The 206,480-nt window shown below is 38.0% G+C and overlaps 3 protein-coding genes and 1 pseudogene across 15 annotated transcripts; 2 read left to right on the top strand and 2 right to left on the bottom strand.

The window, feature by feature from the left end:
- The first annotated feature begins 2,524 nt into the window (after nucleotides 1–2,524).
- LOC746915 (large ribosomal subunit protein eL15-like) lies at nucleotides 2,525–7,212 on the top strand (annotated as a pseudogene).
- Nucleotides 7,213–41,490: 34,278 nt separating this feature from the next.
- Nucleotides 41,491–143,596, bottom strand: ENPP3 (ectonucleotide pyrophosphatase/phosphodiesterase 3). 4 transcript variants are annotated; one of them, XM_054686323.2, is made up of 26 exons: nucleotides 143,436–143,596; nucleotides 134,305–134,532; nucleotides 130,223–130,298; nucleotides 121,607–121,729; nucleotides 119,087–119,212; nucleotides 118,863–118,923; nucleotides 113,343–113,440; nucleotides 100,403–100,482; nucleotides 97,450–97,569; nucleotides 96,511–96,620; nucleotides 94,896–94,961; nucleotides 93,759–93,831; nucleotides 88,613–88,721; nucleotides 86,276–86,407; nucleotides 85,865–85,896; nucleotides 78,128–78,255; nucleotides 70,034–70,100; nucleotides 68,403–68,490; nucleotides 66,376–66,554; nucleotides 64,688–64,739; nucleotides 62,584–62,738; nucleotides 55,074–55,209; nucleotides 51,048–51,125; nucleotides 50,317–50,449; nucleotides 48,157–48,313; nucleotides 41,491–41,770 (listed from the first exon to the last, which is right to left on the bottom strand). In XM_054686323.2, exons 2-26 carry the CDS (start codon nucleotides 134,380–134,382, stop codon nucleotides 41,600–41,602), a joined length of 2,628 nt encoding a protein of 875 aa, XP_054542298.1. In that variant the 5' UTR covers nucleotides 134,383–134,532; nucleotides 143,436–143,596; the 3' UTR covers nucleotides 41,491–41,599. The 4 variants fall into 4 exon arrangements, with proteins under 4 accessions (XP_054542298.1, XP_054542299.1, XP_009450289.1 ...); XM_054686324.2 differs by lacking the exons at nucleotides 134,305–134,532; nucleotides 143,436–143,596 and adding an exon at nucleotides 133,189–133,266; XM_009452014.4 differs by lacking the exons at nucleotides 130,223–130,298; nucleotides 134,305–134,532; nucleotides 143,436–143,596 and having other exon boundaries at nucleotides 119,087–119,249; nucleotides 121,607–121,687.
- A 148-nt stretch (nucleotides 143,597–143,744) lies between these two features.
- MED23 (mediator complex subunit 23) lies at nucleotides 143,745–198,824 on the top strand. Of its 10 annotated transcripts, none has more exons than XM_063813494.1 (31): nucleotides 143,804–144,035; nucleotides 144,373–144,404; nucleotides 144,562–144,649; nucleotides 147,049–147,173; nucleotides 148,576–148,687; nucleotides 150,065–150,163; nucleotides 151,315–151,416; nucleotides 152,150–152,219; nucleotides 153,527–153,639; nucleotides 156,039–156,134; nucleotides 156,693–156,710; nucleotides 161,782–161,982; nucleotides 163,933–164,076; nucleotides 165,386–165,531; nucleotides 166,525–166,770; nucleotides 167,688–167,830; nucleotides 168,804–168,978; nucleotides 169,627–169,790; nucleotides 171,854–171,978; nucleotides 173,254–173,459; nucleotides 173,548–173,728; nucleotides 175,317–175,487; nucleotides 175,842–176,058; nucleotides 177,669–177,905; nucleotides 179,141–179,306; nucleotides 179,852–179,924; nucleotides 180,785–180,999; nucleotides 181,880–182,000; nucleotides 182,728–182,859; nucleotides 184,482–184,619; nucleotides 198,010–198,824. In XM_063813494.1, the coding sequence occupies exons 1-31, from the start codon at nucleotides 143,997–143,999 to the stop codon at nucleotides 198,010–198,012; spliced, it is 4,098 nt and encodes a 1,365-aa protein (XP_063669564.1). In that variant the 5' UTR covers nucleotides 143,804–143,996; the 3' UTR covers nucleotides 198,013–198,824. The 10 variants fall into 10 exon arrangements, with proteins under 10 accessions (XP_063669566.1, XP_063669565.1, XP_009450287.1 ...); XM_063813493.1 differs by lacking the exon at nucleotides 198,010–198,824 and adding an exon at nucleotides 185,389–185,575 and having other exon boundaries at nucleotides 143,810–144,035; XM_063813496.1 differs by lacking the exon at nucleotides 156,693–156,710 and having other exon boundaries at nucleotides 143,745–144,035.
- On the bottom strand, nucleotides 187,969–199,096 carry ARG1 (arginase 1). The gene is made up of 8 exons (XM_003311489.7): nucleotides 198,966–199,096; nucleotides 195,574–195,646; nucleotides 193,011–193,185; nucleotides 190,916–191,075; nucleotides 189,591–189,685; nucleotides 189,139–189,243; nucleotides 188,808–188,944; nucleotides 187,969–188,556 (listed from the first exon to the last, which is right to left on the bottom strand). The coding sequence occupies exons 1-8, from the start codon at nucleotides 199,020–199,022 to the stop codon at nucleotides 188,390–188,392; spliced, it is 969 nt and encodes a 322-aa protein (XP_003311537.1). The 5' UTR covers nucleotides 199,023–199,096; the 3' UTR covers nucleotides 187,969–188,389.
- Between the last annotated feature and the right edge of the window lie 7,384 nt (nucleotides 199,097–206,480).

The raw sequence follows: 206,480 nt of genomic DNA, 5'->3' as shown, positions 1-206,480 counted from the left end.
GTAACTCTCAAGAACGTTACAGAGAATATCTTTGCACATACCGTATTTCCCAGTGTGACTACATCTGTAGGATTCACACTTACAAGTGAAAATGCTGGGTCACTTTTTTAAGTCTCTAAAGATCCTTGCAAATAGTCCTATATGTAGGGTGAATGGATTTACTCTCCCACAAGCAATGCATGACAGATCCTGTCCCACCCCCACAACTTCTCAATATATAGTGATAACAATAATAGCAGCCACGTGTTGGTATCTACTACATTCTAGGCGCTATTCTAAATGACTTATATACATTAAGTCACTTAATCCTCACAGAACTCTAAGAGATAAGTACTATTATTTCATTACCACTTTATAGATGAGGAAACTGAGGCAAATAGAGATGAACACATTTGCCCAAGGTGACACAACTAGTCACACAGGCAGGCTTTTAATTTAGGGTTCGTGCTTTTAAATCCATGGTTATACTACTCAAGTTTTATTTTTGCAATCTGATGGATGAAAAGAGGGTACCTCATTGAAGGGTCTATTTGTATTTCTCAGATAATAAGATTGACATTCTTTATGTAATGATTTGCTTTGCCCCCTCCTGGGAATTGGCCATTCCTTTTTGTTTGTTCATTTTTCTACCAGGCTCCTGGGCTTTTACTTATTGACTCATCATACAGTCAAGGCCTTTTGATTTTACTCATGACTTTTGCTCCTAAGTGTTTTTTTTTTTCTATGCAATATTTTGTTTTTATGTAGTCACATTTATTGATCTTTTCTGGTTTCAGGTTTTTATGTCATACTTAAAATTCTTTCTTCTAAGTTGTTTGTCATTTTTAATTCTAGATATGGGTTTTATTTTACAAAGAGCTACCCATTTTTTCTAAAACCATCTGTTGAATATCTTTTTCCCACCTGTTCCAGTCATCACAGCTGCATAACAAACCACCCCAAAATTAGTGGCATAACTGAAAAACCATTAGATATTCGCATGCCACATAATGGTGTTTTGGTGGATGATGGACCACATATCCAACAGTTGTCCTAGAAGATTATAATGCCCTGTTTTCACTGTACATTTTCTGAGTTTAGATACTCAAATATTTGCCATTATGTTACAGTTGCCTACAGTATTCTGTACACTAACACGCTGTATAGGTTTGTACACACCTAGGTGTGTAATAGGTTGTGCCATCTAGATTTGTGTAAGTACACTCTATGATGTTCGCACAACAATGAAATCACCTGAAGACCCATTTCTCTGAATATCCCCATCATTAAGCAGCACATGATTGTATTACGCTCACAAGTTCTGTGGGTCAGGAATTTAGAAGTGTCACAGCAGGTAAGGCTGTCTCTACTCCACGATATTTGGAGTCCTCAGCTGGGAATACTTGAGGGCTTTGGTGATGGGGAATGGAATTATCTGAAGACTTTCTCACTCATTGGTTGATACAGGCTATTATCTAAGACCTGAGCTGGGGCTATCAGCCACAATGCTTATTTGTGGTCTCTCTATGTGTCTGCTTGGGATTCCTCAAAACATGGTGCCTGGGTTCACTTCCTCCCAAGAGTCAAGTGATAGGTACCACATTTAGACCTAGCCTCTAAAGTCACATAGTGTCACCTCCACATTTGTCACAAAGCCCATGCAAAGTCAAGAAAATGAAACACAAAGTTAACTTGTAGGAGTGAGAAGTGTCAAAATCAGATCATACAAAGAAAATTGCAAGCATCTTTGGAAAATATTATATATTTCTTTTATCATGTACTGAATTGTATTTGTGCTGAAGACTATTTTGAGGTTCTCTACTGACATATTTACATAACTGAACCACATTGTTTAATTATTACAGCTTTGTAACATATTTAATGTATGCTACATCTACTCTTCCTTCATTATAATTCTTTTCCCGAAGTGTTTCTAGCAAGTTTTACCTTTTCGTTGTTCCTTACAAACTTAGAATAAACTGACATAATTAAAATATCATCTTAGTATTTTGATTTGGATCACCTTAAATCCATAAATTAACAAAAATAATTTTTATCTTTTTGATTTATCACCTTTGGAATATGGTAAGAAACAAACTCATTATTCTGAGAATTGATACATAAATGGAATAAATAAAGCATTTATCTTATTCTTCCTATTTGAATAGTACCTCAGGATAACCAAATAACTGATGAGAGATTATTATTCTTTGTATCAAAATTCAGCTAATAAATAACAAAAGAGTGATAGAATTGGAATACCATCTGTTTACAACCCCTAATGTAATAACAGATCTGGGCAATGATCATCCGTGACTGTTGAAACCGTTAGGTGAAAGCCTGATATGTGACATTAAAATGGATGTAGACCAAGCTGTTAAGAGCTTTGTTGACTATTCCTTTTTCATACTCCTGAAATCCTTGGGTTATATCATCCTTTCCTTCTTTCCTGATTATTCTCTTGTGTTCTTCTGATCACCGCCGATTATTAACAGATATCACTTATATCTTGCCCACAGAATTTCTTCATACTCTAACTCCTACCATGATCATGGGCAATGCTAATGTTCATGGTCATGATGTTCCTTTACCTGCTAAATCTGAGAATCTTTCCGCTCACCCTTCTCAGCAGGTCATGGCTCCACTCTGGATCTAATATCCACCTGGAACTGCCTACCCTCTGAAAATATAAACTTCAATACTCTAGTTTCTGACCAGAGCCACTTATTCTTTCAGCCAACCCGCATTTCCACTACTCCTGTTCTTTAACATGATCTTGAATTCTTTTCTTTTATCCCAGTCTATCACATCCAACATCCATCATGTCTCTTTTTTTTTAAGAGACAGGGATCTCCCTATGTTGCCCAGGCTGGCCTCAAACTCCTGGCTCAACTGATCCTCCTGCCTCAGCCTCCCATGTAGCTGGGACAGGTATTCACTGCCATGCCGGGCTCCATCATGTCTTAACCTCATGACCTATGCAGTAGTTATGGTTTAAATTGTGTCCCCCAAAAAGATGTGTTGAAATCCTAACCCCAAGTACATTTGAATAGGACCTTATTTGGAAATTGAATCTTTACAGATGGGATTAGTTAAGTTAATGAAGTCATGCTGTGTTAGGGTGGGCTCTAATCCAGTGACTGCTGTCCTTATAAAAGAAGGGAAATTTGGACACAGACACAAGTCGGACATGCACAGAGGGAAAATGATATGAAGACACAGAGGAAGAACTCCAAGTGCAGATGGAGGTTGGGACTATGCAGCTGCAAGCCAAGCCACACCCAAGATTGCTGGGAGCCACCAGAAGCTAGGAATTAGCAGGAAAGAATTCTCCCCTAGAGCCTCCAGAGAGAGCATGGCCCTTCTGACAGCTTCATTTTGAACTTCCAGCACCCAAAACAGTGACAGAATAAACATCTATCATTTTAAGATATCCAGTTTTTGGTACTTTGCTATCACAGCCCTAGAAAACTAATATAGCAGCCCAGACCCTCTATCTAGGCTTCTGAGCATGAAAACTCACATACTCCGAGAATGGATGTCATCAGAATCCCATGGCCTTCAACTTAGCTGGATCTTTAATACCATTCAACTGTATTTGAAGATATTTCTGGTCTCTTCCGTTTCTCTTTTTTGACTATAGCTGTGCTGATCTTTCTCAACTCTCTTCAAGGCACATTGATATGGTTTGGCTGTGTCCCAACCCAAATCTCATCTTGAATTATAGTTCCCATAACCCCCATGTGTTGTGGGAGGGACTCAGTGGGAGTTGATCGAATCATGGGGGCAGATACTCCCATACGGCTGCTGTCATGATAGTGAGTTCTCACAAGATCTGATGGTTTTATAAGGGGCTTTTCCCCCTTTGCTCAGCACTTCTCCTTCCTGCTGCCATGTGAAGAAAGACGTGTTTGCTTCCCCTTCCACCATGATTGTAAGTTTCCTGAGGCCTCCCCAGCCATGCTGAACTGTGAGTCAATTAAACCTCTTTCCTGTATAAATTATCCCAGCCTCAGGTATGTCTTTATTGGCAGTGCAAGAATGGACTAACACACACATGAAGCTACTACTACCCACTTCCACATAAAAATCCCTGCTGCAATTGGGGCTGCTGTCTGCCAAGGTCTGTCTGGTTTATGTAGGGGCCATGCGTTTCATTTGCCAGTAAATTAAAGAACATAAAAGGTGCTACCACCCAGGCATCCTTTGGATCTTTAAAGGTGGCACTAACTTCTGCAATTCCCTTGGTGTGTGAAATTGTTTTAGGTGTACTATATTGCTGGTGGAGGCAGTTTCAGAGACTTCCACTTGGCCTTCCCACTGTATGATAGCTTTTACTGCACAGGTCAAAAACTCCAAATGAGTATTCTGACAACTACCAAGTATGTCCACTCCAATCATGCATTCAGAGACTCGGGAACTGGACACTTTATCAATCCATGGGCTCCAGGTGAGTTGGACATGAGCCAGGATTCCACCATTGCTTGGCCTCCCATATACCCCTACTCTGCTATAGTGGCCATGATGGGGCTTCAAGTCTTTGGCTGTCAATATCAAGGAAGACTTTAGGTTCAACAGTTCTCAAAATGTCAAGGTATAACCATTTCTTCAGAATATAGTTGCCTGTGTAAATGGCTGTAGATCCCTTTGAGAAGGAACGAGGAAGAATCATTAATATATCCACTTGCTGTGGTGTTATAGTGATCCATCCTTATGGGGACCAAGCCACTCCATTAGCCAATGAATTTTGGGTCTGAAAATTGGCTTAGGTCTGGAATCTAAACTGGAGACAGTGACATTTTAATTTCTGTATTCAACCTCCTGATTATCCATTCTTGATTTCTTTTGTAGTTTAGATGGAATGATACCCTTATTGTCTGCCCACTTATCTTGCCCTGGGAATACCATGCACTGTTAACCATGTTCATAGCTCTTGGTGGCTCAGGCTCTTAAGACTGCCACTTCTTCAGTGTGGTTCATTATCATAATTGCACCCACCTGGCTTCTGAAGCTTCAGTGCCACCACCTGGCTTCCATTATTACCACAGCTTTCTGGGATCCCAGTTCTGTAAAGCTTCTCCTATCCTCAGCCCTGAACTCCAGCGAAGAACATCACTGAACTCCACAACTCTGGCTGGCATCCTCTCACTAGTATATTCCTTATGGGTCTGGCAAACTGCTTCCTTGGCATTCCCACAGAATATAGCCAGTTGCTGAACTTTTTGGCCTTACATTGTATATCCTGCCACTGCAGCCTGCCTGCTACCATGAGCCTCTTGATCCCCTTGCTCAACTTTGTAGCGTGGAGTTGTGGAATTTCAAATAAAGTGAGCGTGAGCCATCATTTTCCCAAAGTTTTCAAAGCCAGCCTAGCAATGCATTAGCATCATCTTCAGTGGATCCTGCCGGTGTTAAATCCTGTGTTAAGGAAGAGGGCTGCCATATTGATAAATTCTTTATTGTATTGAATATTGTCTATGATATTCAATTCCCCTTAATTCAGCACACCCAGAATCCAGTTCCGTAATTTCTCCCCAGAGACTCTGGCATATGGGAACTGTATCCTGTGTCTCATTCGGTCTAAGTCCTTTTTCTCCCCTCGCAGGCCCGATGCTCACACAACTCAGCTGTGTTGTCACTTGACCCTACTTATTGGTCTGGCTGACAGGGGACGGGGAGCTACATCCAGAGGTGGGCATGTTTTTTGTTTTTTTTTTTTAAGGTCTCAGCTCATCTTCAAGGTGTTGGGTACTAGTCTTGAAAAAGGAAGAGTGGGCCCAGTTCTGCAGGTTTGGAGTCCTGTTTTCTAGCAGAGAATAGGTAGCTTTTGAAGGGTATTCAAAAGCTGAGATGTCATTGTCTGAGATATGGGGCCCGGACCCCTGGCAGAACAAGACATTGTGTGATACTTCATATGATAAGTCGTTCCTTAATTCTTTGGTCATTTCTGGGAACAGCATGAAGCTATATTTTTGACCTTTTGAAGCAACAGCAGGGAAAGTTGTTGCTCGTATTACCTTACGCTTTCAGTGTTTCACATCCCTTTTCATTGTTCTCATGATATCACTTGCTATCACATGCCAAATACATCCTAAGTACTTCTGTGTCCATCTGTTTCTGTGGAACCCCAGAGCAGTCATAAAACATATTTAAAAATAGTTGTTTATTAGGCTCCAGAGTGTTTGGAAATCTGTTTCCTAAATATATCTATTCACACAAGTTCCTCCTTTGGTTACAGATATTTTGTTAGATTTGTGTTTGAGGAGTGGGTGAAAAGAAGGGGAATGGTAGCAGGAAAGAAGGAAAGAGTATGGTTAGGTTGTGCCCAGGATCCATGAATCCTAAATGGACTGCATCCAAAATGAATTATTTCGGGGGCTTCTGCAGCTGTTTGTAAATACAGGTAGTTAAGGAAGTAGCATGATATGGTGAAAAAAGGATTTGGAATCAGAATGCCTTTACTGAAGTCCTAGTTTCTCTATGGAAAGTGGGATGACTGTAGTCAAGTCATTTGACTTCTTTCTGTTGTGGTTTCCACATTTGAAAAAATGAGAATAATAATACTACCTGCCCTGCCAATTTCAAAAAGAGCTATTTGAAATATTAATTAAGATTCTGGACATGCCTTTCCATCTGGTGGCAACCGTCAGGTAAGCCAAGGTGGGTGCATACAAGTACATCCAGGAGCTATGGAGAAAGAAACTGTCTGATGTCATGCACTTTCTTCTGAGGGTCCGCTGCTGTTAGTACCACCAGCTGTCTGCTTTCCACAGGGCTCCCCACCCCACCTGCCCTGATAAAGCACGCCGACTGGGCTACAAGGCCAAGCAAGATTGTAGGATTCGTGTTCGCCGTGGTGGCTGAAAACGTCCAGTTCCGAAGGGGTAACTTACGGCAAGCCTGTCCATCATGGTGTTAACCAGCTAAACTTTGCTCGAAGCCTTCAGTCCTTTGTAGAGGAGCGAGCTGGACGCCACTTTGGGGCTCTAAGAATCCTCAATTCTTACTGGGCTGGTGAAGGTTCCACATACAAATTTTTTGAGGTTATCCTCATCGATCCATTGCATAAAGCTATCAGAAGAAATCCTGACACCCGACGGATCACCAAAAACCAGTCCACAAGCACAGGGAGATGCGCGGGCTGACATCTGCAGGCTGAAAGAGCCGGGGCCTTGGAAGGGCCATAAGCTCCACCACACTACTGGTGGTTCTCGCTGGGCAGCTACTCCCTAGCTCCGCCGTTACCGCGAATACAAGTAAAGTTTGTACAATTCATACCTAATAAACAATTTAGGACAGGAAAAAGAAAAGATTCTGGACATGAACACTTTGTAAATTTTAAGGGACCATTTAGGTTGGTGATGATCTTCCTGTTGCAATTAGCATTGAATAGTTATAAACTAAAGGCAAACTATTCCTAAAGGGTGAATTTGCCACTTGAAGTGATGGTTTCTTTCCTATAAAATTTCTTGCATTTTATTTTTTAATATTTCAAACTAAATAAATATTGTCAAATGAAACCTGGAAATATTTTATGTTTTAAATTAATAATCATTTCTAGTTTCATACCATGAATATTGAAAAAAAGTTTTTATATCCTCAAAAAAAAAAAAATCTACAGGGTATAACCACAGAGAAGGCAAACTGGTTTTTCCTATGCTCCTAAGCACATTCTACCCAGAGGGATAGCTGTATAAGTTTGTAGACATATCTGAGGATCCAAAGTAAACTTCTAAATATACAGAACTCCATGCAAGAAAATGATACTTTATTTTAAAGTAAAATTTGAGTTTAAAAATAAAAGTGTTTTTTGACAAGTTCCGTGCTGAGATAAACAGGCCTGCCCTCTCTCCACCTCTCCCCACTATAATTATCTTCGTTCCCCCAAAAATCACATAAGGTTTCTTTCTTGCTTAACATTACTTCTTTCTGCCTCATCCCGGCCTATTCTCACTTCCTTTGGGTCTGTTGCTCCCAGGTGACATGTAGTTTTCAGGTAATAAGCAATATTTAACTATCCTTTCTTAAGGAAGATTCTGGATATTCCTTGATTCCCTTTCCTCACTTTCAATATCTCCTGTATCTCCTGTTTCTTTCTTTCCAAAAATGTATTATTATTATTATATAATATACATAAAGTAATTAGACCCAATAATACAGTTATTATTATTAGGAATAACTATTTTGCTGATTTAAAATTACTCTTTAACTAATAGTAGAAAGAAATCCTTGAAAGATATTATCCTATTAAAGAAACAGCACGTTGAAATAATTATCTTGGATATATAACAAGCTTGCAATGAAAAACAATTAAGCTCATAAAAATATAATCCCTTGGCTTGCCTAGCATCCTACCTGTCCTGCCAAAGAAAAGAAAATGTGCTTACCAAATCAAATTATTCCAGTTGGTTGTTCTTCTTAACCAAATCACTGGCATAACTGCCAAATCCATTCCCTTGGGCGGCCTGCCACACACTCCTAATAGAACCAAATGGAACCAAAACACTAGACATGTTAACAAAGGTGAAACCAAGACAGAACAGGGAACTGGACAAGTCCATTGTTCCCCTAACCCCAGGGGGAGGAGGGCCCCTGCTGAGATCACCCACATTTGAGACCTATGATCCTCTGTGGGGGATGTTAGACTTTCAAAGAGGCATGTGTTTTCTTTTTGTTTGTTTGTTTGCTTGCTTTTATGAAACAGAGTTTCGCTCTTATGATCCAGGCTGGAGTGTAATGGCTCAATCTCGGCTTACTGCAAACTCCACCTCCTGGGTTCAAGCCATTTTCCCACCTCAGTCTCCCAAGTAGCTGGGATTACAGGCACCCGCCATCATGCCTGACTATTTTTTGTATTTCTAGTAGAGACGGGGTTTCACCATATTGACCAGGCTGGTCTCGAACTCCCAACCTCAGGGGATCCGCCCGCCTCGGCCTCCCAAACTGCTGGGATTACAGGTGTGAGCCACTGCGTCCGGCCACATGTGTGTTTTGGAAACAAAACATATTCAATATTGTGATAAAAGTGTATAGTTGGAAAGCCAAATAAAAGTGCTTATTTTGAAATTTCAAATCATTTATTTTATTCTATTTTTTCCCAAGGAGGGCATGGATTTTGGAATATTGAGAAATGCTATCCAGAATTTTTTTTTCTTTCTGCTTCTTATGAGAACTTGCCTGATGTTCTTGGCAGAGCTAAGGTCTGTATTGACGGTGTCAAAACCCATCAGAAAGTTAAAATCATGTATGCTACCAGCTTCACAGGGTGCAAGGGGGAGAAACCCGGCCTCCATAGGATCCATGGCCCAAGGCACAGAAGCTGATGGCATTTGCCTCTACCCTTCTCGTCCTCAGTCTGTCTGTTTATGGAAACTGTAATTTCAATGCCCATGGTGGCACATGAAGCTCAAGTCATGTGCCTAGAGGGAGCAGAGGGAGCTCTGGATAAGTCTGGATACAAGGAGAGTTGCCATCCCAGGACAGAGTGATTTTCCACACCAATTTCCTGAGAAAGAAGAAGGAAAGAGAGGGATGAAGGGGAAGGGAAACTTGGCCACATTTATCACTGTGGGCTCATTTAAGCCTTTTGCTAAGTAAACATAGAAAAATACAGTGAAACCAGACTTCATTACTATATCCAGAAAGTATTTTACATGATTAACTGCTTTTTAGTCTCCAAATCCTGGAAGGCAGCTCTGCAGAATGCACTAATAGTTCTCAGAAAACCCATAAGAAAGTTAAAAGTACATATGTTAGTGGTGTCAGGAAATATTAATGCATACGTGTTGTAATGGTTTTTATTGTTTTTTAAAAATTATTTATTTATTTATTTTTTGAGACAGAGCCTTGCTCTGTTGCCCAGGCTGGAATGCAGTGGCACAATCTTGGCTCACCACAACCTCCACCTCCCGGGTTCAAGCGATTAACCTACTTCAGCTTCCCTCATAGCTGGGACTACAGGCATGCACCACCACACCTGGCTAATTTTTTTATTTTTAGTAGAGACGGGGTTTTACCATGTTGGCCAGGCTGGTCTGGAATTCCTGACCTCACGTGTTCCACCAGCCTTGGCCTTTCAAAGTGCTGGGATTACAGGTATGAGCCACTGCACCTGGACAAAAATTCTTTATTTTAAATATTTGTGGGTACATCATGTTGTAATGTTGGTCATTCCATACAGAGGAATAAAGATGGAAGTCTTTACCATCTTTATCAGAGTAATCATTTGGTAATTGACAAAAAGGATAAAGAATTGGCCAGTTTCTATACCTGAGATTTACTGAATATTTGAAGTTATTATTGGAATCAGTGGTGATTTCTGAGAAGTGAAGGCTAAAGATTTTATGGTCCCTGCATTCTCTACTCAAAAACAGAGCACTTGCTTTACGCAGACTTGTCTTTCAAAGACCCTGAGGATCCCCAGCTTGAGAAATTACAGATTTGAGGGCGGAAGTCTCCCTAGCCGAGGCCACATTCATCTCATCTATGCACACAATAGCCTAGACTCTGATTTCAGAAACAAAGTTACTAGGTTCCACAGTCCCGCCATTAACCAGCAGATGCTGAAATTACATAATTACTATATTAGGAATGCCTTTGCTTGGCCTAACACTTTACTATAAAATGCAAATATACTTAAGAGGGATGATAGAATATATTTCATCTAGTATTTGTATTTTAATGGAAAGAAGTTTATGACAACTCAGGAGCCAGTTCTGATAAGCACAAGGAGACAGGATGAGGGCACTGAGCATCTGAAATGACTGTGACGTAAGAGGGCACACACAGAGGGCCCTGTGGACTATGGAATCATTTTGCTCATTTATTCCCCAGCCTTACTTTATTGCACTCTAGCCCTGACAGCATTCTTCTCTTGGGATAGCATTAAGTTATCTGGATAAAAGAAAGAGACAGAAACTTGTAAAACAAAACAAAACAAAGCAAAAGGTAAACCAAGACTCCTCATGTGATGAGGCAAGTGGAACAAGCTGGAACATCCCTTGGCCAATAGAGAATAAAGAAAACCCACAATAGGAAGGGTGTGGTGGCTCATGCCTGTAATCCCAACACGTTGGGAGGCCAAGACGGGAGGATCGCTTAAGGCCAGGAATTCAAGTCATTTCAGATGCTCGGTGCCCTCATCCTCTCTCCTTGTGCTTATCAGAACTAGCTCCTGAGTTGTCATAAACTTCTCTCCGTTAAAATACAAATACTAGATGAAATATATTCTATTGTCCCTCTTAAGATTATTTGCATTTTATAGTAAAGTGTTAGGCCAAGCAAAGGCATTCCTAATATAGTAATTATGTAATTATGTAAAACATGGCGAGACTTCATCTCTATTTTTAAAAAGAGAGAGAGGAATAGAAAACCAAATACCACATGTTCTCACTTATAAGTGGGAACTAAATGATGAAAACACATGGACACATAGAGGGAACAACAAACATGGCGATCTTTCAGAGGGTGGAGGGTGGGAGGAGGGAGAGACTCAGGACAAATAACTAATGGGTTCTAGGATTCATACCTGGGTGATGAAATAATCTGTACACCAAACCCCATGATACAGTTTACCTATGTAACAAACCCATACTTGTACCCCTGAACTTAAAATGAAAGTTAAAAGAAATAAAAAATTAAAGTAAAAAATAGAGAGAAGGGGACCAAGGAGAAAACCCACAATAAGTGGCTAGGCACCCCTGAAGAAAGGTGGTACAGAAAGCACCTAAGAACACACACAACCTTTGTATGAAATGATGTTACCTATTCCCAAGGAATTCAGGCAGCCCTGATTTCTGCCACGTCCCAGCCTTCTCTCTGCCCCTACCCTCCTAAGCCTGTCTTGTCCACACCCTTCCACCACACAGTGTGCTCTGCCCCAGTGACCCTTGAGTTCCTGGGCCATCCTCCTGGGGCACTGCTTTCAGGAAACTGTGCTCTTATTTAGTATCAGCAGGGGGGTTACCCAGAAGACCTAACCAGGACTAACAGGTCAGAAATAGGCTGAATCTCACCAGGTCCTTCAAATTCTCACGGTTCTTCAATCTTCCCACCCCATGTCTACCAGCACCATCAAGGCTCGTATGCCCATTTCTTATGGGTGTCCGTCCATGACTTAGACAGATAGAAATTGGGAGCCTACTACATGGCCAGCCCTGGGAATGTAGGTGGGACCAAACAAGACACAAACCCTTGTCTTCTTGGTATTATAGTTTAGTGGGAGATACAGGCAGTAAGTAAGATAAATAAAAAGTAGTAAGCAGTAAGCTGTATGGAGAAACATTAAGCAGGGAGGGGTAGAAGACATGTTAGGGGGAGGTGATTGCAATTTTTAATTACGATGGTTAGGGGAAGTCTCACGGAGAAGGCGACATTCCAGTAAAGACCTGAAGGAGGTGAGGAAGGATATCTGGGGGAGAGTATTACAGGAAAAGGGACCAGCAAGTGCATAGCTGAGGCCAGAACATGCCTGGCCTGTCTGAAAAATGCCCAGAAGGTATATATGGTTGGAGCACAGTTAGTGGGGAGGAGATGAGAGCAGATGAGGTGGAAGAGGTAAAGTGGCTAGGCCAGAGAGGCCATTGTGAGTGAGATGGGTGACAATTCTCACCATCATCTCCCTACTATTGCAAAACCCACAGATGCTGAAACACCTCTGTAGGATGCTCCTCTGGGGAGATGGGAGGATGATATATCCTTTCCTCCAGAAAGAAGTCAAAGGATTTACTATAGACACCTAGATGTTCTACCCTGTTTGGAGCCTCTGTCAGTTTCAGGCATGATCCTTATATGTTTCTTGATCCCCTAAATGGCAGTTACATGATACGTTTGTGTCAGGAAATTGGGTTCGCTCTCAGCTACTACAGAGTTACATGTTTATGGGGTTTCATTTGCTCTTGACTTTTCAGCCAATTAATTCAAGAGCAGAGGAAGTATATGGAAAAAATTTACAATGAGAGATATAGGCACTTTTGGCTGGGCGCGGTGACTCACACCTGTAATCCCAGCACTTTGGGAGGCCAAGGCGGGCGGATCACTTGACGTCAGGAGTTCGAGACCAGCCTGGCCAACATGGTGAAACCCCATCTCTATGAAATATACAAAAATTAGCCGGGCATGATGATGCGTACCTGTAATCCCAGCTACTCGGGAGGCTGAGGCAGGATAATCGCTTGAACTAAGGAGGCAGAGGTTGCAGTGAGGCGAGATCATGCCACTGCACTCCAGCCTGGGTGACAGAGTGAGACTCTGTCAAAAAAAAAAAAAAAATGAGAGAGAGAGAGAGAGATAGGCATTTTTGCCTATCAGAGATATACCACTGAGAATATCAAGATAAGATAATGACCTGTGGAAGATAGGAGAGGTGGTTATGAATTCAAAGGGAATACAATTCACCTGCATCTGTCACAGGGCATCCCTGTGACTAGATCAGCTATATTTGTCTCCATACAGAAAAAATGTGTGCTTCTCGATGCAATAGTTATACTTAGATAGTTAAGACTTGCTACCTTTCAAACTATTTTAATCTATTTTATATTTCATAGTATCCAAATGTCATTATACTATTTTAATGAAGAGAAGATTTTTAAGAGTAGGTCAAAATCACACAGATTGAATTCAAGAGCAGAAAACATTTAGCAGAGACTGAAAATCAATGATTCTAACCCCACTCTACCCTTTTCATAATAATAATGATGTTTCATACAATTTCTTTGTATTGAAAGCTACTACTTAGAACACTTATTCTGTGCTGGATACTGTAGTAGGTATGTATTAACTCTTCACATGTATTAACGCATTACAAAATTTCTAAAATATTCTATTTTTATACCATTTTATAGATAAAAAAAATTGATGCTTAGAATGTTAAAGAAATTTGCCCAGAGCTCCCAAGCACTGCCCAGTGTTGCTATGTGTAGCTGCCAAAGGCACACGCTCTCACCTACTTTGCAGAGGGAGGCATGGAAAACACCACCAAAATATACTCAAATATTAAGAAGCAATAAGCAGATGGATATCATTAGATCTGCCTGTCCTTTTTAATCTGGCTTATTCCCTGATGGATTTCTCTGATGAATGAGGGATGTGCTCTCCTTAGAGAGCCAGATGTAGGTTAGGCAAGCTGTAGGGAATCTTGGCTTGTTCAGATTTTCCAGGCCTGTCCATTGACCTGACAATCTTGTAAAAATAGATACAGACACATGATTTCACTTTTTCCATATCCGAGTCCAGTTTCAACCAAGGAGTTCAAATTTTTGTGCTTAGGAGAACATAATGGACATAAGCCAAATGAACGGTGATACTCCCAGCTTGCACTGTTGGTCCTACTTGAATTTATGCAGCACTGCTCCTCTGAGATTTTGTTTTCTCTCCCTTATCTCAGAATGAGATATGCAGAAAAATCTCCATAGTAATGAAGTAAGTAGAATATACACTAAAGGTCTTGGTCACTTCTTTCCTCAACCATAGCAGAGAGAACAGAAATGACCCCAGGGCTCCAGAAAAGCTCCCCACTGGGGACACTAATCAGTCCAAAGCCACATCGTTTACTTTCCTTGTGTTCTGGTCACTCAGGAGTATGAGAAACCAGCTTTGTAAAATTGTGACTGAGACAGTGAAAGAGATCTAACCTAACTGAGTCTATCTTGGTTTTAACCTTTCAGCTGTCTTTGTTCCTCCTTCCTGGGCATAGACTGAGCTAACTTTGGGAGGAACTTAGTTTACAGTTTAAAACAAAGACAATAGCAGCCCTTTCCCAAAACAAAGCTCTTTCTTGCCTGGGGACTAGACTGCCTTTGTAGGACAGTCTACAAGATTAGAAATCATGGTTTAGGAGTCATGCAGCTGGAGCCTACAAAATTCTGAACCTCCCTAAACTCCTCCTAAAATCAGTGCTTGAGATACTTTGCAGACCCTGCACTTGATGGATCAGCTGGCACCGCCAGGTTGACAAACTCGCTCATCTGATCTTATGGCACCAACCCAAGAACTGACTTAGCCCAAGAGGACAGCTTCAACTTTCCATGATTTCATCTGCTACCTAACCAACCAGCACTCCTGGCTCACCGGCTTCCCCCAACCCACTATCTTGTCCTTAACAACTCTGATCCCCAAATGCTTGGGGAGGCTGACTTGAGTAATAATAAAACTCCAGTCTCCCGCAGAGCCAGCTCTGTGTGAATTACTCTTTCTCAATTGCAATTCCCCTGTCTTGATAAATTGGCTCTGTCTAGGCAGTGAGCAAGGTGAACCCACTGGGCAATTATACACACACAGGTGCCAAGTATCTCAAAATCCAAACTCCTTATGGTTTTGGTCACAAGATCCTTCACCTCCTTTCCCCCCACCATTTCCATGCACTCTTGTTTCATTGCTACCTACTTAAATCCACAGCATTTACAAAAAAGTGGCTCTCTCTTTACAAGTGTGTGGCATTCAAGGAAAGTTCTCCATTACTTATTTGTGATTTTTATAAATCAAATAAATGCTTTTCCATTGGTGTACATTGCTATTCCAGAAATGCCTGCCATGTGAAGGGGCCAATTTATACATTTGTATAAGTAGATATGTGTAATATACATTTATTATCTTTACAAGATATATTAAAAGTCACACGCTTCAATCTTTTTGAAACCTCATATTTATGAAGAACATAATTTCTGACAAAATCATTTTCTAATACTGAATTCAAGTTAGTGAAAACCTCTAGTGAAACAACGTGGTGATGAAATTTGAAGACCCCCAAAACATTTTTTATTTCTAAATATTTTCAGAGCAGCAATCCTCTTATAATAAAGCACTCATTTTTAAAACAAATATCTATTCATTTAACAAATATTTATTGAGTGGTTGGTATGTGGCTTGGGCACCTACTGCCTGCCAGGCAGGATGCTAGGTGATAGAAGTACAAAGACAAAATGAGCAACAACAAAGGCAACCCCTGCCCTCATGGAGTTTGGAGTCTAATGAATCCTGTCATGTGGTAGATCAGAATCAAATAACCACACTGACAAATACAATTATAAGCTAATAAAGACTAGGAAAAATGTCCAATGCTCACCAATAATTCAAACCATTTAAATGTAAATAATTTGCATCAATAAGCTATACTAGGATGCATATAAATTGATAGTAAGTGTCCAACTGGTTATTCAACAATTCCATTTAGATGTCTAATCAGCATCTAAACTTCAGTCAGTATGTCAAGCCAAGCTCCTTTTCTCCTATCCTTTTTATTTTTATTTTTACTTTATTTTTTTAGAGACAGAGTCTCACTCTGTCACCCAGGCTGGAGTGCAGTGGTATGATCACAGCTCACTGCAGCCTCAAACTCCTGGGCTCAAGGAATCTTCCCACCTCAGCGTCCTGAGTAGCTGGGACTATAGGCACAAGTCCCAGCTACTCAGCCAAACTAATTTTGTGCTTTTTGTAGAGATGGGGTCTTTCTATGTTGCCCAGGCTGATCTCAAACTCCTGGGCTCAAGAAATCTTCCCTTCTCGGCCTCCCAAAATGTTAGGATTACAGGTGCAAGGCACCACAACCGGCCTTGTCCTGTCCTTTTCTGTTTTAGTTGTCAATTCTATCCTTTCGGTTGATTAGGACAAACTTCAGTATCATCTTCACTTCTCCTCCTCCTTCAATCCTTATATCCAACCCTTCAGCAAATCTGTGGCTCTGTCTTCAAAATACATGCAGAATCTGATCACCTCTCACTCCCACCACTGATACCATTGAGGTCTGGATTGTCACAACATTAAATGGTATTACATCTTGCCTAGATTTTTGCAATAACCTTCTAAATGGCTTGCTTTCTTCCACATTTTCCCTCTTAACAGTCTATTCTCAATGTAGCTGATGCAGTGAGCCTGCTAAAAGCTAAGTCAGAGCATGTCACTCCTCTGTTCAAGATGTTCCCACCTCCCTCCCTTCTGCCTCCCATTAAATTCGGAGTACAGTGGCCTGCGTGTCCCAAACAAGGCCTTATTTCCATTCTGACTTTACCTCCTGCTCCTCTGTCTCTCACTCCCTCTACACTACCATCCTGGCCTCCTTGCCGGTCCTGGGACTTGCCAAGTACATTCCTGCTTCAGAGCCTTTGCTCCCACTGTTCTACTTGCCTGGCAGAGCCAGAGATATGCTTGGCTCACTCCCTCCTCTCCTAAATGACCCCTTTTCAATGACATTCACCCTACATTTAATAGGATGACCTCTTTCCACCCTCACTGCCCAGTTTCCTGATTCCTCTTAATTTGCTCTCCTTTTCCTTTTTCCCCGGCGCTTGGCACTTGTTATCATGTATGTAAATTTATATAAAATTATATTGTTTATATGTCTCTCTCTCCCACTAGAATCTAAGCTTCATAAGGGTGGGAAACTTTGTCTTCATTCACCGATGTATCTTAGGCACTTAGAACAGTTCTTGGCATATATCATGTGCTCAAGAAATATTTTTCAAATAGATGAATGAAAGTTGGCAGGCAGGGTAGTGGAGTGGAGAGTGCAGGCTTTGAGTAGGCAAACCTGAGTTCGAGTGCTTGCTTGGTACTCTCGAGTTGGGTGAGCTTAGGTGAGTTACTACACACTCTGAAGCCTCAGTTTCCCCAATGTAAAAATGTGAACAGTAGTGTTGTGAGAATTACACGTGAAGCACCTTGTGTGGCTCAGGCACTACAGGTGTAGTTATTATCTGTATCACAATATTTTATGTGAAATAGTTTTTAAAATGCTACATTTTCAAACAATATTCTAGAAATCATAAATACAGTTTTAATATTTAAAAATTATTGCTCACTTTGCCACCCCAGGTACTACTCAAAATGTTAAAGATCATTCACAGAATCGGTTCTTCTGGAGTCTTCTGTAGGAGTTTCAGCAGTTCAGTTAGTTACTAGAATAGAAAGCACCCGGAGTTGAAACCCACAATTCTCTAATAGCAGGGGCTCTTACATCATGAACACCTAAGGACAACAAAATGGTCTCATTAATAGTAGTCAAAATTAGAAGAATAAGAAAGACAGGCCCATTTCTTGGGGCAAATAGTATAATATTGGCAGATGAATGAGTGAAAACAAAAAACATTCCATTTTGCTTTTTAGTTTTCTTTCAAGAAGAATGGACTTTAGACGAAGAGTGGCAGAACAAACATCAGTGAGAGGATATAGAAGCGTTTGATGTGTGAGATTGTAGAGAGAAAGGGATGCTTCTCTGAACTGCATGACTCCCACAAATTAAAGTGGTGGACACCCAAGGAAACTTCTCTTGCATCTCGAAGCCACCTCTAATTGCTTTTAGAAGTGAATTGAGGCTGAGAGTGGTGGCTGACACCTGTAATCCCAGTAATTTGGGAGGCCGAGGCGGGGGGATCACTTGTAGCCAGGAGTTCAAGACCAGCCTGGACAACATGGCAAAACCCCTATGTCTACTAAAAATACAAAAATTAGCCAGGCATGGTGGCGTGCGCCTGTAACCCAAGCTACTCAGGAGGCTGAAGCATGAGAATTGCTTGAACCCAGGAGGCGGAGGTTGCAGTGAGCAGAGATCGTGCCATTGCACTCCAGCCTGGGCGACAGAGCAAGACCCTGTCTCAAAAAAAAAGGAAGTGAATTGAGACATATTTGCTGAGAGGCAGATGATAGTGGGGCAGCTATCATTAAAAGTTTCTAAAATAAATTGCACATGCTGTAGGTTGGCTTTAAAACATATGTTAAAACCACTGAGAGGGCGTAACAGGAACCCATGTAATTCATGAAGTCCTAGTTTATTCATTCATTCAAAAATCACTTACTGACTGACTACCGTGTACCCAGCACTTAGAGGATGCCTTTTCAATGAAAACAAAACAAAACAAAAACTCCACCCTCATGAAAAATAACTGTATTCATTTTTAGTAGCCAATAAATAAAGGCAATGCCATAGCCAGAGTACAGCTGAATCTCCAATAGCATTTGACAAAGGCTTTTGAAAGACACTAATAAAGTGGGTGTCTTCACAACTGATTGAATGGCAGGTCCCTGACCAATGCATGGCAAAACTTGTAGAAGACTCTTCTGGCTTATATATAGATCACTATACACAGAGTGAGCCAAGGAGGTGACTTTGGTCTGATGTTGTATCAGTCCATCCTCTCACAGCTGTAAAGAAATACCTGAGATTGGGTAACTGATCAAGAAAAGAGGTTTAATTGGCTCATGGTTCTGCAGGCTGTAGAGAAAGCATGATGCTGGCATCTGTCTGGCTTCTGGGGAGGCCTCCAGAAAATTACAGTCATGGCAGAGGGCAAAGATGGGAGCAGGCACTTCACATTGCTGGAGCAGGAAGAAGACAGAGAGAGGGGAGAAGTGCTACACAGTTTTTTTTTTTTATTATTGTTGTTGTTGTTGTTATTTTTGTTTTGAGATGGAGTTTCGCTCTTGCTGCCCAGGCTGGAGTGCAATGGCACGATCTCAGCTCACTGCAACCTCAGCCTCCTGTGTTCAAGTGATTCTCCCACCTCAGCCTCCTGAGTAGCTAGGATTACAGGCATGCACCACTGCGCCTGGCTAATTTTGTATTTTTAGTTGAGACAGGGTTTCTCCATGTTGGTCAAGCTAGTCTTGAAATCCCAACCTCAGGTGATTCCTGCCTCTGCCTCCCAAAGTGCTGGGATTACAGGCGTGAGCCACCACGCCCAGTGGTGCTACACAGTTTTAAACAAAGTGTGATAAGCGATAAGTGGGTTATCTCATGATAAGTCACTCACTCACTATCAAGAGAACAGCACCAGGAGGATGGTGCTAAACCATTCATGAAGGACCACCCCCATGATCCAATCACCTTCAACAGGCCCCACCTCCAACAATGGGGATTACAATGCCACAGGAGATTTGGGCAGGGACACAGATCCAAGCCATATCAGATAGGTAAGAGAAGTCCTATTCAGAGAGGATATAGAGGCCATTCCATTTGGTGGAGGTCTCCTCAAGTGGAGTATTGAATTCAGTTCCTGGAACCACAATTGAGATGAAAAGGAGTATAGTTAAATTGAAGACAATGACAAAGATGCTGGAATGGGGTACAGAGACCATCCTGGGAAGAGCGACTGAAAAGAAAACCCCAGGTGCTTGCCCTGAGAGAAAAGAAGATTTGGGGAGTACATAATGGCTGCCTCGGTCTTAGAAAGGGTGCTGTGGGGTGGAGTGGAATGGAAGGAAACGGCTGGACATTTATTGATCATCTCCGAGTCAGGAACTCTTTGAATGTATTATCTCATTTAATCCTTATATTTAGATTTTATTTGTTTGTTTGTTTTGTTTTGTTGAGATGGGGTTTCACTCTTTCGCCCAGGCTGGAGTGCAGTGGCGCGATCTCCACTCACTGCAACCTCTGCCTCCTGGGTTCAAGTGGTTCTCCTGCCTCGGCTTCCCAAGTAGCTGGGACTACAGGCATGTGCCACTATGCCTGGCTGATTTTTGTATTTTTAGTAGAGACAGGGTTTTGCCATGTTGGCCAGGCTGGTCTCGAACTTCTGACCTCAGGTGATCCACCCGTCTCGGCCTCCCAAAGTGTTGGGATTACAGGCGTGAGCCACCATGTCTGGCCATATTTAGCTTTTAAATGCATGGTCTGATGCACACAAACACAAAACATCTCTCCCCAAAGCATGCCAGAAACACTGGCTCTGAATTATCACTCTTGTATTAATTAATTCTTCTTGTTTGTAAAAGTTCTGAGGAGTTAAGGTCAGTCATGATTCAGAAGAGAAAAAACAAATAAGTACTCTATTCTTAAGAGCAAAAGTTTAACTAAGAGGCAGAGGTAGAGAGAAACCGCTCCCCGACATCACAGAGGACTTTGTCATCTGAAAGGACACATAGAGTGCAGCCTAAAATGTCACTTGTAGCTACCCAATCTCATATAAAAGTATACTGATCACATAGTACAAACCTGTGCAAAGGACATAGGAGCTGATTTCATAAATGGGACCTTAGGACTTTAAAATGTCTGGTTCATTTTGGAAATAAGAAAAATTGGTATGCCTATGTGGGAAAGTCAGCTCAATTACTCCAGTTCAGTAAACATTTCTGAATCGGGCTTCTATTCCTTTAAAAGCCATGCTTACCTACAAATTAGTTTTGGTTTATACAGGCCCTCCTTAATAGCAATATTCATGAAGAAAGGAATCCTTTCAGAGAGACCTCAGAAAATATATAAAAAGGTTCTTTGAAAGCTATCACATTTTGAAACTGACTTTTAATGAGTTGCTGCCAGCTGCAGTGAGCAGTTTAAGTAGATTCGATGACGTTTCTTTAATTTTAGTATTTTTAATAGTTCACTTTTTCTAACTATTCTTAAATAAATATTCTGAGCTTTCTGGTGTTCCCTTTAAAAGGAAACCGCCAGCATAAGAGGCAGAATTCTTTTTGCCTGGTAGCTTTTTAAGCAGATTCTGCACATCTGAAGTTTTACGACTAAAGAGAGCCATAGATAAAAATGTAAGAAAACAGACCAAGAAAAAAGATGCCAAAAACATCACTTTATTAAACAGCTATTTTAAATATCATGTTTTGATTCTTTGAGGGTGAATAGAGTGATAAATAATAGAACAAGAGTAAAAACAAACAAAAAATACCATTACGGAATAGAAAGGCACTGTGTTTTACTGAAAAAGTCACTGTCCAGATTACCCTGCTTTGGAGGCGGCTGGAAATGGAGAATCACATTCCCAAAGTGATGGATTCCTGTCATGGATGATCCAACTGGTCCTTCCTCCAGCTCTCAAACCGGAGTCAGGTCAGTCCTTAACTTCCTCAAGGCTGCTGTTCGCTAATGCTGCCTTTTATTAAATATTTATTATATGCCAGGCCTGGTTAAGCACTCTAAGTTCAAGATTGGACTTAATCCTCACCATAGTCTCGTAAAGTGGATATTATTTTTATTCCCATTTTACAAAGGCAAAGACTAAAGCTTAGAAATTCTGCCTAAGCCTGGTAAGTGGTGACTCAGTCCCAGAGCCCTAGTTCTTTGCTGTTACACCAAAATGTTCCTCTTCACCAAGGTCCTTCCACCGATGCCAGGTCCATGGATGCCTGAACTCAGTTAGTGATATTCTAACGAAAAGGAAAATGCCAGATAGGAAATAAATCAGTGGGCTCTACAATGTCTGGCCACTAAACCAGAGGAAACCCCTGCCAGGGGTAATAATAAGCCACAGGTGTAAGATCAGGTCTTCCAGCTCATTCCCTAACAGCCAGGGCCGCAGGCTCAGCCTGGAAGAAGAGCGTCAGGCTGGCTGAGGAAGCACTGAGAGAGAGGAATCTTGTAGTTTTCTGTTATTTCCATTTGTATTTTTTCCGATTTCTGGGCTTTGAAAATCTGCCAGAAAAGCCTGAGAACAGGCTTAGGAGCCCTTTTGGCAGCACCCTTAGGAGTTTTTAGCCAAATGCTCCAAACTGCTATCCTGATCACTGAGACTTGTCTGTTGGGAGAAGCTCAAAGATATTCTTTCAGCCAAGATAATTAGTTTAGCAAAAGAGAGCCATTGTGGTTTAGAGAGCTCACCATTGATTACTAGGTCGCGATAAGGGTTGTTCTCTCCTTTTCTCCCTCATGAGACCTTAGATAGTAGAGTACTTTCGACCTTGTGCAATAGATATCCTCTTTTCCATTGAGGATAATGTGGGCAGGAAGGGGAGGGAGGCAGGAAGAGGTAAATACCCATTGTACCACTTTTCAGCACTCAAGTTTACACCATCAGCCTTCACATAAGCCACAGGCATTTGCCCTTCTGTAGAGTCAGCAGGAAAGCGTGATGTTCCTAAGGCGAGCTATGGCCCTCTTGGAATGCACAGACACTTTTTTGTCCAAATAACTTGATGACAAAAACTAGCCAAACCGATGAAGTTCCTTTTTAAGATATTTTCCTCCTTTCTTACCCTTAGGCATTCCATTCATAGTCATTGCAGGAAATTTAGAAAATACAGGTAAGCAAAAAGAACACAGTTAAATTAAAACCACTCAAAATACCACTATGCAGAAGTCATTATCATTAATATTTTTGTACAGATTCTTCAAAACTTGTTCTATTCAAATATAAACAAACAAAAGTTACCTCTTTTTTAAAAAAATAAAATTGGATCAAATTCTACCTATGGCTTTGTGACTTGCTTTTTACTTAACAACATATAAAAAACAATTTTTCATATAAAAATAGAAATTTATCTTATTTTACTGCTCTATCAATTGCAATATATGGTGTCATCATGTATTAATCAGCCCACTATGTCCAACCTTTAGATCATTCCTCGCTTTTCACTATTACTTTAAGCAACATCACAACAAGTATCATTCATGCATTTTTGAGCATTTGCCAATTATTACTTGAAAGATAAATTGCCAAAGCTCAAGCCAGCTCATTATTAAAGCTTTGAAACACTGCCCTTGTGAAAGATTGTATTCAGTAACAGTTTTACCAGAGATGTCGAAAGCACCACAAAGCCCTTTTAGAGGAGCAGAGCAAACCAATGAGCCCAAAAATAATCTCAGGAAAAGGAGGAGGCAGTTTCATTGCTTTTCCAGGAGACCCTGCACTGGGACTTTTACAGTTCATAGATGATGACGTAAACAATGGTTACTCTGTTGCCCCCACCCCAAACTTGTAAAATGAGGCAGTAACAGAGGGATTATTATCACCGAAAATTGGAGAGTCCAGGGGTTTTCTGAGAACTCATTGCTAGTGCTAAGGCAGCAGAGTAAAAGCCAGCCTTGGGTATAAAAGCTTACCTACAGTTGTTGGTAAACGCTGACGCTTCGGAGATGCAGAATTTATTAATCTAACACTTAAACTGCTCTTATGTGCAAGCCACTCTCCTAAGTGCTTTAATTTTGGATTATTTAATTCTCATAATAATGCTATAATAAAGCAGATATCATTTTCATCTTCATTTTCACAAGAAAAGGTTAAGTTCCTTGTTAGAGTTAGCTCTAGAGTCCATGTGTCTAACCGCAAAGCAGCATTGCCCATCAGAGGATGTCCCTAATCTGACTAAGAGCATCCTCAACTACCCCTACATACATGGGGTAATAAATATTCAACTTTCCAACCAAGCAGGAAGCACCACTGACCGGTATTGCCATAGTAAACACAATGAAAACCAAACTTTGCACACAAGAAGTCACTTAATACCTGAAATACCTAGAATAAGTTTAGATAACAACATGTTCCCTATACCTGGTTTAGCTCTGGTTTCATTTGCCACTTATTAATTTTAACTATTTATTTTCCTGAGAAGATCCAATTTTTTTCTCAATAAATCATAATTGGACTATTTAAGATTTTATACTTTTCAAAGCCCTTGACATCTCATTTAATTCCCCAAACAACCAGTTTGGAAGGTACTGAGGCTCAGAAAAGCTGAGTGACTTGTTTGTGGTCACTTGGTTAGATAAATAACAGAGGCCAGATATGAACACATGTCTTCTAACTGCTACTTCCCACTCCATCATAATCCACTTATCTCTGTAAGTTTGCAACAGGCATTGAAACCAAGCAGAATGTGAGAGAGTGTGCTCATATGTCAAAAGACATAGGTAGGTAGGTAGACACACCACAAACACACACACACACACACACACACACACACACACACACATACACACCATAACATTGCATGTATTTGGAATTCAACTATCTGGTGAGCTCACCTTCCAGAATTCAAGACCATCTGATCTATTTTTTCTCACTTCATTAATATCCTAAACACTTGTAGTATTTTACCACGACTCATTTTTACGTGACTGTCTCCCTCTCTGAGACTGTAAGCTCCCCCAAGGGCTACACCAAGACCTCATTGAGCCATGTCTGGTTCAATGTCTGGTATGTAGAGAGGATTCAGTAAATATTCATTGATTGAGTAAATAATGGGATGAATGAATACTTGCATCTAAGAAGGCAGCATAAAATGATTTGACATAGCCAGTGTTCACAGCATGAAGCTCATAGGAGCTCGCTGTAGATTTGTTCTTATACTCTACAACCACAAGTCTATTAATAGTTAGTTTTTATTGTATTAAGTAACGTGTTAGATGATTTCCAAATCAACCTGTGTTGGTTTGCTAGGGTTATTATAACAAAATATCACAGACTATGTGGCCTAAGCAATAGAATTTTATTTTCTCACAGTTCTGGAGGCTAGAAGTCCAAAATCAAGGTGTAGCAGGGCTGGTTTCTTCAGGAAGGATCTGTCCCAGGCTTCTCTCTTGGGTTGTAGATGACAGTCTTCTCCCTGAGTCTTCAGGTCATCTTCCCTCTGTAATTGTGTCTGAATTCTCTCTTCTTATAAGGACACCAGTCATATAGGATTACAGCTATCCTAATGACCTCCTGTTAACTACCTCTGTAAAGACCCTACATTCAAATACAATCACATTCTGGGGTATTGGGGTTAGGACTTCAACATATGAATTTTGAGTGGAACACAAGTCAGCCCATAACACCATCTCTGTGAGGCAAGTGAGAAAAGTGACAGGCAGGGCTGGTATAGGCAGTCACACAACAGCAAAGAGAGAAGTGACATCCAACAACCTGAAACCAGGGGAGATAACGGGGCCGGGGCAGGGGGGGGGCAGGGGTGACAGTGAGAACACAATAAAGACCAAGAACAAAATATTTAAAAAAAAAAACACCAGGCTGAACGTGGTGGCTCATTCTTGTAATCCCAGCACTTTGGGAGGCTGAGGCGGGCGCATCAATTGAGGCCAGGAGTTCAAGACCAGCCTGGCCCACATGGTGAAACGCCGTCTCTACTAATAAATACAGAAAAAATAAGCCAGGCATGGTGGCATGGGCCTGTAGTCCCAGCTACTCAGGAGGGTGAGGCACGAGGATCGCTTGAACCCAGGAGAGAGAGGTTGCAGTGAGCCGAGATTGCACCATTGTACTTCAGCCTGGGCGACAGAGTCAGACTCTGTCTCAAAAAGAAAAAAAAGAAAGAAAAAGAAAGAAAGGAAGAAAGAAAGAATGAAAGAGAGAGAGAGGGAGGGAGGGAGGGAGGAAGGAAGGAAGGAAGGAAGGAAGGAAAGGAAGGAAGGAAGGAAGGATCTACTTAAAAAGACTGAATTCCTAATGGCTCCAATGGTCCCTCATAACACATCTCAAAGTGAATTACCACAAATCATACATTTGAAAATGAAAAACTAAAATATCAGATAGTCCAAAAAATAGGTGCAAATAGCAGAAATAGACATATTCTATTCTTTACTTTTTTCTGTTAGTTTTTCTTTGCCACCCACCTTCTAGGACAACTGCTTAAACATCCTGGAAGAATGAATCACCACGTGTAAGGAAATCCAGGAGTACTGGTTTCTTGGAAGTCTTGCAGGTGAGTCATATATCATAGATTTGCCTTTAACAATTTCGTTTGGAAAAAAGTTTTCACATTTCCCAAATCTACAGTATGTCTGTTAAGCAGACTTAAATTTAAACACGATGAAATAGTACATAGCTTGTTAAAGCTGGAAAGTGTTTTACTGTGTGCTTTTTATAGCAAAAGATATTTTCACTTCATCATGTTGCCTTTTCGTATTCTTTTTTGAAACCACCACTATCATCAATCATTGTAGTAATTAGTATTAATAATGCTAACTGCTCTAACAAATCTACCGAAGACAGGTAAGCTTCAAACACAGCCACATAGAGTATTTTGGTTGCGACAGGTTGGTTCTTCCCTTGGCAACCTTAACGCTTTCATGTTTGGAAACTGACCAAGTATGAGGATACATTCTGTTACATGCAGATAACTCTTTTTATGTTGGATACTTCCAAATTATTTCCTGAGTATATTAGGAGATTTGAATTTGGTCTAGATTTCTTGATGTCCCTGAAACCTCTTCATGGGATTCTTCAAAGTAGGCCAGGGTCTGTCTGGATAGCTACAGTTGTTCCAAAGGGTTCAATTCTACTCCCCCTTTGAATAGCCAAGAGTTTCTACATCTGTAAAATAGCATTTACCTCATAGTATAAAGGAAAGGTTAAATGAAATAATGTATGCAGAGCACAGTGTTTGGAAATAGGAGCAGATAATAATCAATACACAGACTATGACCCTATACAAGCAGTGCTAGAAGGATACACATCCTGATACTAGCGGTGCTAGAAGGATACACATCCTGATATTAGCAGTGATTTGTTCTGCTTGATGGTACCATGAATGCTTATTTCTTTTGCCTATCAATATTTCTCTGTTTACAGTAAATATTTATAGTTTTGTAATAAGTAGGATTAAGAGGTTATTTTTAGTCCTTAGGATAATATTTTAAATTCAGTACAAGTGTTTAATTTATCTCTCTTTACCCCTGAGATTTTCCTGTTAACTGGATAAATTTTTGTTAGTGACATAAAAATATAATAATAAAGTACATGGGGAAGAAAATACTCGCCTAGGAAAGTAATTTTTTGTTTGTTTGTTTGTTTGTTTGTTTTGCTTCAGCATTCTAAACTTAGAGGGAAAGTATTAACAACAGATAACCTGGTACCCCTAGCAGCATTTTCAATTAAGAGGAAATGGATGACTGCCTGGAAGTCCAATTGACCCACATGAGCCTGAAATCCCCTGGGAGTTTCTCTTCTCACCCTGTGCCCATTCTGAGGCCAAACTCAGCATTTTGCCACATCCCCCAAATAGATCCAACACCACAGTGACTTGGTTAATAATATCAATTTTACTGAAGAGGAATTCTAGGGGAATTGAGGAAGAGAAATCACATCATCCACCACCCTGCAAAATTAAAAGAAGTGAAGCTTCAAGATTTGCCTCCAAACTCCTTTCTCTCAAAAATCCTGTATATTGTGCTGACATTCAAATCCAGCCTTTGACTTGATTCCTCAGTTACTGAAAAAGAAACCCAGGCATGTAGCCAACAATGCCCGCCACAGACAACATCCATCACCCCCACAGCAAAAACAAACCAGAAAACACAACAATCACTATCTAGTGTTAGTCAAGTCTGATCCCTGAATGTTTTACCCTCCGTCTAAAGCAATTTATCACAATATTTACAATATTTACCCAGCACAACAGTGTGTGTGTGTGTGTGTGTGTGTGTGTGTGTGAGAGAGAGAGAGAGAGAGTAAGGGTGGGAGGTGTGGTGGCGGTGAAATTCTGCAGCAAAGAGAATATAATTTTTATCAGATGGGTAAATATACAAAAGGGTTATATATCCATAAACACATAGGGATAGATATACAATATGAAAGTGACAGGGACTCTCTCAGTTCTGCTCTCAGCCTGTCCTTTCCCTGAGTTTTGGTTTCTGATGACAATGATCTGGACAGCCCTGAAGTCTTAAGTGATGGGACTGGGATTTTTTACTTAAGTTCCCTCTGTGTGACAGCCTTCACCTGTATGGCCTCTTAAAATTGAGGATTTTTATTAAAAGACTAGATTTTAGATGCTCTAGCTATCAAGAAAAAAAAGGGCAACTATGTGAGATGATGGATATGTTAATTTGCTTGACTCTAGTAACCATTTCACTATGTATATGCATATCAAAATATCATGTTGTACACCTTAAATATATACAATCAAATAAATAAAATAATTGTAAATGCCCATGACAGTAGTTTCTGCAAACACATGGACCTCCAATGCAAGTATTTTTTAAAAAACTTTTTGAAAACTCTAAAAAAGCCTTTCCTCTATATACGTTTGTATAACACATTTGACTAATTAAGTTGAATTTTAATTGAAAATACAGAGACAATTTCTACTTCTTCTTCAACAGCAGTGTGTCCTAATAGCATATAAAACTGTCTTGAACATGCGAATAAGACTTATCTGATAGCTGTCATGAATCCAAATTCAAGCTTTCTTCCAACTATTTACTCCATCACTCAGCAACCATTTAGTAATTGTCCAGTTACTGTTTCCAAGTATGTGGGCCTTGGCTTGTAAAGTCAAATTGGCGAAAGAGGAAAACCTGCCCTACGAAGTTTCCGTCAAATAAGTCTAAACTCCAGACAAGTCTTGAGTCACTCTGACTCTACTTGGTTATTGAATTATATGGAAACTTTTCTCTACTCATTGGCACTGCTAAAACCTCCAGACAACTGGTTTCCAGTCTTACGGTGTGGTGTGCTGTTTTTCTTTAATTGCCTTTTGAAACACAGGATAGTTTTATTTTCCACTTTCACCTTGCTGTTTTGGGGTTTCAAAATTTATATTTGCATATTATCTAGGTTATTCTTATTTTTAAATAAAGACAAGGAAATTTCAGATTTTAATATTTGATCTCTTTTTTAGCCATTGTTTCTTAAAATATCAGCCATCCTGTCTGAGGCAGGCACATTCCATGGTTGTCCCAGACATACCTAATGAATACAGCTCCCCTGCAGAAAATATGTGAGGGAGAAGAGAGTATTTGCCCTGGAGAGTTCCAGTCTGCCATTTTGCTGACCATTCCATTATCAGCATCTTATCCTCGAAGCTTTACCCACAGCACTTGTGCAAATATTATCTCTCCATATCCCAGAAAAACAAAACTAAGAATTGAACGCATTAATCTCTTGGGAATATATACAATTCAAAAGAGGCATAAAGAATTGGAAGAATTTATCACCTCTCCTATGGGAATAGTTCAGGTCCCAGAAAGAAAAGTTTTCAGAAAGAGCCTTAAATCCAGTTGGTTTCACCCTATCGGCCATCCCATACTCTGCACAGAGGGGGACGATACACTACACTAAAAACAATATTCTAAATTCTCTGAACCTCACTTGCTGCATCTGTGCCTACTTTCAGAGTTGCTTAAAAAAAGTTGGTTGTGTAAACTTTAAAAAGTAATATCTTATGAGTGCATGTAAAAACTTGTGGAATCTGAAAAAGGTCTGTAGACTTGTTAACAGTATTGTACCAGTGACATGTCCTGGTTTTGATATTTTACCACAGCCATGTAACATGTTACTAGTGGGGGAAGCTAGCTAAAGGGTACACTGGGCTCTTTGTGCTATTTTTTTCAATTTTCTGTGAGTCTATAATAATTTCAAAAATAATAAATGTGATATATACGCTTTAATTTTAAGAGCAATAGTGTCATCAGAAGTTCTGAGGTTAAGGTACAAAACATATGCAATTGACAGTATTCAAGAGTTTTGGACTTACAAAAATGACAATTTCATATGGTATCCTAATACTATAAAATGTGTAAAATGCAGTTATACTTGGGGTTATTGCCAATAGACTTGTTTTTGCTAACTAGAAAACAAACAAAAAACCCCCACAAAATCTGAACACTTTTTTTAGTTGATTGTAATTTTAGAAAATAAATTCCCCTCTATCTAGTTTCTTACCTTTTTTTTTTTTTTTGAGACATAGTCTTCCTCTGTTCCTCTATTGCCCCAAGTTGGAGTGCAGTGGCAACATCTTGGCTCACTGAAACCTCTGCCTCCCGGGTTCAAACGATTCTAGTGCCTCAGCCTCCTGAGTAGCTGGGATTACAGGAGTGCGCCACCATGCCCAACGAATTTGTGTGTGTGTGTGAGTGTGCATATTTTTAATAGAGATTGGTTTTGCCATGTTGCCCAGGCTGGTCTCAACTCCTGGCCTCAAGCGCTGCTGCTGCTTCCGTCTCCCAAAGTGCTGGGATTACAGGCATGAGCCACTGAACACAGCCTACTTTCTTATTCTTGAGATGGATCTTAGGAAATGGTTATAAGAGGTCTGAGAGGAAAAGAAATGTGTTCTAACAGCAGTGCCGGCTTCTACTGCTCCTTGAACACAGTGCATGTCCCTGTGTTGACTGCTTCCCCATATATCAGCCTGGCTAACACTTTGCCTCCTCTAAATCTTTGCTCAGATTTCAGCATCTCAAAGAGGTCTCCCCGGACTGCTCTGCTTAACATTTCTTGCAACCTACACTTCACAACATCACTACATTCAATTTTTCTTTCTTTCTTTCTTTGGAGACAAGGTCTCGCTGTGGTACCCAGGCTGGAGTGCAGTGGCACAATCACGGCACACAGCAGCCTAGACCTCTTGGGCTCAAGTGATCTTCCCACCTCAGCCTCTGGAGCAGCTGGGACTACACAGCTTCTTTTTACTCTTATTTACTTCTCCTTTTCTCTTCAGTGGCATTTATCACTTTTTGTTTGTTTGTTTTTGCTTTTGTTTTTTGAGACGGAGTCTCCCTCTGTCACCCAGGCTGGAGTGCAATGGCACGATCGCGGCTCACTACAACCTCCACCTCCTGGGTTCAAGTGATTCTCCTGTCTCAGCCTCCAGAGTAGCTGGGATTACAGGCGCACGCCACCACTCCTGGCTAATTTTTTTGTATTTTAGTAGAGATAGGGTTTCACCGTCTTGTCCAGGCCGGTCTCGAACTCTTGGGCTCTGGCAATCCACCCGTCTCGGCCTCCCAAAGTGCTAGGATTACAGGTGTGAGCCACCGCGCCTGGCTGCATTTATCACTTTCTAACACACATAATTTAATTTTCTTATTTGCTATACCTGTTGTTTACTGTGTCTTCCCTGCTAGAATATAAGGCCGTAAAGGGCAAGGATCTTTGTCGAGTTTGTTCCTTGATTATCCAAAGCCCCCAGAACAGTGTCTGTAACATAAAAGGAGCTCAAGAAACATTCACTGAATAAATAGATTTAACGAGATCTTGAATAGGCAACACATGTCTAGTCTTTCAAGACTACAGAATGCCTGTATGACTACAGAAGACAGTTGGTTCCAGATTCAGAGATAGCAAGAGAGGAAGACAGTGAGTCGTTTGATGAACTCCCTTATATCAAAGTAATCAATTGAAGATTTAATTCTAAATTTCTGCTCTCAATTTGTGGAAAACTTTGCTTAAATGCTGTAAAAGGCTGATGTCAGAATCTGAGGTAAGAGTTGATGATGAAATCTCTGCAAGCTAAGCCCATTTTCTGAGATGAGATTTAGACAGATTTGGAGGATGTATCTACTGCCATGGCCTATTGATCTGAGCCACTGTGGCCAATCTGTTGCAGTTGTCTATATCCAAAAGTAACAATACTGACCATGCCATGCTTCCTTTTTTTTTAAATTGTTAATGTGGCCACAGGATAAAAATATCATGGGACCTAACCAATAAATGGGGATTGTAATAGAGGCCGACCAAATTTAAAGATCAGGGCAACCACAAACCATGATGAAGGATGCTATTAATGTGACTAACTCATCTGGCAGGAAATATGGAAGTCAAACCTCCAAATCACAGGGCAAAGATCAACCTGACACAATCCACCAATTTGAATCACTTGTGTGTAAACCCAAGTGGAGCGGAATTGCCTGGTTAATTCAAAAAGTGTGCTTTATATATGCCTGAGAGAGGATAATGCTACCACATGGCAGCCTCTGATGGACACAGTTTATATCTAGTAAGTTATCAAATCCTTGCAACAACTCTCTAAGGTAGGTATTAAATGATCCCCCTTTTGCAGAAGAGAAAACCAAATTGTAGAGTTTAAGGAACCTGTTCCAGATCACACAGCTAGGAAGACAGGATTTAAACCTTGGTGTCTATAACTTAGGAACCCATGCTCTTATCAATACTCTACTGCCTTCTAACACTCAAATGAGAACAGATGATTCCTTAGGAGACGATTATAAACAAACTTTGTGGTTATCACTCTAAGGAGACAAGACAGGAGGAAGTTGTTGTGTTAATCATTACACATATTTTCTTAATTTCAGGAATACGAAAACTGTTGTAAAGTCTCAGAGACTGACATTATAAACGTATGAACAATGTTAACAGAATGTTATTTATTTAGTCCTTAAGAAATGGACTTGCTGGCCTCTCCAGCTTTCTCCTAGACCTACGAATCTCTACACCTTAATAAACACGGTATGTTAGGATAACAGAACCAGCCTAGCTCTAAGTCCAGTGTTGCCCTTTACTATGAGTTGTTATCCAGCTAAGTTTATCCTGTGGGTTTGGGATAAGTCTGAATTGCATGGATTCTCTGTCATTGGGAGGCTGAGGTTTGTTCCTGTCTGGAAGTTTGCTCAAGCGTGAGTCCACTGATTGAAGGAGAGATTGTGGTCTGCTAGGGATGCTGTGTAAAGAGGAAGTCCTTTCTTCAAACAGCCTTGTTTGTGTTTTTGAAAACTGTTAGAGTTTATGTCCTGTTTCCATTCCCATGACCAGCCCTCCCAAAGTAAACAAATGACAAGTGGTGGTGGGAGAGTAGTGGTGATACAGGGGTGGGGACGGGGCGGAGGAAGGAAAGAGATTTCCCTAGGGGAAGAGGATTTTCAAAGAACCCAAATATAATTTGGACATAAACTCAAGTGCCAAAACCAGATGGAGTTTACATCAAGATCAGCCCAATTTGTAAGCATAAGCACAGACTCCTAAAATCTTCATTTACTGGTTCTAAAATGACCAAACACTGATGGACTCTCTTAGACTAAATTCCAGCTAAATTAGTGGCTAGAGGCGAATCCTTAGCCCATGAATAGGTGCACACCTTTATCCAATTTATCCCCCTCTAGCTACCTGACCCTACCTACCAGCAGGGGAAGCAGCTTTCCACTTGCCCAGAAAATTCATTTGTTTGTGACATTTTCTAGAAGAACAGACCCAGAGCCTTCTTAATCCTGACTATGGCTCTAAATACCCTGAAAGATCAAAAAATGCATAAAAATAAAATTTCAGAATTTAAACTACATCTGGAATATAAGCCAATGTTGAGAATTTCCCTTCTTTCCAAGTCTGCTCCCAAGATCTTAGCTGACCTCACTTGCGTTAGAAAGTCCCCTTTCTACCAAGAAGAATTCATTGTAATCCTTGATTCAGTAACATTGGAATTCACAAAAATATCCCTCTTATATGCCTGTCTCCCAAAATACATACAACTGAAAATTGCAGTAATATGTGGTTCCCTCTATTCAAAAGCAAGCAGTTCTGTTGTATTAAATGCTCATCTATATGAAAAGCACTTGTCAAAAATTTGGCTTATTACATATTTCATTGTCATCAGAATAAAAAGGAAAGGGAATTACATTGCTTGGGATAGTTCTATCACCTGAAAGTCAAAAAACAACTTGAGTCAGGTGATGATTGGTGCTGGAAGCTGACGTTATGGATTCTTAACGACACCTGCATGATTCTACATTAATTCTCAGCTACACATGTCTTGGGTAATTTGTAAAAACTTAAGGCATTTATTGAAATGTCAAGCAGTAATTTCCTTTTGCTCTGATAAGTTACACTTTCCACTAGAATAAATTTTCTAAATATCCAAGACACAAGTATTTTCTGAAAAATTTGAAATTCCCCTGAGGAAAAAACACTGAACCAAAGTAACATGAATTGACATTTCCCCAAATCCTATATTAAAACACTACATTTCAAAGAAGAGATATACCCAAGAGTCATGTATTAATAGGATATAGTCGTTGTAATCATTGCTTGTGGCATTATGTGTGATTTAAATATTCGCATATATAAATATAGATATATATATACACATTTCGGATAGTCTTACAATGAATATGTATTACTTTTATAATTAAGAAAAATAAATTATTTTCAGTGAATTAAAATTTTAAGTACACCAATTTAAGAATTACCATTGTGCCAATATAGGACTTTTATTTTTTCTAAAATGAAACCACAATATATATTTACCCACTTCTAGGAACTTGCCCAAAAGATACACTTTCAATAATGCAAAACTGCATATATATAATATTATTCATTGCTGGATATTTGTAGTTACAAAATGTTGGAAACAACCTAAAAGCTTTTACATAAGAGACTGATGTAATGAAATGATACATCTACACAATGGAGTACTATGCAGCAATAAACTAGGATGAGGAAGACCTATGTGTATGGAGTGACTTCTGGGATATACTGTCAAGTTTTTTAAAAAGTGTGAAAGAAACCCAGGCGTGGTGTAATCCCAACACTTTGGGAGGCCAAGGCAGGAGAATTGTTTGAGCTCAGGGGAGTTTGAGATCAGCCTGGGCAACATGGTGAGGCTTTGTCTCGACACAAAATTAAAAAAAAAAAATTAGCCAAGTGTGATGGCACATGCCTGTGGTTCCAGTTACTCGGGGGGCTGAGACAGGAGGATTGCTTGAGCCTAGGAGGTCGAGGCTGCAGTGAGTCCTATTTGAGCCACTGAACTCCAGGCTGGACAACAGAGCAAGACCCTGTCTCAAAAATAAAAATAAAAATAAAAAAGAGGATCTAGAACTAGAAATACCATTTGACCCAGCCATCCCATTACTGGGTATATACCCAAAGGACTATAAATCATGCTGCTATAAAGACACATGCACACGTATGTTTATTGCAGCATTATTCACAATAGCAAAGACTTGGAACCAACCCAAATGTCCAACAATGATAGATTGAATTAAGAAAATGTGGCACATATACACCATGGAATACTATGCAGCCATAAAAAATGATGAGTTCATGTCCTTTGTAGGGACATGGATGAAATTGGAAATCATCATTCTCAGTAAACTATCGCAAGAACAAAAAACCAAACACCGCATATTCTCACTCATAGGTGGGAACTGAACAATGAGATCACATGGACACAGGAAGGGGAACATCACACTCTGGGGACTGTTGTGGGGTGGGGGGAGGGGGGAGGGATTGCATTGGGAGATATACCTAATGCTAGATGACGAGTTAGTGGGTGCAGCGCACCAGCATGGCACATGTATACATATGTAACTAACCTGCACAATGTGCACATGTACCCTAAAACTTAAAGTATAATAATAAAAGAAAAAAAACTTAAAAAAAAGATATTTAAAAAAATTAAAAAGTTCAAAAGGAATATATAATATGCCTCTTTTGCATAAAAAATGGAAAATAAGAAAAATATATCTGCCTATTTTTGCAAAAACAAATACAGAAATGATTAACCAGAAACAAATGATGTTGGTCGTAAACACAGGGTGGATGGAAAAAGAAAGAGTGGAGGGAGGACACTTCTTCTGAGTGTCCCTTTTCATCTAATTTTGGCTTTTAAAATCATGTTAATATTTTATACACTAAAACAAATAAACGTGACTCAACAAGGTTGGGGAAACTCCTTAACAGAATATAAATAGAAACAAATGAGCAGTACTATATTTCAAATGAATAATGTAACTACACTGAAGGGGGAAAAACAAGTCCAAATAATTCTGGAACAATATTCTGACCAAGTTCTTAGCCTAGAAACACTTCTTGCATTCTACTTGGTAGATTTCCTTCTTTAAGTGGTGTTAGTCTGCAATTCTTACTCTCCATGTATTGGAGCATATGAATAAATATATTGACGATTTTGGGAACCAAATTTCTCACTATTGGAGAAGGAAGATACAATTATAAAGTAGAAAGTTGTTAGAAAAACTATGCAGTATTGGATTATAATTGAATTCATGGTTTTTATTCATGTGGTGTTAACTTTAAAAAAATCACAAATCTGTGAGTTTGGAAAAGGAGACTTTATTTTTTGTAAATGGTTACAGCCTGCAAAATGGTCACCCCACAGGATGGGAAATATTCCTCTAGCTAAGACCAGACAAGCACTTCAAAGCAGGAAAGATTGGAGTAGTAGTTTTATGCTGAAGAGGCTGGCTAAAAATACATATTTAACAGGTTATGGGAGAAGCTGTAAATATTCATGAAGGTGGTCCTGACACATGTGTATTGAGCAAATCTGCATGTAACATATGACCCATGTTCACTTGTGGGTGGAGACTTAACATTTAAAAGTATTACAGTTATGTCTACGGCCATACCACCTTGAATGCACCCGTTCTTGTCAAATGTATTACAGTTGGGCCCTATACATCGAAAGATCTTTTCAGGTTACAAAGTCACACAAGTGAGCAACCTCTGTAAACCAGTCAGAACCAATCCGTGGTCGGTGGTCTCCCTATCAGAAGAAAGTTACTGAAATCAGGCCCTTGTCCAATCAAAGCTGTAGTTATAGCTGGTGGAACAGTGGTTTTGTTAGTCAGCATCAGTGAGATGAGTTGTAATTGTTTTAATATTGCTTATCTCAAAGCCAGTGCTTGAGAGAAAAAACAAAACAAACCAGAAAAACCCTTGTGGCAGTTAGAACAGTTCATTCTAGGCTGAGCGAGGTGGCTCACGACAGTAATCCCAGCACTTTGGGAGGCCAAGGCGGGTGGATCACAAGGTCAGGAGCTCGAGACCAGCCTGGCCCACCATGGTGGAACCCTGTCTCTACTAAAAATACAAAAATTAGCCAGGTGTAATGTCATGTGCCTGTAATCCCAGCTATTCAGGAGGCTGAGGCAGGAGAATTGCTTGAACCCGGGAGGCAGAGGTTGCCGTGAGCTGAGATCGCGCCACTGCCCTCCAGCCTAGGCGACAGAGAGAGACTCCATCTCTAAATAAATAAATAAATAAATATAGCAGTTTATTCTTTAAGTGTAGGGTGCATGACTTCATCTTTGCCTGGCATGGCCTTTGGTCTTGTATATAATTTGGTATCTTATTGCCACAGAGTCTCTTCTGTCAGTCTTACCATATCTATTTCAACATTAATGCTGGTCAATTGTGTCCAAACCATGAAAGAGAGTGGGTAGAATGAGGCATGTCTGACCTCCCCTATCTCCTGGCGGTGGACAGAAACTCAGTTTTAAGGTTTTTCTGGGGTCCTCTTGGCCACAGAGGGTCTGTTCTATCAGTGGAAGACTTAGGATTTTACTTTAAGTTTACAGTATTCATGAACACAAAGATAGATATAGGCAAAGAGACATAGATATAGATTCCACTTTTGTTGACTGAAGATGCCTAGATGTTATGATACCCCAGAAGCAATTAGGGCACCAGTGCCCACTAAATGGAACCAGGGCGTTTTGGAGAAAGAACTGATTCCAGAGTTAGTGCAGGGAAAGTACAAAATAATCCCGAATTTTTTTTTTCTGTACTAGAAAATAAGAAAGTCCTCAAAAATAATGGGGTATATCCAAATGACCCAGGACCCCACTTAAAGAAGCTCCCGTTGGCCAACTCTGGGACAATTTGAGTACTGACATAAGTAATGATCTTAATGTATTCTAATCTGTTGGAATAAAAAAAAATGGGTCTGTACAAACAATAATAAATAAATAACAAAATAAGTAAGAGAACACTTTTGCTTATAGTAGAATGCTAATAAATGTAAAATAATGGAGTTTTTAAGAATCACTCCCTTCACAACTATCATCATAAAAATTGAATCAGGGAAAGATTATTAACGGATACTGAAGCTGTTGGGTAAAAATTTAATGAGAAACAGGATATGTGTAGGGTCTCAATATCCTTCTACAAATAACTTATAAATTACTAAGGGAAAAATACTGTCTCTACAGAAGAGAAACTTATGAACACTAACATCACCAACTGATCAAATCTGGCATGGATTAATGATGGCACAAATGAACATCATGTGCTTCCAAATATGAAGCACTGAGGACAAATGTCACTAATGTAATGTCCCTGCCAAAAATGCACTGTGTTAATCCAGTCATCTGGAAATGCCAGACAAACCCATTTGAGGGACGGTCTACAAAATAAATGACCTGGACTCCTCAAAAGTATCAACATTATTTGTTAAATGCTGAGGAATTGTTGCACCTTATAAGAGATCAAAGAGAAAAAAGTAATACGATGAATGATTCTCTTTCAGATCCTAGACCAAAAAAGAAAATATCATCAAAGAATTGTTGAAAATATGAAAAAAATTGATAGGTTCATAAATTAGATTATTTATAGCATTGTACCAACATTAAACTTACTGTGAGTTAATGTCCTTGATCTTTGCACACTAAAGTACTCAGGGTTAATGGGCATAATGACTACAATGTACTCTCAGAAGTACAGTGGGAAAAATAAAACTATGTATAAATGTACATACTGAGAATGTTAATTGATGTAGCTGGGTAAGGGTTATAAAGAGTTCTTTATACTATTCTTTTTTTAATAGAAACAGGGTCTCACTATGTTGCCCAGGCTGGTTTTGAACTCCTGATCTCAAGTAATTTGCCCACTTCAGCCTCCCAAATGTGCTAGGATTACAGGTGTGAGCCACAGTGCCCGGCCTATACTATTCTTGCAAACTTTGTGTACATATAAAATCCTTTCTAAATAATATTTTAAAGTGTAACTAACTTTATCGTTTACATTTTCAGATTTTTAAAAATAAAACAAGTTCATTGTAAATATAGGCTGCATACTGAAAGTTATTAAGTAGATACACCAAATCCTCTATAATTTCATGATCCATTAAATCACTGGTATTCATTCATTCAAACTGGCTTTACATATACATATTTCTTTTTTAATGGAATAATGAATACGCAAAAGGAAGGTATAATATTGCACAATCTCTGTGTAAAAAATGAAATTTTATTAGCCGGGTGTGGTTGTGGGGACCTGTAATCCCAGCTACTTGGGAGGCTGAGGCAGGAGAATCGCTTGAATACGGAAGGTGGAGGTTGCAGTGAGCTGAGATCGCGCCACTGCACTCCGGCCTGGCGACAGAATGAAACTCCATCTCAAAAAATATATATAGTTTTAATTTTTCTATTTTTATTTTTATGTCAACAATTTAGCCACTTTCAGACCAACTCAGAAGTAATGAGGAAATCCAGGGTTATTAAACTCAGTTCAGGGTTGTAAACACCCACCATTTGTCTTCCTATTGTGAGTTCTAAATTCCAGGTGATCTTATTTAGTTTCCAGGCCATGGTGGGGCAGGAGAACACTGATTGGAAAAATTGTCTCTATATGAAGAGTATTAACATTGTTGCTATGTATCCGGAAATAATTTCCTATTTGTGTCTTAACTTGCAGCCTCTCTGTATTGCACATTTTGCACTGCATAAATTTTTTACCTAAATTCTACATGTGAAGAAACTATGTTAAAAAAAATCCAGTGGGAATAAACTAACATCTTAATTGGTTGTAATTAATAACCATAATTCAATTGAAATTCTAATAGAAATAGAAAGCAATTAAATTTGTTTTCCTTGAAGTTCAGGTCACAAGATTTTTCTTTAGCTACAAAGCCTGTGTCCCTGGATGAACTGATCTTTATATCAGAGAAATATCTGGAAAATTGCCAGTCTAGCAACTCCAAAATCTGACCAATAGCATTGACCCTGAAATAATTGCTGGGATCTCTTTGGTTCATAACTCTATTTTGAAAATGAAAGAAATACATATAGGAGTTAAAAAAAAAACTTCAGGCAATACAAAGAGCAAAAAATAAAAATGTTATCTTTTTTACTATGAATTTCTGCTTCCCCCAGCCCAGATTTTATTATATGAAACAGGGGCTGACAAACTACAGCCCAGGGACCCAATCTAGCCCTCCACTTGTTTTTGTAAATAAAGTTTTATTGGAACATAGGTGATATGGTTTGGATCTGTGTCCCCACCTGAATCTCATCTTGAATTGTAATCCCCACATGCCGAGGGAGGGAAGTGTTTGGATCATGCGGGCAGTTTTCCCCATGCTGTTCTCGTAATAGTGAGTTCTCATGAGATCTGATTGTTTTATAAGTGTCTGGCATTTTATCTGCTCACACTCACTCTGTCCCGTCTCTGCTTAGACTCACTCCGTCCTGTCGCCTTGTGAAGAAAGTGCTTGCTTCCCCTTCTCCTTCTGCCATGATTGTAAGTTTCCTGAGGCTTCCCCAGCCATGCGAAACTGTGAATCAATTAAACCTCTTTTCTTTATAAACTACCCAGTCTCAGGTATTTCTTTATAGCCATGTGAAAGTAGACTAATAGAACAACCACTCTTACTCCTTTTTTGTATTATCTATGGCTGCTTTCTTGATGCCACAGCAGAGTAAGTAGTTTTAAGAGAGACTGTATGGCCTAAAAAATTTACCATCTAGTCCCTTATGGAAAAGTTTACCAACTCCTGAAAAATGACAGTAGACTACACACATTGTTCTACCACTTGCTTTCTCACTTAATAATAGTGATACATTCAAGATATATATAGATCTACTTCTGTCTTTATAGAGATGGAACAGTATTTGTTTAAACAAATTCCATAATTTGTTTAACCAGTCTTTTAGGTTGTTTTCTGGTTTTTGCTATCATAAAAGATGTCATTTTCATGCATTTGTGCCAAGCATATCTGTTGCGACAGTTTTTACAGGTGAAATTAACAGTGTAAAAGTTCTGTGCATTTTTAATTTTAATCAGCATTGCCAGTCAAATACAAAAAGTTTTGTGACAAAACTGATTTAGAGTTGATTCAGTTCCCAAGTGAGACATACTTCTTTTGTTCTCCCTTTTGTTTAGATAATTCTGGGCAGAAAAATATATTCAAAGATTCTGAGTAAGATAAAACAAGTAATAAGGAAGGTATAATCTGTCATGAGATGAGAGTTTAAGAAACCAACAAAAAAGGGAAGGTGTAATATAGCATCATCTCTGTGTGAAAAATATAACTTTAAAATAATACATATTCATAGAAATGAAAAAAGAGAAAAGGGAATAATAAAAATTATGGCTTTTAGGGGACTTAAGGAAAAATAGAAAACTTTATTTTACAATTCTCCAGAAAAAAATCATTTATATTTTGCCAAAATTACTTTATACAGTAAATTATACATTAAGTAGACATTATTAAGTTAAATAGTGGTTTCAAATGTTGGTAAATATGTCTTTAGTTGCAAAATTTCAGAGACGGGCTGCACTTTATCCTGATAGAAGTCAAGCCCAGTGAGAAGTTCTACATCACGGACCCGGGCAATGTGAGCTGTAAATCTTTCTTCAACCCAAAGAGCTTCTGGTTTACCTTCCTGAAAAAGAAAAGCACAACACTTTTTTTTTTCACAAGGCAGTATTTTTCATGAACAGAAATATTTTTATTGCTTAGAAGTTGTCTTTTTGCCGATGATTTTTACCTCCTTAAATCTTAATTTGATACAGCTAAATTTAGTTTTTAAAAATAAAAAGAAAACACAAGTACAAAGTATACTATAACTAACATAGAACACCGTCGTCAAAATTTATCTATTTTTATGTTTACTTCAGATGTAATTTTTTAAATGAAATTAAATATTGCAGATGAAGTTAAGTCCCCAGGGCTCCTCTGTTCAGAACTAAACATCTTTATATCAGGGTGAATCCAGTCTGTTTTTTCAAACTTTTACTGTACATCACTATACAATATGTAGTACTGATAAGTTTTTAAACTTATGTTAATATTATAAGTGGTATTCTACAATTTTTTTCATTCGGTATTAACGTTTGTAATCTATAGTGATATATCTAGGTCTTGTTAAGTGACTTGTTCTTAGCTGTGGTTTGTGCTATTTCCTCATTTAAATGCAAAACAATTAAATTTTGCATTACATATTGATAAAATTTTTGTTACTATAAATAATGCTATAATAAATAACTTGGTATATGCCTCCTGTGTTCAAGAGCATGAGTTTCTAGGATATATTAATAAAATTGTTGGGCCATAGAGTACATTCAAATTTTTTTTTTTTTGACATTGTCACTCTGTCACCCAGGCTGGAGTGCAATGGTGTGATCTCGGCTCACTGCACTCCAGCCTCAGCCTCCCAAGTAGCTGGGATTACAGGCACCCGCCGCCACACCCAGCTAATTTTTTAATATTTTTAGTAGAGATGGGGTTTCACCATGTTGGCCAGGGTGGTCTTAAACTCCTGATCTCAGGTGATCCACCCACCTTGGCCTCCCAAAGTGCTGGGATTATAGGCATGAGCCACCGCACCCGGCCAAGTACATTCAATTTTAACTTTATCAGATATTAAACCTAGCACTCCTCAAAGTCTTCATACCAATTTACAGTTCTATAGGCAGTGAAAGATAATTCCCATTTCCCCACATCTTTGCCAAACCATGGGTGTAAAATAGTGTTTTATGTCTGTTTATATTTTATTATGCTGACTATTGTTTATTTATGCATCTTTTCAGTTATTTCTTGACCTTTTTATTTTGGATTTTTTTTACAATATGAAAGTTAGTTCAATAATTTAGAAACATGGGTTTCTATGACATTCTTTATTCTTTATTATAAAGAATAATTTTCTGGTATTCATATGATATTGCTAAAGTTGAGTTAACTTTTCACATAATGAGAAAGTTTCAAAGTTTATTTAATCAGATTACTGTGTTTTCATGATTCTCATTTGACTTCGATGCAGTGGTTTACTTGTTTAAGTATGCAGGCTTAATACAGATAGCCACTATCTGAGCCAGAGGAAGAGTAAGAGGAAATACTTTTTGTTCCTAACCATTAAAGCACTTGTGTCAGACTCACAATGCAAGCTAATATTAAAAAAAAAAAAAAATGCGCCATGTTAGTTTGAGTTATTTCTTTCAATGGGAATCTAATTAGAAGTTTTTCTCTTCTGCCTTTACTATTGCACATTTCAGCAGCACCTAATATCTTTGATCACTTTTTTTTCCATAACATTTTCTCCCATTTGGTTTATACGACTCTACTCTCTCCTGACTTACTTGGCATCCATCCAACTAAATGTTTACCCAGCACCTGACAGTCTTCCCTTTTTTAAATTTGCAGGGAAATGACCACAAAGCATAACACAAAACTATACTTATGCAGAGACGATACTTCAGCTATTTAACCTGAGTAAGTCGCTGGCACCAACTAATCTGAACAGAAGCCAGCTGTAGACAACTGCTCTCGCTGCACTAGTCCATGCCAACAGAATAGGCTATACAGTTTTATGAGCTATATTTAAATATACTTTGATATTTATATGTGTGTGTGTGTGTGTGTGTGTATAAATGACCTGTTACAGAATTAAGAGTATTGTATGTCCCCAAAATACAACTCATTTTTTGAGACAATATTGATTTCAGCATTTTTCTGCCCTATCCACGTTCTTATTCTCTCTCCTTAGCCACTTACAGTCCAGTGATTGCTGTTATCATGCTAATGCAACTACTTTGTCAATGATGACCTCACTGAATGGGTTGTCCTCAGGCTTTTCAATTAGTTAGCTACCCCAGGCTTCTGAAGTTCCTCCTTTGTTATCCATAACTCTACTGTTTACTTGTTTGATAATACCTTCTGTTTCCTCAGATGACTATACTTCCTGGAAGCATATTTTCCTCAATTTGATTTGGGATCTTTTCTTTCCACTTTCTCCCCTTTGGCAATTGTATTTCACACCAATGATTTAATCCCAAATCTAGATCTGCAGTTCTGATTTCTCCTCCAAGTTCCATACCTACATTTTCCATATCTGCTGAGTAACTTACAATGAAAGTCACTTGGACTCATGGCTACATTCTCATTTATCTGACAGAATTTTACAGTACAAAGATGACAGGAGGAGGGAAAAGGAAAAAGGAGGGAAGAAAAGAGGAAAGGAACAAGGAAAGGACAAAATAAATAAGGAAATATGATCTAATTCCTTACACTAAGTGTGGGATAAAATTGTGAATCTATCATTCCTATAGCTTGATCTCAGTTCCCTGGAACCTCTTAATAGTAGGAGTACTTCTGTACATTGTGTAATTCAAATATTTAAAGTACAGAGTTTCCATACAATGCAATGTTTAAAGCAAGCCATCTATTTTATCAGGTGCATCAAAGCACAATTACCTATCCAAATGCTATTGGAAATATTGGCTGGTTTAGACTTACTAAGAAACAGTTTGTGAATGTACTACACTTTCTGGATGATTTGCATATAGGAGATTCAATTTCACTCTCTATTGACTTTATTTTATTTTATTTTATTTTGAGACAGAGTCTTGTTCTGTTGCCCAGGCTGGAGTGCAGTGGCCTGATCTCCACTCACTGCAACTTCTACTTCCCAGTTTCAAGAAATTCTCCTGCCTCAGCCTCCTGAGTAGCTGGGATGACAGACATGCACCATCACACCTGGCTAATTTTTGTATTTTTAGTACAGATGGGGTCTCTAGTAAAAGGCTGGTCTCGACCTCCTGACCTCAGGCGATGTGCCTGCCTCGGCCTCCCAAAGTGCTGTGATTACAGGTGAGCCACTGTGCCTGGCCTCTGTCGACTTTAGAATGTAACTTCATCCTAAGATATGATTCCTTTATAATAGCCACCATTTTTTATATTGGGAAGTCTTAGGGTTTTATATAGATTATTTTGTTTAATCTTTACAAACTTCATAAAAGGAGGTGAATATTTTATACTTATTAGATATAATAGATGAGGAAACTAACATATTTGCCCAAAGAAACGAAGTCATTCACTGAACCCAGGAGGTCCAACTCCAAAATCCATGCATTTAAGTTCTGTTTTATACTATTTCTCATATATCTTCCTAAATATTCAACTAGTCTGTCAAACTGAAGACCACCAAGAGCAAATCCATCCTTCTCAAAACAAAAGATAATCTATCATATACATTTCCTGGTCAGTCATGCCCTGGATTTTTAGTCATCTTTGCCTCTCTCTCATCTTGCCTTTCCCTTCCCCATATCTAATTGACAGCTACTCTTATTAACTTTGCAATCTCTTTTATAATCATAGCTTGGCTTAAGTTTGCTTTATACTCATTGCATTTTGTCTTATAATTATATATACAGATGTCACATTCTTATTACTATACTGCAAATTCCTCAAAATCTTGGATATGTCCAATTTATTACTGATGATGTCCTATTCAATAGAGATGATGCTCTGTTAACTCTGGAGAGATCACTTCTACTTTGAATAATCAAGGAAAGCTTCATATTATTTGCACTTTACCTTGACGCCCAGGTGGAATTTTTAGCAGATGGAAAAGAATGGAATTCTAGAGGAGAGAAGAACATAGGGAACAGTGATGAGGTAAGCAAACTCAAGATGTGTTCAAGTAATTTCAAGGACTCCAATTGGCCTGGAACATAAGCCTGTAAGGTCAACTGAGGGTAAATTGTGAAGAGACTTAAGTACAGGCTGGAAGTTGTTTTTGTTCATTTCTTTGTATTTTTGTTGTTGTTGTTGTTGTTCAGGATAATCAGAAGTTTTGGGGTGAGAGGCTATGACAAAATATAAACTAAATTTTAAGATGAGTAAGTTGGTAGTAGTGCACACTGACAAATGAGAAGAGGAGAGGAGACCACAAATCTACTTAAGATTCATTTTCAAGAGTCCTAATAGAAGGTCAAAAGGGCCCAGACCAGGGATAGCAAATATTTTTTTCTTTGTGTACTCATTGTAATCACTCCATCATATCTACCTAGAACCTCTGTAATAACGAACTGTTTAGTCCAGATTTCATGGTAAAGAGTACCACATCGTATCAGTCATTGATGTCTGTCATTGGAAAAGGAAGTAAAGAATAATGGCTTACCCTTGTCTCAACCAAACAAAATGCTGACAGGAAAAGTAGGAAGGGATTCAATTCAACAACATCTCCTGATAGTTTCCTGTTCAGAAACTCTTCTTCCTCATTTTAAGAATAGTGAGTGGCTCACTATTCAGCCTCTAAACTTGGCCACCTTCTTTAGACAATTTAAACACTCAAGTAAAATCGTATCTACATGACCCAACTGAAATGTCACCCTCCCTGTCAAGAAGTAATTCTCCTTTGAAATACTACTACAGCAGTTTATCTGTCCCTCTCTTACATCACTTATCTCTTTCTTCTAATATTTTACTGGATTTCTAATTGTGAGCACCTCCTATAGTGCACAGCATGGTGAAGGCACTCATGCATTGAACACCTGAAAGAATATAGATGAATCCCAATCTGGCCTAGATCCCAAGCTTCAATTCTCAGGCTCTAATTGCCTATGGGACTTTCCACATCAATGCCCATTTCCACAAACTTAAAATGCCTATCCTTAGCTTATCCTATCTACCTGCCAAAAAGTTCTCATTCCTAACTTTCCTCTTTCTGCCTTTTTCCTAATTACTAACATTCAAATCTGATTCATCTTTGAGTTTCCTTTTGGGGTGGGGGCTCTTGTATCCAATCAGTTACTAAATCCTCTTCATTCTTCATACCCACCCTCCATGGAAGACTCTTTGTAGTCTTCTCAATATACTCAAATTCTATCCATCTTTCAGGGCACAGCCCTACTTACACCTTATTTTATGAAATCTTTATTGATCATTCCAGCCAAATGTGATTTTAATTTCAAATATTAAATCCTTTTAACATTAATTGTCAATTGATCCCAACTTTGCAACCTCTTTTACTTTTTAGTTTTTAGAATAATTCTTGTATTATTGACTGACTAAATTGTGTGCCTATATCTCATATATAAACTGAAGTTGTATATGAACTCTTTAAAAGCAGGGACAATGTGATCCTCCTTTGTGCATTCTAAAGAGTTTCTATCATGATACTATGTGCTTAATAGGTACTCAATATATTTGTTGAATGACTTCAGTAAAACCTAAGTTCCAGGATACATATTTTTTCTATAAGGAATTTATATGCAAGTCGAATTAACTACTTACATATAATCTGCCTTGATCCAAAAAGGATTTTGAGGTAGCCTAATAATGATGTTTAAAAAAAGAATGTTACTTGCACTGTGTGTGTGTGTTTGTGTGTGTGTGTATAATCAATTTCACACCTCATGGTTCAAGTTGATGGAATTTTTACATGTATATACTCTTTCAGAAACATTAATTTAGTGCTAACATTGGGAAGAACTTTAAGATTTGTGGCCAGAATAAAAATAAGTTCTGGTGGTTCTATTACACAGTAGAGTGGCTGCAGTTAATAACAATGTATTGTATATTTCAAGATAGCTAGAAGAGAGGACTTTGAGTGCTATTACCACAAAGAAATAAATGTTTAAAGTGGTAGATATGTTAATTATCCTGATTTGATCATTATACAAAGTATGCATGCATTCAAACATCACACTATCCTCATAAATACATACAATTGTCATGTTATAAATAAAAAAAGAAACAAGAGATTAACAAGATTTCGCCTCTTTCATTATTAGTGAATGTGAATAAAACGTATATAAATAAAATACATGAGGTATATATATGTTCAACTATGCAGATATATGTTTAAATTGATATTAATTACATAGAGATCAATAATCTAAGGAAAAGCCTAAAAATGAAGTCATTTGTGTTACAACTTTTCCCATGAAACACCTAAAAAAAATGTTTTAGTCAGAGCCACTTTTATGAGAACCCAAATGAGCTCTGACTCATTTTCTCGGGTCCTGGACCCTCCCAAAGCATACTCACAGGACAGCTCTCCACGTTGGTAGGTCGGTGAGGGATGATAAAGGGTAGGACATCCAGCCACCCAGGGCAGTTTTCCGGTGTGTGGCTCTTGTTTTTACAACTGGTCAGCACCACAAAGTAGTGTGTTGGGATGGGAACATCAGTGTTGGCTAAATGTCTTACAAACATAATTGAAAACATGTTTTGATGTTATTATACTTTTGCTTCTAAAGGTGATAAGTGTGTTTACATAGTTTTTTTCATATATATGTAAAATAATAATTCTTATAATTCTAAGTTTGACAGCATTTTACTATATGCTAGGTACTTTTAAAATAACTTACATACAAAGTTTTAAGTGCAAAATCTGACTCCACCAAAGGAATACAAGCTGGTATAAATATGTAAATATATATATGAAAAAAACTATGTAAAGACACACACACACATATATATATATTTACTTCTAATGGTACTTTGGATTTTTTTTTTTTTAATAGAGATGGGTTCTCACTTTGTTGCCCAAGCTGGTCTTAAACTCCTGGGCTCAAATGATTCTCCCACCTTGGCCTCTCAACGTGTTTGCATGAGAGGCATGAGCCACTGCACCAGGCCAATAAATGTCTTTATATAGTTTTAAAGAAATGCGAAAGTAAAAATATAGTAAAAGAAAGTAATAAATAAAAAGCACAAAGTCTTACGTATTTTTTGCTCCCATCAGCCAGAATAGAGATTACAGTAGAAGTCCAAGCTCGGTCATTCTAACATGAAAAAATGTTAGAATACAAAAAAAAAAAAAAGCAGAGCATGATATTCTTCCTCCTGCATTTCCTCGTTTTGTTGGCTTCATACTTCACAGCAGTGTTTACTAATACAGCAGAAGCTGAGAATGAAGGAGCCCAGATTCCACCTCCAGCCATGCACTTCCACAAAATGTTTGGACTTTCACTCATCCTCTAATTCTATCATTTACCGAGTTTCCTCAGCTTTCCAAGGAAGTGATTCTGTGCTATCAACTTCACAGTGTAGACATGGGGATAAATCCATACAACTGATGTGACAGTACTTCAGTTTCAGATAATGAACATGAAAGTGCTTTCAAAAGTTTTAAGTGCAAAGTCTGACTCCACCAAAGGAATACAAGCTGGTATAAATAGAAATGTATTACTGTGATTTAGAACATGGACTCAGAGCCAGGCTGTCTGGGTTCATATTCTGGCTTTACCACTTATTAGTTGCAAAATTTAGATAAGTTGTTTAACCTCAGTTTCCTTAACTCTAGCTGGGGGCTAATGGAACCTAACTAGGGTATCTTTGCAGTTTAACTGAGGTATATGTGAGTTCTTTATAAAGTACCTAGCATATAGAAAATGCTGTCAAAGTTTGAATTATTAGAATTAATAAATTGTGAAAGGTAGAGTCAATACTGAAATATTGATTCAGTATTCATTCAACGCTGAAATAAGGACATGGTGAACAAAATAGAAAAAGGCCACACACTTCATAGTCATAAATGTTACTTTATCAGAAGGTATAGGTAGAAATCATTGCTTTACATAATCTAGGCTTAGACAGTACAATTGTTTAGTTTGGTCCTTCATATGTTTTGATAATAAAGAGAAATGGTAGATGAAACTTCTCTAAAACTCTATTACTGTGCTCTGCATTCAAAACTAATTCTTAGCAACCTGTTATGACCAGGCTTAGTACTAAAATGTACAGTTTAGTTAGGACTAGTTCTCTGCATGAAATTTACCTACATTGTCTCCTGGGAAGTGCTTTTATGAACTGTTCACTATTCTTGTAAAATTTACCTTAGCCTTTACTTGACTTTTTTTTCATTTATTGTTGGATTGGTTTTATACTCATTGATAGTACATCAAGTTTTGTCTACCTCCTTAGCCTTTACAAAATTTCATGTTATCTTTGCCCATTAATTCAGCAATTTTCCAAATAAAATTTTGCTAAACTTTTCCAGGAAGTGTTTTCTTTGTCCATTAGTTTAAATTTTTTGCAATATAAGCTTTCCTAAATATTTAGATAGACTAGATTGAAAATAGTCAACAATAACATTTGTCTGTGAATGTATTATGTAATATTTAAAATACTGAGCTTTACTTAAAATATTGGAATTTCCCCTCATGAGACCCTATTGATAAATCAAAAAGTCAAATCACTTACTCGGTAATTTCATCTGGAGCATCAAAATGGCCATCATAATTATAATCAAATATTGGTCCACTAACCACATTTACTCCATTTCTTTCTGTGGCATGTTTTATAAGAAGAACACTGTGGAAGTAGTCCCACATTTCTAAAAATAAAATCATAAAGTGTTTAAAATGTCCACTTCAGTGAAATATGACACTATTTTCTATTATAGACAAGTACATTTAAATAGCATGAAATTCTGCCCTAATAATTGCCAGTGATGATTGGGTAATTTTCCAGAATAGGCTTCACAAGCAAAAATAAACAGCCACATTGATGATCGCTTTTTGTTTTTGTAGTTATTGCCTTGAAATTACAGTAAAATATGCCTTCAAATTTCTCCCTAGGGCTGAGTTGCTTATGGGACAGTGAGTGTTAAAAATGATCAGAACACACATGTTGCCTTATTAATTATTACTCTGGGGATAAACATTTACATTTCATTTACTTTTAGTGAGTGGCAGTAATCAAATTAACGCTTAAAAACAAATTATCAGAATTCTAGCAACAAGTCACTCAAAGTCAAAGTAAGTTGAAAAGAAATTATGTGAGGGATCCTTCCTGTACCTATATTTAAACCATTAGAACAAAATGACCCTTGATATCAGGAACAAATTGCAATTAAAAAAATATGTGTTTAGTTTGGAAGTTCAAGGAGTCACTTAACTATTTTAAAATTAATACTCTAAATTCATACTTACTTCTGAATTCTTCATACATAGGTACCAAATTGCTCGTAATTAAAGCATCATATTGGCTATCTGATGTTCTATTGCTGGCTGCAAAACAAATGGATCTTATTAGATCTAGCTATAAGAGAAAATATGACATACTGCACAACAGGCATACTATTACATATTAATATAAATTTATTAACAGTCAAAGCACAGAAGTAGTACTTTCTAACAGAGGTCGTTAATAATGCAGGCAGTTTTATGCCTGTAGTGGGTTGAAGTGTGATCCAAAAAAGATACATCCAAGTCCTAACCATTCCTTTCATCCCTGTGAATATAAACTTATTTGGAAATAGGTCTTTGCAGATGTAGCTAGGAGTCTCTAGATGAGATTATCCTGGATTTAGGGTGGACTGTAAATCCAGTGACTAGTGTCTTAATAAGGAGAAGGAGATTTGGGAAGAGGAGAAACACAGGGGAGAAGGTCTTGTGAAGAGGGAGGCAGAGGTTTGAGTGATACCAGTATACGCCAAGCAATGCCTGGAGCCACCAGAAGCTGGGAGAGACAAGGAAGGATTTTCCCCTAGAGCCTTCAAAAAGAACATGGCTGTCAACACCTTGACTTTAGCCTTCCGACCTCCAGAACTGTGAGATAATACATTTTTGTTTTAAGTCAACCTTTTTTGGTAATTTGTTCCAGCAGCCCTAGGAAACAAACAGAATGCCAGATATAAATGGGTAGTTATTGGATGTGCACAAAATAATAATGTTATTATAGATAGCTGTCTTCCAAAATAAAATTTTCTGAAGAAAATGAGTTTTTACTTGATAGAGACTGATATGGTTTGGCTGTGTCCCCGCCAATCTCATCTTGAATTGTAGCTCCTATAATTCCCACGTGTTGTGGGAGGGACCCTGTGGGAGGTAATTGAATCATGGGGGCAGGTCTTTCCCATGCCGTTCACGTGATAGTGAATAAGTCTCACGAGATCTGATGGTTTTATAAAGAGGAGTTCCCCTGCACACGCTGTCTCTTGCCTGCAGCCATGTAAGATATCTCTTTGCTCTTCCTTTGTCTTCCCTAATGATTGTGAGGCATCGCCAGCCATGTGGAACTGTGAGTCCATTAAACCCCTTTTCTTTATAAATTATCCAGTCTCAGGTATGCCTTTATTAGCAGTATGAGAACTGACTAATAGAGACTGCTGAAGGGAACACTACAAATCATGGGCTCTGAGGATTTATGGCTGTGCTGTCTAGCACAGTGAGTGTTCAGCGAGGGTGCTCTGGAAGCAGACAGCCCAAGTGGGAACCCCAGCTCCGCTGCTCACAGCTGCACTCCTCGGACAAAGTGCTGCATCCCTCTGTGCTTCATTTGTCTCATGGCATCTATCTCATAGAATTATTGTGAGGATTAAAAGCTGCAAACCTGTAAATGTTTATTCAAATCCTTTTTCATTTGATTTCATTTTGGTAAGAACACTTAACATGAAATCTACTCTGTTAACAATTTTTTAAGTATACAGTATAGTACTGTTGACTCTAGGTACAATACTGTACAGAAGATCCCCAGAGCTTATTTGTCTTGCTTAACTGAAACTTTACGCCCATTAATTAGGAACTCCCCATTTCTCCCTCCCCCAGCCCCCGGCAACCACCATTTCACTCTCTGATTCTATGAATTTGACTATTTTAGATTCTGTAATATATAAGAACATGAATGAAACTTGAGGACATTGAGTGAAATAAGGCAGTCACAGAAACACATATAGTGCACAATTCCACTTATATGAATTTTCTATTATAATACTTTTTATACTTAAACTGTACTTGGATATCTTAACTAATTATTTTTTTTAATTACTATTAAGGCAGAGTCTGGCCATTTTACCCAGGTTGATCTTGAACTCCTGGACTCAAGCGATCCTCCTGCCTCAGCCTCCCGAGTAGGTGGGATTACAGGCATGCACCATCCTGCCTGGGTAACTAATTATTCAATGAGAGGCCAATAAGTAGGCACCAAAAGACAAGAAGAAACAAGTAGCTCTTTTTTCTTAAGATTTCATATGGTGTTTGTAGTTCTCAGACTCCACAAAAAGCCTCTTCTACCTTTTTAACTAAGCCCCAAAAGTTGGAAAGTCAATCAACATAACATTACCTCTGTTTTAGAGGAAAATAAGAACGTGCTAGTAATAGAACTTCTATTTTTAACAAATAATTGGAATTTATACTGGAGAGTTAAAAGAGAGTTTAATTTTATCCTTAATTTTTTTTTTTAACTGACAAGATCTCACTATGTTGCCCAGGCTGGTCTCAAACTCCTGAGCCTGTGATCTTCCTGCCTCGACCTTCCAAAGTGCTGGGATTACGACCATGAGCCACAGTGTCTGGCCGTATCCTTAATTTTTTGAGACAAGTTGTTTAATTATTAATTTTATTCCTTGTCAGGCAAACATTGATGTATTAACTAATATCTTACGGCCTAACAGATACAATTTTATACACAAATTTCAAATATTTTATTAATAAAATGTTGCAACTTTTTTTTTTTTTTTTTTGAGACAGAGTCTCACTCTGTCACCCAGGCTGGAGTCAGTGGCTCAATCTCGGCCCACTGCACCTCCACCTACCGGGTTCAAGCCATTTTCATTCCTCAGCCTCCTGAATAGCTGGTATTACAGGTGCGCACCAGCAAACCCAGCTAATTTTTCTATTTTTAGTAGAGACGGGACAGGGTTTCACCATGTTGGCCAGGCTGGTCTCGAACTCCTGATCTCAGGTGATCCACCCACTTTGGCCTCCCAAAGTGCTGGGATTACAGACGTGAGCCACCGCACCCAGCCTGTTGCAAATTTTTAATGTTTATCACAGGGCTTACATAAATTTGGTACCCCCTGATTGTATCTAGATACATAAAATTTATCAGTTAATTTATCCTAACTCAGGAGTTTTAAATTGATAACGCTACTTGCTTTCATTAAACCTTTTTGCCCATTATACATTTCAGAATCTTTAAATTACAAATCTCTAAGAAGGTGAAATTGTTGAAAATCTCATAGGCAAGTTAATAAAAATGACGTTTCCTGTTGCACAGGGAAGTGGCTTGAGTTTTAGGAAAATCACCCTAGCTTTGGCAGGTTCCCAAGAGAGATCCTTTCTGAAAACAACAACAACAAGAACAACAACAACAAAAACTTAAATTTCATTTGGTTACTTCACCTGCAGTTTAAAACTGTTAGCCCTACAGCATGAGCGACAGGCCAAAATTCCAGCCTGATTTCTTTTTTTATTTTATTTTATTTTACTAGGTGACCTTCTCTGTATCATTCCTATTTTAGTATATGTTCTGCCAAAGCGAGCACCCAGCCTGATTTCTTTTTTTTTTTTTTTTTTTGAGACGGAGTCTCGCTCTGTCGCCCAGGCTGGAGTGCAGTGGCGCGATCTCGGCTCACTGCAAGCTCCGCCTCCCGGGTTCACGCCATTCTCCTGCCTCAGCCTCCCGAGTAGCTGGAACTACAGGCGCCCGCCACCACGCCCGGCTAATTTTTTGTATTTTTAGTAGAGGCGGGGTTTCACTGTGTTAGCCAGGATGGTCTCGATCTCCTGACCTCATGATCCGCCCGCCTCGGCCTCCCAAAGTGCTGGGATTACAGGCGTGAGCCACCGCGCCCGGCCCCAGCCTGATTTCTTTTCACGGGCACAGCTGTATTCTCCAGGCGGACCTTAGCTTGGGCAGGAGCCAGAAGAAATGGGTTTTTAGATGTTTGTGTCCTTCTGCAAAGAATCTCCAGTTTTAAAATTAAACTTAAACCTGCCGAACTCTCTAAACATCTGGGCCAGATGAGAGCTGCTGTGTGGGTCCCACTGCAAAATGTCTTAGTCTTTATTACAGCCGCTCTGCTGCCCTGGCCAGCCACAACCACTGGAAGCCTCTCAGGCAGCTAGCTTACCCAAGCAGGTAGTTTTGGTGGGGAGTATATGTTTAAGGCACATGCCCACATCCAGCTGATGAGAGCTTTCTAAGCTACCGCTCTAAAAAAGAGTTCTACTAACCAGGAGGATAGAGGAAGCCGTGGGTGATATTCTTGTCTGCTAAATAGAAGGAACATTTTTGGCTCTCAGAAGGAGGAACCCTGACATCAGCCCGCAGACAGTCTGGGACAGTGGGAGGAAGAGGCGATGTGTCTCCCTGTTGAAAGAGAGAGAGAAAAAAATTACGCCCACAATTGCGGCTCACCCATTGCCTTATATGGTTTGTCACTTCCCTAGAATGTTTTTCATTTAAGCTTTTCCTATTTTCTTAGTGAATCAGGTCTACGCAAGCAATGAGAATGGATGTCTTCAGCAGTGTTTTCTTCTGTGGTTCCCTTCTGGTTAAGGACATCGGGAGGGCAAATCAAATACACCTTGGAAAAAAATATTTGCACAGTGAAACCTGAATTGAGAGCAGAGGAATAATGGGAACTCTTCCTAAAAACTAAAATCCTTTTCAAGATCTAACTTTTATGTGGTGATGTATATTGTACTTTTAAATAAAAATTGAAAGTAAAATGTATTTACTTTTAAAATACTGAAATAAACTAAGTATTGATATATTATTCTTCAGCTGTTCAAGAACTTTTTATCAACCTAAGATTAATTCAAAGAAGGTGTAGTTGTCTAAACAAATTAGTTTTGAATATAAATAAATTTACAGCCATGCTTCATTCATCATGAAATATAAGAATTTTTAAAATAATTTCTTAGGCCAGGCCAGGCTCAGTGGCTCATGCCTGTAATCCCAGCACTTTGAGAGGCCGAGGCAGGCAGATCACGAGGTCAGCAGTTCAAGACCAGCCTAGCCAACATGGTGAAACCCCGTCTCTACTAAAAATACATCAATTAGCCAGGTATAGTGGCGGGCACCTGTAATCCCAGCTACTCTGGAGGCTGAGGCAGGAGAATCGCTTGAACCGGGAGGCGGAGGTGAGCTGAGACTGGGCCATTGCACTCCAGCTTGGGCGACAGAGTGAGACTCTGTCCGAAAATAATAATAATAATAATAATAATAATAATAATAATAATGTCTTAGGCCAGGCTTGGTGGCTCATGCCAGTAGTCCCAGCACTTTAGAAGGTTGAGGCAGGTGGATCACTGGAGGTCAAGAGTTCGAGGTTCAACATAGTGAAACCCCATCTCTACTAAAAATACAAAAATCAGCCAGGTGTGGTGGTGGGTGCCTGTAATCCCAGCTACTCGGGAGGCTGAGGCATGAGAATTGCTTGAACCTGGGAGGTGGAGGTTGCAGTCAGCTGAGATCGTGCCACTGCACTCCAGCCTGGGCAACAGAGAGAGACTCCGTCTTAAAAAATAATAATAATTTCTTTGTAGCCCTATTTAAAGACTAGTACAATAATTTATTTATCAAGAGGACATCCTGTAAATGTGCTGCCTAACTTGAGTATTTAAGGTAATACTATATTATGTGGTCATCATATTTTGATTAGCATATAATCATGGGTAAGTGAACATTTTGCTATTTGTTTATTTTTCTCAGACATTTTGATTTGTATGCTCTCTACTGCCCATAATGGATATCTTTCTTAATAAAATTTGAAATAATTTATAAAAAAATGAAGATTAAGTTAAATTAGGATGACCTTCCTTTATTCACTGCATTGTGCTGAAAGCAAAATTAGCTATGTTGTCTGAAACCTCTGAGTTCAATTCACAAAGGAAGAGGCAACATACACTGTATGCTGTCTTTGTAGCCAGGAGAGCACCATGCTGAGATATAGAACAAATGGGAGCTGAAGATGAGAAAAGTCCAGAAAAAGCAAAGCAGAGACTGTACTCCCTAACATACTACAAAGCTCCAGCTAGAAAACTTCTCAAATTGATTGAACACATACATTTATCTTGCTCCCTTCTAAAATTCCATTAAGAGGACAGTAATAATGAAAACACACAAGAGATGACAGGGAACATTCAGAAGCTGGAAATCAGATAAATAATAACCTGATTTAGTAGACCAGTAAATACTGACTACCAAGAGCTTATGTTTGGGAAAAGCACCAAGGAAGTCCTACTGTAGAACCCCAGAAGGGTAGAACTTGGAGTCCTAAAGACAGGAGTTTGCATAAGGCTGGAAATAGAGGATAGATTGAAAAAGTCTGCAAAAAGGGCTAGACAGTATGTTTACTCTCTGGAGAGTTTAAACCAGAAGGATGATCAGACTAAAAGACAAAAGGCACAGCCAAGAGCAGGTGCACCATACTGAAAGCAATGAGATTAAATAAAACTCTATTGCTGAATGATAAGATTCCACAATCTCATTGCCCATTTAGCCTGAAAATTGTATATGCTGAGTCAGATTAGAAGTATCCTCTCTTTGGAAAACAACCAGCCTGAAAGGAAACTAGATACTGTCAGTTTGGAGTCCTCAACAAAATGGCTGGTTCTCTTCCTGATCAACCTATAGTGAAGCTTATAGACTGGAAAGACCCAGCCATATAGTTTAGTGCCTAACTCTTAAAATAGAAGCTGATAGCCAAGGACCACTAGACCCTGGGGAATAAGGGAGAAGAAAAAGAGACAATGCAGAAGCCAGAAGAAAACTCTTTTCTCAGAGAGCTGAGAGTATATATGGCATCCATAAAGAAGGAACAGAGGCAATGTTTAAAAAGAGAAAAGGTAACAGAAAGAGCTCTTGGGATTTCAAAATATGACAGCCAAAAGAAAACACTCAATAAGATCTAGAGGATGAAGTTGCAGACGTGACTCAAAAGGTGGAATTAAAGACAAAGAGATGGGAAAAATAGGAAAAATTCAAACACATTAGAGAATCAGCCCAGGACGTCTAATTTTTTTTTTTTTTTTTTTTTTTTTTGAGATGGAGTCTCACTCTCTGGCCCAGGCTGGAGTGCAATGGCACAATCTTGGCTCACTGCTACCTCTGCCTCCTGGGTTCAACTGATTCTCCTGCCTCAGCTTCCCAAGTAGCTGGGATTACAGGCATGCGCCACCACGCCCAGCTAATTTTTGTATTTTTAGTAGAAACAGGGTTTTGCCATGTTGGCCAGGCTGGTCTCAAACGCCTGACCTCAGGTGATCCATTCGCTCAGCATCCCAAAGTGCTGGGATTACAGGCGTGAGCCACTGTGCTTGACCTGTCTTACTAATTTTGAAGAAAAATTATTTCTAAAACTCTGAAACCAGCTAAAACACCAATTAAGTGTATAGGCAGAGTAAAAACATGTTGAGACACAAAAACTCTCAAGAATGTATCTTCCCCTTTTTCTTTCTCAGGAAGCTCCTGAGTGATATAGTCCACCAAAACAAGAAGTAAACCAAGAAATACGAAGACGTTTGTGCTAAATGTGTTAGATGAGTTCTCACCATTTATTTCACTCTCCTTCAGGTGGCAGAGTCTGGAAAGCTAAAAGCATTTGTTTATATTCTTTCAAAAACATATCATAGTATACAGTTCTGAGTGACCAGGTTTCTCCACTTGGTATAAGGGCTACGTAAGTATGTTGTAAAATTAGAGAATAAGGAATGGTGACTGCTGACCAAGTTGGCCCCATAGACCGCTGGTATATTGTGAGTTTGATATTTCCTAACACACATCTTTATCGTTGTACTCAAACATTTCACATTAGTAAGTTTTACTTGAAGAAATATACAGTATATAAATGTAGCCCTAAATGCATTTTCCATAATGTAAGGAAATTGAGATGCTTATATTTAACAGTTAAAATTATAAAAATGTTAACGAAGAAAGTTTATTGTAATTTTTAATGAGGCTGTGGCTGTAAAAGTTGTGCTTAAACAACTTAGTTGGTGAAAATATTTACCATGTTCTCAAAGTAGCTTAGACTTTGTGCTGGGGGAAATGAACTGGGATAGCTTCAGCCAGAAAGTACTAAAAAAAAAGTCACATTTTCTGCTAACCGAAAATCTTGAGATTTATTTCTTACATACCAAACTTGAACCCTCAAATAAAAGTGCATCAGTACTAGGAATGAGGATGTGGCCTCCTTTATCCAGGCGAGATTATGCAATAGGCAGCCCATTAGAAGGATGGAGGGGAGGTACAGGAAGGTCCTTTCTATAATAAAAAAGGCTTTAGTGAACCACCACCACCCCCACCCCCAACACATAAACAGCTTCAATCCTGCCATCCTATCAGAGTTCCCTGGAATTTTTGAAGCAACAGAATAGAAAGTCAGGAAAGCAATAAATATAATTCAGACACTCAGATAAAATATGAACCTTTTAGCTCTCAAAATCTTTCTGGAGAAGTAAATGATGAGTATAGACAGGAACGTGAGCTGCTTGTACTTTTAGTCTGGCATTGAAACAAAGTAGAACCTGAACAGAGGATAAAATTATTTCTATTGAAGTTACAGATGCTTCTTACCTGTAGGCTGAATGTACAAGCTAAAACCTACTTGTTTGAAGATTAGATAGTTACAATTTTGCCTTACGGTAAGGATAATAACTATGTATGTTTTTAATTATTTGGTTGTATGATTTATTTTCTACAGGGAAAAATAATTCTTTCATAGTTCAAAAATGTTTGCAACACACAATAATGCCCCTGTTTCAAAGACTCACAAAATAATCTTTAGAAACAAGAAAAAAGGCTTTTTAACATGGAATGATATGTGTGTAGATTGACAGATAGATAGACATATAGCTATAGATAGGTAAATAGAGAGAGCGAGAGATACATAGAGAGAGAGGCATTTTTCAAAGTACACTAGATTTCTACTCTGAAAAGTTATTTGATTTCATATTAAATTCTGAAATACCTATTTTAAACAATAATCACAATTCTTGCTCTTATTTTCAATTTATCACCTAGCAACAGGAACACTAGTGCATATCTTCCTTCTGAACAGGCCCAGAAGCAAAATCTATGTATGGTCTGACTAACCTTAATGGTTTTGAATCAGCTGTTCTACGACCATGATTTCAAATCACAACTACTTCCCCAGAACTCTTCTGAGATAACAACAAAAATTACAAAACCCACCAAAACCACAGAAAAACAAAAGCTCCATAAATCTTAAAGGCTAAGACCAATTGGGTCCATGTTCCGAAAAGTGCTTATTTAAGCCTGATTTTTTGAAACACAGAGCTGATTTACAACATTTTTATGTGAATCCCAAAACATCCTTGTATGTAATTTTCTTGAACCACAACACACTAACAGAGTAATTTCTGAATTAGAAAGCAGAAAATTGCTAGAATTCCATCCTGTCACATGGAGGGAGAAATACACAAGTACTTCTGTGGGATCAGTGAGAGGACAGGAACTTTTGGTAACAAGCAAGCTAGTTTTAAAACAATAACAAAGAAGAATTGTATTAAACTCCTAGTCTGAGCCCACTTAGAATCTCTCTGCCTTTGGTTTCCGCCAAAGCTCATAAAAATTCAAGAATGCAAGACAGCAGGGGAAAAGTACTAAAAACATAAACATTCCCTTTAATGCCACACAACCCCTCATACCTGGAATTTTCAAAATAGAAAATTAAATAATAGGACTGACCCTGAGTATGCCACTCCTCTCGAAAACAATAACAAAATAGAAGTTATTTTATGGAATGTTGTGTGTTGAAGAAAATCACGAACTGAACATTGTGCATATTAAGAAAGTAATGTTGCACCAACCGTCCATATGAACTCAGGTAACTGTTGGTAAAATATTTGCCCACATTGGCAAACAAACATTAGTACTGTTACCAGTGACCACAATTGAACCATTGACAGCAACAGAGCTGGCTTTCAGAATATACAAAGTTTTAATTAGTAGTAGGAAAATATGCTTATTTTTCTCCAAAAATTTTGAATTGGAACAGGAAGAGTAGGTAAACCTATGCAATCAATTATTTCCTTTCCATAAAAGAGGTGGTACTCTTAGCAAAAACATTAATAGCTATAAGTTTGTCATCAGTCTCTGGATCTAAAATACTAAGATTTTCTCTACAAAAACAGCTCCCTGATTATTTACCCGTGTGGTGGGTGGTATAGCTTTGTCTTTAAAAGTCTAAAAATAATGATTGTGGTTAATTCATTCAATGCATTTCATTCAATAAGCACTTACTGGGCAATTCTATTGTGCTGAGGATGCATTAAATAAAATCATCCCTGCCCCAGAGGAGTGTTTGGACTGACTTTTGGCATACTTTAAAGTTTTGTTGCTGTTTTTTGTTTTTTTTTTTTTGAGATGGAGTTTCACTGTTGTTGCCCAGGCTGGAGTGTAATGGTGCGATCTTGGCTCACTGCAACCTCCACCTCCTGGGTTCAAGTGATTCTCCTGCCTCAGCCTCCCAAGTAGCGGGGATTGCAGGCATATGCCACCCCGCCTGCCTAATTTTGTGTTTTTAGTAGAGATGAGGTTTCACCATGTTGGTCAAGCTAGTCTCAAACTCTTGACCTCAGGTAATCCACCTGCCTCGGCCTCCCAAAGTGCTGGGATTACAGGCATAAGCCACTGCGCCTGGCCCTAAGTTTTGTTTTAATTTACATTTTCCTTATTGCATATTCCTGAATTGTGATTCAATTGCTTGGCTCCTATCCTTTGTTCATGTAGTAACTAAGATGCTTGTCATTCTGTTGTTGATTGGTGGAAATTTATTAGCTATTCTGAATCTAGTTACTGTTCTGGATACTCATAACTTGTTTCTTATGTGCAATGCAGATATATTGTTCCATCTACAACTTTGTTATTTTGTCATACATTAATGTTTATGTAGTCTAATCAATTTCCTCTGCATTTTTAATGTTGTTCTTCTTGTCTCCTGAGAAAGCCTTCTCTATCACAAGATCATAAAGATATGCACAAAGGGAATATGGACTTGCTGTTCCTATTTAGGTCTACAAATCCACCAGAAATTTAATTTTGTGTGTGGTGTGAGGTAGGGATCTACTGTTTTCTTCCTGAAGGGTAGTTGACTGTTCTGGTACTACTTAGTGCAAGAGAATTTGCCAGACAGTGAAGAGGGAAGGGGCTTTAAACAAGTGGACCTCAACCTCAGCCTGGAGATCTGTGACATAATGCATTTGTCCATGTAAGTCTAGTCTGACTTACTGGAGTGCCAGATCCTTCAGAGAAGAACTATGCCTATTCACCTTGTATATTTGGTGCCTACTATAACACACAACAAATAGTAAAGTACTTGTTAAATAATCAAATAAATACAAAGCCCTTTATAATCTAGTTATCATCACCTTCTACATGCAACCATGATGTACATGGGGAATCTTAAATGAATATTATTCCTCCGTACTTCCTGTTGCTTCTGTTTAAAATGTCTTTTCTACCTGCCCTACCAATTGGCCAACTGGCCTGTAAACATTTTCCATTTTCTCCAGGTAAAACACAATGTGTTCCTCTTTTGCACCCATGTAGCACCTATAACAACCTTTATCTAATACTTGCACATTGTCTTGCAAGCTATAGACCAGTGAGTTCCCTCCCTTTGAATCTCTACTGCAAAACAAAATTCAACTCTTAGAATATGAAAGGATTATAAATATTTCTTGCCTGCATGGATCAATGGACTCAGGAACTTACCAACTGGGGGACTGTGTATGAACTCCACATGGGCATCCTCATAGCTTTTCCAAATCCACTGACATATTCCCTGTGGTAAAGGAGACAGTGGTCCACATTCTTCTGCAGTACCCTAGGCCTCCCAAATGGCAAATTTACTTTCACTGTTGCTGTTACTAAAATTAAAATAACATAAAATAAAAAGATTCATGAAATTAGCAAATGCTTCTTTGCATGTAATAACTACCCGTATAATAACTACCACTCTCTTATGGCTTATTATATGACAAGTACTCTAACAAATATTTTACATATTTAACCTCTTTCAATTCTTACAACAATCCTATGTATAATTATTAAAAATAATAATAATAATATTGGTGTTATTACTCCATTTTACAGATTATAAAACTAAGGTTTACATAAGTAAGTTGGCCAAGCAAAAGCCTAAGCCAGGATCTGAAGCCTGCCCTCTGTGATTCCTTACATTTTACAGCTCAGAGGATGTACATGAAGAGGTAAAACCTTCAAAGTCAAAAGTACATACTTTGTAACAAAGATGACCTAGTCTAGTAATTGTCATAGGGAAGATGTTGGAATTTTATAAACTTATGTCTTATAATCAGAATGTTTATGTGTCTCTAAAACGTATACATTGAAATCCTAATCCCAAAGGTGATGGTATTAGGAGGTGGGACCTTTAGGAGGTGATTAAGGCATGAGATAAGACCCCCATGAGCAGGATTAGAGCTTTCATCAAAGAGACCCTAGGGACACCTTCACTCCTTCCACTATATGAGCTCAGAGTGAGAAGAAGGCCCTTTATGAGGAATCAGGCCATCATCAGAAACCAAATCTGCTGGCAACTTGATCTTGGGTTTCCCAGCCTCCAGAACTATAAGAAGTAAATTTCTGTTGTTTATAAGCTACCCAGTCTATGGCATCTTGTTATATTAGGTTGGAGCAAAAGTAATTGTGTTTGCCATTACTTTTGAGACCAAGTCTTGCTGTGTCACCCAAGCTGGAGTGGAGTGGCATGATCTCAGCTCACTGCAACCTCCATCTCCTGGGTTCAAGTGATTCTCCTACCTCAGCCTCCTCCTGAGTAACTGGGATTACAAGGGTGCACCATCATGCCCAACTAATTTTTTTTTTGTTTTGTATTTTTAGTAGAGACGGGGTTTCACCATGTTGGCCAGGCTGGTCTCGAACTCCTCACCTCAAGTGATCTGTCTGCCTCAGCCTCCCAAAGTGCTGGGATTACAGGCGTGAGCCACCATGCCCTGCTGTTTTTTGCCATTACTTTTAATAGAAAAAAACACAATTAATTTTGCACCAACCTAATAGCAATTGGAATGGACTAAAATAACATTCTAATGTATTTATTTACTTTTACTTGTATGCTTCTTAAAAATCCATCAATTAGTGATGGATAAAAAACCTGCAGGCTATTCATGCCATGGAATAACACTTGGCAGATTATAAGATTATCAAAACAACTAGTACATTTACTAAGCTCTTAACTGTAAACCAGGCATATATATTAACTCATGTAATCTTCATAGCAACTGTATAAAGTAGGTATCCCCTTATAAGCGATGAAACTGAAACAGAGTGAGTTTAATACAAGAATACTTAAAAGATAACAGGTAATAACAATATTGCTACAGGCCAGGCACAATTGTAAATTCTTTCCATGTATTAACTTTTTAAATTTTTACAACTACATGAGGTGAGTACGGTTATTACAGATGAGAAGACTGAGGCATGGGGAGGCTAAGTGATTTGCCCCAGCTCACACAGCCAGGAAGCACCAGAGGTAGGACTCAAACCCAGGCAGCTCAGTCTGCTTACATCTAAGGAAAGGAAACAGAGGACTGCAGATGAGTCACAACCTCTTCAAGGAATTCATTTTGTTCCTGGAACCACTGGAACTACCCCATGCTTGTACTGTTGTCATTATATCTGTTGTGAGTTTTTTTTTTTTTTTACCTTTTGTATATTGGCAATAAAATCTTTATGTTCAGGAACCTCTGTCAGCTTATTTTGGAGAGTCCTAAAAGGGCCACATTGTGTTTTGTTAGGTCTAAATATCAAAGACTTAACATGTTTTCTATTGACTTACTTTCTTCTTGGGTGAGATTTAGCATCTGATTCACTTGTTCCAGCTGAGTACTCTGCAAGATAATGAGGGATGGGAAAGGGGAGGAAATAAGTCAAAGCAACAATACGTGTTTTAAAGGGTAATCAAGATTGTTTCTGCAGTAATCGATTAAATGTTATACTGCCAAAGAAGCTAGCCTAACTTAAGATTCTGATTCTGCCACTATTCAGAAATATAGAGACACTACTGCTCCCTATTGTGTGTGTGTGTGTGTGTGTGTGTGTGAGAGAGAGAGAGAGAGAGAGAGAGAGAATTTGCAAAAAGATAATTGATAATGGGGCAAAGCATTCTGATTACTGCTGGAATCAATGACTAAGTTGGGTGACAACATCCCAGTGCTCCTTAAGCTTTAATATGCATACAATCACTTGAGGGTTTTGTTAAAATATGGATTCTGGTTCAGTAAACCTAGGGTAGGGCTTGAGATTCTGCATCTCTAACCAATTTGCAAGTGATGCAGATGGTGGTCCTGAGACCACACTCTGAATAGCAAGAGGCATTCTTTACATAGAACTTGGGGTTTGCAGCCAGATAGAACAAGCTTCTCTGGCCTTGAACAATTTATCTAACTTCTCTGAGCATGTTTTATCTCTAAAATGAGAAATAATATACCTAGTAAGTAATGTTATTATTATTTTTTAATGGCAGTTTGATTGAGGTTATCAGGAGCAGTCGGTAGGAAACCCACACCCTTATTCTGATCTTTGCTGTGGATTTGATCTTCATTGAGAAGTTTGCTAAGCTTTTGTCCTGTAAAGCCCCTTTGGTTGGTTATTTATTTCTGTGCTATAATGCTATTTTGAAGAATAGAGATTGTGATGTCTTCACCTACTTCTGACTATAAGGAAAAATTCTTACCTGAGGCAGCAGGTGTTTTTATTTAGTTCTACAAACACATTTGGAACTTGGCATCAAATGACCCTTGACATTAATTTTAGCTTTAAGGACTCCTGATAACGGGGCTCCAATTTCACTCTGAAATCCCAACCCCATCCAGGTGCTCTGATTCTCACAAGTAGGCTTGGTCCTTATATTTTGAGCTGCTGTTATGACTCCTTGCCCTTGGGGCCTCTCCTAGCACTAAAACCTCACCTTATTGAAAGTCTCCTGGGATCTGAAGTCCTGCTCTTGAACTCATCCAAGGGCCTAATCTACTAAAAAGACCTTCCTAGTGTCAACTGTCAGCCAGATTCCTCCCTGCTACCCAAAGGAACACCCCGCAGCACCTACCCTAGTGGGTAGGTCAAACAGCAGGCTGCAATCCCTACACCCTCCTAGTTCTTTCTGCTCTAAATAACCAGGCATGAACATCTGATTCATAAACCGCAGGAAGAATGGTTTATAAGGAAAGTTGGAGAGAGCTCGAAGATTACTGTATTGAATGGTGAAGGACAGTTAGTTTATAATGACATTAACAATTACCAAATAGTGCTTTCCAGTTTACAAAGCATATTTCCCTACTTTATCTTATAATGTATGCATTCTCACTTCTCGTTTCCAGGTAAGGTTCAGAGAAACCACATATATTTACTAAGTAAATATCCAAGGCGGAACACAAACCTGGTTGTTGCTACCCCAGTTGTCAGCTACCCAGGTTAAGAATAGCTTGCCCCTTTACGTTCTTATGGATGCATGAAGTTGTTACTTACATTTTGTAGGTGAGGGCATAAACAGTCAAGAGACTCTGTGGGCAATGGATTAGCAAAGCCACAAACAGAAAACTTTGACACCTCCTCTGCATGGGATGGCTCATAAAAAGGCACCTTCAGAAGATGGTTTAAACTACCATGGGTTCCATTGTTTGGTGCTGGTTGAATGCGTAGAAGATCTGTTTTTTGAAAAAATAAGTTCAAATTAGCTTTACACTGGAAAGCAACAACTCCTCTGTGGGAGATGGGAAGAAACAAACACCTACTCTTTCACTCCCTTTAATAAATTCTGCTGTAACGAAGCTATGTACTCTATATGCCATTCAGTTTACTGACTTTCTTCTCCATGGTTTCAATCACTAGTCTTGCTAAAGAATAGAACTAGCCAGGTGCGGCAGTGCACCTGTAGTCCCAGCTACTCAAGAAGCTGAGGCAAGAGGCTTGCTTGAGCCTGGGAGTTTGAAGCCAGCTTAGGTGACATACTGAAACCCCATCTCTTGAAATAAATGAGGAATAGGAACAGTTGCTGCAGATGAGCCAGAGGAACTTTCATGAATGGTTTCTGTTTCTCCAAAGAAAAGCTTCCTTAAATCACCACTTTGTTTCGTAAGCATATCACGATTTTCTAGCATAAAAAGCTATATTCTTAATAAAAGCAAGTTTAAATAAATAATTTATCATCTTCCTTGTAGTACATTTATTCTCTAAAGATAGACACTTTTAAAAAATGGAACTAGTGAATTTTGCTTAATATTAGGAGAGCTTTTCTTCATTTTTTTCTATGAAAATACATAATACAAAATGTATTTGTATGTTTCATAGAAACATAAAATTTGCATGTTTGTATGTTTCTATGAAACATACAAGTATTTCACCAACATAGCCTTTTAAGTAATTCCTGCTGACTGCCTGCTACCTAACAGATCTCTCCTGGAACTGCAGTCCTATCTAGTTCCTTTTAACCAGTTCTGCAAAGGGCCAACAGTCCAGACCATAAACCTAGCCATGTGGAACAAGAATGTAAGTTGTTAAGCCTACAACACACCATTTTAAAAACTGAATACCTTTTGGTCTCTAAGTCACATTCAATTACCACAAACCAGTGACAACATTAAGAGAGACAGTTTTAAGCATGTTTATGTCCAAATTTCTAAAGCTAACAGCGAAATTGCAGCTTACTCATTGCCTTGCTAGGTAAATAAATGATTTGTTAATACAATGGCCTGCAACAAGCACGTAGGTAGGAAGGTAGGTTAGGCTTCCTAAAATCCTAATGCTTTAAGGTTTTTTAACATTGAGTATAATAACAAGTGTCTATCCAGCTAGGACTTTTTCCCCATGTTTTTATGCCAGAGAGCTTCTCTCTGTAATTACAAGAAAATGTTTGTGTTTTTAGGTATGTTTGTCTTGCTTTGAAAAGTTGGAAGTATTATTTACCTAAGTTTTATTAAATTAAATTATCATCTAGTAACCAACTAATAGAAAAGGTTGGTCTTCTGAGATCTAAAGTTTATCATTACTGGCTGGGCATGGTAGCTCATGCCCATAATCTTAGCACTTTGGGACGCCAAGGTGGGCAGATCACTTGAGGTCAGGAGTTCGAGACCAGCCTGGCCAACATAGTGAAACACCATCTCTACAAAAAATACAAAAAAAAAGTAGCCGGGCCTGGTGGTTCACACCTGTAATCCCAGATACTTGGGAAGCTGAGACAGGAGAATAACTTGAACCTGGGAGGCGGAGGTTGCAGTGGGCCGGGATCACACCACTGCACTCCAGCCTGGGTGACAGAGCAAGACTCCATCTCAAAAATGAAAATAAAGTTTATCATTACTAGTAAAACAAAAAGAATTCACTCTTATAGCTGAATAATTCTGAATAATGAATAATTCTTCCTTATCTTTTTTACTTTCTGCCTTCTCACTACAGAGCATCCAGCCTCTGGGATTCAGTTTGCTACCAATTTCAAATCACATATATTTAAAACTATCCATATTTTGTTGGCGAACTTATTTAAATATACTTACCACACATTAGGTTATAGACTTCAATATTTTCAAATGGTTCAACTTCAGTCTTCTCTTTAAAACTGGGTCCATATGCCAGAAAGATAGCCTAGGTCATAATAGTCAGATTATTATTATTAGATGTCATCCAAATTCAAAAACAAATATAGGAAGAGACAAAATTTTCCTTCTGTAACTACTCTCCTATTTGTATTAGGCCTCTGTAAGGAATTTTTTTTTAGTTTCGAAAATGATTTTCATATTTTTCCACCTGTAATGTTGTACCAATCCCAACCAAATATAATCAATGCTGTATTTACTTCTGTCTCTACCTACCTCGATAGCACCTCATGTGCCAATAAAGTAGGAGAATACAAACAATGGCACACAGCCAATATCAGCATAATTCTGCAATATGGGCACAATATTTAGTAGAAATTTAATCATATAACATCATATTATCTTTTCATATTGTTTCATATCATAAATCAAATATGTTAATCGAATATGTTAACATTACACAAAATGTTAATTTTTTTTTAGATGCAGTCTAACTTCCTGTTCCACTTACACGTCTTTCTTTTACTTTTGGGATAAAAAGACCTAAATATTTTGGTTTACATTGAATTAATTAATGTTAACTTGATTATATTATTTATAACAGATCAAATTATTTTAGACTTAAACAATTAGAAGAAAAATATCAAACATAGATAAGCAATTATGTTTTGGTAACAGGTGTGGGTGTATATATACATATATATATTAAGATAATCATCAAAGAATTGGAGGCATAGATTTTTCTTGCAATAATTTATTTAACTATTACATAGTACCCCAATTAATAGTAAAGCTCTTTCTCCAGATATCGTTTTCAAATATTTACAAAAAGATATAACTCACCATGACAATGTTATAATAAAAGGAAACATATTCATAAAAGGCCTAATACATTTTTTTTTCTATTTGGAAAGGAGTGTGTGTGTGTGTGTGTGTGTGTGTGTGTGTTACAAATGGAAGTAGATGAGATAACCAGGTTGCAAAGCTTTACCTATGGGGGATTATCAGCTGCATTCTACTCATAGACTCAGGCACACTCCCAGTTTTGGCCCTTTTCAATGGCTGTTTCTTCTGCCTGGGACACTTGGCTCCTGAATATTTGTAAGGCGAATTCTTTTACCTTTTTCAAATCTCTGCTCAATGTCAACTCAATGACTCTTACTCTTTCCACCCTATTTAAAGTTTCTTACTGCCCCCAGGGTACCCCAAAATACTCCCAATTTCTCCCTTACTCTCCTTTACTTTTTCTTTATTTCCCACAGCATTTACCATCTGATATAACAAATAATGTATTATTTTATTATTCCTACTGTCTGTATCCCCCCTTAGAATAAAAGCTTCGTGAGGGCAGGATCTTAATCTGTTTTGTTCACAGATGTATTCAAGAACCTTGAACATTGCCTATAATAAAATAGGTGTGCAATAAATATCTGTTTTAAAAAAGCAGTAACTAGGCTTAACATCTGAGTAATGAAATAATCTGTATGACAAACCCCCATGATAGATGTTTACCTATGTAACAAACCTGCACATTCTGTACATGTACCCCTGAACTTAAAATAAAAGTTAAAAAAAAAAAAGCAGTAAGTTACCTCCATGCTCCTAAACTCATTGTTATAACCATGGTTGCCTCCTCCACAATTTGTATTTGATTTACTCCTATAAAGAAAAAATATTATTACACACTGATCAATATATTGATATGAGACCATAGTGTAAGCTTTAACTAATTTTATATAGTTTCTGTAAATTTTATAAGTAAATTTTTTTATCAACAACAGAATAATATATTTTTCTATCAACAACAGAATAAATTTTTATATCAACAATGAATAAATATATTTATTTTCATGCTCAAATTCATAACCATAATGGAACAAACAGAAGGGTACGAGAGAAGAAAGGAAAATTCCAGGATCTATAAATAGAATTCAAAAGTCTCTGACTGATAGATACTGACTAAGGCTAGTAATAAAGGTACAGATTTAAAAAAAAATGAATTTGTCTTCAAGCTCATGGGTGTACCTTTACACATCAATGACTATATGCTGAAGAATAGTTTGGTTAATATGTTATTTTAGCATTTCAATGCTTTAGGAATAAATCTTTGCAACTGGGGAAAAATATCAATTTCTGTTTTCCAGTGAAGATGTCTAGGAAAATAATATGAAAGCATGAATAAAGAATAGGCAGGGCAAGTTAATTATAATCCAGTCATGCATTGCTTAAGGGCAGGAATATGTTCTGAGAAATGCATTCTTATGCAAGTTCATCATTGTGGAAACATCACAGAGTACACTTACACAAGCCTGGATGGTACAGCCTTCTACACACCTGGGCTATGTGGTCTAACCTATTGCACCTAGCTACGAACCTGTACAGCATGCTACTGTACTGAATACCACAGGCAGTTGTAACACAACGGTAAGGATTTGTGTATCTAAGCACATGTAAACATAGAAAAGTTATAGTAGAACTATAGTAGTATAATCTTATGGGACCACCATCACATAAGCAGTTCATTGTTGACCAAAATGTTGTTATACAACACATAACTGTACTTGGTAAAAAGAAGCTAGTATATTCTGTAAATTCAGAGATTATTATTATAATTATGTTTACCTTTGTGATTTTCTTCCATAGGCTGTAGCTTTATTATTTGAATAAATTTTCAAATTTAATTAATTAGTTTTTGCCTACATTTTAATACTGTTTTGAATTGAGCAGTATTAACAATTTTATAAGTAGCTGTTTTTCATACTTGGAAAATAGCGATAAATGAACCTAGATCTTTTAAAGCAACAATGTTATACTGGGTCAAATTTGATCTCTGAAGGGAACAAAGGACTCCTATTTCCAAAGGCTGGCCCTAAAAGATTTCTCTCTTTTGCTTCCCCACCCCCACCTCTCACCCCAAGGGCAAATACACACACACACACACACACACACACACACACACACACACACACACCCCCCCACAGGGTTTCTGTTTGTTTTTACAAACTCGACTCGACTAACAACAGGACAGTAATTTAGTGTCTTTAAAAAATCAACATTAAAAAAATTCATAACTGACTCTAATTCAGTTTAAATAGAAAATAAAAATAAATCACAAATTAAAAAATGAATCACAAATCTGACCAGGCCACACTCACTCAACTCTACCCAGTAGAGGGAAGAAAAGAGAGGCCAGGTAAGTACCTGGAATGGGGAAAGCGAGACAAGTCCTGATTCATAACGAAATTAAGTTTGATATCCTAAGGATGTCACTTCATTTCCTTATCTTAGTTAATGCCAATAAAATTGCTGGCATGTGACAACTATAGGTTTTATTTATTTATTTATTTATTTTTGAGACTGAGTCTCGCTCTGTCACCCAGGCTGGAGTGAAGTGGCGTGATCTTGGCTCACTGCAACCTCTGCCTCCTGGGTTCAAGCGATTCTCCTGCCTCAGCCTCCCGAGTAGCTGGGACTACAGGCATGTGCCACCACATCCAGCTAATATTTTTGTGTTTTTAGTGGAGAGAGGTTTTTGCCATGTTGGCCAGGCTAGTCTGGAACTCCTAACCTCAAGTGTTCCACCCACCTCAGCCTCCCAAAGTGCTGGGATTACAGGTGTGAGCCACCATGCCCAGCCCGAACAATAGGTTTTAAAAAGTGTTTTTATTCTCAACTGGGAATGATGGCTCACACCTGTAACCCAGCACTTTAGGAATCCAAGGTGGGTGGATCGCTTGAGCCTAGGAGCTGGAGACCAGCCTGGACAACATAGCAAGACTCCATCTCTCTTTTGTTTTTGAGACAGAGTTTCACTCTTGTTGCCCAGGCTGGAGTGCAGTGGCATGATCTCGGCTCACTGCAACCTCCGCCTCCTGGGTTCAGAAAGCAATTCTCCTGCTTCAGCCTCCCGAGTAGCTGGGACTACAGGCATGTGCCACCACGCCAAGCTAATTCTGTATTTTTAGTAGAGACGGAGTTGCTCCATGTTGGTCAGGCTGGTCTGGAACTCCCAACCTCAGGCTATCCGCCCCCTTCAGCTTCCCAAAGTGCTGGGATTACAGGCATGAGCCATCACACCCGGCCTCTATTTTTTTAATTATAAATAAATAAATGTTTTTATTCTTACTGCATAGATATTTGGTTTCCCAATATTACTGGAATTATTTAGTAGGAGGTAATTAAGTTTTAAATTCTGTGTGGAAAGCTAGAATGTTCATTAATGAAAGAAAGAAAAAGGTTTTTTGAACTAAGTTTTTTGGTAAATTTTCTAATGCTCGTACTATGGTTATTTTTCTATTTTCAGAAAAATCTGGTTTTTTAAAATATTTCCATCTCCTAATCCAGCTCAATTTAAAAACTATAGTAAATATTGCAAAATTTCATTCAGAAGCAAAAGATTAAAATATTGTTTGAAAAGCTCTCTTTTCTATTTATTTCCAAGTAAAAACTTTGGAAATTTGCTCCCTACCTCCTCATGTTCATGTCTAATCATTAATTTAGCTTTGGAAGTTACATATGGAACAATGATAGCTGGCACTTGGAAAATGAGTTGATTCTATCTGTCATAAGTTAGCTCAACTTCCAAGTCTCATATGAAATATTTTGGAACAAATTCTCCATTATCTTCCCCATGTCTAATTAACACAGTTGAAATCAAGGCTGGGGTTCTCTACCACAGCTGGGTAATGACACAGGTGGGAGATGAATAAGACTTCTCTCCTGATGCCAGATCAGTTGCCAAGTCCTGTCTTCCTGTGCGGTATCTCTCCTGTTTGTTCTTTCCTTTCCTCTTTAATTGCCACCATTCTTTTTTTTTTTGAGATGGAGTCTCACTGCGTCACCCAGCCTGGTGTGCAATGGTGTGATCTTGGCTCACTGCAACATCCGCCTCCCAGGTTCAAGCGATTCTCCTACTTCAGCCTCCTAAGAAGCTGGGATTACAGGTGCCTGCCACCACACCTGGCTTATTTCTGTATTTTTAGTAGGGACGGGGTTTCACCATGTTGGCCAGGCTGGTCTCAAACCCCTGACATGAGGTGACCCACCCACCTTGGCCTCCCAAAGTGCTGGGATTACAGGCGTGAGCCACCATGCCCGGCCAGCTGCCACCATTCTAAGCTAGATCCTCTGACCTGAACAATTTCCCAAATTGATCACCCTGCCTTCAGAACTTCTGAATCTTCCCTTCAAGACACACACACACGCACACACACACACCCACACACATACCCCTAATCTTATTTAACACTGCTGGAAATAAAAATCTATGTTCTAATGAGAACAAATATCAGACAGAATATGATAAAAGCAAGACTATCCTAGAAACTGTGGCGTCTAAGTTAACCATAATACCTTCCCGGTGATGCACTATATACAGTTTCACCATCCCCATGGCTTCATGGGCTCCCTTGGGGCTGAATGGGTCACTACATACCTTTCTAACAGGCTTCCCTGTTTCACACTAGACTAGGGGTCCCCAACCCCTGGGCCATGGACCCACACCTGTCTGTGGCCTGTTAGGAACCAGGCCACACAGCAGGAGGTGAGTGGTGGGTCAGTGAGTATTACCACCTGAGCTCCACCTCCTGTCAGATCAGCAGTGGCATTAGATTCTCATAGGAGGGTGAATCCTATTGTGAACTGCCCATGCAAGGAATATAAGTTGTATGCTCCTTACGAAAATCTAATGCCTGATGACCTATCACTGTCTCCCATCGCCCCCAGATAGGACCATCTAGTTGCAGGAAAACAAGCTCAGGGCTCCCACTGATTCTACAGTATAACGAGTTGTATAATTATTTCATTATCCATTACAGTGTAATAATAACTGAAATAAAGTGCACAATAAACGTCATGCGCTTGAATCATTCTGAAACCACCCCCCCTTCCTGCCCCCACCCTGGAAAAACTGTCTTCTATGAAACCGGTCCCTGGTGCCAAAAGGGTTGGGGACCACTGTGCTAGACCATCCTCGTCCATGTAGCATCTTGAAGGACCTCTCCAAAAGCAAATATCCCTATATTCACCTCAAGCCACCTGTATCTACCAACAGCCTACTTTCTTCAAGATCAAAGTCACACTCCTTAGTCATTTCAGACAAGGTCCTTTGTACACATGATGGCTTCATACACTCAGTGCTCCAGCAATGCAGAACTACTTGCAACTGCAGGAATCTCGTTCTTCCATCTGGAAACCTGCCTCCTTCTCTTTACCCTTTCTTGCCCTAGAGCTACTGCTGGCTTTAAAAAGGTGCTCAGGCCGGCACGGTGGTTCACGCCTGTAATCCCGGCACTGGGAGACCAAGGAGGGCGGATCACGAGGTCAGGAGATCGAGACCATCCTGGCTAACATGGTGAAACCTCGTCTCTACTAAAAATACAAAAAATTAGCCGGGTGTGGTGGTGGGTGCCTGTAGTCCCAGCTACTCGGGAGGCTGAGGCAGGAGAATGGCATGAACCTGGGAGGCGGAGCTTGCAATGAGCCAAGATCGTGCCACTGCACTCCAGCCTGGGCGACAGAGCGAGACTCCATCTCAAAAAAAAAAAAGGTGCTCTGGGTAGATCATTGAGAGAAAAAAAGGTGCCTTTTGAAAGACGCGGCCTGGCAGTGTTCAAGACTTGGCAAGCAGATGGCACTTTTGGCAAAAACAACAACAACAACAACCACAAAAAACGAATCCCCTTCCTCCTGCCAATGCAGCCCCTGTTAAGGCTTGGTGAGCTGAGCAAAGATTCCATTTCCACTCCCACTCACCTTGTTGGCAGGATGCCACTGTACAACCGACAGACTGCACAGGGCAGACCTGCTGTATGGCAACACGTATCCTATCCCATCATAAGTCTTCCAAACCCCGATCAGCAACCACCCCTACCAGGAAGCATTCTCTGATGCTCCTTGACATTCACACCTGGGTCTGTAATTTTTGCTTCCTTGAGCCTTGTACTTGGTTCTAGTGCAATAGTTATCCCATCTGATTATAGCTGTTATCTTCCTACCTGGGCAAAGATCCTTTGGTCGGGTACTTTGTTGGTTATCTCTAGTTCTTAAAAAGGTGCCTGAAATTTATTTGTCAGTTGCTGATCCAAAATTAGAAGCTAATATTCATGTTCTTTTAAAAAAGCACTTTATTAATACTTCTACTATATCAAAACATCAGGTTTCCCCAAATTAGTAAAATCTAACACATTTTAGGTAAAATAAAGATGATGATGAAAATAGATTATACAAACTGTTGAAATTTGCTATAACTGTGCAAAGGGGACCTAACCTAATTATCAAATGATGCACATTATTACTAAAGATGATGTACTTTCACTAGAAAATAAGTAGCTGGAGGCTTGTGTTTTAAGAGTTGGAGAGAGTGAACCCAGGATTTAATCAGATTAGATTCTCTTTTTTTTGAGACAGAGTCTTGCTCTGTTGCCCAGGCTGGAGTGCAGTGGTGTGATCTTGGCTCACTGCAACCTCCGCCTCCCAGGTTCAAGCAATTATCTTGCCTCAGCCTCCCAAGTAGCTGGGATTACAGGCACACGCCACCATGCCTGGCCAATTTTTGTATTTTTTTAGTAGAGATGGGGTTTCACCATGTTGGCCAGGCTGATCTCAAACTCCTAACCTTGTTATCTGCCCGCCTCAGCCTCCCAAAGAGCTGGGATTACAGGCGTGAGCCACCGTGCCTGGCCCAGATTAGATTCTTCACTTGCTCTCTTGTTAAGGCTGTATTCAAAATTTCCTTTGATGTAAGTTAGTTTACTTTGTATGTTAATGGCAAGAAAATAATAAAACTAGGCTAATCTTGTGTTACAGATGAGAAAAATTAGACTCTAAGATATTAATTTTTCCAAGTTCCCACAACCTAGCTAGGTGGGGAGCCTGGCCGTGGACTCTTGGGTTGCAGTTCTTTTAACATTTCAGTGCAGGTTTTTAAAAGAATAAACAGCTCACCATTTGAGATTGAGTATTAATACATGATACCCAGAGGTATTTGGGTGGGCGAGCTCTCACTTTACAGCTCTTTCTCCTTCTGTACCAGTGACCTAACTTGTTTGGTGTTATACTCTTAACAGTAAATATCTGGAGAATGTACCCCAACTTGGACATATATTTATTTATATATTACATACCTAAATTACTAACAGTTGTATGTATTTAATATTAGTAGAGCTTAATTTTGTTCACATATTTAAGGAAAATACTTTCTAGAGAATGTCCTGAGCCACAGTACAGCCACCCGTCTACACAAAGGGCTAATAAACTTCGATCCCAAAGAGAGGGGTCAGCGCCATCTAGTGAACCAGTGTGAAACTGCACTCTCAGGCCCAACAGGGGTTTCCAGGTTATTTTATAGAATAGGCTTAGCCAAATCCCCAGTTCCTGATCCTGAATGTTGGAGCCTAATTCCCTTGTCCCTTGTCCCTTGTGTTCTTTCATCTCCATTTCCTTTCTTTTCCTTTCTTTCCTTTTTTTTTTTTATGGAATCAAATACTAATTTGATCTGTCGCCTAGGCTGGAGTGCAGTGGTGCGATCTTGGCTCACTGCAACCTCCGCCTCCCGGGTTCAAGCAATTCTCCTACCTCAGCCTCTCAAGTAGCTTGGATTACAGGTGCTACCATGCCTGGCTAATTTTTGTATTTTTATTAATTTTTTGTATTTTTCTTCATGTTGGCCAGGCTGGTCTCGAACTCCTGGCCTCAAGTGACCTGCCCGCATTGGCCTCCCAAAGTGTCATCTCCTTTTTCTTTGTCAAACATATCTCTTAGCCACTGTATTGCCATTGTCATTCTATCCCCCTGGCATTACATTCATACATATTAAATAGGCTAGAAAAATGCCATAAAGTCCAGATACTTTTTATATCTACTTATGCATAAGGAAAAAAGTGCTGGTATGAAATACAAAAATAGGAATTATCAGCTATCACAAAGTGTATATTTATTTGTTTATTGGCTTATTTTCAGTTTTCTCCACTACAGTACATGAGAGCAGGAGACAGATCTGTATCTCAAATGCCTAGAACAGGGCCTGGTGCATACATGGCAAGCATACAATAAAATGTTGAATCAATGGATTAATTGGTTATTTAAGATGGAGTGAGTCATAATGTCTAATAACAATCACTTGAAATGCAGAACTGCTAAATAGCATGCACAAAGTCAAAGTGGTTTCTGTTTTCTCTAAGCACATTTAAATTTTGCCAATGTTTCAATAATCAACATAAATTACCATTATAAATAGTAATAAGAAATAAATGTTACAACTAATTCATTAGCTTGGTCTTACAGCCCTGTATGTGCTCTTTTATAAAAACCACAAAGATGACAAAGGTCTTAAAGAGTTGTGTAATCAATCACTCATTATCAGGCTGAAAGACAACTGATATCATCTGTCTGCTGCCTTAATGGACAGCATAGTGGGGGTAGGAAGGTGCTGGCACTTACAGTCCCTGGGCACACTCTTAGCCTTACTCCTCATTCTCATCTATATTGTTAAGATAAGGATGCTAAAATCAGCAATCTAATAACGATCACTTCAAACGCAGAACTGCTAAATAGCATACAAAAAGGCAAGAAAATGTCAATGCTCAGGAAAATTCACAGTGATGATAATAGCAGGGTAAGGTTAAGTAGACTTATAATGACAGATGGTTATTAAAGGCATTATGAGATAAGTAAACAGATACACGAACCTAACAGCCAGCCACTGTTGATCCACAAAGAGATGAACTTTGTCAATTCTGACGTTCTTGGCATAGTGCAGTCGCTTTGGCAAATCAGGAGTCAAATAGGGCTTGAAATGCTGATCAGGTTTTCGGCACTGAAAAGCAAGTAAATATTTCTTTATGATACATAAGATATGCAAATTAATTTTAAAAGTTCATCTTCTACATCAATTTATGAAGCACCTTTTAAAAGTAAGGGGATTTCAGCTTGGCTAATACAATAGGAATATTAAACCTATTATCAATGTAGTCAGATCCCCTAGTTATTACTTTTGCCGTTGCAATGATAATCAGGTTGCAATTAAAAATCTGATTTAACCCAGGAGGCGGAGGTTGCAGTGAGCCAAGATCACCCCATTGCACTCCAGCCTGGGCCATAGAGTGAGACTGTCTCAAAAAAATAAAAAATCTGATTTAAATTATGAGTTAATGTTTTCAGTTTTTATTCCTGGGGGTGTGTGTGTGTGTGTATATATAACCATATATATAATATATAATATATAACCATATATAATATATAATATATAAACATATATAATATATAACTATATATCATATATAACCATATATATTATATATAACTGTATATCATATATAGTTGTATAATATATAACTATATATCATATATAGTGTATAATATATAACTATATATCATATATAGTGTATAATATATAACTATATATCATATATTGTGTATAATATATAACTATATATCATATATAGTGTATAATATATAACTATATATCATATACATCACATATCATATATATCATATCATATATACATATCATATCATATACCATATATCATATATAACTACATATTATATCATATATAACCATATATCATATATAACCATATATCATATATCATATATCATATAGCCATATAATATATACCATATATGGTTATATATTATATGTAATATATATAACCATATATTATATATATATTAAACCACTATGAATTACCCTCTTTTTTAACAGAAAATGGACAGACATCTAGATTTAGAGTGATAATGACAACTTTTGAGTCTAAATTACATATAAATATATATACCATATTAGTAGATATGAGTAAAAAAATTAAAAAGTAGTTTAATTGCACAAAAAAGTACTTTCCAACAGACTCAATTTATCTTTTAAATAACCTACATTTGCTTAGTTTTCCAATCAAGTCAATGGCTTTTGAAACCTATTATAGTCTCCCTATTTGTAAAAAAATCATGGTTTCCTTACAAATTGGAGTAAAATTTTGTTTCTTTAACAATTATGACTGTATGGCATATTTTAAAATTGTAGAAATGCAAATCACATTGGTATCTATTTATGTAAAAGAAAAATGAGGTAATGAGAAATAGAACTACAAAGGAACTTTCCCTCATGACCATTTTGAGAAACAAGAAGAAAAACCATAAACAAAGGAAACGAAATTTTTCCTATTTCCTCATTTTCTCATTTATTTTAAACCACAATATATCATATATATTAACAAGTGTGTGTCACTATTATCTCAGGGTCAATTTAGATAAGAAAAATAAGAGAAACTATGAAGCACATAATTTACACAAACAAAATTTAAACAAAATATAGACAATGGGAGAGCAGGGAGAGTTTATAGAATGAAAGAGGAAAAACAAAAGTATATATTGCAAACATATTTTTGCCAGTTTTTTCTTGCCTATTTTGGTATATTTTCTAGGCTTCTTATGCTTCTACTGTTTTATTTATCATTACTTCTTTCTTAAGCCAATATTTTTGTAACTTCCAGGCAGGCACAACCTGGCAGCTGCTGAGTATGCAGCTTCCCCCAAGATGCAAGGGACTAACTATAATTTGTCCCTGTGTGTAATTGTCACACTTTCCTGGCCTTTGTGTAGCCAGAGTAAATCCAGAGAAAACCGGAGGCACACTGCCTACCTGTGAAGAAGTACTGGTGATTCTTTGCATTTGAGAATTTGGAATGAAGTCTACAGAGTTGAGATACAATTTTTGACTTTTTTTTTTCTCTTTCTTTTTTTTTTTTTGAGACTGAGTCTTGCTCTATCACTCAGGCTGGAGTGCAGCGGTATGATCTCAGCTCACTGCAACCTCTGCTTCCTGGGTTCAAGCAATTCTCCTGCCTCAGTCTCCAGAGTAGCTGGGATTACAGGCATCCACCACCATGCCCGGCTAATTTTTGTATTTTTAGTAGAGAAGATATTTCACCATGTTGGTCAGGCTAGTCTCGAACTCCTGACCTCAAGTGATCCACCCGCCTCGGCCTCCCAAAGTGCTGGGATTACAGGAATGAGCCACCGTGCCCGGCCGTTTTTGACATTTTATCTCAGAATAAATAGTAGTGATGTCTCTCATGTAGTCAGAGTGCTGCAGAACTTAAAAAGTTGCCACTTCATGCTTGGTTAATTCTGTCCAGAATAAGCTCAATATAGGCCCAGGGAACAGCACTGCTGGGAATACTACCACATGAAATATTTTCTTGGGAAGGATGGACTATGTGAAATGGTAGCCCATTTCTTTGGGCCTTTGTAACTCTAGGTCCAGTCCATATCTGTGATGCCATGCAATGGATTTCCAAAGACTGTGATACTCAATCCCCTTGCACGACTGGGATTATTAGAGATTTGCCCTTCTTCACCAACAGAGCTTCAGCTATAGGGATCATGAGGTGACGAAACAAAAAGAAAACCATATATGGATTTAGAGAGTCCACATGTTGAAAATGCTGAACTATGCATCCACTCCGCATGAACACATTGCATGTATACACTTCAGCAGAAGGGGTGGGCAAGAATGTCCACAGTTTTTACTCAAGATCGGCATACTAGAAGGTGTTGAGAGAAAAACAGAGTGATCATTACTGTAAAGAATTTCTGCTCTAATGGGCATTCTACTTGAAACTTGCAGTGGGTCCCAGATTATATTAACCACTCTTTGCTCAGCATTTATCGTCAGTCCTTTGCACTCCAACCTCAGAGATTTTACTCCACAGGCATACCTTGGAGATATTTTGAACTCAGTTCCAGACCACCACAATAAAGCAAGTCATATGAATTGGTTTCCCAGTGCACATAAATATGTTTACACTATACTGTAATCTTTTAAGTGTGCAACAGCACTATGTCTAAAAACTACATACCTGAATTTTAAATTACTTAATTGCTTAAAATGACAATGATCCTCTGAGAGTTCAGTGAGTTGTCATCTTTTTTGATCGTAGAGGGCCTTGCTTCAATGTTGATGGCTGCTGACTGATCAAAATGGTGGTTGCTGAAGGCTGGGGTGGCTGTGGTAATTTCTTAAAATGAGACAGAAATGAAGTTGGCTGCATCAGTGGACCCTGCCTTTCACAAAGTATTTCTCTGTAGCATCCGAAACTGTTTTATAACATTTTACCCACAGTAGAACTTCTTTCAAAATTAGAGTCAATCCTCTCAAGTCCTCTCAAAGCTGCTGCTTTAGCCACTAAGTTTATGGAATAATTTAAATCCTTTGTTGTCTTTTCAACAATGTTTATGGCATCTTCACAGGGTTAGATTCCATCTCAAGAAACCGCTTTCTTTACTCATCCGTAAGAAGCAGCTCTTCATCTGTTCCAGTTTTCTCATGAGATTGCAGCAACTCAGTCACAGCTTCGGGCTCCATTTCTGATTCTAGTTCTCTTTCTATTTTTACCACGACTGTAGTTACTTCCTCTGCTGAAGTCATGAACCCTTCAAAGTTATCCAGGAGGGTTGGAATCAACTTCTTCCAAACTCCTATTAATGATGATATTTTGACCTCCCACAAATCACAAATGTTTTTAATGGTATCTAGAATGGTGAATCATTTCCAGGTTTTCACTTTATAATACTTTGCTTAGATCAATCAGAGGAATCCTTATTTAAGACAATAGTCTTATAAAATGTATTTCTTAAAGAGTAAGACTTGAAAGTTAAAATTGCTCCTTGATCCATGGCCTGCAGAATAGATGTGTTAGCAGACATGAAAATATCCATCTCCTTGTACATCTTCATCAGAACTCTTGGGTGACCAGGTACATTCTCAATAAACAGCAATCTTTAGAAAGGAACCTTTTTTTCTGAGCAGAAAGTCTCAACAGTGAGTTTAAAATATTCAGGAAACGGATGCTATAAACAGATGAGCTGTCATCAGGCTTTGTTGTTCCATTTACAGAGCACAGGTAGAGTCGATTGAGCATAATTCGTAAGGGCCCTAGGATTTTCAGAATGAACATTGGCTCAATTTCAAGTCACCAGCTGCATTAGCCCCTAAAAAAAGAGTCAGCCTGTCCTTTGAAGTTTTGAAGTCAAGCATTGACTTCTCTTCTCTAGCTATGAAAGTCCTAGATGGCATCTTCTTCCAATGGAAGGCTGTTTCCTCTACATTGAAAATATGTTGCTTAGTGTGGCCATTTTCATCAATGATCTTAGCTAGATCTTCCGGATAACTTGCTGCAGCTTCTATGTCATCACAAATACTTGCTGCTTCACCTTGCACTTTTCTGTTATGGAGAAGGCTTCTTCTTTTTTTCTCTCTCTCTCTTAAATAGAGTCTCACTCTGTTGCCCAGGTTGGAGTGCAGTGGCGTGATCTCAGCTCACTGCAACCTCCGCCTTCCGGGTTCAAGCAATTTTCCTGCCTCAGCCTCCCAAGTAGCTGGGATAACAAGTGCCCAAAACCACGCCTGGCTTTTTTTTTTTTTTTTTTTTTTTTTTTTTTTTTTTTGATTTTTAGTAGAGACGGGGTTTCACCATGTTGGCCAGGCTGGTTTCGATCTCCTGACCTCAAATGATCCACCTGCCTCGGCCTCCCAAAGTGCTAGGATTATAGGCGTGAGCCACCGCACCTGGCCAGAAGACTTCTTTCTTTATATCTCACTAACAAACCCCTGCTAGCTTTAAACTTTTCTTCTGCAACTTCCTCACCCATTTCAGCCTTCATAAAGTTGAAGAAAGAGTTAGTGTCTTGCTCTGAATTAGGTTTTGGCTTAAAAGACTGTTGTGGCTAGTTGATTTTCTATCCAGCCACTAAAACTTTCTCCATGTCAGCAATGAGGCTGTTTCACTTTCTTATTATGTATGTATTCACTAGAATAGCACTTCTCATTTCCTTCAATAACTTTTCTTTTGTTATGACAATTTGGCTAATTGTTTGATGCAACAGGCCTAGCTTTTGGCCCATCTTAACTTTCAACATGCCTTCCTCATTAAGCTTAATCATTTCTAGCTTTTGATTTAAAATGAGAAATGTGTCACTATTCCTTTTACTTTAACATTTAGAAGCCATTGTAGCATTACTAATTGGCCTAATTTCAATATTGTTATGCCTCAGGGAATAGAAGAGTCCAGAGGTGAGGAGGGGGACGGGAAACAGCCAGTTTGTGGAGCAATCAGCACACACGTAATATTTATCTGTTAAGTTTGCCATCTTCTATGAGTAGGATTCATGGTGCCCCAAAACAATTACAATAGTAACATCAAAGGTAACTGATCACATATCACCAGAGCACATATAATAATAATGAAAAATTTGAAGTACTGTGAGAATTAACAAAAGGTGACACAGAGACATGAAGCGGGCAATGCTGTTGAAAAAATGGCACTGGATAGACATGCTCAGTGCAGAGCTGCCACAAAACTTTCAATTGGTAAAAAAATGCAACATCTAGAAAGCACAATGCAGTGAAGCAAGGTAAGCCTGTAACTGCATACCCCTGTACTCAAATAGTTACAGTCGCATTGCAAACAATAGTGAAGTCATGAATTTCATGTAGTAGATAAATATTTGTGAATATATTTTAAATATATAACTATAAAAACTATTCCATTGTGGTTTTGGTTTACATTTTTCTGAGAATTAGTGAAGCTGAGTATTTTTTAACATGTTTGCTGGCTACTTGTATGTCTTCTTTTGAGAAGTGTCTTCATTTGTTTTGCTCACTTTTTAATGGGGTTATTTGTTTTTTGCTTGTTGATTTGTTTAAATTCCCTATAGATTCTGGATATTAGGCCTTCGTTGTAGTTTGTGAATATCTCCTCCCATTCTGTAGGCTGTTTGCTCTGTTGATAGTTTCTTTGGCTATGCAGAAGCTCTTAGTTTAATTAGGTCTCACCTATTTTTTGTTTTGTTGTAATTGCTTTTGGGGACTTAGCCAAAAATTATTTGCCAAGACCCATGTCAAGAAGAGTATTTCCTAGGTTGCCTTCCAGGATTTTTATAGTTTGAGGTCTTATATTTAAATCTTTAATCCATTTTGAGTTAATTTTGATATATGGCAAAAGGTAGGGGTCCAGTTTCAATGTTCATGTGGCTGGCTAGTTATTCCAGCACCGTTTATTATGTTATTTCCCAATTGCTTGTTTTTGTCAGCAAATCAAAACCACAATGAGATACCATCTCACACTAGTCAGAATGGCCACCGCTAAAAAGTCAAAAAACAATAGATGCTATGGTGAGGCTGCAGAAAAAGGAACACTTATATACTGTTGATGGAAGTATAAATTAGTCCAGCCACTGTGGAAAGCAGTCTAGAGATTTCTCAAAGAACTTAAAACAGAGATACCATTCTACCCAGCAATCCCATTACTGGGGATATACCCCTCCACCAAAATAAACCATTCTACCAAAAAGACACATAAACTCATATGTGTATTGCTGCATTATTCACAATAGCAAAGACATGGAATCAACCCAGGTGCTCAACAATGGTATATTGGATAAAGAAAATGTGGTACATATACATCATAGAATACTATGCAGCCATAAAAAAGAATGAAATCATGTCCTTTGCAGCACCATGAATGGAGCTGGAGGCCATAATCCTAAGCAAATTAATGCAGGAACAGAAAACCAAATACTGCATGTTGTAAGTGGGAGCTAAACATTGAACACACGTGAACATAAGTATGGGAACAATAGACACTGTGGACTACTAGAGGGAAGAGGAGGTGTATGGGTTAAAAAACTACTTATTGGGTACAATGCTCACTACCAGGATGATAGGTTCCATATTCCAAACCTCAGACTCACACAATATTCCCATGTAACAAATCTGCACATGTACCCTCTGTATCTAACATGAAAGTTGAATTTTTTAAAAAAAGTTAATAAAGGCAAACATTGTAAAGGTAAAATAAATATAAATAAATAAATAACAAAACTATTACAGAAGACCATTCCAGGTCTCTCCAGGAGTAGTGAATTGTACTTTCAAAAATATTGCTTTAAGATATCTGGAAGTTTCTCTACTCATTTACTTACAATTTGGGATATGGGAACCAATCAAAAGCAGTTGCAATTATACTTAGTGAGTAAAGAGATTATCTTTTTGACTACTAAAAAAAAGATCTGTAAGAGGTATAATTCACTATCCTCTTATATTAGTCACACAAAAAATGAGAAAGACAGTGCTACCTGAAGCTCACTAATGCAACCCTTTTGAATGGGACATCAGCCCTTTCAATATAAGCCAGGATTTAGTGCTACTATTACTGCAAGCTAATTTCTGTGGATGTGTCAGCTCCAAAATGAAAACAACTAAGATAAAAGCAACTAATATGCATATAAAATAATATTGATGGAAGGTTTAAAAATAAATTCCAAGTAGCTTAGACTTAGAAATATACAATATGAATTTCTCAAAAACCCAGATTAAGGTCATTGCATTAACTTAAATATATGTATTAAGAGTATTGTATACTTACACTGAGGTTTCTAACAATTTCCTCAGAATTAACTGTTTCAAAAGAAAAAGAAATAAATGACATTACAATTGATAACGAACAAATGCAAAGAATGTGAACCACTCAGTTGAATTTGATACATTCACTTATTAATAACTGTGATCTGGTAAAATTATATTAAAAATTATTTCAAGCAAAGAATTATTTTAGCATTTAGAACTGAGTAGGATATATTTCAACCTAACAATATTAGATATTACCATAGACTTTATAGACTGTACTTAAGCATGGGAATTTCCCACTTGTTTCTCTGTGGTCTTCTCAAGAAGTCAGTAGAGGGTCTGATAATCCCAACTTCCTCTCAGAATTAGTGGACTATGGTTATTCATTTTCAGTTTTACCCTTTTTTCATATAGGTGTCTTCATACTTACAACTAAAAAAGTCATGAGGTATATTATGAGCTCGGATGCGGGGGGCAGGCCCTTCGTACATGTAGAAGAAGTTTATTCTGGGAAAATAATCAGTCATGTATTCCATCTTGTTACAGTAAGTCTGGTCCATTCCTGAATAAAAAAATAATCATAATAACCCACTGAACGTATATAAATGGCAACGGTTGATTTCTGTCTTGTCAAATAGAAGACATTTTATGTTACAGATCTCAAACTAAGCTTCACTGAGAATTTACGCAATTCACCCTATTACTCTACTCTGGCAGAAAATTGTGGCAGTGGAGAAGGGTCACGTTTGAGGGAAGAACAGATGGGTATCATAAACAGATCATTTGTTCAATGTATAATAGATTAATGGAAATAACCTTTACCTTTAAAAGTATATTATTTAGGCTGTGCTCCGTGGCTCACACCTGTAATCCTAACACTTTGGGAGGCTGAGGTGGGCGGCTCACTTGAGGCCAGGAGTTCAAGACCAGCCTAGCCAACATGATAAACCCCATCCCTACCAAAAAATACAAACGTTAGCCAGGCATGGTGGCGTGCCCCTATAGTCCCATCTACTCGAGAGGCTAAGGCACGAGAATCATTTGAACCTCGAAGGTGGCGGTTGCAGTGAGCCGAGATTGTGCCACTGCACTCCTGCCTAAGTGACAGAACAAAATTCTGTCTCAAAAAAAAGTATAAAGTAATTTAAATTTATATGAGGAGTACGTGCTATAAAAAGATTTGGTAGTTAACCTTTTTTATTTGAAGATTTTTCAGACTGCACATGATTTTTTTTTTTTTTTTTTGAGACAGAGTCTTGCTCTGTTGCCCAGGCTATAGTGCAGTGGTGTGATCTCACTTCACTGCAGCCTCCATTTCCCGGGTTCAAGTGATTCTCCTGTCTCAGCCTCCCAAGTAGCTGGGACTACAGGCATGTGCCACCACACCTGGCTAATTTTGTATTTTTAGTAGAGATGGGGTTTCACCATATTGGCCAGGCTGGTCTCGAACTCCTGACCTCAGGTGATCCACCCACCTCAGCCTCCCAAAGTGCGGGGATTACAGGCTTGAGCCATGGTGCCTGGCTTGCATATAAATTATTATTTTAATTAATTTCTTTTAACAAAATGTACATCAAAAGTTTCCGTTTAATTTTAAAACAATAAGGCAAAGTGTTAGGGAACTACCTTAGAAATTTTAAAAATACATTACTATGTTTCCCGTTATCTGGATGCTCTAAAATACGACCAAAAGTTCTGCAGACACACTATTTTTCTTCCTCATGCCCCATGGCTGGTCCCTTCACAGATATTGGGGCTTGACTTTAAATGTCCTCCTCAAGAAGACAGTTTGACCACCCTAGCTAGGAAGGATCTACTCCATATCTAGGAAAGTACCTATCATTGAGTAGGCACTTAAAAAAATATCTGTAGAGGGCAGGCCCGGTGGCGCACGCCTGTAATCCCAGCACTTTGGGAGGCTGAGGTGGGCGGATCACAAAGTCAGGAGATTGAGACTAACCTGGCTAACACGGTGAAACCCCATTGCTACTAAAAATACAAAAAAATTAGCCAGGCATGGTGGTGGGTGCCTGTAACCCCAGCTACTCAGGAGGTTGAGGCAGGAGAATGGCATGAACTCGGGAGGCAGAGCTTGCAGTGAGCCAAGATCGGGCCACTGCACTCCAGCCTGGGTGACAGAGCAAGACTCTATCTCAAAAAAAAAAAAAAAAAAAAAAAAAACCTGTAGAACGAGTGCATATGTACTTCAAAACTTTGAATGCATTTTGCGTGAGGTGGGAGAGGGTGTCTCCACTGTTTCACTTCCTTTAACATTCAGGTTAACCAAAATCAAGAGTTAACCTCAAGTAGAGAAATGTGAGGTGACAGTAACTTTAAAGATGAAAAGCTATGAATAAACACACATCTATTTACATAACTAAAAAAAAAAAACACACGGTGTGGCAAAACTTGCCAATTACAGTAAACTGCAGCCAATCTACATGAACGAATCATGGCTGGAAAGAAGGCCCCAAAGCACTTTTTAGATTGAATAAAAACCCAACCACATCCCTGTTAAATATCATTAACTCTACTTTTACAAAACATAGTGTCTGTGGGTAGGTTTTCAGGGGTATCAGAATAATTAAACTAGAAAATTTAATGTAGTCCTCTTTTCATCACATTCTACCACAATTCATTCCTTGCTTCTTCAAGAGACTTTAGGTCTGGAAGTAGAGATTTTAAAATATCACTATTATTTGTGTATGATTTCTGAAGTGATAAATTGTAGTCAATGATAAAATAAGAATGTTTTTTAAAAGCATACCATGGTCAGCCAGAAGGATGATATTGACACAGTTGTGCAAATTCCGCTGCTTCAGGCCTTCCATCAACATCCCAAAAGCATGATCTACTACCTGTAAGGCTTTAATTACCTAAAAAATAATTTGGAGTTAAGATTGTCGTAATGAATTGTCTTAATTAGCCAAACCGTTATCTAATCAAGTAAAAATTAAACACATCTCCATCTCTGAAATTGCTGGTTTTGAAACAGAACATCAGAGCCCAGCACTAGCACCCATGCTACCATATTCATCAAATACCAATTCCCTAAATTTCTATAAACAAAAATCTAAATCATACTTCCTACAAAGGAAGATAGACTGCTGGCCAATAAATACGTGAAACCATGTTGAATGTCAACTAACACTATTCAACTGTAAAAATTTTCATAGTGATGCTCTCAGTTAGAAAGAAGAGTGGACAGATACTTCTAAGACAGCCTAAGGGTCACATACATTTCAGAGGGTCATGTGACAATAGGTTTCCAGGGAGTTAAAAAGAGCATCTGCAACTCAACAATTCTACTTCTGGGCATTTGTCCTAAGTCAACACTTGGAGTACAAATGGAGACTTGCATACAAACAGTCATCACATTATTGATTTATAATTTAAATGCAAGGAAAAATAAGTTATTTATTTATTTATTTTTAGGGACAGGGTCTTACTCTGTTGCCCAGGCTAGAGTACAGTGACACAATCACAGCTCACTGCAGCTTTGATCTTATGGACTAAAGCAATCCTCCTGTCTCAGCCTCCTGAGTAGCTAGCACCACAGGTGGACACCATCATGCCTGGCTAATTCTTTAATTTTTTGTAGAGATTCGATCTCATTAAGTTTCCCAGGCTGTTCTCAAACTCCTGGGCTCAAGTGATCCTCCTGCCTCAGCCTCTCAAAGTGTTGGAATTACAGGTGTGAGCTGACACGCTTGGCCACAAGGAAAAGTAAATGATGACACATTCTTAAGAAGACTTACTCTATATCCATGAAAAGATACTTTTAAAGAACAGTGGGGCAGGGTGTGGTGGCTCATGCCTGTAATCCTAACACTTTGGGAGGCTGAGGCAGGTGGATCACTTGAAGTCAGGAGTTTGAGACAAGCCTGGCCAAAATGGCGAAACCCCGTCTCTACTAAAAATGCAAAAATTAGTTGGGCGTGCTGGCAGGCACCTATAATCCCAGCTACTAGGGAAGCTGAGGCAGGAGAATCACTTGAACCCTGGGGGGGCAGTGAGCCAAGATTGCACCACTTCACTCCAGTCTGGGTGAAAGAGTGAAACTCCCTCTCCCCATCCCCCACAAAAACAATGGCATAGGAAAATAGTCACAAAACAATGTTAAGCAATAAAAATGAAAACCAAACTGTATACATATTGCATAATCCTGATTTTGTTTTGAAATATATTTAGCATTTCTTAGTAAACATGCATACACAGAAAACTATAAGGAAATATATCAAAGTACTATTGACAGTGGTTGTCTCTAAATAGTAGAATTGGAGTTCATTTTTATTTTATTGTTTATACTCACTCCTTTGTGTTTTTTAATTTTCTACACTTTACGAATATAATCATGGAACTGATATAAAGTTTAAGTAAATTTCACTGATGTAAATTTTCTGTGTTTTTTTTTTTCCAGTGAATAAGAAAGCATAATAGCAATGGATTGGGGAAAGAAATGTTTTATCTCTCAGAGTACTATTATAACAACGATTGCCTCTTCTTTTTCTTTTTTTGAGAAGGAATTTTACAAGCCTGATAGAGTTAAGGTCTTTAGTGCATTATCTCTTGAAATCCCCACAGCAAATATTCATGGAAAGTGCTACTGGAACAGTCAGTTGTAAAGGTCAGGAAACTTGAGGTTTAAAGAAGTTAAGTGACATGTTCACAGTCCTTCAGTTAATAAGGGACAGAGCAGGACTTGAACACAAGCCACTCTCTATCTACAGCTCAATCCATCATCAACTCCAAGATGCTTTCCTGACCTTCAGTCTTAGTGTGACCTGCACTTTGGTTTGCCAGCGAGAGTTACTGTTTCCACCTGTTGTCATGACATAACGTTCCTTTTACATAGTCATCTGATTCACTCCCCCAACCACACCAAGAACTCCCTCCTCTTCTGTCCTCTGCCAGCACCCTGGCATATAGCTGCCATTGGACTCTTTACAGTTTTGAAATAATCTGTGTACCCGTCTGCCTCTCAAGGAGAGCATGAGTTCTCACAGGAAAGGGATCATGCAACCCAAATCATTACATATTTCTTGAACCCAGATTCTGTCATGAAGTACACACTCCATAGAATGTGAAATGCCAGTTCCCAACTCTCACCCAACCAAAGGAAAGAAACAAGAAATTCCTATAATGGGCAACAATTGAGTAGCTTTGATAAGTTTGAGTGATAAGTTTTCCACTTAGTGAATGGGCCAAAATAAACTAAAATCGCCTTTTTACTGTCAATTTATAAGTCATATTAACTCTGAATAAAGGTATGCGATTAAAACTAACAATAATAATTAAGAAAGTCACAAAACCTTCTACTTCCATTCATTTGCCTCTTCTTCTCAAGTTTTAAGTGACAGTTGGTCCTAACCCTTCTATTTTCTCTCTTTGCTTTCTCCTTAGGCCATCTCCACTTCTGTGCACCATCTATATGCTGCCGATATCCCAGATCTTCACCTCCTTTGAGCTTTAAATCCACATTTATTTGTCTTCTGGACATCTTCATTTGGACATCACAGGTACCTCAATTGCAAAACAAGCATCTCCCCAAACTTACCCTGCTTTAGCAGTCTTATTAATATAAATGGGACCACCTGCTGGCACATGATAGAGACTAGGAAATCAATCTTGATCCCCCAACCCCCTCACCCAACTCACATTAAGTCATGCCAAGTCTATCTCCTAAAAGAATCTCAGTTATATCTTCTTCCATCCACAATGGTTGCCTCTACCTTAGTCCAAATCACTGTTATCTCTTTTCTGGAATGTTGGGAAAGCTAACCTGTCTCTCCCCACTTTCCCCTGCTTCCTCCAACCCATTCCTCTTACACAATAAAAGTGATCTCTAAATACACACAGATCTGGTCCTGTCACCTCCTTTATTACGATGCTTCAATGCTTCTTATTGTACTTTTTCTAGACTGCAAGGACCTGCAAGGCCCTGCAGGATTGGTGCCTAACTCCTTCTCTGGGCTTCCTCTTAGCCCTCTTCCCTGTTACACAATGCTGCAGACATTGGTGCGAGATAATTCTCATAGCTTGTCCAACAGCTCTGGCACAGCAGAACACAAATAAGGGTGAGCTGCTACTATTATTCTTACCATGATCACGCTGTCAACTTGCTGAGCCATCTAGCCATTTGTTTGTCAGACCATTTGTTCATTTTATGTGTTCCTCCTATGTGCACAGCTCTTTCCTCAATAAGACCACTTGCAAATTCTGTTTCCTTTTTGTCACTCAGAGGAGAGTCTCCTAACCAGCCCAAATTTGCACCCTACTCTAGACTAGATTGAGACTGCCTAGATAGATCTCTTGGGGGACTCCGATCTTTTCCTTTGCAGCACTTTTCAAAATTATACTTAAAATGTACTTGGGTTTTGAACTAGACCACTGAATGGAAAAAAAAAAAAAAAAAAAGGACATGGTACCTAATCTCAAGTCAGCTCCTAAGGTGCAACGAATGCAAATAGAGTGTCCCTTCTCAAAGGACAAATCATATCAAACACGGCTAACAGTTAAAATAGAAAAGAATGGCTGGGTGCAGTGGTTCATGCCTGTAATCCCAACACTTTGGGAGGCTGAGGCAGGTGGATCACCTGAGGTCAGGAGTTCAAGACCATCCTGGCCAAAATGGCGAAACCCTGTCTCTACTAAAAATACAAAAATTAGCCTAGCGTGGTGGCGCATGCCTGTAGTCCCAGCTACTCAAGGGGCTGAGACAGGAGAACTGCTTGAACCCGGGACATGGAGGTTGCAGAGAGCCGAGATTGCGCCACTGCACTCCAGCCTGGGTGACAGAGCAAGACTCCATCTCAAAAAAGGAAAGAAAGAAAGAAAAGAAAGAAAGAAAGAAAGAAAGGAAGGAAGGAAGGAAGGAAGGAAGGAAGGAAGGAAAGAGAGAGAGAGGGAGAAAGAAAGAAAGAAAGAAAGAAAGAAAGAAAGAAAGAAAGAAAGAAAGAAAGGGAAAAGAAGGCATGGTGAATATATTTTAGATAGTTCATGCTTAGAGTAACCTGAAAAGGCATACAATTCTGTGATACAGTCTAGCGCTGTGCAGGAATACAACAGAGGCCCAAGGCTTAAAAGTGGTGAGGCTTGAGTAAGTCCCTATACTAGGAATCATTTTGGCCTAAGAGGAAGGAATTTTAAAAAAGCTTTTCTGAGAAATTGCAAAGGCATGCTGCCAGAGCGAATATGCTTGCATTCCAATTGAGGACAATTGTCAACGAGTTTCCATGGGGTGGGGAAATGCCACATTCATGGCAGCCTTTGCAACTTTCCACTGTGTCCAAGACAATAGAGGCTTTAGCGGAGTTTAGAAGACAGAATGGCTTGTTTTGTTAAAAGCAATATTTAAGGACTATGTTTGTGTAGTAAAATCATAACAGAATGGCCTAGATAATGAATAAACTTATATTAGAGAGTCCACTTCAATGATAATGGGAGCCTAGAAGGGAAACAACTCTGCCTGAGGCAATAACATGTTAAATCCAATTATAAGGAATTTATAAATGAACTGTGGGGGAGTAGACAGCCGGATATACCACAGCGGACTTGCAGGTGACTTAGCCTGAAATGCACCACATTAGTATGAATTGGCTTGTATAGTATCTAGCCTTGATGTTTTCATTACATGCAACAACAGTGCCACATCTAATATTCAATGAGGGCTTTTCAAATGATTCAATATATAGTTAATAAGGCAGTTGTCCTTTCTAGAATTTCAACTATTTTATGGTTAAGTAGGCAGTTGAACCATGGCATCCCTTTTATACCTTTAACTATTTTGATCTTCTTGTGTATGTATCAAATAAATTTGTGCTCAGTAGAAGTTAAAGAAGACTATCTTGTTTTGTGGGTTAGGGTTAGATGATTTTACATTTTTTTTTTCTTTTAAAAAAACAACAACTTACTCTGGCACTGACTGGTCCACCTGCATGTCCAGAGGAATCAGGTTCTTCAAAATACATGGTATAAAACCTGGGTCTAGGGGTAAAATTGAAACAGAAATATATTATCAATTTGCTATAAACATACAGGCTGGATTGGGGGATTTTGTAGATATTGGGCTTGCTAGCCCTTGCCTTTTCTTTCTCTCTAACCTCCTCCTCCTTGTTCAGACCCAGTAGTTCTACTTGGCTCCAGCAAGGATAGGTTTCCTAACAGGAAATAAATAAGACCTTCCCAGATACAAGCAGTGGTATGCCCCTATTGCAAAACTCTGTTTTGTTCTTGCAGTTAAGACCACTCTTGGTGTGTCCCAATCCTTTCTGTTTCCTGGTTTCTGACTTTTTGCTGATTCTTGGTTCTGTTATACCAAGTTCTTTCTTCTGGTGTCTGGTTTCTGATGCACTGTTTACCTGGAGCTCCTGATTAGCCTTCCCTCACTCCAATCTGTGGGTATAGGCTTGATGGAGCACCTTGTGCTCTTGGAGTCTGTCCTTATAACTGAGTGTCAGGCCTGCTCCCAGCTCTGCTCCATTCCATATCTGGCTCTGGTTCTGTGATATTTGCCTCTGATCTCTGGTGCTGGCTCTATCTCTGTTGTTCAATAATGTCAACCACATTTTCGAAAACAAAAAGTTACCAGCTCCCAGGAATAATTTCTTTTTTTATTTTTGAGACAGATATCACTGTGTCACCCAGGCTGGAGGGCAGTGGCATGATCATACTCACTGCATCCTCAAACTTCTGGGCTCAAGTGATCATTCCGCCTCAGCCTCCCAAGTAGTTAGGACTACAACTGCGTACCACCATGCCCAGCTAATTTCTTTACATTTTTTTAGAGACAGTATCTCACTGTGTTGTCCAGGTTGGTCCGGGACTCCTGGGCTCAACTGATCCTCCTGCCTCAACCTCCCAAAGTGCTGGGATTACACGAGTGAGACCCCCTGCCCAGCCAGGAATAATTCATGAAAAGTGTCCATTAAAAGGCAATGCCACGTCGTTTCAAAAATAGCCAAAAATTGTAATTTAAAGTAAAAAAAAAAATTCATTTTTTACCCATATATATGCCACTATGCCAGCACTTTTCTGACACTAGACATTACCTTTCAGCTTTGGGCAGGTCCAGCCATTTTAACAGTGTAGAAATCCTCTCTTCAAATGGGACACTTCTGAAAAAATAGGGTAGAAATAATTCTTTAAAATGAATCAAATCAAGAATAACTCCATTACATTCCTATTCAGAAAGGTTAATATCTTCAGCTACCCATTTTGGGTTCCTATATAATCACAATACTGGAAGGTATTCAGTATTATTCAAAGGGATTTCTGTTTATAGATACACTTGCGGCACTATAAAAGAAATGTAGATTGTTTTATTTCACCCCACCCTTCTCTCTTTCAGTTTCTCCTAACTAAAATAAAAGACAATTGATTATGATCCATTCATTCAATTTTTTAAAATTTATGCATATGCATATGTTGAACATCTATTGCCGGATACTATTTGTTCATTCAAAACAGAATTTATCAGTGAGCAAACCAAAGATTACATTCTAGTGCAGGAAGACAAGTACCAAACAATAGACCTAATATAAAAATAAATTATATAGTGTATTAAAAGGTGATAAATGCTGTGGACAAAAAAAAAAAAAAAAAAAAAAAAAAAAACTAAAGCAGAGTAACTGAGATGAAGGTGGTTTGAAATTTTAAATCTTAAGTATAACTGGGGTAAGACAATATTGAGAAGGTAATTTTTCAACAGAGCCGGAAGGCAGGGAAAGAGTAGGCATTCGGATCCATGGAGCAAATCATCTCAGGGAGGGTGAACAGCCAGTGCAATGTCCTGCAGCAGAAGCAAGTCTAGTATGTTGAAGTCCACCAACGAGTTCAGAGTGAGCACCCGAGGGAGTAGCAGAAGGGGAGGTCTGAGAGGTAAGGGGACACCAGAGGTCATGCCACACAGGGCCTTGTAAGCTTTTACTCTGAGTGATACAGGGAGCCATTGAAGTTTTTGGTGCAAAATAATGCCATAATTGGACTTGCATTTTATTTTATTTTATTCATTTGAGACGGAGTCACGCTCTGTCGCCCAGGCTGGACTACACTGCAGGAGCCCCTGATCTCAGCTCACTGCAACCTCCACCTCCTGGGTTCAAGCTATTCTCCCACCTCAGCCTCCAGAGTAGCCAGGATTAGAGGTAATGCGCCACCATGCCCAGCTAATTTTTGTATTTTTTCTTCTGGTAGAGACAGGGTTTCACCATGTTGGCCAGGCTGGTCTTGAACTCCTGACCTCAGGTGATCAGCCCACCTCAGCCTCCCAAACTGCTGGGATTACAGGCATGAGCCACCGCACCTGGCTGGACTTGCATTTTAAAGGAATCCCTCTGGTGGGTGGGATGAGACTAGATTATAAAGGATAAGAAGCAGAGATGAGTAAAGAGGCAACTGCAGTTAATACAGGCAAGAGATGACAGCTGGAACCAGAGTGGTAATGCTAGAGGTAATAAAAACTTCTCAGGCTACATAGATTTTTAATTAGAGCCAAAAGCATTTACTGAGAGACTGCTTGAGTGACATAAAGGAAAGGAATCAATGGTGATTCCCAAGATTTTTGGCTTAAACAACTGGATTAATAGAACTGCCGCCAAGATTAAGACAGAAAACATCCTGATCATTTCTGCCTAGCTGGGAGAATATCTGAAAGTGCTTCACTACCCGTTGTAAGGCATGTATATGGAAGGAAAGGAGCCATTTATAGCCACTTCTGATCCGGGCCAAAAGTAGGTAGCGGCTTTTAAACCTTGATACATTGCTGTCAGCCACATCTGTAAGAAGAGAAAATTTAGGATAAGCGAAAGTCAATAATTACTTTGGGTAGAAATGGTGTACCTTGCTAGAAACTAAACAAGATTAATAGTTGCAACATGTATTAAAATTGAAATTTTAATCTTTGTAGCAATTAAAAGATATAATTATCTAAGAATCTGCCTCAAAAATCAAAAACGTAGCAAGCTACTAAGAAGCAAGATCATTTTTTTCAAACTGGTAAAATTGGACGGTTCCTCTCTCCCTTTAAAAGAATTACAACCTGTAATCCCAGCACTTTGGGAGGCCGAGGCAGGTGGATCACGAGGTCAGGAGATAGAGATCATCCCGGCCAACATGGTGAAACCCCATCTCTACTAAAAATACAAAAAAATTAGCTGGGCATGGTGGTGCGTGCCTGTAGTCCCAGCTACTAGGGAGGCTGAGACAGAAGTGCTTGAACCTGAGAAGCAGAGGTTACAGTAAGCTGAGATCACACCACTGCACTCCAGCCTGGCGACAGAGCAAGACTCCATCTCAAAAAAAAAGAAAAAAAAAAAGACTTACAAAACAAAATGAGGAAAAACATTAACAAATAATCTTTCTGAGTAACTTCCAGATGGATACATTTATAACCCAACACCCAAGTTTAAACATACCTATTTGAGTTAACAACCATAAATGTTTTAAAAATTCAAGTTACAAATAGTGGTAAAACACCTTCGCACCCTCAGCCCTTAGAAACTAGATGGGTGACATAGAACTTGCTCCACTGAGTGAGAAGAGTGACCTCCTGCCACACTGAGAAATGGAGGTTACTTCAGTTGCCACGTGTAGAATGCTACATACTGGTTGCCCATGCCACCAGGCTGGATTATTTTGTTCCTTTGAAGAAAGTGAAAAATTCTTGTTGAGATTTACATCATACATATTATTGTCAATGATGCCATGTGACTCCGGATACAAGCCCTAAAATGATAATTTCAAAAAAGATGTAAGATAAAATATTAGTAAAATAGAAATTTAAATTAAAATAGCACACGATATATTACTCATACTTAGGAAAGGTACTATGTACCTTTCAATGTAAAACACCTGGACCTGAACTTACATATCAGGAGATATTGTCATCCCTTGGCTTTCATAGGGCATTAGTTCCATGACCTCCCTCAGGTACCAAAATCAGAAGATGTTTAAGTCCCTGCTAGTAAATGGCTTGGGATTTGCATATAACCTATGCATACCCTCCTATATATTTTAATCATCTCTAGATTACTTATAATAGCTAATGCAATATACATGCTATGTCAATCATTGTTGTATTGTTTAGGGAATAGTGACAAAAAAAAGTCTGTACATGTCCAGTACAGACGCAATTTTTTTCCAAATATTTTCTTTCTTTCTTTCTTTCTGTCTGTCTGTCTGTCTGTCTTTTCTTTCTCTCTTTCTTCCACTTTTATTTTAGGTTTGGGGGAACATGTGAAGGTTTGTTACCTAGGTAAACATGTGTCATAGGGGTTTGTTGTACATATTATTTCATCACCCAGGTATTAAGCCAGTACTCAATAGTTATATTTTCTGCTCCTCTCCCTCCTCCCACCCTCCTGCCTCAAGCAGACCCCAGTGTCTGTTGTTTCCTCTTTGCGTTAATAAGTTCTTATCATTCAGCTCCCACTTATAAGTGAGAATGTGTGGTATTTAGTTTGCTAAGGATGATAGTCTCCAGCTCCATTTATGTTCCCACAAAAAACATGAGCTTGCTTTTTTATGGCTGCATAATATTCCATGGTGTATATGTACCACTTTCTCTATCTAGTCTGTCATTGATGGGCATTTAGGTTGATTCCACCCAAATATTTTCAATCCACAGTTAGTTGAATCCACGGATTCAGAACCCACACATATGGAGGGCCAAGTGTGTATATATATATATTTTTTCTAGTTCTATTATGGTTTACAGCAGCAAATAAGTGACATTAGGCTGATAGCTTGTGCTGATGGTGTTAATATAACTTTTGTGTGCTTAATAACTGTTTAATTAACTGTTTGTTAAAGTTTCCCATATTAGAATAATGGTTAGCCACTGGTTATATTATCAATAATAGCAAGGAATTTACTAGATAGAAGCTTTCTGTATATCAAATATCCTGGCTACATTGAATTAAAGGGTGCTACCAGCATTTTAAAGGCAGCCTGCCAAGTCTCTATCCATCTTCCCTGCCATCCACCCCCCTATCCATCCAATCATTTATTTAATCCAATCCCACATATTTATTTAATCATTCCACACATTTTCATTAAATGCCTATAGATTTTAGGGTCATTATTTTAGAACATTTTTATGTATATGAATATATATGCATATATATGTATAAAATATATAAATAGTAAATTAATTGCATTTGTGCATAATCCTTATTTTATGTATACATATATGTATATATGGTATATATTTATGTATATATAGTCAATTATTATTATTCATAGTAGTTATATTCTATAAAGTTGTCACGAACACTAAATTAATGATTACTGAACCATTGCTCCTAGGAAAAATATAGAGTTAGGTTCCTGAGAGCCTCTGATTATGACATTTTTGTCTTCTGATCAACGCATAACCTTCTTTTATGAGTGTTTTTGTTTAAAGTCACATTATTTATGTATATTGTTGGTTCACTATCACTCATGCCTCAGCAAAGTTTACCTAACACACATATTTCCTCTGTAAGGCAATTCATAGCCTTCTTGCTCTTAGGAACACCAGAAACCACATCAGCACTATGCAAGGGGACAATTTTAACCAGTGAAATCACCCCCAAAAAAGCACGAGAGTATAAAAAGTATGGCATTCAATAGACAGTAAGATTGTGAAAAGGGTACTTGTTTATAGTATGACAGCTAAAACAAGAAAGCAGAATGTCTCCTGGTTAGACCTTAGCTAGGAATATAAGCACTGGGCAACTCAACTTTTTGTGCTTCTTTGTGATGGCTGCAAATGACCACAAATGCACTATACTTATTGATTTGGGGGTTACAAATAAATTTTAGTGAGTAAGCAAACCCACAAATACAGAATCTGCAAGTAATGAGAATACATACATACATTTGTGTGGGGGTTAAAATTTAAATGTCATAGTTACTGTTCCATAGTAATAAAAGATTAAAACTCAAAGTAATGAAGACACAAATATCCTTTGAGGCAGCCGATGCCTTAAAATGTGTTATAAATCTATCTATCTTAAATAATTTAATTTTTATTTGAGCTCATTTTAATCATTCTACCTACATCTTTTTATACACTTTTCACACATTCTACCTACATCTTTTTTATATCACTTGCTTTTATTGCTTTATCTAAAGAGATGTAGACAGTGTGAATTCATTTATGAAAAAGAAGTTCTATCAAGTTAATTGTAATGAAAAGACTAGGAAAGAACAAAATTTCCCACATCAAAGTAGTTGTCCCTATATATAGCCTACTGTTCCCAGCAGACCCTCAGATAAGCAAAGGGCAATCGAAAGATCAGAGGAAAATGGTATTTCTCACATCAAAGGGTCTGTTTTTGGCTCGACACAGGTGAATTAACTTAATGCTGGACACTTATTCATAGTTCATTCCTCACAGCCCTGGATTGGCCTCATATTGAGCCATTCCTTCCCAGCCTGAATTCAGCCATGAACTATCCCCACATGTGCTCGAGAAGGGTAAGTCACAGAACTCGGTCAGTTCCTGCCCAAAGATGTCTGTTTATGTGGTCAGTTCTGGTCTTTGGCCTGTCTTACCACTGGGTCAAGCACTTACCGTGACAATGGTGTAATGATTTGGGAAGGTTTTGGTAGGATACATAGCTCTCATGTATTTTGAATGAATTCCACATGTTTCTGCAACAGAATATGGTGAGAAATTAGGAAGTTGTTTCTTCTTCAGTTTTTTGGATAACTAAAAATCTGAACATGAAAGTCTCTCAGAAAAATAAAAAACAAACTAAAAAGTGGATTAAAGATGGAAAGAGGTTGAAATTCTGGTCTCTAAGCTTCCTCCATTCCAGGGAATGTCAGTCTTTTAGGAGAGGAGTGAGCTAAATCAAGGTGTATAGATTTTTTTCTGGAAGAGCCAGTGATACACATGTTAGGCTTTGCAAGGCTATATGGTCTTTGTTGAAACACCTCCACTCTGCCATTGAGGCCCCAAAGCATCCATAGACAATAAATAAACAAATGAACATGGTCATGTTCCAATAAAACTTTCTTTATGGACATTGAAATTTGAATTTCAGGTAATTTTTACATGTCACAAAATATTCTTACTTTCTTCCAACCATTTAAAAATGTAAAACAGACTAGGCCCAGTGGCTCACACCTGTAATCTCAGCACTTTGGGAGGCTGAGACGGCAGATCACTTGAGCTCAAGAGTTCGAGGCCAACCTGAGCAACACAATGAAACCCCATTTCTGTTATAAAAATTAAAAATTAGCTGGGCATGGTGGCATGCACCTGTGTAGTCCTAGCTACTTGGGAGGCTGAGGTGGGAGGATTGTTTGAGCGCAGGAGATGGAGTCAGCAGTGAGCTGTCATTGCACCACTGCACTTCAGCCTGGGTGACAGAATGAAACACTGTTTCAAATAAATAAATAAATAAATAAATAAATAAATAATTTTTAAAATAAGTAAAACAATTCTCAGTATATATGGCAGGCCATACACAAACGAGTAGAGTGAACCAGATTTGGCCTACGGGCCACAGCATGTTGACCCCTGAGCTAAATGTACTCTATATTATACACTGCCAGTTTGTTTGCTTTATATAGCATTGACATCTAGCTGATAGTTCTTACATGTAAAGTATCTAATATAACAAAAGTCAACACTACTGTCTAGACAAATGAAAAAGGATTTCACTTGTGTAACTGCATAAGCCCATGTCATGTAGTACTGTTTACAAATTAGGCTAACTTTACTGCTTCTTACTTTTAGTACAGTTTCCATTAGACCAGGGAAGTTTCCTGTGATCTGTGTTTCACAAAGTATGACAGTAATTTAGCTTCATTGTTCTGTTGTTTTCAATCTGTGCAATAACCCTGTTTAAAGAGGTCAGAACCACTGGGGCGCATTGCTATTTCCCCTGCAGCAGTGAAGTACAAGAAATTTTCCACAGCAAAATTGTGTTGCCTCTACTTCTAAAATAAAGCTTCAACATTATCAATTCTCTTTAGGTCAAAACAAAACATGAAATTAATTGTCATCCAAAAAGTCACAAGCTTTGCTGTTGAACACAATGAGTGTTTTCTCAAATAGACATGGGGTTGGTCTCCTTCCCAGCCTCTGATTCAGGAATTTCCTCCTTCAGAACCTTCTAGGGCCCCATATCAAGTCCACTACATAGGATTCTCTGATGGGGATTGGAAGGTAGGAGAAGAAGGAAAGGGAGTTCAAAAAAATCTACTTTTTCTTCTTTCTTTCTTTCTTTCTTTTTTTTTTTTTTTGAGATGGAGTCTCCCTCTGTCACCCAGGCTACAGTGCAGTGGCGCGATCTCGGCTCACTGCAACTTCTGCATCCTGAGTTCAGCCTCCCGAGTAGCTGGGACTACAGGTGCCTGCCACCACGCCCAGGTAATTTTTGTATTTTTTAGTAGAGATGGAGTTTTGTTATGTTAGCCAGGCTTGTCTCGATCTCCTTGCCTCAAGTGATCCACCTGCCTCACCCTCCCAAAGTGCTGGGATTATAGGTGTGAGCCCCTGTGCCTGGCTAAAAATTTACATTTTTAACAAGCACCCCAGGTCATCCTAATGTATTTAAGTTTGAGAACTGCTCCAGGACTTAATTTATAAAACGTAAGATTAAAATAACCTTTATTTTTCTTATTTAATCAATACCACCAATAAGTAAATCTTGATCTCAATTAGGGAAAGACATTTAATATTGTTAAGAAGTCATATAACAAGAAAATAAAATGAGATCTAGTCCACTTACACAATTAAAATAATTTAAGTGGGAAAAAATTCATACAATAAACAGATACATAAAGTCAGTTTCTGCTTTAATATCCTCGAAACGGGTGGCAGACTCAAATTCTTAAATGGGTAAAGCTAGAGGATAAAATAAAATGCAAATTAAGCTACCGGTATTGTAAAAGCATGGCACCGTCCTAGTTATATGTCATAAACAAGAGACATCTGCTGACTATAGACCCAAGCTACCGTTTTATATTACCTGCCCTTGAACCACAGCTACTGAAGAAAGTCTACAGAAAGCACAGTCTTCTACCATGGTTTCTTCCAAATATGAATAATTTAAGTTATACTTGAACAGACTACTGGAAAGACACGCAATAAACCAATGAGCAGTTGCTTTTGCAAAGGAAAAGTAGGAAGACCAGGAAAGATGTTTTGTTCATTTATTTTTACTTATACCCTCGAATATTGCCTTAAAATGTTTACGTGTGTATTTTACTTCTAAAAAAACAATTAAAAAAAGAAAGTACTAAAGAAAATAATCTGAAAATATAAATGAGATAAGCCTATGCAACTAGGTTTATAGTAACTAGGAACTATAAGAAGCAGCAAAGGTCTAAACAGGTGAGTAGGTAAAGCAACCAGAGAATGTACAGATCAAAACTGCAATGTAGGCCGGGCACGGTGCTCACGTCTGTAATCCCAGGATTTTGGGAGGCTGAGGCGGACGGATCACCTGAGGTCAGGAGTTCAAGACCAGCCTGGCCAACATGGTGAAACCCTGGCTCTAATAAAAATACAAAAATTAGCCCGGTGCAGTGGTGCGTGCCTGTAATCCCAGATCCTCAGGGGGGCCGGGACAGGAGAATCGCTTGAACCCGAGAAGCGGAGGTTACAGTAAGCTGAGATCGTGCCACTGTGCTCCAGCCTGGGCGACAGAGCAAGACTCCATCTCAAAAAAAAAAAAAAAAAAAAAAAAAAAAAACCACAGAGCGAGACTCCGACTCTAAAAAAAACTACAATGTAGTCCTTATGAAATTCTTATAGGACTGGCATAATGAAATATTATTAAGATATCTGTACAAATGGAAAACATAGCAAATTGTTTACCAGCATTCACAGGCTGAAAATAGGTACTTTCATTTTATATGTAACTTAGTAGAATAACCTTGTAGAAAGATTAGCCGTAATGTTGGCCTGTATCATTTCTAGCACTCAAAAAAAATAAAGAATAATAAGCTCTGCAGGGGCTTCAGTCTTCCCAGAGTTGCAAGTATGCATTCAATCCCTTGGCACATAAAGAAGAAGGGTCAAAAGAGAGCAAAGAGGAGTGATGTTACCAAGATAACAGAATAGGAAATCTTGGACGACTCTTCCCACAGCAGACACAATCATTCAATAGCCACACATAAATCAATTCCCTTTGTGAGAAACCCAGAAACTACTTGAGAGGCTCCTGCTTACCAGGCAAGTATAACACCAGTTACATCGAAACCAGTAGGAAAAGCAGAACTGTTTCTTTGACATAATACCCATTCCCAGAACGACGCTATATGATCAGGAGAGAACTCTCAACTTTTAGTTTCTCCCCAAGGGGGAAAAAATTGGACCACACATCTAACACTCCAATTTTTCCAGGTGCTATCTGAGAAACTGGCTTCTAACTCACTTGAGTTAGAAGAGATGAGACCCAACATCTATTAGTCCCCTGTGTGCTACAAAGAACAAAGAGGAGATTCTAACGAGCACACAGGCACTCACCACAGCTTCTGCTCTTGGCTCAGCACAGAGAAATCAGGCAATAACCCCAACTCCCAGCTTCTCCCAGGGGAGGAAGAGTTGCACTAAGTGTCCAATGCCCCAACTTTTCCAGGGACTGCCCAAAGGACTGGCTTTTTCTGTCTTGTCTGTATTGGAGCGCTAATGGAACCTAGCATACTCTAGTCACCTGGGGGCCAGTGAGAAAAAACACACCGGTTTGATGTAGCATATTAGTCACCATAGCCCCTCTCCCTGGCACAGCACAGAGAAAAAAAGCAAAATAAAGAAGAAAAAAAAAGCCCCACAACCAAAACAAAACAAAATCCAGACCCCAACTTTTCTCTGGGGAGAGAAAGAATTGGACAAGACATCTAATGATCCAAATTCTCTGGTGACTGCCCAAGGAGCTGGCTTCCTTCCAAGATAAGTTTCACTCATCTTGGAACACCAATGGGACCTAGCGTACTCTAGACACTTGGGGCCCCTAACAACAAAGAAACAAGGCTGGACTAGCATGAAGGTTTAAGGGGCCTCCAGAATCGCTGATCAGGCCAACTGGCGAGGGTTTCTCCTATACGAGGCCGGTCCATGAAAACTGAGAAAGGTGACTGTTTTGTCCAACGTGCAGATGTCAACACAGAGAGTAAAGGAAAATGAGTAAATGGGGAAATACGTTCAAAGCAAAGGAACAAGATAAATCTTCAGGAATTGACCTGAATGAAGCAGAGATACAATTTTCCTAACAGACATTTCAAAACAACTGTCATAAAGATGCTCGTTGAGGTGATGAGAACAATGCATGAATAAAGTGAGAATTTCAACAAAGAGAGGCAAACTCGGGCCTTTAAAAATTATTCAGGCAAAGGAGCAAAAAGAAAAAAGAATGGAAAGAAGTGATGAAAGATTAAGAGAACTGTGGGACACCAACATGTGGATTAATATATGCATGATGGGGTTTTCCGGAGAAGAAAAAGAGAAAGAACCAGAAAGTTTATAGAAAGAAATAATGGCTAAAAACTCCCAAATCTAGGGAGGAAAAATGGGCAACCAGATCCAGGAAGCTTGAAGGATTCTAAATAAGATGAACCTAAAGAAATCCACACCAAGACATATTATAATCAAATGTCAAAAGTCAAAGACAATGAATTTTGAAAGCAGCAAAATAAAAGCAACTCACAATATACAAGAGAAGCCCTATAAAACTATCAGCAGGTTTTTTTTTTTTAAAGCAGAACCCTTACAGAACATTAAACCCAACACAACATGTTTTTCTCAAGTATGCATGGAACATTCTCCAGGATAGATCACATATTAGATCACAGAACAAGTCTTAACATATTTAAAAAATTGGGAACATACCAAGTATTTTCTCCAACTACAATGGAATAGCACTAGAAATCTATATTACAGGGAAAACTGAAAAATTTACAAATAATGTAGAAATTATGTAACACACTTTTGAACAACCAAGGGTCAAAGAAGAAATCAAAGGAGAAATTAGAAAATATCTTGAAACAAAATGAACGAACATGAAAATGGAATGCAGCAAAAGCAGCTCTAAGATGGAAGTTATAGTAATAAATGCCTACATTAAGAAAGGAGAACAATTTCAAATAAACAATTTAATTTTGCACCTCAAGGAACAGAAAAAGGAACAAACTAAATCCAAGTTTAGCAGAAAAAAGAAAAGATGCAAGAAGAAATGAAATAGAGAATAGAGAAACAATAGAATAAATCAATGAAACTAAGAGTTGGTTCTTCAAAAAGATAAACAAAATTGACATACTTTTAACTAGACCAAGAAAAAGAGAGAAAACTCAAATAAATAAAATCAGAAAGAGGAGACATCACAATTGATACTGCAGATATAAAAGGTTCTTAAGAGAATACTATGAATAATTATATGCCAACAAACTGAATAACCTACTAGAAATGGATAAATTCATAGAAACATACAATGTACCAAGACTGAATCTTAAATAAATAGACAGTCCGAATAAATCTATAAACAGTAAGGAGATTGAATCAATAACTAAAATCCTCCCAAGAAAAAGACCAGGACCAGATGGCTTCACTGACAATTTCTCTACCAAAAATTTGAAGAACTAATGCCAATTCTTCTCAAACTCTTCCAAAAAACTGAAGACCAAGAGAATGCTTTCAAATGAATAAGGCTAGCATTACCCTAATATAAAAGCTACACAGACATCACAATAAAATATAATTTCAGTTTAATATTCCTGATGAAAATAGACGCAAAAATATTCAACAAAATACTAGCAAACCAAATTCAACAACACAATGAAAAGATTATACACCATGATCATGTGGGATTTATCCCTGGGGTGCAAGGATGGTTCAACACATGAAAATCAATTAATGTGATATATAGCATTAACAGAATGAGGGATAAAAATTACATGATCATTTCAATAGAAGCAGAAAGAGCATTTGATAAAATTCAACACCCTTTCATGATAAAAGCTCTCAACAAACTAGGAATACAGTCAGTCACACATTGCTTAAAGACAGGGATACATTCCTAGAAATGTGTTGTTAGACAATTCCATCATTGTGCAAACATAATATGGTGTACTTAAGCAAACCTAGATGGTAAAGCCTACTATGCACCTAGGCTATATAGTAAAGTCTATTGTACAAATCTGTACAGCATGTTATCCTATTCAATACTGTAAGCAATTGTAACACAGTGGTATTTGTATATTTATCCCTATCTATCTAAATATAGAAAATGTACAGTGAAAATATGATATAATACAGACCACTTATCATGATTGCAAGCCTGGAAGTTGCTCTGAGTAAGTCAGTGAGTGAGTGGTGAGTGAATGTGAAAATCTAGGACACTACTGTAAACTACTATAGACTTGATAAACACTGTACACTTAGGATACACTAAACTTATAAAAATGTATTTTTTTCAATAATCAATTAACCTTAGCTTACTGTAACTTTTCTACTTTAAAAACTTTTAATTTTTTTAACTCTTTGACTCTCTTGTAATAACACTGAGTTTAAAACACAAACACATTGCACAGTTGTACAAAATATTTTCTTTATATCTTTATTCTATAAGCTTTTGTTTTTTAATTTTTTGTTTTTACTTTTTAAATGTTTCTGTCAAAAACTAAGATACACATTAGCCCACACCTACATGGGGTCAAGATCATCAACATCACTGTCTTCTACCTCCACCTCTTGCCCTACTGAAAGGTCTTCAGGGGCAATAATATGCATAGAGCTGTCATCTTCTATGATAACAGTACCTTCTTCTGAAATACCTCCTGAAAAACCTGCCTGAGGCTGTTTTATAGTTAACATTTTTAAATAAGTAGTAGTACACTCTAAAATAATGTACAAAGTATAAGTATAGTATACACTTGGCACAGTGGCCAAGCACTTTGGAAGGCACTTTGGAAGGCCAAGGTGGGAGGATCGCCTGAGCCCAGGAGTTTGAGCCAGCCTGGGCAACATAGCAAGACCCCATCTCTTTTGAAAAGAGTATAGTATAGTAAATACATAAACCAGTAACAGTCATTTATTATCATTATCAAGTATGATGTAATGTACATAAATATGTGTACTATTTTATGACTGGCAGTGCAGTAGGTTTGTCTTCACCAGCATCACCACAAAAATGTGAATAATGCATTGCACTATGACATTATAATTTCTATGACATCACTAGGTGATAGGATTTTTTTTTTTTTCTGAGACAAGAACGCGCTCTGTTACCCAGGCTGGAGTGCAGTGGTGTGATCATAGCTTACTGCAACCTTGAACTCCTAGGCTCAAGGGATCCTTCTGCCTCAGTCTCTTGAGTAGCTGGGACTACTGGCACACCCCATTGTGCTTAGCTAATTTTTTTTTTTTTTTTTTTTTTTTTTTTTTTGGTAGAGACAGGGTTTCACTTTGTTGCTCAGGCTGATCTTGAATTCCTTGGCTCAAGCAATCCTCCTTCCTTGGCCTTCTGAAGTGCTAGGATTGCAGATATAAGCAACCATGCCCAGCCGGTGATGGGAATTTCTCAACTCCATTATAATATATGGGACCGCCATTATATATGCAGTCTGTTGTTGATTGAAATGTTGTTATGTGGCACATGGCTATAGAAAAAAAATACTTCAACATAATAAAGATTATATGAAAAGTCTACAGCTAACATCCTATTCAATGGTGAAAATTTTTCCACCTAAGATCAGTAACAAAGCAAGACTGTCCACTCTTCTAGCCTGAGCAATTAGGCAAGAAAAAAAAAAAAGGCAACCACATAGGAAAGAAAGAAGTAAACCTGTCCCTATTTTCAGAAGACATGATACTATCTACTGAAGCTCTAAATATACTGAAAGCTCTAAATAAATTTATTTAGAACTAATAAATGCAGTAAAATTGCAGGATACAAAATCAACATACAAAAATCAGTTGCATTTCTATGTACTAATAATTAACTATTCAATCTCATTTCTAAACATTGAAAATAATGAAATTCTTAGAAATAAATTTAACTAAGAAAGTGAAAGACTTGTATATGAAAACTATAAAATATTGGGAAAAGAAGTTAAGGAAGACGTATAAACAAATGGAAAGACACCTCATGTTCATGGACTGGAAGACTTAATATTGTTAAAATGTTCCTATTACCCAAAACAATCTACAGATTCAATGTAATCTTTATCAAAACCCCAATGACATTTATTACAGAAATAGAAAAAAAATTAAATTCATAACACCCCAGATAACCACGACAATCTTGAAAAAGAACAAAGCTGAAGACATCAAAGCTCCTGATTTCAAAATATATTAAAAATCTTCAGTAATTAAAACAGCATGTTACTGGCATAAAAACAGATGTATAGACCAATGAAAAAGAATAGGGAGCCCAGGCTGGGCACAGTGGCTCACACCTGTAATCCGAGCACTTTGAGAGGCCAAGGCAAGCTTGAGCTCAGTAGTTCAAGACCAGCCTGGACAACATGGCAAAATGCCATCTGTACAAAAATACAAAAATTAGCCAGTCATGGTGGCATGCAGTGCCTGTAGTCTCAACTACTTAGGAGGCTGAGGGGATTGCTTAAGCCTGGGAGGCAGAGGTGGCAGTGAGCTGAGATCACACCATCACACTCTAGCCTGGGTGACAGAGTGAGACCCTATCTCAGAAAAAAAAAAAAAAAAAAAAAAAAGAATAGAGATCTCAGAAATAAATCAGTAAATCCAAGCCTATATGGTCAACCGATCTTCAAAAAGGGTGCCAAGAAGAATACACAATGGGGAAATAATAGTTGCTCCAACAAATGATGTCAGAAAGTGGATATCCATATGCAGAAAAATGAACTTGAACTCTGATCTTATACCATACACAAAAATCAACTCAAAGTATATTAAAGATTTCAAAGTAAGACCTGAAACTATAAATCTTCTAGAAGGAAACATACGGGAAAATCTGCATGACATTGGTCTTGGCAATGATTTCATGAACATGATGCCAAAAGCCCAGGCAATAAAAGCAAAAATGGACATGTAGGACTATATCAAACCAAAAAGTTTCTGCACAGAAAAGGAAACAATCAATAAAATGAAAAGGCAACATATGAAATGGGGGAAAACACTTTCAAACCATGTATCTGATAGGAAGTTAATTTCAAAAATATATAAGGAACTTCTACAACTTGATAGCAAAAAATACAATAGTCTCATTAAAAAATGGGCTAATTACCTAAATAGATATTTCTTCAAAGAAGAAAGATATTGTGCATCTCTAAAGACATACAAATATCCAATAGGTGTATGAAAGATGCTCAATGTCACTAATCATCAGAAAAATGCATATCAAACCAAAATGAGGCTGGGCACAGTGGCTCACACCTGTAATCAGCACTTTGGGAGGCTGAGATGGGAGGATCACTTGAGCCCAGGAGTTTGAGGCCAGCCTGGGCAACATAGCAAGACCTCATCTCTAACATAATAACAATAATTAAAAATAAAAATTTAAAAATGAAATAGCACGTCACATCTGTTAGGATATCTAGTATCAAAAAAACCCCAAAAACAGGTGTTGATGAAGATATGCAGAAATTGGAACTCTTGTACACTGTTGGTAGAAAGGCAAAACGGCATAGCTGCTATGGGAAATGGCATGGAGGTTTCTCAAAAACGTAAAAATAAAATTATATGATCCAGCAATTCCACTTTTGAGTATCCAAAAGGGTTGAAATCAGGATCTCAAAGAGATATTAGCACTCCCATGTTCACTGCAGCACTACTCATAAGAGCCAAGATGTGGTAACAATCTATTTCTCTTTAAAAGATAAATAGATTTTTAAGGTGGCATATACATACAATGGAATATTATTTGGCCTTAATAAAAGAGGAAAATCTTGCAACATGTGATAACATGGATGAAACTTGAAGATATACTAAGTGAAATAAGCTAGTCACAGACACGCTAATACTGTATGATTCCACTTACATGAGGTTATCTAAAATAGTTAAAATCATAGAAGCAAAGAATAGGATGGTGGATTCCAGGGGCTGGGTAAGGGGGAAATGTGGAATCGTTAATCAATGGATATGAAGTTTCAGTTTTATAAAATAAGTAAATTCTAGGGATCTGCTGTACAACATTATGCCTATAGATAATAATACTGCATTGTACACTGAAAAATCTGTTAAGAGGATAGATCTCATGTTATGCATTCTTAACAAAATTTAAAAAGCAGACAGCAAATGACATCTGCTATGGCCAGTATAAGAGCTCTGCTGTTCATGAATGCCAACCTTGCAAACTCTAATCTCTAAAACTCTGCATATGTCCCCTGCTGGATCTCTGCTGTCTACCTGCTACTTCTAGTCTTATTTGATCCACAGATTCCCATCTAACTTTTCAGGAAGGCTGTCTTCTAAATAGGCCAAATCACCTCTATCCCACTTGACAGTTTCCTGATTTTGGCCCTGGCCCTTCTTTGTCTGCTGCCACCTGCACTAAGACAAGACAATGTTCTTGCCTCATTAGAGTGTGATTCAGAGAGCTACTTCCTCGTCCACTTAACAGTCACTAACATGACTCACTGCTCTGTGATATTGTTTAGGCTCAGTTTACACGACCATGGTGGCCCGACTCAGGCAGTTTGATGAAACCCTAGAGATGGGGCCCTGGACTCCCTTAACAGCAAGGCTTGCTGTCACATACCTCACCTCAAGACTAACATAATCCTAATCCTATTTAACCACATCTCTCCTTTTTCAATTTTCCCTCAAAACAGCCTCAGGTGGTCCTGAGAATATGTACCCCTACCTACCACATCTATTCTTAATCGGGCCTCTGAGAAACTAACAGCCCTATTTTGCCTAGGTAGGCCTAGCTGATCATAGCTTCACACATTTGAGGATTGAGATGTTGTCTATATGACTAAAAAATATTTTAAATGTTTTAAAATATTTTAAACATCAAAAGCAGAAAGCTCTTAGTGGCTGAATATTTCATTGATGTCATTTCTAATTCTCAATGGAATGAGCAAATCAAGGAATTTCACTTTAGAAAAGGTTCAGTTCACCCTGGCTAGTCAAATTCCCTTTTGACACCAGATTTGATATCCAGTTTATCAAGACAAATTTAGATAAGAAGATAGAAACTGAGAAGTGTTAGTTAACTTTCTAGGACAAAATAACTCAGCAGAAAAATGACAGGTCCTGGATTTGGAAAACAGTCTCTTTGCTAAAGATCTGCCTCAGGGAATGAGGGAGAAGCTGAAGAAACAATGCACCTTGAGTTGCAGGAAGTAGTGATCTATCTTCCTACAACCATGGCATTTGGGGCTGGAATTAACAGTAGAAATCATCAGGTCTAGTCATTTCATTTTACAAATGAGGAAACTGAGGCCCAGAAAAGTCAGTCAACTTACCCAGAGTCAAATAGCTATTTTTAATAACTTGAAGAAAAAGAAAAACAATAAACCAGTAAAAATGACATAAAATTTGAGAACTTTAGGGATATAAAACAGCCTCGGAGGAGGGAGAAGAAAGAGAGGAATTGCAGGGCAGTGAAGAGTGTGCGCCTTGGAGTTAGCTCTCTGATTCTTACTAACTATGCCACTTCTTAGCATTGTATCCTTGGGTACTCAACTTCTTTTAAAAAAAAAAATATTATTAAATAGAGATGAGGTCTCACTATGTTGCCCAGGCTGGTCTCAAACTCCTGAGCTCAAGGGATGCTCTAGCCTCCGCCTCCCAAAGTGCTAGGATTACAGGCATAAGCTACCACATCCAGCCTCAACTTCTCTTTATTACTACCTTTATTAAATTGTGTGAAGGCCAAGTGTCCTAACACAGAAGTACAACATTATAATAAAGTTGATAATAAAAGAATTATAACAATAACTTAAAACCACCCATTGTATGCCACATATCAAACAGCTATTTTTTGAATGCTACCTGTACATTCTCACAGTAATCCTATCAGGTGGGAAGTCACCATTTCACAGATGAAGAGACTGGGGCACTAAAAGGTGAAGGAAAGTTGTCTGAGACCTCACAGCTAGCAAGTAGTAGAGTCAGGTTGTAGGCAGTTTGATTCCAGAACTGGAAATAGATCCTGGACTTGATATCGGCTGAAGTGGTGGGAGGTGCTGGATCTGTCTAAGCCCACCAGGCTCCTTCAGGATCCGGTTCTTGCTATATTCTCCTTGCTAAGGCCCAGAACCTAGGTCTGACAAACATCACTTTCAAGGCAGTACACACGAATAGATTTCCGTAGGACAGAAGTTACATTCAAATATAAAGCAAATCAAAATAAACAAACAAAAGGCTGAACATCCCACCAAAATAAAGGTAGGAGAAGCCAGCAAGTGTGAAAATATACTTCCGACTGAAAGTAGAAACCATGTGGTAAAGTCAGAGAGGATCTAGGCTAAGACAAACCACTAACGTTAAAAGTCAGAAAGAAAGTTGCATCCTCTAGAGATTGACTAACTAGGTGTCTTTATCATTTGCATGCCACTAGTTACAGAAGACTTACTCAGTTTATTGATATTTGGCATTAAAGTATCCCATGTGTATAAATATTCAGCTCTAAATCCATCCATAGAAAACAAGATAACTGGTGGCAGGTCAAACCTGAAAATGGAAAACAAAATTTGTCCATTGTTTTGGATAGCTACATTTACCTCAAAAGCATTGCAATACTTTTTTAGACCTGTGTTTAAGGTAAAATAATTGGGTAACTTTTGGGCCATAGCCAGACACTGTCATTTTTTATTTTTTTAATTTCTTTTTTTTTTTTTTTGAGACACAGTTTTACTCTGTCACCCAAGCTGGACTGCAGTGGAGCAATCTCAGCTCACTGCCACCTCCACCTCCTGGGTTCAAGTGATTCTCATGCCTCAGCCTCAGAGTAGCCGGGATTACAGTCGTACACCACCACAACCGGATAAATTTTAGTAGAGACAGGGTTTTACCACATTGGCCAGGCTGGTCTCCCACTCCTGACCTCAAGTGATCCGCCCGCCTTGGCCTCCAAAGAGCTGGGATTACAGGTGTGAGTCACCACGCCTGGCCTAAAATTTTACTTCTGTTATACACACACACATTTCACAGAAGCATAGTTTGATAAATTTTCACTAACTGAACTCCCTGTGTAGTCATCACCCAGATGAAGAAACAGAATATTATCAGGATGCTTGTGCTTCCTGTGGTCACCAAACTCTCCAAACCACACCCCACCAAGGATGATCAGTATCTTGATTTCCAACAGCATAGATTAGCTTTGTCTATTTTTGTACTTACATTTATATGCAAATAAAATCATACAGTGTGCATTTTGTTGAGTCTCAATTCTTTTACTCGACATTATGTTTGAGATTCCTCCATATTGTTGAAAGTAATTATGGATCATTCATTCCCATAGCTATCTAATATTCCAGTGAATGAATAAACCAGAACTTATTCTACTGTCCATAGGCACTTGAGTACTTTCCAATTTGGAAAGTTATTAGGTTTCCGACCTAAGACAGCCTGTGGTTTAACTCCATTTACATAAAATTCTAAAACAGGAATGTATGATGATAGAAATCAGAACAGTGATTGTCTTTGGGAAGTAAGCAATGGGAAAGGACATGAGCTATCTTTCTGGGATGGTGGAAATATTCTATATTGGTAAGTTACATAGCTTAGTGAATTTCCAAATTGCATCATACTATACACTTAAGATAGGACCATTTCATACCATAGTTCATCCTATAGTATGAACTATAGGATACCTCAATTTAAAAATAAAAGTGGAAAACTGGGACCGTTTGAACTGCAGTGTACAGAAAATTCATGAAGAAATTAAAGTGGCCTACTGCAATTCGCATGAGAAAATACTTCTTTTTTTCATAAAGTCATTAACATAACTGATTAAAAACTTTATATTCATAAATATGCCACTAAAATAACTTGGAAGAGATTAAAGACAGGGTCACCTGTCTCTGGGGTCAAGAGTGGAATCCAAAGATCCAATGCACCCCTTTTTTAATGGCCAGCTTGCCTGTCCAAGCTAACTAGAGAGTACATTTTACATTCTGCTGACATGAACATTCTTGTAGCTAAAACACCCTTAATTATTTCCTAAAGATAAATTCATAAAGATCACATTTCCTGGTCTTACAACAAACTTTTTTTTTTTTTTTTTTTGAGATGGAGTCTTGCTTTGTTGCCCACGCTGGAGTGCAGTGGCCTGATCTCTGCTCACTGTAAGCTCCGCCTCCCAGGTTCACGCCATTCTCCTGCGTCAACCTCCCGAGTAGCTGGGACTACAGGCACCCGCCACCACACCCGGCTAATTTTTTGTATTTTTAGTAGAGACGGGGTTTCACTGTGTTAGCCAGGATGGTCTCAATCTCCTGACTTCGTGATCTGCCTGCCTCAGCCTCCCAAAGTGCTGGGATTACAGGCGTGAGCCACCACGCCCGGCCTACGACAAACTTTCAAAGGAGACCAAAATATTGCCACAATTCATTCCCAACAGTAGATATTAACTTATACAGTACTTTCATAAACAAGACAGGTAGCTAGGACTGTATATACACAAATCATGATGTATTGACTGTTTCATGGAGTAAAAGTTGTATCTTTTTTCATTTTTATTTCTCCGATTGCTAAAAAACTTGAACATTGCATCCATATTATTTTTACTGCCTGTGATGAAGCTTGAGTAAGAGCTCACTACATGCCAAGAACTGTCATCTCAGATCTATTATTTCACCAGGATCAGGTAGTTTACCCAAGGTGTCCCCCGCCAGTAGGGGCAGAGCTAGGCTATTGGCTCACATCTGTCTGGTTTAAGAGTCTAAGCTCCTTACTATACTATGATCACTAGCAAAATAGTAAGGCAAACAAGCAAAGAGAACACTAGCATAAACGTCTGGCAAGAGGATTTTATGTAACGTCTTCAGCCACTAAAATTTTTAGCAGCACTTATTATTCATAGTGAGCAGAATCATCATTGTCCATTTTCCATGCAGGGATGGAAGGTATAGGCAGGAATGACTTCAATGGAATAAAGAGAATGAGGGGATTGTAAGAAATGGTCAGTGTCCTACTGACCACCACCACCACCCCTTTCCTCACCAGGTTCCTTTCTAGTCTTGCCTTGCATCAAGATTGACAAATCAGTCCTGTAATTTCTCTGGGATGCTGCTCCAGCTCTCAAATCCTCAGGTGGACAGTGATTTACCAGTTTGGAGAAGGCCATTCTAACTAATCATTTGGACTTAGTCGTCTAGGTTTGTTGAGACTCTTTACAAAGACTTTACTGGAAACCTTCCTTCTCACCTAATGTCTCTCTCCTCCTGGTTATCAACAGGTGAGGGAGTCTTGGTGCCTCAAACAATTCTTCCCCTTATTCAGCCCCTTACCCGTTCTTCTGATGAATTGCACAGCATCACGGGCTCAGCCTATGACTTGAGGGAGTGTTATGCCACAGAGACTCTGGGTCCTTACTGCCTGGGTTTGCTTCCTGCTTCCAGCAACCACTAGGAATGCAGCACTGGGCAAGTGATTTCACAGCTTTTGCCTCCATTTCATTCTTTGTAAAATGAGGATGGAGATAATAGAGCCAAAGGGTTTTTATAAGGACTAACATGTAAGATGACTATTGTGTAAAGTACAAATTGGTAAATAATAAGAACTATATGAATGTTAGCTGGTATTAGTATGCTTTTCAGAGATGAATTGACAGTGTAATTTGAACCATGAGAAGAGGCCATGGGCACACCTTAATAGATTCAAGTACCAGGTTCATCTAATAAAGCAAGTGACTATAGAAAAATTTCACTAGAAAAATATTAACAATTTCTTGAGTACCTACTATGTACCATACACTAGAACTAAAATTAACCTACTGTTTGATAGCTCACCAAGCATATTCCCTTGCTTTAGGTCATTTAATTCTCACATGAAATCGTCTGACCCTGGCATTGTTATTATTTCAGTTTCATAGAGGAAGCTCAGAGAAGTGACTAGCGCAAAAGACCTACAGGCAAAATCAGGACTCAAACTCCTCTCATTTTATTCTAATCCTTTACTCTTCCACCCACAAGGTGCAAAGAGAGCAGCTGAATCTGAGCTACAAACCAAAGCAGCATGGGAAAAAAACAGGCACATTATCTATACTCATTTTTAAAATGAAATAACACTATTTAAAAATGCCTCCACTGGGCCAGACACAGCAGCTCTTGCCTGTAATCCCAGCACTTTGGGAGGCCAAGATGGCAGGATCACTTGAGCCCAGGAGTTCGAGACCAGCCTGGGCAACATGGAAAAACACTGTCTCTACAAAAAATAAATGAATTAGCTGAGAATGGTGGCACATGCTTGTAGTCCCACCTACTTGAGAGGCTGAGGTGAGGGAATTGTTTGAGGCTAGGAGGTAGCAGCTGCTATGAGTCATGATCACGCCACTGCACTCCAACCTGGGCAACAGAATGAGACCTTGTCTTGAAACAAAAAATGCCTCCACTGGCCAGCACAGTAGTTCATGCCTGTTATCCCAGCATTTTGGGAAGCCAAGGCAGGAGGATCAGTTGAGTTCAGGAGTTCGAGTCCAGTCTGGGCAACATAGTGAGCCCCTGTCTGTACAAAAAAATACAAAAAAATGTTTAGCTGCATGTGGTGGCCCATGCCTGTAGTCTCAAATACTTACAAGGCTGAGATGGGAGGATAGCTTGAGCCCAGGAATTTGAGGCTGCAGTGAGCTATGATCGTGCCACTGCTGCACTCCAGCCTGGTGACAGAGTGAGACCCTATCTCATTAATAATAATAATAATAATAATAAAACTTAAATTTAAAAAACTGCCTCTACCAATTCCTCCTAAAGCCAGGTATTCCTTTCTTTTTCATCCACCCTTCCACCATTCTCCCATTACTTGGCCCAGAAAAGTGTGAAGGGCAGAGGGGTGGATGGAGAAATGGGGAATCCATGCTGGCTTGAAGTGATGCACATTTCCAGGCCCTGGCAGTCAGCGGAGCAGCCCTGATAAACATGTGGAAAAGATGCATGGGAGGGGTGGGGTAGGAGTGTCACCTCACGTGTTCATCACCTATGCCCCCTGACAAAGCTCTCCTCATTCACCCTTCAAGGACCTCCTTTCATTTCAAGGCCTGCACAAACCTCTTTCCCTGCTCTCAACAAGAAGAAATTTGAGGTGCCAAGATGTTAATAGAAAAGAGTTCTGGCCAGACATGGTGGCTCACGGCTGTAATCCCAACACTTTGGGAGGCCCAGGAGGGAGGATTGCTTGAGGCCAGGAGATCAAGATCAACCTAGTCAACATTGCGAGACCCTATCTTTATTTAAAAAAAGAAGACAGGAATTAAGTTATTTAAAAAAGGAAAAGGAGTTCTGGCAGAAGTAATTTCAAGCTAAGTTTCAATCCTGACCATAAGAACTTTGGAGTATTACCTATTTAATATTCCAACCAATTTGTTAAAGTCATTACTGTGGCTGGGTAGAGTGGCTCATGCCTGGAATCCCAGCATTTTGGGAGGCCAAGGCGAGTAGATAACTTGAACTCAAGAGTTTGAGAGCAGCCTGGGCAACCTAGTGAAACCTCATCTGTACAAAAAAAAAAAAAAAAGAGAGAAAAATTAAAAATTAGCCAAGCATGGTGGCGTGCGTATAGTCCCAGCTACTCAGGAGGCTGAGATGGGGAGGATCACCTGTGTCTGGGAGGTCAAGGCTGCAGTGAGCTGTGATTGCACCACCGCACTCCAGCTTGGACAACAGAGCAAGACCTTGTCTCAAAGACAAAAACAAAATAAAGTCGTCGTTGTAAGACATGAGTATAATAAATTAATATAAAAGGGCTTTGTAAAAAAATAAAGCAAACAAAAGTCCATTAGAACTTGGAAGCCACAAGAAATCTAATCCTTTGTGAACTATTCTGTTTTGAAATGTACATGAATTGGGGGAAATTCCTCTCTGCGTCTCAACTAACTACATTCTTATGTGCACCTTTGTTAAAGGAGGATAAAAATCCCTGTATCAGTCATGCTCACCCTTCTGGGCACTGAGACTGCTGGGCTGTGTCACAGTTTTCTTCCAGCCATGAGGTTTCTCCTGAAAAGCATAAGATCGAAATCTTGATACTTGCTGCACCACAGACAGAGTAACTAAAGATTCTCCGATGTGTTTTGATTTTTGCAGCCTAGCATGGCTCTAGGAAACTCATGGAGTTCCTCTAAACTCGCAGGGGCAAATGAGTCAACATCCTCCTGCTCACCTTGGCAAACACTCTTATAGTCAGCACAGCAATCTTTCCTCTGCAAACAGTCATCTGAACAAGAGCAAAGGCTGGCCTCTAATCTGGTCTCTCCACAACGAAATTTATTGCACATCCATATTCGAGCTGTAAAACGGTACAATTCAGTTCTGAGCATTTAAGCCTGCAGTATAAAATATACAAATTTCATTTATTTATTCCTATATTATAATAATACAATCAAATTCTTGGTTTATCTGTATTAATAAATGAAAATACATAATACCAAATGAGGGGCAAACCACCACTTTTCTTCATTAGCCAGGTGGCAGAGAGAAATGCAACTTTATAAATCGCAACCCAGGTTTACTTAGCAGGTACACTGTGAGCTTGGAGAAGATCTGAACATGGCTCCTATTCCTACCCAAGAGCAGGAGCTCCCCAAGGTGAAGAATCACTAGCCCTGACTGATTATTGCCACCCAAAAGCAGCTTTGCCCAGCCTTGTCTAAGGACAAGCAGCAAGGAAGAAAAGGTGACAACAGAAGTAACAGGAGCAACAGTCATGTCTTTGAGAATGTAGGCAGATCAAGGTACTTCTCAGTGGAAAGTGACAGCAGTGACAGAGCAGCTCCCACTCATGCCTCAGGGGTTCTCCCAGGCTATGGACTTAGGATGAGAACAGTTTCAATAAATCCCATTGCTAAAAGCAGCAAGAAGCTGGAGGAAGGTGGCTTGGCACTGCCACCTGCTAGGAAACGGTGACTAAAATCAATGTTAGCCTTGTGCTTAGACAAACATTCTCAATAGGTAACTTTTGTCCACTTCAGTTACATATAGATTTATTCCTTCCCCAGCATTTCTCATTTACATAGAAAGAAAAGATTTTTGGAGATTAAGTAAAGGGAACACAGATCTCTATCTATACTGGGTTATCCTCTCCCTCTTGCCCTTTTCAGGGAACATAATGGAAGGAACTCTACTATTCTAATCTTCACTCTCCTCCAACCACTGGACACCCCCCCACCACCACCTTCCCAGATTATTTAGGGAATTAAACATTGTAAGCTGTCTTTTCCACCTAGAGAACAGCATTTCTCAAGTTGTGCCCTGTGGAATACTGGCATCAGAATGATCAAGAATCACCAGCTTTCCAAGAGAGTTTTATTGCACCTCGAAGTTTGAGAACCACTGCAAATGAAACAAACAAGATGTTGAACTTAAGCCATAGTAAAACTCCATTGAAACGTATGTAATAATACAGCATTTCATTTACCATAGCCTGTTATTCCTCAACCTCGGTTAAATAAAGTGTGAATTCTGTATTTAGCATTGTTAAGGAGGAAATGATAATAAGACTGTGTATAGGTCTTATAGGTTGAATTGTGTCCTCTAAAAATATGTTGAAGTCCCAACCCCCATTACTTGTGAATGTGACCTTATTTAGAAATGGTTCCAAATTACTTGCCGAGGCTGGGTGGAGTGGCCCACACCTGTAATCCCAGCACTTTGGGATGCCGAGGTAGTGGGATCACTTGAGGCCAGAAGTTCAACACCAGCCTGGCCAACATGGTGAAACCCCGTCTCTACCAAAAATACAAAAATTAGCCAGGCTTGGTAGTGCACTCCTGTAGTCCCAGCTACTTGGGAGGCTGAGGCAGGAGAATCGCTTGAACCCAGGAGGTGGAGGTTGCAGTGAGCCAAGATTGTGCCACTGCAATCCGGCCTGGGCAACAAAGTGAGACTTTGTTTCAAAAAAAAAAAAATTACTTGTAAATAATCAAGTAAAATGAGGTCATTAGGGTAGACCTTAATCCTGTATGACTGGTGTTCTTATTAAAAGGGAAAATTTAAACATAGACCCAGACAGAGGAAAGACTATGTGAAGAGACACAGATTATGTGAAGATGAAGGCAGAGCCTGGAGCTGTGCTGCCACAGGCCAAAGATTGCCAGCAGCCACCAGAAGCTAGGAGAGAGGCATGGAGCGGATTCTCTTTTGGAGTCTTCAGGAGGACCCAACCCTGTCAACACCTAGAAGTTGGACTTCCAGTCTCCAAAACTGTAAGAAAACGGACTTCTGTTGGCTAAGCCACCCAGTCTGTGGTACTTTGTCATGGCAGCCTTAGGAAACTAATACACAAGGTATGTAGGTGAAAATTTGGACACAGCCCTGGCATAGTGGTTCATGCCTATAATCCCAGCACTTTGGGAGGCCAAGGTGGGACAACTGCTTGAGCCCAGGAGTTCAAGACCAGCCTAGGCAACATGGTGAGACTCTGTCTCTACAAAAAAATTAAAAACAATTAGCCAGGTGTGGTGGTGCATGCCTGTGGTCCTAGCTACTCAGGAGGCTGAGGTGGAAAGATCAATTGGACCCAGGAGATCAAGTCTGGAGTTGGCCATGATCATGCCACTGCACTCCAGCCTAGGCAACAGAGTGACACTCTGTCTCAAAAAAAAGGAAAGAAAAGAAAAAAATTTGACATGTATTAATAGTGACACAAGCAACATGCTAATAAACTTATTCTCAGAACTCATACTTGATTCCACACAGGTGTCTTCAAAATCCCAGCAGCAATCACCTCGGTCTTTACATGCCACATCACACCGGCAGTTCTCCAGTCCTCTAAATGATGCATCAAAGCACTTCTTCCTGCAGCTGCCTACAAAGTAAAGGAAATAGGGCCCGAACATTTAGGAGCTATTCGATATCTCATACCTAAGCAGTGGAAGCACACAGGAAGTACACAGCACAGACTATGACAGACAACTAGATGATTTTTATGGTGCTGCAGGATCTGCCAATACAATGTAATAAATAATGACACTGATATGGCCAGGTGCCATGGCTTATGCCTGTAATAACAACACTTTGTGAGGCCAAGGCAGAAGAATCACTTGAGGTCAGGAGTTTGAGACCAGTCTGGCTAACATGGCAAAACCCCATCTCTACTAAAAATACAAAACTTAACCAGGTGTGGTGGTGCACGCCTATGGTCCTAGCTACTTGGGAGACTGAGGCAGGAGAATTGCTTGAACCCAGGAGGCAGAGGTTGCAGTGAGCTGAGATTGTGCCACTGAACTCTAGCCTGGGCGACAAAGCAAGACTCTGTCTCAATAATAATAATAATAGTAATGACATGTACAAGGAGTACATGGGAGCACACAGGGGTGGGACAAAAACTAGCAAGGGGATTTAAGGACACCATTGAGTCTTGGGAAAGGATCAAGATTTTAAAAATCAGTGAAGCTAAGGAAGGCATGTTTGGAGAACAGCAGATGGGTTATGATGGCTAAGGGGTAGAGTTCAAAGGTAGAGATGGACTAGAGCGAGGAAAGTTGCATATGCCATACTAAGAAGCTTGAAGCCCAACCTTTGGTAACAGGAAGCCATTAAAGAGTAAGCAGAGAGTAATGAACTAGATCTGTGTTTTAGAAAGTCACTCTGGAAAATAGGTGAGTAGGGTAGGGATGGAAACTCTTGAACTAAGCAAGAAATTTTTACCCGCTCCAAAAAAATGTTAAGGGTTTGAAGGAAGATAGTAGCAGTAGACATAAGGAAGATGTAAATAGAGCTAAGAGAAATTAAAGTGCAATTAGTTTCAGTTCAGCTTTATATAAAGAGTGAAGAAAAGGCATGAGCCAAGGATGACTTCCAAAATGTAAGGCAAAGGCACTGAAAAAAGGGAAGTTCAGTTTTCCAGATATCTAAGCAAATACATATTTAGGAGGGGGTCTGAATATTTGAGTCTGAAGCTCAGGAAAGAGAGACATAAACTAAAGATACTGACTTGGAGTCATCAGCATATTAGGAATAAGAAGCAATGGGAATTCTGTAGTTCTTATTGTGCGAGGAGTGTGTGCCCAGCTAAATATCATTTCTCCTTGCTATGCATTCCCATTGAAAATTATCTATAATTCCCTATGATACTTGCTTTCTGCTTTGCATCCTGAAGGAGTCGTTTGAAGGCAAGGAGGTTATAATAGTGTGTCTAGGAAAGTTCAACTATGCACAACTTGTTTCTATCCCTTGAAAACCACTGCATAGTTTTAAATTAATTCATTTACTTATTTATTCTATGAATATTTATTTTAGCATCATTATGTTTCAGGCACTGTGCTGGGAATTGCAGATGAAGTGATAAATAATGCAGATATAATTGTAGAGACTTTATATAATAAAAATTTTTAAGTGGTATCTGCAAAGTAACAGTGAATAACACATAGTAATGGGACAACTGGCCAGCTATACAGGGTAAGGAATCTCTTGATATTCTTGCCTCACAACATATACAAAAAAAATTTTAGGAGCTTATCAAAACAGAAATGTCTCAGGAGTGAAGTGGTTAAGGACAGTATTTTAGAATACTCATTTTCAAAATATGCAAGAAAGGTTAAGGACAATGAGGACTGACATAACAGGCACTAAAAGTAATAATTCTCAGAGCATTAGATCTCCTGAATTCATCCTACTATAGTTTGACCCCAAAAAACATCAAACAGAAGACTCAGATGATTTTCAAAGTACACTGTAAAAAGTTAGTGAACATAAGAAAAATATGATCATTTTTTACTAACAAATCAATGAGATATACAATTGTTCGTAGTATAAATTCACAACTTTCAGGAAGGTTATTTGACAATATGAAGCAAAAGCTGTAAAATGTGAATTTTAAGGAAAGAAAGATAAAGAAAGACAGAAAGGCAAAAGGAGTACATGAAAACACAAATACAAAGTTGCTGTTATAAAATTTCTACAAGAATATACAATAATGTGATGATAATCTTAGCTATTTCTGAGGAGGGAAACATGGTAGCTATTATACGGCAGTGGAAGAAACCCTTTTAAATAAATAATGAGATTATATTACCCATGCAAAACTAATAATACTTTGAAAAGTCTATCTACAAAGTGGAGAACATTTTCTTTAAAATATTTATCTCCAATATTATGAAACATTAAAAAAATTTATCTTTTAGAAATACACAATGAAATGTTTATAGAAATGAAATAATGTCAAGTATTTGCTTCAAAATAATATGTAGAGGAGGTTATGGAGAAAGGTATAAATAAAACAGTATTGGTCATGAATTGATAGAGTGAGATGATGAATACATAGACATTTATTAAATTAGTATTCCTACTTTTGTATGTTTAAAATCTTAAATTAATTAAAAAAATCTGTACATCCTTTGATTTCAGCCATTTCACTTCCAGACTTTATACTAAAACATACAAAGATCTATGTTGAGAAATGTTCTCCATAGTGTTATACATAATTACAAAAATATTTTAACAACTGAAACAGTCTTAATGTACATTAAAGGGAGGATTTATTAAATTATTATATCAACATAAAATAACATTATAAGCATTTCTGGATGCCAGTAGAAGTTATTTTAACACATTATTGTTCATGGTTTTAATGATTTTGAGAAATGCTTATGTTATTATTTGAAAACAGCAAACTACAAAATAGAATACAGTTTTCTCTTTAAAAGTAGCTGGTTGAGGCCTGGTGCAGTGGCTCATGCCTATAATCCCAGCACTTTGGGAGGCCGAGGCAGGCAGATCACCTGAGCTCAGGAGTTTGAGACAAGCCTTGGCAACATGGCGAAACCCCGTCTCTACAAAGCATACAAAAATTAGCTGGGTGCAGTGGCACGTGCCTTTAGTCCTAGCTACTCAAGAGGCAAAAAAAAAAAAAAAAAAAAAAGTAGCTGGTTGATAAAACTCATTTACCTCTTCCATCTCCTCAAATTCCACAAAATTTCACAAAAAGAAGAGGAAAACAGTTTATAAAAGTATATGAATACTCTAAATCAAATCGAAGATAGAAGCAGAAAAAGAATTTTGAAACACAGAAATAGCAGAATGAAGGAAGCAACAACTAGGTGCCTAAGAGGAAGGAGTCCTGGAAAAGTTAAAAAAAAAAAAAAAAAAAGCCAAGAGCTTTCCCCTAGGACCCTAGAAGGGAGGTCCCAGGGTGTCGTTAGGTAAGAGAAAAGGTCATTAAGTAAGAGAAACAAGGCGTCATTAGGTAAGAGAAGAGGGGAACAGGCACAAAGCTAAATATAGGAGAATTGGTAAAAGCTTGGATGTGGAGCAGTCACTACTCACCCTGCCTCCCACTCCAGACTAGGAGGCTCATAATCTGGAGGAATAAGGAGTGGCTTTCATCACAGAGACAACAGACATACAGGAGGGTAACTATGATAAGAAAAAGCAACCCTTACTCTGAAAATGAACAGATGGTCCCCAGACATTTGAGGATAGCAGGATAGCAACCTACATGAAAGACAAACACTGAACAAACAACATCAAAGAAAAACTTGATTGAAAAGGAAATAATGCAGGGAGTAAAAGAGTTAAAATAACAACACACACACACACACACACACACACACACACACACAGTATTGAGAGCCTCAGAAAAGAGAGAAGATACTGCGTCAACAAAATAAGAAAGAGAACTATAATTTTTTTAAAAGACCCCACATTCAGGGTGGTCTTGTAAGTAAAAATATGAGGGAAGTAAAGAAAAATTCAGTAGAGATATGGTAAGCAGAATTGTGGTCCACAAGACGATTCCAAGTCTTAATTGCTGAGACTTCAAGTCTGTTGTCTTACATGACCAAGAAACTGTGCAGATGTAACTAAGGCTACTAATTAACTGATCTTAGAACAGGGAGGTAAGGCCTTAAAGTGAAAGAGAAAATGGAGTTGATGTTATGAAAGAAATCATATTATAAAATTTCCCAGAATTGAAGAGCGTAAATTATTAGACCATAGTTGTCCACCAAGTTTCCCAGGGCAAAACTCACACTAAGAGATCAATAGGATTAAGAGATATTGAAAGCCTCCACAGAGAGATCACGAGCAACCTACAAAGGATCACTAATCAGAAATTTATTAAAATACCAAATGTATTAAAAGCAACTCTGGATACTATAAGACAGTAAAGTAATACCTTCAGATTTCTAGAAAAACAAAGTATTTCCATCTTAGAATTCAACACCTAGCCAAACTGTCAAGTGTTAGGTTAGAATGATGCGTCTTTACATAGACAAAGATTCAAGTTATCTCTCTCATGCATCCTGTTTTAGGAAGCTATCAAGTTGTTCTTCAACAAAATGAGAAAATGAAACAAGAAGAAAGAGATTTTAAAATCATGGGATCTAACACAATAGATGGGCTAATGGAAATATCAACCATCCACCAGACCAAGAGAGCAACCAACATAGATTAGAGCAACAGGGCAGAGAAATAGAAACTAAAATGAAAGACTTTATTCTATACCCAACTGCACACTGCCAAAAATTAGAGAGCTGAATAATGGCAATGGCTGGTGGAGAGGTAAGGTGAAGGAAGGTAGGGTAGGCTGAGGCAGCCATTCTAGAAAGCAACCTGGGACTACATACCTGAGTTAAGAAGATGAAAACCCTAACTTCCTGAAACTTCATTCCTTGATCTATGGCAAAGCAGTTATCACACAGGTTTATAAGGGAACCTGCAGTATTTATGTGGTTGTGAGGAACTAAAGCCAATTTGGGTGTTCAGCACCAAGAGAGGGCATAGGTTGGTTGGCAAGTTGGGTACATGCCAAAGAGTAACACACAGTAGAAGCATGAGAACAGATGTATGCATGGCAATTCTGATGGGTCTCAAAAAGTGCTCAATGAAAAACTAGAAAAAAAATATGTAGATTTAGATACATCACAACCATTTACATAAATGGTCTTTACGTTTTTTCATACACTCTCCTCTTATAAAACCTTTCTGCACTTGGTTTCTAGAACACAATAGTCACCTGGCTTTCCTCTCACATTCCTGGCTACTCCTTCCTAGTTTTCTTTGCTTTTCCCCTTCACCTCCCCAATTCTTTAAGGTTGTTCTACCCCAGTCTCATGGTTTAAATCCCACATATGCTGACAAGCACCACAGTACATGCCCAGGCAGGACTTCACCTCTAAAGCTAGCCTCATATGTTCAACTACATTCTTGACTTCTGCGCTTGGACATCCAATAGAACTAGCAAATTTAACAGGTCCAAAACTGAGCTCCTGATTTTTCTCCCCAAACCAGCTCCTTCTACAATCTGCCCCAACTCAGTTATGGAAATTCATGTTTCCAGATGTTCATACAAAAATTCTGGGGTCATTCTTGACTCCTCTTTCTTACTCCAAATCCAGTCTTTCAATAAAATCTATCTACCCCATCAAAATAGATCCAGAATCCAAATACTTCTTACCAGCTACAATGCTACTGCCCTGGTTTAAGACATAAGGCTTACCCAGATTATTGGAATAATCTCCTGATTGGTCTCTCTACTTCTGCTCTCACTCTACCATCTATTCATAACACAGCAGCCCTAGGGATTCTATTAAAAAGCAAACCAGAGCATATCATTCCTCTGCCCAAATCCTGCAATCAGTTCTTGTCACACTCAGAATGAAAGTTGAAGACCAGGCTTTGACATACTAACCTTTACTTGATCGGGCTCCTCTTTATTTAGTAGATCTCATTTTATGACCACCTCCCTCTAGTCCTTTTAGTTCTAGTTCATGGCCTCTTTGTTATTCCTTAAATGGAACATGCCAGGCAAGGTCCTGCCTTTGGCCTTTGCACTTGATAGTCCTTCTGACCTGGAATGTTCCTCCCCAACCTATCCCTATGTTTCTGTCTCACTTCCTTCAGTCATTACTCAAAAGTTATTTCACACACACACACACACACACACACACAGACACACACACACACACGGACGACCCTGATTCTTTCTTTTGGGCTTTACTTATTTCTTAGCACTTTATCTTATTATATACATATTTTGTTTATTTATATTTTTATTGTCTGTCTTGCATGCTAAAATATAAACTCCTGGAAGGATTTTGTCTCTTGTCTTCACCACTTCATCTCCAGTAATTGTAATAATACCAAGCACATAATGTTCAATCAAAAAATACGTGTAGTCATGACAGTAAATCTGTAAGAACATGCACAAATTTTAAAACTCACATTAGAAAAAATACATATTGCCTATGGAAGGTGAGTTAACTGGAGTGGAAAATGGTGAAAATGACCCAGGGTTGGGGTTTAGGAGAATAGATGCGGTGGAAAAATGAGTAATAAAGAGGATGACTATGTTAAGGATGCTGGCAAAAAGGGGCTGGAGTTAATTACCAATGCCCTGCCAGGGAGACGGAAGAGCATGCTGCCACATAGGGCTGATCAACTCAGATGAAAGGACGAGGACAAGGAAAAATGACTCCGGGAAGCCAGCCAATGGGTGTACTAAAGTGAATGAAAGAGCTGGAACAAAAGGAGGTTTTGTTCAGACATTAGATATGCCTTCTGCAATCAATTTATGTGATTTAGGGGGTAAAATCGCCAAGAAGTGATGCTCATTTGTGTGTACTAACATCAAAACAATACCACTGAAATGGCCTGTCAACATTTCTTTGATCAAGGACTGGCACCATGGCCCAGAAACACAACAGCCAAGTGACAAGAGAAGATAGTAATCTTCCAGCAATTATTCAACTTTTCAGTTCTACTGTGCTCCTAGGTCATACTAGGGAAGCTGAGTGTTTCTCAAGTAGACACACGACTGGAAAATTATCAGTTAACCTTACTGAGGCTTCCTAATGCTGCAGCAATGAGACTTACTCCACTGGAGTCACACTAGAAGGTTTTAGTCAAATTTAAAAATGGGGCCAGAGCTTTGTGCATTGGCAGTATAGTAGCCAATGAGGTTTATTTGAGGTATGATTATTGCTCATAAAAATTTTACAAAGGCAAAAATAGGGTGAGGGTGCTGGGCACAGTGTCTCACACCAGCAATCCCAATGCTTAAAAGAAGCCAAGGCGGGAGTATCACTTGCATCCAGGAGTTCAAGACCAGCCTGGACAACATAGTGAGACCCCATGTCTACACAAAATTAAAAAATTAACCACGTGTGGTAGTGCATGCCTGTATACCAGGTACTTGGGGGGCCGAGGTGGGAGGATCACTTGAGCCCAGGAGATCGAGGCTGCGGTAAGCTGTGATCACACCACTGCACTCAGCCTGAGCAACAAAGTGAGACCTTGTCTCAAAAAACAAACAACAAAAAGCGGGGGGACATGAATGATCTAGCAACTGGCCTCATACTTCACCTTAGTAAAAGTAACAAAACAATATGTAAAAAGATTATAGGTAATTCTTTTTATATTGTCATTTGTAAGTGGTGCATTTACTATCCATAATAATGAAATATAGCAAAAGGAATGTGAGGTATTTTATATTTTGGGACATATTTCTCCTATTTTTCTTTGCTTCTTATAAGAAAAAAATTTTTGAAGATATTATTATGCACTACTTTTCAAGAATTTGGCACTGTCCAATCAAGAACCAGGAGATTTTAGGGGTAGAACAACTCTAGCGTGGTGTCAAGGTACAGGGTGGTGGCAGGAGGTCATGGGAATGAAGCAACAAAGACTTTTAAGACTAAGTGGCTAGATACTTTGTCATCAGATGTTGAAAATGACAGTGGGAGCAGAATGAAAAGGCTGTGATCCACTTACCAAAGTCCATTATAAAGATGAAGAAGGGCCAGGCGCGGCAACTCACACCTGTAATCCCAGCACTTTGGGAAGCTGAGGTGGGTGGATCACTTGAGCCCAGGAGCTCGAGACCAGCCTGGGCAATGTAGTGAAACCCCATCTCGACTAAAACTGCAAAAATTAGCCGGGTGTGGAGGCACACACCTGTGGTCCCAGCTACTTGGGAGGCTCAAGTATGGGAGGATCACCTGAGGGCAGGGAGGAACTGCAGTGAGTGGAGATTGTGCTCCAGCCTGAGAGACAGAGTGAGATCTTGCCAAAAAAAAAAAAAAAAAAAAAAAACAGGGTGGAGAAAGGTAAGAGAAAAACACTGGAATGATAATGAGTCTCAAATGAGCAGGGTGAAAAAGTAAAGTCCAGAAAGTACAGTGAGCAATGCCAACCGCAGATGTGGACTCCCGATAAGTAGAGTGGGGAGAGGGAGATGTCTGGAAGCAGAATGCTGCATGGAGGACAGAGGAGGCTTGGGATGGGAGATACATTTTAATGAATTAAGGCCAGAAGAGAGAAGAAATAAGGGAATGTTCTGAGAAAAGGCTGAGGGGTATACCTTGCTTTTCCAGTTTCCTGAGTCCAAGCCCCAGGCCTAATCCAAGTGACATGATCACCAGCAAAGCAAGAAGAACCTATTGCAAAAAGGAAAAAGTAACTTTTATAATTTTTTAAAAAATTACAAAGATACAAATAACCACCCTTTCTCAGTATTCTCTCCAAGTACCTGCAGCACACTAGTTATGCCAGATACCAGATCCAACAATGATCTAGTATCTGGCCTAACTGGAGGTACAGTATTTTATTTAATGCTTGAAATTAAGAAAGAATATTTTGGAAGAATTTAAAGATACCATTTATTACAGATCTTCAAATTCAAACACATTTACCATTCAAATGCAATGAACTTAACTGCAAATTGAGTTAAAGTTAAGAATTAAAACCATAAAACCATTTTTCTGGGCCATTTTTTTTTAAACCAGGCAGCCATTTGTGATCATTTATTGAAAAGAATTGCAGAACTGTTAAATCCTTAACTGCCTCATTCTAAGGGAGCAGGGCTTTTTTTCCTACTCTATCACAGGATGATAATAATATTTAACATATGTAAAAATACATTGTCCAAATAGTTAACTAGCAAATAATCTGTTTTGGTCTTCCACTCATACAAACCACTTAGGATAATTTGGAAACTGCCTGACCAAAGATTGTTTATGTCATTCATTATCGCTCTGCTGACAAAGCCCTTTGGTGTAACGAACTTTATGCTATGATTAGATTAAACTATGATAAAATTAAAAAGAATTCTTCTAGCTGCCCTCTTTCCTCTTCCATGAAGTCCAGAGATAAGCATGCTGGATGACAGGGCTTGAATACTGTATGTTGTCATAAAGAATGGCAGAAAGACACGTAATCAAATTACTTAGGAAAGTATTTTACAATAACCTTTGTTATAGTTTCAGACACAAAAAATAACTTTCACAAAAGAAAAAAACATCAGATTTTGCTTAGATAATTAAGAACTACATAAATTTTTTTTTTGAGGATTGTTTTCATTCTGAAAGTCAACTGGAAAATTAACACACCTAATGTTTACAATGGAAGTGAATTCAACAATTGGGAAGCTATGTTACAATACTAAGAAAACAATTCTTATATGAAGTCTCAAAGTTAGCCCAAGGGTCAGTGACCTTTCAGTACATGTTCATTCAGTGGAGAGGATGGAGAGGAAAAAATGAACATAAGCATTTACTAAATAACACCATTAGCAGTTCCTCCCTTGTCATGATGCTTAGAAGACACAGTCGACTGAAACTAGAGTGACTACAAAGCAGAAAAACAACGTTGGGGAACTCCTTCTGGTAAACCTCACACATCATAGACTTACAAATTAACATATTTTGGTTTACACCTTATCTGTGGTACTTTTGCTGTTCAAACTTGCTAGAAAAATCAACAACATCTAGCTGTTCTTAAGATGCTTTAAAACTTCACAATATTTAATGTTAGAATCTGTTTCTTCATAATTTTTGTATTTGTTCCATATATTCGTGGCTTGTTTTCTACATTATTCTGTGAGCTCCTTGAGAGTAAAAGGCTTATTTATTTATTATTATTATTATTATTTAGAGTTGGAGGTCTCACTATGTTGACCAGGCTGGTATGGAACTCCTGGCCTCAAGAGCTCCTCTTATCTCGGCCTCCTAAAGTGCTGGGATTATAGGCACTAGCCACTGTGCCCTGCCTAAGAAGTTTATTTTTAAGCCTTTATAATCATTTACTATAAATATGTAATTCCAAAAAAGCTTCTTGATATTGGGGTGCACATGTATCTTAAACTATGTTACACTGTGCACAAAGTGGGGAGAATACTCTGAACATCAAAAACTGCCGAGAGCACATCATTTGGCTTTAACTGGGCTAAACAAAGAGTGCTAGAAACACAGCAGATACCTTCAAAATGTTTAAGTGAAACTTTAGTAAAAGTTTGAAGACATCAGGGTACTTTTGAAACAATGATTTAAAAATATTGAACTTCATTATATATACTCAAAAACCACTAGAGAGATACAAAGAAGGGAAATTAATGATGCACAAATTTTGCTGTGGAAGATTTTATAATTTCCTGAATTGATAAGCTAGGATAAATATAATAAACATGCTTGAAGTCCCAGCTACTCGGGAGGCTGAGATGGGAAGATCATTTGAGCCAAAGTTGGAGCCTGAGTTGCTGCAGCGAGCCATGATCATGCCACTGTCTTTCAGCCTGGGCAACAGAGCGAGAACATGTCTCCAAAAAAAAGAGAGAGAGAGAAAAAAAAAAAAATATATATATATATATATATAAATATTAGCATAAGAGCTATAAAGAGCACTCTGAAATTGAAATTCTCAGAAGGATAAAGAATAAATGGAATATATTGAGGATTTACTTTGTTACTAGGCTTAATACTTACACACATTGTTTTACATTATTTTATTTACTTCTTGAAACAATTCTGGAGAGACAGAGAATAGCGGTGACCTTAAAATACGGGATATAGGGAAAAGCTGCGGCAAGACTGGTGTGAAAAAACAATGCAATTAGTTTTGGTGTAAGGTACTGAGTCAGGAGTCAGGAAGCAGGCATTTGAAACAGGCTAGTGCACTGGGGCACACACATAGTCCCCAGCTACTCAAGAGGCTGAATGAGAGGATCGCTTGAGCCCAGGGTTCAAGACCAGCCTGGGCAACATAGCGAGACCCAGTCTCTAAAAATATACATATTACCAAAATAATAAAATTTAAAAAAAAAAGAAATTGTGTGACAGAGACTGGGCAAAAAGTCAGAGCTGGTGGATTACTTGGAATTCTTGGCTGAGGAAAACACTAGAGGCCAGGTGCAGTGGTTCATGCCTGTAGTCCCAGCACTTTGGGAGGCCGAGGCAGGTAGATCACTTGATCCAGGAGTTTGAGACCAGCCTGGGCAACATGGTGAAACCCAGTCTCTACAAAAAAAAAAAGAAAAGAAAGAAAAAAACTCACAAAAACTTAGCTGAGCCTTGTGGCATGTGCCTGTGGTCCAAGCTACTCAGGAGGCTGAGGCAGGAGGATCACTTGAGCCTGGGAAACAGAGGTTGTGGTGAGGTAAGATCCCAACGGAGAGAGACCCTGTCTCAAAAATAAAATTAAAATTAAAAAGACTATTAGAGAACATGAGATTTCTTAAGAGATCTTAGATAGGGTTTAGTGAAGCTTGTGTTGTAATTTTCATGAGAATAAAGATAAATTGTTGGCTAAGAATGCAGATAAGGAAAAAAGTCATAAAATGAAAATGTCAATGTCATGGTAGAAGCAAGGGGAGAGAATAATTCAGAATGAGAAAGTACCAGGAAGTTATTGTTGTTATGAACACTCAAGTGGATGAAGGACGAGGAGGACTGACTTTTGAGTCAGGGACTCAGTACAGTAGAAACAAAGCCAGAGCACAAAGGAATGGTTGGGGGCTGAGAAAACTGAAGCAATGAAATGAGCCCTCTTTACCCCAAAAGTTTGATGGCAAAGGGAAAAGAGAGAGTAATAAAATCAAGGAAATGGATAAGCGTATTTCTGGAGTAAAAAGAAAAAGAAAAAAATTTAAAATTAAAAAAAAGAAAAAAGAAAATAAAATCAAGGAAAATTTATTTGGGGGTGAGGGGTGGTGGCAGGAGATCTTACCACATGAAATTACAAGAAAGAGAAAATAGGCAAAAGAGACTATCTCTAGGAGTGAAGTAAAATAGGATACAATTGTTGGTTCAGCAAATAATAGGGTACAATGATTTTAATTTCTCACTTTCTTGTCTTAAAATACTCATGCAATAAAAAAGTGATTGAGAGGTAGTTATAATCATGCAAAAAATCAGCGCCACAAAGCGTTCTGTCATGGATTCCAACTTTTGAGTTTAACGTAATGTTAACTTGTTGTTACTCAAATTTCTTATGTGTAAAATATGATTTGAGATATTAATTTGCATTAGAGTTTTCATAAGGGATAATACTGAATACAGTTACTTAAAAGTTTACATTTTAATAGCAACACAAAGAAATGTAAATGGGAAATCATATACTTTTAACATTTGTCACAAAACTAGAAAGACTAAAAATAAGAATTGTACTTACAACGCAAGCTATTTTATATTTCTTAAGAGTGTTCTTCTTAACAGGTTGTTCCATTGCTAAAGTCAACATAGATTCCATTGTCCTGGTAGCTGCATAGACCTGTTTTATCAGAATAAAGTAGTGCTCCTTCTTCAGTCTAGTCTGGCAAAGAGAAACTGTATGAGTTACATAGCTGTGCCTGACTTTTAACTGTTTAGGAAGATCATAGCTCTTCAGTGATTGGGCAATCTGGAGAGAGGAAAAAATGTTGTAATAAGAATCGTGTGAAAAGATTAAAGTTCATTTCTAGTATATTGCAGACAACTGCTCCTTTTTTCCTTATAACTTTTACTAAATACTAGTCAAGACATATATAACAAGAATAACACAATCATCAAATTTTAATGCAATCCGATCTTCTGTTTTCTTTAAAAATAACCCCGAACAAAAAGCCTTGTCACAGAAATTTCAGACTTTCCGCTTTTCTATAAACTTCATAGCAGCTGAAAATCAACATAGCAAAACATGTGCTTTGACAACAGTAGAAATTCTGAAACTCTGCTGAACCAATATAAAGTACTTAGTTCTGTGATAATTATGTCTTGCTTTTTACAGTGTTCACAATTTGACAAGTTTTTATACACATTAGCTCAAGTCAAACTTAAAAATATCCCTTATAAACATTTTATTCTTGTTTTTAGATGAGCAAATTAAGGCTCTGATTATTTAAATTAAGTTATTATATATGACTTATTGCTCAAAATTATTTATTAGGTGCCAGAACTAGAACTGATACCCAAGACTTCTAACTCCCCAAATCCAAGCAATTTTCACTAATCAATTTAAATTCACTATTTTCTTATGTATCTAGACTGGTGCATCCTAGCATGTGTACTCCATGCTGGAAAGGGGTTACAGTTTGGTGATGAAAGAAGCTAAATTAATAATAGTGTTGGTCAAAGAGAATTTTAGCAAATAGTGGATGCTAAACTCTTCTAGTTTCAGTGACCCTAAGGCAGTGATTCTCAAAGTTTGGTTCCATGGAACATGAGTTCTATGACAACCCCCTTGTTTAAATAAAGCTTGAATACTCCTCTAATGAAAAGATTATCAAAATCCTGTAGACTGCAGTACACCCTTTGGAAAACACTACTCTAACTAACTAAACTCTTCCAACCCTAAAAGCAGTGAGAAAAAAAATATGAAAAGAATGTATTCTAATATAAATACAATGACTGCGTCACTACTCTAACTAAACATGTCTAAATCATAGAATTTAGACACTATTTCTGAAAATCAGGGGGAAGAGGATTGCTTGAGTCCAGGAATTGGAGACCAGCCGGGGCAACATAGGGAGACTCTGTCTCTATAACAACAACAACAAAAATTAGCCAGGCATGGTGGTGCATGCCAATAGTCCCAGCTACTGGAGAGGTTGAGGTGTGAGGATCCCTTGAGGCCAGAGTTTGAGGCTGCAGTGAGCCATGACAGATACACAAACAAGCAGAGACAGATTTCAGACAAAGACAAGAGAGGGGGTGCACTCGGGCAGAACAAACTCAAAACCCACTCAAAACCTGATCTTAACCAAATGCAAAGCAGGTGTATAAGCGAGCCCTATTGCTTCCCTGGCAGTACCAGGCAAATGGCTTAAGAAGCCCAGATGGGAAAATAATAGGCTCCCGGCATAAATCTGGTTTTACCCTTTGAGCGCGTCCACCCCGATCTCCGTTATTCCCCAGTAGGGAGAGGGACGTGTGGTTTTGCACATGGGATAGCCCTGGGGAGAGTCTCCAGGAAAACCTCACCCGGCAGCTGCTGGGAATCTCCCGAAGACTGTCTTGTCACAAGGAGTGTGAGTATTCCTTCATTATCTTGTCATGCTTCAAGGCCCAGGAAGGCCTGGGAAAGAGTCTTGGTGGGCCTTTGTTACTTGTTCTGGACTTTGTGTAAGGGCACTGACTCTCTCAGCCTTTAATATTTAACCTAACCATTCAGTCAGTGCTGAAACAGTTATTATGGAGGCCTGCCTGTTTGTGAGACCTGGCCTGCCACATGATCACCCCACTGCACTCCAGCCTGAGAGACAGAGCAAGGCCCTGTAACAAAAAATTAAAAATAGCCAGTCGTGGTAGCTCACACCTGTAATCCCAACATGTTGGGTGTCTGAGGCGGGAGGATTGCTTGAGTCCAGGAGTTGGAGACAAGCCTGGGCAACAAGGCAAAACAACCGTCTCTATTAAAAATTCAAAAAATTGGCCAGGCATGGTGGCACATGCCTGTAGTCCCAGCTACTCGGGAGGCTGAGGTGGGACAATCACTTGAGGCCGGGAAGTCGAGATCACGCCACTGCACTCCAGCCTGGGCAACAAGAGTGAGATCCTGTCTCGAAAGTATAAAAAAATGAAAAAATAAAAATAAATAAAATATAAATCTGCAGCATGAGAGCCACGTTTCCTTTTCTGGCGTTATGGGTTTGTGCTCATCTTTTCCATCACTCCCTTGGTCCAGTATACCCCCACTTCACCAATTCCACCTATATCCCTAACCAGCAAAAGTATCAGCATTAGTTGTTGGTACAGAAGGAATTCATTTTAGAACTAGAAGATGCCATAAAGACAACCAAATCCAGGTTCTTGCAGATTTCTTTCCAGGAATCACATGGAGTATTATGTGCTTAAAAACCAGAATAAAAAAATATTTGAATAATTTGGGCACCTGACTCTCCACACTGGATGAACTTAGAAGTACTCAGAGAAGTATTTTTTTTAAGTTTTTATTTTTCTAATTCTGAAGCCCAGGCTCCACTTCAGTTTAATGATCTTCTGTAGTTTTGGCTAAGGCAGCAGTATTTTTAAAATATCCCGGCCGGGCGTGGTGGCTCACACCTGTAATCCCAGCACTTTGGAAGGCTTGGAAGGCTGAGACGGGCGGATCATCTGAGTCAGGAGTTCCAGACCAGCCTAGTCAACATGGTGAAACTCCATGTCTACTAAAAATACAAAAATTAGCCAGGCATGGTGGCTCACACCTATAACCCCAGAATTTAGAAGGCTGAGACAGGTGGATCACCTGGGGTCAGGAGTTTGAGACCAGCCTGGCCAACATGGTGAAACCCCATCTCTACTAAAAATACAAAAATTAGCTGGCCATGGTGGCAGGTGCCTCTAATCTCAGGTACTTGGGAGGCTGAAGCTTGAGAATCGCTTGCGCCTGGGAGGCAGAAGTTGTGGTGATCCAAGATCATGCCACTGCCTTCCAGCCTGGGCAACAAAGTGAGACTCTGTCTCAAAATAAATAAACAAACAAACAAACAAACAAATAAATATCCCTCTTAGTGATTTGATATGCAGCCCAGAGCAGTCTAAACACTTTACATTCAAATTCTTTTCTGCAAACATCCTGTCATTATTCTAATCAGACTTTTGGATTTTACAGATAAGGTCGGAGGACCACCAAAGGGACTTGGTCACTTACGCACAATTCTTTTAGTGATATCTCAGAAGTGAAATACCACCAGGTTCCTTCTTCAAAGTATTTTGCTGTTGAATCATTATGATTTTTTAAAAACAAAGACCAAACCTATGTCATAATTTGTCTCAAATTTAGGGGATTCCTCGGATCTATGGCTTTTATCTAATCATTTGTTATGTGCCTTCCATTTTTATGGGTTTCTGGGTTCTGATTGCCTACTTGCACTCACGGCAGTGCACTGACTCTGCCTTACCTCTAGTTGCTGGGGATCCTACTTTTCCTTCCTGCTGTGATGATTAGCTGTGTGTGTCAATTTGGCTAGGCCATATTATCCTGTTATTTAATCAAACGCTAATCTAGGGTGATGTGATGTTTTGTAGATATGGTAACAACTATAATTAATTGACTTTAAAAAAGGAAATTGTCTTCAATAATGTGAGAGCGCGCCTCATCCAATCAGTTGAAGTCCTTACGAGCAAAAACAGGCTTACCAGAGAAAAAATTCACTCCTAAAACAGCAGCATTAGCCTGAGTTGCCGGCCTGCCCGGTCCTACATATTTTGGACATTCCCCACTGCCACAATCAGGTGAGCCTGGGCTTCAGAATTAGAAAAATTAAAAATTAGTGCGGTATTCCCCCAACTTCATGAATTCCACCTATAGGCCTAACCAGCGAAAGCATCAGCATTAGTTGCTGAGCTTAACCTCATTCTTTCAATGTAGGCAAAAGTCCAATGAACTATCCATTGTGCCACAGAGCCTGCTCTTAACCTGGTTCTGACACTCCAATTGCCCTTTCAGATGCTTCTTCCTGGTATTTTCCAAAATGTAACTTGATTCTATACCAGTTTTGTATACCAAGTATATTAGTCTGTTTCCGCAGTGCTATAAAGAACTACCTGAGACTGGGTGATTTATAAAGAAAAGAGCTTCAATTGACTCACAGTTCCACATGGCTGGGGAGGCCTCAGGAAACTTACAATCATGGTGGAAAGCAAAGGAGAAGTAAGAACCTTCTTCACGTGGTGGCGGGAGAAAGAAGAGAATGTGTGCATAGGAGGTACCGTCAAACACTTATAAAACCATCAGATCTCGTGAAAATTCACTATTACGAGAACAGTATGGGGGATACCACCCCCAGAATCCAATCACTTCCTTCCCTCAACATGTGGAGACTACAATTCAAGATGAGATTTGGGTGGGGACACAAAGCCTAACCATATCACCAACATACTACTGACTCTTACTCTGTATCTTTACTAAGTGATTCCTTATGTTCTACACTGCCAGAATTTCACTTCTCTCTTCCTTCATCCTCATCCCTCATCCCTTTTCTTTTTTTTTAATTAAAAATATTGTGGGTACATAGTGAGTATATCCCTATCCCCTTTCAACCCTGAAAAACACACAAAAAAATCCTAGGTGGGGAAGTCAGGGGGCCTCTGATAAAGGCTTAGCTTGTAAGTGACTGTCTGTGTTACAAATTAAGTGATTCTGGACATTGAATTCTTCATTTTTAAGAATTATCAAAGATTATTAGATTATCTCTAAGTCACTAAATTTTGGATATGATAATAGGGACACATCCCAGTCCTTCAGGTCCTAAGATGAATAAACCTCAAGGAATCTACCTATGTATAATACAAGTAGGTATAGTGAAGATGGTTGGCATTGCCAAGTTGCTAGCCATATTTTTGGCTATAACAATTTCTCTAACTGAACTCTAAACCCCAACCTCTTTTGAGTCTTTCAAGTTCTAGAAACTTATTCCTGGCTGGATGCAGTGACTCACACCTGTAATCCCAGCACTTTGGGAGGCTGAGGCAGGAGGATCACTTATGCCAGTTTGAGACCCACCAGGGCAACATAGTGAGACCCTGTCTCTACAAAAAATGAAAAATAAAAAATTATCCAGGAGTTATGGTGCATGCCTGTAGTCCTAGCTACTTGGGAGGCTGAGGTGGGAGAATACGGGGAGGATTGCTTGAGCCCAGGAGTTTGGGGCTGTAGTGAGCTATGATGGCACCACTGCATTCCAGCATGAGCAGCAGAGTAAGACCATCATCTCAAAAAAGAAAGAAAGAAAGAAAGAAAGAAAGAAAGAAAGAAAGAAAGAAAGAAACTTATTCTTAACAGTTCACCTGATCAATAGACACAAGCCAAAACCACACCTTCCATGCAACTTAGACTTTGGAATAGACTGCCTGTGTCACTTAAATCTGAACCTACACTTTCTAAGTTAACTGGACCTTGAAAGTTTGCCTATTCTTTTCTTCTTTAACTTTAGAACAATCTGTACCTTCTCTTCTTTTCTTCTTCAACTTCAGAACAACCTGTACCTTCTTGGTTCTGAAACTTTACTCTGAACATTAAAATGTTCAGAGTAATTTGTAAGTAAGTTAATGGCTTAGAACGTTTGCATTCTGAGAGGCAGCTACCATTACATCACCCATCAATGTAAACCATAAACATTCCTCATGTTACAGAAGGTCTCAGTGTCCACAGAATTCTGGCAACAAATGGGTTGTTGTTGTCTCAGAAAAGCCCTAGGGGCCTGCCAACATCAACTTCTTTGTCTCAGGAACCTGCCCTTCCTGGTTCCAGTGCTAGATCTTGGGTGATAGGTGGACAAGCTAGACTGGGAGAGCCCAGAGAAACTAATCGCACTGAGGAGGGTGGTAGAGGTGAGGCAGATGCTAGGCTCAGGTCCAACAGCAAAAGGAAGAAGGAGTCCACAAAGGAAGGGAGACCTCACATAATAACATAATGCCAGAGATAGATGGGCAGGTGACTAACTTCAGGGAGGGCCAGTCATGAGGAAAAAGCAGAAAAACCTACAAGGAGATTGACAAGCACACAAAGCAATCAGAAAGCTAACCAGGTAGGCAGTTGGTATAGGAAGGACAGAAGCTAATCCTCAGCAAGTGGAGATCCAACACTGAAGCTGAATTGAGAACTGGCTGTCTTGGTGAGACTGATGTCAGCAGTGCCAAACCAGGTCTGAGAGGCAATGGTACACACCAGAAGACAAAGCAGACACCCAGCATGGAATAGAGAGCCCAGCTCTAGTCCTCCAAACGACGACTATGGCAAAGTAGAATCAATGGTCACAGTTTGATACCGCTGTTTGCCAGTACCTATGTGTGTGAAAAGATATTTTCTGACTAAATAAGTAAAAATCTCATTACTGATCAGCACAATGAACATCTATAATCAATTTGGAGATGAGAAACCTGATGTGATGACTCCTGTGGTGTAGCAATTGTTTTCTACTGAACGATCAGCATTCCTAAGGTTGTCTCTGGTTCATGGAAGACTGTTTCTCTTACTTTGTCTCAAGTACAGAAATATTCCCTAGTAGTGTTAGATTTCTAGGAGCCCTTTCTTGTTCATTTTGAAACTCAGAAATCTTTGGATTTCCAAACATTTTCCAGGTTTTCATAGGCTCTTCTCATTTTTAGTGTACTCATGAGGGCCTCATTTATGACTCAAATTCTAGAGATGTCTCCAGAAGAGACATTATAAAACAACCATGCTGCCTGGGCTCTCTGAGGTAGAGCTCAGTGTCACAGTGCTCCCACGGTGCCCATCCATGAAGCAGAAGGTACAGGCCACGTACTGTTTACATCTCTGAAACCTGGCATGAACCAAGTTATTTCCCCAAACCTTTAAACTCCTCTCTGCCGTGTCAGCTCCGTGGTGGCAGGAACTAGGTCAGTTTGGGCTTACAGTCTTGTTCTAGTGTCTAGCACAGTGGCCAACACCTAGAAGACATTCAATGAACACTTGCTGAATAAATTTTGTAATGGTTTCAGAAATAACATTAGAAGTATAAGCTACCACATACATAAATGTCCAGTGAACCCAATTGTTATAAATTATAATAACTTTACTAGGTATAACTTTTTAGGTGTTCCAAATCTTTCTCTACATCCAGCATTCCAGAAATAGCTATTACCTCAGAGGAAGTCTTGTCCATAAAATAAAGGCACTTCAGATGTTTTTATTCTACCCAAAGTAATGAATAATGACTGAGCACCACCAAGTACCAGACTTTACGCCAGGTGTTAGGAAATGCAGGCATGTTTAATTTCTGTATCTACTCTAAAGAGCTTTAGTCTAGTTGAAGAAGTAGACATTTTAAACCATAATATAGTGTAATCTGTGCAATACTAGTAGTGCTAATAAAGTGCCAGGAGGAAAGAAGAAGAAATACAAATTTTTCTACAGAAAGGGATTTAGAAAGATATCTACGTGAGTTTGCTCAGACTGCTGTGAATAGCATACTATAAACTGGGGTGATTCGAGTCTGAGCAAACTGAACGCTGAGAACTCAGGCTTCTTGTTCCTTTTGGCTGCAAGAAGGTTGGCAGCCAGTCAGAACTTTACCCACTTGTAAGAGATCAGGCTTCTTGTTCCTTTTGGCTGCAAGAAGGTTGGCAGCCAGTCAGAACTTTACCCACTTGTAAGAGATTAGATGTATCTTCCTTGGTGATTCAGACCAGCCTAAGGGGAAAGACCTGATGATACCAACTTTGGGGATTCTCCAAGAAACAATGTCCCCAGAACACACTATAATGATGCTCAAAGTTGATAAGCCCTGCCCAGCTGCTCAGAGTTTCCAGTTGGCTCTTTAGTCCCCCACTCTAAATCCTGATAGGACAAGGATGGAACAAGAAGCCTGAATTCTCAGCTTTCAGTTTGCTCAGACTCAAATTACCCCCCAGTTTATAGTATGCTGTTCACAGCAGTCTAAGCAAACTCCCCTAGGTATCTTTCTAAATCCCTTTCTGTAGAAAAATTTGTATTTCCTCCTTTTCTCCCTGGCACTTTATTAGCATCACTAGTATTGCACATATCACACTCTATTATGGTTTAAAATGTCTATGTCTTAAACTAAGCTTAAAGCTCTTTAGAGTAGATACATGGGCCCTAACCTGACTGGTGAACTTCTAGGAAGAGAAAATTAGGACACAGACATGTAAAAAGGGAAGACCATGTGAAGACACAAGGAGAAGAAGGTCATCTACAAGCCAAGGACAGAGGCCTCTATAGAAACTAACCCTATCAACTTCAACCTCAGACTTCTAGCCTCCAGAATTACAAGAAAAGAAATTTCTGTTGTTTAAGCCACCCAGTCTGTGGTATTTTGTTATGGCAACCCTAGCAAACAATACACTAAGCCTAACTTTTCAAGTTTTTCTCCAGCAGGAAATCTGAATTCTTTCTTTTCAGCTTTTAGTAGCTATTGTGTGGACAACATGGTTGCATGTGCATATTAAAGTTGTTAGAAAACTAAATTTATGCCAGGTCAGACACTTGTATAACAAAACCATGAATGGGGAGTCATCAGCTCATCACTTAGCAGCTACAAAGGAGTAGTTCATGCTTAGCAGTTTGTGGCATTTCACAACCGTCAAAGAAGTGAAAGGCCTTTGGATGTCTATGACTCTCATCAACAATTTTCTTTATGAGGTAAAGAAAGCTGATCATTCAAGACATAACAGATGTTTTAGGGGTTGGTGATGATGGTGGCATATGAAGAAAAACACATACTCTCAACAATATAATAGCAAATAGAATCCAGCAATATATTAAAAAGGATAATATATTATGACCAAGTAGCATTTATACCATAGAAGCAAAATTGGTTTGGCATTCAAAAGTCAATCAATTACATTTGCACTGAGGTTATCATAGCTGAGAAGACACCGTCTCTGTGGCTTCAGCTCCTGGCTGCAGACCGCTGATGGAGGTCCAGAAGGTCAGCTGCGGCTCCAGCATTTTCCGCAGGCTGCAGCTTCTGGGTTCCAAACTTTTCATTTCTCAGTCTGCAAACGGGTTAGCCCCGAACAGGAAGCAACTCCTTCTCCAGCCGGGAGGTGGCGGCCTGCGGTCGACGATGCCTCCGGGGTCCTTGGGCTCAAGGTTCCGTTTGGGGGCGCTCTCGTCCGGCTTGCGGGCCGCCCTTCTCCACAGACGGAACCTTCTGGCGGCGCCGCTGGTTTCTGCGGGGTTTGCAAACAGCTCGTACCGGGCCCTTCCCGTCTTCCGTACAGGTTCCTGCTGTTGGCTGGGCTCGGGAGGGAACGCTCCAGGTAAAGCGCTGGGAGAGGAAGCGACGCCGAGGAGCTACGGTTTCCTCCGGAGGTCTCCGCCCCTCTGCCCCTATATTCCCAGAGCTCGAGTCTGATCCGGGCCTTGCCGGGCACCCTGGAAAGGCGGGGGTGATAGTACAGATGGAGACGCAACTGCAGAGCATTTTCGAAGAGGTGGTGGTGAGTGCAGCTGCCGGCCATCCAGGACTACGGCTTGGGGACGGGGAGACGCGGGGGCAGCGGACCAAGGAAACTGGCCTGGGCAACCTCCTCTCACGCCTCCCTTTTTATTCCCTTGTTTTGACACCGAGGTTGTATGCGGGGAGGTTTAGTGATTCTCAAACTGCTGTCAAGTTCATTGTATCCTTTGAAATCGATACAGTGACAGGCCAGACAGGTATTGATAGTTTCAGAGCTGATTAAGGTGACTTGCCCTGTGTTACATTGTAATACTTGGCTAAGGGAGGCGCCTTTTTAAAATTAACATTGTTTACATTTTGTTTTTTTTTTTTTACAGAAAACGGAAGTTATAGAAGAGGCTTTTCCTGGGTGAGTGTATGCGTGGCAGAGTTTTGTGTTTTTATGTGATTGTGTCTGTCAGATTTTACTTAGTTTCGTGTTGGAAGGTTATAAGATCCACTATTCTGATTGTGTGTAATTACCTTTTTAAAACGAATGACAAATAATGCAATTTTTATTTTTTTAGCATGTTTATGGATACTCCTGAAGATGAGAAAACAAAACTAATTAGCTGTCTGGGGGCCTTCAGACAGTTTTGGGGTGGTCTTTCTCAGGTGAGCGCTTCATTTTTAATACATTCAGCTGATGATTTTTGGCCTCTTCTTTTTTTTTTTTTTTTTTCTCTTAACATTTACTTTCATGCTGCTCTTAAGATCTTCCTGAGAAGGGAGAAATAAAATTGTTATCATTTTTTATTCTGGCTTCCATTTGTTTTAATTTGTATATTTCAGTGGAAAACCTGTGTTGAGAAGTCAAGTTGATACTGCACAGTGTGAGATGTTTAAAAAAAAAAAAAAACCTCCCTATGTTAGATTAATTAAGATCATTTTCATCCTATTCGGATTTATTTGGTACACTTGAAAACAGATATGTTAAGCTTTACTTGTCAAGGATACAAATTCCATTTTTTTTTACTAAATAAAGGAATTGGCACAGCATTGATACAAAGATGCTACAATAGGAATACCAAGATTCTATAATAAGGATAGGAAAATATTATAGTAAAAATGAGGAGACAAACTGTAAAAGTAACAAAGAACAGCTACCAGAAAATGTATCCGTGAAAAAGACAATAATGTGTCATCCTCGAAGAGCTCACATTGCAGTAGTGCCTTACCTTCTCATGGTACACTGTAGGTAGGGAAATGAGAACTGTTTGCGTGTCAGCCACTGGTGATAAGATTTGCCACTCAGACATGGATCATATAATGCCAATACAGTCATGTTTTAACCTTTTTGTTTAGTTGTTTTCTAATAGGTAATACATTTATATGGTTCAAAATGCACAGGTATAAAAGGGTGGATCCAATAACTAGTCTCTTTCTCTTCTCTTACCTGTTATTTTTTCTGTCTGTAGCCAATATCCTCAGGTTATGTTTTCTTCTAGAAGTATTTTATGCATATAGAAACACTTTTATAGCATGATAATATACCATGTACACTGTTCATTAATTAGCACTTTTTTTCTCCTAATAATAATCTACAGGTAATTCCCTATCAGTCCAAGCATTACTTGTTCCTTCCTTTCTTACTTTTTTTTTAAATAGCAGCATAATATTCCATTGTATGGCTGTACCTTCCTCCGTTTAACCAATCTTCTACTGTCTTCTAAGTTTCTTCTTACTTTTTCTAATTTAACCAATGCTGTGATGAATAATATTATGCATGAAAAATAGGATAAATTCCTAGAAATAGTATTGCTGAGTCAAAAGCCTTATCAGTTTGTAATTTTTATAGAAATTATTAAATTTTCCATAAGGGTTATACTAGTTTATGCTTCCACCAGCAGTGTTTGAGATTATCTTTTTCTTTTTTTTTTGGAGACAGAGTCTCACTCTGTCGCCCAGGCTAGAGTGCAGTGGCGTGATCTTGGCTCACTGCAACCTCTGCCTCTCGGATTCACGCCGTTCTCCTGCCTCAGCCTCCCGAGTAGCTGGGACTACAGGCACCTGCTACCACGCCCTGCTCATTTTTTGTATTTTTAGTAGAGATGGGGTTTCATCATGTTAGCCAGGATGGTCTCGATCTCCCGACCTCATGATCTGCCCACCTAAGCCTCCCAAAGTGCTGGGATTACAGGCATGAGCCACCACGCCCGGCTGAGAGTATCTTTTTCTTATAACCTCACAATAGAGTGTTAAGCTTTTTGATCTTTGCCTATCAAAAACATGAGAAATTTTATCTCAGTATAATTTTATTTTGCATTTCTCTCAGTGATGTTGAATATCTTTCCAAAATTAAAAAAAAAAATTCATTAAACACTTTATGAATTATGATGTGGCCCTCTAATGGAGAGACCAGGAAGAAAATAGGTATTTCCAAATCATTGTTATATGTGCCACAATAGAAGTATGTATGAGAACAGTGGTTGTGGAGAGAAGCAGAACATTATAGGCTCTTTTTGGAGATAATCCTAGAAGACAAACTTTGATACGGGCACAACATTTTGACATCGTATTTAAAGTTTTGCCAGTCTAGAAATGTGACATGTCATTGGATTCATAATGGGCTCTTGTTTGGGATCTTAGGGATTAGATTCACACCTAATTCTCCTAAGGCTGATACATACTGATCCATAATGAATTTTACCCCCAGTGACAGTAATATTTATATATGCCATAAAGGGCACTGTTTACAATGCCTTACAACAATCTGTGTTAAGAGTTTTCTATTGACTGTTAATATGTTAACTAATTAATTACTACTTTTGAAGTTCCCATGTAATAAAAATGGTAGCATTTTATCTATGTAATTACAAAATGTTAAGCTTAATGTGACAAATACTAAATCTGAATTTTTAAATTTTGCTTTTTTTAAAAATTATTTTCATCCACAGATGCTCATAGTGAAGTATTTCTTTCATAGTATTGGTATACTTCCAGTTGTAGTATTAGCTATTTGTTATAAAAATGTAACTTTAGACCCCAAGTAAAATCATTCTCTCATTTTCCAGGAGTCTCATGAACAGTGTATCCAGTGGATTGTTAAGTTTATTCATGGTCAACATAGTCCTAAAAGAATTTCTTTTCTTTATGACTGCTTAGCAATGGCAGTTGAGACTGGTCTCCTTCCACCCAGGTACGTTTAATGGGTATGAGCAATCTGAAGAATTTTCTTTTCTATATGTGATTGGAAATTGGTTGAGGTTGTTGTTGTAAAAAGGTAAGAGAATGAAGAAGAAAGTGAGGTTTATCAAGTAATCCTTTATATAATACCTCAGGTTTTAGTTTCTAGGAGTAATAGTCTTTGAATTAGGTAATGCTTGTGGGCTCAAAACCAGATGTTTCTGCCCAGGGGCTGAGATTAATCACTTTAATTAGTTTGTAACCCTTTACTTTTGCTGCACAACCTCAACACCTTATGGCTTAAAACAGTAATACTCAGGTTTTAAAATTATTCATGGTTTTAGTGGTTGACTGGGCTTAGGAGACACTTTTTACTCAAGGTCGTAATGATTGTGATCATTGTGGCTAGGGCTGGAGCATGGCAAAAGCTTCCCCACTCAGATATCTGGTGGTTGATTCCTGGCTGTCATCTGGAACCTCAGCTGGGATTATTAGCCAGAACCTCCACAGGCCCTCACCTTGTGGCCTAGACTTTCTCACCTCATGGTGGAGCCTAACAGCAAGTGTGCAAAAGAGGGCTAGGCAGAAATTGTATCACCTTGTCTTCTTGGAAGTCATACTGCATCCTTTTGGCCATAGTCTTAGGTCTGCCCAGATCTAAGGAGTGAGAACGTAGACTTTCCCCCTACCTCTCCTTGGGAGAAATGTCAGTGTCACATTTCAGAAGAAGATGTGGGATCAAAAATCTTGTTGCCATCCTGTTGGAAAAATCCAGTGTACCACAAGGTGATAGATGGTAAACATCTAACCGAAAGCTTTAGATAGACTTCTTTCTAGTAAAATATAACATAATGAATATTATTTCATTCTTACTTTGTTTTTGATCTTTCATACAAGTAAAAAATGTAAAATACTACACAGATTTATAAGTGTGCTTAGTAATCACTTTTATGAAAGACACTTGTGAGGATAAATATAATACAGTCCACAGACTATGGCTGTATTAGTCTGTCTGATGCTGCTAACAAAGATATACCCGAGACTGGGTAACTTATAAAGGAAAGAGGTTTAATTGACTCACAGTTTGGCATGGCTAGGGAGGCCTCAGGAAACTTAGAATAATGGCAAAAGGCACCTCATCACAGGGTGGTGGGAGAGAGAATGAGTGCCCAGTGAAGGGGGAATCCCCATATAAAACCATTAGATCTTGTGAGAACTAACTCACTATCATGAGAACAGTATGGGGGGAACTGTCCCTCATGATTTAAATGGTTTTTCTCATGACACGTGGGGATTATGGGAACTACAATTCAAGATGAGATTTGTGTGAGTACACAGCCAAACCATATTGGCGGCTATTAGAGAACTTGGAAAATTCTGTCTTGTAACTGGAATGGCTGTTTCTTTTTTTATAGGCTGGTTTGTGAATCCCTGATAAACTCTGACACTCTTGAGTGGGAAAGAACACAGCTTTGGGCCTTAACATTTAAACTGGTTCGGAAAATAATTGGGGGAGTGGATTACAAGGTATATTTTTCTTATTATAAAAAGTGATTGCTTTCAGATATGATTGATTTTTCGGTGTGCATGTCTTATTTTCAGGTGAGAGAAATGATGTGGAAGCATTTACAAAATCTGTCTATTTCTTGTGGTATATTTCCTGAAGAGATTTAAAGTTACTCAGTTGTTTCCCTGGCTCCTCTACTCCCCTCCCAACATTCTTATAAATACAGGTAGCTGGTACATTTTTATGAAGAGTAGGGAAGTCACAAAGCAGAATCCGTGTTCCTTCATGCTGCAAGTATTATGATCCCTTCAAATGAAAGCACAGAGCAGGGGTGTGTGGAACTGAGAAGGGATGTAGGCATCACTGATGAAGGGAGCAAGACCTGGCTTCACTTCTCTTGAACGTGGGTCTTACCTCAATTAATATCTTCAGCACTTTGGGCTCTTGACCAAAAACAACATACACTTTCTAATTTTGTCTCATAAAACGGCTTAGGGACTCCATAGCTACAAAAGCCATTCTGCATCTTCAGGAGACTTTTGTTATTGTCCTTTTCCCAGGAATTACCAGTGTCTGACCCTGTGCTTTATTTCTGCATTTTCTCTAATCTGAAATGATTTAACAGGTAATGACCTAACAGATAATTATTAGTTTAAATCATGATTTATCACACAGTTAACTCTAAGAAGCTTTTGCTAATTATTTTCTCTTTACTCAGACTTATGCAATTTTTGCCTTCTTATTTGTATGGTACTTCATAATTGTTCTTTTATGTATATGTTCTGTCTTACAAGCTTGGTTACGTAGTTCATAGTCAATAAATAAATGTTGAATGAAATTTCTTCTTTATATATCAGATAATGTAACTGGTATTGGATATGTGGAAATGATTAACAGAATAGCCTTGGATATCCTTGAGAGATTAAGGTATGTGATGGATGAGAAGGGAGAATAGGCCAGTCACAGTGGCTTACACCTATAATCCCAGCACAAAAGGGAGTGAGCAGAAACAGTCCTCTACCAAGAAGTTTGATATTGTTACTCAAGTTTTCAGAGTGCATTCAAGTCTTGTTACAATATATTTCTGTCTATATGTATAATTAAGGTTTTTGACCCTTGTAACAATGTAAACCCTTCTAATGTTATGAGGGCCAAAAAAGCTTGACAAACTGTATAATGACTTTCTTTGCTCATTGTATTTTAAGACAGTCTTTAGAACTCTGTTTTGGAACATGACTCTTCTGTTGGGTTAATGTTAGGGACTTAGATTGTAACTCTGATTCAGAAAATTTAAAGGTGTGACCTTGAAGGAATATATCACCCTGAAACCTTCGGATGTTTTAGCTAACACGGTAGACACTGCTTAATTTTAACCCATGTCTTTTTTCTTATATCAGGGTGTTCGAGATCTCTTAAAAGTGATTTTGGAGAAGATTTTGACAATTCCTAATACAGTGAGCTCTGCTGTTGTACAGCAGCTTCTGGCAGCAAGAGAGGTAATTTAGACGTGTCTGAAATTCGTGATCATAACCTCAAAAAAGTCTAGCTTTGTTTAGGTCTGTGCTTTTAATACTTACGGTATTTTGTGAGATGCTCTATTTCTTCTACCAAAAAAAAATCTCTTCTATTTTAAAAGATGCTAGTTCCCTTATATTTCAAAAGGACATTTTAAATTTTAATTCATGGTTTTAAATTATGAAAACAATGAAATAGAAATTAAAATAGCTTAAACATTACAAGACCTTAGCATATGGACCACTTAAAAGATCTTTGTACTTTGTAACTAGTATCGCAAGAATTGTTACGTTGGTCTGTTGTACTCCTGTTTAAGTGTGCCAATATTTAAAGCATGTGCAAGGTTATTTACTAACCATGAACAATCCATTCCATTGTTTATTAATCTTTATTTTTAGATATTTTTTACATATAAATGTATTCTTTGCTACAGTTGAAACCCAATAAATCCATTAAATAATATCTCTATATTTTATTTTAATTGACAAGTAGCAATTGTCTGTGTGTGTATATATATATATTATATATACTTATTTTTTTATAACGATAACACTTAAAATCTACTCTCTTAGCAATTTTGAAGTATACACTATATCGTTATTAACCATAGTCACCATAATGTCCAGTAGGTCTCTTGAACTTATTCCTCTTGTCAAAGTGAAATTTTGTCCTTTGACCAACATCTCTCCAGAAAGTAACATCTCTACTTTTTAATATCTTTTTTGTTGTCATTGTCATTGTAGTGTTTAAAACGCTCACATGGGCCAGATGCAGTGGCGCATGTCTATAATCCCAGTGCTTTGGGAGGCCAAGGCGGGAGGCTCATTTAAGCCCATTGTTAGAGACCAGCCAGGACATCCTGGGGAGACCCTGTCTTTACAAAAAATTAAAAAGTTAGCCGGGCCTGCTGGCATACACCTGTAGTCCCAGCTACTCTGGAGGCTGAGGTGGGAACACCACTGGAGCCCCAGAGGTTGAAGAGGTAGTGAGCCATGATTATGCCACTGCACTCCAAGCCTGGGCAACAGAGCAAGACCCTGTCTCAAAAAAAAAAAAAAAATGATAATAAATAAAATAAAGGGCTTATATGTGGGACTAGTCAAGAATGATGTGGCCTTTTTGTTTTTCTTAGGTTATAGCATATATCTTGGAAAGAAATGCCTGCTTATTACCAGCCTATTTTGCAGTCACTGAGATCAGGAAACTGTATCCTGAAGGCAAACTTCCACACTGGGTAAATTTTATATTTCCTGAATTTTTAATAAAAATTTTCGGCTGGGCTTCGTGGCTCACAGCACTTTGAGAGGCAAAGGTGGGAAGATGATTTGAGGACAAGAGTTCAAGACCCAACCTGGGTAACATAACAAGACTCTGTCTCTACAAAACATTAAAAAACACACGCACACATATTAGCCAGGCATAGTAGCACATGCCTATAGCCCCAGCTACTCAGGAGCTGAGGTGGGAGGATTACTTGAAACCAGGAGTTTGAGGCTGCAGTGAGCTGTGATCACACCACTGTACTCTAGCTTCGGCAAAAGGACGAGACCCTGTCTCACACGCAAAAAAGGGTATTTTATAAAAAACAGTTATATTAATCTTATTTTTGTGTGCTTATTTTTTTAATGATGACTTTTATCCTTAGATAATATGTATATTTTTAATCATGATGTATTTCATTTCTTTCCATTTCCATTGAGACAATTTATATGCCATGTAATAAAATATGATCAGCTTCATCAAATAGCTAAGGATATGGTGGTGTGATTTGGTTTAATTAAGGGACAGATGAACTGGCGAGTGATTTTTTAGAAGGAAGCAAAAGGGAGCTAACCTTTAAACAGTTATCATGTGCAATCTTTACATATATTATCTCATTTTATATAAATGTTCATATATTTCAGGGGCAGTCTCAATTTTCCTTTTGTACGTATTTATTTGACTTCCCTCTTTCTTTCTCTCTTTAGTTACTTGGAAACCTAGTATCAGACTTTGTGGATACCTTCAGGCCCACAGCAAGGATAAACTCCATTTGTGGTAGGATTATAATTTTAAATATGCCAAATAGTACCTGATTTTTAGTAATCTAATTATTGAACAAAGCTGAGGGATGGTCTCTTAATATGTGCCTTGGTGGCTTGTCATTTTGGTGACTCTCTAAGAGCTTAATATAATGCCTTTCCCTTGTTTTCACTTACTCTGTGTGCCAAGTACAGGGAGGAAAAAGAAACTCTCTGGAATGGGTTTAAGCTTCATTTAAAACCATTCTAGAAGTGGGTTTCTTGGTGATTAGAAAGACATTTTAATACAGCTAGTAAAGCACCATGGAATTTCTAGGCAGCTGGAAGTCTGAACAGACCTGTCCCTCTGTGGCTACGGAACGTGAAAGTGTCAGGCTCACTCAGCCCATTCTAATTCCCACTTTTGCTTTTCCTTTCGCATTTTCCCATGTTTTGTTAGCGTCTCTGAACTTTCTTTTAAAAATAACCATGTGATTTGGCAATTTTTCCAGTGCCCACGTATCCTCTTTAATTATTTCTAGAAATCATGGTGACCTCAACTGTGTGGAAATATAGACCATTGTTTATTCAGTGATCAAATATTGAGTACTTCCTATAAGCCAGGTGCTATTCTAGATACTGAAAATACAAATACAATCTAAATAGACACTAGACAGATAATTATCAGGTTTCTAGCTTTCGTAACTGAGTGGATATTGATATCATGTAGTGAATTATGGAAGCAAAGTAGGTTGGAGAAGGATGATGAATTTGAGACATGTTAAGCTTGAGGTGCTTGTAGGACATCCAAGTGACGATATTTGTTAGGCAGTTGGATGTATGAGCTGATAGTCATATGTGACATCTAAGGCCTCTAGGAATATCGTGCATAAAGTTTAATCATGTTGACACTGGACTAGTGGTCTTAAACTTTTTCCTGTAAAGGGCCATGTAGTAAATATTTTAAGCTTCGTAGGCTACAGAATCTGTTGCAGCTACTCAGCTCTGCCATTGGACTGCAAAAGCAGTTGTGTTCCAATAAAACTTTACAAAAACAGGTGCCAGGCTGGATTTGGCCCATGGATTATAGTTGGCTGATCTCTGCCCTAGACATTTAGACAAAATGCGATATTTTCAACTTTGGAAAGCCTGTGCAAATTGATCTTCAACTATCTGAACTAAAAATAAAATTCCCAACCTTCAGTCTCATTGAAACATTTTTATAAGCCATTTTTAAACCAAACCAATGCCTATTTCAGCATATATGTTCATTAAATATTTGTGAAGTGAATGAAGTACTGCTGTGTTCACATTTACTTAAAAACATTTTTGTAATACATACAGGTCGCTGTAGTCTTCTGCCAGTTGTAAATAACTCGGGTGCCATTTGTAATTCATGGAAACTGGATCCTGCTACTCTTCGTTTTCCTTTGAAAGGCCTTTTGCCATATGATAAGGTATGTTGCTAAATATAATGGCACTTTTAGTCCATCTGACAGTCTTCAACCTAGATTATAAGATATGTGATGCTAAATTGTTGCTTCATAATCTGAAGAAGTAAATATTTAATGAAAGATAGTTTATAGTTTATCATGTTATTCTAGTATCTAAATATACCCTGTGGTTTATGCTATTGTGGGTGTTTATGCTCCAGTGGTCCACCTCTGGCAAAGTATTTGGAGGTGAGAAACTGAAATTTTAAATGGAAAACTGAAATTTTAAATTGATTCCTTGATTAAGTCCTCACATTTTAAAAGTAGTAGAGCTTTTTAAATGTGAACTCAGTCTAATTCCAGAATCTACACTCTTAACACCTGTGCTATCAAGTTATTTGTCCTTCCAAATTTGGAAATAGTGTTTTTGTTTACACTTGTAAAACAGAATTTAGAAACTGTCTCCATTCTTCTTAGATTACATTTCAGAGCAGAAAATTACTTCCTTACAATGATACTTAAGACTAATGTGACTATATCTGAAGTCACATTTCTGAGTTTAACCCTAAAGGGACGAGGGTATGCTTTTTCAAATCACTGAAATTTTGATATACCCTTTAAGGGGCACCAGTCCCTCTAAATTGTTGCATTAGTGAGCAGTCTTGCTGACTGAACTGATAATTTTTTGGGCCTAGTTGCTCTTTTTACAACTATATCTACATTGTCAACTCTTGCTATAAGAATGTCTTTGTAAAACAGTCACTTTGGTTATTCTGTTTTTAAATGCCTCAGGAATTCTTTAAAATTAGCACATTGAAGTGAATGCTTATGTACTCAGACCCCTTTCCCAGACATTTTACTGTTAAAATGAAGAAAGGAACAGTAAACAAAGACATTCTGGTAGATGGGGTGAATAGAGAGGGATTACAGGCTGATGGGAATGAATTTAAAAGAAAAAAAAAAGAAATTTAATGCCGTAACTGTTTCTAAGGTTTTTACATCATAGTTACAATAGCATAGTCTTTTAAAGATTATCTTAAAAATCGGTATATAAAGTTTTTTTTTTTCTATCTATCCGTCCATCCACCTAAGGGGACATTTAAAAAAGTCCAGCTAACATTATGCAAATAGTACTTGAGGTTGATAAGAAGAAAAACTTTCATTGACTCTATCAAAATGCTATGTCCCCAGCGACACAGATAGAAATGAAAACGATGTGCTCTAGAAAGCCGTAAGATGACTCAGAAACCATCTAGCATCATGGAAGAGTTAGAATAAACTAGAATGAAATCCTTCTAAATTAATATATTTAATAAATATAAATTAAATATAAATTAATATTTTTAAATTAATATATTTTAAGTATGGGCAGGCAAAATTAACAAATATAACTAGGCTTATCACTGTTTCATCTACTTCTCAAAAAGTTGATATGCTTTAAGCTAAAAAGCTGTTTTTTGAATCTTACTAGGAAAATAGGGAATTGATTGGTCTATATTCAAGACATTGAATAAACATTCAGCCTGTCATTTGGAAAACTCTGAAAAAGATTTTGTTTTTAATGTCACTTTCTAGCATTATTTTTTGTTTGATTGTTTGTTTCTTAAGTCAGGCTCTCACTCTCTCACCCAGGCTGGAGTGTAGTGGCACAATCACAGCTCACCGCACCCTCAACCTTTGGGGCTCAGGTGACCCTCCCCACCTCAGCCTCCTGAGTAGCCGAGACTACAGGCATATGCCACCATGCCCGGCTAGTTTTTTGTGTTTTTTGTAGAGATGGGGTTTTGCCATATTGCCCAGGCTGGCCTCAAACTCATGGGCTCAAGAGATCTTCCCATCTTGGCCTCCCAAAGTGCTGGGATTACAGGCATGAGCCACTATGCCTGGCCTAGTACTATTTATTATAAACTGAATTTGGCTATCAGAAATTCTATACTTACATGCCTAGAAAGACTTCTAGAAAATTGACTTGTTAAGTTTTAACAGAAAGGAAGCAAAGATATTATTAATGATGCTTCTTTATGTCTAGGAAGCATGAGCACCTAGGACAAAATCTATGTAAATTGACATTAGTGAGATGCTAAAATTTAAAAAATTTAAACCTTCTGCGTTTTCAGGGAAAGGATAGTAGAAAGTGCACTGGGGAAGGGGGATTGGAAGGTCTGGTGCTAGTGTTATCTTTATTGTTACCCTCTGTATGACCTTGGGGCAAGCCACTTCATCTCAGGTGTCAAATGAGGCAAATGAGGGGTGGGAACAGATGAACTGTAAGCACTAAAATCCTATGATTTTTTTCCCACTAGATACTGCCTACTCTGTGAAGGTAACAAGTGCCTTTAGAGGATTTTTTAATCTCATTTCTAATAATTTGGATTAATGTTGACATTGATCTTGAAGCAATGATTTTCTTATTTTCTTTAAAGGATCTGTTTGAACCACAGACTGCTTTGTTGAGATATGTATTGGAGCAGCCTTATTCCAGGGATATGGTCTGCAATATGCTAGGTTTAAATAAGCAGGTACTGTACTATGCTGGAAACCTAGTAAATTCTGCATAGAATCTGCACTATTCTTTTCTCTTTTCTTTGCTATAGCTAACTGAGCAAAACAGTTAAGAACTATTTAGTGACTTTTAAAAATATACATGGTTTTTTAAACAATGTATTATTCCTATCATTTATATATTGCTTTAAGAATGTTTAAATTTAAAAAGAAAAATTTTTAAAGTTGGTTTATTTTGCATTGCTTTTTTTTCTATAAGGCCAGTTTCAAGTATACCTTTTGCCAGAGAAACCTACACATGACTCAACCATAATTTTTGACTTTTTTTGTTGTTTGGGTGTCTATTTTTATATAACCCTTGGTATCTTCAGCGTGGCCTTCTTGCTGATTTTTTTTTTTTTTTTTTTTTTTTTGGTGTGTGTTTGCTTGTTTTTGGTGGTTTAACATGTGGGAGGGTTTGTACTGACTCTGGGTTCCTTGAGGCTGGCCTCATAGTCACTGTTTTGTCTTTTCTTTTTTTCTTCCTTTATTTTTGTTCTGTCCTGTCTTGTCCTGCCCATCCTCCAATGCTCTAGACCTTGAACATTGCTCAGGTATGTTCACAACCTTACTGTTGTATTGTGACTAACGATACGCTGGCCGCTTTGTAGCCACTGATTCCATTTAGAGAATACGTGTATGGTCGGGGCTTGAAATTGGCAGGACCATGCTGAGACCAAGGCCACTAAAAAACGATTTCTTCTTGGGATATGAGAGTTATTTTTGGTGGATTGTTTTTGTTTTTGTTTTTTTGGTGTTTGTTTTTTTAATATTCTTTTTTCTTTTTTTTTCTTTTTTTTTTTTTTTTTGGTAACAAAGAGACAACACCTGGCACTCAATGAAGCCTGTCACTTTTTGATGGTTTATTTTTCCTTCCCACTCCATTTACTTTTTCCTACTTTAGGGCTAAAGCTAGCCTGGTGGAATTTTCAGAGATGGAAAGATTTGTGGTGGCCTTTATCTTTCCAGACTACTAAAACAAATAAAGAAAAATAACAACAACAAAAATACTTATGTTGCTTTGCCTTAAAACAAAAACAAATTAAAAACAACACAAAAAAGAGAAAAAAGGCACTTTAATAGAGATATGCTGCTTTTAAAAGTTGGAGTGGTAAACTTTATACAGGAAAGGCTTTTTTGGAAACATGGGGATTGACTAAGAAATGTCAGACTCTTAGGTGACCCCACACCTGCTTGACAAACACCCTTCTTTGTCAGTCTTTGCCAGAAGTGCCTTCCTCCTAGAGTGAGCTCCTCTCAATTGGAGCTCACCTGTGGTGGGAGAAAAACACTATGGCCAAACTTTATAAATCAAACTCTTAACAGTCCCAAGTCTGTTCCAGGACTTTTCACCTTTGATATTTTAAACAAAATAGTTGTTCCAATTATTTTTGTTAAAAATTTTTGAGCCCAACATATTAAAATAGACCAGTTTTTTGATTTTAAAAAGACATTCTTGTCTAGGTTATATAAAATAGCGTTACTGTTTGCAATACTATAGTGAAGGTTGTGCCAGTGCTTCCATTTATAAAGCCCTATTTTTAAGGACATATAGCTTGGCCATAAAACTTGCTCAGTGTTGAAACTTTGCATGCCAAACCTCACCCTAGTAGCAGTATCTCTTTTATTATTTTAAGTTTTTTCTTCTGAAAAATTTGCCAAGTTTCCTTGTTTGGACAAGCTTTTGTACATGTGAAACTGAAACTGCTTCACACTAGCGTATCTGACAGGTACCTCATATAATCTGTCAATTTAACATCTTAAATACCAAGTCATTAATTCTGATCAACTTTCATTGAATTAGAGGTAAGTATTCAGTTAACTTTGAAAGAATGCTTCATGCTATGTTTTAAAACTAATTTTTACAGTGAACCTTAAGTCATACTGGACTCAATTTTTTTACAGTTTGGTGGATAAATGTACCCATGGTCATTTGAGCTGCAAATACCCTCCCCCAGATATCCTTAGCTATCCTAAGCTTTTTTCTCTTGGGGGCGGGCAGCTCTTCTCAAACTAGAAATTGACAAAACAATTGAGAGTATTTCTGATCTGATCATTTCGGTAACAAGTTTCAACCTAAAAAAAGTTTATGACTAAGACATAAATCCATAAAAAATAAAGTTTATAATGGAAATGCTGACAGAACATTATTAGTATTGGTACCACTGTAGTGTAAACATTGTCAAAAATTCACAATTCATCAGTAATCGTTTTCATAGAAAACTTTTAGTTAGGGGATGTGTAGACAGAAGATAATATGCTCAGTTGACTTGATATTTTTACCTACTGGAAAGTAGACTAGAAAACGAGAACACACAGTATAAGAAGCATATGATTAAAGATAACCAAGTCATCTTATCACATCTTTTATCATTACAGAACTACATCCTACACTATACTTTCTTGTCCTTTCTCTAGCAATATGGTAATTTACTCACAGCTTTTGAAACCTTAAGAGCTGTTCATATTACATTTTCCAGTAGGAATTGAGTTATATTTTATGCTAATATTGGTTACATTCAGCAAGTCATAAATAGCCCAGTTTCATGACCTGCAAGGTGGAGCGTTAGACTTCAACTCACAGTGGAAAAATCTTTTTTATGTGCTTACACGAGAGTTTGTATTCTTTCTGCCGAATAAAAGCACTACAAAACAGATACACTCCTCAAGCTCTTACATAGTGGTGTGTGAACCCTGGCTACTATGAGACAGTGAAGTATTCATCATTCATTTGATCTTATGTTAATCAGTAAGTTTCTCTTTGAAATTATTCTGATTATGGGTAACTTTCTTGGTTAAAGCAGAGAATATGATTTTGAAAGAGAAAATGACATTGAAAAGAATTTTTCTTCCCAACTTCTCCTGAATAGATATTATTTTAAAATTGATTTACATCACTGAAATAATTTAAAATTAAGCTCACCTAAGTACAGTATGTTAAAATTTCACTGCAAAAGCATTATGAGAACTGTACATGAAAAGCGTCAAGTACCACTCAATATAGGATATGAGATGCTAAGACTGAAAAGCGCCATCATTTGCCATTTGAAATAGTGCTGGGAAGGAATTGGGCATAGGTCGAGGGTTAATATTAATGTTTCTATTAATGTCTTTTGCCTGATTTTTAGCTTTTATCAAAGCTGAAAATATTAAATGAAGTTTCAGTATAGTTTGGGCTACTAGGTAGAAATAGAATTGTTAAAATATTGAATGTAAATATTCTTAAAACAGGTTTTAACTAAATAGGCATATAGTTATGATTACACTAACAAATTTAACTATATATGTCAGTATTTTGAAGACTTAAATTCACCAAAGCTTTCACAAAACAAGATGTGAACAGTCATAGGGATAGCATCCATTGGCTTATGAAATAATCTTAGCCTAGTGATTGACAGTTAACTTTTATTCATAGATTCTGAAACTGCTTTACAAATGTTTGTTCCACTTTGTAAAACCATCTGCTATGTAGTAGAGAGTCTTAATTTTAATGTACCTGTCTTTAAATAATTGAAAACTAAAGCAGTTTATTATTCTGAAGTAGCAACACAGATCATTTTGTATCTCAGACTTTTCTTTTTTTTTTTGATGTTACCAAAATTTGCAGATAAAGCAACATATTTAAGCTGTCTTTAAACTTGATTTGAGAAATATCCTTGGTTTTAACCAAAAACACCTGGGAAATTTGTAGTTAATCCTGATAGCTCTTCTGCTACCATCAGGTACCGGAGCATTAGGTACTGTAGATATTCCTGACTTAATTTTTGACAGAAAAGTTAAGGGTAATCTTGAGTCATGGCATATATTGAAAGACCATCAGCTTTAACTGTAAATTTCCTAGTTGTTCTTGCTTTGTCAAAATCGTACTACTTTTGCTTTCCTTTTAAAATCATTAACTGTATGACAATCACTACATGCCTAAAAATATGTAGGTGAAAATCCAGTTTTTTTCTTAAATAGCTAATACTAAAAAAGGAAACTCCAAAGTGACTCAAGTGCTAAAAACCAGTTTTATTTAGTTTGCTCTTTTTTCCTAAAGCAGATTGATGGAAGACCATTATGGATGGAGAAATAGATGACAAATTGGTCAGTTTCCAAACTGGAAGCAAATTCCCATCACTAGTGAAAAATTCCTACTGGAAATCCTGGCTTTACTTCTTTTCACAATTTTTTCTGACTCTGTATACTTTGAATGATCTCACTCTAAATTTGTGTTGTCTGACACATTTCTTAGGTTGTTGGTGGTTGGCAGAACTAGTGAATTTCAAGCCCTGTACACAGTAGTTTTGCATGCTGATTTAAGAAATAGTCTGTAGTGTTGTCTGTTGCACTTTGCTCTGCTTCATAATGATAATTACATTTGGAGGAAAAGTACTGTAGTCTCAACTGGTGGTGTTAATATTGCTATTTGTAAACCTGTAATGTGATTGAACTGTGGTCATGGCATTGTGTTTTTGGAAAAAATATGAAACAACCATTGATGCTTATCATTTGGATAGATGTTTGTTTTATTTGCATGCTTTAAGAAACTACAGCTATATTGGAGCTTTACAAGTTTGGAGCTGGCAAAGAGCATGCAAAAGAGGGGATGCTATTCATTATGTCTTGTTTATTTCCAAATTTGTCCCCATTTTGCATTTTTTTCCCTAAATTTGAAAAAATCATATCCCTTTTTCATGGCAAAAGACTGATAATCACATCTAAAGTTTAGGGGGAAAGATCTGTATTAGTAATTGTATTCACTAGAAGGGCTTCCAACTGCCTGCTACTAAGTCATATAACATATTTATAAAGGAAATATGAAAATGGCTTAAACATGGCTTAACATATTTCTTTTGGTAAAAATATATTTTTTAAATCACTTTTAAAAGCACAGATCTTTTTGCCTCTAGAAAGGGAAGTTGCATTCTCATTTTTAGTGTTTAAACTCAATTCTTTTTCTTGTTTTAGATTTTAAAGTGGTCTAATTTAAAATTAAAGCTGCATTATGTTTGGCTTCCAAGAAGGAAGAGCAGAGAGATCAATTTTTTTTCCTCTTGTGGAAGAAGTTTCCATTTCAGTATCAGGACGAATACCACACATTGAAAACAGATGTTGAATAATCTGGTAGCTATTTAGATATACCTCTGTATATAAAGTTAGTGTAAACTTATAGGGGTTACTTTAAAATAAAGAGATTCACATAACTGCTTTATTTGTTCTGTCACAATGTTTGATCCCTGTAAATCCAGGGTTTTCATCTTTTGACTTAGATTGCAAAATTAATACTGCTATCCCTGTTTCATATGCCCTTTAAAATGTTATCTTTTTCCAAAGGATAAATAACAAAATTCTCTACTATGCATTGCCCTTTGTCAAATTGAAACAATGATGTCCATAGTGGAAGTCAAAAGTTAATGGGAAGTCTGTTTTGTAGGAAACCTGAAAACATTTTTTCATGAAGCTTATCCTGTATAATAATATAACATGATGCAGCTTTAATAGACTAAATCTAACCTTGACTTCTTAAGTTCAACTTCATTCCATGCTTCTCAGCCTCTTGTTACAATTAATGCCCATTAACTGGTAACTTCTGAAACTAACCAAGAGGCTTTTGGAATACTGTATTTAATCTCTGCCCTACAGCACAAGCAGCGCTGCCCTGTGCTGGAGGACCAGTTGGTGGATCTGGTTGTTTATGCCATGGAGCGATCTGAGACCGAGGAGAAGTTTGACGATGGGGGAACAAGCCAACTCCTGTGGCAGCATCTCTCAAGTCAGCTCATTTTCTTTGTGCTTTTCCAGTTTGCAAGTTTTCCACATATGGTGCTTTCTCTTCATCAGAAGGTATGTACTAAATCTTTTGGTCAGAGTGACTTCACCTGTTGATTACTGTATTTTAGACTGCTGTGGGCATTCCCTAGTGATTTTAGAACTGACAGAAGTTCTGAGCCCTAATTTCTGTCCTGTTTAGTGCTTTTATAGTTTCTTAACTTTTTACTTTCTTGTCACTGTAAAAACAGGATTCAGTCATTCATTCTATGTATTCTCAGTGCAGGCACCAGCAGATACAAGATGAAAAGGCACTGTAATATCCTCAAGGAGCACCTCACTAGAGGAGGGGATACTTTATATATATATATATATGTATGTGTATATATATACGTACATATATATGTATATATATACATACACACACACAACATGATTATATCTTAATAGTTGTTATAACGAAAGCACATTTCCCTGCAATACAAATAAAAGGTAATAGTCCCTAAGGTTGCAGTGAGCCAAAATCACACGACTGCACTCCAGCCTCGGCGACAGAGCGAGACTCTGTGTCAAAAAAAAAAAAAAAAAAAAGGAATAGTCTCTATCAGAAATATCAGGGATGGCTGTATCAAAGAGATCTTTAAGCTAACACTTGAAGGACAAATAGAAACTTGCTGAGAGAAAAAGAAAAGTGTTTCCTAGCAATAAAACCATCATTTAGAAAGGGATAGAGATGTGTGAGAACTGGAAATAAAAATATAAAGGGGAAATCGTTGATGAGATAAGGAAGGCAGGAAAGCAAGGGCAGACATGGAGAACTTTGAATGGCCATGTCCCTGTTCTAAGGAGTTTAGATTTTGTTTTGGAGGCAACGCAGAGGAGAATGGCATATGCAAGTTGGAAAAATGCTAATGTCCACATGGAGAAAGAAGGTGGTGTAGTGATGGACAGGTACAAAGCCAGAGGCAAGGAAATTAGTGAGAGATACTACAGTGGACTAGGTGAAAGATGCTGAAGGCCGAAACCAGGACAGAAAGGAGGAGCCAGAGATCAGGTACACTGACGTGGAATAGGACTAGGTGACTGACAGCGAATACAGAGAGTAGCGGGAGTCTAGGCTTGCTGAGTGGTTCCTACTGTGGGAATGAATAGAAGGGAGGACGATGAATCCAAAAAAGGGAGACAAGTGGAAGACTTAAGTTTGTGGGAAAAGACATTTTTTGTCAAAAATTTTAGACATTGAATGGGAATAAAAGTTGTTTTACATAACATCTCCACAGCATGAATTATCTTGGGGAAAATTTTTCATAAATATTGTTAAAATCCTTTCAACCACCTTCTCCCAGAAACCACCATTAGTTTCTGTTATAATGTACAGAAAACCAGCCGGGTGGGGTGGCTCACTCCCGTAATCCCAGCACTTTGGGAGGCCGAAGCCGGTGGATTGCTTGAGTTCAGGAGTTCGAGACCAGCCTGGGCAACATGGCAAGACCCCATCTCTATCCTTGTTCTAAAAAGATATATATATAAATAAACAAGAAACAAAGTGTACAGAAAACGAGGAAGCATGTTTTATGACAACCAGTCCATGACAATTTCAAATTTAAAAAAAAAAAAATCCTTTTGGTGTGATAGAGTATTCCCCAGGTTTTGATGAGATTTTTAAAATAAGAATTATCCCATATTAAACTTGATTCTCATGCACACATGATCAACTTAAAGAGGTGGTGTTGTGCATGATGTATATGACTATGTTCTAAAACATTGCATTTTTTATATGCATTAGTTGTTTTGGGGAGCAGGAAATAAGCATATATATAATATTAAAATAATTTAGCAGGTTTTGCATGGTGTGTCTTGAATTGAGACTAAGTAATTACTAAGTGCCAAAGTTAGATGCTGACTTTCTCAGAGCAAGAACCAGGGTTTCTCCTTAAAAACAAACAAAAAAAAGCAACAAAAAACTTCCTGTATTCATCTCTTTAAGTAGTGGTGTATACATGTGTATTTAAACATCTTTTATAGTTAGCAGGGCGAGGACTGATTAAAGGCAGAGATCATCTTATGTGGGTTCTCCTGCAATTCATTTCTGGAAGTATTCAGAAAAATGCACTAGCTGATTTTCTCCCTGTGATGAAGCTCTTCGACTTGCTATACCCAGAAAAAGAAGTAAGCTTTACTGAGTAACTATTCATAACAACATGATGAGTAAATTATGTCTAATTTATGTTTAAGGATTTTAGTGTGATTTTGTGTATTTCTAAAGTTTATGCTAAATCACAATTGAATGTTAAGTGTAGCAAGCTCTTTCTCTACATTCTAGGTAGGTCTACAGTTTTACAAATCACTAAAGCTGTTTTAATCTATATACATCATTGAATGGCCAGATAACAGTCTTTATTAATAGCTATTTTTTCTTTGACAGTTGAGCCTCAGTATGTCCCCTGGGTATTTTATCATATAAGATATTTGAGTAAAATGTGATGTATTTTGATGATTGCTATTTTCTAGAAGTACTTTATCATGAATTGTTGTTGTTGTTGTTGTTGTTGTTGTTGTTAAGGAGTTTCACTCTTGTCACCCAGGCTGGAGTGCAATGGCGTGATCTCAGCTCACTGCAACCTCCACCTCCTGGGTTGAAGCAATTCTCCTGCCTCAGCCTCCCGAGTAGCTGAGTTTACATGCACATGCCAACATGCCCGACTAATTTTTGTATTTTTGGTAGAGACAGGGTTTTGCCGTGTTGGCCAGGCTGGTCTTGAACTCCTGACCTTAGGTGATCTGCCCAGAAAATTTTAGGATGAAACAAGAGTATTTCTTGATGATGGGTATAACATGATGGGGTTACTGTAACCCCACCATGCACTAGCTGTAACCCCACCATGCACTAGCTGTAACCCCACCATGTTATACCCATCATCAAGAAATACTCTTGTTTCATCTTTCCTCCTTATTTTTTTTGTTAATGTTGGACAATTTTCAAGCAAATCCCAGACATCCGTATCATTTTACCCATTAATAGTCAATATGTTTAAATGTAATTATTTAGGTTGCGTATTTCTTAGATTTTTATCTGTTCTTAAAAATTATTATGAGACTTTTAGAAAGTCTTGTTTTTAGTTACATTTGTCACTTTAGTAAGATTTCATGATGATGTGTTTTAATTTTTTAAAAGTAAAAATTAAAAATTTGTTTTTATTTGAGAATGCTCTGCGATAGTAGGAAAAGCTTGACAAAGCACCTGTGAATATGTGTTACTTAAAGCAAGTAAAAACATATACCAAATAAAGCATCTTGTAATAATTTCAAAATTTTATGGCTGTTAGACCTTCTGATTTGTATTATTGAATTATCGGGGCTAAAGTAAGACATGATATGCTAAAAAGAGTTATATTAGAAATTGATTACTAAAATACACATAATTATTTAATTCTTCTCTTTCTTCTATTGTGTTATTTTTCAAATTGTTATTTTTCAGTATATCCCAGTTCCTGATATTAACAAACCCCAGTCAACCCATGCCTTTGCAATGACCTGTATTTGGATTCATCTCAATAGAAAAGCTCAAAATGACAACTCCAAGCTACAGATTCCAATACCTCATTCCCTAAGACTTCACCATGAGTAAGTTATTTGTTGCTTGATACTTAATTTTCTTGTTTAATTAATAGCGGATTGTAGACTAATATTGGTCTCGGTGTTTGTGTGAAATTTGGAAATCTCCCCATACCCACTATAGGTAAGGGCAAATACTTGATGTATATGTCATAGCAGGAGAATCTGACCAGTACCTATATCAGGAAACAGCTACAAGGTTAGTCTTGCTTATATGTATAGATTTTTTTTTTTAATTTTTAAGGCTGATCTTCAGTTGTATATGTTATACTTTAAAGTTATTAATATAATGAAAGCATATCAATTTTTATAAATGTAAAAATGTTTCAGAATTTCCCAAGTGCTTGGAACTTCAGCATAAGCTGACTGAGATATCATTCATCTCTGGGCTGCCAGGATTGATTGAGCTGATCTGGCTGGCATGCCCCTTAATATCTCTTCCAAAGTTGTGATGACTCAATGAAAATACCATTCTTAGATAGTATTGTATTGTAGTCAAGGGTGCTAGGAGTAGCCTAACTTCCCACCTAGAACTTCTGAGAAGGACTGCCACTTCTCTTCACAGGAGATGGCAGGATTGTCAGACTTGATACCTCATTTGGTTTTCATTTTATGAGACACCCCTTAACCACCTTTTCATAGTGGTATCTGTAATGAAGACATTGTTGTGTTTATACAGACAGATAATAAATAGAAACCTGGTTCATAGATTTGTGAGTTATTTCTTCATTCTCTGAAACTTAGCCTAATATGGTGGTCATATATGTAGTGCATACTTAACAGTACCCATTAATTGTTTATTTAAAATTATTTTTCTTCTGAAATGCTACTCAAACTTCTATGTGTATTCCCACTGTACATTTCACACAGAAACTATAATACCTATAGGAACAAAGATAGCATTAATAAATAATTGCATAAAATTGAACTTTTAAAAAAATACAAATTAACATTATGGAAGTTATTTTCATTTTTTCTTTTTAATGGAACGTGAATTTTTAGGTTCCTGCAGCAGAGTCTAAGAAATAAAAGTTTACAGATGAATGACTATAAGATTGCTCTATTGTGTAATGCATACTCTACAAATTCAGAATGTTTTACATTACCCATGGGAGCTCTGGTAGAAACTATTTATGGAAATGGAATTATGAGGATACCTCTCCCTGGAACAAACTGTATGGCTTCAGGATCTATTACACCCTTACCTATGAACCTCCTGGATTCACTGACAGTTCATGCCAAAATGAGGTATGTTCTTTTTATTAATTTGGTTCCATGTCAGGGAATTGATACGAGTATAGTATAAACCTTTATTTCATGATTTTATGTGTGTATTATTTCATAGTCAGGTACATTTGAGAAAAAAAAGTTAGCTTTATTTTATTACAAAAGTAAATATTTTTTATTATAGGAATTCTAGGATAAACAAACCCAAATAAAGTAATTGTTGTAATCTCTACATGAGAGATAAGCATTATAAAAATTTTTTGCACATTTTTTTTCATTTTTTATAGATAAGAATGAGGACTAGTGTAGCTAGAGCTTCCAACATTTTTGGAAAGGGCTAGAAATCCAGATTTTTTATTAGTAGTCTTTCAGCTTTTAAGTATTGGCTCAAATTTGAAACAACCACTGTATAGGCCAAAGAGAATTTGTCTGTGGGCCTCCAAGTGGAGCATCAGTCCTGGTAGAGCTATGCTCTTTTTCAAATGGTAACCATTGTGATAGAATTACACATGTGCTTCACTTGCATATATAACAGATTTGAGCAAAGCCCCATTAGAACGTAACATTTGGGTCTTAGCAGTGATTTATTAAAGTAAATCTGTGACAAAAGTTATTTAATTTCCCAAATGTATTTTGATGCATCATTTGAGTGACCAAAATCCCTCAAGCATGCTCTTATGAGTTGAACCCAAAGTTTGTTTTTCCATGAGCAGGGGGATCCGTATGCATATTGAAAGCACCACAGAAACGGAATGAGTCTCAGATTGTGCAGTGCATCCTTACCAAGTGTCCTGCACAGCTTAAACACATTAAAAATGAATCAACTTCATTTGAATCATTTAAGTTCGGATTTATACTAAGTTACTTCTAAGTAGAGTAGCCCCTATGTTTATGTCAAAAATACGGATTTTTATTTTCTTCCCTTTTTTTCTCCTCAGCCTTATTCACAGCATTGCAACCAGGGTGATAAAACTTGCTCATGCAAAGTCCAGTGTGGCCTTGGCTCCAGCCCTAGTGGAAACTTACAGTCGTTTATTGGTCTATATGGAAATAGAGTCTTTGGGCATCAAAGGATTTATCAGTAAGACAGGACTTTCTGGTGTTTGTAACTATTAACCCATTCATTAACTCTAAAGTTACTTTTCTAGGTCCTGGGGACACAGCAGAGAACAAGTCACCACCATGATGGAGCTTATGGAGGGGGACATTAAATAAATGAAATATACAATATGTCAGATGATACATGTTATAGAGAAAAATAAAGCAAAAAGGAATAGGAAGTGTGAGGGTTGGGGGGTTTGTTGCATTTTTAAGTAAAGTGGTAAGAAAAGGTTAATGTGCTAGGTGCCTGGGATGCAGTGAGCAGGATAGACCTGGTCCCTGTCCTCATGCAAATGGATTCTGCCTGAGGCAGCAATGCTGTCCTCCAGTGCATACGAAGTCTGACTGGAAATAAAGAAGGAATTTTCCTACCTTGCAGAAGATACATTATAATGTCTCATTTATTATATAGTTCTAAAATAATAGATACTTTCTAATATAGAAGTGTTTTTCTGATTCATGGTAATTCCAGCTTTTCACGAATACAGCATAGTCTTAATTTTAACCACAATAACTCTTCTTAGATAACTGATTGTTGAATAAAACTTTCTTGCGGGTAGGAGGAAACAAGGGCAGGTATAATACAATTTTTTGTGTTAAAAAGTGAACCTCATACTTCAAAAGGTATGGAACATTAATTGTCTAAAAATAAAAGATATCAGAATTGAGAAGATTAATGTTTTTTCATATCTTGTCTCATTTTATTTTTCCAGATAAACATGATTATCAATTGCCAAATCCCAGGAAAAAAGCAAACTTGATATTATAGTTAGGATCTGAATTTTTCCTTACTGTTAAAGTAGAAAATAAGAAAATATGGAGAATATAAATGTGTGTGGGCGTGTGTATTTTCACAATCAAATCTTTATATTTTACTCAATGTGACTTTCTTCAAATATCTTTTCATGCATAGCCTTTAATAATTGGTACCTTAAATTGTCTTTTTCCTCCAGGTCAGCTTTTGCCAACTGTTTTCAAATCACATGCATGGGGGATCTTACACACACTCCTTGAGATGTTTAGCTACCGGATGCATCATATTCAGCCTCATTACAGAGTTCAGCTCCTGAGTCATCTTCATACTTTGGCTGCAGTTGCACAAACAAACCAGAACCAGCTCCATCTTTGGTGAGCTCATTGAAGACCATCTTTCCTTAAGATTTATTAGAAACTTTCTTGGAGATGAGGTTCTTAATCCTTTACCTTATAGTTTTTTTTTTATTATTATTATTCATCTGTCATAAAACTTCTCTGCTTCTAAAGTATTTTGTTTCCAGTATAGGAGCAGAGTCCAGCTTTTTAAATAGAAACTGATTAAGATAGTTGAGTCCTTCCTTCAGGATCTTTGGACTGAGAATTAGTACTTCCAGGGTATTTATTATTATGTTGTAACTTAGCCCTTTAGAATGCTGGTTTTAAGTATACTTCAGATTATGGTTAAAGTATCATGTCGCATTGATTTTGCTTTACATTAAAATATATTTTAGATAGAAAAATATAATTTTTGAAATGCAGTATCTCCAGGTGAAATTTTTTAGTCCTATAGGCGACAAGCCATCTTTTTCAAATGTGTAAAAAGTCACGATTTTCACTATAAAATTGGACACATTAGGTTTTTTAAACAAATTAAGCAACATTTATTCCCACACAAAAGTGTTTTTTTAATTAAAGAAGGGATAGTCATAGATTGCATGTTTTTCCATTGTAATTAACCTTAGATTTAATTCCATAATTCTGAAATTTTTTTACATTTCTTTTTATTCTCCCACTTTTCAGTGTCGAGAGCACTGCTCTCAGGCTTATAACAGCATTAGGTAGCTCAGAGGTACAACCACAGTTTACACGCTTCCTTAGTGATCCCAAAACAGTGCTCTCAGCAGAATCTGAAGAACTGAACCGAGCCTTGATATTGACCTTGGCTAGAGCAACTCATGTAACAGGTACGGTGAATATGTGACTACAAACAACAACAGATGAATTAAAGTGTGCCATGATTCTACTAATTACTATAGTTATAACATACTAAAAAGATACTTTTCATTTGTTTGAAAAAAGCCGGTTGTTTTGATATCTTCACTATTTCACTCATTTATGGAAGCTCTTTTGTGTACCATCATTCTATTAATAACTGCGTTGAGCATCAGTTTTCAGCTATCCATAATTTTAAAGTAGTAATACTTTAAGCTTTTTGGTCTCAGGACTGCTTTACACTCTTAAAAACAAAATTGAAATTCCCAAAGAGTTTCTGTTTATATGGATTATATCTATGGATATTTATTCTATTAGATATTAAAATTAAGAAGTTTAAAAATATTTATTAATTTGTTTTTAAATAGCAATAATAAACATTACATGTTAATATATGATGTTATGAAAAAAAGTATATTTTCTAAAGCAAAACTTTAGTGAGAAGAGGTGCCATTGTTTTACATTTTTGCTTCTCTAATATCTGGTGTAAAGGAAGACATAGTTTGGATTCTCATCTGCTTAGACATTTAATCCATTGAAGTTTTAGTTGAAGTAAGTGAAAAATGTGGCCTCACACAGATGAGGTTGGAAAGAGAGGAGTATTTTAATAGCTTTTTCAGATAATTGGGAATGTTCTTTGACATCACATGGAAAAATGATAGTTGCTTAAAGGTTAGCTGCAATATGGAATCCAAAACCCCCAGTAAACTTCATGTACTTTGTTACATTATAATCTGTACATCTGTTTTGTACATTTAGTGGATTTTTAAATCCATGCATGTTTTGTAACTTCATGAATTATTCATTTTGAAAATACTGGTTCACTGAGTTACGTAGATCTAGCAAACGTTGACATTTTGTTTATACAGTATCAGAAAATTACATTTGTTAATATCACTGCAAAGTTTATTAGAAAAATCTAAGTTTTAGAATGCTATCATGTTGTGGTAGATACAGGTTTTCCAAAATTTCAATTTTTACTTGAAAGGTCAAATTTTATCATTGGAAAAAGTTACTATCATTTGTTTTCCTTAAAGTGACAAGCTCATTTTGTTAATTTTCAAGAAAATGTCTGCTAAATACGTAAGTCTAGCTAGCTATAGTTTTCTGTCAGACGTTCTTTCAAGTAAAATTGGAATTCAAAAAAAAAAAAAGCAGCTGATTTAACTCAGTGCTCAGTCAGTCACACAAGTGCACAAGTGTTTTTCCTCAAGACACCCATCAAACTTGGAACACTAGGCATATGCTTCCCCTTTTGTTACATATGATGTTAAAAATAGGTGTCGAGATTGACACTGGCACTTTTCTTTCACTGAGTGCATGTGGTGGAGAATACAAAGCCTTTTCATCTAGTCTGGCACCACTGTTTGATTTGTGCTTAGGACCAGCAGTTTTACCACCATTGCTTTTGTACCGTCAGTGCTCATACCAAGTGAAAAAGCCAATGATATCTTTTTATTATTATTTGACCTCATTGAATCTTTGAAGGGCTATTGGGGAATCCCCAAGAGGTCTACAGACCACACTTGAGAACTGATGTTTTAAAGAGATAGTTATTGATTTTAGCAACCTCAAATATGTTTATGTAAATGATGTTGTTTTACATAAAGAACCCTCTTCAATTCTGAGATTTATACATGCATTATGTAATTATTTCACTCACCAAAAAAGATATCTTTCTTTATTCTATTCCCTTGGCCGAATAAAGTACTACTAAATCAGTGTCAAAGTAAATGAACAGTAGTGATGGGCTTGTATTACTGTTATCGCTGGTACTCTGTAACCTCAAAAAAAGAGAGATTTCAAATGTCTTTTGTCATCTTTTCATAAACTGTTCTCATATTTTCTAATGTGATCATCCAGATCATTCATAAACTATGCAAATTTAGGTTCTAAGCTGAATATAACTAGTTAAGCAGTGAATGCACTGCAGTGAAATTCTCAGTGTACATTAATTATTATTTTCGCTATAATCTTTTATGAATTGTGGATATAATCATTTATATCTGGATTACATCTATTTGTTTATGTTTAGATTTTTTTACAGGCTCTGATTCAATTCAGGGAACTTGGTGTAAAGACATACTTCAGACTATCATGAGTTTCACTCCTCATAATTGGGCTTCACACACCCTGAGCTGTTTTCCAGGCCCACTACAGGTAATTTGGTCTTGAATTACTTATTGAATGCACATGAAATCCTTCTTCCCATTCACAATGGTGTTCTAGAGTGAGTCTTGGTGACTTCTGAATAAAATTAGCTTTTATTTATTTTAAAAAATATTTAGGGGCTGGGCATGGTGGCACAAGCCTTTAGTCTTAACTGCTTGAGAGGCTGAGGCAAGGGGGATGGCTTGAGCCCAGGAATTCAGGTTCACAAGGAACTATGGTCACACCACTGTACCACAGCCTGGGTGACAGAGCCAGACCCTGTCTGTAGAAAAAAAAAAAAAGTCATTACTTACAAAATCTCTCAAGTTGTTCTGTGTCCTACTCTGGTACTGGACATGTTTCTAAAAATTTAACTATTATGGTTTCATCTTAGTTAACAGTTTTAAGGGGAGGAAGAGTAGAAAGAGGAAAAAAATAAAAGTGAAAAAAATTGAAAAAGAGAAAAAAATAGTTAATGGTTTTAGAATCTCATGAAAATTAACATAGTACCTGAAAACTTTTTTCTCTCTCATAGAACTGAAATGGGGAGAAGTATAATGTAATGGAGCTTCACAGAGTGTGCATAACATGACACTTCACTGAATTTTTTTCTTAATCACAGAAAAACTGTAAACCTGGCTTTTCTAATAGGGAGAAAGGCAAACCTCATCTGTCTTCTCCTTTTCAGAAAAAATGTTAGGCATGATGAACATCCACTTTTCATAACTCCTGGTAGGGCTAGAGCATTTGGTTTTTAAACTTACCAAATCACCTGGAGGGCTTGCTAAGCTGCAGTTGGCTGGGCCCCCAGCCACAGAGCTTCTGATTCAGTAAATCTGGGATAAGGTCTGAGAATTTTGCATTTCTTGTAAGACCCAGATGATGCTGATACCGCTGGTGTTGGGACCACACTCTGAGAATCACTGGGCTAGTGCAATGGATTTTCCTCAAAGACACTAACATATGTAGCCAAAGGGTAGAGACACTTCATTCTTTTTTTTCTTTTTAAGATTGGCGGAAGTATCAACAGATGATTGAAGAAGCTTTGAATTCAGGCTTACTTAGAATTTCCATTTAGGAAATCTAGGAAAAGGAATCTTGGAGATAATCTAGTCAAGCTTATGTATTTTCCAGACACAGAAATTCAGGCCTTAATTGCTGAGTTGCTCAAGGTGACCTAGAGTTTATTAATGTCAGAATCAAGTCTAGAACTGGTTTATTAACTCCATATCCAGTGCTCTTTCTACTATAACCAATGAAATAAACTTCTAATCCTCTTTTTAGGCATTCTTCAAACAAAATAATGTGCCTCAGGAAAGCCGTTTTAATCTGAAAAAAAATGTGGAGGAGGAGTATAGGAAGTGGAAGTCAATGAGCAACGAAAATGACATTATTACCCACTTCTCTATGCAGGGCTCCCCTCCTCTCTTTCTTTGTCTTCTCTGGAAAATGCTCTTGGAAACAGATCATATTAATCAGATTGGCTATAGGTAAGTCAAAAACCTAATTTGCATTCCATTTGGCAAATTGTTGTATCCATACAACAATGGAGTTTATGTTTTACTCTCTGCCTTCCAGAGTATTAGAGAGAATTGGAGCCAGGGCCTTGGTAGCCCATGTGAGGACATTTGCAGATTTCCTGGTATATGAGTTTTCTACATCAGCAGGGGGTCAGCAACTCAATAAATGCATTGAAATTCTTAATGACATGGTATGGAAGTATAACATTGTTACACTGGACAGATTAATTCTCTGCCTGGTAAGAATAAATACATTTCTAAGCTTATTCTCTTAGATCAAGATGTATGACTAATATATGTTATGCCAATCTGCTCTATATTGCTTTGAAGGATTTAATGAATTTATACTATATCAAGCATTGCTGTCACTTCCCTAAAGAGCTGGAAATTTTCCTATTTCTATTTTTGTTTGTTTTTGTTTTTTTGTTTGTTTTTTGAGACAGGGTCTCGCTCTGTCGCCCAGTGCAGTGGCGTGATCATGGCTCACTGCAGCCTCAACCTCCTGGTCTCAAGCAATCTCCTCCTGCCTCAGCCTCCTGAGTAGCTGGGAGTACAGGCATATGCTACCATACCCAGCTAGTTTTTTTTTCTTTTTAACTTTTTTATAGAGATGGGGTTTCTCCATGTTGCCCAGGCTGGTCTCGAACTCCTGGGCTGAAGCAATCCTCCCTCTTCAGCTTCCCAAAGTGCTGGGATTATAGGCGTGAGCTACTGCTTCCAGCCCCAATTTCCTTATTCATTCATTTAATAAGTATATATTGAATATCAACTGTGTTCTATGTATAGAAGGTACAGAAGTAAATAAAATAGATGTGGTCCTAGCCTTGTGATACTTTGAAAATATGAGCAATTAGACCCTGAGTTGATTCTCCAAAACTCCCACTAGAGGGAGGAAGTAGCAGTAAGTCACTGTGTTTCTTTACAGAGTGCGAATATAACCATTTCTGTACACTTTGGTAACAAACATTCCCCGAATGTTTTTTTTTTCTCCTGACTTTGATGTCTATTTCCAGCAGATTTTTTTTTTTTTTTTTTTTTTTTTGATATGGAGTCTTTCTCTGTCGCCCAGGCTGGAGTGCAGTGGCGTGATGTTGGCTCACTGCAAGCTCTGCCTTCCGGGTTCACACCATTATCCTGCCTCAGCCTCCCAAGTAGCTGGGACTACAGGTGCCCACCACCACACCCGGCTAATTTTTTGTATTTTTAGTAGAGATGGGGTTTCACCGTGTTAGCCAGGATGGGCTCAATCTCCTGACCTCGTGTTCTGCCCGCCTCGGCCTCCGAAAGTTCTGGGATTACAAGTGTGAGCCACCGCGCCTGGCCTTCGGGTAGATTTCTTTAAAAAGATATTGAAGTAGGCTGGAAAATGCTACATTGAAAAAAATTCTATGGTAGTGACATTTGGAGTGGCATAGTTTAACGTTAACCCCTTAGCTGTGGAGCATAGATATAAAAGTAGTTATTATATTTTAGGGGGAATAATGTAAGTCTATAAATCAATAAGATGTCAGGATAAGATGGAGGTGTAGAAAAAATATTTCTAGGAAACAGTGAGAAATCTTATCTGCTTAGGTGATAGCTGTGAAAGAGATTAAATTTTTAAAAGTAAAGATGGACATCCCAGGCAGAAGGAATGGTAAGCCAAAAATAGGCAAGAAAGGTCATATATGTTTGGGGAATACTGAACAGTTGGTTTGGGATAGACTAGATGTCTAAGGAAATTATAATAGTGAGATTTTACTTTGTTAAAATCTAGGCTTTCAGATGGCCCTCATGATTTTACACAGGTTGAACATTTTCATATAATTTTTCTGTTGTTTTTCAAAGGCCATGCGTAGTCACGAAGGAAATGAAGCCCAGGTTTGTTATTTCATAATTCAGTTGCTGTTACTCAAACCAAACGATTTTAGAAATCGAGTAAGTGACTTTGTGAAGGAAAATTCCCCAGAGCACTGGTTACAGAATGACTGGCACACCAAGCACATGAATTATCACAAGGTACTAGTTCTAATTAGTATTTCAAATAGTCGTTTTAAAGCCATACTTGAGTATTTGATGAAGTGATTTGGCCGTTTTCTCTCTGGTTCTAATGTTTTTTCTCTTGTCTATATAGAAGTAAGTTAGCTCTCTGAACTTCTTCAAGGTTTGAGAATTTCTATAATGTTGAGAATAAATTGAAACTGCAGTTTTAGTGGACATAAGGACTTCTATAAAAAGAAGTAAAGTATAATCAAGTATAATTTTAAATGTTTCCTTGCAAAAAAAAATCTAAACAATGTTTTCACGTTTAGCTCTTTTAAGAGAATTTTTTAAAAAATGCTCTAACCATTTATCATCTTCTCAATTCCACAGAAATATCCAGAGAAGTTGTATTTTGAGGGCCTCGCGGAACAGGTGGATCCTCCTGTACAGATCCAGTCTCCCTATCTGCCCATCTATTTTGGGAATGTGTGTCTTCGATTCCTTCCAGTATTTGATATAGTAATCCACAGATTTTTAGAGTTGCTTCCAGTATCCAAATCACTGGAGACTCTACTGGATCACCTAGGAGGCTTATATAAATTTCATGGTGAGCTTTTTCAAATTTTAATTTCGTCTAATACCTCCATTATCAAAAGTAGGATGGGCAGGACCACATGGTAATAGTGGCTCTAAAGGTTTTATTTTAATTATTTTAAAAATGAAGTGTTTTGAGAATAAGTACTATGGATGGTGCCATGAAGTCTAAAATATACAACATAAAAATATAAACAAAAGTATGAGTTCAGAACAGGGTGATGTTACTGTAAACTAAACAGATCTTGGCGGCCTTCTTGGGTGGGTAGGATTTGGACTTGATGCATCCAATTTATAGCAGCAGCAGGGAAAATATAGCACACGAGGCAGAAGGGATCATTTGGGGGAAATCATGGAGGAGATAAAGTATATTTGAAGAAAAATTGCTACATTGGGTTGAATTGAAAATTCTTACCAGAGAGTTCTAGAAATAAGATTGGAAAGACAGATTGTACCTAACTGTAGATCACCTTGAATGCTAGGCTGATTTTGTAATTGCAGATAATAATCAACTGGAAGTTATTGAGTATGATCATGGCATAGGAAACATTATTTCAGAAAGATACATCCAGTTATAGTTGGCAGCAGTCTTAGGATGAAGCCATTACAAGGACATGTCAAAAAGCTCAGTTGTGTGATTAGTATCTAAGCAACAGTGGTTGCATTGAAAATGAGAGAAAAGGGACAAATGGTCACAAAAGAAGGAACAGGACTTGATTGGCTGGTTATAAGGAGAATATTGAAAGAAAAAGACAACTAAAATTTTAAGCATAGTTACTGGAGAGTGGCAGGGTCAGTGACAGAAATGTGAAGGTCCTGGAGCAGCCACTATGGGAACAAAGTGTTTGTCTGGCAGGCAGTCCTGCTTCATCTTTAAGATACCTTCCCTCAGAGCAGAAGTATGAATTGTGTGTTAACATGGTAGAATAGGCATAAAGTTCAAGTGAGCGTTCTTTTAAAAACATTTTTCTTTTGGATTAGGTAATATACATACTTGATGGGGTAGAGTATACAGTGAAAGGTAATTAGTCCCATCCTGGCCTCCAGCTACCCAGTTTCTTTCGTAGGCAGCCAATGTTACCAGTCTCTTGCCATCCCCTCTTAGATATCCTGGCTGGTTTGTTTGTTTGTTTGTTTGTTTGTTTGTTTGTTTTAACACAAGTGTTCTGTACCCTGTTTGTTTCAACTTTATCATGTATTAGGGTTGGTCATTTGTATTAGTACGTAAAGAGCTGCCTCATACATGCCAGATTTACTTTATCAGTCCCCTGTTTTTGACCTTTTAGGCTGTTTTTCATCTTTCGCTAGTATAAACAGGGCTGCAATGACATCCCTTGTTGTATGTCAAGGGATTAAAATTTATGCAGGATAAATTTTCAGAAATGGAATTGCTTCCACTTAAATAAAAACAAATATAAATACAAACTGTATATTACTAGAAACATTCTGAGCCTTCTGCCTCTCCTCAGATTAAAATATTCATAGTATACAATTGCCCAGCATGTGAAGTTGTTTCATAAATCTTCTGAGCTGTTTTTCAGTTATCTGGAAAGCAGTTGGTCAGTTTTTCACAGTTATTAGTAACCAGTTAAACATTGTGGTGGTATGTTTTTTTCTTGGCAGATCGTCCAGTGACTTATCTGTATAACACTCTGCACTATTACGAAATGCACCTGAGAGACCGCGCATTTCTCAAACGAAAACTCGTCCATGCGATCATTGGCTCTCTGAAGGATAATCGACCGCAGGGCTGGTGTCTAAGTGACACTTACCTGAAATGCGCTATGAATGCACGAGAGGAAAATCCTTGGGTTCCAGATGACACCTACTATTGCAGATTGATTGGCAGACTAGTCGATAATATCCTTTTTATTGTGATTTTAGACTCCCAGAAATAACAGTATTTTGATTTATGAGAATATATTTTTTCTTTTAAAGTAATTTTTTATGTATTTCAAGGTTTTAATTTTTTTTAAGATCACTTCCATTTTCATCTCTGTAAAGATTTGAAATCTTAAATTAACAGCATCATGCCAATTAGGCTGAAATTCTATTAAAATTTGTATTTTAGAACTTGAGGATAAGTGGTAAAAAAATTATATTTAAAAATAGACTTTATGGAGATTTGTTTCAAAGAAAAAATCTTATTCTTACATACTATATTTTGTAGCACATGCATCTGTGTGCTACTGGAGAACGTAGGATCTTGTTACTTTAAAAAAATTAATGTTTGGGCCGGGCGCGGTGGCTCACGCCTGTAATCCTAGCACTTTGGGAGGCCGAGACGGGCGGATCACGAGGTCAGGAGATCGAGACCATCTTGGCTAACACGGTGAAACCCCGTTTCTACTAAAAATACAAAAAATTAGCCGGGCGTGTTGGTGGGCGCCTGTAGTCCCAGCTACTTGGGAGGCTGAGGCAGGAGAATGGCGTGAACCCAGGAGGCGGAGCTTGCAGTGAGCCTAGATCGCGCCACTGCACTCCAACCTGGGAGACAGAGCAAGACTCCGTCTCAAAAAAAAAAAAAAAAAAAAAATTAATGTTTGTAGTAAATAATAAATGATAAAATATATTTTTCTTTATTGAAAAGGTATATTTTAGTGAAAATATACTTGGATGTTTATTTCTTCATTTTGATTTTATATTTTCAGTTATTAGCACTCTAAATGTCTATAACCATACCACTATTTTACTAGGTAAGAAATTCTACATAAATGAGCATGACTTATTTTCCTACACAAAGGAATTTATTTTCTGAAGCAAAAGAATGACTCATTAGAAAATAATTTTCATATTAATGTCTTATAACTATTAAAAGAAATAGGCTCATGAAACCTAGGTATACCTTGGTTGCATCTGTGGCTATTATATGTCATATTTATAAGAACCCACCTGAAAGACCAACCATTTATACCTGTGGTTAATCAAATGGTTGCTTTTAATACATTTCAATCATGTCAAACTCATTTGTATTTGGTTTGCATTTGCCTCTTAATCTCTCTAAGTGTAGATAAATCACTTCTTGGCAGCTCATAATCAGATAAATTGACAATCAGATGAGATAGTCCAATTGTTATTGCTTTAACTGTGTGCACCGATGGCTGGCAAATCTCCTGGTCCCTTTCCAAACTGTGACTGGAGATTCAATGAGTTTCCCAACCCAGCTGCCCATGCTCTCCATGTTACTTGTGTGGAGCTCATGGCCTTGGCAGTTTCAGGCAAAGAAGTTGGGAATGCCCTTCTAAATGTTGTCCTAAAAAGGTATGTATTCTGGTTCATGCAGTAAGATTTGTTGTTTATTTGTAAACAGAATGGTATTCTATTTCAAACTTTTAAGACAAACCTGTTGCCGCAAGGCTGATGCACATTGGATGATGACTGTTTTCTGGTTCCAGATCTTGTCTTTGTGATATAGGAGTTATGGAATGAGCCCTGGACAGGATCCTAAGATCCGGGTTTGTTCCTACTTCTACTCATTAATAGCAGTTTGACATTTAATATAGGAATAATGTTAACTTGTCACTTAAAACAAGATTCTCTTCATCTTGTTTTCAAGATTTCAAGATTCTTTTAAAAATTAGCATGAAGTATGGGATAATGATTGGGGAGGAAGTATTTTTAAAAAGCCTTCTTGAGTTTTTATGCATATTACATTTTTATTCAATAAAAAATTCCCCATTGTTTTATTGAAATGGATTAGTTGTCGATCCTCTGAATTAGACATATTCTTTAAAAATAAGATCCGTTGTCAGCCATCTAAAATGTTTTTATAAATTCATACTTACATTCTTTTTTGCCGGTTGCAGTCAGCCTTTAGTGCCAAGAGAGAACATTACAGCATGGATGAATGCAATTGGTTTGATCATCACTGCCCTACCAGTGAGTTAATAATTGTGATTTGTACTTAGTGATGAAATACAGCCAGCTGTTCCATGTCAGCAAAAAGAAAAAGATGCATATAGGATGCCCTTGTATGGGACGTCATGCAAATTAATGAAGTATTTTATGTTTTTAAAGTTTTTTCATATTATTACTGCTTTAAAAATCTACAGTGACTAGTTTTTGCTTTTCTGTATTAGATCTAAATATATCTATGTGACTTACGGGTCTCTGCATTTTCTGGTACCACCTTACCTATCCAACTTTAGTTTTTACATAATAGCCTGATCTACTCTTGGCCACTTAACGTGTTGTATATCTACAGCCTTTGTTCCTGCAGATAGTGCTTAAGACATGTTTTAGGTACTTCTGAATGTGAGGGAATAAGACATTTTTCTTACTCCAGAAGCTTCTTCTTTCCATCACCTTCTCTAAAGCCTATTCATTCTTTGCTAGCTTAGAGCCTCCTTTCTCAGTGAATGAAGCCTTCCCTGACCTTTCCAGCTCACATGAAGACTCCTTTCTCTGACCTCCACACATATTTTTTTAAAGTTTATTATTTTTAAATAAATAATAAAGCTATAGATTTATTGTTTGATAAATTAATTGATTTACTGCATAGTGTATATCAGGTACCTAAATGAGCTGGACAGATACATGTATGGAGCCCCTTAACTCACAGGTACTTCTCCCAGGTTGTTACTGACTTAATTTGACCAGTTACAAAGCCACCCAGCTGTATTGTGCAGAAGCTGAAAAAATAGAAAACTTTAAAGAATGAGAAAACACTATTACTTTAGACTTTGGGGTGGAATGCTGGATAAGTGATATTTTTCACTAGCTTTCCTCCGATTTTAAAGGAACCATATTGGATTGTTCTTCATGATCGAATTGTGAGTGTCATCAGCAGCCCCAGCTTGACGTCTGAAACAGAGTGGGTTGGCTATCCATTCCGCCTCTTTGATTTCACTGCCTGTCATCAGTCCTACTCTGAGATGAGTTGTAGCTATACATTAGCTCTTGCACATGCCGTGTGGCACCATTCTAGCATTGGACAACTTTCTCTCATTCCAAAGTAAGTATAATAATTTCTTTAAAAAATTTGACGTAGGCTGGGTGCAGTGGTTCATGCCTGTAATCCCAGCACTTTGGGAGGCCGAGGTGGGCAGATCACAAGGTCAGGCGATTGAGACCATCCTGGCCAACACTGTGAAACCCCATCTCTACTAAAAATAAAAAAATTAGCTGGGCATGTGGTGTGTGCCTGTAACCCCAGCTACTCGGGAGGCTAAGGCAGGAGAATCGCTTAAACCAGGGAGCTGGAAATTGCAGTGAACCAAGATCGCGCCACTGCACTCCAGCCTGGCGACAGAGTGAGACTCCATCTGAAAAAAAAAAAAAAAAAAAAAAATTGATGTATTTCATTTTGTTCTAATCTCATTAACAGATGAGGTATATACTTCATTCATTAGAACAACTTGCGGCCGGGCGCGGTGACTCATGCCTGTAATCCAGCAATTTGGGAGGCCGAGATGGGTGGATCACAAGGTCAGGAGATTGAGACCATCCTGGCCAACATGGTGAAACCCCGTCTCTACTAAAAATAAAAGAATTAGCCAGGCGTGGTGGTGTGCACCTGTAATCCCAGCTAGTCAGCAGGAGAATCACTTGAACCCAGGAGGCGGAGGTTGCAGTGAGCCAAGATCACGCCACTGCACTCCAGCCCAGGCAACAGTGTGAGACTCCGTCTCAAAAAAATAAATAAATAAAAATAATCAAGTGAAAGTAATAGCCAGTGAGAGATGTGAGATTAATTAGAAATATTATTGTTACCAAATTAAAAGGAACTTTAAAAAATTATATTTTATTGTAATACTTTGTAAATACTGTATGAACAAAATTCAAACAATTTAAATAATTTCAAGTCACAGGAGATTTTTATCTTCAAATTTTAGGTTTCTTACTGAAGTACTTCTTCCTATAGTGAAGACTGAATTCCAGTTGCTTTATGTATACCATCTTGTTGGACCATTTTTACAAAGATTTCAGCAAGAGAGAACTCGTTGTATGATAGAGGTAAAATATAATCTGGGTTTCCTGTGACATGATTAAATTCTGAAGTATCTATTTAAGTTTCTTTACCAGTGTTATTGAAACTGCAGGTCACAACTATTAGTAGTGAAACTAGTTTAACAGGATCCAAGAGCAATTTTAGAGGACTTAGTGTACCAGTAATGAATTTAGGGTGGGATGTATTGAATTGGAGATGCAGAGGAAACGCCCATCATGAAGGTTGAGAAGAGGTTAAGGATGGAGAAGTACATTTGAGATCTTACAGTGCAGAGGAACTAATTAAAATCATGAGAATGGATGAAGTCAGTCACTTCTAACAAAATGTCGCAAACAAGGAAAGGACCCAGGAGTAGAACCTTAAAGCAAGAGCTGCCAAATGGAACTAAGAAAGTATAATCCAAAGGATCCCTAGGAGTGGAGTTATCCCAGACATCGAGAGATGGTGTCTAGAAAGGGGATTGTTTATCTCTTAATTTTAAGAGAAATTACTAAACTATGAAGAGAAATTTTATTTAAGCCTTGTCAGGGGCATTTTGTAGCACTATAGATTCTTTTATAAATGCAAGCCGTATCATATCTCATGTGCATAGAGGTGTATATGGTATATGACAGTTCTACAGCAAAGACAGTATCCCCCAGTGCTAGTGTTGTAATGGAGCCCAGCTGCATCATGCTAAATTACTGAATCACTTTTGATCACTTAAATAATTTTACATTATTTGTTAAATAGATTGGTGTGGCGTTTTATGACATGCTGCTGAATGTTGACCAGTGTAGCACCCATTTAAATTACATGGATCCCATCTGTGACTTCCTCTATCACATGAAGTATATGTTTACTGGTGACAGCGTGAAAGAGCAAGTAAGTTGAATTTGTTTAATTATTTTTAATGATGTTTAATTTAGAAAACTTGAACATATAGTAATAGACTTTTTTGGTTTGGGTGATTATTTTTATTTTGTCTAATTTTTTCTTTTAAGGAAGAAGGGTGGGTATGAGACCTTTTTAGGCATCAGAGGCATATTATTCTAGATGTAGTATTAAAGGAAATACATGTTATAATTTCTTGTACTTTTCCCCCTTGATATTTGCAACAGAACATCTGAAAAAGACCTAGAGGGTTAATTAATAGTAATCTCATTAGGGAGAAACAGTGGGATATGGCTGCTGAAATATGAGCAGAGAGGTTGTTGTGTGATGAGTAAAGGAGGTCCTGCTTCTCCTGACACTCATGGTGACATTAGACAAACCGCGGCATAACTAGAAGACTAAAGTCAGGATTCTAGACTAATCCTGACTAGAGACTAACTCATGAAAAGCATTTAAAGAATATGGGAATGCTTATCCTGAAGAAAAAAGTCCTAGGGAATTATTTATGACCTCAGCATTTTGGAGGGTTTTCATTTGGAATAGGTATTAGATTCGTTCTGTGTCACTTTAGAGGGTGTATGAATTCTGGTAAAGTTAAAGGGAGGCCATCCTGACTTAGTATATGAAGAGGAACTTCCTAATGGGGATGTCTGAAAGTAGAAAAAGACCTTGAATCAGAACTGAGTTTCCTACGTGTAGGAAACAGAATCTGGGCCATTTTAAAGGAGTGGAGGTAGGACAGATAGGGAAAGTTAAGTCCATCCTCCTACCCCTCCCAGTACTTTAGGTTGAGATGCCAAGGAGGTTGACTCCTTTATGTCTCAGCAGCAGTGTCAAAGAGAGTTGACCTGTTCTCTCTCATGTAAGAAAGAGAGAAATTGTATCTGCTTTTGTTACAACACAGAACATGCAGAGAAACTGTAAAAGAAATTGTTTATTTGTTTGTTTTTTTAAAAAAAAAATTCTTTACATTTAGGCCTAAGAAACTTTAACACAAGGGAGTACAGAAAGGAAAAGGTCAAAGAGCATTTGAGTAAAGCTAAGAAAGCTGTGAAACGACTTGATGTGTTTGTCTCCTTAGTGTTTTTCAAAAGAGTAGATCTAATATTATTTAGTTAATTCCAAGTGTAAATCAAAACCAAAATAATTAGTTTTATAGATAAATGTTGCAAACATGAGTTATTCAAAGAACTTTATAATTATGCTTCATGCTTCTGTAAAGGTGGCATTTTAAAAGAATGATCAACTTGTTGGATGTATAAAATTTCCAGTGTAAACTCTGCTAGCTTTTGGTAGTGGGATGACTGGCTAGCTAGATGAGTGGATACGCCTTTGTAAGTATATGCATATATATGAATATACATATGGTACATGTACAGACATGCACATATAATATATAAGGGGTGTGTGTGAGGGAGAATGTATTGTTTCTCATGCGAGAAAGAAATCATTGTATCTGCTTTTCTTAAAACACAGGACATGTTAAGAAACTTCTTATCTACCCCACGACACTCCTTAGTTTATTGTCTCCGGATATGTGTAAATCCTGCTTTAAATGTGAGAAGTTGAAATTCTCTGATTAAAGTACGTTTTAATGTGTTTTTATTTCTTAGGTAGAGAAGATTATCTGTAACTTAAAACCAGCTTTAAAACTTCGTCTTCGATTCATCACACACATTAGCAAGATGGAGCCAGCTGCAGTGCCTCCACAAGCCATGAACAGTGGGTCTCCAGCACCTCAGTCTAATCAGGTGCCCGTGTCTTTACCAGTAACTCAGTGAAGCCACACTGTACTGTGGAGAAAGTAGAAATATATCCGTCTTTGAGAGTGGACTCAAACCTTTTAAATCTGAATGCGATCACACTGTAGTGATATAGTAGAAGCAGTGATGATATTCAGATTGTTTTATTTTGATTCAAATGATGAATCTGTTGACACCTTATAACTCCCATCTCCCTATCTATATTTTTGTCTCTAAGAGATCAAGTAAGATACATGTTGTTCATATTCATAACAACTTATTAGAGCTACGTAGGAACATAGAGGTATCTGTGATCAAATGACTTGTCATTGGCACTTTCAGTCTTTCCTATTCTAGCCGTTGTTTTTGTTTGTATTTTTTATTATTAATGACATATTTAGTCTTCAGATATATTATTTTAAAGGCACCACACATGTAAAACAGTTATTACAAATATTTTATACATAAATCTCTTGGTAGATTTTCAGAATAATAGAGATTTATATCAAGAAAAGGAATCTAGATTTTGTTGCATTGTAGGAGCAAACAAGGCTTCATTCTTTTTAAAATGACTTGAAATTTTATTATAAATTTCCATAGTTTCTATCAAGGTCAACTGGCAGTTTTATTACCTTTGCTATGGACTTGAACTTACGGTATAAAATTAGTTGGAAGCCATGTAAGAAAATAACATCTGAAAATTCTTGAACTTAAAATCATGCTTAAATGGTTGATTCTCCAATTTCTTTTTTTAAAAATAAGTTAATTGCTTTTGCAGGTTGACACTCTCACCTGACAGATGATGTAATTCTTCAATTTTTATAATCTTAAAATTTTTAAATTTTATATTTGTAAATACAGTACACATTTTATTTCTTGGATTTTGAGAGACATTGTTAATTTTGGGGGAATTGGCATTGCGAAAGACTTGAAAACTAATGAGTAAAGTCTGCTGAATGAATAAACCGTGTGATTGTTTCATGACTCCATTGGAATGAGTGTCGGCTGTGTGCCAGGCGGTGTGCTGGCTGGGGTCAGTTGGAAAGGGGGTACTCTGTGGTTCCTACACTACAGTTGGTGACTGACATTGGCCTAGGAATTAAGAGTTACAGATTCTTTTAAAAACAACTAGTGAATTTAACCAACTGTATTTCAAATTCATATTTCTAAATACATTCCTCCTAGAACTTTATTTTCTTTGTAGCTCATGTAATTGCCATCACTAAATCATTACTGGCCATGCAAGTCCAGCTAAAAATTTATATAATGGTAAAAGTAATTTTTGCAGACTTACTCTTTTCTTTTTTTTTTTTTTGAGATGGAGTCTCGTACTGTCACCCAGGCTGGAGTGCAGTGGCATACTCTGGGCTCACTACAAGCTCCACCTCCCGGGTTCACGCCATTCTCCTGCCTCAGCCTCCCTAGTAGCTGGGACTACAGGGGCCTGCCACCACGCCCGGCTAATTTTTTGTATTTTTAGTATTAGTAGAGACGGGGTTTCACTGTGTTAGCCAGGATGGTCTCAATCTCCTGACCTCGTGATCCCCCGCCTCAGCCTCCCAAAGTGCTGGGATTACAGGCGTGAGCCACTGTGCCCGGCCCCTGCAGACTCATTCTTAAAATTACCCAGAAAACATGCTAGAGATTATTTCAAGTGTTAATCTTAGCATAGCGTCAATGTATTCTTGCTGCCTTGAGGAACTTATTGCTTTTTGATCCTAGAATGAGGATAAAATTGTGACACTAGTATTATACAAACAATAGAGGAAATGAAAATCAATATAATCACTTTCTCAAGGACATAAACATTCTAATTAATTTATTACAAATTCAGTTTTCCCTCTCTAGCTTAAAAACATGGGAATATAATTTCCCTGGATAGGCTTTTAAATACGTTTTTAATCAGAGACTAATAGAAGACAAAAACTTTATTTGGGTTTAGAATACAGTAGAGGGGAAAAAAATGCCTTTATGTTTATCACATCCTAAAAGTTTTTCTTTTTGAAAATTAATAGTAAGTTTAGAGTGGCTCTGTCCAGTATGACTTTCTGCAATGATGGAAATGTTCTTTACCTGTGCTATTCAATACACTAGTTAGCAGCTACATTTATCTAGGAAGCATTTGAAATGTGGAACTGAATTTTTTAATTTTATTAAGCTTTAATTTAAATGACCACATGTGGCTACTGTATTAGAGAATATATCTTAGAGTGAGATCCATTATAATTGCTCCCATCTAAAAGTAATTCAATAAAATGTTTATCTTTCAAAGGCCTAGGAGTTGTTAGAGGAAACAGTTTTTAAATTCTGTGTTACATTTGAAAAATCAGATTGTAGGGACTATCATATAGCTGTTAAAACAAAAACACAGGAGAAATCCATTCATGGAGCCTACCTTTTTTACAGGACCCCCTGGGGTTTTCACATAAATTGCTGGGAGGAGAAAAACTTTGCTTCCCTTGTTTTGATTACCGTTTACTCTGGTTTGTTTTTTCCATTTTCCTTACTACACTCCAGAGCCAAGATGAGTTTTTAGGATATAGCTAATGAGATATACTGTAATTGCAGTAAGTGAAGGGTGAAACGTTGGAAGCCATAGGTAATTTTAGATGACATCCTCAGCTGAATTAGTAATTATTATTAAAAACAAACTAGCAATTTGATTTATGTGGCTCCTGAATAGATTTTGGGGAATATGGTTGGTTTTTTTTTTTTTTTTTCAGGGTCTCATTCTGTTGCCCAGGCTGGAGTGCAGTGGTGTGATCTGAGCTCACTGCAACTTCCATCTCCTGGGCTCAAGCAGTCCTCCCACCTTAGCCTTCTGAGTAGCTGGGACTACAGATGTTCACCACCCAGCTAGTGCGTGTGTGTGTGTGTGTATTTTTTGTAGTGATGGGGTTTCACCATGTTGCCAGGCTGGTCACAAACTCCTGGACTCAAGCTCTTTGTCCTCCCAAAGTGCTGGGATTACAGGTGTGAGCCACCACATCCAGCCAGGAATATCATCTTCCACCTCCCAAAAGGCTACTTGAATAGCAACCATGCTTTTAAAATATTAACCAAAATCATGTTTGAGGTTTAGAAAAAGTAAAACATGGACATCTAGCCCAATGAACTTGTAGATTGCCCAAACCTATTATTACCCATTTTACAGTTGAAGAAACCAGAGCCAGGGAGTTTAAATAGCTTCAAGGCCTCACAGTGTTTTGGGGATGATTGATTTCACTGTGACTTTTCAAATGTTTTGTATTTTAACATTAAAAACTTACTTAGTAGTTTTAAGCAGGACGTTTTTATGAATGTGGGGTGTGTGTTTGTGTGTATTGCATGTATTTAGAAATGTGTAGACACAATATAATCTTGTTATAAAGAGTTTATTATAAAAAATCACATTTTTTGAATGACATGGACACATAGTACCTTTCCACATGTGGTAGCTTTGTCTCCTGATTCCAGGAGTCCCACTCTATGTATGGGGGCTTATGTAAGTGTGCTTATTTTTAATGCCAGCAAATTTTTAACTGGAAATCAATGTACGCTTCTCTTTCTAAGGATAAGTCTTTTGCCAAGTTAGAAAATATAAGCTTTTAAATTTCAAAAAAGTTAGAATTTCCACATCTTGAATTTTACACCAAGAGGGAATTTGTAGAGTTTATACTAATTGGAAAAACATTTTTCTGAAAGAACAAGTCTTTAGAAGGATAACTCTATGCTTAAGAAAATGATTAGCTTTCTAATTATGCCATTAACTATGAGATTTATATCGGATGTTTCCACTTTTACTTAGGTGGGTTAAGGTAGTCAATAGGCTTGTGATTACCCTCCCGAGCAAGTCCGAAACAAGCCAAGGTTATTGCTACTGCTGTGTTCACTGTTCGAGTTACTTCTTCTGGTGTCTTCCCCAGGGATGGGTTCACTTCCATTATATCTAATCCTGAGAGTAGCCCTACAACAACAAAGTGTAATAATGTAATTTATAAAATAGTTGACATTTTGAAATTAGTACAGACAGACTTGAAAGATTATCCACTAACAGAAAAAGGTAGTAACCGATGGAAAACGCTTTAGTTATTGCATAATGTGACTGATGGACATTCTGAAAGTGTCAGCTGGGACTTGGTTTTCAGGTCAAGGAGGTATAAATATATATTAGTCAAGTGTACACTTGCTTCTCTATTACCTCAGATTGTTAACTACCTGTTTTGTAGATTTCTTCTGTGATGTAGAGACCTTCTCTGTATGTCAGACCTCCCACAACTGGTGTGCCAGTAGCTGGTGTGAAAGATGGGTCCAGTCCGTCAACATCAAAACTTAGATGAATTGGCCTTTTCTTTCTTTTAAGAAGTGGGAAAGGATTTCAGTTTAAGGTTGATGGCTTCACATTTCATAGATAATAATCTGTTACCTTGTTTTATAAAAAGTAGCAACCCATTATTTCATGTAAAGACTTTATTAATAACTTACATTGGTTGTCAGTAGCAACCTTTTCTGTTGCACACACATGTGTACACACACAAAAGAATCCTACCTTCCTAGTAGATAGCTGAGTGTTTCTTCCATCACCTTGCCAATTCCTAGTCTGTCCACTTCAGTCATTGAAAAGTATTTAATGCCTAGAGTTTTCAAAATGTAGCTATAAAAGAGAAATTAAGATAATTATAATTAATAAGGCTGACTGTGCCCGCCTGTCTCCTTTTAAGGGAAATATAAATATAGTAAAATATATAAAACATTTAGGTTCTATGAACCTAACTCAATATAGTTTTATTTGTATTTATTTTTAACAGCAAGTCAATTGAGATTTAATTGCCTGGATACATACATATGTATGTACATGTATATAAATATATGTGTGTGGGCATGTGTGTGTGTGTGTGTGTGTGTCTTGATTAATTTTCTCTCATAGATTTGGTCAGTAAAGCATATCTAGCACACAAAGGGACAAAAATGGAGGCAAATCACATCAAGGAATAAGCTTACTGTTCTCCAGGGTCCACGTCTCTCAAGCCAATATACACAATATCCTTGGCAGATATGCAGGGAGTCACCCAGGAGAATCCTGGCACATCGGGAATCTAAAATTACAATGTTTTCACTTGGTTATGTATGATTCTCTTGAACAAATCCTACATTCAAAGGTAAAGACACATATTGGATTGCGTATATCTTATATTTAGAATATAAATACAGAAGAAATCATGTAAAAATAATACACAATTAAGAAGAGGATGTGTGCCTCCCCTTGATTGCTTTGACTTTGCCTTGAACCAGTTGGCATTTACCTACTTTGTGCCCCAGTCCTGCTGGGCCCTTCTTTCCCAGGGCTCCTTTGGTAGCTTCCTTCTTTACTTCCCTTTCTCAGTAAGTCCTTAATCCAGAGGATGGCCTCGAGCAGCTGAGGGAAATTTGTGGCCTGTCCTTTGGTTATTCTTAACGTGATAATATGATGATATCTGCTTTGTCCTCCAGGACGTCTAGTTTTTCCCATGTACTAGGCAGATACTTTGCAAGTTTATAAACCCATCCCTTGGTCATTAGTTCAAAAGACATTATTTCTGAGCATTTAACATAAGGAGGTTTTAACCTCTTGTATCATCATAAGGACCAAATATTATAATTATATCAATAAAAACTTTTTATTGATATACTATGGCATATCAACAAACTATGGCATATCAACAAACTATGGCATATCAACAAAGTTATAAGCTGTAATATTAAATCTTAATCTGCCATTTTATTTTCCATCTTTTAGAAAAGGAGTTTCTAGGGAGCAGGGAGATAGTTCTTTCTCTTATGATTTACATAGGTGCTTCTCCCAGTATATACATTAGTTCATAAACCATTATATCTGAAATTTTAAAATTTCTTTTTTGAAAAGCCTCTATGATATAGAAGGACTACTCAGTAAGAATGCAGAACTGTGTGGCATGTAGTGGAAAGAGGAAGGAACGAGGAGACCTGGTGCTAGCCCTTGCTTCACTATAGGCTTGGCATATATCTTGGGCAAGTTGGTTAACCTCTGAACCTCCACTGACCTGTTTATAAATGATTACTCTCTGCCCCACCTACTAAAAGGATAGTTTAAGAATTAGCAGAGAAAATATATATTAAGTCAGTTTGCAAGGCAGAGATAGAGAGCCTCACTGCCTTTTATCAACCAACACTTTGCTTATTGGCTGCAGAGAAAATGATTTGAGATTACACCAAGAATAAGATAACATGGAGTTTCTCATTTCCCTTCCACCTCCTGAATGTCTACTAAAAAGTATTCTATTGCACTAGAGTACCAACCAGTCTTTTACCTTTCCTTTTAGTTCCTTCAGGAGGAAAGATACAGGTTGTCCATGCAAGTTTCCACTTGTGGTTGTCAGTGGAGTGTTGATATCAGTGTGAGCATCCACCCAGATGACTCCAAGATCAGGGTGGACCCTGGCATGGCCAGAGATGCTTCCAATTGCCAAACTTTTGGGGAAAAAATTTTGTGTGAACATCAGGTTTGCAGTGTCACTACATACATAATATTATTCACTCAATGCTCCCACTTGGTTTTCCTTTGAGTCACAGTGTCTGATATTTCTGATAGGTTCTGAATTGGAGATGCCAATTAGTTATAACAATAGAGAAAGTATAACTTACACTTAATGCTCACTAACTAGTTATATTTACATCGATTGCATTACTAAAAAAACTGTGATTTTTTTCCCCAAAATCCACCTTGTAAGAAAACCACGATTAGAGCTTAGCCAAAAAAATAAATGAGTATAAAAATACTAGCCACACAAGAAAGTCCTTAGCATGAGACACTGTTCAATTCTCAGAGTTAAATTTGGATCATTTTCTGGACACTCATCTCTCTTGGTAAATACTTAATTCTCTCAAGTGAATTATGACAAAGTCTTTCAATTTTTCTTAAAATCCAGCTCTTTTATAATTTGAGAGCATCACTCAGAAGTTCTTACATGTTCTTACTCAGAAGTTCTTCAGCCAGCGTATGGCGTGTGTTCACTCATTCTATTCAATGCATCTAGTTACCCACTCAACCAGGAACAAAGTTCATCCCAAATACTTCAAGCTCCAGACATTTTGCTGGAATGGAAGACATAAATGATATCTTGCACAGAAGTTAAAAGTTAGGATTTATTAGGTTGGTGCAAAAGTATTGCGGTTTTGCCATTTAAAAACTGCAATTACTTTTGCACCAAGCTAGTACTATACAATGCCTGTATTCTCCCATTTGTGAATGTTTAAGTATCATTCAGAGAATCATGAGCTTTTAGATTCTCGAAGTGGAAGCAATAATGCCTTAACGTTCAGGTATGGATTATTCAGTGGACGTTTGTTTTCCCTTTAGGTTTCTTGTCTTTTGCCATGTGCCATTCCTAAAATTTCCACTTAACAAAGAAAGCGAGCCTCAGTTTCCCAATTGCAGTTTTGATACAGAGGCCTTGGTGACGGTTTGGCTTTAGAAGAGGAAGCCAAGGAGGCCTGAAGTCATTGACTGCTCAAGAGCCATAGAAGTGTTTCTACTCTTAGATCTAATCAGGCCTCTCTGGTAAAATTATCCTAGGCCTTGGGAGTAAATATTTAAAAAGGCTCATGCACAAAAATGGTCTTTGCCACATTATTTGTAATGGTGAAAATTATAATGCAACCTGAATATGCCACAATATGTACGTATATAGCGATGTAACCCCTTGATGAAAAATCATGCAGCAATTAAAAAACTGATGCTTATGATGCTTATGCACATCCCATGAAGCAACAAGGAAATTTGCACTGTAGAGTGAGAACACAACATAGACATCTGTCTCTCTCTCTCTCTCTCACACACACACATACACACACACACACGTTAAACAAAGTCATCATGTACAAGGAAAAAAAAGATGCCATGAAAGAAATGTGCCAGATTTTCAATTCTGGTTGAAATGGTTGCTAGAGAAGTACAATTACCACATTTTTTTTCTTGTGTGTGTGTGTCTGATGCTTTCAAAAATGTTATGATCATTACTTTTATAATGAAAAACACATGCTTTGAAATTGTTGACCTATATGAGTTGTATATATTATCAGCAATTAAGAACAAATAAGCTATGAATTGCCTCACATACTTATTTAGAAATGTAAGCTTGTGATGAATATTTAGATGAAATCCATTCATATTTCATACATTTTCTGCTGTACTAGGTCAAAATACAGATATTGTAAGACTTCAAATTGAGCGAAGTCTGTTTCTATAATAAAAGTAACCTATAAAATTATTTTAAAGGCAGAAAATTTGATATAAAATATAGGTCAATGCTTTTCTGTCTATATTTCTATATTTTCTCTCTTCTTATGGCCTTGGTTACACTTCTTTTGTGCCAGATTCCCATAGACACAGTTATTCAACAAGACCTGTGGTCTCCGCCCAGCACCAGGCTGATTCTTCCGTTCTGCTTGACTTCTGCCACCTTGTCAGCCAGCTGCTCGCTTGCTTTTCCCACAGACCTTGGATTCTTCACAATTTGAAAGGGACTGTCATTAGGGATGTCAGCAAAGGGCAGGTCCCCATAATCCTTCACATCACACTCTAAAATTAAAAGTTTTGAGTTACTAAATTAAAAAGTAGATTATAAATCAGTCTGTGTAGGATGATCTCAATTGTATAAAATAGGCATATATTCACAAGTAAAAGCAAAGGAAAAACCTGAAAGGTCTGTAAATCTTGGGAAGGTAGACCCATGTCTGCTTTTGCTTGACGTCATGTTACCAGTATCACACACTGGTGCGGCTGTATACTGGGCTCTCAGTGAACACTTCTTGAATCCATCCAGTTAAACTAGACACCAAAATATAACAGTGATAATCTTCTGGTTTCGGCTTAATAGGGAATGTCACTGTCTCTGTCTCTGTCTCTCTGTCTCTCTCTGCTTATGTGCTTTTTACCTTTCTATAGTAAGCATGCTTCATTTTGATAATAATTAAATACATATATATCGGTATATATATGTATTCTCAGAAAATTTAGAAAGCACTGGTGTATTTTCATCTGGAGATACACACACACACACACACACACAAAATATCCATTGAACCTGCCTCATAGAGGTATTATCATAAATAAATAAGAATATGTGAATATGTACTTAGCACTGAGCCTAACATTTTGGAAGCTTCGGAAATAAAGCTTTTTAGTTATTCTTTTTAGTAAGGAAAAATTGCAGGTAACCCCAAATTCCTAAGGACTGGGTGTGCTCCCTAAAAGGCCTTGAATTAGGCTTGAAAAGTAGAGAGTTTCATGTAAAACTGTGATATGGCATCAGTTCGGTGTTCTGAACTAATTGGCCATTAAATATGGTATTTGTTACATGTCTGTGTGAATCTGATTTAGTAACGCCTCCAAGAAATTTCACCTGATACAACACGTGACCAAATTATGCTTGTCAGTTAAGGGACAAGTCCATTACCCAAGCATTCTGTTCTCTACTGGGTGGCTGTATTTGTCTTTTTTTTTTTTTTTTTTTAAAGATTTACGAAGTGTAACTCTTGTTCACTAAAACTCACTTATTTTAAGTGTGCGGGTCAATGAGTTTGAAAAATTCCATCCTGCCCCTTTAGAGGTAATTCTTGCCCCCAACCCCAGGAACTGCTGATCTGCTTTCTTTTGCTATGCTTTTGTCTTTCCAGAATGTCGTATCAGTGGAATCATACAACATGTAGTCTTTCTTGTCTTATCTTGCTGCTTTTGAGATCTACCATGTTTTTGCCTTTGTTTGCGGTCCATTCCTTTTTCTTTTTTTTTTTTTTTTTGGAGATGGAGTCTCACTCTGTCGCCCAGGTTGGAGTGCAGTGGTGCAATCTCAGCTCACTGCAACCTCTGCCTCCGGGTTCAAGCCATTCTCCTGCCTCAGCCTCCCAAGTAGCTGGGACTACAGGCTCATGCCACCACGCCCAGCTATTTTTTTTATATTTTTACTAGAGAAGGGGTTTCACTGTGTTGCCCAGGCTGGTCTCGAACTTCTGAGCTCAGACAGTCCACCCACCTTGGCTTCCCAAAGTGATAGGATTACAGGCCTCAGCCACCGTGCCCGACCAGTCCATTCCTTTTTATTGTTGAATACTATCTCGTTGCATGGATGTGACACTTTTTGTTTAACCATCTACCAGTTGATGGGCATTTTGCTGTTTCCATTTTTTGGTTATTATAAATATGGCTGACCCCAAACATTCAAGTACAAATCTCTTACCCAAGAGAAGTGAAAATATATCCACACAAAGACTTGTACTTGAATGTTTATAGTTGTACTTCTCTGCACCCAGGAGTAGAACTGCTGGGTCAAAATGTAAATATATGTTTACCTGAGAAACTGCCCACCTACTTTCAAAGTGGCTGTATCATTTGCATTCCCATCAGAAATATATGAGGGTTCTAATTGCTCCACATCCTGACCAACACTTTATCAGAATCTTATATGTAAAGGTAACAGAAAATTGAGCCCATACTTTAAAAATATATGTAAATTTGCATTTGCATGCTTATGTATATGTATGTATATATACACACTGCGCCCACACTAGGCGCTGTTGTTATTATCATTATTACTGTTTTATTTTATTTTATTTCACAAATAGGGGTCCTCTTACTAGTAGCATACTTCCTGCTGCACCTTGCCTTCCATTTGCTGTTCCCCCGGCTCCCCTACCATCCACCCCAACCCCCGTTCTTGCACACACAATTTATCTTATACTGTAGTTTGGCTGGAAAGACAAAATATCTGAGTGAGGATGTACATCCAGCAGTGTTTCCTGAGCATTCTCCCCATGCCCTGCTGCTTTTGTAGGATGTGTTTCTCGGGTTGTAACCAGTACCGCAATTCTGATGTAAATATTCCAGACACACTCCAGGTTCACAGGGGCCTGCTCTTTCCTTCAGAGTGGGGAGGAAATCAGGCTGATCATTTTTCAACTTAAAAATTACCTTGTTCTTTAAGTTTCTCAAGCAGACCAGCCTTTCTCAATACTGTAGGGCCTTCTTCCACCCCTCCTCGTGGCTGAACAATTAAAAAATAAAGTACTTCAGACATTATCATGACCATCAGATGCTCACAGCAGGAACCCTTTTCATTATTTAATCAGTTGAACTGTAACTATCATTTTTTGAGCTCCTACAGAGCCAGGAATTTACATCATCTCTTTTAATCTTCACAGCAAGGTAGACTGACTTTTATGCCAAATAGAAAGAACTAGAATCACAAAGGTTATATGGTTTTCGGACTGGCACACAGCTAATAAGTGGCAGAGCCTATGTTCATATTCAGGTCTTTGGATTCCAAAACCTGCATCCCCTCTTCCCGTCAAACCATGTTATCAACACAGTGAACACGTAGTTTGTGCAAAAGCAGTCTGGTAGATGAGATCCAATAATGAAAAGGCTTTTGACTTCGAGTCCCTCATAAGCTGATAGGAGATATGGGCATTTAACCCCAGTTACAATACATAGCTGCTTCAGTGATGATATAAAATGTCCTAGTAACAAAAACAGGATGCCCTTAACACTTCCGGGGACAGGGTGTGTCAGTAAAGGCTGCAAGAAATAAATGCTGTTTAAGCTGAGTCTTGCGACATGAGTAGGTAGTTAGGAAAACAAGACAGAGTGATGGAGAAACTCTGCAAACCAAGGGAACGATTGGGCGAAAGCATCGAAAGAGTGTGACATGAAAGAGACCTACGTGCATGTACTCACATAAGTAAGCTAGAGCTCTTGGGGAGAAAGCAGGCAACAGAAAAAGTCATCACCTGGGAGCTGAAAACTACAAACAAAGACCAACCCAGTAATTTCAAGTTTTGGCCTGCTTAACAGTAGATGGGAAGTTCTACCCTTGCTGTTTTGACATTAGGGAAACTAACACTCTTCCTCCAAGGGGCAAGTCTTCCTCAGTCCCCTGAACAATTAGAGGTCTAAAGGCACAGTTCCTTTCTGTATCTTGCTGATTTTAATTTCCAACAGAGCTTTTAGATGCAGAAGATTATTACATGTTGTCAGATGAGACAATGTGTTAAAAGACACGTGTGTCTATCTTTAGGATTGGGGCTGTGGCATCAAAGTAAGCAAGTATTTTTTCCCCATTCAAAGGAACAGAAGACTTGCCCTGGGTGCCAGGCAAATCCTTGATGTTAAATTCCTGTCCCTGGCAGCAAGGGACCCGCCCTATCCTCTGCCTGACACATTTTGCTTCTTTACTCCCTTTTTGCTTGACACACCTCCCTCTCCCCAATCAAGTAAACATGATTTCCCCTTCTTTCAACCCCAGTAGGGTGCTGCTTGGTTCATGTTTTGCCTTTAGTTTTGTGTCTGTTTTTGTCTTTTCCTCATTGTTAGATTTCAGTCCAGCTTGCTTTACATGTGGGGCACTATATTTTGTAGTGTAGAGCTGACATATAGTAGATACTCAATACTCAGTTTGATAAAACTCCTTGGCTTTTTTACCCTTCTCCCTTTCATATTTTAGAACAAAGCTCATAGACCCCTTAGTTGACACTATAGTTGCTATAACACAGCCATTAAATTTTCTAGAATTCTTTTTTATTTGTTTTATTCAAATGGCCTCTCATGATTGGGCTTTCCTCTTGCTTGCTCTATCTGCCCACTTTGGAAATTGCTTTGTCAGCTCCACCGACTTTCTAAGCTGGGCCCAATCCCTAAATGGCCACAAGTATAAGGTCGCCTTTGGAGTTGAATAGTCTGAAGAGACATCAGTGCAAATCAAGGGCATAGGCATTGGAATCAGATTATCTTGTCTGGAATTATGCAGTCAAGGCTGTGTGACATTGAGCACATTACCAAACCTCTCTGAGCCTTTTTTAAACCCAACTGTAAGGTAAAAATAATACCTACCTTATTGTTTGTTCGCTGCCTTGCAAGCCTTTCAAGGAGGTGAGACAGGGATGAAGGCCTTTCTCAGACTCAACATTTTAGTCATCTGCCCTCTAATCCTTTCCTTTTGCTTATTTGTCAAACTTGTACCTCCTTTAGGTGAGGACAAAAAACTTATATGTTGGCCATTTTATCCTCTCTACTCTATGACTTAGTGTAAAAAATCTCTCTCTCTTAGTCGTTACAATCATGAGACAATGAACTCCATTCTCATGACCATGTTTTAATGGGAGGAGGGTGGTAGAAGGAGGACACTTGCTTCCCTTTTGTGAGGTTTTTAAATTATATATTTATTATAACCTGTTCAAGAGTGGGTGAGAACAGTGTGGATTTTAAAAGGAACACTTCTGTGTCAGCAAAATGTCCCTGTGTTTGGGAGAGACTTTTGGAGGATTTCCAGGGGAAGCAAAGTAGTATTTACTGACAGTCCAAATGCAGTTTGGGCCTCTAACCTCTGGCCTCTCTCAATTTGTTTTGCAGTAAAAAGTCAGAGTACACAGCAAGGGTTCCAAATTAAGAGGAAGCAAAATGCTGCCCAGATCCTGAGAAACCTGGAGAAAATCAACCTTAGTAGTTTCAACTCATACATTGTCTTGTTTGATTTTGTTCTTTGTTTTTTATCCTCTTTAAGCACAGATGCGTGTTGAAGTCTAAGGTGTTCTGTCATCACACTCTCTTTACTAGAATAAGTGTGCCCAGGCAGAAAAAAAAGTGTATTCAATGTTGCTGGCATGTGTGGATTCACAGCTGGTGGCTGTAAGGAAGTCTGGGAGTTTCATAAATCCATTAAAATCCTTTTAGAGTTGCCAACCCGCAGTAGGATTTTCTTTCTTTTTTTGTTCTTTTTTTCCCCTTCCAAGTGAGGCACATAAAGGATTCTACCTAGTCCATGAATGAACAGTTTCATAGAAACATTAAAACCCTAACATAACATGAATTATTCACAAAGTTGCATGAAACAATAATATTTAGGTTACCCAAATTATAAGAAGTCTGAAGGTTACCACCAAACTATTAAATTTTTCTAGGCATTAATTACATAACTAAACAAATGTATTTCTTAAAATTCTCTCTTCCTCTACATAAACACAGTAACATCAAAAACAACAAGAGCAACTAAACCTCAATGAGTAGCTACAATGCAGAAAGAGTCCATTTCAATTCAAAGAAAAATATTTTCTCCTAAAAAATATGAGAAAGCATTCTGTAGGTTCAAATGAATTTAGCCTTGGCTGAGATCACGAGCCACAAAAGTAAGTGGATATGTGACTATAATTATACAATGTTGGAAAATGGTGAGAGGACTTTAAAATATGCATTTCCTGGCCAGATTGTATCAGAAAACTGAACTAACTAGACAATAACACCTTACAAATTTTGAAGTCCAAAATTTTCAACTAAATTCCAGGAATTCAAAGAAAGACTTTTTTCCTTACCTGTCCCTTTGAGAAAGGAGCTCCAATAATCCCTATGGTTCTGGACTTGGCGCTCATGCTCTGACACTTCTCTTTGCTGTACTTGAGCTCTCCAGTCAGTCAACCCTCAGTGACAGAGGGCGCATCTTTTTTTTCCATTTATACTTGGGTTGAATAAACAACCTTTATCTAATGAGGACAGCTGGCTCCACCCACTAAACCAAAGAATGACAGTCAACAGTCTTGCAATTTTTCATACATGGAGTAACCATATAGTTACTCCATGTATGAAGTAACTATATGGGGTTACTTCATACGTGGAGTAACCTAACTCTGAGTCTAGGTCTCTAATCAAGTGACAATTATTCATGTTCTCACTTCACACCCTTTTAAAAAGCCAGCCAGATGACATTAACCTGACTTAAACAACTGACAAGTTTCACAACTACAGAAGAAGTCCTATTGTTCTGGCTCAGCGAACTCAGGGCAAGGCCCTTTCCTCCTCCAGATCTCTGAAGACGTCCTTGTAGAAGAAGGGCCAGGCTTGGCAAGATCGTCTGTCACATCCCTTCCAGCCCTAAAATCCTGAGTTGAGATTTCACACATGAGGGTAAATGGTTAATCCATGAGACATATTTCATAAACTTTTAGGGTATAATATAATAAAGAGTATATAACTTCCTTTTTTGATGATTACTTTAAAAAATTAGTTACTTGATTGGTAACCCAGAGAGGTTACCATTTTTGAAGTATGGTGTACAGGAAAATAATTGTAGAATCATATCATAATCAAAGTATAGAAATAAAAATAGCTAACATTGAGTTTTTACCATGTGTCAGATGCAGTTCTGTTTCAAAATACCATATTTATATTTATACCAATTTTATGTGAAGCCTCATCATTGGTGCCATTATACTGATGAAGAAACTGAAGCTCAGACACGTTGCCAACATAGGCTGTAGAAGAAAAGTCGGGATTTAGTCTCTGCCATTCTGAATCCACTTAACCGTTGAGCTTATAGTCTAAATGCTGGGAAAGTGTCAACCTCTATGCCCCTGAGCTACCATTTGTCACCATACAAAAGTATGAATTTAAAATAAAGGCACCTTAAAGATCCTTCCGACTTTAAAATTATGTAATTGTAATTTAAAGGGAAAATTCACTTAGTAGAAACTAATTTCTTTTTCCTATTGGTGGGAAAGAACATTTTGGAATTTAAATTCCATGAGGTCAGAGAATTTTGTCTGCTGTATCCCCAGGGCCTAGAAGAGTGTTGGTGTATAATAGGCACTCAATAAATATTTATTGAATGGATAAATGAGGAAACCAAAGTCTCATGGGTCCATTTTGATAGGACTGTTTTCCAAATAGGTTTCCTACCTTTTTCTTGTGGGTTTGCTTGTATATCCTAAATATTTACTTGTGGTATTCCTCATATTGCCTAGATATTAACCTCTTATAGCATTGACATTGCAAATTACTTTTCCCAACCTGTCAGAAATCTGATAACTTTTTATATGTTATCACTCAAAAGCCTCAATTTTAAAATAGACACTTGTATAATTTCCCCCAATGCTTTGTGCTTTGGAAGTCTTATTAAATTCCTGCCACCCCATCAAATTGTAGGTATGTAGTTTTACATTTTCTTCCATTTGCCTTAGAGCTTATCTTTCTCACTTAGTTCTTTAATCCATCTTTGTATGTTATGTAAATTTTCCAACTCGTTTTTCCTGTATCATTCATGCATCAGTTTCCTCAACAACACCCATTGAATAGTCATTCAATTCGCAATTGATTGGAGTGCTGTCTGTCACTAAACTCTTTCTTCTATTCCATTGACTTTATTTACCTATGGCTGCACCAGGTCCATCAGGTTTTATCAATACAGTTTTGCAGTACATCTTATCATTGTTTAGGCAAGAGTAACTGTTTTGCTCTTCTTTTTCAAAATTGATTTATCTTTTATGGGTCTCTATTCTCCTATAGTTGGAATAACTTGGTTCCTTAAAAGTATTTGCTAGAATTTTTACTAGATTTATAAATCAATCCATGGAGATTTGCTAACTTTCAAATTTCATTGCTAGAATTTTTTCTTTGAAAAATTCACATCCTGAAAGTTCTTTGTATGCCAAGCTGAGATTGCCTTCCTGTCATTTGAACCATTGGTCACCACCCTTTAATCCAAGTAAAGCACATTATCTCTTGGCTGTCATGTCTTTCTTGGATTTCTATTGTTTAGGCTGAATATTCCCAAATACTTCACTAATTTCTTGTGTTACATAGTTGCCACTTTCCTTCAGGTCACCAACTTGGTCGCTGTCTTCAAAACATCTCGCTTCCCTCTGCCTTTCCTAAATAGGGCATCCAGAACAAAATGCATATATCCAAATACAGGTGGAGTTATCTGGTCCATCAGACACAAATTTGATAACACTTGACTTTTCCAAGTCACTGATAAAAATGTTGAATAAGGCAGCACTTTTACAAACACTCTGTGACATTCCACTGGAAACCTTAACCCAGACTGGCATAACCCCATTAATTAATCATCAGTCGAGGTACAACTGATTACTAATTTCCAACTCAACCACTCCATCCTGTTCACAAGGACATCGTAAGGAAATTTATCAGGTGTCTCAATAAAATCTCATCACACTTTACTACCTTTTCTTCTGCCAATCTGACTTCCCTGTCAAAGTTGATGGGCTGACCTTGACAGGTCCAGTTCTTGGTGAACTCATGCTGACTTCTAGTGATTGCTGCTTCCTTTTTATTATTAACACAAGCTATTTTTTCAGTCTCCAAAGCTGTCATCTCAAGACTGCTAGAGGAAGAAGATAAGGGGTGTCTCACCTATATCACTCTATCAAAGATCCACTTTTTTCAGCTCAATTCTTTCATTTATCTCAGGGTTATGTACATTGAGGTTTTAAAAGCACTTCTAACACTGCAGGTCTCTTAACCAAATGCTGAAAGAAAAATCCTACCTGGCATTTTCCTGGGAATGAGACCACATCTTATTTGACCCTAATCCAAAGCCACTGGAATGAGATCTGACACATAACAGGCCCTTGTATTAGTTTCCTATGGCTGCTGTTACAAAGTACTTGTACCACAAACTGGGTGCTTATAAAAAATAAAAATAAAATAAAATACAATTTTTTTATCCATAGTTTAGAGGATAGAAGTCTGAAATCCAGGTGTCGGCAGAGCCATGCTCCCTCTGAGACCTGCAGGGAATCCTTCCTACCTCTTCCTAGCTGCTGGAGGTTTTCTGGCAATCTTTGGCATTTCTTGGCTCATTAGATGCATCACTCCAATCCTCAATCTTCACTTGGCACGCTCCCTGTGTCTCTGTGTTTTCACATGGCTGTCTTCTTACAGGGACGACAGTCATATTGGGTTAAGCCCCCCACCCACCAGTATGGTGTCATATTAACTAGTTACATCTGCTATGGTCCTGTTTCCAAATACAGCCACATTCTGAGGTGCTGAAGGTTAGGACATCAACATATCTTTTGGAGGGATGTAATTCAACCCCTAGCAGCCCAAATTAATATTATTGAAATGATAAAGAAAGCATGAATTAAAAAGTTACATAATGAGGCCAGGCGTGGTGGCTCATGCCTGTAATCCCAGCACTTTGGGAGGCCAAGGCAGGTGGATCACGTGGTCAAGAGTTCGAGACCATCCTGGCCAACACGGTGAAACTCTGTCTCTACCAAAAATACAAAAAATTAGGCGAGTGTGGTGACAAGTGCCTGTAATCCCAGCTACTCAGGAGGCTGAGGCAGGAGAAGCACTTGAACCCGGGAGACGGAGGTTGCAGTGAGCCAAGATTGCACCACTGCACTCCACTCCAGCCTGGGTGACAGAGCAAGACTCCATCTCAAAAAAAAAAAAAAAAAAAAAAAGTTAAAAAAAAAAAAGTTACATAATGAGGGGGATGAAAAAAATGACACACTTTTGCCCTCTACTTGTTTTTCTTTCTGTTGCTCCAAACTACAGCCCATTTCTGCGTTGTCTTTTCAACAGCCAGCTAACAGATAAGAATTCTTTCCAGACGAGGCCCAGGATTCTTAGCACTTTTACCAAAGACTGGAATATACACAAAATTTGAAAGACTAAATCTTGAATGGGGAGACTTCAGGGAATCATTTTGCTTGGTGCATTTCCTAGACCCCTTAAATCCAATACGGTAAGGTTGGATTTAACTGGTCCTGGAACACTGGTCCTGGAACACTACACACTATGATTTTATGGAAATGCTCAAACAGGATGATCTCTGGGTAAGTTACATAGTCATTTCTTTGAGTAGGAACTCTCTTAACCCCTTAAGGCATATTAGTAGCCTAAGTAGCATGGGTCACCATAAAAAGAAGGTTCATAAGAAGTGTCTGGCTCGGGTTGCTTCACAACTATATGTTAACAGACGCCTACTCTTTCCTTCCTTTCTTTTTTTTTTACCCTCCCAGACTTGAAGCGGCACTCTGACGAATGTGGAGGCTATGGGAAACAAACTCTTAAAGAGCAGTGCAACTGTTTTCTCTCTGAGCATAGGGAGCTCAAGGCAGCACTGCTCTGGGACCAGGTGACAGAGAGGAACTCAAAGAGGGAGCTACACCTACTTTGGTGCCCTGAGGTCTCCAGAGATGTCACCTAATGTCCAAACCAGTCCCTGAACTATAGCATTGAAGTCAAGGGGAAGATATTTAAGTTTTGATTTGGAAGCTTCAGCTACAGACCCCTAAAGAGAGTCTAAAAATAGGGAAGAAGGCAGAAGGTGTAAATAAAAGGGAATTAAAATCAGTAGATTCGTGAGCACATATGGATTGCCTCTTGGTATTCCTAGGAATAATTCAAAGATTTAACGTTCTGCACTAGTGGGTGAGGATTGGAGCCAGGGAACTACTGTGCATGTCCATTATTGAGATCTAGATTTATTCCAAGGTCAGTGTGGCCTGGGGTATAGAATTATAGGATATGAAATAACTGTGGCTCCTAAGGTAGAGTGGCTTCTCTACCAAGTTTCGTAGCTACTTGAGTCTAGAACTGAGAATGAAATCCACATTTCTTGGATCCTCCATGTTTCTTGGATAACATTGGATACTTCTAGTGTTATTCCCACAAGCTCATGTCACCTAAACCTGCAAGACTTCTTCATTCTTGTAAACGAGAGTCAACCTTTAGCTTTTAAAAGATTAAAGGAAATTTCAGAATCTTTCAGAAACTAAATCTGACGAGTAATGAACTACACACTCTAAAAAATGGAAAAAATAATCTGGAGAAAATCAATCATGTTTTCTACATAAAAGTGGAAAGTCAATCGAAGTTTACATTTTATTTTTCTCTGCTTCTTTCTCGTCGTTTGGTCTATTAAGTAATGGATACCCTCAAAATCTAACTTCTCTGGAAAATAAAACTAAAAGTAAAACAAAATGTTATTGTTTGCTGAAGCATTTTACTGCATCTATATATTAATTAACACTTGATATCAGTTTCTTGTAATTATTAAAGAAAACCAAAAGTGTATTAATTTGAGAGATGGTAGTATTTTTGCAAAATAAAATAGGTTGGCTCATGCTCTGGAAACTAACTTATCTAAGCTGCCATTGAAGCATTTCTGGAGGACAGTGGTTTTATCTAGATGTTTTTCAGATTTCTCTCTTTTACTTTGACATTCTGTAGCCTTGGTGTGATGTATCTTGGTACAGATTTTTATATATCATTTTTGGATTTCATATATCCTTCTTGGATTTTCTAGGCCTCATGGATGTGTAAATTTGTATTATTTATCAATTTTTTACAAAAATCCTGGCTATTTTGTTGTTGTTGTTGTTGTTGTTGTTGTTGGGCAGCCTTCTGAGCCAGGGTAGGCTCAGAGACTCTGAAATCCTGGCTATTTTTATGTGAGCTTCCCATTCTCAGAAGCTGAAAGTCTACAGGTGTATTTTTGAAAATAGACAAAATACAGTGGGAAGTTTAATTTATGATATTTCAGTGACATTTCCCAAATGGAGAAGTAAATAGGAGACCCATTCTCTGTATAGACTCTCTGAAGATTTGACTGAAGACATGTCTGCAAGGAGGCCTTGCTCTTTAGTTCTTCAGGGTCAAGGACAAATAAATTGGAGTGATGGCTGAGATCATGAAACATCTTCACTTGGCAGAGTCTAGTACCTTCAAAGCTATTCAGTTTTTTTAGCCTGTGTGCTATAAATCATCTGATGAAGGACAGAATTCTTCTGGCATACCTAACTGCACACCTATATTCTGTGGGTGGTTTGGAACAAATATTCCTACTAAGGAAGAGGTGCGCTGATGAAGTCAGAAGACTCTACACATCTAGATTCTTTAATAATTAATCAGCCAATAAGTATTTACTAAATAATCATTTTACTTAGTGCTTGCTTCCATGCTGTTTGCTATTTGGGATCCAGGAAAATAATATATGATCAGTACCCTTAACTCAGGATCAGCTTCCCCAAAATTGCCATGTATCCTAGTCTCCTTTCCCCTGGTACAGTTCCTCAGTTTTTCTTTGTCTTACATCAACTTCAGACTTTTGAAGAGTCTCTCAACTTAAATTCATCTGAGGTCTTCTTTAATTAAATTCAAGGTTTGCATTTGTTCAAGAATACTACAAAAGTAATGTGGTGTACTTCTCAGTATCACATTAGGAGGGATTTGACGTTGGTCTGTCCCATTACTGTCCCATTACTTTAATCACGTGGTTAAAGTAGTACCTCTCAAGTTTCTCCTCTGTAAATTTGCTATTTTTCCTTTGTAATAAATAAGTATCTTGTGGGGGAAATACTTTAATATTATATAATTATCCTCTTTGTCATCACACTTTGACCCACTAAGCTTAACATCCATTGATGATTCTTGACTAAAGTAAATTACTGCTGTGATGTTTGCCAGATGGTAATTGTCTATTTCCATCATTTTATGTTATTTAAAAAAAAATAAATTCTAGTTAATAAACTTGATAGATTTAATTTCTCAATGAAATTAAGAGAAATGTAAGCTTCATTAATATTTATCAATTTATAGTTGATATACAAAAATATACATATCTAATGTATGCTTTTTTTTTTTTTTTTGAGATGGAGTCTTGCTCTGTTGAACAGGCTGGAGTGCAGTGGTGCGATCTTGGCTCACTGCAACCTCCACCTCCTGGGTTCAAGTGATTCCCCTGCCTCAGCCTCCTGAGTAGCTGGGATTACAGGCTCATACCACCATGCCCGGCTAATATTTTGTATTTTAAGTAGAGATGCAGTTTCACCATGTTGGTCAGGCTGGTCTCGAACTCGTGACCTTGTGATCTACCCGCATTGGCCTCCCAAAGTGCTGGGATTTACAGGCGTGAGCCACCGCACCTGGCTTAATGTATACATTTTAATGAGCTTGGACATATGCATACATCCATGATACCATCACCACATATAAGACACTAACTCCAAAAAAGAGAAAAAAATTGTACATACTGTAAAGCAAAAATAAAAAAGTAAAGGAAAAAGTATATGTTTGAA

This window comes from Pan troglodytes, chromosome 5 (assembly GCF_028858775.2).
Source record: "Pan troglodytes isolate AG18354 chromosome 5, NHGRI_mPanTro3-v2.0_pri, whole genome shotgun sequence".
Classification (NCBI taxonomy): Eukaryota; Metazoa; Chordata; class Mammalia; order Primates; family Hominidae; genus Pan; species Pan troglodytes.
This window is presented reverse-complemented; position numbering and strand designations above follow the sequence as displayed.

Excerpts from the sequence above, each read along its gene's own strand:
- ENPP3 (XM_054686323.2), bottom strand. The coding sequence starts at position 134,382 with ATGGAATCTATGTTGACTTTAGCAATGGAACAACCTGTTAAGAAGAAC. Across the intron at positions 78,256-85,864 it reads AAATTGTTAGAAACCTCAGT|TGCCGAAAACCTGATCAGCA; the intron begins GTAAGTATACAA and ends CTTGCTTTTCAG. Across the intron at positions 62,739-64,687 it reads AAATCTCACCCAAGAAGAAA|TAACAGCAACAGTGAAAGTA; the intron begins GTAAGTCAATAG and ends TTTTAATTTTAG.
- ARG1 (XM_003311489.7), bottom strand. The coding sequence starts at position 199,022 with ATGAGCGCCAAGTCCAGAACCATAGGGATTATTGGAGCTCCTTTCTCA. Across the intron at positions 188,945-189,138 it reads CTCAGCTATCTACTAGGAAG|AAAGAAAAGGCCAATTCATC; the intron begins GTAGGATTCTTT and ends ACTTCTTAAAAG. Across the intron at positions 188,557-188,807 it reads AGAAGAAATCTACAAAACAG|GGCTACTCTCAGGATTAGAT; the intron begins GTAGTTAACAAT and ends TTGTTGTTGTAG.
- MED23 (XM_009452010.5), top strand. The coding sequence starts at position 143,997 with ATGGAGACGCAACTGCAGAGCATTTTCGAAGAGGTGGTG. Across the intron at positions 144,405-144,561 it reads ATAGAAGAGGCTTTTCCTGG|CATGTTTATGGATACTCCTG; the intron begins GTGAGTGTATGC and ends TTATTTTTTTAG. Across the intron at positions 148,688-150,064 it reads TTGGGGGAGTGGATTACAAG|GGTGTTCGAGATCTCTTAAA; the intron begins GTATATTTTTCT and ends TTCTTATATCAG.